At 36.8% G+C, this 288,358-nt stretch overlaps 3 protein-coding genes across 8 annotated transcripts in view; 1 reads left to right on the forward strand and 2 right to left on the reverse strand.

Moving 5' to 3' along the window:
- Positions 1-951: 951 nt before the first annotated feature.
- Positions 952-124,693, reverse strand: ABCD2 (ATP binding cassette subfamily D member 2). 5 transcript variants are annotated; one of them, XM_050750128.1, is made up of 11 exons: positions 123,330-124,687; positions 121,632-121,812; positions 112,471-112,586; positions 109,312-109,480; positions 108,460-108,554; positions 104,835-104,980; positions 101,545-101,646; positions 87,935-88,080; positions 80,140-80,224; positions 74,350-74,475; positions 952-1,254 (listed from the first exon to the last, which is right to left on the reverse strand). In XM_050750128.1, the coding sequence occupies exons 1-11, from the start codon at positions 124,266-124,268 to the stop codon at positions 975-977; spliced, it is 2,385 nt and encodes a 794-aa protein (XP_050606085.1). In that variant the 5' UTR covers positions 124,269-124,687; the 3' UTR covers positions 952-974. The 5 variants fall into 5 exon arrangements, with proteins under 5 accessions (XP_050606085.1, XP_050606087.1, XP_050606089.1 ...); XM_050750132.1 differs by lacking the exon at positions 952-1,254 and adding an exon at positions 35,714-36,094; XM_050750129.1 differs by lacking the exon at positions 952-1,254 and adding an exon at positions 56,585-60,666.
- A 6,311-nt stretch (positions 124,694-131,004) lies between these two features.
- Positions 131,005-261,119, forward strand: C11H12orf40 (chromosome 11 C12orf40 homolog). 2 transcript variants are annotated; one of them, XR_007717909.1, is made up of 15 exons: positions 131,035-131,191; positions 147,852-147,891; positions 150,709-150,847; positions 153,266-153,398; positions 153,776-153,824; positions 154,739-154,924; positions 157,188-157,303; positions 184,304-184,836; positions 185,113-185,182; positions 186,534-186,594; positions 194,337-194,400; positions 210,586-210,668; positions 238,446-238,636; positions 249,921-250,164; positions 261,035-261,119. XR_007717909.1 is itself a non-coding variant. In XM_050750133.1 (13 exons), the coding sequence occupies exons 1-13, from the start codon at positions 131,169-131,171 to the stop codon at positions 223,706-223,708; spliced, it is 1,962 nt and encodes a 653-aa protein (XP_050606090.1). In that variant the 5' UTR covers positions 131,005-131,168; the 3' UTR covers positions 223,709-223,961. The 2 variants fall into 2 exon arrangements, 1 of the variants encoding a protein (XP_050606090.1); XM_050750133.1 differs by lacking the exons at positions 238,446-238,636; positions 249,921-250,164; positions 261,035-261,119 and adding an exon at positions 223,244-223,961 and having other exon boundaries at positions 131,005-131,191.
- Positions 250,847-288,358, reverse strand: part of SLC2A13 (solute carrier family 2 member 13) — a 367,441-nt gene continuing 329,929 nt past the window's right edge. Inside the window, exons 8-10 of the mRNA XM_050750134.1 lie at positions 261,032-261,153; positions 260,754-260,906; positions 250,847-256,063 (exon numbers count right to left, since the gene is read on the reverse strand). Coding sequence (XP_050606091.1) covers positions 255,837-256,063; positions 260,754-260,906; positions 261,032-261,153 — 502 coding nt within the window. The 3' untranslated portion in view covers positions 250,847-255,836. The remainder of the gene's footprint in view (positions 256,064-260,753; positions 260,907-261,031; positions 261,154-288,358) is intronic.

Here is a 288,358-nt window from a genome sequence, read left to right on the forward strand (position 1 = left end):
AAAAAAAAAAAAGAGGAAAAGAAAAAAAACCCCAAAATATTGAAGAATGCCTGTGTGACATATGGGATGCCAAAAAGCAATCAAAAGAGATTTAGACATCCAGATATCTGATCCCCAAATGGAAACAACCCAAAAAGGTCTTCAAGGCACATTATAGTAAAACTGTCAGAAGTCAAAGAGATAATTCTAAAGACAGTAAGAGAAAAGCATCTAGTCACATATAAAGGAACTCCATCAGACTAAAAGTGAATTTTTCAGCAGAAACCTTATAGGTCAGGAGAGAATGGGATGATACATTCAATGTGCTAAAAAATAAAACAAACAAACAAAAACAAAACAAAACAAAAAACTGTTAGTCAAGAATATGATCCCCAGCAAAACTATCCTGCAAAAATAAAGGAGAAATAAAATATTTCCCAGACGAGCAAAACAGAGGGAATTCATCACCATTAGATCAGCTCTACAAGAAATGCTTAAGGGAATCCTATACCTGGAAGTGAAAGGATGATATCAACCATCATGAAAACACACAAAAATATAAATTCACTGGTAGAACAAACACACATATGAAAAAGAGAAAGGACTCAACCATTACCACTATAGAAAACCACCAAACTGCAATGATAAACAATAAGAGAGAAACAAAGGAACAAAGGACGTACAAAACAACCAGAAAATAATGAACAAAATCACAGGAACAAGTTCTCCCATATCAATAATCTTGAATGTAAATAAACATTCCACTTAAAAGATATAAACTGGCTTTAAAATTTTTTTTAAATGACAGAACTACATACTGCCTACAAGAAACTCAATACCTATAAAACACATATAGATTTAGAGATGGAAAAAGGTAATCCACATTAATGAAACTCAAAAGTGAGCAGTAGTACCTATAATTATATCAGATAAAACAGACTTTAAGTTAAAAACAGTGTGAAAAGAGGCAAATAAGGTCATTATTTAATGATAAATTAATTCAGCCAGGTGCAGTGACTCACGCCTGTAATCCCAGCATTTTGGGAGGCCGAGGCTGTTGGATCCCCTGAGGTTAGGAACTTGAGACCAGCCTGACCAACATGGAGAAATCCTATCTCTACTAAAAATACAAAATAAGCTGGATGTGGTGGTGCATACCTGTAATCCCAGCTACTCAGGAGGCGGAGACAGGAGAATTGCTTGAAAGTGGGAGGCGGAGGTTGCAGTGAGCTGAGATTGTCCCATTGCACTCCTGCCTTGGCAACAGGAGCGAAACTCCATTTAAAAAAAAAAAAAAAGAAATTAATTCAACAGAAGGATATAACAATTCTAAATATATATGCACCCAACACCAGAGCACCCAGATTCATATAGTTAATGTTATCAGATCTAAAGGGAAAGACTTCAATACAATAATTATTGGGAACTTCAACACCCCACTTTCAGCATTAGACAGATGACCTAGACAAAGAATCAACAAAGAAACACTGTGTTTAAACGGCACTTTAGACCAAATGAACCTAAAAGATATTTACAGAGCATTTTATCCGTAAGCTCCTGAATACGGATTCTTCTCATCAGCACATGGAACATTCTTTAGGATAGAACATATGTTAGGTCACAAAACTAGTCTGAACATATTTTAAACAATTAAAATAACATCAAATATCTTTTCAGACCGCAATGGAATAAAATGAGAAATTAATAACAGAAGAACTTTGAAAACTGTAAAATATGTAAATTAAACAACATACTCCTGAATGACCATTGGGTCAGTGAAGAAATTAAGAAGGAAAATTTAAAAACATTATTCAACAAATGAAAATGAAGACACAGCATACCAAAACCTATGGGATACATCAAAAGCAGTTCCAACAGGGAAATTTATAGTAATACATGCCTATTTATAGTAATACATGCCTATATTAAAAAAAATGGAAAGATTTCAAATAAACAACCTAACAATGCACCTCAAGGAACTAGAAAAGCAAGAAACAACAAAACTAAACCCAAAATTAGTACAAGGAAAGAAATAATAAAGATAAGAGTAAAACTAAACAAAATTGAGACTAAAAAACATACAATGTATGAATGAAATGAAAAGTTGTTTTGTGAAAAGACAAAAAGAAAATCAATAAACTGCTAGCTATACCCACCATGAAAAAAGGAGGGAAGACCCAAATACACAAAATCAAAAACAAAAAAGGATACATTACAACAGATACCACAGAAATACAAAAGATCATCAAAGACTACCTTGAACAGCTAGGTGTTAACAAACTGGAAAACCCAGAGGAAATGTATAAATTGTATTTATGAACACATACAACCTACCAAGATTGAATCAGAAAGAAAGAGAAAACCTGAACAAATCAATAAGAAGTAACAAGACTGAATCAGGAATAGTCTCCCAACAAAGTGAAGCCCAGGACCAAATGACTTTATTGCTGAATTCTATCAAACTCATGAATAATATCTAAGACCAGTTCTCAAAACTATTCCACAGAATTGAAGAGGAAGGAATTCTTCCTAATTTATTCCATAAATTGATAGATGCACACAGAAATGATAAATGTTCAAGGTGACAGATATTTTAAAAACTGACTTAATTCTTATGCTTTGTTTGCATGTAACAAAATATCACATATACTACATAAATATGTGTATGAATATATGTATTAACAAAAATTACACAGCAAAGTCGATTTAAAATCCTTATCCTATATGCATTAATATATGTATGTGTGTGTGTTATTTTTCTTTTTCAAAATGTTGGAACCAGTATTTTGGTTTTTTAATTCTTAAAGATGTAGCAAAAAGTTTAAGGATTGTCTTATTACCGGCTGGGGCCCAGTGGTTCACGCCTGTAATCCCAGCATTTTGGAAAGCCAAGACAGGTGGACTGCCTGAACTCAGGAGTTCACAACTAGCCTCAGCAACATGGTGAAACCCCGTCTCTACTAAAATCCAAAAAATTATCCAGGTATAGCCGCATGCACCTGTAGTCCCAGCTACTCGGGAGGCTGAGGCAGGAGAGTTGATTGAACCTGGGAGGTGGAGGTTGCAGTGAGCCAAGACTGTGCCACTGCACTCCAGCCTGGGCAACAGAGCAAGACTCCATCTCAAAAAAATTTTGAAAAATTAAAAAAAGAATTGTCTTACTATCTTTTACTCTCAATACAATCTGTTATGTGGGGAGGAGTTTTTGAGAACAGGCTTAAGCCTTCCAAGGCCCAGTAGAACACACAGTTAAATATCAGTGACTAACATTTGTACTTTAATCATGATCATAACAATTTAAGACACATTTTTATTAGCTACCTCTACTATAAATCTCACCAGCAAAGAATCTGAGTTTTGGTAGCACTTACGAACAAAAATGTTTTCTTTTGGCTTTAACATTGCAACACACAGAATAGAAGTATTTTGTGTGCCATGAAACTTTTTAATATATCAGATTAGCACAATAATTAATTTCAAAAGAGAAAATTAGGAGAAAGTATGAATTAAAATCTCTGACCTAGAATACATCTTATCAACTCAAAAAATATCTATTTTCAAGGTTTTGTGACCAGTTTTCTGGAGTAGAGAAGAAAACCTAGGCAATACCATTCAAGACATAGATATGGGCAAAGACTTCGTGACTAAAACACCAAAAGCAACGGCAACAAAAGCCAACATTGACAACTGGAATCTAATTAAACTAAAGAGCTTCTGCACAGCAAAAGAAACTGTCATCAGAGTGAACAGGCAACCTACAGAATGGCAGAAAATTTTTGCAATCTATCCATCTGACAAAGGGCTAATATCCAGAATCGATAAAGAACTTAAACCAATTTACAAGAGAAAAACAACCCCATCAAAAAGTGGGCAAAAAAGTATGAACAGACACTTCTTAAAAGAAGACATTTATGTGGCCAACAAACATATGAAAAAACGCTCATCATCACTGGTCATTAGAGAAATGCAAATCAAAACCACAGTGAGATACCATCTCACGCCAGTTAGACTGGCGATCATTAAAAAGTCACAAAACAACAGATGCTGGAGAGGATGTGGAGAAATAGAAAAGCTTTTACAGTGTTGGTGGGAGTGTAAATTAGTTCAACCATTGTGGAAGACAGCGTGGTGATTCCTCAAGGATCTAGAACCAGAAATACCATTTGACCCAGCAATCCCATTACTGGGTATATACCCAAAGGATTATAAATCATCCTACTATAAAGACATGTGCACATGTATGTTTATTGCAGCACTGTTCACAATAGCAAAGACTTGGAACCAACTCAAATGCCCATCAATGATAGACTGGATAAAGAAAATGTGGCACATATACACCATGGAATACTATGCAGCCATAAAAAGGGATGAGTTCATGTCATTTGCAGAGACATGGATGAAGCTGGAAACCATCATTACTGGCAAACAAACATAGAAATAGAAAACCAAACACCACATGTTCTCACTAATAAGTGGGAGCTGAACAATGAGAAAACATGGACACAGGGAGGAGAATATCACACACTGGGGCCTGTCAGGGGGTGTGGGACTGGGAGGGGGATAGGATTAGGAGAAATACATAATGTAGATGATGGGTTGATAGGTGCAGCAAACCACATGGCACGTGTATACCTATGTAACAAACCTGCATGTTTTGCACATGTATCCCAAACTTAAAGAAAGTATAATAAAAAGAAAATTCTTTTAACAAACTTATTTGAAATGTTTGCAAAACTGCTTGGAAAAGTTAAGCTAAAATTTCTTAAGAAAGAAGCTGCAAAAAAAAAAAAAAAAAAAAAAAAAAAAAAAAAAAGAGCAGTAGCAAGACTGATGAAATAAAAACTTCTGCTCAAGTCAAGTATGAAGTGGCATTAAAGAACAAAAGCTCTGAAGTTGAACAAACTGGAGTTTTAATTCTAGGTCCATCATTTGGTTTCTGTATTATTTAATCTTTGTTCTTCAGTTTTCTTATTGTTAAACGGATAAAATATGTATTAATACCACTCAGGATTTCATGTATTTAAATGAAAAGTACTTTACATAGTATATTGCATACAATAAACTGTCAGTAAATTGTGATGATCTTGGTGATGATGATAATAATATTTCAGAGAAAGCAAGGCAAGAATAGGGCAGTGTTTTCTACAACTGGCTCATCAATTCTCAGGCTTCACCCTCTACCTATTAAGGTAGAACTCCAGGGAGTGGAGCCTAGAAATGTACATTTTTTTTTAAGGTCCTGGTGACTGTGTTAATAGGCTAATTTTGAGCCCATTTGAATTTTGTATAGGTTGCTGGTGTTCTACTGACTTTTGTGATGTGAAAGACACCACAACTGCAAAATGTCTCAAAGTAACCAAGTAAAGAACTTGTGGGTGAATCATTACCTGAACTCCTTCTTTACACCTGTGTGCATCTCTAGACCTGGTGTGGAGGTTACCCTCCAGCTACACACAAAGCTAGTATGCTAATTTAAATAATCTCTTTAATGAAAAAATAGACAGGTGTTAACATTCTCTGTAAGACTTATAAACACATTGAAAAACCAAATAACTAAGCCTATGTTGATGCATAAACAGTATGTCTAACCTCTGAAAATATAACAAGGCTATGAGCGGACTGAGACTCAGTGCAACCTGAGGCACAACTTGCAAACTCCACTTACCTTCATGTTCCCATTAGTGGTTCTCTAATGCTATTCTGGAGAGCTATATGCCATCAAGAGACCACAACCCTAATCCTGACTCTGCAGTTTTCTGCTCTGGCAGGCAAGGTGGATTCATGGACACTTCCCTGCATTGTTAATTGGATAAGACTCAGCTCTGGGGTGTCAATGAATGTGAATTGGATTGTAAAGTAGAGAAAACAAATGAAATTGCTTCACTTGTAAGAAATGGCAGTGAAGATTCCTGAAGCCTTTCCCAAATCCATGTAATATATTTATTTTAGGTACTTTTGTAATACTTGTATTCTCTGGACTCAATGTTGGTCACACGTTCTGAGATATATTCTATGAAGGAGCATCACCTCCTTTGATACACTCCAGATTAGCATTCAGAGCAAGACATTGCATTATATGATGCACAATTTTAAAAAATCAATGGATCTCTGGGAGACTGACAAAGGGAAATAGATTATAACCCCTTAGCAGGACTTTTTGGGGCACAGCAAGGACAAGACAATGACAATAATAATAATGTAAACTTTGTGCAACACTTTATAATTTATAAAAAGCATTGCAGAGGCCAGGTGCAGTGGTTCACACCTGTAATCCCAGCACTTCGGGAGGCCAAGGCGGGTGGATCACAAGGTCAGGAGTTTGAGACTAGCCTGGCCAACATAGTGAAGCCCCGTCTCTACTAAAAATACACAAAGTTAGCCAGGCGTGGTGGTGGGTGCCTGTAATCCCAGCTACTCAGGAAGCTGAGGCAGGAGAATCGCTTGAACCCAGGAGGTGCAGGTTGCGGTGAGCTGAGATGGTACCATTGCACTGTAGCCCTGGTGACTGTGCGAGACTCTGACTCAAAAAAAAAAAAATTGCAAATGTGGACTTACATTTCGAGTTTTGAGAAACCTTACTTTATTTAGTTTGATATCTATAATCAAAAATAAAACAAAAAGGACAACATTAAGAAATTACTTACCTAAATATACAGATATCAACTATTGAAGTTAGATTTTGATTTAATTCTCAATTCACTTCATGACTTTAAGTCTAATATTTTCACTGTGAAGGTGATTTGATCACAATTTATATGTAGTAGGGAAATATTAGCCGACCAAAACCTTTTGATGTTGTTCCAAAATTAAATGTGATAGTTCCTTTACAGAAGATTTTACTGAATTGGGTGGAGGTGCTAATTAATTGAGGCCTGAAGTAGGAGGGAACATCTTATTACAGATCTTAATGTGTCCACAGAGAGCTATTATTTATTGGTTTCAACAATCCTTTCTCAAGATGTAGTTAGAAAAAATAAACTACTATATTGAACACAAAGATCATATTGCAAAGTCTCTTTCATGAGGAAGAAGAGCAAGTGGAAAGCTTTATATGAACTCTTTAGCCATAATTGGAGAAGTAATAATAAAATTCCCACTGAATTACATAGGAGGAGATGCCAATTCAATAATAATTACATAGTGTGTCTTAATAACACTCTACAATCACTAATTAAGTAATACAAATATCTTTCCTATGAAGTAGGGTAAGTATTGTCAATCTTGTTTTGTCAATGAGAAAATAAAACTGCAGAGTGGTTCCATGACATGCCCAAAGTCATATAAGTGAGTTATGGCAAATTTAGGTTAGAATCCACAGCTCTGATTCTGTTATTCCCAGAAATCATTAATCTTCTTTATCCCAGTTTTTGGGCTAAAATATTGTTTTTTATGTTTCACAGTTATTATTATTTCTGATTAAGTGTTTTTTTAAAAAAAACATGCCACCCCATTGTATGTAGAGCTCCTTTCTTCTGGCTCATTTAAGAACTTGCTAGACATTCACTAGACTGTCATGATTCTATGACTACTCATCTATTTTCTGATAGGTATGGAAGGGAATAAAGGAGATGACAGGAGAGGTGTAGAGAAAATAATGAGATTTACATTATAGGATATGCATACATATACAAAGACATGGGTATGTTTGCACATATCTTAGTTTGTAAAAACACACATACCTGCACATGTATATTCTATGTAAAGTCTCTCGGAATGTACTAATGACTATTTTGAACTGAAATTACTGGGGAATGAAATAAAGCCACCCAAAATTATTTGTGGAAATAAATTAGACAAGACCTACCAGCTATCTTAGCCTGAACCAGATATAACAGAAAAACTATTTTCGTTCTGCTTCCATTGTTGACATACTCCTTTAACACCATTATCTCTTGGATGATATGTAACCAGAGAAGTAAATATTGTTGTATTAGTAGATTCTCATGGTGCTGATGAAGACATACCTGAGACTGGGTAATTTATGAAGAAAAAGAGGTTTAATGGTCTCACAGTTCCACATGGCTGGGAAGGCCTCACAATCATGGCAGAAGGTGAAAGGCACGTCTTACATGGAGGCAGACAAAAGCAAATGAATGCCAAGTGAAAGAGGTTTCCCCTCATAAAACCATCAGATCTCTTGAGACTTATTCACTACCACAAGAACAGTATGGAGAAAACTACCCCCATGATTCAATTGTTTCTCACTGGGTACCTCCCACAACACGTGGGAATTATGGGAGCTATAATTCAAAATGAGATTTGGGTGGGGACAAAGCCAAACCATATCATTCTGCCCCTTCCCCCTCCCAGATCTCATGTCCTCACATTTCAAAACAAATCATGCCTTCCCAACAGTCCCCCAAATTCTTAACTCATTTCAGCATTAACTCAAAAGTCCACAGTTCAAAGTCTCATCTGAGACAAGGCAAGTCCCTTCCACCTGTGAGTCTGTAAAATGAAAAGCAAGTTAGTTACTTCTTAGATAAAATGCGGGACAGGCATTGGATAAATACACCCATCCCAAATGGGAGAAATTAGCCAAAACGAAGGGGCTATAGGCCCCATGCAAGTCCAAAATCCAGCAGGGAAGTAAAGTCTTAAATCTCCAAAATGATCTCCTTTGACTCCATGTCTCACATCCAAGTGATGCTGATGCAAGAGGTGGGCTCCCATGGTCTTGGGTAGCTCCACCCCTGTGGCTTTGGAGGGTGCAGCCTCCCTCCTGGCGGCTTTCACAGGCTGATGTTGAGTGTCTGTGGCTTTTCCAGGTGCACCGTGCAAGCGGTTGGTGAATCTACCATTCTGGGGTCTGGAGGATGGTGGTCCTCTTCTCAGAGCTCTACTAGGCAGTGCCCTAGTGGGGACTGTCTGCGGGGCCTCCCACCCCAAATTTCCCTTTCACACTGCCCTAGCAGAGGTTCTCCATGAGGGCCCCACCCCTGCAGCAAACTTCTGCCTGAGTATTCAGGTATTTCCATACATCCTCTGAAATCTAGGCAGAGATTCCCAAACCTCAATTCTTGACATCTGTTCATCCACAGGCTCAACATCATGTGGAAGCTGCCAAGTCTTGGGGCTTGCACCCTCTGAAGCCACAGCCTGAGCTATACCTTGACCCATTTTAGTCATGGCTAGAGCACTGGGATGCAGAGCACCAAGTCGCCAGGCTGCACATAGCAGGGGGGCCCTCAGCCTGGCCCATGAAACCATGTTTTCCTCCTATGCCTCTGGGCCTGTGATGGAAGGGGCTGTTGTGAAGACCTCTGACATGTCCTGGAGACATTTTCCCCATTGTCTTGGCGATTAACATTTGGTTTCTCATTACTTATGCAAAGTTCTGCAGCCAGCTTGAATTTCTCCTTAGAAAATGGATTTTTCTTTTCTATCTCACTGTCAGGTTGCCAATTTTCTGAACTTTTATGCTGTTTCTCTTTTAAAACTGAATGCTTTAAACAACACCTAAGTCACCTCTTGAATGCTCTGCTGCTTAGAAATTTCTTCCGCCAGATATTTTAAATCATCTCCCTCAAGTTCAAAATTCCACAGATTTCTAGGGAAGGGGCAAATGCCACCAGTCTCTGCTAAAACACAGCAAGAGTCACCTTTACTTCAGTTCCCAACAAGTTCCCCATCTCCATCTGAGACCACCTCGGCCTGGATTTCGTTGTCTATATCATTATCAGCATTTTGGTCAAAGCAATTCAAAAAGTCTCTAGGAAGTTACAAACTTTCCCACATTTTCCTGTCTTCTTCTGAGCCCTCCAAACTGTTCCAACCTGTGCCTGTTACCCAGTTTCAAAGTCACTTCCATGTTTCGGAGTATTTTTACAGCAGTGCCCCTACCCAGTACCAATTCACTGTATTAGTTTGTTCTCACGTTGCTAATAAAGACAGACCCGAGACTGAGTAATTTATAAAGAAAAAGAGGTTTAATGGACTCACAGTTTCAGGTGACTGGGGAGGCCTCACAATCATGGTGGAAGGGGGAAGGCGTGTCTTACGTGAAGGCAGACAAGGGAGACTAAGAACCAAGTGAAAGGGGTTTCCCCTTATAAAACCATCAGATCTCGTGAGGCTTATTCACTACCACGGGAACAGTATGGGGGAACCACCCTCCATGATTCAATTATCTCCCACTGGGTCCCTCTCACCACACATGGGAATTATGGGAGCTATAATTCAAGATGAGATCTGTTGGGGGGACATGGCCAAAGAGCACTGGTTTTAGAGTCCAAGAACTGTTGTTTAAGGCCCAGCTTTACCATGTAACCTTGGAAAACCTCCTTAACCATTCGTTTTCCTCAAATGAAGCATTAAGTAGGTTAGGGGTCACAACAAGATATGTCCTGCTAAAAATCTGCACATAGGCTGTTTCCTGATACATAACATGGTTGGCACTGGGGGCCCTGTTGAACCACTGGGCCTCTTCCTTCATCCCAATTCCCCTACTCCTTCATCCGCTTACTACATCATGTGGTCTGAGAATCCTATAAGATAGTGCACAGGAATTCTTTATAAAGCTAAGTGGGGTTGGGGGAGATAGGATATAAATATTTGTTGTTACCAAAGGTGAAGTGGTATAAAGTCAAAACCAGAATGGAGTGCAAATTTATGCCCATGATAGCCAATAAGAAACTTTTGTGCAACCACCAAAATTCCTGTGGCTTCTAAAATGAAGCATATATTTTGAGTAAACTTCGATGTAATTTAGTTGTAATATATTAAGCCCCTAGTAGACGTATGCATTTTCCACATGCAGGACACAAATTATTTTACTGACTCTTTAAAAACCCATTATACCTTGTTTAAAACCTATAGCAATAAGGGCAAGATATGTTTTGAGTGCTGATCAATAACCACAAAATTTCCTCTCAGAAAACTTAACTTCTGCCTTCAATTATCAGAGTCAGTGGAGAAAGTTTAACTTTATATGGCATTTTCTTTCATTTCATTTTTCAAGTTATGAGAGATATTAAACTTATAGTTAAGTAATAATATTAGCAAATATTCATACAAATATCTGTGTGCCAGGTTTTGTTCTAGGCACTTTACATGTATCAAGCCATTGAATTTTTACAATAACCACTTTAATACACCAATTTGCCTCATTTTACAGGTAAGAAAAGTGAAGGCTAAAGTTACACAGCTAGTAAGTGACAGAACTGGCATTTGAATGCAGCTTGTTTGGCTCTAGTTTGGGTTCTTAAGTGCTTTGTGATTCCACCACTTTGTACAAAGATAACATAACCCTCCAAATCTGATAAATGTTAACATTTGGCATGTTAGATGCAGACTGCTTTCTTTCTTTCTTTCCTTTTTTCTTTTTTTCCTTTTTTATTTTTTTGAGATGGAATCTCACTCTGTCTCCCAGACTGGAGTGCAGTGGCACAATCTCAGCTCACTGAAACCTCTGCCTCCCAGGTTCAAGAGATTCTCCTGCCTCAGCCTCCCGAATCGCTGGGATTACACCTGGCTAATTTTTGTATTTTTAGTAGAGACTGGGTTTCACCATGTTGACCAGGCTGGTGTTGAACACCTAACCTCAGGTGATCCACCTGCCTTGGTCTCCCAAGGTGCTGAGATTACAGGCGTGAGCCACACCACGCCCAGCCCAGATTACTTTCTTCTTTGGATGGTGGCAAGATTATAAACAGAACAGAGACAGTTGACCCATACTTTGTGCCCCTTCCTAAACCCATTGTTCTTAACAGAGCATTTCCAGGGAGCCAACAATAGTCAGGAAAGCATTCGTTTCTCATCAGCGGCACAATGTGTCTTTAAAAATTTGTGCCTGAAAATCCTATAAGTGTATGAGAAAATGTGATTTTTAAAAGATGAATTATGGGTCAGATATTTTAAAATACTAACGTTGCAAATTTTGCTAAAAAATGTATTCTTCATCAGACATTTACCTTTAACTGAAAGAAGAAATATGGACAGTACTGTATGGGATTCATAACCAATACTGCCTGATTGTTTCACAATACATCATCATAATAAACTCTTTGATTCAGTTATTTTCTTTCAAGGTGTGCATTCTTTTATGGGCTTTGCAGTGGTATTCAATAACAATTGTATATTATTGTAAGTGTTTTTGTATAATTTAAATAGTGGGTTTAAGAGTTAAGACTCACTGTTCTGTATATCAAATAGTTTTCTTGCATCAGAAAAAATCCACGATAACCTTTAAAATAAGATTTTAAGATTTGTTGAAGCCCTTAATTTACTATCTTTCCTAGTTCTTTTAAAACTCTGGTCAAAGTAATTTTAGCATGCCGCCAAGCTAAACCAAAGTTTTATTGGGCTGTTTAGTAGTTTGTTTACTTATTTATTTATTTATTTATTTATTTATTTTAATGAAGTTTCACTGTTGTTGCCCAGGCTGGAGTGCAATGGTGCAATCTCGGCTCACTGCAACCTCCGCCTCCCAGGTTCAAGTGATTCTCCTGCCTTAGCCTCCCGAGTAGCTGGGATTACAGGCGCCCAGCTAATTTTTTGTATTTTTCATAGAGACAGGGGTTTCACCATGTTGGCCAGGCTGGTCTCGAACTCATGACTTGAAGTGATCCACCTGCCTTGGCCTCCCAAAGTTCTGGAATTACAGGAGTGAGCTACTGTGCCTGGCCAGGTTAGCAGTTAGTTTAATATCTACAATTCAGTGACTTCAGAATGTCAAATAAAAACTTACTTTTGCAACACATAGATTCAAGCAGCATCTTAATCATATATACTATCAAATTATTCAACAAATATTTATCAAGTTTCAATTTCAGGAACTTTTCTAGATATGTGGATACTGCCATGAACAAAACCTCCTGCCCTGTGGAGCTTACACTCTAGTAGGGGTAGGAGGCTTGCATTTTATAGGATTTTTCTATCATCAGGAGAGTGATCGACTTTGGTATCCATTAATAAAATGAGTTACTTTCTGCTATGGTTTGAATGTTTATATTCCTCTAAAATTCCTGCTTTAAAACCTAATCACCCAGGTGATAGTATTAAAAGATAAGGGTCTTTGGGAGGTGATTAAATCATGGGGGCACAGACCTCATGGATGAGATTAATGCCCTGAGGCTTGAGGAACTTCTTGGCTGTTTTGACCTTCTACCAGAAAAGGAGGAGCAGTTTATTTTGCAGCTTCTTGTATGATGGAAAGACTAATGTGAAGAAGTTGAAACAGGTTAAGTGCTGCCAACCATGTTTTTAAACAGTACACGGTTTAGACAGGAGTTTTTAATCTGCTGTCTCTGGATGGGCTTCAGGGATCAGTAGAACCTTTTACATTATAAAGAAAATTTTATGTACATCTGCATTCCCCTCTTTGATCAGATTATTAAGGGAGTTCAGTCTTTCTTAACTAAGGCCATTGCTGCTATTTTGGGTGGAATCATGCTTTTTCATGAGGGGCTGTCCCAGGTTTTGCAAGATATATAGCATCCTTGGAAGTCTGTACAATGTATTAAATGCAAGTAGTAACCTCTACTCTTTGCGACAATCCCAAACAACCCACATATTCGCAAACGTCGCCCAGGGGCTCTCGGATTGAAAATCACTGAATGTTACATATTCCCAAAGAAGATTGAGGAGAGCACTGTTTTCCAAAGCTTTCATTGCCACATTGTTGGAAGATTTTTTTTCTTGCTTATGGGATTATCTACTTACAGAGAATAGATGGATGGGACTAGAAACCTCAGTTAGGTGGACTAACAGGTATTGTGGGAGTACCTGAGAAAGAGAGGAAGTGTAGAAAGAAGGCATCAAAATGAGGTATCTGACTTTAAGTTCAGAAGTTCATGCAGTTCTAGATGATGACAAAGTTCAACTGTGACCATGGAAGTGAATGGCTTATGTGGGTGGAGATGAATATCATTAGAGATGAAAAGGTCAAGGCATAAAATGACCCATGTAGTTAGATAAGTTATTCTTATGTGGATTGAAAAGACTCAGAATAGTGGCAGGGCTTGAAATGAAAGAGAATCATGCTAGGTAATAGAACTTTAAAACGTGAAGCTGACATCTGACATTTGAAAAGACATCTCCAATAATCATAAAAATACAAAGTAAAGAATAATTGGGTTCTATTTTTTTTTTTTTTTGGCCAGTTTCATAAACTTAAGAGATTGATAATATATATTACCTACTGGGGACAAAGGAGACAAACTGACACTCATGCATTACTGTAGGAAATGCTACGATCTTTTTGGAAGAAGATCTGGCAACACATATTAATTCTTCCATTCCACTTTTGAGAAGCTGTTCTGCAGAAATACACTTAGCAGCATGGAAGCCACATAGACAAAGCTGTTTACTGCAGTCTTGATAACAATATTACAAAAAACTGGAAACAATTAAAATACCTATCAACAGTGGAACAGTGCACCACATTATGAAGTAGTAGGCACTTACAAAAAGAACAAGTTGGGGCTGAGCAAGATGGCCGAATAGGAACAGCTCCAGTCTCCAGCTCCCAACGCGAGCGACACAGAAGACAGGTGATTTCTGCATTATCAACTGAGGTACTGAGTTCATCTCACTGGGGAGTGCCGGACAATTGGTGCTGGTCAGCTGTTGCAGCCAGACCAGAGAGAGCTGAAGCAGGGCGAGGCATCGCCTCACCTGGGAAGCGCAAGGGGGAAGGGAATCCTTTTTCCTAGCCAGGGGAACAGAGACACACAATACCTGGAAAATCGGGTAACTCCCACCCCAATACTGTGCTTTAAGCAAACGGGCACACCAGGAGATTATATCCCACACCTGGCCAGGAGGGTCCCACGCCCACGGAACCTTCCTCATTGCTAGCACAGCAGTCTGCAATCTAACCGCAAGGCAGCAGCGAGGCTGGGGGAGGGGTGCCTGCCTTTGCTGAGGCTTAAGTAGGTAAACAAAGCCCTAGGAAGATCGAACTGAGTGGAGCTCACAGCAGCTCAAGGAGGCCTGCCTGTCTCTGTAGACTCCACCTCTGGGGACAGGGCACAGCTAAACAACAACAACAACAAAAAAGCAACAGAAACCTCTGCAGACGCAAGCAACTCTGTCTGACAGCTTTGAAGAGAGCAGTGGATCTCCCAAAATGGAGGTTGAGATCTGAGAACAGACAGACTACCTGCTCAAGTGGGTCCCTGACCCCAGAGTAGCCTAACTGGGAGACATCCTCCACTAGGGGCAGACTGACACCCCACACCTCACACGGTGGAGTACACCCCTGAGAGGAAGCTTCCAAAGCAAGAATCAGACAGGTACACTCGCTGTTCAGCAGTATTCTATCTTCTGCAGCCTCTGCTGCTGACACCCAGGCAAACAGGGTCTGGAGTGGACCTCAAGCAATCTCCAACAGACCTACAGCTGAGAGTCCTGACTGTTAGAAGGAAAACTAACAAACAGGGAGGACACCCACACCAAAACCCCATCAGTACATCACCATCATCAAAGACCAGAGGCAGATAAAACCACAAAGATGGGGAAAAAGCAGGGCAGAAAAGATGGAAATTCAAAAAATAAGAGCACATCTACCTCTCCAAAGGAACGCAGCTCATCACCAGCAACGGATCAAAGCTGGACGGAGAATGACTTGGACGAGATGAGAGAAGAAGGCTTCAGTCCATCAAACTTCTCAGAGCTAAAGGAGGAATTACGTACCCGGCACAAATAAACTAAAAAGCTTGAAAAAAGAGTGGAAGAATTGATAACCAGAATAATTAATGCAGAGAAGACCATAAACGAATGGACAGAGATGAAAACCATGACACGAGAAATAAGTGACAAATGCACAAGCTTCAGTAACCGACTCGATCAACTGGAAGAAAGAGTATCAGCGATTGAGGATCAACTGAATGAAATGAAGCGAGAAGAGAAATCTAAAGAAAAAAGAAGAAAAAGAAATGAACAAAGCCTTCAACAAGTATGGGATTATGTAAAAAGACCAAATCTACTTCTGATTGAGGTGCCCGAAAGTGAGGGGGAAAATGGAACCAAGTTGGAAAACACTCTTCAGGATATCATCCAGGAGAACTTCCCCAACCTAGTAGGGCAGGCCAACATTCAAATTCAGGAAATACAGAGAACACCACAAAGATATTCCTCGAGAAGAGCAACTCCAAGACACATAATTGCCAGATTCACCAAAGTTGAAATGAAGCAAAAAAATGTTAAGGGCAGCCAGAGAGAAAGGTCGGGTTAACCACAAAGGGAAGCCCATCAGACTAACAGCAGATCTCTCGGCAGAAACTCTACAAGCCAGAAGAGAGTGGGGGCCAATATTCAACATTCTTAAAGAAAAGAATTTTAAACCCAGAATTTCATATCCAGCCAAACTAAGTTTCATAAGTGAAGGAGAAATAAAATCCTTTACAGATAAGTAAATGCTTAGAGATTTTGTCACCACCAGGCCTGCCTTACAAGAGACCCTGAAGGAAGCACTCAACATGGAAAGGAACAACTGGTACCAGCCATTGCAAAAACATACCAAAATGTAAAGACCATCGAGGCTAGGAAGAAACTGCATCAACTAACGAGCAAAATAACCAGTTAATATCAAAATGGCAGGATCAAGTTCACATATAACAATATTAACCTTAAATGTAAATGGACTAAATACTCCAATTAAAAGACACAGACTGGCAAATTGGATAAAGAGTCAAGACCCATCAGTCTGCTGTATTCAGGAGACCCATCTCACATGCAGAGACATACATAGGCTCAAAATAAAGGGATGGAGGAAGATTTACCAAGCAAATGGAGAACAAAAAAAAGCAGGGGTTGCAATACTAGTCTCTGATAAAACAGACTTTAAACCATCAAAGATCAAAAGAGACAAAGAAGGCCATTACATAATGGTAAAGGGATCAATTCAACAGGAAGAGCTAACTATCCTAAATATATATGCACCCAATACAGGAGCACCCAGATTCATCAAGCAAGTCCTTAGAGACTTACAAAGAGACTTAGACTCCCATACAATAATAATGGGAGACTTTAACACCCCACTGTCAACATTAGACAGATCAATGAGACAGAAAGTTAACAAGGAAATCCAGGAATTGAACTCATCTCTGCAGCAAGCAGACCTAATAGACATCTACAGAACTCTCCACCCCAAATCAACAGAATATACATTCTTCTCAGCACCACATCGCACTTATTCCAAAATTGACCACATAATTGGAAGTAAAGCACTCCTCAGCAAATGTACAACCCTCCTGAATGACTACTGTGTACACAACGAAATGAAGGCAGAAATAAAGATGTTCTTTGAAACCAATGAGAACAAAGATACAACATACCAGAATCTCTGGGACTCATTTAAAGCAGTGTGGAGAGGGAAATTTATAGCACTAAATGCCCACAAGAGAAAGCTGGAAAGATCTAAAATTGACACTCTAACATCACAATTAAAAGAACTAGAGAAGCAAGAGCAAACACATTCAAAAGCTAGCAGAAGGCAAGAAATAACTAAGATCAGAGCAGAAATGAAGGCAATAGAGACACAAAAAACCCTCCAAAAAATCAATGAATCCAGGAGCTGGTTTTTTGAAAAGATCAACAAAATTGATAGACCACTAGCAAGACTAATAAAGAAGAAAAGAGAGAAGAATCAAATAGATGCAACAAAAAATGATAAAGGGGATATCACCACCGACCCCACAGAAATACAAACTACCATCAGAGAATACTATAAGCACCTCTACACAAATAAACTAGAAAATCTAGAAGAAATGGATAATTTCCTGGACACTTACACTCTCCCAAGATTAAAGCAGGAAGAAGCTGAATCCCTGAATAGACCAATAGCAGGCTATGAAATTGAGGCAATAATTAATAGCCTACCAACTAAAAAAAGTCCAGGACCAGACAGAGTCACAGCTGAATTCTGCCAGAGGTACAAGGAGGAGCTGGTACCATTCCTTCTGAAACTATTCCAATCAATAGAAAAAGAGGGAATCCTCCCTAACTCATTTTATGTAGCCAACATCATCCTGATACCAAAGCCTGGCAGAGACACAACAAAAAAGAGAATTTTAGACCAATATCCCTGATGAACATTGATGCAAAAATCCTCAATAAAATACTGGCAAACCGGATCCAGCAGCACATCAAAAAGCTTATCCACCATGATCAAGTTGGCTTCATCCCTGGGATGCAAGGATGGTTCAACATACACAAATCAATAAACGTAATCCAGCATATAAACAGAACCAAAGACAAAAACCACATGATTATCTCAATAGATGCAGAAAAGGCCTTTGATAAAATTCAACAGCCCTTCATGCTAAAAACTCTCAATAAATTCGGTATTGATGGAACGTATCTCAAAATCATAAGAGCTATTTATGACAAACCCACAGCCAATATCATACTGAATGGGCAAAACATGGAAAAATTCCCTTTGAAAACTGGCACAAGACAGGGATGCCCTCTATCACCACTCCTATTCAACACAATGTTGGAGGTTCTGGCTAGGGCAATCAGTCAAGAGAAAGAAATCAAGGGTATTCAGTTAGGAAAAGAAGAAGTCAAATTGTCCCTCTTTGCAGATGACATGATTGTATATTTAGAAAACCCCATTGTCTCAGCCCAAAATCTCCTTAAGCTGATAAGCAACTTCAGCAAAGTCTCAGGATACAAAATTAATGTGCAAAAATCACAAGCATTCTTATACATCAGTAACAGACAAACACAGAGCCAAATCATGAATGAACTTCCATTCACAATTGCTTCAAAGAGAATAAAATACCTCGGAATCCAACTTACAAGGGATGTAAATGACCTCTACAAACCACTGCTCAGTGAAATAAAAGAGGACATAAACAAATGGAAGAACATACCATGCTCATGGATAGGAAGAATCAATATCATGAAAATGGCCATACTGCCCAAAGTAATTTATAGATTCAATGCCATCCCCATCAAGCTACCAATGAGTTTCTTCACAGAATTGGAAAAAACTGCTTTAAAGTTCATATGGAACCAAAAAAGAGCCCGCATCTCCAAGACAATCCTAAGTCAAAAGAACAAAGCTGGAGGCATCACGCTACCTGACTTCAAACTATACTACAAGGCTACAGTCACCAAAACAGCATGGTACTGGTACCAAAACAGAGATATAGACCAATGGAACAGAACAGAGTCCTCAGAAATAATACCACACATCTACAGCCATCTGATCTTTGACAAACCTGAGAGAAACAAGAAATGGGGAAAGGATTCCCTATTTAATAAATGGTGCTGGGAAAATTGGCTAGCCATAAGTAGAAAGCTGAAACTGGATCCTTTCCTTACTCCTTATACGAAAATTAATTCAAGATGGATTAGAGACTTAAATGTTAGACCTAATACCATAAAAACCCTAGAAGAAAACCTAGGTAATACCATTCAGGACATAGGCATGGGCAAGGACTTCATGTCTAAAACACCAAAAGCAACGGCAACAAAAGCCAAAATTGACAAATGGGATCTAATTAAACTAAAGAGCTTCTGCACAGCAAAAGAAACTACCATCAGAGTGAACAGGCAACCTACAGAATGGGAGAAAATTTTGCAATCTACTCATCAGACAAAGGGCTAATATCCAGAAACTACAAAGAACTCCAACAAATTTACAAGAAAAAAACAACCCCATCAAAAAGTGGGCAAAGGATATGAACAGACATTTCTCAAAAGAGGACATTCATACAGCCAACAGACACATGAAAAAATGCTCATCATCACTGGCCATCAGAGAAATGCAAACCAAAACCACAATGAGATACCATCTCACACCCGTTAGAATGGCAATCATTAAAAAGTCAGGAAACAACAGGTGCTGGAGAGGATGTGGAGAAATAGGAACACTTTTACACTGTTGGTGGGATTGTAAACTAGTTCAACAATTATGGAAAACAGTATGGCGATTCCTCAAGGATCTAGAACTAGAAGTACCGTATGACCCAGCCATCCCATTACTGGGTATATACCCAAAGGATTTTAAGTCATGCTGCTATAAAGACACATGCACACGTATGTTTCTTGCGGCAGTATTCACAATAGCAAAGACTTGGAATCAACCCAAATGTCCATCAGTGACAGGCTGGATTAAGAAAATGTGGCACATATACACCATGGAATACTATGCAGCCATAAAAAAGGATGAGTTTGTGTCCTTTGTAGGGACATGGATGCAGCTGGAAACCATGATTCTCAGCAAACTATCGCAAGAACAGAAACCAAACACCACATGTTCTCACTTTTAGGTGGGAACTGAACAATGAGATCACTTGGACTCGGGAAGGGGAACATCACACACTGGGGCCTATCACGGTGTGGGGGAGGGGGGAGGGATTGCATTGGGAGTTATACCTGATGTAAATGACGAGTCGATGGGTGCTGAGGAGTTGATGGGTGCAGCACACCAAGATGGCACAAGTATACATATGTAACAAACCTGCTCGTTATGCACATGTACCCTAGAACTTAAAGTATAATTAAAAAAAAAAAAAAAAGAACAAGTTAGAAACAAATGTTTTAAAAGAAAAATATCTATATTAGGTAAAATGTTTTTAAGTTACAGAATTATGTGGAGTAAACAGAAGTAAATAAATTCTATACATGTTGGTATGAAAATAGAAAAAGGGCCAGACGCAGTGGCTCACGCCTGTAATCCCAGCACTTTGGAAAGCCGACGTGGATGGATCACGAGGTCAGGAGTTTGAGACCAACCTGGCCAACATGGCAAATCCCCGTCTCTACTAAAAAACAAAACAAAACAAAACAAAACAAAAACACAAAAAAATACAAAAATTAGCCAGAAGTGGTGGTGGGCACCTGTAATCCCAACTACTCAGGAGGCTGAGGCAGAAGAATCGCTGAAACCTGGGAGGCGGAGATTGCAGTGAGCCGAGATCGTGTCATTGTGCTCCAGCCTGAGTGACAAAAGTGAGACTTTGTTTCAAAACAAACAAACAAACAAACAAAAAAGAAAATAGAGAAAGGTATGAATGCTTACCAATTTGTTCACATGGGATATAAGATTGAAGAGAAGGGAGATTATGAGTGCTTTCCTTATACATCTTGACTTTTTTAAAATCTGTTTTAAGTATGCTTATTACTTTTACCATTGAAAATAAAACTATCATAATGAGCAAAACAATCTATTTCCTCAAAAGAGATTACATTGTTTTGGTAAAAGGATAATAGAAGTATACAAATAAATTAAAAGGCAGAAAAATTGATGAGCCCTGAAAGAGATCAATGAATTAATAGTTTCTTGAGAACATAGTCTAAACTAAGAGCTCTTAGAATTTTTCTCATACCTCATAAGATTTCTAAGGAAAAAAAAAAAAACCTATTCACATTTTCAATCAGATGTTCATGTAGAGGTTTTTCTATAGTGAGATCTACCTTGTGGGAAATTTTCTTCTTTAACCCCTGTGTTAGGGGTATATTCAAATATTTTTAAAAAATTACTTTAGGGCCGGGCGTGGTGGCTCAAGCCTGTAATCCCAGCACTTTGGGAGGCCGAGTCGGGCGGATCACGAGGTCAGGAGATGGAGACCATCCTAGCTAACCCGGTGAAACCCCGTCTCTAGTAAAAAATACAAAAAACCAGCCAGGCGAGGTGGCGGACGCCTGTAGTCCCAGCTACTCGGGAGGCTGAGGCAGGAGAATGGCGTGAACCCAGGAGGCGGAGCTTGCAGTGAGCTGAGATCCGGCCACTGCTCTCCAGCCTGGGTGACAGAGCAAGACTCCGTCTCAAAAAAAAAAAAAAAAAAAAAAAAAATTACTTTAGAATGTCATAATCTCTAGTTTTCTAACCATTGTAAAACAGTCTTTAGAAATTAATAGGCACTCCCTAACACATGTCTTGTTTCATTGTCGGAGAAGTATCCGGGCGCGGTGGCTCAAGCCTGTAATCCCAGCACTTTGGGAGGCAGAGACGGGCGGATCACGAGGTCAGGAGATCGAGACCATCCTGGCTAACACGGTGAAACCCCGTCTCTACTAAAAATACAAAAAACTAGCCGGGCGAGGTGGTGGGCGCCTGTAGTCCCAGCTGCTCGGGAGGCTGAGGCAGGAGAATGGCGTAAACCCGGGAGGCGGAGCTTGCAGTGAGCTGAGATCTGGCCACTGCACTCCAGCCTGGACCACAGAGCAAGACTCCATCTCAAAAAAAATAAAAAACAACAACAAAAAACTATTCACAGTGTCTCTAGGTACTGCCTGGAACCAGTGTAGTGTTTTACCAAACACAGCCCATCTCTAGCCTTTGGCTATAGATGCAGTATTACTTGTTATGAAAAAAGATAAAGAAAAATTAAAAACAGAAGGCATATGATAGGAATGAATCTCAACAAAAGTGATTAAAAATTGCTGTATGTGAACAGTGTGCTTTGCAGTACCTGGGGTATAGAAACCACTCCTTCAGCATAAATTGTGATAGTATTACTGTTTTTTTTTCTCCACCCATTTTAAGCTAATGCATTGTGTTAGCAGCTATGAACCTGGGAGTCATCAGTGAACTCCACCCCTTACTTCCAGTTTCACAAGAACCATAAGTAGGTGGATAGGTGTGCAGTAGGGTGGTGGCCGTGTCACATCCATCATGCCCCTGCCAGTCCAGTTGTTGAGCCAACAGGAGGCTGCAATGCTATAAGGAATAAAGGACAACTTCTACCCAACTTATTATCTTCAGTTAAACACAATTTGAAACTTCACTTGTTACATGATATTGTAAGATATTGATTTGGAATCAAATTCCAGCTTTAATTGTATGATTTGGAATGTTACTTTCCTCTCCTATCATTAGTTTCTCTGCCTGTAAAAATGGGACTTACACCGTCTTCATACAGTTTTTGTAAACATAAAGTTAGAAAATATGTGAAAAGCTCCTAGTACAAAGCATGCTCGGAAAATATTGACTGTAGACCAGGCGTGGCAGCTCACACTTGTAATCCTAGCACTTTGGGAGGCCAAGGCAGAAGGATCCCTTGAGCCCAGCAGTTTGGGACCTATGTGGGCAACACAGGCAGAGAAAGAAAAGAAAGAAAGAAAGAGAGAAAGAGAGAAGAGAGAGAGAGAGAAAGGGAGAAAGGGAGAGAGAGAGAGGAAGGAAGGAAGGGAAGGAAGGAAGGAAGGAAGGAAGGAAGGAAGGAAGGAAGGAAGGAAGGAAGGAAGGAAGGAAGGAAGGAAGGAAGGAAGGAAGGAAGGAAAAGGAAGAAAGAAAGAAAGAAAGAAAGAAAGAAAGAAAGAAAGAAAGAAAGAAAAAGAAAGAAAGAAAGAGAGAGAAAGAAAGAAAGAGAGAGAAGAGAAAGAAAGAAAGAAAGAAAGAAAGAAAGAAAGAAAGAAAGAAAGAAAGAAAGAAAGAAAGAAAGAAAGAAAGAAAGAAAGAAAGAAAGAAAAGAGAGAAGGCAGGAAGGAAGAAAGAAAAGAAAAGAAAAAAAAGAGGAAATATTGACTTTATATGTCATCGTCTACCTGGCTTGCGCTGTCTGACTCTGACCTCTAATTTAATGCTTGTCTCACTATCGAGTTAACTTCCTTTCTGTCCCTTCGTGGCCCTTTTGCTTCTCTAAATGGATTTTCTTTTCTCTGGAACAATTTTGCTTTCTCAGATATTGTGCCCCTTTAAAGTTATAGCCACTAGAGGGCTATCAAACAAGATCCAATCCACTCTCCCTGACCACATTTGGAATCAGAGTGTGGGATTAAGTAGTCACAAAATGTTGAAAAGAATTTAGGAAGCATCTAATCTAACTCCTAATTTTAAGAATAAGGAAACTATATATTTAAATAAACACAAACAGGTAATTGTTATGTTTTTCAAATCACTAGGTCTCTCTGTAAATCAATAGTTAAAAAATAAATTTTAGGTTCTTTTAAAAGTTTTCTGATTTTCAAACTACTTATTAAAAAAGACATGTGAGGGCAAATAAATCTCCATTAGTATTAAAGGTAGTTTATAGATTATTTTTGTTAATTCACTTCAAATAAAGTCCAAAGTAAATCTACATAGTCAACATAGTCAATTAAAAATGTATAATCTCTAAATTTGAAATAGCTTAGTTAAATTTTATTTTTTGCTTTAACATTCAACGAATTGAAATTTGTCTGTACTTAGATATCCAAGCAACTTGATGCTGTAATCTCTTAATTTTCAACACCTATTCATTCTAAAATATACAAAAACTATGCCAAGTTTTTATACTTACCTAGAAACTAATACAAAATATGTCATAATTGAAAAATAACTTTAAGTAAATACTACATGCTACTGAAAGTATAGATTAAAAATTTAAACAATAAAGAAATGAGGCCAGGCGTGGTGGCTCACACCTGTAACCTCAGCACTTTGGGAGGCGGAGGCAGGCAGATCACTTGAGGTCAGGAGTTCGAGACCAGCCTGGCCAACATGGTGAAACCCTGTCTGTACTAAAAATACAAATAAGCCGGAAATCACTTGAACCCGGAAGGCGGAACTTGCAGTGAGCTGAGATCGCGTCACTGTACTCCAGCCTGGGTGACAGAGTGAGACTCCGTCTCAAAAATAAATAAATATAATAAAATAAAGAATGAAATGAAAATTCCATGTAAAATACACAGTCCAGAAGCAACCTTATATGTTTGTTCATCTACTTTTCACACATATACACAGAGGCCATATGTCCAGAAAGATGTTTTCTATTTCACTTTTGTTTGTTCCCTATATCATTCTCTCATTTAAAAAATGTTGCTTTGATATTTTTGAGAATATATCAGACCCCAGACAATTCTACCGCAGAAACTCTTGTGGCAGTGAGAGTTTTGTCTGTGTCTTAGATCTGCACTAGAGGGGCCTGAGCAGCCAGAAGCTCCCAAATATGGAAGGTTCAAATATATTCTCATGCTTAAACTATATTTTAAGAAAAGGCACATATAAACTGTTCATAAACTGGTTCTTACAATTGACAAAATTAAGCTAACACTTTTATATACATTGAACAAGTTAAATTCTGATTTTAACGGGAACCAATGACTATACTGTGGAATTCTTGGCTTTAGTAAAATGAGGAGGAGAGGTTTTTGTTGTTGTTGTTGTTAAACAGATATATGTTTAGGTGCTTAAAGCATTTTAGGAATTGTATATAAGAAACTTAATTGGACAACCTTGAGAGGTGAGCTGAAAGAGAAAATGTTCACTCTCCATGCCCTTAAATGTTTACTTTTCATTTTATACCCCTGTGTTCCATTTTGATTGAATATGTGTGTTTGGTTTTTGGCCAGCAGCATCACCTTTATAAAAATGACCAGATAATTTGGTTAGGCTAAAAACCTTCTGGTTTGAGCCTTGCATTGCAAACGCTACCCATGATAAAGTTTTATGTATATTATCTCACATCTTCATTGTCAAGCAGATATGACTAATACTGGATTCCTCAGGCTACCCTCCATTACCAAATGTGCCTAAACTAGGAGGCTGCTTCAGGCCACCCTCTCTTTGTGCCTCATTTCCTGAGTCCTCTTTTTTTTCTCTGTGTCGCACTCACTCCACCGGTAATCTCATCCTGCCCCCTGACTCTTAGGAAATTGTCCAAATTTCCTAGACCCCCCTCAGCACTCTAGACACACACATGCATTGCCCCTACCTCTTCAAAAGCTCCACTTGGATATCAAGTAGACACCTAAAATAAAGCTTGTCCGAAACTGAACTCATCTTCCCCCTAAAACTTGCTCTACCATAGCCTTCCAATATCAGTTGACGGTATATCCAGGCTTCTAGTTGCGCAAGTCTATAACCTGAGTAAAGAATGACTGGAAAGCAGATTGTGACCCATAATCCCAGCTACCTAAAAATGAAGATAGATTTGGATATTAGAATTGAATATATCATAAAATCATTAAAATGATGTCTGAAATGTTTAAAGTTAACTCATTTTAAATCTAGGATTTAGATTTTAACATTTTCATTTCCTTTGAATATGTCACTTTTTTACAAGCTAAGAAACAGAATCAAAATAAAGCAATCTGGTCCTCCAGGGATCCAAAGATCCCGGCTGAGTCTTTCAATCATTATCAGAATGATATCATAAAACAAGGTGCTAGCAATAAGGTTATACACTCAGAATTATAACCACTTAACTACATTTTTTTCATTAGGAAACAACCAAAGTCCAGTCCTTAAATGCATGATCTACAGAACATCTTGATTTACAAAGGACAAAATGATGCAAATTATATGTTGTCCAACCTATTGGTGGACCAGATCCAGAGCTGATCATGAACTGGTAAACAGAGAAAGTGTTTATATTTTAAAAACTTGCTGTGTGGGATAAAAAATTCCTGGTTGCTATCAATAAGAAAGTAAGTAAAAAATATTACAGATGAATCAAAATGAGGCAGGAAAATAGGGTCTGGAGGCAGGGAACCTAAGGACTTCCTATAACTAAATCAAATGGAAACACTTCAGCTATGATAGGAAATATCCTCTCCATTTACACAGGGTGTATACTAAGTAGCCAGTGGAAACCTCTAGAGGGTATTTAAAACCCCCAAAATTCTGTAACAGGGCTCTTGAGCCCCTATGCTTGGGCCACCCCCACACTGTGGAGTGTACTTTCATTTTCTTTCTTTCTTTTTTTTTTTTTTTTTTTTTTTTTTTTTGAGATGGAGTCTCGCTGTGTCACCCAAGCTGGAGTTCAGTGGAGCCATCTCGTCTCACTGCAACCTCCACCTGGGGGTTCAAGCAGTTCTCCTGTCTCAACCTCCCAAGTAGCTAGGACTACAGGCACCTGCCACCATGCCTGGCTATTTATTTTTTATTTTTTATTTTTAGTAGAGATGGGGTTTTGCCATGTTGGCCAGTCTGGTCTCAAACTCCTGGCCCCGAGTGATCTGTCTGCTTTGGCCTCTCAAGTGCTGGGATTACAGGCATATGTACCTTCATTTTCAATGAATCTCTGCTTTTGTTGCTTCATTCTTTCCTTGCTTTGTTTGTGCATTTTATTCAATTTGTTGTTCAAGACACCAAGAACCTGGACACCTTCCACTTATAACAAACCCACACTGATACTTGATTTTGCCAAGGTCTTCCACTAAAACATGAAGGTAGAGATAAGTATAGGGGATAAGTGAAAGATTCTCCCTGGGGCCTGAAAGCTTGAAGGGAAGAGTAACTCCTCCCTTCGCAGTCCCAGTCCCAAGGCACAAGGCCACTTGCCTCAGCAGGGTGCATCAGCAAGACAGCAGAAGAGGAAAGAGAGCTGGCAGGAAGACACCCACCCTGGCTGGAAGTCACGTACCCCTGAAGATGGAGAAAGAGGCCATCCGGGTACTATGTAGCAGTCACGTCAGACTGGGACACTTCCTGTTTACAGAGGACTATAAAATCCTGTCCCATCCTCACTTGGGGCTGACGCCATTTTAGGCCTCAGCCCACCTGCACCCAGGCGCTCATTAAAACAGCTTGTTGCTCCACACCACCTCGTGCCAACCTGGCAGACTCTCAGGTTTCGAACTGATACAAGAACCCTCAATAAGATACTTAGATATTTCAAAAATCAGTTACCTCATAATAAGAAATTAGACATATTGCATTCTTCCATTTGGTACAAAAACCGATTGACAGAGCAGACTAAAAGAAATGCTTAACTCTAAAGAGGATGGTGACAGCAACACTTTTGACTACAGAATAACTCCTCATTTTCATAGTTAATATTTCTGTTCTTCCATCATGCATATTCCTATTGAAAAACTTGTCAGGAGCTTTTGCCAAGGCCAAGAGATGGAAAACAGAACACGTTCTAATTAGCTAATTGTAAGCTCAGTTAATATCTTTGGGATGGGCCCGTAAAGTCTGGTTATTGTTTTGTTAAACATATGCAAACTACAGGATTCCTTAGCCCTTTGGCTATAGTTTCTGCTCAATATCTTAAAGTTGGGGCAGTCCCACTGAGACTCTTTTCTTCAGGACTGAGGTGGGTGCTAGTCATCAAAATCCGGAATGTTATTGTAGGAGTTAAAATCTCAGTGGGAACACCAGAATGCCAAGGAGCAGGACTGGAACGACACTTGCCCCACCCTTGCTGATGTAGTGGACCAGCAGGGGGGAGCCTATGATAATGAGAAGGCATTAATCAAAAACAGCACAATGCCAAGAGCAGTGCCTTATAAGAGATCGTAGGAGGGCTTTTCTTAAGCCCAAGGTCAATGTAGCCATTGTCTGTGCTGGGGAGCCTTGACGATTTAACTTTACTACTGGGAGTTCCAGCAGCCAGGTTGGTACTGGACAGCGTTATAACACACTGACAGCTACAGTCAAGAACCAGATCCCAGTTTATTTTGCCACCAAGGTTTCCTGCCTTCTAATTTTTCCAAAGTCACACAGAGATTAAGTGGAACAGTGATGACTGAAATCCAGATTCACCTGATACCGTATTGCCTGTACCCTGCTTCTGTGGAGCATTGCTCCAGGCTTCCTGTGCACTGAGAGCTCACAGACAGTTGGTCTGTCAGGCTGCGTCATCTGGCCCACCTAACAGCTGGCCATCCAGCAAGGACTGTTGTTGTCCCTTAGAAAACATTTTAGTGACTCTACACCAATTCTCTGATATTTAACCTTAATTCTTACTTATAGCCCTTGCACATAGTGAAGAGTGGTAATTTGATTAATTCATCCATTCTGAGGACTAAGCTCTGATTTTTCTTATCTTGCCCAAATTCCTATCTAAGGGGTCTGGGGAGTGATACCCTACAAACTATATATTCCTCATCAGATGGCTTTTATTTAACCCTATACATCCTGACTTACTTTCTGATCTTACTCTAGCAAAGAAGAAAATCAAATTATTCTACCTCAAAACATGTTTCTTTGTGATATTTTGAAATGGCCCTACAAAGCTGTGCTTTGTGGGAAAAAAAATTGCATCTGTAAAGAATCTCTATTGACAGCACTAGATATTTTTCTTCCAGGCCCTCCCAGTTCTAAAGAGATTAGCTGGCCGGGCGCGGTGGCTCAAGCCTGTAATCCCAGCACTCTGGGAGGCCGAGGCGGGCGGATCACGAGGTCAGGAGATCGAGACCATCCTGGCTAACACGGTGAAACCCCCTCTCTACTAAAAAAATACAAAAAACTAGCCAGGCGAGGTGGCGTGCGCCTGTAGTCCCAGCTATTGGGGAGGCTGAGGCAGGAGAATGGCATAAACCCGGGAGGCGGAGCTTGCAGTGAGCTGAGATCCGGCCACTGCACTCCAGCCTGGGCGACAGAGCAAGACTCCATCTCAAAAAAAAAAAGAGATTAGCTGATAGTCTAGCATTTTTTAAAGTTCAAAATAGGAAACATTTGTCATCTATTGTCTCTAAGGGCAGCCACTGTGAGACTTCAAAAGAACCTTGGTCTCCACAATCTTTTATCTTACCCTGAACATTTCCTTTCTGTGATTCCAGGTATTTAGACAAACTCAACTGATTGTCAACCAGAAAATGTTTAAATTACCTAAACACCTTCCCTTCCCCCACCACCTTAAATTGTCCTGCCTTTCTGGACCAAACCAATGTATTTCTTAATTCTACTTGATTGATGGCTCATGCCTCCCTAAAATGTATAAAACCAAGCTACACCCCAACCAGCTTGGGCACATGTTCTCAGGACCTCCTGAAGACTCTGTCATGGGCCATGGTCACTCATATTTGGCTCAGAATAAATCTCTTCAAATATTTTACAGAGTTTGACTCTTTTCATAAACAATTGAACAAATATTTCTTGAGTTCCTACTATGGACCAAACAAAAGGCTAGGAAAAAATCTAAAGCCAAACAAACATATCCCATAGTACTTGTCTGCATGAAACTGATGATCTAGTGTAAATAGAAATGGGAGACTGGATATATTAAAGAGCAATAACAAAGCTGTAATTACTTTTGCACCAACCTAATAGATGTTAGTCAAAGAAAAGTAAAATTACATCTGTGATATAAATGATGTAAAGAAGACAGTGCTGTTATGAGAATTAAACTGGAAAAGAGAGTTTGAGAAAACTTCCCTGTAGACTTGAAGAAAGAACTGCAATCTGAAGAAAAAAATGAGTAAAGTTGGTGAGGGGCAGCTTTCCAGGCAAGTGTAATGACCTATGAAAGACTCTGCAATGCGAGGAGCATCTCCCATTTCAGGATAGGAAAGAAAGTGTGGGTCAAGAAGAGGCTTGGGAAGAAGGAAATTAAGATTCTGTAGGGGCTATGGACAAAGTTAAAGATTTTAGTCTTTCCCAAGAGTTATGAAAAGTAATTGAGAGAAGAACCACAGGATTAGATTTGTATTGGGAAAAGGTCACTGGCTACTACGACTGGAATGGATAGGCTCAAGAGAAATGGGTGCACATGTGCAGCACATGACATGGATAAAATGTTCACAGCAGTATGCTGCTCTTAGTAGCCCTGAACTATAACAAGATCAAAGGATTATCAAGAGTAGAGTGAATAAATACATTGTGCTGTGAAAGTATTACCATGTAATATGAGAATGAACAAACAGCTACACACTACAACATGAATGAACTTCATGCACGTAACATTAAGTAAAAGAATACAGACAGAAAGATGTAAACAATGTGATCCTATCTGTATAAAGTTAAAAGCAGGCAAAACTAACGTGGTGTTAGAAGACAGGATAGTGATGACACTAGGAGTGGGAAGGGCTAGTAATTGAAAGGAAAGCAGTATGGGGGGGGGGGCCTCTGCAGTGCTGGCAAATGCTCTTTCTTAACCTGGGTGGTGGTTAAACAGGATTTGTGATAATGCATTGAGCTGGATGTTTCTGTTTTATGAAGTTTTCAGTGTATATGTAATATAACATTTAAAAATATTTAAGAAAATTTAAAGAGTAAATTGCCAGGCACGGTGGCTCACGCCTGTAATCCCAGCACTTTGGGAGGCCGAGGTGGGCAGATCACGAGGTCTGGAGATCAAGACCATCCTGGCTAACATGGTGAAACCCATCTCTATTAAAAATACAAAAAATTAGATAGGTGTGGTGGCATACACCTGTAGTCCCAGCTGCTTAGGAGGCTGAGGCAAGAGAATTGCTTGAGCCTGGGAAGCAGAAGTTGCAGCAAGCTGAGATTGTGCCACTGCACTCCAGCCTGGGTGACAGAGCAAGACTTTGGCTCAAAAAAAATAAAAATAAAAAATAAGTTGGTAGAGTTATTGAATGGATGTAGAGAGATTAGTTAGAAAGCAATGGCAATAGTCCAGGTCGGAGAAAACAGTTATTCTTGAATCTTGATAATAATGGTGATGGAGAGAAGAGGACTTATTCAAGGGCTGTTATTTAGAGGTCACAATGAACAGGATTTGGTGGTGAATTGGTTGTGGAGTATGAAGGATGAGGAGGTGTCATGGATGATTTCTAGGGATGACTGAGTTAGGTAGGAAAAGAGGCAGTGCTGTGTTTATGAAAAGGGACAAAGTATAGAATGAATGACGATAAGGGTAAGTACAGAATGAATGAGGATAAGGGTAAGTTTTTATGTTTGGTGGCAGAAATGTAAAGGGTCAACCAATGATCACCTGTGAGAAAAGAAGGGAGGGAGGACTGGGCTTTTTCAGAGAGCAGGAAAAGTTTGAGGCCAGTGTACAGAGTGGAATGGTGAGAGAACTAAAGAAATACAGGAGGATTGCTGAATGGTGCTGACAACTCTTTTGAAGTTGATCATCGTGAATTTATAGTGAACATTTCACCTCGAAGAGTGACTTGCTCCAGCAGCACTCAGCTGCTCTTTTCCAGATATGAAGAGAACCAGTGATTAGGATCACACGTGATTGGAATTTTGTCAGATGGGTATGATCAGTATAGTTTTTAACTTATCATATTAAGTCAAAATATCAGTGAAAGATTGTGATAAAACCCAATTTTCCATTCCATTATAAGGACAAAGAATTTTGAATATTCATCTGATCAGAGTTCCCCCAAGAACATGGAAATTCACCTGAGAAGATGAGACAGAGATGAGGGGAGTCAGTGTGACATTTGGACCCTTCGTCATAGGCCATAGGTCTCCAGAATTACTCCTCTCCTCTCTAAGCATAATTTCTATTGCCACTGCAGTTACATATTACCATCTCTCTTTCCTTTCCTTATCTTTCTATTTATTATTCTTTTTTTTTCAAGTCTCTTTCTCTCTTATGTCCTTTTCCTTTGTGGGGATTGTACAAAAGATATAAGCATGAAGTGGACACATTAAAATTGTGTAGGAACACCAGCAAATTTGGGTCTAGAGAAACTGAATTGAGAATAACTTCATGTTTCAGCTTTTTGGACACATTATTTTACATACAATCCAGGCTTTAGTAACCAGTAGGATCCATTGCAAAGACAGAAAGTTCATACAATTTCAGCAACATGCCATCGGACATTTGTAACCTTGACCCAATTGCAAAGAAAGCAATTTTATTATTGGCATGTGCCTGTCCCCTTTTCCCTTTCTTTTGTTAATACTTTATTTATGGATTCATTCAGTCATTCTGTTACTTATTCCACAAACATATCTTAAGTAACTACTATGCATCAGATAATGAGCACTAGCTCAGTATCCTCTATCAACTCACACTTGGGGGCTTTTAACCCAAAAGGACTACCTCTCCTACAAAATTATCCTTCTCTCTTCAATGATATAGCCACCCAAGGCGTTCACCTTTCCCACTGCCTAGACAGAGCCAATTCATCAAGACAGGGGAATTGCAATAGAGAAAGAGTAATTCATGCAGAGCCAGCTGTGCAGAAGACCGGAGGTTATTTATTTATTTATTTATTTATTTTTGAGATGGAGTCTTACACTGTTGCCCAGGCTGGAGTGCAGTGGTGCAATCTCAGCTCACTGCAAGGTCCACCTGCTGGGTTCATGCCATTTTCCTGCCTCAGCCTCCCACGGAGTTTTATTATTACTCAAATCAGTCTCCCCAAGCACTCAGGGAGCAGAGTTTTAAGGATAATTTTATGGGCAGGGGGAAGCCAGTGAGCCAAGAGTGCTGATTGGTCAGGGATGAAATCATAGAGAGTTCCTTTACCCAGGAATGAACAAGGACAGCTTGGAGGTTAGAAGCAAGGAGTCAGTTAAGTTAAATCTCTTTCACCATCTCAGTCATAATTTTGCAAAGGCAGTTTCAATCGCTCCCTTTGGGTTTTATAACACCTTAATCTTAAGCTGTAGGTTATGAAGACAGGAAAAGGCTGTCAATCACTCTTGCTTTTTCCTGCTATAGGGGATGTAGTCGGAATGGGAGTAAACCCCAAGATGAGAAGAGTGGAACCACTTTGCAATTGTCTGAGTGTATTCATGCTGGCCTGGTTGAGCTTCCAAGGCTTGCATAGCCAAAACATTAGTACTCTCATCTATAGTTTTACTAGAGTGTTTAAGTGAACAGCCTACTGTAAGGTAAATAATGAGTCCTGGGATGAGGGTTACAATTCCCAATTTTAAAAGTAAAGATTTGAAAGCATCAGTCTGGGGACTTCTAACCCACAAAGAATTTAGAATTTAGCCTAAATTGCAGAACAAACCTCAAGAACAACTAACAACAGTGTGCTATAGTTTTTCTTCTGAAGCACAATTTTTCTCCAGTCCCCATTTTTATTAAAAACAAATGATGATAGAATTGATTTGTTTACAAAATAAATTTCAGTCTTACTGTACTTGGGCTGATTATTTGCATAAAGTACAGCAAGAATAATTATTTGTCACTTTGGCATTTTAAATTGGCTTTACTAGAACTCTTTTCCATGAAGAATCTCAGATAAGACTTTTTAAAAGTTGAGACCAGGCATGGGTTTGTACCCTCAAATTCCTTTGAGTGAGATAAATTCCTCTCCTCTTGAGGTCCCAAGATAACTTGGGGTTCCTGGGCCTGTTAGAAAGTGACATTCTTTACTTACCACAGGTAGGAACCTTGTACAGAGACTCTGTTTGGATAAGGTATGTGGTCAGATGCCACAACAGGCTTTAATTGGCTCTGTAAGTCAACTTTGATTCTTTGAAGGAAGTATACTATTCCATTCAAAGCCTTGGTAAAATAACCAATTTCTCCAATTGTGCCCTGTTACAAAAGAAAACAGATTCTTATTGTACTTATGCAATTAACGATACTGCCATAAATTGAGAATGCTCACAAATAGTTTCCAAATTCTGGGGAAATCAGGTAGAGAGGAACAAATATGATCTAAATTTTTTTCACAGGAGTATATTTTACTCACTTGTTAAAAGTTTCAAATAGCTCTAAATAAATACGCTCTCTTGACTCTGAAAACAAAAGGTTTAGCAATGTTTAACACATTAGTGCTCCATGAGAGTCCTAGAAGTTTGTTTTTTCCCTCCATTCCAATAGCACAACTTTTAAAATTATCTGAGACCTGCACTCAGAGTCCTATATCAAATTATAAACTGCCTTGTGAAAAGGATCAAAGCAAGACAAAATGTCTGTGGATGACAAAAGCCTCTAGCCACTATAAAAGGTACAGTTGACTAGGAATTTTGGTTACTTCTGTGGCATACAACCATTTTATATAACAATTATAATTATTGGTAATATACATTAAATTATATCAACATTATAGAAGTTTTCCATAATTTTGGAATACATACCAATAACATATTTATACAAATACTGTCCAAAGAAAACTAAACACCATTCACTTTTCTATTCAAAAAGTTTTTTTCTACTTTAATGTCACAATCTCCCACAGTTATTAATCAGAAACCTGCATTTAAGAGCATCTGTTAAATTTTATAGCTGATTATAAGATCATTTTTAAAAGAGGACTGAAGTGAGACAACAATTGTCTGTGGATAAAAAATATTTTAGGGGAGCCACAGTTAAAGGCACAATTGACAAGGCAGTTTACCTCTGTGGCACACAGTCATTTAACATAATAATTATGATTATTACTGGTAACATATACTAAGTCATATTAGAATTATAGTAGCTTTACTTAATTTTGAAATGTATACCAACAAAACATTTACACAAATGTAGACCAAAGAAAGCCAAACATTATTTCATATTTGATAATGCTTCCTGTATGGTTTTTGTACCAAAAAAGCCAAATGTCATTTTTGGACTTTAGAGGATGTAATATCTAAAATATTAGGTTAGAAAGAGACATATTTTACAATTTAATTTTGGAAAGTTTGTCAAATATCAAAGGTTTAAAATGCTGGATATCAAAAAATAGAATTCCGGTTCAGAGTAAGTCATTAATTTGGCCAAAATGATGACTCCAAAAATTTTTTTGAAAAGAAAACTTTTACTCTGATAGGAGACTTAGCTTTCCAAGCAAGAACCAATAAAGATAGCATGAGGCTAATTACATTTGTCTCTTCTCTCTTCTCCCTTTTTTTCTCTGCCATTTACCCAAAGGAGAAAACAAAAGCCTTTCATTATCCTTTAACATTACATAAAAATCATCTTCAAAAGAGAAAAGCAAATTTAATGTTTGCATTAGTGTATTTTTAAAGTAAGGCTAGTTTCTTAAATAAAATTTTGTTTCTCTATCCAGTTTTTATGTTTTACCATAAGGTAAGGTTTTCATAAACTTTTTACAACCCTTTACAATTTTCCATCAAACAGCAGATCAATTTTGTAAGAAAACCCTGTTATTTGGACATGCATGCCCAGATTCTGGCCCCATAACAGTATCATTTTAATGTTTAACCTACAGAAAAAAAACTAAATAATTTCTTTAAAATCTTAGCCAACTCGTTTATACCCACAGAATTTTTTTATAAGATTAACCCTTTACAAACCCTTTTCACTTTGCTGAAACCTTTAGTTTTGTTCTGTTACTCTTGTAGGTTAAGACAATCTTAAAAACCCTCTGAACTGGACAAAATTACATTCCTTTTATCAAAAGCCATATTCCCATGCCTTCTTAAAATCTTTTACCAAAAACACATTTCCTATATACCTTGTATGTAAAACTGTTTCCTGGGGGCGTGCCCAAGATGGCTGAATAGGAACAGCTCCAGCCTCCAGCTCCCAGCATGAGTGACACAGAAGACGGGTGATTTTTGCATTTTCAACTGAGGTACTGGGTTCATCTCACTGGGGCATGTCAGACAGTTGGTGCTGGTCCACAGGTGCAGCCCAACCAGTAAGACCTGAAGCAGGATGAGGCATTGCCTCACCTGGGAAGTGCAAGGGGGAAGGGAATTCGTTTTCTTAGCCAAAGGAAATTCAGACACACAACACCTGGAAAATCTGGTAACTCCCACACTAATACTACACTTTACCAAGGGTCTTAGCAAATGGCACACCAGGAGATTATATCCCACACCTGGCACAGAGGGTCCCACACCCATGGAGCCTCCCTCATTGCTAGCACAGCAGTCTGAGATCTAACTGCAAGGCAGCAGCGAGCCTGGGGGAGTGGTGCCCACCATTGCTGAGGCTTAAGTAGGTAAACAAAGCGGCTGGGAAGCTCGAATTGGGTGGACCCCACCACAGCTCAAGGAGGCCTGCCTTCCTCTGTAGACTTCACCTCTGGGGACAGGGCATAGCTAAACAAAAAGCAGCAGAAACCTCAGCAGAAGTAAATGTCCCTGTCTGACAGCTTTGAAGAGAGCAGTGGATCTCCCAGCACAGTGGTTGAGATCTGAGAATGGACAGTCTGCCTGCTCAAGTGGGTCCCTGACCCCTGAGTAGCCTACTGGGAGATATCCCCCACTAGGTGCAGACCAACACCTAACACCTCATACGGCAGGCTACACCCCTGAGACGAAGCTTCCAGAGTAAGAATCAGACAGCAACACTCACTGTTCAGCAATATTCTATCTTCTGCAGCCTCTGCTGCTGATACCCAGGCAAACACAGTCTGGATGGTCCTCAAGCAAACTCCAACAGACCTACAGCTGAGGGTCCTGACTGTTAGAAGGAAAACTAACAAACAGAAAGGACACCTACACCAAAACCCCATCAGTACGTCACCATCATCAAAGACCAAAGTCAGAGAAAACCACAAAGACGGGGAAAAAGCAGTGCAGAAAAGCTGGAAATTCAAAAAATCAGAGCGCATCTCCCTCTCCAAAGGAACGCAGCACATCACCAGCAATGGAACAAAGTGGGATGGAGAATGACTTTGACGAGTTGAGAGAAGAAGGCTTCAGTTGATCACACTTCTCAGCATTAAAGGAGGAACTACATAACCAGCACAAAGAAACTAAAAACCTTGAAAAAAGATTTGACAAATGGCTAACTAGAATAACCAATGTAGAGAAGTCCTTAAAAGAACTGATAGGGATGAAAACCATAACACGAGAAGCAAAGGCAAACACATTCAAAAGCTAGCAGAAGGCAAGAAATAACTAAGATCAGAGCAGAACTGAAGGAGATAGAGACACAAAAAACCCTCCAAAAAAAATCAACGAATCCAGGAGCTGGTTTTTTGAAAAGATCAACAAAATTGATAGACCGCTAGCAACACTAATAAAGAACAAAAGAGAGAAGAATCAAATAGACACAATAAAAAGTGATAAAGGGGATATCGCCACTGACCCCACAGAAATACAAACTACCATCAGAGAATACTATAAACACCTCTATGCAAATAAACCAGAAAACCTAGAAGAAATGGATAATTTCCTGAACACTTACACTCTCCCAAGACTAAACCAGGAAGAAGTTGAATCCCTGAATAGACCAATAGCAGGCTCTGAAATTGGGGCAATAATTAATAGCCTACCAACCAAAAAAGATCCAGGACCAGACGGATTCACAGCCGAATTCTACCAGAGGTACAAGGAGGAGCTGGTACCATTCCTTCTGAAACTATTCCAATCAATAGAAAAAGAGGGAATCCTCCCTAACTCATTTTACGAGGCCAACATCATCCTGATACCAAAGTCTGGCAGAGATGCAACAAAAAAGAGAATTTTAGACCAATATCCCTGATGAACATTGATGCAAAAATCCTCAATAAAACACTGGCAAACCGGATCCAGCAACACATCAAAAAGCTTATCCACCATGATCAAGTTGGCTTCATCCTTGGGATGCAAGGCTGGTTCAACATAAGTCAATCAATAAATGTAATCCAGCATGTAAACAGAACCAAAGACAAAAACCACATGATTATCTCAATAGATGCACAAAAGGCCTTTGACAAAATTCAACAGCCCTTCAGGCTAAAAACGCTCAATAAACTCGGTATTGATGGAACATATCTCAAAATCATAAGAGCTATTTATGACAAACCCACAGCCAATATCATACTGAATGGGCAAAAACTGGAAGCATTCCCTTTGAAAACTGGCACAAGACAGGGATGCCCTCTCTCAACACTCCTATTCAGTATAGTGTTGGAAGTTCTGGCTAGGGCAATCTGGCAAGAGAAAGAAAAGAAGAAGTCAAATTGTCCCTGTTTGCAGATGACATGATTGTATATTTAGAAAACCCCATTGTCTCAGCCCAAAATCTCCTTAAGCTGATAAGCAACTTCAACAAAGTCTCAGGATACAAAATCAATGTGCAAAAATCACAAGCATTCTTATACACCAGTAACAGACAAACAGAGAGCCAAATCAGGAATGAACTCCCATTCACAATAGCTTCAAAGAGAATAAAATACCTCGGAATCCAACCTACAAAGGATGTAAAGGACCTCTTCAAGGAGAACTACAAACCACTGCTCAGTGAAATAAAAGAGGACACAAACAAATGGAGGAACATACCATGCTCATGGATAGGAAGAATCAATATCATGAAAATGGCCATACTGCCCAAGGTAATTTATAGATTCAATACCATTCCCATCAAGCCACCAATGACTTTCTTCACAGAATTGGAAAAAAATGGAACCAAAAAAGACCCCGCATTGCCAAGACAATCCTAAGCCAAAAGAACAAAGCTGGAGGCATCACGCTACCTGACTTCAAACTATACTACAAGGCTACAGTAACCAAAACAGCATAGTATTGGTACCAAAACAGAGATACAGACCAATGGAACAGAACAGAGCCCTCAGAAATAATACTACACATCTACAGTCATCTGAACTTTGACAAACCAGACAAAAACAAGAAATGGGGAAAGGATTCCCTATTTAATAAATGGTGCTGGGAAAATTGGCTAGCCATAAGTAGAAAGCTGAAACTGGATCCTTTCCTTACTCTTTATACCAAAATTAATTCAAGATGGATTAGAGACTTAAATGTTAGACCTAATACCATAAAAACCCTAGAAGAAAACCTAGGTAATATCATTCAGGACATAGGCATGGGCAAGGACTTCATGTCTAAAACACCAAAAGCAATGGCAACAAAAGCCAAAATTGACAAATGGGATCTAATTAAACTAAAGAGCTTCTGCACAGCAAAAGAAACTACCATCAGAGTGAACGGCAACCTACAGAATGGGAGAAAAATTTTGCAATCTACTCATCTGACAAAGGGCTAATATCCAGGACCTACAAAGAACTCAATCAAATTTGCAAGAAAAAAACCACCCCATCAAAAAGTGGGCAAAGGATATGAACAGACACTTCTCAAAAGAAGACATTCATACAGCCAACAGACACATGAAAAAATGCTCATCATCACTGGCCATCAGAGAAATGCAAACCAAAACCACAATGAGATACCATCTCACACCAGTTAGAATGGCAATCATTAAAAAATCAGGAAACAACAGGTGCTGGAGAGGATGTGGAGAAATAGGAACACTTTTACACTGTTGGGGTACTGCACACTAGTTCAACCATTTTGGAAGACAGTGTGGCGATTCCTCAAGGATCTAGAACTAGAAATACCATTTGATCCAGCCATCCTGTTACTGGGGATATACCCAAAGGATTATAAGTTATGCTGCAAAAAGACACATGCACACGTATGTTTATTGCGGCACTATTCACAATAGCAAAGACTTGGAATCAACCCAAATGTCCATCAGTGACAGACTGGATTAAGAAAATGTGGCACATATACACCATGGAATACTCTGCAGCCATAAAAAAGGATGAGTTCGTGTCCTTTGTGGGGACATGGATGCAGCTGGAAACCTTCATTCTCAGCAAACTATCTCAAGGACAGAAAACCAAACACCACATGTTCTCACTCATAGGTGGGAAATGAACAATGAGATCACTTGGACACAGGAAGGGGAACATCACACACCAGGTCCTATTGTGGGGAGCAGGTAGTGGGGAGGGATAGCATTAGGAGATATACCTAATGTAAATGACGAGTTAATGGGTGCAGCACACCAACATGGTACATGTATGCATATGTAGCAAACCTGCATGTTGTGCACATGTACCCTAGAACTTAAAGTATAATAATAAAAAAAAATATCTGTTTCCCCAGTAGTCTCAATTACATGTTACAATGCTAACTCTTAGCAACTTTTATTTTTAGTGAAAAACCTGATAAGTAAACAATTTTAATTATATACAAGGGGTGGAGTCTAGGACATCAGGCAGAAAATGAAGACAAGGTCTGACTCTTTTTAGTACAGCTAGCAGGCATGGCTCTCCATTTGTCCACAGACCTTATCTATAATCTAATACTCCAAAGTAGGCAAATAGAACAGTTTTCAAAAGTCAAAGAACCAGTTTGACCTTAAAGCATTTATTAAATCTAATATCTGACCTTAATTTAGAACAAATGTCTACATTTTCAAGACATTTTATTTTACCAATAATCTGTAAAACTGCCTTTATTTCCAAAAAAGTACTGAAGTCATGTGAACAAAGGCATTAAAGTTTCTATTTCTTCTGACAAAATATTTGATTTAAGCACTTATTTTTCTTTTCTTTTCTCTCTCTCTCTCTTTTTTTTTTTTTTTTTTTTTTTTTTTTGTGATGGAGTTTCGCTCTTGTTGCCCAGGCTGGAGTGCAGTGGTGTGATCTTGGCTCACCACAATCTCCGCCTCCCAGGTTCAAGCAATTCTCCTGCCTCAGCCTTAGGATTACAGGTACGTGCCCCCACACCGGCTAATTTTGTATTTTTAGTAGAGGCAGGGTTTCTTCATGTTGGTCAGGTTGGTCTCGAACTCATGACCTCAGGTGATCCACCCACCTTGGCCTCTCAAAATGCTGGTATTATAGGGGTGAGATAAAATAAGTGGCTAAGCACTTATTTTTCTAAGCCAATTAATCAGAGTTCTTTTATATATAAACATCTCACACACACAACACACATATAAATACAGACAGATAAGATTCAACACTTGTGAGATTTTTCATCTGCCAGTTTCTTAATTGGATTACTTGCTTCAGGGTGGAGCCCTTGGAGGAACAAGGCCAGGAAAGCATGCATTTCTAAGGCCAAATAAGTGGCAAATAAGCAGCTGAAGGCAAAGATGTATCCCGAAAATTAAGGGTGCCATTTTATACCAGATCCTGGATCCCCCAAATAAGGGAAATACTACAGGAGAAGACAGTGTAGTGCTTTTACTGACTGCATTTTATTGCAAGTCAACCCAAAGCCAATCAGCCCATTTTGTGATCAGCACATCCCTCATGGGAGTCTCATCCCTCAGTGTGGGGTGTGGATGTTTCCTTATCTTCCAGGTCGCCAAGAGCATGCTTCTCTGATCCAGTGTGCAAAGAGTCAAGTATCCCTCCATAACTACTATTAGCCATCTCTTAAAGTTTATTTCCTACCTAGTTATTACACACCAAAGTTTTCTCATAATACAAAGTAATTTCTGATAACCCCAAAACTCAAAACCTTCAGATTACACAATGCAAAACTGAATAGAGCCTTTGATTTTGAGAGTGATCTATTCACTTTTAATTCCTGGAGTTTCCAGAGGAAAACAGAGGTTTTTTCCCAAAACAGGGCCTGTGGTGCCTCCTCTGTTTTTCCCAATGAGTCCCAGGATACCAGAAGTTATCTTAGGGCCGCTCATCTGTGCATTTAGAGTAGAAAGACAAAAAACAAAATGGAGAAAAATAATTCAGTAGACTGAGAAGAAAAAACCTTTTTCCAGAAAAATAAGTTACAAGAAGAGAAAAACATAAAGGCCTTTTAAATATACCTATAGCTTGTTTATCCACTTTTAATTAAGCTGACTTTTTACCATAGTGCTCTTAAAAAATTCTTTAAAATTATTTTATTACCCAACTTTAGCCACACCAAGTAGCCAATAATTTTGGCTTTTGAATTCTACCACAGGTAATTTCGCACATGAAATTAATAAGTTTTAACTAAGGTTATAACTTAACCATGGACACATAAGTGTCTCAAAGAGATGGTAAGAAGCTTCTTCTTCTTCTTCTTTGTCTTTTATTTTTTAATAACATTTAGAATCTCACTCAGGGTTGTTTAGAGAAAGGAAAACTCAACATAGGAAATCAGAAGCTATCCATCAGGGAGAAAAACCTCAGTAAATGGCAAAGTTACATAAATAAAAAACCAGAAAGGAATCATTCCAAAAGCCAAGAATTGAACCCAGGCTGCCATTGTCAAAAAGCAAAACCTTAACTACTGAGTTAGAGCAATGAGCGGTTTCTATTGTTCTTCGCAGAAGAAGCCTAGAGAAGCCAATTTAAGCTTGCAAAGGCTTTTAATCATTCAAGATAATTTTTAGGGCTAACTATGACATGATCCTCAAAATTCCTGTCTTCTGGATGGTGGAAACCAAGAGAAAGTATCCCTACATGGTCAAAAGGTTAAGTTTTTTTTTTTTTTTTGGCAAAGTTTTGCTCTTGTTGGCCAAGCTAGAGTGCAATGGCATCATCTCAGCTCACCACAACCTCTGCTTCCTGAGTTCAAGCAGTTCTCCTGCCTCAGCCTCCCAAGTAGCTGGGATTATAGGCATGTGCCACAACGACCGGCTAATTTTTTATATTTTTAGTAGAGATAGCATTTCTCCATGTTGGTCAGGCTGGTCTCAAACTCCTGACCTCAGGTGATTCACCCCCGCCTCGGCCTCCCAAAGAGCTGTGATTAAAGACTTCAGCCACCATGCCCAGCCAAGGTTAAGCTCTTAAGGACACAAAACAAGATGGAGAAATTTCCTACAGTATTGGTTTCAGGGACCTGTAGCAAAGTTTTTAACTGACCAGTCTGTCAGGCTGACTTGAAAAGGGAGCCTATAGGGGTTCTAAATACACAATTTATCCTGTGATACTCCTTTCTCCATTACAGAACACAGAAAGACAAACTCTTTCTGTGTTTTGCTACCAGATTTGCTACCGCCTAAGACTAGCCTCACAAATAAATTTTCTTTCTTTCTTTCTTTCTTTCTTTCTTTCTTTCTTTCTTTCTTTCTTTCTTTCTTTCTTTCTTTCTTTCTTTCTTTCTTTCTTTCTTTTCTTTCTTTCTTTCTTTCTTTCTTTCTTTCTTTCTTTCTTTCTTTCTTTCTTTCTTTCTTTCTTTCTTTCTTTTCTTTTCTTTCTTTCTTTCTTTTCTTTCTTTTCACAGAGTTTTGCTCTGTCACCAGGCTGGAGTTCAGTGGCATGATCTTGGTTCACTGCAAATTCTGCCTCCCAGGTTCAAGCAGTTCTCCTGCCTCAGCCTCCCAAGTAGCTGGGACTACAGGTGCACACCACCATGCCCGGCTAATTTTTGTGGAGACGGGGTTTCACTATGTTGGCCAGGATGGTCTCAATCTCTTGACCTGTGATCGACCTGCCTTGGCCTTCCAAAGTGCTGGGATTACAGGCGTGAGCCACCGCACCCTGCCAAATCCTTTTTCTAGTAATTAAACCCTTGCAGAGAGACAAATAGTGATGTTTACCATTTACCCAGACAGGGAAAGAGAGAGACCAGAACTTGGCTGGTAAGAATTTTTTAACCTTTTTTGCTGGCATACCAGGTTTCTGGGCTCCCTTTCTCCGCAGCTTTCAGAAGAATGGAGCAGCTTCTGATCACCCAGCTCGCTTGTGCTATAGCTGTGGGGTTCAAGCCACTTTACAAGAGAAAATTACACTTTCCTGTTTCATGGAATCATAGGCAAGATTCATACTTTGCAAGATGCTGCCCAACAGGCTGCATGGGGAACCAAATTAACATTTTCCATCTCAGCAAAACACACATAACAAAACAAGTATTAGTCACCTCGTTCAGCACCCAGTATCAGCCTGGCAAAGGTCAAACTTTTCCCTGTTGGTCCCTGTTGTCTTTGATTCATTCCAGGTGGGATGGGACAACCTCCAAATGGTAATTCACAATGGGGTCTCTGGCAAGGTGAAGAGCAGATAGTCACCCCAAGAGACAAGCCTGTTGAGCTTTCTTTAGGGCTCATCGAATTTGAGCAGACAAATAAGGAGGTTTCTCTGAGTTAGGCCTGCTGGACTTCCATCAGCAACCCCCTTTGAGATCCCTCCCACACAAACACACATGGACAGAAAGCCTTCCAAATCAGATCCCTAACCAAGAACTCCAAGAGTGTCTCTGCCAAACTATCTTCCTAATCTCCATCTGAGAATCCTCCTAGAAATCTTCCTGATTGAAGAGAAGTCTCTGAAACGAGGACCTTTCCTACTAGTTAGAAAGAGCTAACTGAGACCCCACAGGAGCTGAGCAGATACCCTGCAATGGGGCTACAGACACAGACACACCATGGTAGAACTACAAACAAGCACCCCCCAATGGAGCCGCAGACACACCACCATAGGGCTACAGAACCAGTCGGGAAAAGGAAGGAGGCATTGGCAGTGCCTTGGACACTCATCAATCCAGACACCCTACCCTGGAGCTATAGACAGACACCCTACCATGGGGCTACAGACAGACACCCTGTGATAGGGCTACAATTAAGGGATGTTTCCCCATGACTATTTCTCCATTGCAATTAAATTCATGCATATTGGGTGGCAGCAACCCACAAGTAGAGAGAGTACCAGGGTCAGCCCCCAGTCCAAGAGAATAAAGCGGCCACTTTGGCTGCTTCTGGATCCATCACTGAAGGGGGGCCACTGAACCATGGGCAGGTAGCCACAAGGATAATCCCAGGCCAGCCCCCAAATTTTTAACGTCTCAAGTGGTTCACCTTGCCCACTGCCTAGACAGAGCAAATTCATCAAGACAGGGGAATTACAACAGAGAAAGAGTAATTAACAAACAGCCAGCTGTGCAAGAGACCAGAGTTTTATTATTACTCAAATCAGGTTCCCCAAGCATTCAGGGAGCAGAGTTTTTAAGGATAACTTAGTGGGTTGGGGGAAGCCAGTGAGCCAAGAATGCTGATTGGTCAGGGTTGAAATCATAGAGAGTCAAAGCTGTCTTCTTGTGCTGAGTCAGTTCCTGGGTGGGGAACACAAGATTAGATGAGCCAGTTTATTGATCTGGGTGATTCCAGCTGATCCATCAAGTTCAGGGTCTGCAAAATGTCTCAAGCATTGGTCTTAGGAACACTTTAGGAAGGGTCAGAATCTTGCAACCTCCAGCTGCATGAATCCTAAACCATAATTTCTAATCTTGTAATGTTCATCCTACAAAGGCAATCTAGTCCCCAGGCAAGAAAGAGGTCTGCTTTGGGAAAGGGCTGTTACTGTCTTTGTTTAAAGTATAAACTATAAACTAAGTTTCTCCCAAATTAGTTCAGCCTACACCCAGGAATGAACAAGGACAGGTTGGAGGTTAGAAGGAAGATGGAGTCAGTTAGATCTTCACTGTGTCAGTCATAATTGGCAAAGGCAGTTTTAATCCCTCCCTTTGGGTTTTATAATGCCTTAATCTTAAGATGTAGGTTATGAAGACAGGTAAAGGCCATGGATTGCTCTGGATTCTTCCTGCTGACAGGAAATATAGTAGGAATGGGAGTAATCCCCAAGGTAAGAAGAGTGGAACCACTTTGCAACTGTCTGAGTGTACTCCTGTAGGCCTGGTTGAGCTTCCAAGGCTTCCATGGCAAAAACATTAGTAAACTCATCTACAGTTTTACTACAGTATTTAAGTGAACAGCCTACTGTAAGGTAAATAACAAGTCCTAGGATGAGGAGTACAATTGCTGATTTTAAAAGCAAAGATTTGAAAGCATTAGTCTGAGGATTTCTAACCCACAAAGAATTTAGAATTTAGCCTAAACTGCAGAACAAACCTCAAGAACCGTTAACAGCAGTATATCATAGTTTTTCTTTTGAAGCATATTTTTTCTCTCTGCAATCCCTGTTTTTATTAAAAACAAATCATGATAGAACTGATTTGTTTACAAAATAAACTTTAGTCTTACTGTACTTGGCCTGATTATTTGCATGAAGTGCAGCAAGAATAATTATTTTGTGCTTTGGCTTTTTAAATTGGCTTTGATAGAACTCTGTTCCATGAAGAATCTCAGATAAGACTTTTCAAAAGCTGAGCCAAGCCATGGGTTTGTACCCTCAAATACCTATGAGTTGGGCAAATTCCTCTCATCTTGAGGTCCCAAGATAACTTGGGACCCAAATAACTATAACCATATGCCAACTTCTCTCTCCTGTATAAGTATTTATACACTTAGTCCCCACAACATGCTATGAAGTGCCCTTATTATCTCCATTTTAAAAATGAGAAACCTGAGGCATGGAGAGGTTATATAACATCCTCAGCAGGGAGATGACAGAGGCAGGACCCCACCAAGCAGTCTTTCTTCAGAGCTAATGTTCCTAATCATCACTCAAGCTGATACCTAAGGCTGGAGGTAAGAAGAAGTGCTGATTTCTAACAGGCTCTATTATTAGTGAAAATTTGCTTTCTGTTGTGAATTGGCCATTTCATTCTTACGATCAGGTCTTGTGGCCATTAGGGTAGGGTTGTTCTGTTGGCATTGAGTTTTTAATATAAACACAAAAAGAAAGTAAAAGACTGTAATTTGAAGAAAGATCTCTATGGTCTTTGACTTGATAATAGTAAGAGTATAGCATCTATGAATTTCTGGACCTAGTTCACCTGACTTGAGGGATGTTGAGAGGTACCCGAAGAAGCAGAAAGAGGAAGGATATACAGTTTGGGAACTCAAAGAGAGAGAAAAACATGGAGCTAGGTAGTCTACTTAGATAGTTACTGTAATATCTAATTTCTATTAAATCAAGGAATTAGAACCATCCTGTTGGGAAGATTTAAGCCAGTGGATTAATTCTTAATTTATTCTGGCAAGGAGGAAAGAAAGTAGATGAAATAAATAATATGAAATTCCCAAGATGCTTCATTTTTCTGTTCAGCAGAGAAGAAAAAAAACTGCACATTATAATTTTACCTAATAGTGTGGGTTTAATACACAATGATATGAAGGAGTGAGTGCACTTTTTAATATTCCTCTCCTGCAGTAATTTTATTAATTCTCACAAATTAACCTTTATTTTTTCATTCACGTTTTTACTTTTTGCTCCATTTGTATTCATTTGTTCACTCATGCATTTAAGCACCTATTGAATAAGTACATTTCAAGTGTCCCCCTATCTGCCATGTATTGTTCTAGGTGCCATGAATACTAAGTAAATAAGACAAGCAAGATTCCTACCCCATAGAGCTTATAGTCTAAGAAGGGTGGAGGTTATATGAAGTTAGATTCAATTGTCATATAAATAAATAAGGCAAATGGAGATAATAAGTTACATGAAAAATAACTGGGTGATATGTTGAAGAGGGACTGGTTGGGAGACTATTTTAGATTGAATAGTCTGAGAAGATTATGTGATGAGTAAATAATGATTCAATGAATGAATGAGTGATCAGGGAAGATACATGGGTGCACACAAATGATAAAAGGAAACATATGATAAATGTAATGGTAAGATTTCAAATAAATTCCTCTATAGTCTCAATAAAGGAAAATATATAACTGAAAAGAATTTTAAATGTCCTTGAAGCTAGATAGGGTTTTGATGGATGAAGATGGTAGGGTAAGGGCATTGTTGGTTGAGAAAATAAAATGAGTAAGAGGAAAAGCAAAAGGGAATACCCACTGTGTCTAGTTAAAGGAATGAATAACAGAGGAATGTGTCAGGCCTCTGAGCCCAAGCCAAGCCATTGCATCCCCTGTAACTTGCACTTATATGCCCAGATGGCCTGAATTAACTGAAGAATCACAAAAGAAGTGCAAATGCCCTGCCCCACCTTAACTGATGACATTCCACCACAAAAGAAGTGAAAATGGCCAGTCCTTGCCTTAAGCGATGATATTATCTTGTGAAATTCTTTTTCCTGGCTCATCCTGGCTCAAAAAGCTCCCCCACTGAGCACCTTGTGACCCCCACTCCTGCCCACCAGAGAACAACCCCCTTTGACTGTAATTTTCCTTTACCTACCCAAATCCTATAAAACGGCGCCACCCTTATCTCCCTTTGCTGGCTCTCTTTTCGGACTCAGTCCACCTGTACCCAGGTGATTAAAAAGCTTTATTGCTCACACAAAGCCTGTTTGGTGGTCTCTTCACATGGACGCGCATGACATTTTGGTGTCATGACTCACATTGGGGGACCTCCCGTGGGAGATCAATCCCCTGTCCTCCTGCTCTTTGCTCCGTGAGAGAGATCCACCTAACACCTCTGGTAGTCAGACCAACCAGCCCAAGGAACATCTCACCAATTTTAAATTGGGTCAAAGGTATCTTTTTACTCTCTTCTCCAACCTCTCTTACTATCCCTCGACCTCTTTCTCCTTTCAATCTTGGCGCCACCTTTCAAACTCTCCCTTCTCTTAATTTCAATTCCTTTCATTTTCTGGTAGAGACAAAGGAGACATGTTTTATCCGTAGACCCAAAACACCAGCACCATTCACGGACTGGGGAAGGCAGCCTTCCTTTGGTGTTTAATCTTTGCAGGGACACCTCTCTGATTACTCACCCACATTTCAGAGGTGTCTGACCACGCTGTAGGGACGCCTGCCTTGATCCTTCGCCTTTAGCGGCAAGTCCCACATTTCTGGGGGAGCGGCAAGCACCCCGGCCCGTTCTCTCCCTGTCTCTACCCCTTCTCTGCTTTTCTGGGGGAGGGGCAAGAACCCCAACCTCTTATTTTTGTGCCCCAACCTTATTTTTGCACCCCCACCTCTTATTTTTGTGCTCCAATCCCTTACTTCCACACCCCAACCCCTTTCCCACCTTTCCAGAGGGCAAGAACCCCAAACTCCTTCTCTCCGTATCTCTACTATCTCCATTCCTTCTTCTTCTCCCTTAGCCTGTGTTCTCAAGAACTTAAAACCTCTTCAACTCACACCTGACCTAAAACCTAAATGTCTTATTTTCTTCTACAATGCTGCTTAACTCCAATACAAACTTGACAGTAGTTCCAAATAGCCAGAAAACAGCACTTTCAATTTCTCCATCCTACAAGACCTAAATAATTCTTGTCGTAAAATGGGCGAATGGTCTGAGGTGCCTGATGTCCAGGCGTTCTTTTACACATCGATCCTCCCTGGTCTCTGTTCCCAATGCAACTTGTCCCAAATCTTCCTTCTTTCCCTCCCGCCTGTCCCCTCAGTCCCAACCCCAAGTGTCGCTGAGTCTTTCTAATCTTCCTTTTCTACAGACCCATCTGACTTCTCCCCTCCTTGCCAGGCCAAGCCAAGTCCCAATTTTTCCTCAGCCTTTGCTCCCCCACCCTATAATCCTTTTATCACCTCCCCTCCTCACACCCGGTCTGGCTTACAGTTTCTTTCGGAGACTAGCCCTCCCCCACCTGCCCAGCAATTTCCTCGTAAAAAAGTGGCTAGAGCTAAAGGCATAGTCAAGGTTAATGTTCCTTTTTCTTTATCTGACCTCTCACAAATCAGTTAGCGTTTAGGCTCTTTTTCATCTAATATGAAAAGCCCAGTCCAGTTTATGGCCCATTTAGCAGCAACCCTGAGACACTTTTCAGCCCTAGACCCTGAAAGGTCAAAAGGCCATCTTATTCTCAATATGCCTTTTATTTTATTACCCAGTCTGCTCCTGACATTAAATAAAGCTCCAAAAATTAAATTCCAGCCCTCAAACCCTACAACAGGACTTAATGAACCTTGCCTTCAAAGTGTACAGTAATAGAGTAGAGGCATCAAGTAGCAACTTATTTCTGAGTTGCAATTCCTTGCTTCCACTGTGAGACAAAGCCCAGCCACATCTCCAGCACAAAACTCTAAGTGCATGTCTAAACCACAGCTGCCAGGAGTTCCTCCAGAACCTCCTCCCCCAGAAGCTTGCTACAAGTGCTGGAAATCTGGTCACTGTGCCAAGGAATGCCCTCAGCCTGGGATTACTCCTAAGCTGTGTCCCATCTGTGCAGGACCCCACTGGAAATCGGACTGTCCAACTCACCCAGCAGCCACTCCCAGAGCCCCTGGAGCTCTGGCCCAAGGCTCTCTGACTGACTCCTTCTCAGATCTTCTTGGCTTAGCGGCTGAAGACTGATGCTGCCCCATTGCCTCGGAAGCCTCCTGGACCATCACAGACGCTTTGGGTAACTCTTACAGTGGAGGGTAAGTCCGTCCCCTTCTTAATCAATATGGAGGCTACCCACTCCACATTACCTTCTTTTCAAGGGCCTGTTTCCCTTGCCTCCAAAACTATTGTGGGTATTGATGGCCAGGCTTCAAAACTTCTTAAAATTCCCCAACTCTGATGCCAACTTGGACAACATTCTTTTATACACTCCTTTTTAGTTATCCCCACCTGCCCAGCTCCCTTATTAGGTTGAGACATTTTAACTTATCTGCTAAATTATCTGCTTCCCTGACTATTCCTAGGATACAGTCACACCTCATTGCCACCTTTGCCCCCAGTTCAAAGCTTCCTTCACATCCTCCCCTCGTATCCCCCCACCCTAACCCACAAGTATGGGACACCTCCACTCCCTCCCTGGCAACCGATCACATGCCCATTACTATCCCATTAAAACTCAATCACAGGGTAACTGCTCAATGCCAATATCCCATCCCACAGCATGCTTTAAAAGGATTAAAGCCTGTTATCACTCACCTGCTACAACATGGGCTTTTAAAACCTGTAAACACTCCTTACAATTTCCCCATTTTACCTGTCCAAAAACTGGACAAATCTTACAGATTAGTTCAAGATCTGCACCTTATCAACCAAATTGTCTTGCCTATCCACCCCATAGTGCCAAACCCATATACTCTTCTATCCTCAATACCTCCCTCCACAACTCATTATTCTGTTCTGGATCTCAAACATACTTTCTTTACTATTCCTTTACACCCTTCATCCCAGCCTCTCTTCGCTTTCACTTGAACTGACTCTGACACCCATCAGACTCATCAAACTACCTGGGCTGTACTGCCGCAAGGCTTCACAGACAGCCCCCATTACTTCAGTCAAGCCCAAATTTCTTCCTCATCTGTTACCTATCTTGGCATAATTCTCATAAATACACACTTACTCTCCCTGCTGATCATGTCCGGCTAATCTCCCAAACCCAAATCCCTTCTACAAAACGACAACTCCTATCCTTCCTAGGCATGGTTAGTGCGGACAGAATTCTTACACAAGAACCAGGACTGCATCCTGTAGCCTTTCTGTCCAAACAACTTGACCTTACTGTTTTAGCCTAGCCCTCATGTCTGTGCGCAGCGGCTGCCACTGCTTTAATACTGTTAGAGGCCTTAAAAATCACAAACTATGCGCAACTCTCTACAGTTCTCATAACTTCCAAAATCCATTTTCTTCCCCCAACCATCGCTCAGGACAATGCTTAAGCTGATAAGTTAGCTAAAAAAGCAGTTAGCGTTCCAACTTCTATCCCTCACGGCAGTTTTCCTCCTTCACATTGGCCACTCCCACCTACTCCCCCGCTGAAACTTCCACCTATCAATCTCTTCCCGCATAAGGCAAATGGTTCTTTGACCAAGGAAAATATCTCCTTCCAGTCTCACAGGCCCATTCTATTCTGTCATCATTTCATAACCTCTTCCATCTAGGTTACAAACCGCTAGCCTATCTCTTAGAACCTCTCATTTCCTTTCCATCCTAGAAATCTATCCTCAAGGCGATCACTTCTCAGTGTTCCATCTGCTATTCTACTACCCCTCAGGGATTCTTCAGGCCCCCTCCTGTTCCTACACATCAAGCTCGGGGATTTGCCCCTGCCCAGGACTGGCAAATTGACTTTACTCACATGCCCTGAGTCAGAAAACTAAAATACCTCTTGGTCTAGGTAGACACTTTCACTGGATAAGTAGAGGCCTTTCCCACAGGGTCTGAGAAGGCCACCGCAGTCATTTCAGACATAATTCCTCAGTTTGGCCTTCCTACTTCTATACAGTCTGATAACAGACCAGCCTTTAATAGTCAAATCACGCAGGCAGTTTCTCAGGCTCTTAGCATTCAGTGAAACCTTTATATCCTTTACCATCCTCAATCTTCAGGAAAGGTAGAACAGACTAATAGCCTTTTAAAAACACACCTCACCAAGCTCAGTCACCAACTTAAGAAGGACTAGACAATACTTTTACCACTTTCCTTTCTCAGAATTCAGGCCTGTCCTCGGAATGCTACAGGTTACAGCTCATTTGAGCTCCTGTGTGGACACTCCTTTTTATTAAGCCCCAGTCTCATTCCAGACACCAGCCCAACTTGGACTGCACCCAAAAAACTTGTCATCCGTACTATCTTCTGTCTAGTCATACTCCTATTCACCGTTCTCAACTACTCATAAATGCCCTGCTCGTGTTTACACTGCTGGTTTACACGGTTTCTCCAAGACATCACAGCTGATATCTCCTAGCGCTATTCCAAACCGCCACTCTAAATTCCCTCTTAAAGTAAATAAATAATCTCTGCTGGCAAGGCTATGCTGAGCCTCCCTTGGCACTCTCTAATTAGATGTCCTAGGTCCTCCCAATTCTTAGTCCTTCAATACCTGTTTTTTCTCCTTCTCTTACCTTGTGTCTTCCGTTTAGTTTTTCAATTCATACAAAACCGCATCCAGGCCATCACCAATCATTCAATACGACAAATATTTCTTCTAACAACCCCACAATATCACCCCTTACCACAAAATCTTCCTTCAGCTTAATCTCTCTCACTCTAGGTTCCCATGCTGCCCCTAATCCCACTTGAAGCAGCCCTGAGAAACATCGCCTATTCTCTCTCCATACCACCCCCCCATAAATTTTTCACTGCCCCAACACTTCAACACTATTTTGTTTTATTTTTCTTATTAATATAAGAAGGCAGGAATGTCAGGCCTCTGAGCCCAAGCCAAGCCATCACATCCCCTGTAACTTGCACTTATATGCCCAGATGGCCTGAAGTAACTGAAGAATCACAAAAGAAGTGCAAATGCCCTGCCCCACCTTAACTGATGACATTCCACCACAAAAGAAGTGAAAATGGCCAGTCCTTGCCTTAAGCGATGACATTATCTTGTGAAATTCTTTTTCCTGGCTCATCCTGGCTCAAAAAGCTCCCCCACTGAGCACCTTGTGACCCCCACTCCTGCCCACCAGAGAACAACCACCCTTTGACTGTAATTTTCCTTTACCTACCCAAATCCTATAAAACGGCCCCACCCTTATCTCCCTTCACTGACTCTCTTTTCGGACTCAGCCCGCCTGCACCCAGGTGATTAAAAAGCTTTATTGCTCACACAAAGCCTGTTTGGTGGTCTCTTCACACGGATGCACATGACAGAATGGAGGAGGGATGGGGGAAACAGCTATTTGGAAGCAGAGAAAACAAACTGAGGCCAGATCATGGTGGGCTTTAAATACCATGAAACGAGTTTTAATTAAAAAAATTTTTTTCAGGCTAAGACTTGAAAAGAATTTTCTCTAAAGATGATATACAAATGGCCAACAGTATATGAAAGGATGCTCAATATCACTAATCATGAGAGAAATGCAAATCAAAACTACAATGAGGTATCACATCATACTCATTAGGTTGGCTCCTATCCAAAAAGTAGAAAATAACAAGTGTTGGTGAGGATGTGGAGAATTTGGAGCTCTTGTGCACTGTTGGTAGGACTGTAAAACAGTGCAGCCCCTAGGAAAAACAGTACGGAGATTCCACACACACACAAAAAATAAAAACTCAGCAATTCACCTCTAGGTGTATATCTGAAAGAACTGAAAACATGGTCTCAAAGAGATAATTGTACAACCACATTCACACAGCACTATTCACAATAGCCAAGAGGCTGAAGCAACCCAAGTAAATGATTAGGCAAAATATGGTATATACATGTACTGGACTGTTATTCAGCTTTAAAAAGGAAAGAAATTCTATCACATGCTACAACATGGAGGAGTCTTGTGGACATTATGCTAAACGAAATAAGTCAGTCACAAAAAAGCAAATACTGTACGATTCCACTTATGTAATGTATGCAAAGTTGTCAGATTCATAGAAACAGAAAGTAGACTGGTGGTTACTTGGAACTACGGGTTGGAGAAAAAGGAGAGTTTAATGGACATAGAATTTCAGATCTGCAAGATAAAGTTCTGAACATCTACTTCACAACAATATGAATGTAGTTAACATTACTGAACTGTACACATAAAAATGTTAAAGGTGGTAAATTTTATGTTACGTGTTTTTTACCAAAATAAAAAAGAATTCATTAACTTAAGTCCTCAAAATATTTATGCTGCTTTGTAATAAACTTCTAAGGGGTTGTGTGTGTGTGTGTGTGTGTGTGTGTGTGTGTGCATGTGCATGTGTGTATGTGTGTTAGGTTGTAGTAAAATATATGTATAGAAGGTCCCTGCCTTAGGAGAGTCTGACCTCTGATTTTTCAACTTTACCATTGTATGGAAGTGATATGCATCCAGTGGAAACTGTATTTCCAGTTTCCAATTTTGAAATTTGATCTTTTCCTGGGCTAGAGATATGCAGTATGATACTCTCTTGCACTGCTAGGCAGGGTCAGTGAGCCTCAGTTCCCAGTCAGCCACTCATCAGAAGGGTAAACAACTAATACTCTACAGTGCACTATGATGCTAGATGATTTTGCCCAACTGTAGGCTAATGTAATATAATGGAGCACATTTAAGCTACGATGTTTTGTAGGTTAGGTACATTAAATGTACTTTTGATTTACAATATTTTCAGCCTACTATGTGTTTATCAAAATGTAACCCCATCTTAAGTCAAGGAGCATCTGCATCTGCTTGGATCTACATTAACCTCATTTATCTATACCCTACCTATGTAAGTCTTGGAAACTCGTCTCATATAAACAATGAGCTATCCTAAACAAAGAGACTTTGACAATTACTTCATCAGTCTTTATCACTCTGGAAATATCAGTATCTGCATGTTCAAAAAGGTCTCTTTATATTAGCTCTCCAATAAGATGTCTCCTGATTATAAGACCTCTTTTTTACCTTCCCAGGTGAGTCCTCAGACAATTCTTTAATTTTATACATTGGTAGGTTCAATGCATTTTAATTAAAGTTAATATATTTAATATATAAAAATTAAATATACTTCATATATAGGGTTACCCCTTATTTATATGGATTAAACTGACTAAAATTAAATGCTATAGCCAAGTTAATGTTATTTCATGTTTATCAATATTTCGTTGCTTCATTGCGACATAATCTATTTTTAGGATAATATTAAATCACATAAAAACTCATAGGTGAATACTTAATCTCCTTGTTTCTATACTGTGTCACAAGTACTGAGACAAATTATGTAACTTTAAATATGATTAACTTTGGAATTATTGTTTATTGTACAACTATAATTGTTTATTTTTCTTTTGCTTTTTAGAACTTTCCTGCTATGTTTATCTGCATTTTGTGGTAACATAAGAGACATACCTTTGAATGTATAAAACTGGTTCATTTTACATGATCTGAACTTGAGAAGCTGTTTCTTATGTTTCAAGACAACATGCTAAATATATGGGACCATCTACTGGTGAAGAATGTATAGTCCTATGGACTGGTTTTATTGGAACTTTTAATAGCCCAAGTTGAAGATCATGAGGATTGTGAAACCCAAAAGTGTCTTATTGAGGGAATCCTGCTGCCAGAATATGCTTATCACTTAAATTGCAACAGAGTGGTCTTAGAAAATACAAGAGCTGAGAAGATACTACAAAACAAGTAAGTCATTTATATGGAGTCACAACATCTAACAGGCATACATTTGTTTAATATTGATATACTAAAATATTTCATGAGGGCTCTGACAAGGACTGTCTTGCTAATCTCTGAATCCCTAGCATAGTGACTGGTACCTGGAAGTGTCAATAAGTATTTACTGAACCAATGAATGAATAATGACAACCAGGGTCTCAAAACCTTTGAAAATTTGCCTCATGTTCTCCCTCACCCATAGGACTACACCCATAATTTAAAATAAAATAATAAAAATAAAATGTGTAACATAAATTTCTTTTTTAGATGAAAAGTGCATCTATCTGTTTGGTTAACCAGAAACTTTGAGTCAGTATAATTTGAGACAAAACCAAAATTATACTTAATATTTATGTTAAAAATAGTAATAATGAAAAATGTTCTAAACTAACTAAAAGGTTATGTGGAGTTGAATAGGCTTTATAAACAAATATTGCTCATGTCAAATTTCAGCTTTATAGTTTGGGTATTATATGAGGTTGGATGAATTACTTAACCTTTCTCTCATTTTCCTCTTTCATTAAATTAGCATTTTGTGAAGATTTGGCGAGTCTGTAAATGCAACACTTTTTGCCTACTTGGTAAATATTAATAATAAATACAGCTGTTGACTTTTTATCTGACTGATGGCATTCATTTTCCTGATTTTCAATGGTCATAGCATCTTTGGACAGGGAACACATTTTATTTAGTAATAGAACTTAGCACAGTACCTGGCATAGGTAGTTACTTAATAAATGTGGTGTATTAATAAAGAAAATTAATATTCAAATAACTGGTGACTATTGTCTATAATTCTACACACGGTTATATACAATTCAATATATAAGTAAGGTATATATAGACATATACCCAACATGGCCATTTAAAGTATAGAAATAGGGTATTTTGTACCAATGGAATAATTTGTAATTCCTTTGATTAATCTAGTCTTTTTCTTAATGGTTAAGGAATTCCTAAGGGATGATGAACTCAGGTAAATACACATCAGATGGAAATTATATTATAATGTACTCACACACAGTCATAATCTCATTTAGCTACATAATGATTTTTACCTTTAAGGACATTTTTCTCATTCATTTTCATTAATACAACTCTGGCTTATAAATAGACCATTGGTTTTGAAAATTTCACAACATGAAATGTAAACCAGCCCTGAACTTGGTAATCAGGAAAAGCATCAACAATGAAGAAGAAATTGGTTTTTAATAAAAATATTTTATACATCCACCTGAAAGCGCTCATGTGGCAAACATTAGAAGTACAATCCCCAAACATATTCGACATATCTAAATGTGTATAATCAGAACTGTAAATAGCCTAGGCTATGTGAAAGTACTTTTCACTTCTAAATGAGGACAATTTTGCCCATAAAGTAATTATATCAAAGTCATCTTTTTAAATCAATGATTTAATAACCTTTACCATCATTTTATGCATATATCAGAAGTATGTAACATTCTCTGGATTTGGGTTTCAATGTGTAACAGATTTTTCCAGACTTATTGAATCAAAAAGCTATTCCAAACAGATTATAATAGGATGAATCTAATGCCAAATATGAAATTATACTTGGAACCATGTTTCAAATAAAAATTAACATATTCATTTATGCCTTTACTGACAGACCAAAATTTGAGACAAAAACGAAATTTCTATCAATAGAAAACAATTCCCACTGTAAACAAATGTAAACTTGAGTTGAGTTTTAAGGTATATCATTCTTCTTGAGATTATTTGAGAGGGATTATTACACATTATCCTGCTTACAAGAACACAAACTGTTTTTCAGACTCATGCTTGCCATAACATTACATGCTGTAGAAATATAATGCAACATTTTCGTAGAATGCAACTTATTTTTCAAGTTTAAGAGTTAACCTGAAGAACGCACATTTTAAAATCAAGCTCCATAAACTTATAGCTTTTTGTTTGACCAAAAATATGTCAAACGTTTGGGCAAATAGATATAACATGGTAAAATCAGTTTGAAACTTGAAATATTATTTCTCTTTTCCTTTCCTCATCTATCCCTTGCTATATTCAAAAACGGCTAGTTTCTCAGTCTTTTTCATGTTTTTCATAAAATATAAGAGTAGTAAAATATGGTATACCCACTGGACCATTTGGAAACAATTGAAGGGTACATAAATACAAGTTCAAATCAGAGATTTTTTCCCTTCCAAGTTAAAGATATTGGTCCTGAAAAATAAATTCAGAAAACAAAAAGGCACAAAAAGCTCATGGAAAACATGTTCACATTAGAACTTTAACATTTAAATTGCAGTGTATATAGTTTTTAATACAGAATTTTAGGCATCTTTGAATCCTGTACATTACAAATAATGAGTCTTTTTTGCTTTAGTTCATGGGTAAAATATATTTAATAATGACTAATTACAAATCTAATATTTGTTTTGGCATTCTTTTCAATGTTTTATTTTTATATTATATATATATTTTATATTATGAAAATTAAGGCATGAAAATTATACACATCTTTCACATGAGGATTTTTCATTTTCTTCTTGTACCTGTAAAAATTAACTTAAAACTCTTGCCTCAGACTTTTCCCCTTGTAGCAGTATAAACTGGATAATCACTTACATAGAAAAGATTAATGAATAATTTTTAGCAAGTTTAAGTTTTGGTTCCATGTTTCTTAAAAAAATCTTTAATTCCTGCCTCACTTTTCTAACAGGAAGTTTTAACTGATGAATAAGTAGGTGATGATACTAACAGAAAACGTTGGACAAATGTACTGATTATAATTTTACATTGCATTCCTTCATTTAAGTTTGTTACATTTATTGACAATTAAAAATGCACTGATTATCATGTCAGAATTGAAAATGTAGAAATGTTTTGATGTTCTATAACGATCATTATGAATGACTTTCAGGTACTCTATCACCTGAAAAGGTCTAAGAATCACAGACTTAACATCTATTATGGCTGTGCCTCAATAGGCAAATAAAAATCCTAGGCCACTAACAACTGATCATTCCAATATTCTTCTGGTATATCAACGTGGTATCATAGGCAGCAAGAGATAAAGTTTCAGTCTTGGCTTTTGTACTTCCAACTCCAGTGTACACAAATAGAATAAAATCTATTTCATACGGCTAGTCCATATAGACTATTTCTCATTGTGCTCAATAAATATTAAATTTATCAAAACCATAATTATTTGCCCTTCTCATTGCTAATGCCTTAGTGGTACATTAATATTGAGTAAGACTGCATAGTTGCTGAATGATTTACTAACTTTCTTCATTCATTTTAAATGACAGAATAATGATCTTTGCACTTTGTACTTAATTTTCATTTCTTGTAAACAATAATCAAATAACAATAACACTAACATTACTAAATTTATTTTATTTTCTACACCTCATCTAACTTTTATTGCTATTATAACCCAGTTTGATTTAAAGGATGATAACAAAAGAGCACTAAACCAGGGAGTCAGGAGAACTTCATTTGATTTCTCGATCTTTCCTTAAGTAAAGTGCATGATTAGGGCAAGTCTGAGTGTCAATTTTCTCAAAAGCAAAGTAGGAAAAATAGTATTTGTCTCAAAACATTGTCATAAACATTAAGGTGAAATGATGTAAATGGGGATTGTAAATTATAAGGTACTATTGCAATGTATGTTATTACTATGATTCTCAGAATCCTTAAGTTCTTTTATGCCACGGCAGTTCTTAATATGTGGACTCATCCTTGGGCAAAAAAATAAGCTGTGTATTTCTGAACAGAAGCTGCAATAGATAATTCTGCTAAGCAAATTATCAGGTTGAGACATTGTTTGGATACTCCTTTTCCGTATTGGCAACTCTCTTTTTAAAATGAAAGGGTTTATTTAAAAATATTTAAGATTCTTACTAAAATTAATTTGTTATATGCCCTCATTAAGATGCTTAAAGTCCAACATTTAAAAACATGGCATTTTATACATTTTAGCCATGCTTTTTTCTTTCAACTAATGCCATTAAAACAATTTTTATATTGAAATTATTTATAAAACTATCAGCTATTTTGTACAGGTTTAGTTGGCCACTAGCAATGATCAATTTGAATTCTAGCTGTTAAACCTAATATCAACCATAAATGGACTAAATGTCAATCAAAGTTCGAATTTTATGCACTTGGTATCAACCCAAATGCTGCTCTTAACTTGTTTCATTTCCAGAATGCCTCCCATGTTTGTTAAGAACTTCAGACACACCACATATTCATAGTAAATCTGGTACTCATCATGAATTCACCTAGAAAATCCTGTTTTACAAGTGCATTAGGCCTTCACTAGGAATTAGTGTAAGTCATAATGACTGATCTTACATAATGCATTTGTTTATTTTCTTCTGAAAAGTCAGATCATATACTTCCTTAATGCTAAAATCTTATAAAACATGTCTTGCTGCCTTTTCTTCTCTGTGCTTAGCTTAACATAATTCATGCAGTATAACAGAGTGTCTTTGAGCCTTTATCTAATAATTAACTTTTAAAATATGTCAAAACAAATTAAGAAGTCTCATCTTCATTTTTAATTGTTTTCAGCACTGAGTCTTCTCCCAAAATTTTACATAGTTCATTGAGTCTCTGCTGCATTTTGGGAATTCCAGCTAGCTGAGATTCTAGCTTTTGCTTTTCTTCACTCAATGTCAAACGGATAGCAGTATCCAATTGTTCAAAGCGCCAACCTCCTTCACCATCAAACTGTAATAAATGTGTGTGGTATTTCCTGCATAATTAAAATGAAATAATATTATTAGCCATAATTTTGAAAAATCATTTTATATGTATGTTTTTCATTCAAATTGATACCCAAAGGCAAATTTTAAGTAGGTGCTATTTTCCATTTGAGTTTTAAGGACATATCAAGAAGTTAAATACTGTGATTTTTTAAACCCCAAAAGCCACTAATCTGATGTTTAGGAAGATATTTTTTTTTTCATATTCTGAATGCATATTAACTGTAAAGGCAGACATGCTGTTGCATGTATTTAATTTATCTTCATAATTCAATATGGCTCCTGAATAAATAGTAAGGCATACTTAGAATGGGAGTAAGGAAAGGAAGCTGAGGAAAGAAAATCAATATTAAAAGGTCACAGAGAGAAAAGCTAAGGAAAATAAAGGAAATACAATAGCAATTCATTAATATACCATCCTTTGGGAATGAGTTCTTCTACATAAGTAAAAGTTTCTCTATAATAAACATAGTTTAAAAACATTTTTAAAAACAACTCTTTCATAGAGGAAATTTTTTTTTTTTTTTTTTTCTTTTTGTTGAGACAGAGTGTCGCTTTGTCGCCCAGACTGGAGTGCAGTGGCCGGATCTCAGCTCACTGCAAGCTCCGCCTCCCAGGTTCACGCCATTCTCCTGCCTCAGCCTCCCTAGTAGCTGCGACTACAGACGCCCGCCACCTCGCCCGGCTAGGTTTTTGTATTTTTTTTAGTAGAGACGGGGTTTCACCGTGTTAGCCAGGATGGTCTCGATCTCCTGACCTTGTGATCCGCCCGTCTCGGCCTCCCAAAGTGCTGGGATTACAGGCTTGAGCCACCGCGCCCGGCCCATAGAGGAAATATTTTTAAGATACTTCCACATTTTTATATAATTTAATCTCTTTCTCATGGCTCAGTTTCATAATTAGGAACTTCACAGAGGTACAGAGATTATTTTACTGATGAGATAGGAGATGATCCACTTTGCCCTAAAGGAGGCTGAGGTCACCATTCCGTGGGCTTTGTCGGGGATATTTGGTGAGAGAAAAGTTGGCAGAGCTGGTCCTGCATAGCTGAGCCACCTGCATTTTGTCACTGCTGAACTGGCCTATATTCTTATATGTCCTCAATTGTTCTGCCTTCCCCTATAGTTTTTCTCACTTCTTGTTTCCTTTCAAGATCTCATCTGTCATTATTAACTATGATTGGTGGGCTTTTTTCAAGCAGTTTCCTCCTGCTTTTTAAAAAATTGAGATATATTCACATACCACAAGTTCATCCTTTGAAGCGTAAAATTCAGTGATTCTTAGCATAATCACAAGCTCATGCAACCATCACCAGTAATTTCAGAACATTCTCTTCAACCCCAAAAGAAACCCATTACCCATTAGCAGTCCTTCTCCATTTCCCTTTCCCTTAGCTCCTGACAACCACTAATCTATTCTCTGTCTCTATAGATTTCTCTATTATAGATATTTCATATACATGGAATTATAGAATATGTGGCCTTTTGTGATGGACTTCTTTTGCTTATAAAAATGATTTCAAGGGACAGAGGGTGAAGGAAGATGGTGGAATAGGACTCTCCAGTGATCATCTCCTTGCAGGAACACATCAAATTGAGCAACCATCTACATATAAAAATACCCCTGCAGGAGTTAAGGAAACCAGGCAAGAGTTAACAGTATCTGGTTATAGAATAATAATAAGAAAATAGGCCGGGCACCATGGCTCATGCCTGTAATCCCAGCACTTTGGGAGGCTGAGGCGGGTGGATCATGAGTTCAGGAGATCAAGACCATCCTGGCTAACACGGTGAAACCCCGTCTCTACTAAAAATACAAAAAAAAATTAGCTGGGTGCAGTGGCAGCTGCCTGTAGTCCCAGCTACTCGGGAGGCTGAGGCAGGAGAATGGCGTGAACCCAGGAGATGGAGCGTGCAGTGGGCCAAGATCATGCCACTGCACTCCAGCCTGGGTGACAGAACGAGACTCTGTCTCAAAAAAAAAAAAAAAAAGGAATAATAATAAGAAAATAGTCATTGAAGTGGGTAGGAAGTGCAGTTTTACATTCCCCAAGTCACCCATGTCCCAACCACAAAGTGCAGAGCTCAGAGAGAAATACCATCTACTTGGGGAAAAGAGAGGGATGTAAGCATAAGACTTTGCATTGGAACACACTACCAGGCCTGCCACAGTAAAACCCAGCACTAGACAGACTCCTACAGCCCCTCGCTTCTGCTGGTACCTGCAGACTGAGCCTCTGAACCTGCCTCAGTGCCAGACAGAAACCTGTTGTCCCTGTCAGACAAACTCAATTTCTGGTCTGCATCACCACTAACCAACTAACTATAGAAGCCATGGGCTCCAAACAGCCCACAGTGGCAGGCAGGACTCAATGGCTGGGGGCTCAGATTTCAGCTCAGCACTGTGCCAGCCTTGGTGGCCAAGGGATTCCACCCTGGCACTGCACCATCCACCATGGCCCTGGGATTACAGTGCTCTTGGTGTTACAATAGTTGCAGCAATCACTATCTTAGAAACCACAGCAGGTGACCTGCCTAGAATTTCTGGATAGCCTTACTGTCAAAGAACTTTCCCAGACAAAGCTAGACTATGCAAACTGGAATAAATTTCTAGTTCTTTAATGTGTAGACATCAACTCATGACCACAAGGATCAAGAACAATCAGGGAAATGGGATTCACCAAATGGATAGAATAAAGTGCCAGTGACTGACTCTAAAAAGATGGAGACATATGACCTGCCTGGCAAAAAAATTAAAATAGTTGTTTTTTAAGTAAGTTCAGTGAATAATATGGTTTGTCTGCATCCTCACCCAGAATCTCATTTTGAATTGTAATCCCCACAAGCCCCATGTGTCAAGGAAGAGACAAGGTGTAGGCAGTTGGATCATGGGGGTGGCTTTCCCCATGCTGTTCTCATAATAATGAGTGAGTTCTCATGAGATCTTGCGGCTTTATAAGTGTTTGGTAGTTCCTCCTGTGTTCATTCTCTTTCCTGCTGCCTTGTGAAGAAGGTGCCTTGCTTCCCTTTCACCTTCCACCATGATTGTAAGTTTCCTGAGGCCTCCCCAACCATGCTGAACTGTGAGTCAATTAAATCATTTTTCCTTTATAAATTATCCAGTCTAGGGCAGTTCTTTATAGCAATATGAAAACAGACTAATACAGTAAATTGGTACTGGTAGAGTGGGGTACTGCTATAAAGATACCCAGGCCTAGCATGGTGGCTCATGCCTGTAATCCCAGCACTTTGGGAGTCTGAGGCAGGTGAATCACGAGGTCAGGAGTTCAAGACCAGCCTGGTCAAGATGGTGAAACCCAACTCTACAAAAATACAAAAATTAGCTGGGCATGATGGTGGGTGCCTATAATCCCAGCTATTCGGAAGGCTGAGGCAGGGAACTGCTTGAATCCAGGAGGCAGATTGCACCACTGCACTCCAATCTGGGTGACAGAGTGAGACTCTGTCTCAAAAACAAACAAAAAAAAAGATACCCAAAAGTGTGGAAGTGACTTTGGAACTGGATAACAGGCAGAGACTGAAACAGTTTTGAGGGCTCAGAAGAAGATGGGAAGATGTGGGAAAGTTTGGAACTTCTTAGGGACTTATTGAATTGCATTGACCAAAATGCTGACAATAATATGGGCAATGAAGTTCAGGCTGAATTAGTCTCAGATGAAGATGAGAAACTTCTTGGGAACTAGAGCAAAGGTGACTCTTGCTATGTTTTAGCAGAGACTGGTGACATTTTGGCCCTGCCCTAGAGATCTGTGGAACTTTGGATTTGAGAGAGATGATTTAGGTGGAAGAAATTTCTAAGCAGCAAAGCATTTAGGATGTAACCTGGGTGCTCTTAAAAGTTTTCAGTTTTATGCTTCACAGAGAGATGATTTGGAATTGGAACTTATGTTTAAAAGGAAAGCAGAGCATAAAAGTTTAGAAAATTTATAGCCTGATGATGCAATGGAAAAGAAAAAACCATTTTCTTGGGAGAAATTCAAACCAGCTGCAGAAATTTGCATAAGTAATGAGGAACCAAATGTTAATCACTAAGACAAGGGGGAAAAGGTGTCCAAGGCATGTAAGTGGTCTTCATGGCAGTCCTGGAGGCATAGGAGGTAAAAATGGTTTCCTGGGCCAGGTCCAGGAACTTTCTGCTTTGTACAGTCTCAGGACTTGGTGTCCTGTGTCCCAGCTGTGGTTAAAATGGGAAAATGTACAGCTCAGGCCATTGCTTCAGAGGGGACAAGCCCCAATCCTTGGTGGTTTACATGTGGTGTTAGACCTGTGGTGCACAGAAGTCAAGAACCGAGGTTTGGGAAGCTCTGCCTAGATTTCAGAGGATGTATGGAAACACCTGGATATCCAGGCAGAAGTTTGCTGCAGGGTCAGAGCCCTCATGGAGAACCATTGCTAGGGCAGTGCAGAAGGAAAATGTGATGTCAGAGCCCCAACACAGAGTCCCCACTGGGGCATTGCCTGGTAGAGCTGTGAGAAGAGGGCCACCATCCTCCAGACCCCAGAATAGTAGATCCATAAACAGCTTGCACCATGTCCTGGAAAAGCAGCAGACACTCAATGCCAGCCCATGAAAGCAGCCATACCCTGCAAAGCTACAGGGGTGAGCAGACCAAGGCTATAGGAGCCCACCTCTTGCATCAGCATCCCATGGATGTGAGACATGGAGTCAAAGATTATTTCAGAGCTTTAATATTTGACTGATCCACTGGATTTAGGATTTGCACAGGGCCTGTAGCCCCTTCACTTTGGCCAATTTCTCCTATTTGGAAAGGGTGTATTTGCCCATTGCATGTACCCCTGTTGTATCTAGGAAGTAACTAACTTTGGACTTGGACTCTTGGGTTAATTCTGGAATGAGTTAAGACTTTGAGGGGCTTTTGGAAGGGCATGATTGTGTTTTGAAAGTGAGGAATTGAGATTTGGGAGGGGCCAGGGCAAAATGATACAGTTTGGCTGTGTCCCTACCCAAAATCTCATCTTGAGTTGTATTCCCCATAATCTCCATGTGTCAAGGGAAAGACCAGGTGGAGGCAATTGGATCATGATGGGGTTCCCCCATGTTGTTCTCATGATAGTGATTGAATTCTCATGAGATTTGATGGTATTATAAGTGTTTGGTAGTTCCTCCTCAGTTCATTCTCCTTCCTGCCACCTTGTGAATAAGGTGCCTTGCTTCCCCCTCACCTTCTGCCATGATCATACGTTTTCTGAGGCCTCTCCAGCCATGTTGAACTGTGAGTCAATTAAGCCTCTTTTCTTTATAAATTACACAGTCTCAGGCAGTTCTTTATAGCAGTATGAAAATGGACTAATACAGCAAACTTCAATAAAATACAGAGAAACAATTCAGAAATTAGAGAAAAGTAATAGATATGAAATAATGGGAAAAAAGCCAGAAATACTGGAGCTGAAAAATACGATGAAAAAAATAAAAATGCAATACAGACATCAACAGCAGAATTTATCAAACAGAAGAAAAAAATATGTGAACTTGAAAACAGGTTACTTGCAAACTTACAGTATATGAAAAAAGAACGAAAAGGAATAAAGAAAGCTTATGGGACTTATGAAATAGCATCAGAAGAACAAATATCGTCTGGACATGGTGGCTCATGCCTGTAATCCTATTGCTTTGGGAGGCTGAGGTGGGTGGATAATATGAGGTCAGGAGTTCAAGACTAGCCTGACCAACCTGGTGAAACCCCGTCTCTACTGAAAATACAAATTTAGCCCAGCCTGGTGGTGTGTGCCTGTACTCTCAGCTACTTGGGATGCTGAGGCAGGAGAATTGCTTGAACCCAGGAAGCAGAGGTTGCAGTGAGCTAAGATCATGCCATCGCACTCCAGCCTAGGTGACAAGAATGAGATGCCAGTTCCAAAAAAAAAAAAAAAAAATAGAGCAAATACATGAGTTGTTGGTATTTAAGAAGGAGTTAAGAAACATAAAGATTTATAAAGCTTATTTAAATAAATCATAGCAGAAACATTTCAAAATCTGGAGACAGATATAAATATCTAGGTACAGAGGTACAGGAAGGTCAAAAGTCTTCAATCATATTCAATCCAAATAAGACTACCTTATGATATATTACAATCAAACTGCCAAAAACCAAAGACAAAGAGAGAAAGCTGAAAGCAAGAAGAAAATAACATATAAGGGAGTTCTAATATGTCTGTTATCAACTTTTTCAGTAGAAACTTCACTGGCTACGAGAGAATGGGATTACATATTCAAAGTGCTGAAGGAAAAAAAACCTTTCAACCAAGAATTCTGTTCTTAGCAAAATTGTCCTTTGGAAATGAAAGAGATAGACTTTCCCACACAAACCAAAGCTGAGGGGATTTATCACCACCAGACATGTCTTACAATGAGTACTAAAGGGAGTTCTTCACATTGAAAGAATGATGCTAATGGGTAATAAGAAAACATTCGAAAGTATAAAACTCACTGGTAAAAGCAAGTACACAGTCAAATTCAGAATACTCAAATAATGTAATGGGGGTATGTAAATCACTTATTTATTTAGTGTGAAGGTAAAAAGACAAAACTACTAAAAATAATAAGCACTAAAATAATTTGTTAAAGTATATACAATATAAAAATATGTAAATTGTAATACTAAAAATTGAAAATGGGGAATAAAGGGTAAAGGTTGTGTTTTTTTGCAATTTGTATATACTTTAACAACTAAAATAATTTATTAATGTATATACAATATAAAAAGATGTAAATTGTGATATTAAAAATTCAAAATGGGAGATAAAGGGTAAAATTTGTGCCTTTTTTGCAATTAAATTAAAGTTGTTATGAACTTAAAATAGCATGTTATAAGATGTTTTTGTAAGCCTCATGTTAACCATGAAGCAAAAACATAGGTACAAAAATAACATGTTTAACTATAAGATGTTTTTTGTAAGCCTCATGGTAACCACAGAGCAAAAACCTGTAGTAGACACACTAAAAATAAAAAGCAAGGAATCAAAACATATTAGTAAAGAAAATCACTTACTCACAAAGAAAGACTGTGAGAGGAAAAAAGGAAGAAAATATATACAAAACAACTAGGAAGCAATTAACAAAATGACAGGAGTAATTCCTTACCTATTAATAATTACCTTGAATGTTAATGGATTAAGTTCTCCAATTAAAACACAGAGTGTCTGGGCCAGGTGCAGTGGCTCACGTCTGTAATCTCAGCACTTTTGGAGGCCGAGGCGGGCAGATCACTTGAGGTCAGGAGTTTGAGACCAGCCTGGCCAACATGGTGAAACCCCATCTCTACGTAAAAAAAAAAAAAATACAAAAATTAGCTGGGTGTTGTGGTGGGCCCCTGTAATTCTACCTACTCAGGAGGCTGAGGCAGGAGAATCACTTGAACCTGGGAAGCAGAGGTTGCAGTGAGCTGAGATCACACCACTGCACTCCAGCCTGGGCTTCAAAGCAAGACTCTGTCTCAAAAAAAAAAAAAGAGTATCTGGATTAAAAGCAAGACCCAACTGTGTGCTGCCTACAAGAGACTCACTTCATCTGCAAGGACAATACAGACTAAAAGTGAAGGAATGCAAAAGATATTCTATCCAAATGAAAGCTAAAAGGCATCAGGAGTAGCTATACTCATGTTAGGTAAAATAGACTTTAAGTGAAAGCTATAAAAGAGGCCAAGAATGTTATTATATAAAAGGGTCAATTCAGCAAGAAGATATGATAATTCTGAATATATTTGAACCTAACATCAGAGCACATACATATACAAGTCAAATACTCCTAGATCTGAAAGAAGTGAACTGCAATACAATAAGAGTAGGAGACCTCAACACCCTACTTTCAGTAATTAGATCACCCAGACAGAAAATCAAGAAACACCAGATTTAAACTATATTCTAAACCAAATTTCTAAACCAATATTCTAAAAATTTATAGAAAATTTCATCAGAAAGCTTCAGAATATATATTCTCAACTACACATGAAACATTCTCCAGGATAGATCATATGCAATGCCATAAAACAAGTCTTCAAAAATTTAAGAATATTGAAATTATATCAAGTATCTTTTCTCTCCTCAATGATATAAACCTAGAAATCAATAAAAAAGAAGAACTTTGGAAACTTACAAATACATGGAAATTAAACAACATGATATTGATTAACCAATGGGTCAATAAAGAAATTAAAAGAAAAATTTTAAAAATTTTCTTCTGAGAAAAAAAAATGGAAACATAACATACCAAAATCTGTAGAATATAGCAAAAACAATTTAAAGAGGAAAATTTATAGCAATAAATACCTGCATCAAAATAGATTAAAAATGTTGAATAAACAACCTAATGTTGTAGGTCAAGGAACTGGAAAACAAGAACAAATCCAAACCAAAACTAGTAAAAGAAAGGAAATAATATACATCAGAGTGGAAACAAATAAAATAGAGCCTGGAAAAAAACATAAAATATCAGCAAAAATGAATAATTGATTTTTTCATAGATAACCAAATTTGACAAATGTTTATCTAGAATAAGAAAAAAGAAAGAAGATTCAAATAAATAAATTCAGAGATGAAAAAAGGGAAATTACAACTCATACTATAGAAACACAAAGAATGATGAGACTGTTGTAAATAATTATAAACCAACAAATTGATTAACCTAGAAGAAATGAATACATTTTGAACACATACAACCTACAAAGATTGAACTATGAAGAAACAGAAAATGTCAACAGACAAATAACAAGTAAGGAAATGGAATCACATCAAAGAAAGGCCCACAATCTGATGGCTTAACTACCAAATTCTACCAAATATTTAAAGAACTAATATTAGTCTCAAACTATTCCAAAAATTAAAAAGGAAAGAATACTTCAAAACTTATTCTATAAGGCCAGCATTACCCTGATACTGAAACCAAACAAAAAGACAACAACAAGAAAAAGAAGACTACAGGCCAATATCCTTGATGAACATAGATGCAAAAATCATCCGAAAAATACCAGCAAACTGAATTCAACAGCACTTTAAAAAGATCATTCACCATGATCACATGGAATTCATCCTGGAGATGCAAGTACAGTTGAACATATGCAAAGCAATAAATGTGGTACATAACATTAACAAAATGAAGGACAAAAAAATGTTTATCTTAATTGACACAGAACAAGCATTTGATAAAATTGAACATCCTTTTATGATAAAAACATTCAACAAATTAAGCATAGGAGGAACATATCTCAACATGATAAAGACCATACATGACAAGCCCACAGCTAGCATCTATACTGAAAAGGGAAAAATTTAAAACTTTCCCTCTACAACCAGACATGGTAGCTCATGCCTGTATATCCTAGTACTTTGGGAGGCCAAGGTGGGAAGATCACTTGACCTTAGGAGTTTTTTGGTTGCAGTGAGATATGATCACACCACTGTAGTCCAGCCTGGGCGACAGAGTGAGACCTTGACTCTAAGCAAACAAACAAACAAAAATAAAATGTTTTCTGTAAGATATGGAACAAAATAAGAATACGAACACTCACTTTTGCCACTTACATTCAGTGTACTACTGAAAGTCCTACCCAGAGCAATTAGGCAAGAAAAAGAAACAAAAGGCATCTGAATTTGAAAGGAAAAAGATAAATAAAAGAAAAAGTTAAATAAAGGAAAAATATAAATTTTCCCTGGCTGCAGATAACACGTTCCTATCCTTCATTTTGTTAATGTTACGTATCACATTTATATATAGAAAGCCCTAAAGACTCCATCAAAAAACATTAGATTTATAAATGAATTCAGTAAAGTTGAAAGACACAAAATCAGTATGTAAAAATTAGTAGCATTTGTCTACACTGACAGCAAATTATGTGAAAAAAAATCAAGAAAACAATCCCATTTACAATAGCTAGAAAAAGTTAAGAACTTAGGCATGAATACAAGCAAGGAGGTGTAAGGTCTCTACAATGAAACTATAAAACATTAATGTAAGCAATCAAAGAGGACACTCATACACAAATAAAATGATATTGCATGTTTATGAATTGGAAGAATTAATATTGCTAAAATGTCCATACTACCTGAAGTGATGTACATATTCAATTTAATCCCTATGAAAATGCCAATGATAGTCTTCGGAAAAATTGAAAAAAAATTCTAAAATTTGTGTGCAACTGCAAAACACCCAGAATAGTGAAAAAATTCTTGAGCAAAAAGTACAAAGCTGGAGCCATCACACTACCTGGTGTCAAAATATACTATAAAACTATAGCAACCCAAATAGCATGGTACTGACACAAAAACAGACACACAGACTTAAGGAATAGAATAGAGAACCCAGAAATAAATCCTTGTACTTACAGTCAACTGATTTTCAACAAAGCTGCCAAGAACACACTATTGGGAAAGGGCAGTACCCTCAATAAATTGTGGGAAACTGGATATCCACAAGGAGAAGAATGAAATTTGACCCTTATTGTTCACCATATACAAAAATCAACTCAAAATGGATTAAAGACTTCAATGCAAGACCTGAAATTATTAGAAGAATACATAGGGCAAAAATTTCATGACAAAGAAATGTAGATATAAATTTGAAATGACAATGGAATTTGGGCAATGAGTTTTGGATATGACCTCAAGAGCATAGGCAACAAAAGAAAAATTAGACAAATGGGATTACATCAAACTCAAAAGCTTCTGTGCAACAAAGAAAACAATCAACAGAATGAAGAGATACCTATCAAATTGGAGAAAATATTTGGAAACTATACATCTGATAAGGGACTAATAGCCAATATATATAAGGAATTCAAGCAACTAAATAGCAAGAAAATGAATAACCTAATTACAAAATGGACAGAAGATCTGAATGAACATTTCTCAAAAGAAGATATCTTCAAAAGAAGATATACATGAATGACCAACAGGCATATCAAAAATGTTCAACAACACTAATCATTAGGTAAATTCAAATCACCTCACTCTTGTTAGAATGGCTATTAAGAAAATGACAGAAAGTGTTGGTGAGGATGTGGAAAAAACCTTATATTCCCACCTTTGGTGGGAATATAAATTAGTACAGCCATCATGGAAAACAGTAAGGAGGTTCCTTGAAATACTAAAAATAGAACTACAAAATGATCCAGCAATCCCCCACTGGAAATATATGCAAAGGAAATGATCTCAGTATGTCAAAGAGATAACTGCACTCCCATGTTTGTTGCAGCACTATTTGTACAGCCAACATATGGAATCAACCCTAGTGCCCATCAGTGGATGAAAAGATAAAGAATGTTTTATATATACATGATGGAATACTAGTCCACAATAAAAAAGAATAAAATCCTGCCACTTACGAAAATATGGAAGAACCTGGAGGACATTATAGTAAGTGAAATAAGCTAGGGACAGAAAGACAAGTACCACATGATCTCACTCATGCATGGGCATTCATATATTGGGCAAACCCCACCTTCGATGTATAATGATGGTTTGGCTCATCACTCTGGTCTTACAACATTATTTGATTTCTACATGGGAGGAACCAACTGTGTAGGTGTTTCATATCCTGAGATGCAAAGGCGTGTTCTACATTACAAGCTGAGATAATATTTCAGGGTTTATCTTAGAGGAATTGAAAAGAAATTTCTATTTTAACTGAAACTCATTTGAGATAATCTTTAAACTTCCTTCACAAGTAGGAAAAAGCTTAGGAAAGTGATGGTTATACAGCTATAATTCTATCCAGGAATCAAAAATTTTAATAAGCTTCTATAAATTTTTACTTCTTCAGACACTAGTATTGATTTTAATCTTTACAATCAACAATTACTCATTTGTTGTTATGGGAAAAAATATGATACATCTTTCCCCACTTCTGAAATCTATTCAGGGAAAATACAAATTTCATTTTCCCTAAGAGAAAGAATAATCAGAAATGACAACCTAAAATGGCAAAACTAAATAAAAAATCAGAACTAACATGGTGTTTTGTTTTGTGGAGAAATGTACTTGGGTAGCTGCAATTAAATGTGCTTCTTGTCAAAAGGCATAGCCTTACAGATTTTGTTATTTACTTAAAAGACTATTTGTTCCCTCGATTGAGGAAACAATGGCTATATATGCTTTCAATGCCTCCTAAGGCTACTTGAGTAAGGAACTGAATGGCAAGATAGCATAACAAATCCATCAACACAGGTCAGAAAAACTTTTAATATCCCAACATGTGATTAATTTGGGAGAAAGTTTGGAAATTAAGGTTCATACCAAAAAGTGCTCAAGAGTTCTGGCCTAGCTCTGTGTTGTCCTTGATTCACAGGATTTACAGGCAAATGTCATTATTGTCTTAAAAATCTAGGTCCTGTTGGTCTTCCTCAGGATAAAAGTCGGAGGAAGCATATTCATTGGCATGGATCCTAACTCATGCTGGACTAGATCCAGAAAGTATATTTTTAAAAAATTCTGAAAAATCTGAATGTTTAAATTGAGTGGGAAAATAGATTATCTTTTCAATATAAATGAAACTCAGAGTCAAAGAATTTTGAACAATAAAAGCCTAATTAGATGAATACTGTTTGCTAACAACTTTAAAGTAAACATTTTTTATAAGGTCAAAGGTCTAGAAGGGCTTCAAGGATTAATTCCAATAATGCTTGCTATTAGATTAGATTTGAAGCCATGTACATGATGACAACTTTGGCATGAAATCTGATCAGCCACCTGCCACAGAATGCTGCAGCCAGAAAGAGAGAGAGGAGGAATCCTGTGTAGTCCTTTAGAAAACAGGAGGCCAAAGCATATATAGAGGCAGTTATAGTTACTAAGAAGTCAAAAGAAAAAATTTTCATTGATTAAATAGAAATACAAAAGTAGAGAATGTAGTATTTATGGCTAATGCATGAGATATACTTTGAGTTCCTTATAATGAGAGCAGTTTGCTGTAGTACAGAGTGTGTGATCATGGAAGTATCACTTTTCTAATTCTCAGTTTCTTCATCTGTAAAATAGGAAGATTAGATGTCCTAAACTCCATAGGGTTGTTGTGAAACTTAAATAAGATGTGCCTGGAACAGAATAAGTGCTCAACTATTATGATGATGATGAATCAATGGAAAAGTAGGGGAATTGTAAAATTAACATCTTTATTTGAAGGGAAAATTCTATATGGTTTTATGAGATATTATTTCTAAAAAGATTTAGCTCATTTTTCTTTAAACCAACTAAAGATAAGCCCTTCCCCAGCACCCCCCTCCCCCCGCCACCCGTGTTTTCTCCACTTAATCCTTTGAGGGAATATCAAATTGTGTGTATATATATTTTTTCCCTGGATTTTACTTTGCTGGGTTTTAAAGAAAAGACTAAAAGAATGATGTACAAATATATAAACATATTTTTCCCAGTATGTCTTACTGGGTATGATAAATATTTTCCACTAAAATAAATCACTGGATTTTTCCATGTCTTTTAAGAATTACTGGAAAGTGATGATAATAAAATAATACGTTAATGGTTATAGGTAGGGAATATCTAAGCTACTAATGTGCAACTTAAGAGAAATATGGGTAGAAAGTAAGTGAAATACCCTACCCTCTACTGCAAAAAATTTAGCAAAGTTATTTTTTGAGAAATTTAAGGAAAAACCATCTACCACAAATTAGCACTGGAAATACTTACCAAAGAGAAGGCCTGTGTGTTATAGACAGTAAGGAAATTCCAGCCCCTTTTGCAGCCTGAAATATCTTTCCTTCGACATCAATGCTGACAGCACTGGTACATTCATCCAGCAAGGCATATTTTGGTCTTTTAAAAAGTGCACACAAAAATTAATTATTTTGCTATATGAATTATAAGTTTTTCTTTGGACAATATGAGTTGCATTGCTAACAATTTTAAAGCAACTAAAAAGAATATGACATTATTATTATTATTATTATTATTATTATTATTATTTTGAGACAGAGTCTCGCTCTGTCGCCCAGGCTGGAGTGCAGTGGCGCGATCTCGGCTCACTGCAAGCTCCGCCTCCCGGGTTCACGCCATTCTCCTGCCTCAGCCTCCTGAGTAGCTGGGACTACAGGCGCCCGCCACCGCGCCCGGCTAATTTTTTGTATTTTTAGTAGAGACGGGGTTTCACTGTGGTCTCGATCTCCTGACCTTGTGATCCGCCCGCCTCGGCCTCCCAAAGTGCTGGGATTACAGGCGTGAGCCACCGCGCCTGGCCAAGAATATGACATTATTAAAGGCAATAAATGATAAAGCAAAAAAGTAGTTATCCCCCTCTTTGGACTATAATATCACATTTTTAATAAATTTAAATAGATTTTCTGATGCTTTCTAATAATACATTAAGCTTTATTGTTTTGTAGATGAATGAATCATAAATACGAGGCACAGGAAAGATGAGGCAGGTCACTGAGTACATTTTCCTGCAGAAAGCAGGTTCATTCTTGGTGAGAAGGGTCTGACTAACTACATGAAAAATACATTGCAGTGGCTAATGATCAAACAGGCCACAGCCCTGTTAGCAAAGATGCAATGAGAAGATTATTTTATCAGCATTGTGACTACCTAAGCATTACTAATGGAATTTCATCACTATAAGACTGTGAGAGTGAATATGGCTCATCTTAAAAATTTATAGCAGACATTTAACCTCATAATATTGGAATCATACTCCAGAATCAAATTCTTAGGAGAAAAAGTAAGTTATTTTTCTAAGTATATTGGACAATTTTCTAAGATTAATTTTTACTTTGATAATGCCTGTCTGTTATCAGAGGCATCCCATCACTTGACATTGTTTCCCTCTGCTTATCCTTTCTCCCTCTCATCTCACCCCCTGCTCTTACTTTTCTTTGTCCTTTCCCTTTCTTCTTTCAAGTCCCTCTGGACTGTTGGTACGTAGCATGACTTAGCTTAGTTAATGGGAACAAAGTCAACTCTTACACTGTCATTTACTATTCAATTTGGAGTTGAAAATTAGTATCAAGTATTTGCCAGGACAATTTCCTTTATAAAATATATTTTGATTTTTAAAAATAAAATGACAAAAAAGTTTAAGAAAATAAAAATCAGTAATTTCTTACCAGACTAAATAATTATTTGCCCTGTAAGTTACCGTTCTAAAATGGATTTGCTTATTAATAGAATCCAGTTACCTACTACATGTAGGTCAGGTAGTCAGGGCTAATAGACACAGGAGTCAAAGACTCTAAAACTGGTCTCTATGCAAAGAATAAAAGATCAGTGCATGTTCTTCATGACAACATCAATGGAATTAGTGTCACTGGTTGACCTTTGGTTACTGTTCTGATTTAAATATTAAGCATTACTTCTTTGTCTCAGAGTTATTTTCTGTTTTGTGGATGATATTTTTAAGTGAACAAGAGGAAGAAGTAAAGGAAGTATAAAAGTGAAAGGTTGAGTAAAATTTTCCTTTTGTATAAAGTTCTTTCCAGTGATTAACATGTTTATTGCATTTTGGCTTATTTTTCAGAGTGCCTTGATCGAAATAGAGAAAATATGCCATTTTAGAATTAGAAAAATGTATGCATCTCACACTCTGTTGTCATAGCAACCTCTAGTCTAGCAGATGTAAGATCACACGCTTTAGTTTCCTTGGCAGGATTGGGGTGTGTGTGTGTGTGTGTGTGTGTGTGTGTGTGTTTATGTGTGTACTTGAATATATCAAGCAATAGCTAGAATCTGATACTGATATAAGTAAACAAAGCATTAGGTAACATTGTTTCTCAGATTTCCTTTCCTCTGTGTTTTGTATGTCATCAGTAGAATGGGCTTTGTGAAAGATTTAATCTACCCCCCTTAAGACAGGAGTTTTTCAAACATTCTTGAGATATTAAAACATTTAAAATCCTCTCTAAAAGAGAATACTATTGCGATGCTTAGTACTTCCTGCTGAAGTTCTTCATTTTTGCCAGCTCAAGTCTTTCACATCACAACTCAAACTTTAAATCCTTTGAGAATGAGGGAAGGCAGTTTCCTATTGTTAAAACTTTCTCTTCACTAGATTGAATACCTAAAATTCCTTGTATCTTTTGTCAACAGATTGTGCTTTTCAACTATTTGCTCTTCTTCTTTGATCTTTGTATGGCTCACTAAATTTTCTTTCCATTGATATACTTGTGACTTAATTCACTCATTATCACATTATATCCAAAATATTTTAGATACACAAACACCACGTATTTATTTCAGGTTACAGATATGTGAAATCTCTTTGGGTTAACAACATTTATTAATGTCACTTGTTATTTATTACAAAGTTTATTTTATTAACACACTGATACAGTGAGAAATTTACAGCTAAATTTTATATTCCTCCATATTATATTTCTAAGCTGATGATCATATTACTGGATACTTATGGCCTAGACCCAAACAGAGTCAGGGTGATAGTGGGTAACAGCTGGTCATAAATGCCAAGCTGTAAAGTTGTTGTTGTCGTTGTTTTTGAGACGGAGTCTCACTCTGTTGCCGGCTGGAGTGCAGTGACGCCATCTCGGCTCACTGCAAGCTCTGCCTCCTGGGTTCAAGTGATTCTCCTGCCTCAGCCTACCGAGTAGCTGGGACTATAGGCGCCCGCCACCACGCCCGGCTAATTTTTTTTTATTTTTGTAGAGAAGGAGTTGCTGCCCGCCTTGCCCTCCCAAAGTGCTGGGATTATAGGAGTGATCCACTGCACCCGGCCCCAAGCTGTAAAGTTTACTCTTGAATTTCACCACATCCTCTGAGAAACGAGTATCCAAAAATACACGTCACTAAAAATCCCAAATTAGCAAAATTTAGTTTATATTTTTAGTTAGCCACATTCTTAAATGTACATTGTTATAAATAATATATTGTGAACACAACTAATAATTTTTCTCACTAAAAATCCCAGCTAAACACAAAAATAATATTTAGAGTGTGATTTAATTTACCTGAAGTTATACAACAAGCAAAACTAATTTATGGTGATAGAAATCAGAACAGAAATGTCTAGAGGGGACTGGATTGGAAAGGAGGATGAATAAACTTCCTAGGGTAACAGAAATGTTTTTTTATCTTGATTGGGGTATTGGTTACATAATGTAGAAACATTCATAAAAGTCATCCAATTGTATATCTAAAATCTGTGTTTTTGGTATATAAATTTTAGTACAATAACAATAAGCCCTGGTTAACTATTATATATTAATACAGAAAAGCACATAATTACATATGAAATAAAAAGTATATAAATTATAATATGCTTTATGAAAATAGCTACATTAAACTAATACAAATAACAACCAACTTTTGCATATTACCAAGACTGGGAAAAAAATTCCAAAGTTTTAACAGTGTTTAAATGTTACAGTAATTTAAAATTTGAATAATTTAAAATGTCCAAAATTTTAACAGTGCTAATAAGATAACAGCTAGTGAGATAATTGCTAATGAGATAACAGATTTTTTCTTTTTTACTTATATACATTTTCTACTTTTATAAAATGAACATAATTATATTTTAATAAAATTCTATAAATCATTTTTATGCTACGTTCTTATTAAAAAGGCTGAACCTAAATCTCATCAAGCTCTTTGCTCTAATCTCCAGTTTACAGAAAAAAAATGGGAGATTGGGAAACAGGATAAAGGACCCCTACCAAGATTTACCTGATAAGGTAGCAATGAGATAAATCTAGAACAGGCAACATTCTACAGGACAATTAACCCAGTTCCTTCAACAAGTCAAAGGTATAAAAGGTAGGTGAGCCCTGGGAGGAGGAGAGACTCTTTAGATTAAAAAGGAATTAAGAGGTGTAACAATAAAAATGCAATGTGTGAAACTTGTTTAGATCCAGGTTTGAAGAAATCAAGTGTAAAAAGATATTTTTGAGACAATCAGGGAAACTTTGGATATGAACCATATATATATTAAATAACTTTAAATAATTATTACCAATTTAATTAGGTATTATTGTGACATGTTATTATCTAAGACTATATCCTAATATTTCAGAGACTGTTCTCAAAGTATTCAGGGAAAAATATCGTAATACCTGTGATTTGCTTTAAAATACTTTAGAAACTTAAAAAAATGAGTAGATAAATCAAGTGTAACAAAACATTAGACTTGTTAAATCAGTGTAATGAGAATATGGGGTTCTTAGAACAATTTCTCTTTTATGATGACATTTGACTTTTTTCCCATAATTAAAGGCTTTAAAAAAATGAATAGCCAAGTGAGTGCTTAGTGTGGGCCAACTAATTGCTAGATGTTCAATAATACATACTTGATTTAATTTTTAAAATTCTCTACAAAAAATGTTACCGCTTTCACTGCAACTCACTCAAGAGTGCTGCATCTGCCATCATTTATGGCCATTCACGAATTCATGTACGTAACTATTTGGTCCTTTTTTCCTAAGACTTAATTATAAAAAGTGAGTAACATAGTTTCTGGCAACCTCCTGGGCTGCACAACTCAGGTTCTCATTGCCAGAGATCTAAGGGGGTTGGGAGGGAGAATGGAAAGAATCAGGAGAATCAGAAGGGCTTTAATATTTCCTTCCCACGTCTTGTGCTTGATATCCTTAAACTCAAAAGGCTATGAAGCTGGTTACAATTAAAAATGTTTTATCAGAAGCAATTATTTCCTGCCTCTCAATTTTTCTCAGTTCATTGAAACCTATGCAGAATGGTCCCTTTTTCCATTGGCTATACCTTTGAATTTCAAGGGGGAGAGCATTACTGGTGTAATAGGCTGCTGAACGGTTAAAAAGTTGGTTTACTTTGAATTTAATAATTTAAGTCAGAAAGTTTTACTGAATGTCTACCTATTGGATTTACACAAGTATCATAGTGATTGTATAGTCTTCATATTTTACAATTAATAATCATTATTTCAAACTTAGGATACACAAAAATTTAATTTAGTCCTTTGTACATATTATTTCATCTAACATTACTTAACATGAAAGAAATAGAAAAACAAATATTTGGAGATTCTACTATAAGAAAAAATAATTTGGCCAGGCACAGTGGCTCATGCCTGCACTTTGGGAGGCCAAGGTGGGCGGATCACCTGAAGTCAGGAGTTCAAGACCAGCCTGGTCAAACACGGTGAAACCCCATCTCTACTAAAAACACAAAAATTAGCTGGGCGTGGTGACATACGCCTGTAATTTCAGCTACTCAGGAGGCTGAGGCAGGAGAATTGCTTGAGCCTGGGAGACGGAGGTTGCGGTGAGCCAAGATCATGCCACAGAACTGCAGCCTGGCTGACAGAATGAGACTCTGTCTCAAAAACAAAAAAAAACAAAAAACAATAAAACCAACTGTGAACTCTATGCACTAATTTTATAGTAAGATATTTTTAAACTAAACATGAGGACAATAAATCCTGTCCAAACACTTGTTATTGTTGTTTGGTTTGGTTACAGCAATGGACTAGTAGTTACCTGAATTTAGTATACTTACTTATGATAAAACATACGAGCCATGCCCATTCTTTGCTTTTCCCCTCCTGACAGGACATCTTTCCAGTCCATAACAGCATCCCATCCTTAAGAAAATAAAGAAATATACATTCATATAAATCATTTGTTTAATTGTTACTGTTTCTACCCTAGACAAGTGATTCCAAATTCAAATTGTCAACATGAAGAACTTGGTATTTTATAGAATATATGCTTGGATAAACTACAGAGCCTCATGTATAGGCATTTTGTTTTAGATTTGATATTCTTTTGATGGTAATAACTTCTTATACTGACAAATGATCTTACAAGAATTTTAAACACTGACACTTTAAAAACTGTGTTTGTTTCTCAGTGTCTCCAGTGGATTGATAGGCTTACACTTATCTTGGAGGGAGATGGGAGAAAAGACCCAGTAAATTTTCATACGTCAAGTACAAAGTCTACAAAGGCTAAGAAAGGAACTAATTTAGGTGGCTCCCCTGTGCCTAGCACTTTATGTGAGTTTTCTCATCATATATTTCACAGTTTTGTAAGATAGATTTTATTTCTTGCATTTTATAAGTGAGCAACCTACAGTTCCTGGAGTAATTGACTTGTCTAGGTTTACAATATTAGATGTCAGAACTGGGATTTATGTTTAGGTCTATCTGATGCTTTTATAGTTTTTCCATGCATGCTATCTCTTAAAACATCTTAACTATTGACTTTCTGTTTGATATTTATTCAAAATGCAAGGATTCTATTTTTCTTACAAAGAGAGTAGGTCTTGCATATTAATATGAATATGTGCCCAGAATATCTGTATATTAAAAATCAAGTTTCAGAATTGTATATATCATCATCTTTCTGTAAATAAACACATACACATATATTTCCAGGAACAGAATTAGATTCATTTCCTAAGTTATCTATTTTTTAAAAATTTGAAAATTTTATAATAAGCCTACCTTAATTTTATAATTAGATTTTTTTAAGATTACTTAAAAATAAAACCATAGTTCCACTCCTGGAGAGTCTGATTTTCAAGGAAGAAAATGACTGCCAAAACCTAACAGATACTTAGAGCAAAATTTCTAAAGCCTAAGTGTTCAGGGGTTAACTCTCTTCTTTGGAAAAAATCCACATTCTCTGTCATCTTTTTACTTGATCAGCTGAATTTTGCCATTAAAATTTTGATATTTTTGCCACTAAATTTTTGAAATAATCTTGGTCAATAGGAAAGAAAGTAGAAAGTGTAGTAGTCGGCCGGGCGCGGTGGCTCAAGCCTGTAATCCCAGCACTTTGGGAGGCCGAGACGGGCGGATCACGAGGTCAGGAGATCGAGACCATCCTGGCTAACACCGTGAAACCCTGTCTCTACTAAAAAATACAAAAAAAAAAAAACTAGCCGGGCGAAGTGGCGGGCGCCTGTAGTCCCAGCTACCTGGGAGGCTGAGGCAGGAGAATGGCGTGAACCCGGGAGGCGGAGCTTGCAGTGAGCTGAGATCCGGCCACTGCACTCCAGCCTGGGCGACAGAGCATGACTCCGTCTCAAAAAAAAAAAAAAAAAAAAAAAAAAAAAGAAAGTGTCTTCATTGCTTTATGTGAACTGTGTATCTGAAAAGTCAAATTATCAAAAATGATTATTCGATTCTTTTGCTGGTTAGAAGAAAAATTTGGACTTTTTTTTTTTTTTTTTTTTTTCTGAGACGGAGTCTCACTCTGTCACCCAGGCTGGAGTGCAGTGGCAGGATCTCAGCTCACTGCAAGCTCCGCCTCCCGGGTTCACGCCATTCTCCTGCCTCAGCCTCCCAAGTAGCTGGGACTACAGGCGCCCGCCACCTTGCCCGGCTAGTTTTTTGTATTTTTTAGTAGAGACGGGGTTTCACCGTGTTAGCCAAGATGGTCTCGATCTCCTGACCTCTTCATCCGCCCGTCTCGGCCTCCCAAAGTGCTGGGATTACAGGCTTGAGCCACCGCGCCCGGCCTGGACTTGTTTCTGAAATCCAAAAGTTCAGAGACTTTGATGAAATAATATATATTAATTGTTAAGCATAAAATGAATCTTTATGTTTCTTACCATCTTCTTCCTTTAAAATTACCACTAGGCCGGGCGTGGTGGCTCAAGCCTGTAATCCTAGCACTTTGGGAGGCCGAGACGGGCGGATCACGAGGTCAGGAGATCGAGACCATCCTGGCTAAAACGGTGAAACCCCGTCTCTACTAAAAAATACAAAAAACTAGCCGGGTGAGGTGGCGGGCGCCTATAGTCCCAGCTACTCGGGAGGCTGAGGTAGGAGAATGGCCTGAACCCGGGAGGCGGAGCTTGCAGTGAGCTGAGATCCGGCCACTGCACTCCAGCCTGGGGGACAGAGCAAGACTCCGTCTCAAAAAAAAAAAAAAAAAAAAAAAAAAAAAAAAAAAATTACCACTACAGAGTACATGGCATTAAAAAAATGTATAAAAGCATAAAAAAGAAACTAAAAACAATGGTTGCCTGATGGGGATAGGTGATAACTGGATGGAAGGAAACAGGAATCAGAAGAATCTCTTACAGTACATTTAAAAATGCCTTTTCATTTATGAATTATGTGAAAGTGTTACTCCAAAAATTAAATAAGCAAAGACATACAATAAAGGTAATACAACAGATGAAAAATTGCCAATAAAAATTACCTGGAGTGAAAAGGAGACTTTTCCTATTTCCCAGTGACACCTGAAATCTCACTCCCTAGAGGGAATCACTGTTCATTTTATTGGGTAAGCTTCCAGAAATTGTCATTTTTCAAATAAGAAAATACACATAGGAAATAGACAAATCCTTAAAATTTTATGTTAGGAAAAATAATCTTAAAATACAATCTGATTCAGAGTTCTTGCTTCTAGGGAAAACTGTTGAAATAAAACTTTCCCTGTGATTGAATTTCATAGTACTTATGAAATATAAGTGATGATTTGAGAAATAGACTTGGATTACTATGCAGTGGAGAAATATTCTGAGCTTAACTTTTTTTTCCCCTGCTCCCTGAAAGCATGGCACAAGAGAAAAGTATTTGGGTCAAAGGACTCTTTAACTTTTATATATTTTAATAAATCATGTTCTTTGTTCTACTAAACCCAAAGGTTTTTGTAGGCAGGCAATATTGCATGATCACGGAACACATAAATCAAAACTCTGAGTCATAATGTTGCCTCTGACCCTGATTTAGTGAGACAAAGTCAGCAAAGAAGAGAATGATTTTCCTGCTTCCTGGAGATGCATATGCTTCTTTAGTTCATGTCCCTTTGTTAACCCTTTTATGCTTTCCTGTTTTGTAACCTAGTTGATGGAATGGAATGTAGTTTTTAATTCCATTTTTATTATACCAACCAAATGATTAGCTAGTCTAAACAGGACTTCAGTAGGCATCTTTCAAATTAACTAATGTACTTGCAAATGTGTTTTCTTGCCTTGCTTAAATATCTCAGGTTTAAGAATTAAGCAAGTAAAACAGATTTCCTTGAAGTTTTTTTTTTTTTATGTTCAAGGATATAATAGTTTTTATTATTGTTTAAAAAGCTAGGAGTTACCATAGTACAGTCGCATACTCTAGCATAGAGCACTGACTTTCAAGTCAGATCTGTGCTTGAATCCCTGTCCCACAATTTGCCATAGGACTCTAAGTTACTAAATTTCTGAAATTAATCTTTAAGATGAAGATAGTAAAACCTACATCACTGGACAATTATGGGTATTAAATAAGATGATATATGTAAATTCCACATAGTAAGCACTCAATAACCCATAACAATTATGATTACATTTTTAAGTTTGGAAAATTCTTAGAAAGAGTTCTAGACCTTCTTGATGACTTCTAAAAGAATAGACTATTTCATCTTTATTCTAAATTTCTATTTGGATCATTAGATTTCAAACTTCCTCAAAATAAATTGCCCAAGATAAACATGTAGCATTTATTCTACCACAGCCTTCTGAAACTCCAAGGAGTTGACCACATGAAACAAAAAACCAATCTGCTTTCCATATATAGTAGGAATGACAAATACCAAAAATTAAAAGTATTTTTCTTGCCTGCCTTATTTGTTTATTGTAAGGATCAAATGAAATAATGTATGTGATATTGTTATATAAAACTTCAAGCATTATCACACAAAGACAAAATATAGTATCAATATTACAACTACTAATATTACCATTAGCTACTAATTCTTTTTTTTTTTTTTTTAGACAGGGTCTCACTCTTGTTGCCTGGGCTGGAGTGCAGTGACGCAATCACAGCTCACTGCAACCTTGACTTTGCGGGCTCAGATGATTCTCCCACCTCAGCCCCCCAAATAGCTGAGACAACAGGGGTGTGCCACCATTCCCAGCTAATTTTTGTATTTTTTATAGAGAAGTGGTTTCACCATGTTGTCCAGGCTGGTTTCAATCTCCTAGGTTCAAGCTATTAAGCTATTTACCCTTCTTGGTCTCCCAAAGTTCTGGGATGACAGATGTGAGCTGCCAGACAGGGCCAGCTACTAATTCTTGTGTACTCATATGCCATTTTGCTAATGTTTTACATACAGTCTTATTTGATCTTCACAAAAAAACTTGTAAGGTAGATATTTAACCTCATTTTATAGTTGAAGATACAGAGAACAGGACTAATCAAGATTTAATTCCAGAACTCTGACTCAAAGTCCATATTCTCAATCACTGTACTACTACTCTACTTCTAATAATGTAAGCGGGCTGTGAAACAGAACATAAAATCCATTTAAAATTAATCTTGGTGTCTCATTTGTTATTTCAGTCATTTTTCTAGACTATCAAATTATATGAATTATTAAATTATTTGAAAGTGTGAATATTATTTTTTGTTTTATTTTATTTTTTAACTTTTAGGCTTGGGGGCACATGTGAAGGTTTCTTACATAGGTAAACACATTTCACAGGGGTTTGTTGTACATATTATTTCATCATCCAGGTATTAAACCCAGTACCCAGTGCTTTTCTTTTCTGCTCCTCTCCCTCCTCCCACCCTCCAACCTTCAAGTAGACCTGAGTCTCCGTTGTTTCCTTCTTTGTGCTTGTAAGATCTTATCACTTAGCTCCTACTTGTAAGTGAGAACATGCAGTATATGGTTTTCTGTTCCTGCATTAGTTTGCTAAAGGTGATTGCCTCCAGCTCCATTCATGTTTCCACAAAATATGTGAGCTCATTCTTTTTTTATAGCTGCATAATATTCCATGGTGTACCTGTACCACACTTTCTTTATTTAATCTATCGTTGATGGGCATTTACGTTGATGCCATGTTTTTGCTATTGTGAATGGTGCTGTGATGAACATTTGTGTGCATGTGTCTTTGTGGTAGATGATTTATATTCCTCTGAGTATAAACCCAGTAATGAGATTATTGGGTGAAATGGTAGTTCTGTTTTTAGCTCTTTGAGGAATCGCCACACTGTGGTTGAACTGATTTACACTCCCACCAACAGTGTATAAGTGTTCCCTTTTTCCTACGACCTTGTTGACATCTGCTATTTTTTGATGTTTTAATAATAGTCATTTTGACTGGTGTGAGATGGTATTTCATTGTGGTTTTGATGTGCATTCTCTAATGATCAATGATATTGAGCTTTCTTCATATGCTTGTTGGCTGCATATATGTCTTCTTTTGAAAAGTGTCTGTTCATGTCCTTTTCCCACTTTGTAATGGTGTTGTTTTTCTCTTGTAAATTTGTTTAAGCTCCTTATAGATGCTGGATATTAGACCTTTTTCAGATGCATAGTTTGCAAATATTTTCTCCCATTGTGTAGGCTGTCTGTGTACTCTGTTGATAGTTTCTTTTGCTGTGCAGAAGCTCTTAAGTTTAATTAGATCTCACTTGTCAATTTTTGCTTTCATTGTGATTGCTTTTGGTATCTTTGTCATGAAGTCTTTGTCTGTTTCCATGTCCAGGATAGTATTGCCTAGGTTGTCTTCCAGGGTTTTTATGGTTTGGGGTTTTACATTTAAGTCTCTAATCCATCTTGTGTTGATTTTTGTATATGGTATAAAGAAGGGGTCCAGCTTCAGTCTTCTGCATATGGCTAGCCAGTTATCCCAGCACCATTCATTGAATAGAGAGTCTTTTCCCCTATTGCTTATTTTTTCAGCTTTGTTGAAGATTAGATGGTTGTAGATGTACGGCCTTATTTCTGCAGTCTCCATTCTGTTTCACTGGTCTCTGTGTCTGTTTTTGTATCAGTACTATACTGTTTTGGTTACTGCAGACCTGTAGTATAGTTTGAAGTGGGGCAGTATGATGCCTCCAGCTTTGTTCCTTTTGCTTAGGATTACCTTGGCTATTCAGGTTCTTTCTTGGTTCCATATAAATTTTGAAATAGTTTTTTTCTAGCTCTGTGAAGAATGTCATTGGTAGTTTGATAGGACTAGCATTAAATATGTAAATTGCTTTGGGCAGCATAGCCATTTTAATGATATTGATTCTTCCTATCCATGAACATGGGATGCTTTTCCATTTGTGTCTTCTCTGATTTCTTTGAGCAGTGTCTTGTAATTCTCATTGTAGAGATCTTTCACCTTCATGGTTAGCTATATTCCTAGGTATTTCATTCTTTTTGTGGCAATTGTGAAGGAGATTGTCTTCCTGATTTGGCTCTTGGCTTGGCTGTTGTTGGTGTATAGAAATTTAGTAATCTTTGTATGTTGATTTTGTATATTGCAACTTTGCTGAAGTTGTTTATCAGCTGAAGGAGATTTTGAGCTGAGACTATGGGGCTTTTTAGATATAGAATCATGTGTCTGCAAGCAGGGATAGTTTGACTTCCTCTCTTCCTATATGAATGCCCTTTATTTCTTTCTCTTGCCTGACTGCTCTAGCTAAAGTGAGATTATTATTATTAAATTATTTGAAAGTATCACTAAACACAGAGAGTATTATTAGACAATAATTCTATTTTAAGCTTATATGTACAAATGTTATTTATACTCTTTCAAAAATGTTTTATGCTGAAAAAACACAATACAGAAGTTTCTGACTTTAATTATCTGTGTGCTGCTTGAGAGCAAAAAAAAGATACTGGTAAGATTGTGGGTCTGAAACCAAAAAAAGTAAGTTCTGTGGTATCTACTTCTCAAATTATTTAATTTAATGTAAGCTGAGGGCTTGTAAGGCTAATATTTCTGTCACAGACTTTAAATACATCTAGACTGACAATGGCCTCAGGGACTTTGTACATTCAAATATAGAAGAAAAAAGCTTTTTTTAAATGTTAGCTGCACTGACATGGAGACTTGATAAAAACTTAATGTGGCCGGGCGCGGTGGCTCAAGCCTGTAATCCCAGCACTTTGGGAGGCCGAGACGGGCGGATCACGAGGTCAGGAGATCGAGACCATCCTGGCTAACACAATGAAACCCTGTCTCTACTAAAAAATACAAAAAAATTAGCCGGGCGTGGTGGCGGCACCTGTAGTCCCAGCTACTTGGGAGGCTGAGGCAGGAGAATGGCGGGAACCCGGGAGGCGCAGCTTGCAGTGAGCCGAGATCGCGCCACTGCACTCCAGCCTGGGCGACAGAGCGAGACTCGGCCTCAAAAAAAAAAAAAAAAAAAAAAAAAAAAAACTTAATGTGTTGCATTAAACATAACACAAGCAGAAAAAGAAATACAAATAATGGAACAGCAATAAAACTCCATCTTTACACTTATGTGCTTATTTCCGATTATAGCATACATTCAAATTAAACCACACACTAAATATATACCCAAGGTTACTTTTTAAACGTGAAGTTAAATGCATTAAAAAAGAATGATGGACTTTACCTCCTTCTCTTTGAACTATGTGATAGAGATGGACATTGTGTAGGATACGTTCCAGATCTTGGTCTGTACAACCTTTATCATGCATATCATCCACTGAATCAGGGTAAATGACTTGATCTCGAAGACTTCCAAGAGACATATATGGCCTGTAAAACACCAAGCACACAAGAATCCTAGTGGAAAGTCATGATAACTTACTCAGTGTGACATCTTGGTAGTCTGAAAACATCAGTGAAGACTTTAAACACTACATTTCCAGGATGATATTTGTTAACCTCACGATGAGTACTTCTCCCTCAGGCACTGCTAAACGATACCATTATGTTTACATAAAAACTTACTGGCACATGGACACAAGAAAAGCTTCTCTAAGAAATCATCTGACATTTCTTTTTTCTAAAAAATTTTATTTTATTTTATATTTTGTAGAGACAGGGTCTTGATATGTTTCCCCAAGCTAGTCTCAAACACCTGCCTCAAGTGGTTCCTCCTAACTTGGCCTCGCAAAGCACTGGGATTACAGTTGTAAGCCACAGAACCCAGCCACATTTAACATTTTCAGCAGAAAAATACTGTATATACTTTGTTTCACTGCATTTGATAAATATTGCTTCTGTAATTCATCTATAATTATTTGGGTTACATATTATGCAATTTGGGTTTTGACCCAGCAATGTGAACAAACAAAACAAAAAAATGTAATTCATAGTAAGAAAAACACAAATTAAAACTACGTTGAGTTTCTTGCTTTTCAGATTGGCAAAAATTCGACAACTTGATAACTCACTCCACTGGCAGGCCTGTGGGTAAAGGAGTGTTCTCATACTACAGTGAAAATGCAGAATCATACAACTCTTACAGAGGGGATTTGGCAAACTGACAGAGCATTTGCCCTTTGACCCACTTCTTGGAATTTACTCTGAAAATATACTTCTAAAAATACAAAAAAAGATGCATGCGGTTATTCATTACAACTTATTTGTAATAGCAAAATATTGAAATGCAACATAAATACCCATACAAAGAAGACTGACGGAATAAACTATAGTACATCCACTATGCAGCTATAAAAAAAAGGATGAGGAAAACCTCTATAAACTGATATGAAGTGATTTCTATGATATATTGTTAAGTTGAAAAGCAAAATGCAAAAGTAGACTTATAGCAGGGTTTCTCAACAACGGCACTTTGGCTTATTGAACCAGATAATTGTTTGTTGTCGAGGGCTACCCTATGTATATAGTAGGATGTTTAGCATTATACCTGATGTCTACCCACTAGATGTCAGTAGCACCCCTTCCTGTAGTGAACAAAAATAATTGTCTCCAGATACTGCCAAATATCTCTGGGGGACAAAATCTTCCCAGTTGAGAACCACTTCTATGTAAAAAGAAAGCAAAATGAAGTATAGACATACCCATTTATATTTTAAAAAGGAAACACAGGAAGAGTAAACCTGAAACTAGTGAAGTTGGTTAGCTACAGGAGGTGGGAGGAACAAGGTGGAATGGACAGGCAGGAAAAGGCCTAAGTATCCTTTCTATTAATAAAGTTTTTACTTTTGGAATCCCTCAAAGTGTTACTATTCAATAAACAAACAAAATTAAACCAACAAGAATGAAGGAAGAAACCTTAAAATTGAATACAAACAGAAACAATTTAACTGAACAGTATATCCAAAGGATAAAGTAACCACACAGCGAGGGGGATGGAGGTGGGGATGAATTAATCCATGTGACTTTTGAACTTGGCTACATAATTTCAGTCAAAGACAGAAAGAATCACGTGGAAATCTTGAAGCTTACTTGCAAATTTATTTTTGGTAATGATATAGGGGTAGCAATTCTGAAACCATTTTATGTGTATTGTAGGATTGGTTAAGTAAATAAATGGTTTGGTAATGTTAGGAGCAAGGGTTCTCACTGTGGAAGAAGAAAGACACAAACATACTATGTGGGAAGGCAAGAGAAAAACTCTACTATTTAATCTGAATTTGAGTATCAGTATGAATTTATGATTTTTAATAAAAAAATTCTAGTCCTATCTACATCTGAAACATTCTAATATTATCCTTTGTGAAGCACACATCATTTCAGCAATGCAATAAATTCAATTGTGGACCCAAAAAGATCCATCTTAATCCAGACCCCCCCCCCCACATATCTGTAAATGAAACCTTATTTAGAAACAGAGTCTTTGCAGATTTAATTAAAGTTCTTGAGACAAGATCATCCTGGATTAACCAGATGAGCCCTAAATCCAATAAATGCCCTTATCAAATGAGAAGAAACCCAGGAAAGAAAAGAAAGCCACATGGAGACAGAGATGGAAGTTATGGTGCCACAAACCAAGGAATGCCTGGCACCACCAGAAACTGGAAAAGAGGCAGGAAATAATTCTTTCCAAGAGCCTTCAGAGGGTGTCGATTGCCAATACTTTGACTTCTGGTATTCAGGAATGTGAGAAAATAAATTTCTGTTGTTGAAACCGGCAAGTGTTCGGTAATTTGTAGCCCTTAGAAACTAATACAAGTAGTATTTCTGTAAAAAGTTCATAACCTGAATCACATCATGCAGAAACTATCAGACAAACCTAAATTGAGGTATTCTCTTAAAAAAAAAAAAAGCAGTAGTCTTGCACTCTTTCAAAATATCAATGTCATAAAAAATAAAGAAATGCTGAGAAACTCTTCTGAATAAAACAAACTGTAATAAATAGACATGGCAACTACATGCAGTGCAAGACAATGCATCGGGAAAAACAAGTTGCTCTAAAGTACAGTGTTATGACAATTGCCAAAATTTGAATATGGACTGTACTTTAAATATTAATATTATATCAATGTCAAATTTCCTTAATTTGATAACTGTAGTTACCTAAGAGAATATCTCTATTCTTTGAAAACATACCCTAAATTAGTTAGGGGTAAAGATTTATGATTACTGCAAATTGATTAAAAAATATAAGGTGTATATTGTGTGTGTGTGCCTGGACAGAGAAAGAGAAGGAGAGATTTTAAAATACAAAATGTGTTTTATGGACGAATTATCTACCTATTTTCCCACGGTACACAATATCTACCTATTTTCCTATGGTACACAAGCCATTAGATTGAAGGATAGACAGCACAAGCTTATTTTATAATATATTTAATTATTATTTGAATTCAAAATGTTTGTATTTTACTCGTACATGTGTATGTTCATATAAGAAGATTTTGCAATGAAATCATTACAAATATAAGGAATCTCTGGTCTTTTTTTTTTTTTTTTTTGGAGACAGAGTTTCACTCTGTCACCCAGGCTGGAGTGCAGTGGCCCGATCTTGGCTCACTGCAAGCTCTGCCTCCAGGGTTCACGCTATTCTCCTGCCTCAGCCTCCCAAGTAGCTGGGACTACAGGCGCCTGCCACCATGCCCAGCTAATTTTTTGTATTTTTAGTAGAGACGGGGTTTCACCATGTTAGCCAGGATGGTCTTGATCTCCTGACCTCGTGATCCGCCCGCCCCAGCCTTCCAAAGTGCTGAGATTACAGGCGTGAGCTATCGCGCCTGGCCTGATCTTGTTTTTAAATTGAGATATAGTTCACATATCATACAATTCACCCTTTGAAAGCATACAATTCAGTGGTTTTTAGTGTATTCGCAAGGTTATGTAAACATCACCACTGATTCCAGATCATTTTCTTCACTCCAGAAAAAAACGCCATACCCAATAGCAGACATTACCTATTCCTCCTTCCTCTCAACCCCTGGCAACCATTAATCTATCTTCTGTCTCCATGGATTTGCCTGTTGTGGACATCTCAAATATATGGAACCATACAATATGCAGTCCCTTGTGACTGCCTTTTTTCCATTAGTATAATGTTTTCAGGTTCATCCATGCTGTAGCATGTAACGGTTCCTTTTTTTTAGCTGAATAATATTTCACTGTAGGCCATATTTGAATAATCCACTCATTGGGTGAGGGATATTTCAGTTGTTTTCACTTTTTTGTGTTATGAATGATGGATATATGCCAATGAATGAAAATACTGAAGCATATAATTTTTAGAGAAATTGCCAGACTGTTTTTCCAAAGTGGCTATACCATTTCTGGTCACATTTCTTGCATCATATCTCTCTCCAAGGCTTTCCCTCCTGCCCTGTTCTTTATTTTTTCCTCTCCAGTCTAACTTTATTTAAAAAATAGGACACATAGTTATTTGTTTGGGTAGATTGTCTTAAGCACTCATATAATATGACATTATCTTAAATTAATATCATATAATAATAGCATAAAATAGAAATTAGTCATTAGAGCCACTGAACAGTTTTAATTAGGTACTCTGAGTCTACTCAGAGGAAGAAATACATAGAATCTCAGGGGAGAGTTCTTTTGTTGCCTTCCAAGGTGACATCAGCTCCAACTTAATATGAATCAGAAGCACAGATATTCTCCTCCTGTAGCATAAAACCCCTATGTTATTAGGTCCCAAGAGTAGCCATGACACAATACACAACTGAGACCACAGTGATAAAAATACATCAGTGCATTCATTTCACATGCGTTTCTATAGGATTCTACCAGAAAATTTGATTAATTGGCATATTTGACAATGAAATTAGGTTTTATATCTATATTTCAGAAAAAGCAAGCACTATAGAATCATGATTGTGATAACTGGTTTTGGAGAAATGATTCTGGGGATTCATTGTAATATCACCCAAATTCCAAACTAGTACCTCATTTGTAAAACAACTTATTTTAATAATTTCATTTGTTATGAGGACTAAATGAAGGAGTGGGTTTTTATGAAGCTAAGTGAAGCAATGTACTCAGATCACTTATTATAGTACAGGCACATAGTAGGCACTCAATAAATGGCATTATGAAGACAAATAAGTTAATTTCTACTTATGCTTATGTTCTCTACTTAGGCGAAAATGTAACATCTTAAAAAAGAATGAATAAAAAAGATTTCTATTAAGCCAGACAAGATACTGGTGGTTTTTATTCCATAGTAAATTTTTATTGTTCTTGACATGATTAAGAATTAAGTACCTAGATATGTAGATTTTAGATTATAGTCTGTTAAGTACTCATGAGAATACCTCGTTCACCTAGAAGCATTTTTAAAAAACTACTTGGAACACCATGTATTAATAGTTTACTGGAGCAATTTATGGGGCCTCAAAAGTATCAAAATGTTCCAGGATGCCAAGTGTTTTCTTTGTAACAGGAATTTGGAGAAGCAAAACTGTGTAATTTCTTCAAAATTTAGTTTAATACTATTTTTAATTTCCTAGGGCCTTTTGAAATCAGACAGTTTTCTTTAATGAACAGATATGGACATTTTTCTCATAAGGGATTTTAATTATAAGGCAAAGCAAAATAATTAAATTATGGTTTTGCAATGCTTAATTTCTTATTGAATTTATAAAAGCCTAATAATATCTTAAATATATACTCCTGTAATTAAAAAAATCAAACCAAAACAAAAAAAAAGAAAAAAATTTAGCTACCTTTTAAAAAAATGTAATCAGGACAAGATTTCAATAAAATGCCAAGTCATAATATGATGCTAAAAGAACTGCAAATGTGCCCACATTATTTGTTATCTGAGGTTTTTTTTGTTTTTTTTTTTTTTTTTTTTTTTTGAGACAGAGTCTCGCTCTGTCGCCCAGGCTGGAGTGCAGTGGCACAATCTCGGCTCACTGCAAGCTCCGCCTCCCGGGTTCACTCCTTTCTCCTGCCTCAGCCTCCCGAGTAACTGGGACTATAGGCACCCTTCACCACGTCCGGCTAATTTTCTGTATTTTTAGTAGAGACAGGGTTTCACCATGTTAGCCAGGATGGTCTTGATCTCCTGACCTCGTATTCTGCCCGCCTTGGCCTCCCAAAGTGCTGGGATTATAGGCGTGAGCCACTGCGCCCGGCCCTATCTGAGCTATTGTTATTTAAATAATGTAGCAAATTATAAAAATTGCTCACTTTGAAAACTGATGTGAATGAGAATGTTGATGAATATATATAAAAATATTCATAAGCTTATATATTTATGGAGGACTCATCAAATATTGTTTTATTAAATTTCAATTTTCTGTCAATTATTGTTTTATGATCATGTGAAATGGTGAAAATAATACATTCTATATATGTTTGATGTACATAGCAACTAATGACACTTAGGGTATTATTAATATAATGATTTTAAAATATTATTATGATGTTTAAGCCACCACTGAATTCTCTGGGGAGACTGTGTCAAAAAAATTCGGGATGACATTTACTCAATTTGAAAACACAAGGAAATGGAGGACCCTATATCCAATGTTTATATAATTAATTTGCATGTGATTCTCTTTCCAGCTCAAAGGTCTAGAATTTAACATTTTGAGTCAGTTCGTTTCTGTAGTCCTACCAAAGTTATACATAATAGATAAGCACTCAAAGTGCCCTTTACTAAACTTTCCTTTCTAGATATATAGACCTATTCAGGTAATCTTCTAAATATTTCAGGTAGATCAATTACCACATCACAATGTTACTGGCTCACTGGCTCTGGCTCATTAAAAAGGAGATCATGCAACATATCTAACATAAGCAACAGAAGAAATGGTCAGATTGCTCCTAATTAGTAGCTTTCAAAAAAGAAACATTGACTATTTTTAATTTACTTTCTATAAGTAAAACCCCGAATCATCTCTACATGTTATGGAAAAGAAAGCAGAATAAATCCATAGGTGTCAAAGATCATTTAACAAATAATCCTTATTTAAACAATTATAATAATTGTTTTTTCTTGGGAATCTAAAATTCTTTCAAATGTATACAGAGTTAAAATTCAATTACAATAGTAAAATTATTTGAGATAAAATTCATTCCCCATGATTATGGTTTTTTTATAGTTGTGTTACTAATGTCTCAAGGTACTTTTATACTTTGCATTATATTCCCACTTTTCTGCATTAACATTTAAGTAATCTGACAATGATGACTTTTTTGGTAAAATGTGTTGATGTTTGTTAGAGTTACTTTTTTATTATTCTCTAAGACAAAGCTACAAAGAAGGGGAAAGCATTGAGAAGTATTAGTTATATCTTTGTGCTTGGAGCCTCTGAATGACACAAAATTCTAAATATTTCTTAAGTTGAGAGCAAAAGACCAACTCAAATCCAGAGGAGGAAAGTGTAACATGAAAGGTCTATATACAGAGGAAACAAAATTCTTAAAATAATAATATAAAATTTAATTGGAACAATAGTGATAAAATTTTTTCAACAATGTTAACTGTATTTAAGGCATGAGATGTGTTAAGTTTAAGAATAATGTACCACTAAGTACTGCTGTGTTGTCATAGCAATAAGAAGTTAGCAATCTGAAAGGCATAAAATTTAGCTATCAATAATTCGTATAACTATACATGCTGGAACCAATCATGGCATCAGGTTTTTTCATGCATAGAAAGAACTAGATTTGGGTCATTTATAATATTCTTTAAAAAATGTGATAATAAGAAATATTCAAGTGAAAATAGACATTTACTATTACTTAAATTATATCTTTTGGATAATATATTTCTAGGTTCCAAAATAGAGATGAGAATAGCCTCTTAAGAGCAGGGAAAAGGTTTATTTCCAAGTAAAAAAAATATAATATTAGGCCAGGTGCAGTGTCTCATGCCTGTAATCCCAGTACTTTGGGAGGCCAAGGTGGGTGAATCACCTGAGGTCAGGAATTTGAAACCAGCCTGCTCAACATGGTGAAACCCGTCTCTACTAAAAATACAAAAATTAGCCAGGTGTAGTGGGTGGCACACACCTGTAATTCCAGCTACTTGGGAGGCTGAGGCACAAAAATCTCTTGAACCCTGAGGACAGAGGTTGCAGTGAGCCAAGATTGTGCCACTGCACTCCAACCTGGGTGATAGATTGATACACTGTCTCAATAAATAAATAAATAAATAAATAAAATTAGTGGAAGGATTATTAAAGTATTACTAAGCTGTTAAAAATGCAAATTCTCTAAAAGTCAACTTTAAGAGTATTTATCATTATATCAGATTATCATTTAAATTGCTGATATTTGACCTATAAAAATTACAGTTCCATATGGTTTAATGTAATAATACTCATAAAATGAGAAAAACTTTTGAGTGAGAAGGGAGTTGTTTTCATTATTAGTTTTATAAATGAGCCCTCAGAAAGTTAAAGATTTTAAGATGTATCTTTAGCATTTTTCCCAGCAATAGAAAGGTATGGAAATTTGTGTTTACATTTATAGATCTATTTTTAAAAGATTTTAAAAAACTGAACTGTACCAACTACTACACAGGAGGAACTAAAATGTACAAGCAATATTTCTGTCAACTGACTGCCCAAAGATATTTATACAAAGGTTACCTGGCTATAAGTCTAACAGTCAGAAAGCAAGGAATAGAAGTCAATTTGCTACAGCAATGCTACTAAGCCTTCCTTGTGGTGAAAATAATTTTCTAAAAAAGGACATGTTAAATGACAGATATTTATCCTCATCATAAAGAGGATTTTGCAATATACCTACTGCAAGCAGCAAAATAAATAGATTGCTCATAATTAGTGTAAGGTACCAGACTGACTTGGCAGTAGAAACCAAATCTATGGAGACGTTCATTCATTCATTCAATCACTTATCAGATATTTATTGCACAATTACGATATATTTACTAGGATCCTGCCAGTGCTATACAGAGACATGTGGATGCCTTTTCTAGCATTTAATCTATAAAAGTTTGTTCAACAGTGACTCAACATGGGCAAAGTCTGTTCCAGTACAACCCCTGTTCCCCAAACCAGATTTCTTTGCTTTGAGGGCAGCAGGACAATGGATATGTAACCTACATATACATTGGCACAGTACATAGGTATAGAGTTCTGTGAGAAGCTCTGGATTAAGCCACATCACATTCCTCCTTTATTCCAGTGGCTTTTATAGACCCATATTCCACTCAGCCAGTGGTCTGCTAACCTGCCTCTTTCTTAAATAAACACACTCCTTGTCCTCAAGAGGTGCACCCTGTTTGCCTTTTGGCAGCTAGATATTCATTAAGAATCTACAGGTCCAAAAACTAGAGACCTATAGGAAAAATGAGATTAAGATATTTAAAACGGCATTCCCCAGATTCTTGCTTAAATCCTTTTCCAGACCACATCCTCATTTTTAAAATCTGAGATCTTGGATAAAAAGAAAAAAAGCAAGGATCTTACTGAGAATACTTTACCAGCACCCTTTCTTTCCTCCATAGAGAAAAGAGGCAAATCAGTTCTTCTGACCTGATCTCATGTGCTTTCTAGTTAATAGTCATCATCTGGTTTTATATGTGTGGGTTAAACAATGTTGATATATAACATAGAGTTCCCTGATCCCTACAAAGAAGAAATCTTGGATTTGGAAGTCATTCATATAGAAACAATAGAAAATGGAACGTCATAGTTTTTATTTTTTTGGCTTATTTTTATGTTTATTCTTTTGAGATAGCATCTCACTCTATTGCCCAGGCCAGAACGCAGTGGTACAGTCATGGCTCACTGCAGCCTCAACTTCCCAGACTCAAGCAATCCTCCCACCTCAGCCTCTTAAGTCGCTGAGACTATAGGCAAGTACCACCATGCCCAGCTAGTTTTTTATTGTTTGTATTGACAGGGTCCCCCTATGTTGCCAGGGCTAATCTGAACTCCTGGCCTCAAGTGATTATCCAACCTCAGCCTCCCAAAGGGCTGGGATTACAGGCATGAGCCACCAGGCCCAACCCAGAACTTCATATTTTAAAATATCCAAAAGGCTTATTTGGTGCAAGTACTTCTTAGTGCACAGGACAGTTGTGTCAATGTATCACGCCCTTTCTGCAGAACTTCCTGAAACAAAACACAGTCTTCACTCTGTTGCAAGAAACAATCTCTTTTTTTGATGACGTAAAGGGTAAGTCACAATTTTTTTATGCCATAATGCATCCTGAAAATTAAGGTTTGCTTGTTTTATATCTCAACAAGAATCCTAATTTAAAATTAAGGGACTATTTTTGAAAAATTCTTTAAATATTTATAGAGAAATGAATTTTAGAAGAATAGGAAAGAGTAGAGAATATAATTCAATTTGAAAATGAATTGAACACCATTACATTTTTTAAAATTTCACTTTCATATGAGAATATAGCTTCTTTCACCTTAACATATCTGAATGATGGCCAAGTACCTATGCTAAAATGTATGTTAAAATTGACTTAATTGCCCTGAAGACCTCTGCCTCCAAACCACAGTTTGATATTAGCACAGATCAGCACACCAAGAAAACAACATTAGCTGGCAATACTTGCAAGGTCAGGATAAAGAGTAGTAATTTTTCATACACATGCCCCTGTTGATACCAATAAGGCAAAATGACTTTAGGGTAAGGCACACCTGAGTTCATATTCTAGCTCCAGCATTTATCCACTGGAGGACTTAAACCTCTTTTTCTCACAAAATAGGGAACTAATACCAACTTTATAGGTTGTCATACAGAAAAATAAGAAACTTACATAATATATGTAGAACTGTGACTAGCACACACTAATTGTTTGATACATTGTTAATTATAAAAAGTAACAATGCCCTAGAGACGCTCAATCCTGGTACAAGATGCCGAGGACCCATCAGTTATCTCAAGAGGTCACAACATTCTCAGGATAAAATCAATTTTAATTCATGTAATTTTTAAGCCACACACACTATATCATTAAAGGGAAGAAGCGGCAATGCCATCAAAGAAAATATGGATATCAAATAAAGATATCAAAGAAAACATAAATATACTAGTACTTGTAAAGGCTGAGATTTCATGTCATAGATCTTCTTCCTTAGAAAAACAGTTGAAGAATACAATGGCCAGGTACAGTGGCTCATGCGTTTAATCCCAGCACTTTGGGAGGCCAACGCGGGTGGATCACTTGAGGCCAGGAGTTCAAGACCAGCCTGGCCAACACGGTGAAACCCTGACTCTACTAAAAACACAAAAATTATCTGGGTTTTGTGGTGGGTGCCTGTAATCCCAGCTACTTGGGAAGCTGAGGTGGGATGATCACTTGAGGCCAGGAGTTCAAGATTAGGCCTGGTAACATAGGAATACCCTGTCAGTACAAATAATAAAAAATTAGCCGTGCATGGTGGTACCATGGTGAACCCAGGAGGTGGAGGCTGCAGTGAGCTGAGATTGCGCCACTGCACTCCAGCCTGGATGACAGAGTGACGCTCTGTCTCAAAAAAAGAAAAAGAAAAAAGAAAACTGTTAAGAATACAGACATTTTTGAAAAGTGAAGACAAATTATAAAGAAAGATATTTTGTTATTCCTCAGAAAATCAGGAAAGTAATAGAGACTTTATTATGATTATCTGAGAAAATATTTAAGATAAAAAACAGTATGGTTTTTTTCATCATAAGAAGATGCTTAAATAAGATAATCTTATTAATCTGAAAATGATAGGCAGTGAGTACAGAAGATTTGTATTCAAAGACTTGGTATAGTCTAACTCTGGCTCTGAAATTCCATATAATGCTAAGTAAAGTCTATAATCTCTTTGAAATTCAATTTAATTACTTCAAAATACTCTATTTAGCGTAACTTATGCAGAAAATAATTAATATGTATTATTCATGCATAACAAGATAGAAATAAAGTTATTATCTATATTTAATTTCCTATACAATCTAATTAGTGATATTACCATTCCTGCTTACAATCAAATTTAAGACTTTTATGTTGCATAAAATGTTGTTATGCTGCATACAACTTCAAAATGTGATTCATAACTTTATTTATTAAGTAGTATTTATATATAATCAAGGAGATAAAGTAACATGGTACTTGAGCATACAACCCTGGGAATGAAGTAGTAGTTAATAGCTAGAAGTAAACACATATTGAGCTGATAAGTAAAATGTTACTCATAATTTCAGAACATCTTCTGTAAAAAGGAAACAAAAAATAATGAGTGTTGAGGACGCAAACGCTACCGTCATCTTTTATTATGCTTTTTCAGAAGCAATTTAACATATAAAATTGTGTCCCTTACTTCTAGAGAGCAGATTGAGCTCCTTAGCGAGAGACTGGGAAAATGGCAAACATCCAAAGTACTAAAAAAAAGCTTAAAAAATTAAATCAAAGAACTTCAGCTTAAAGAAACAGCACAGCAATGAGTAAGGACCGAGAGGATGAGCACTATTATTTCCAGTATGTACTGATGACTTCTTATTAGTGGGGATGAGTCTAATAAATGCTTTCTTTTCTCAGCATCATGTGTTAGAGGAGAGTGGGAAAGAACAGTATGCTATCCAAAAGTGTCCAAAAAAACCAAAAACTTCTGCTTACTTGAATCTGTGGTATTTCTTACCTATTCAGAAATTTGAGAAATTGATGCAATCCATGGCAACTGTTCAAATCCTGAGTTACTTTCAAAACTCAGGTCAAATTGACACACTGTTCTATTTTTTCCTCATTTTGAACATCCATAGCATTTCTTGCCTTTCTTGAGGCACTTATTTCTGGTTTTTATTTCAGTTAGTTGAATGTTTTTATTTATAACTAAATGATACATAAACATCATAATCAGACTACATCCTAATTATTGTCTATCCTAAAAAGACTAAATGAAAAAAATTGTATTTCTCTGACATGAAGCACAATACTCCAGCTATTTCTCCCCCTTTTTTCTTTGTCTTTCTTTTAAAAAAAATTTGATCAGATTTAATTCTATACTTATAATCCTTCTTTCACTTTCCTAACCTTTTGCTTCTCAGACTCCAAAGTCATGGATGGGCAGAAGTTTATACAAGTTACCTTTTTGTACACCATTATGGGAAGCCTGAATCTATTTCAGATCTTGTGGGCCTTAGTATTTGGGCCTGTATAGTAAATCTGAATAGTAAGAATTATGATTAAAATTTCTTTTTCAAGATATTTCTGCCAAGGAAGGGTAGGTAGTAAGAGCATAAGTGTTAGAATTACATGATGGGTTGGTGCCCATGGTGGAATTGTTTCCAGGACCCCAGAAAACACCAAAATCCACAGATGCCTTTATATAAAATGGCCATAGTATTTGCACATAACCTACACACATCCCCTTATATACTTTAAATCATGTTTAGATTACTTGTAATACCTACCACAATACAAATACTATGCATTGGTTTTCTGTTTGTGTGATTTTTTATTGTTATGTTGTTTTTAGTGTTTATTTTTAAAATATTTTTTATTCATGGTGGGTTGAATCCAAGGATGTGGAAGCTGCAGATACGGAGGCCCGACTGTAATGTGATGTATGCAAATTATCTTCTGGAGTATTATTTTTAAAAACTAGTACAAAAGAAAGCAAGATTTTGCTCTGAGCAAAATATATTTTGTCAGCAAATATCTATTATCATCTAACTTTCTTCCTTCCCTCCCTTCCTCTGTTGCTTCTCTCCCACTCTCTCTCTACTCCCAACTCCCACTAAATATTCCAATTTATTATTTTGGTGATTGTTAGCATACTATAAAATTTTGTTAGCAGGTGAACAAAATAAACAAATAAAAGGGTGGGTTTAGGGCTGTCATGGATGAAGACAGAAACTTACCAGGGGATTAGGAAGTAACAAATAGACCATAAATTAGTGGATTTGTGAAAGTGAGAGCAGGGGATCGCAAATCTCTCCTTAGGGATTGGGAAGACAGATAAACTGCAACAAGTATTGACAGAAGAAATTCAGGATCTATGTCCAAATGAAAGACTTTTCCTGAGGTCAGGTATGGCTAATATAGGAGAGAGCAGTGGGTTTCAGTCATCACCTTAAGGAGTACATTCACATGGCTCAGAAACTCAAACAGCCTAAAATTTCCAGAATACTCATTTAAAGTATTAGCTGAGAAATACTAAGCATTTTAACATACACCATTCCATAGATTTAGAATGGTTAATCTACATTTTGATGAAACATTTCTTTCCAAAAATGTATCTGATGCTCCACTAATGATCATATGTCATCATTAATAAAGATAGGATAAGGGGAAGCTGTTTTGAAACTAATTTATCTGCCAACGTTTTTGTGTGTGTGTATTTTTCAACGAAAGCCAAGATTTTCTTTTATCTGGTTCTCATTATTAACACTGCTAAAATACTACATAACACTAGCTGGGAAAACATTGAGGTGGTTTTATAATTTCTTAGGAATTCAGGTTTCCAAGCTTATGAACTGAGCTATAGCAGCATTCTTTGTGAAGATTTGGTTAAAAAAATATATTGCCTAATATAGTTAATTAGAACTTTTCCTTAGTGGTTCACTTCTTTCTTCTGTGCACTACATGACATCATTATAAATCTACTTTTACAAAATATACTCTATTTTTCTTCCATGGAAGTAACAATTAACATACATTCTGATCAATCCATAAAGAGATTCATCCCCTACCCAGAAGTCTTTCAATCACAAAAAGTGAATACAGGCGGATTATTGTAAAGGTCTGTTTTATGACTTGTGAAGTTCATACATAAGTCTCAATTCTATATTGAAATTTTATTTTTTTGCTGCTAAACTAGTAGTTAACTTATATTCAATTATTATGAATTAATGCAATAAGTTAGATTATATATAAATATATAATATATATTTTAATATATAAATATTTGTATACAAATATATTTATATTTATATATGTGTGTGTGTGTGTGTGTGTGTGTGTGTGTGTGTGTGTGTGTGTGTATGGTGGAGTTTCGCTCTTATTGCCCAGGCTGGAGTGCAATGGCATGATCTCAGCTCACTGCAACCTCCACCTCCTGGGTTCAAGTGATTCTTCTGCCTCAACCTCCCAAGTAGCTGTGATTACAGACATGGGCCACCATGCCCGGATAATTTTGTGTTCTTAGTAGAGATGGGGTTTCTCCATGTTGGTCAGGCTGGTCTCGAACTCCTGACCTCAGGTGATCCGCCCACCTCGGCCTCCCAAAGTGCTAGGATTACAGGCGTGAGCCACTGCACCCAGCCAGATTATAATATTTACTAATGAGAATAACAGAAGGCAGTTACCTACCAACAAATATTTTGAAATACATTGCATAGCAGCTTTCTTTTACACCATAAACATATGTAAGATTATTTTTAAAATTTACTTGAAAAAATCAGCAGCTTTTAGAATGTAAGAAACAAAGACTACATTTAGATTCTCAGTTTACATATGCATTTAAATAAATTGTATGGTTTTAGCAAGGATAATGGTCCCATAAAACTTTCAACATATACCCAAATGTTCATGTTTCTAAAAGCCATAGAATCAAGGTAAATGACTTTTAACAGTAATTATTAAAATACATTTTAGCCTTAAAAGTAGAGTTCTCATTGTTATTTTTCTCCTTAACTAGATTGTGGTTGATTTATTTGCTTAGGCAACAGTAAATTTCCTAATTAAGAAAAAGTTTCCTAGTAATTTATGTTTGTTGCAAAGTAACATGGTCGAGTATCTCTGCAAGCAAAGGCTAGAATTTCTTCACTTTCGTATTCTCTGAAAATGTCTTATACTGTTCAGGTCAAAGTTATATACAACAACTATAGCTAAAAATATGTAATTTATTTATGTACTTTTACTTGCATCGAGAGAATCAAATTATATGATATAATAGAAAATTTTCTTCATAATTCTATGCCTTCTAACCTAAATAAAAAAGTAAAGTCAGCCAAGCATATAAATGTCTAAAAAAGAAACTTTTGGCAGTATAATTTAGCTTTCAGAATCAGAATGTTTCCCAAAGGAATTGAAAGCATAGACGGAAAGGGACAATATTTCTGGTGTCACAAGATGTTATCTATTTTGTGTTAAATACAAATATCTATGTCATTGCTTATGTCCAGCATTTTCAGCCAATGCAGTTCTTCATTTTCCTATATTCCAGGCAGCTTCCTACTACTACCATAGGTCTTACTTTAAAGAAAAAAGCCCACAAAACCTCATCTGCCTAACTACTATGTCTGGTCTAAAAATTAGGCCAGTACACAGGATTGTACAGTACATTCAGGCAAAGGCACAGGGACAAAAGAGACATATGAGAGCACCATACTTGATGTGACTTTTATGTTTGTGTTTGTACTATACTTCCAGCCTAGGTGCTTGTTAGATTCCACAAAACAGTCCTCTGACATAGTAGGAGTGCTCTATGGAATGTCTATGTAACCAGGATGATGACAGATGGAAAAATTACTGGGTCCAATTAACATGAGGAAGTTCTTCAAACTTCATCTTCTCTTATCCACAATGAATATTCCAAATTCTCAGTGTATAACTTTTAATTTTAGACCTTTCTAATTGTTCTCAGGGAAGACGACAGCTAAAGAGCTCTGAAGAAATAATGTTCTTTTTCTATGTTTACATGATTCTCATTCTTACAGTAAAAAAATTTTACTTAAGAAAGTTATAAATCATTAAATAATCATATAGCATAAGTGTAAAGCCTATTTTATGGAGGCTCGAATAGAAATGAACAATTTTAGAATATGTGAATGTATGCAGCTTGATGGAGAGAGCTGTATACTTATCCAAGTGTTATTTTTTTTCTGTGAGAAGAGATAATCTGACATCTCAGGCAATCTAATCATTCTCTGGAACAGCCTGCTTGTTATTCCTTGAGACTAACATCTGCAGTCTCTGTGTATTTATTCCATCTAGACAGACGTGAAAATGAAAGGAAGTGCTATTGTCCTAGAGAGTATTACAATCAAAGCAGTAATAAAACATGTTGGGCTAAGTGAATTTTTATTTCCTTAATAGCTTCTCTTAATAAAAACATTCTTAAAGATATATAAACTGAGGAGCTTGAGGAATCAAGACAATTCAAGAGCAAAAGGACATTGTTTCTTGTAATGTAAAAAGATATACTTACCTTTGTGGAATATAAAACATATGTTGAGGAGGTGGTTTATAGAGGACTCCTTCATACACAGGCCAGAGCCCACTTAGAATTCTGAAGAGAGAACTTTTCCCACAACCATTGGGACCAGTTATCAAAAGATGCATTCCTTCTTCTACCTAAAGTAAGAAATAAAATTACAAACTGCAATAGTTTAAAATGATTTCTTTTGGCAGCACCTAAAAGTGAATTATTTTTTTTAAATGTTCAAACACATGATAACCCAGAATGGGCAAGAGATCAAGGAAAAATATTTTTCAGGGTTGAGAAAAAGTTTGGCTTTTGACTATTCTCTGAAGCTAAAAGCATCATTACATAATTCAATTCCAAAGGAAATGAATCTTCTCGAAATGGGCACTGGCTTTCCAAAATTATAATTTGTTATCAGATACCACATACACATAGAGAAAAACAACTGCTTGGGAAATAAGACAAATCATAAAAATTTAAATAAAAATGTGGGATGTAGTGGCTTACGCCTGTAATCCCAGCACTTTGGGAGGCCGAGGTGGGCGGATCACGAGGTCAAGAGATCGAGACCATCCTGGCTAACAGGGTGAAACCTGTTTCTACTAAAAATACAAAAAATTAGCTGGGCGTGGTGGCAGGAGCCTGTAGTCCCAGCTACTCCGGAGGCTGTGGCAGGAGAATGGCGTGAACCCGGGAGGCAGAGCTTGCAGTGAGCCGAAATCAGGCCACTGCACTCCAGCCTGGGCGACAGAGAGAGACTCTGTTTCTAAAAAAATAAAATAAAATAAAATAAATAAAAATATGTTACATTATATTTTGATATTAATATTGAATTAAATTTACATTGAATTCAAATACAACTGAAAATTAACTGCAGTTAATAGCTACAAATCACAGTTATCCAAGGAGTCAGCTGGGTTGTTTAGTTTTATACTTCAGCCATCTGAAATGCTACAAAAATCACAAAAGCCCATAATCAGAGAGAGAAGATGATTCAAATTCTGCTTTATTCACAGATGGAGGAAATACCTTTAACAAACCAAGGATAGAGGAAAGAAAGAGGATTGTATTTTAGTCTCATGTCTAGGGATGAATTAAAACACACACATATAGAACATTACGTATATATGAATAATATATATATAATATTCATAAATAAAACAGAGGTTATTTATTTATTATTTATTGGATGATTCCGTTTATTTTCTCTTATTATTGACATTTAAACTGTTAAATTTCATGAGTTCCCATTCCACATAATAGGATGAAGAAGTTGTCTTATTACGGTATTTAAAGGGTATAGTGAAGAACAAGCAATAGAAACACCATTTAAAATTTATATTTACTTCTACCAAGAGCAAACGAAATTTTATAATCAGTGATACCCAAAAAATAAATATCAGAAATTTACAGGATGGCTGTAGATCTAGCTTTGTTTAGAATGGACACCAATATTCAAGTATCAATAATGTAGAATATATTATACTGAAACTCAAAAATGAAAGAGTATTATATTGCTAGCATACCAAGAAAATCTCAGGAAGAAGCTAGAAAAAATTAATTTGTTATCTGCCTGTGCTCTTCCACTAGAGAAAAAGCTTCCACTAGAGAAAAGTTAAATTTTGTAGAAGCGTAAATATTTTCCAAATGATTTTTTAAAAACATATATACCATGGTGAAAAGCACATTGGCAAATATTTTAATAAGGCCATTCTCTATTAGGAACTCTAAGAAATTTAACACATTTTGAGGGGTAATTGGAGACTTTCTACATTAATATTAATATTTTCTCAGCATAAAGTTCTCTGATGCTTAGAATTCTTTTGTCTCACACTCACTAACTTTTCTTCTGCAAATAATTTTTAAACTTTTAAAAATTCATATATATATTTATTTATTTTTTGAGACTGAGTCTTATTCTGTCTCAGGCTGGAGTACAGTGGCATGATCTTGGCTCACTACAACCTCTGCTTCCTGGGTTCAAGCGATTCTTGTGCCTCAGACTCCTGAGTAGCTGGGATTACAGGTGCCTGCCACAATGCCCGGCTAATTTTTGTGTTTTTAGCAGAGACAGGGTTTCACCATGTTGGCCAGGCTGGTCTTGAATTCCTGACCTCAGCTGATCTGCCCACCTCAGCCTCTCAAAGCGCTGAGATTACAGGCATGAGCCACCATGCCTGGCCTGCAAATGATTTTTTAATCCTGAAGGCTAACAAAGGTATGAGATCCTTTCCTCTAGAAACTTATTTTTCAATCTATGGAGAGGATACAGAACTTCCTATTATATTTTAGGTACCTGAGAATTTAAATATAATTCTCTGAGTTAGAAATAAGTAATTATGAAGAAAGTGTACTTTACTAACACATATCTTTGTACAACTTCAAATCTTCTAAGATACTTTCACTAGATTGAGTATTTTTAGTTTAGTTCATTTTATATAAAAGAAACTTCTCTATATTTTTCTGCAGAAAGAGTGTGATATGCCCACACTAATGTAGTTAGTAAGCAAAGCTCAAGACACATACACTATTTATTTAATAAATAGAGCAACAAGAGTTGATATTATAAAACCTATCCTGACCAAAAAAAAACCCTCTCTATAAAATCATAAACTATAAACTGTGAAACCATTAATAAATAGTTAAATATGTATGCCATTAGTACCTAATTGGTACTTGTGTTCAGATCCTAGTAATTAGACCACCCTATAGGTCTACACATGGAAAAATAAAGTCTGACCAAATTGCAGCTAAAATACAATTTCTTTAAATTTACTGACACAGGATTTTACCCTGTTCGATGCTACTCATCCTCTCCTTTCAACTCTCAGTAACCCAAAACATTTGCAAATACATCTTTAATAATTAAACCTTGACTAAAGTCCATACTAAAATCATTAATTAGCATATGTTTGTCATGTTTGCAATTATTTTATCAAGTCAAATCATTTCTTTGTTTGAACCTAGCTCAACTTGCTATATTATAGTCATTAATACTTGTCAGCAAATTATTTTGTGCTTCAATCCCAAAATGTGTGTTTGAATTTTATAATGCCTTAAGTCAGAGACTCAGGTTTATTGGATACTTTTACTTTTTAGTTTTTGTAATCAGTACACAAGAATAAGAAATTATTGTCAACAGAATTAAAAACTAAATTCCAATCCATAGATCTTCTGATTATAATTGTACATTAGTACATGTAATTTATTTTAAAAATTTAAGTCACAGAATGTATATTGACAAAATTAAACTTGCTAATGACATCTATTCATATTTTAGTAAATATATTACAGTATAGGCTTTTTAGAAAGTAATTTCTATAGGGCAAAAAATGAAAATTTATTTCCAGATACAAATTTCTGATGAAATTTCCTATTGTTCCCCAAAATTACCTTGTGCACTATAATTTTGATTTTTGACCTGGCAATAAAGCAGTAGAAATCAAATTTCTCTTTTCTCTCTGCTTTCTGAGGGGTAACTGCTTCTGTAATTGAGCCACTGTGCATACCTTTCTTGATTTCCCCTTTCCAAATGCTCCTCCAAGTATTTAACATAAGGTACATGAATTCTGAGTTGTTTGTATTAGTGTGATGGCAACAATCAGAAGATTCTTGAATATCATCTTACTTTGAAGTTTAGCCTGGAAGCCACCACTTCTCCTGCTGGTGTAATTATGGGAACATTTTCACAAATAATTCCATGATCCACATCGATAACTTTTCCTGTAATTAAGAAAAAGTGTAAGATACAAACATTATCATGGGTTTCTGATTAAATAACTTAAATTATAATGCAGTCTAACAGGTAATTTCAATTATAAAGATAATTCACAGTAGTAAATTACAGAAACAAATGTAAATATAGATATCCAGACCTGAGGCAAGGTTTAATGTAATGCAAATTTGTACATATTGACACATCTACTTGGAATATCTTTCTGAGAAACATTATTTTATAATAATCGAATGTCAACATCATTACAATAGCAAAGCTATACAATCTGAAATAACCCAGCCCTAATTTTGACAAATACTCTATTTCCCTAAATTAACATTTCTATAGAAAAAAAAACACAGTGCTGCAAAAAAGGGAATTACGACAGAGAATAACGCAATTAAAAAAAATATGTAACCAAACTTAAGTTTAGAAACAGTATTATGAAGAACAACATGACATTAGATCGAATTCTATTTGTTAGTTGAATTTTAAAAGCAAATGATTCATTATGCCATATGTTCAGTTTCCAAAAATAATTTGGAAATTTGTGTCCTAAATAAAAGTAGCATAACACTGTGTTTTTGTGGTAATATCAGTCACCACCCCTCAAATTGCAACACTTATATTAGGGATTGCTGTTTAAATAATGTTGGTTATTTAAATGTTGGTTCCTTGTAACTACTAAAAGCTATCTTCTTAAACTTTGGTTCTGTTGATAAACACTTACATGTAGGAAAATACAAAAGCACTTGAGTTTAATACCTTTAATTGCCAATGTGTCACTGAGCGGTAATTCTACATTAGCTCCATTCTTGCTATGGCTTTCAGACTCTTGAATGACAGCAGTTCTCTTATAAATGCCTCTTTTTACTTCATCAAAGACCCAAAACATATTGTACACTCGAGCAGTGTAGCCTGCTAATTCAGTTACCTGAAAGCAATGCAGAGAGATAAAATGGAGTTACTAGACCCAAGACAATAAATAAATAAATAAATATGTAATCATATAAGTTTCTTGACTTAATGTTGAAGATCCTATCGTATTATACATGAGATATATAATACATTTGAAAACTAAAACAAATGACAGTACAAGAGAGCACTATAACACCATAACATGTTTGATTGAAATTATAAAACATAATACACAGATTTTAGAATATTAATGAGAGTTAAGGATCATTCAGTCAAATTTCTGATTTGGCCTCTGTTTACATGATGAAATTCATTTCCAATAAATTAAAAATTTTGTGGAAAGCTTAAGGTCTTCAATGAAATTATAATCTTTTATTTTTTGTATCTTTTTTCTATTTAAAATAGAAGATTTTAAGTAGGAGAAAAGTACCTTTTGTCCTATTATGAAATGAATGTTTCCAAGCCAAATTGATTGTCAAAATTACTATATTTGGAAGGATACCAATATTGAGAGCAAGCTCAATGAAAAGCTTCAAATCCTTTTCAGTATAATTCCCAGAATCCAGCTTCTTTTGAAGCCAAACATGATTTATATGCCCAAAGAAAAACATTAAATATATTCTTTTTTTCTAGGTAAGATTATAAGATGAGCTAAATCTCTACTTTAGTCCACAAAGCTCAATGGAATGGTGCCTTGTTCCTATTCTTTCAGCTGTTTACTTTGGTTAACCTACTGCTGTTTTTCTATTAAAAGAACACCTTGTTATCAGGGTACTGTGAAAGGTGACTCATTTCTTATCAAGAACATGTGTCTCAATGAAAAAGAATGCACAAGAACTAAGGATAGTTCTTGCACAAGAATGCACAAGAATAATCAAGACATCTCAGAAATAAATATTTCTTTTTTTTTTCTTTTTTTTTTTTTTTTTTGAGACGGAGTCTCGCTCTGCCGCCCAGGCTGGAGTGCAGTGGCCGGATCTCAGCTCACTGCAAGCTCCGCCTCCCGGGTTCACGCCATTCTCCTGCCTCAGCCTCCCGAGTAGTTGGGACTACAGGCGCCCGCCACCGCGCCCGGCTAGTTTTTTGTATTTTTTAGTAGAGACGGGGTTTCACCGTGTTAGCCAGGATGGTCTCGATCTCCTGACCTCGTGATCCGCCCGTCTCGGCCTCCCAAAGTGCTGGGATTACAGGCTTGAGCCACCGCGCCCGGCAATAAATATTTCTTAATAAATTGCAGAATACAACAATGTCGACATTTGTGTAAAATTTCTGTGTATGCAAAACGTAAGCAGTAAATGTGTAGGTATTATTATTAAAAGCCTTCTACCACACATCTCTACTGAGAGATCTGTAATTACACTATTATTTCATTTCTGTATGTTAATGTTATAGCTATTTAAATGATTTCTAATGTTATCTAGAAGAACCTCTTAGTTGCCAAGTAGAGGAAAACAAATTTAAAGATTAGCAAAATATGGATTCAAGTGAAACCTGGGCAAATATAAATATTTGCATAGAAAAGAATTCCAAAACCACAAGTAGAGGTCAATTCAAGAAAGGCAGGAGGCAATGAATCAGTGGACCATGATGGAGTGTGAAGACAGCAGAAGTGTCTGAAAAAAACTAAGAATGTGCCGGTAGACAAATTACTTTGGGGTACAAGACAGGGAATTTGTCTTAGAACCCTAACTCTACAAAGGAAACTTGGTCCCTCTGGTGCTAGCAGAGAAGATATGGTGGGTGCTTTCATGTGCCGTCACAGCAGTACAAGAATTTTTAGAAGTGAACATTTTATGATTAAAAGTCAATTCAAGCAAAATAAGGCAAAATGCAATAATTTGTTGAGTTGGAGACAGTTTAGAAAAACTAATTGATATCATTTCTCTAACTTAGATAGCACAATGTTTTAATGTGCGATAAACAAAATCTTGATTTGTCATTTAATTTTAATATTAAGTAATTTATTACATCAACAAATCTATCCCAAAGACTGTCTCCAGATTATCAACATTACTATTTGAACTTTTTAAAAAAATTGAGTTGCTTGCTAGCCCTTTGTAACTCTTTTATATAGTTTATTCAAGGCTGACTTAATATGCAGCTAAATTTATAATGATGTTCTAGAATTTATATTAATATGATAGCCGTAAGAGTAATTGGTAGTGAGAATAACTTTTATGGGAAGATTATATAATATCTGAATTAAATTAAGTAATTTTAACGTTGGTCCTGTGGTATCTGCAGGTCTTATTATTATTTTGTCAACAAATATTTATTAACCATATACAGTATTGCAAGTATGAAAATGGATATTAGGAATGTAAAGATGAGTAAGACAGTTCCTGCTTCAAGGAGCTGAGTGGTGTGATGCAGGCAATATAGACAGTTATAATGTGATGAAACATCAGATATACACTGAGATGGACACAAAAGAGGAAGACTCAAACTCTGCAGAAGGAATGCGGAATGGTAAGAAGGTATTACCCATTTAACAAAGGAAAGGTAAAAGCTTGCAAGATATATAAGAAATGTTATTAGCTAACATTTATTGAGTGTTTAATATGTGCTGTTTTAAATATTCTACATGTATCAGCTCACAAGAACCCCATAAGTCAGTGTTATCATTATCCCATTTTATAGATGAAGAAACAGAGACACAGACACGTTAGGGAACTTGAGCTAAGGTCACATAATTTGTAAATACTGGAGCAAAAACGAAAATTTAGGCACTCTGCCTCCGGAGTTCATACCTAAGGGTTTCTTTACAATGTAAAACAAAGATAATATACTATAGAGAGACAAAGAGAAGTAACAATTGATAGTATAAAAACAAAGGATATTAGCAGCATTACACTGGGGAGTTGCTGCCCTTAATCTTGATTATACTCAGCAATTTTGGCAGAGAAAAGATATGTTTCCAAAATACTAAGTATACTGGTAATTGACATTTTGCTTGATTTTCATAAATTTTATTTTAATCGAATTGACAATAAGAAATGCAAGTACCTCTTTGTATGAAGACATAATCCTTTCAATAGCATCAGCTCCAGAGGCCAGTAAATTTCGAGCAGTGGTAAAGGCTTCTGTCCGTTCACTAACCATGACTTGCTTTTGGCCATCCTCTAGATATAAAAGCAAATTACAAAACTATTGAGTTTTTTTTTTTTTTTTTTTTTTTTAGTAACTTAATGTTTTATATTATACAAACTAAATTGTGGCTAAAACAACCACATATTAATTTTTCGTTAGTAGTAGCAATTTTCTAGAAATATAATGAATCATTGAAAATTCAGTGTTTGGGCCAGGTGCAGTGGCTCACGCCTGTAATCCCAGCACTTTGAGAGGCCTAGGTGGGTGGATCACGTGAGGTCAGGAATTCGAGACTAGCCTGGCCAATATGGTGAAACCCTGTCTCTACTAAAAATACAAAATAAGCCAGATGTGGTGGCGTGTGCTTGTAGTCCCAGCTCCTTGGGAGGCTGAGGCAGGAGGATCACTTGAACCTGGGAGGTGGAGGTTGCAGCGAGCCGAGATCATGCCACTGGACTCCAGCCTGGGCCACAGAGTGAGACCCCGTCTCAAAAGAGGGAAGGGAAGGGAAAGGAGGGGGAAGGGAGGGGAAGGGAAGGGAAGGGAAGGGAAGGGAAGGGAAGGGAAGGGAAGGGAAGGGAAGGGAAGGGAAGGGAAGGGGAAAAGAAAGGAAGATAGAGGAGCAGAGAGGAGAGGAGAGAAATAACAGTGTTTGTATCAGATTTTGTTTAAAGTTCCTCTTGTTTTATTACTTTTCCAAAATGAGACTTGGTACAAATAAATCAAAAGGAACTAAGACTATTTTCATTTAGCATTCTTTCAACCCTTTCCATATTGGACTCCCTGCCCTGAGGAGGGTGCAATAAAGTACTACTGGGCAGACTGGCGTGGTGGCTCATGCCAGTAGTCCTGGCACTCTGGGAGTCCGAGGCAGGCAGATCACTTGAGGCCAGGAGTTTGAGACCAGCCTGGTCAACACGGTGAAACCCTATCTCTACTGAAAAAACGAAAATTAGCCGGGCGTGATGGCAGATCCCTGTAATCCCAGCTCCTTGGGAGGCTGAGGCACAAGAATTGCTTGAACCTGGGAGGCAAAGGTTGCAGTGAGCAGAGATCACGCCACTACACTCCAACCTGGGTGACAGAGAGAGACGCTGCCTCAAAAATAAAATAAAATGAAATAAAATAAAATAAAATAAAATAAAATACCTACTGGGCAATAAAATAGTATTGATCTGGTAATTAAATATTAATACTACTAACTAATAAGCAAATATTTGTGGTGTGGTTTCTTTAATAGAAATGTAAATTAGCTGATTCTCATAATATAGTCTCTGTCTACCTTTCTCAACCATCCTTCACCCTATGCTCCAGCAGCACCCCATACATGACATACTCTGTTAATCCTCTGGCATTTGTATATGTGATTTCTTTGGACTTTAATATATTTTCCTTCCTTTCTTGCTTAACTTTTTCTCCTTCTTTAAGAGTTAACACTTTACTAAAGGTTTTCCTAGGAATCCTTGTCTCTTTCAGTGAACTTTAATTTCTTCGAAAGTCAAGACTGTGTTTTTTATTCTTTTTTCCTAGTATTCAGCATAGTGTCTAACACATAGTACTCCTTAATGTGTATTGAATGGATGGATGAGTAGATGGATGGATGGATGGATGGATGGATGAACATCCAAAATTACTGTCAATGGAGAATTATGGTTAAGAGCTAGGAATTAGACTAGGTCTGAATCTAGGCTTTATTCCTCATGAGCAAGTAGTAAGGTAAGTAGGCAAGACACTTTTCCACACCTATTTTCTCACCTGTAAAATGAGGTACATAACTATCTCAAACAGCTCTATCTCTTAGGGTTCTAAGGGTTATTGGTGAAAACCAAATAAAGTGCTAGTCTAATACGTGGCCCACAGTAAGTGCTCTAAATATCAGCAGTTATTATTTTTTCTAGTTGTCGTTGCTATTATTGTATATCCACTCAATTTTTGTTTTAGTATTCAAAATTACATTCTCCAGGTTGTTACTTTAATCTTTTTATCACTTTGATTCTCTAGCTGGTCTTTCTATAGATTATCTTCAAATTTCCAAGCTAGATATTATAAATTAAGGAAGAAAGTAGCAGTGATATAGATAGCCCCATGCCCATTTTGATATTTAGTTCACTCTAATTTATCTCAAAGGATTTCAGTGCAAATATATATTTTATGCCTTGTTGTAATTATCAGATATTTTTACTTTTTTTGCACATAGACAGCTCAACTTATTTTGAAAGGGATACCTGCACAACATAAGGTAAAATTCACCCAGCAAGTATTTACTGGACACCTAGACGTGCAAGAAATTAGGCAAGATACTGCAGGACACAACAGGAAGAAATGTGATTTTCAGATTTTATTTTCCCGAGGGGGCTTATAGCTTGGTAGAAGAGAGATGTCAAATTCCTAAACAATTATGTAGTGAAGTCTGGATAAGTTAATGCAAGGTGTTTGGAGAGGGCAAAAATTATTACTTGCTGCAAGAGACAGAAAATGCTTCATGGAGGAGTAGATTTTGAGAGACGTCTTGAAGATGGCATACAATTTTAATAGATTAAAAGTACCGCGTAGGCAATGGCACAGAGAAGGGACATGTCAAGTAATGCTAATTGAATGACAAATTGGTTAAGTTTACAGTATGAGTTGATGTCAAGCACTGATTTCATGGACTATCAGAAGCACCATGAGTTAATGGAGATGTTTTACCATAGTCCAATGTGTCCTCTCCTAGCCCTACTGATAATCACTGCTCTAGAGAACTACTGTTAGTACCCTTGAAGTTAATTAGTTAGTTTGCCTAAAGAAGGAAAACAAAAAGGCTCATGAGCATTGGTATAAGGGAGAAGCGAAAGATGTGATTACATAAATAGACTGGGAACAGACTACAGATATTCTTAAAGACATGTAAATGTGTGATAAAATTTAGATAGCCACAAAAAGAGTACCGAAATAGTAAATTGCTAAATCAGTTAAAATGCTAAGAATAGTTTTGGCTCATAGAAAATCCAGCTGACAATCTAAAATAATTATGGAATTTTATGAATTTGGGTTAAAAGGGATTTGAATAGTAGTTTTCATCGACAGCCTCTGTTAAGAGGAAAAGACATTTGCACAGATGGACTGGCGTTTCATATGGCATGATAATTTCTGTCTTGCTTTGGCAGATTAATGCCTATTGGGTCTTCTTCGTGTTTTTAGCAATAAAATAACAAAAACTTCCTCCAGATTTTATGTGGCTTTTTATTCTACTAGTTCTTCTTTGGCAGGTACTGTGAGAGTATTGCCAGTAGTATTTTGTCAGGCACCCAACAGCCAATTGCCTGACCTCTAGGACAGGGCCAGATTCCTTAGTGTCAGAGATATAAATCCATGACCTAAAATACTAAGCAGTTTTTATTCTAGGTCAATACATTCTTTTTGTCTTCACTAAATATTTTTTTAGCTATTTTGTCAAAAGTTCCTCATTTAAGGATTTCATATTTAACACGATACCTGTTCATTTTACTGCTACTTTTGAGCTCTGATAGTAACAAGTGCATATTAAAAATTGGTCACATGTCTTGTTATTTCACAGAAAAAACGGGAAAGAATTTTAAACTTAAGGTATGCCTTATATATTTATCATAAACCTTGGAACTATACATCACAAAGAGTGAAGCCTAATGTAAATTATGAACTTTGGTTAATAAGAAATAAATATTGGTTCATCAGTTGTAATGAAAGTTCCACACTAATACAAGATATAAGGCATTGGGGAAACTATGGGGATCTCGAGAGGGTATTTAGGACCACTGTACCTTCTGATCAATTTTTGTAAACTTAAAACCTATCTAAAGAAATAAGGTATATTATTTTTAAAAAATAAAAAGTAAGTTTATTCTTCTACTTTTTTCAAACTTATCATCTGAGTTTATTTCTCTTCATTATCTTTCTCTTTGTCATCTTGACAAATCTTGACAAAATTTACAACCTGCGCCTATCCTCCACCACATATAAACATCCATTCTAAATGATTGAAGATTTGAATATGAAATGAAAAACCAAGGAAATTTCTAGAAGATACAATAAGGAATGTCTTTATTATGTTGAGTTAGGCAAATATTTCTTAAATAGGACATAAAATCACTAACCATAAAGAAAATTATTGATGAATTAAGCTATATTAAAAGTATGAATTTCTATTAGACACCATTAAGAGAGTAAAAAGGCAAGATGTAGAATGGGAAAATATATTTGAGATTAAGTGTGTGTGTGCGTGTGTGTGTGTGTGTGTGTGTGGTGTGCATGTATATTATATATCCAACAAACGACTCATTACATAATACTTAAAAACTTTTACAAATCAATATGAAAAAACTGATAAACCAATGTAAAAATGAGCAAAAGACTTACAGGCACATCATAACAAAGGCTATCCAAATGTCCAATGAATAAATAAAAGTACTCAAACTCATTAGTCATTAGAGAAATGCAAACTAAGACCACAGTGAAGTACCACTATACACTCATGAGAATGTCTAAAACGAAAAAGCCAGACAAAGATGATGTGGAGGAACTAGAACCCTTACACATTGCTGTTGGGAATGTAAATTGAAAGAACTTTTTTTGGAAAACTTTACAAAATCTGCTAAAGCTGAACCTATGCATAGGCTGTAATCTAGCAGTTCTACTTCTAGTTAAGTACCCACAGATATGTATATATACACCAAAAGATATGGACAAAAATGCTCTTAGCAGCACTATTATTAATACGCACCAAACTGGATACAATCTAATGTCTACTAACAACAGAATGGTTAAATAAAATGGTATAGTCATACAATGGGATACTATATAGCAATGAGAATAAATATACTATGGTTATACTTGGTAACACTGATGAAGCCCATAAGCATAATACTGGGTGAAAGAAGCTAGTCATAAAAGAGTATGTATTACATAATACTATTTATGTAATTTTCAAACTAGCAAATACTACTTGGTAGTGAGAAGGTCAGTATACTTTGTGACAACTCATTAACTGGTACACTAATGATTATGCCCATATTGGCATATATACTGTACTTTAAACAATTATAGTCACTTATATGCATACCTAATTAGAGTTTTAAAGTATGCCTTTGATATGTATTGATAATACTGCTATGTTCATTGGTCAAAAAGAGCACAATTATATCCAAATTGGCCCACAATAAAAAATAATATTTCAATGATTTGGCATTGGAATGAGAGACAATAATGCTGCAGAAGCTGAAGCTATGGATATAATCTTATTGGTAGTACATTTTAGGAATAAAAGCATTCACTAATGCTACTAGAGTGTATGCAGTGTCTTTCAGTTACTCCTGATATTCTACTTCACACTCACAGATCACAAACATGTGGACATTACTGGCAGTGCTAGTAGCTTAGACATTCTTTTTTCCTGCTCGTTAGGTGTGTGTGATAAGATATTGACAGAGGAACCTCATAGCTTTCACTGGCCTCCTTGCCCAGAACAGCTTTTGATATCAAGAGAAGAAAGGCAGCCTACTAATGTTAAAGAATTGAGGTTGTAGACCTCAGGTAACTATTTTCTTCACATAATTTCAGTCATTCTCTTAATGCTAAGTAAATAAAGGGGTGGTAGTCTTTTAAAATAATGTAATAGAAATTCTACATAACTAACTACTTCAATGCCTCTTTGCCAACCATTTGGTCCCATGATTAATCTGCCTCAAGCTTACCCACGTTCCTTACAGAGTAAGTTCCAATGTAGCTAATATGGTGGCAGTATGATGCAGTAGAAAAAAGCAGTGCGTCTGGAGTTACAGAACGCCCTCCATCCTTAGGGCTTCCGCTAACTACCTGTGTGACTTTAGGCAAAGCTGGGGCTCTAGACCACATGGCCTTTAAACCCCTCTTTTGATGTGAAAATGTCATGTTCTATATGTAATTTTATTATGAGAATTCAAATACAAATATAATCCTGTCCTTACCATAAGATTTCACTTAAAGTTTTAGGTGGATAGTACAGCAAATCTGCTATAGAATTATTTTTCCTTTCCCTTCCAACAAAAATTGTGCAGGTTCTTCCTATCTCCATTTTCACTTCTGAATTCCTAATCACTTTCAAACCTGCTCCTTTAAACTACAGCAATGATCATATTAGCAAACATCTATTGAATATATGTGAGCCAGGCCTTGTTCTAAGTTTTACATATCTGATCTTATTTAATGCTTGTAACAACCCTGCTATCATTTCTCTTATTTCGGAAATGTGGAAATTGAAGGACAAAAAATTACATGATTTGCCCAGGGTCACAGTCTAGAAAGCAAAAAAGCCAGCGTAAGATCCAGGAAATCTGACTCAGGAGCCACAGGGTAAGAATATGATAAATATTAACAGTTGCTTCTGCCTAGGTTCTTATTTAGCCAAGGACTGTTTCAAAGCACATTAAGTATGTTACATGTAATTTCATAAAAATTTTGAAAGATGTGTATAATTATCTCTATACTTAAGATAGAAAACTGATGTACATAAAGTGTATGTAACTTTCCCAGAAAGGATAACTATTAAATAGCAGAGCCAACATTTGAAGAGCAACCTTCGTTTTTCTTTATTCTATTCCCTTTTGTCCCCCCTCTACTTCACATTTTCCCCTTGCCATTTCTTCCTGACTCACCTATTTTTCCACCTTTTTTTTTTTTTTTTTTTTTTGCCTTAAAATATATAGCATCATGCACTTTAACGTAAGGGACAACTAAATGACTGAAGATTAGATTAGAATACATGGCATGTAATTTCAAGAACTAAAACCTTAAAGATATACTATTATCTTTAAAAAATTATTTTGGCTGAGTAAAGTCACTTGGTATTTTCATGTGTTAAGTCTTTGTATGATGAATGTATTTGGTAAATACATACATATATCTGCAAACATTACAAGCACAGACAGTAATCCTTAATATTACAGATTTTGAAGAACATTCTCAGTATTCTGTCATATGAATTCATTTTCCTGTCTATGAAATTCTTACATTACTTTTCTCTATATAAAAATTTTCTTTTGAAAGAAGCTTTAAAAAATACTTTGTTTCACTTGCCTCAATGAGGTTATTATATTTCAATCTAAAATTTTAATGTTTCTTTAATTTACCATGGTATTTTCAGGATTTGTAGGATTTATTTTTAAATATATTATTACAACTTGTTAAATAAGCTTGTTAGATTCTTTCTATACATTGTTTACTTTCTACTGGTCTCTGTGGGATTAATTTGTCACCACTTAATAGCTGCATTTTTGTTGTTCTATGCTGAATACTCCTGGGTTTTCTAATAACACCAGTGTGTCCAAGCACTGGACACACGACAAACAAAACGACATCATAATCTTGTCTATAGAGTTTTCTCTAATGTACATTATATATTAAATTTTTTAAATGAGTATTGTTATTTTAAGAAATGACTTTTTAAGTGAATATCTGATAGTTTTGGCTTTTTTTGGTAAAACTAATATTAAAACCATAGATTTTAAAGTGTCTTTCTCTCTAATACTCTTTTGAAAAAGTAATTTTATTTCATTATGAAAGGATTATGTCTAAAATACTATTACTAACAATACCTTTTTCAATATAAACTTTTTAAAATTAAATTATTTTTAGTAAATTTTGAAACATAAAACCATATAAAATTCAATTTTCTCAGTGGTCTACATATACTGTCTATTACACAGTTCAGTTGTGAAGTATAATTGATATATGTATAGCACTTGCCACAGAGAAAGGCTGACAAATACTAACTTACTAAAATGAACATATTTATGTTAAGGATAACTCAACTTTGACAAGTGTTTTTGTAAGCATTAGTTAAAACATTGAAGCACTTTTTCAAAACATTTAGGCATATTGTAATTATTGTTTTTATTAGATCACTTCAAACAAATAGCTATTAATCCTTAATTCTACACAAAATAACTATAAAACAGTATAGATTCTGTAACAATATTCTTAGTTTTCTAGGTAATAATTGTCACCACATATCAAGTATAACATGTTCTGTACTTCATAAACATTATTCAGTTAAATCCTCACAACAATTCTCTGAAGTAGCCTTTCTGGTTCTCATTTTACAAATGGGGAACTAAGGTATAGAGAGTTTAATCAACTCTAATTAAACAGACTAAGAGGATACAAGTAGGAAGAGGGAGAACCAAAAGTTGAACAAAACTCTATTTCACTACAAAGCCTATGCTTTTGTCTAGCTCCTTAAACACCATGGCCAATTTTAGTCCTGTGATTTTTAAAGAGGGATGTCTTATTTTAGGAAAACAGTAGAAAATACTTCTTCAGTTAATTCTTCTCTGTTCCAACAGATTAAGATCCAAACTCCCATCCAAGGATGATACAACATTTTAACATTGGTTTTTCTTCCTTGCCTTTATCTTTCTTTGTTATTCCAAAGAATGAAAACTGTTATTAAAAACTGTTGAGACAGTGATAGGATAGAATTAGCCAGCTGCAGCTTGACAACCACCATTCCTACAAAACCATCAAATCATGCTGCATAAGAGGTTATCTATGTTATTCACAAGTAGAGGAGCCCTTGTTCCATGGCATTTAAGCATTCCCTGAAGCAATATTCCTGCTTGCCCACTGTAGTCAATTGACTTTTCAAATCACAAAACAGGGCAAATTCAGTTATAGAATATTTATAGACTAAATGTATGGGATGTGTAGAACTAACGTTTATAACACACAAGGAAAGCTTGTGTTATACTCTTTCTGAGGGTAATGACTTGTTCTGAGGTTAAGTGTGAACTAGAGAATCATCCTATATTAGGCAATATAATTAAAATTGCTCAAGGTCAACTCCCAGAAACACTGCATCAGAGATCTCTGAAATAGCTCAGAACTGGAAACGTCTTTGAGCCACTGTCTTATTTTTCATACTGCTGGTCTTATTACTGGATGCTGTAAAGTCTGCCATTGTTTTGGACTATTATTAACTAGAATAATGACTATGTACACAGTTTAGCCCACATAAAACTAGCAATGGAACCTTCAAAAGAAATAATGTTAAACATATATTTGAGATTAAGCATAAATGTCATTACCACCATCTGCAAAGCCAGTCGCAGTGATAATAGGTATAGCCACCATAATTAGTCCACTGCTGCTCCAAACATACTTCATCAGGAATTGTTCTATCATGATGTACCACAAACGTTTGGATAAAATGAGGTTCATCTGATCCGCTAAAGCTTTGTAACTTTTCTGAAGTTGTTTCATTTCTACCTATAGAGAGGAAAAAGAGTTGAGGACTTTCCTTAAAGACATATACATATTCTTTTTTTTTTTTTTTTTTTTTAGTATGGCATTATCTATGTGTCTTAACAACCAATAAATACAGATTAACACCAGTATTAGTTATTATTTAGTTTTGGTCACATGTGTATTATTTTTAAAAGTTTATGCTACTCAGTGGACATAATGTTGGGTATAAAATACATATAAGTAATTTATAGTTATGATATTTAAATTTTATGCATGAGATGTTAAAACTAAATGATATTAGGTAAGATATGAATAAACAATTGTTAGAGCTTTGTCCTTGTTGATTACACCAAAAATACCTGAAAATGGACACATGACATATATATGTATAGACTCTACTTTTGAACTGACTCACTTTGTTGGATTTTGTCTTTTATGCAAGAAGTCTAAACACACTATAATTTATATCATTGAATTCAATAGTTTAAGAAGAATCACAAATCAATATGATATAATACAATATATGAGGTAATTTTCAAGTGGGAGCAAGAGTCCTAAATTTACTTTAAATATTCTTTTTCAGGTTGCTACTGCTATTAAAAAAGACACTGATAATTACTGATGCTTTAAAAATTAAATAATTCTGCTTGGTGATTGACATGCCGTCTTCAACAGTAGAATACTTTATTTTATTCACCAAGTCATTTAAATTAAGATTGCATTGCCTTTAAAATTTCTGTCTTATTTCGTATTCTGAAGTTACCTTCATACACTATGAGTATGTATAATTGGGCTAATTGTTTTAGGGATCTGCTTAATGTTGAAAATCTTCAATAATTGAAAACATTCTGAAACTCCTTTTGTACTCCTCATTTCTTCTCTAATCTCAGCTTTTTTTTTTCAAAGCTGGACAAAATTTCATTTCACTTCCTCTTTTCATTTAGTCAAAATATAGTGCTGAACATGAACTAAGAGTAGTAGAAATGCCATTTTGTGAGACACTTTCCTATGCTTCTTGGGAATGGGGATGCTCCATATTGATCAGACATGCAAAATTGTTAAAAATGTCTTCTGTAAGAAATCCTGGTTCCCCCCCTCCTTCGACAACAAAGGAACAACAAAGAATATCATTCTAAATTTTCCATTTCAATGGAAACATGTTTAGTCTTAGTTTCCAAATATATATTTTCTTCTGGTAGGTGCTCTAGGGCCACCTACCAAGTTGGGATTTAAGTTTTAAGAAAACACGTTAGAAATAATTCTGACCATATTTGAGTAACCGAGGCTAAGTAGGCTTTTTCAGAGTGTTGCAAATTTTATTCTCATGAAACTTCAGAAAAGTTTGCACCCTATAATTCTTTAACTGGTTACGGTTAAAAGGGGTAATGAAGCATATATTTTAATACAGGTTTAGATGTCAGAGGAATCTAAGACACTAAAGAAGTGGGTCCATCGACAGGACAACAGATGGTATCTGGCACTTCAGTGGCAGCTTGAACAATCTCACATTTCACCCATCACCTTAATTTCTATCTTACCTTATGTCCTCTGTAAAAGGCAATTTCTTCTACATTGGCTATAATTCTGGAGTGCACATACCGCAAATAGCCTTTTCTATGAGCTTCCTCTGCCACCAGTTTGCCAAATTTGGGAGAACAGGCTTTCAACACTTTAGCAGTGGCATATACCACAAGTCCTGCTAATAGGGTGGGCCCAGTTGGGCTTGCTCCTCTGGATGTAGCAGTTTGAATGAGTGTATAGGAGGTCAGGATTACATCTAAAATAGGTTTGGTCAGATTAGAATACAAGTGAGCCACAGATTGGGAGAACATCATAATATCCTCTGTAAGAGATTGGTCAGGGTTTGCCAGCCTCCCATCCATATTGATCACTTTATAATAAGTCTGATTTGTAAAATAGGTTTCATAGGCATGGTCTACTAGGCGAGTTCTGAAGGCCAAAGCCAATTTGCATTCCAGGTACCTTATTGCACTGTTGACGAAGGTAGCAGGGATGGCAATCATAAGCCACTTGATTAATTTGATGATGAAAGTCCGAGGCTTCTTTTCCACAATGCTTTTCACGATTTTTCCATCCAGACCAGCCACATAGATAGATAGAAAGGTTCTTGAGATTAGAGCCACTGAGTGCAGGCAGAGCCACCCTGTTTCAGTGGTCACAAGTTTTGGAAACAAAATTTTCCGAAGTTCTAGTAGCTGTTTGAAGAAATCTGCATTCACTCCAGGCGAAGGTATTTTACAAACGGTCTCGGTGCAATGCAGTATTTCTGTGTTCTCTGCAGCAGGGTAAGCTGCTTCTTTTTTCTTCCCGTGGCCAGATTGCTTTAAACGCTTGCCAATGATGGGATAGAGGGTTTTCAGAGCATATGCCGCAGCCACCAGGCAGGCAGCCCTCTTAGCAGCACTCGATCTGGTCCATTTCACTCGATCAGCTGCTGCATTTAGCATATGTGTCATTTTCCCAGTTACCCAAACCGGCTTCCAAAAGAATTCGTTTTAAAAGATCATGCTTCACAGAAATCCCCAGCAAATGTTTCAGAAAGTCCTACAGCGTCCCATAGTCTGCAGCGTTTCTCTTCCACTGTTTTGTTTTTAATTTTGTTCTGCTGTGACAGATGCAGCAGAGCTCAGACTCCGCTGCATCTACCGGGAATGATTCTCTCAGAGGCTCCAGCTGCACCAAGCTCCTCCCTCCCAGGCCCCTCATTGGCTGTGAGGGCGGTGGGACCTTGGAATCTTAGCAGCTTCCCTTTGAACCTTGAAAATGAGGAGAGAGCAAAACGAATTACATCCTTCCTTAAACAGGAGTTCAGAGAGTTAAATGTCTATTTTTGGAGAGGTCGAATCAGGCCATCTGCTGGCGAACAAAAACCGCTCTAGCTACTGAGCATGCTCAGTGTCACTTAGAAACCCGCAGAAGTTTCAGAATATACATCACTTCGGTAAGATTTCAGTAGCTACGGCAAACAGAAGAGCAAGCAGAAAGGGAGATTTCCAAGCGAACAAAACCGTCTCTAGCTACTGAGCATGTTCAGTGTCACTTAGAAACCCGCAGAAGTTTCAGAATATACATCGCTTCGGTAAGATTTCAGTAGCTACCGCAAACAAGAGCAAGCAGAAAGGGAGATTTCCAAGAGTTTTAACGAGACGAGGAGGGAGAAGGAACCACGGAAATGAGGGAGGAGGGACAAGAGGATCAACATAAAATGAATATGGAAAAAGCATGGAAAGAATCTGAAAGGGATCAGAAAAGAAAGTGATAAGTGGGAGGGACACTGGAGAATGCCAAATATCAAATACAAACACTTGGATCTGTTTTTCCGTCCCCCCACCCCCGGCTTTTTTGGGGGTCTGATTTCACATAAGGTCTCAGAACCTAATAGACAGGTTGTAATTGAGGGTATCCCTTGTAAATAAATAGGATAAAAGTCTTCCGTGTTACAGAAAATAATTATTTGCTATGCCTCTAGACATTCTCCCTTTTTCCCCTCCATCCTACTTGTCCTTATGATAAAAATATTCCAGTCCCATAACTGGAGATCTGATGTACTTATATTTATTTACAAGGAGGCGACTATTAAGTAAATGAGATCAATGTTTCATTTTTACTACTCCCATGTGTTAGGTAGTTTTTACTTCGAGGGGGGTAGCACTTATAGTCAAAGTTTAACCATTTGGGAATTCAGCTGGTGTTGGATGATGGAAATAACTTCTCTAGGACCTTACTTCATTTTTCAGGAATTCCTTGTCTTTTGCAAGTGTCTTTTTTGTTTGTTTTGTTTAGCTGTAGAGATAATCTACTGGCTACTTCCTATTTCTATTTGGTTATTTGATAAAAACTAAGAGTCTTAAATTTCTTCACATCCATAATGGAGGATTTAAACTGTTCAACAGTCAAGGACAATTCTGCATATTTTAAAAAATGTAAAAAGCTTTTTTTTTTGTTTTATTTTGTTTTTGAGACAGTCTCTCTTTGTCACCCAGGCTGGAGTGCAGTGGCACGATCTTGGCTTACTGCAGCCTCCACCTCCCAGGTTGGTGCCTCAGCAGCCCGAGTAGCTGGGATTACAAGTGTGCGCCACCATACCTGGCTAATTTCTGTAGTTTTAGTAGAGATGGGTCTTGCCATGTTTGCCAGGCTGGTCTCAACCTCCTGGCCTCAAGTGATCCACCTGCCTTAACCTCCCAAAGTGCTTGGATTATAGACGTGGGCCACCACGCCCAGCCAAGAGCATTTTTTAAGTCAAGGCTGAGTATATTTTTGGATATGCAAAAACCACTTTTTTGCTCTCCACTCTCCCTGCCCCCATCTCATTAAAACTCTCGGAAAACTCCCTTTCTGCTTGCTCCTTTGCTTGTGGTATCTACTGAAATCTTACAGAAGTGATGTATATTCTGAAACTTCTGGGGATTTCTAAGTGACACTGAGCATACTCAGTAGCTATAGCCAGTTTTGTTTGCCAGCAGCTGGCCCCCAACATACATACACATTTCCAGTCAATTAGAACCTTAGGAAAATATGCATTAAGCTAGAACAGAAGTTGGCAAATTACAACTGGTGGGCCAAATCTAGCCTGCCACTTAATTTTATATGACCCTTAAGCTAGGAATGATTTTTACATTTTTAAAGTGGTTGAAAATACATCAAAAGAGGAATATTTTGTCCTGTGAAATTTATATAAAATTCTCATTTTTGTGTTTATAAAGAAAGTTTTATTGGAAAACAGTCACACCCATTCATTTATTCTCTGTCTATGGCTTTTTTCAAGCCACAGTGGTGGATGCAACAAAGTCTAAAATAGATACTATTTGGCCCTTTAGAGAAGTTTGCAAACCTCTGTGCTGGAATATAAAATCCATCTCAGCATTAAATGATCTTCATTACTGAGTTTATCACAAATAAAGAACTGTCCTCACTTTTATAAGTAATCATATTTTTAAGTTTTTAAAACTTCTTTCTTATGTAGTTATATTAATTCTGACAGTCATCACATATCTCTTCATTTGTTTGCATTCAATTCAGCAGATTGACTGACACATGAGTGTCAAACTCATGCAAGTTTTTTTGATAACTGGCCATATTAGTAGCACACTCCATCATCCCATTAAGACCTTTTAAGCCTGTCTGTACAGATCATAGTGGTCATGGAAGTTATTGTCAAACTCTTTTCTTCCTAAGCTCTTGCTTTTGTTGTATGCAAGGTAAGGTTGCCTTTCATTTTTGTCACATTTCCTAACAGCTAAACACAAAAGGGTTAGCAGCGACAGGACAGGTTAAAGGCCAGGGTAAACCTAACTGGGGGTGATGGCAGGATGTTGTTAGGCAGAACATGGTACACAGAAGGACGCATGGGTCAGACAGTAGCTGAAAGTCGAGGCAAGTGGTTTTCAATTCATACAACCATATTGGGGAGGAGCACGGCAGTGAGAAATTTAGAAGCAAAGGACACTAGAGATTCAAACAGGACTTAGGTGGAGGTAGGTCAGTTTACCAACTGATAATGAGGTTGTAGTGCAGAAACAAGCTTTTAGCATCTGGAGTGAGAGACTTGTGAGAATGAAGAATTGTTTATCAGGAAAATGATCAAGACAGAAATTTTGTTACCTGAATCATGGTACAAGGAAGGTTGAAAGTGAGTTACTTGAACTGTGGAAAACATCAATGTGAGATTTGATTTGATGTTGAGCCACTTACGTGAAGACCTAACTCTAACCACCTAAATTTCACTCCCACCATTCACCTCACCCTGGTCTCAAGGGTAAGAGTTGGTCCTAGTGTCTGAGACTAGGCACAAGCCTTCAGATAAGGAAGAGGAAGGATTCAAGAAGACAGGAAGCCGTATAGACAATTGAGTCTATATGGCACGTAAGTAAAAATATATGGCATGTAAGTAAAAAACTAAGAATGTCAAGATATTTCTTTCAGTTTTTTCTTTTTCTTTTCTTTCTTTCTTTCTTTTTTTGGGGGGGATGGAGCCTCACTCTGTTGCCAGGCTGGAGTGCAATGGCACAATCTAGGCTCACTGCAACCTCTGCCTCCCAGGTTCAAGTGATTCTCCTGCCTCAGTCTCTCGAGTAGCTGGGATCACAGGTGCCCACCACCATGCCCAGCTAATTTTTGTATTTTTAGTAGAGATGAGGTTTTGTCATATTGACCAGGCTGGTCTCGAACTCCTGACTTCAGGTGATCCACCTGCCTCGGCCTCCCAAAGTGCTGAGATCACAGGCGTGAGCCACAGCGCCCGGCCTTCTTTCAGTTTTTTTCTATTGGCGGTGTGCAATTAAAGCTAAGAGAATGTTAATTTAGTTTGAATTCCAAACTGGGAAAGAAAGAGGAGAAAAAAATCATTTGTTACTGTAGTAAAAAACGTATATAGGCCTACTTTCCACACAGACATCTCAACTTTATGTGTGTTTATATGGGAAAATACTGAAATTTTCTTAAGAGGGGAGAAATCGTCTTAGAAAAGATCTTGAGAAACAATGAGAATAATTTTAAAAATCAATAATTCTCAAATCACTGTGCTCTCAAGTGTGACATTCTCACGTACACTACCGATATCCATGAAAGAGATGGATTAAATGGAGTTTATAGATATAGAAAATACAAATTAGAGACTATATATGTTTTATGAACTGTAAAACATCAGAAATTATTTTTGTAATAAAAGAATTATATATACATGTATATACATAAATGTATACATAACATATATATGTGTTGCATGTTCAGATTATGAATATCCAGAAAGTAAATAATTTTTAGAAATAGGTAAAGATAAATTGTTAAAGGTTTGAGAATTTTGAATGGATTTCCTTCTCAATAAATGCTTAATAGTATTTCATCTGTGCCATATTGCTTTCTTGAACTGTTTCCTGACCCAAGAGATTACCTAATTGCTCTACTGGCCCTAAAATAACACAGCGTTGGACTCTCTTATTAGCTATCAGTCATGCTAGCCTTACTCATGGAGGCATAAACAACATGGAAAATGAGATTTTAGGTCAACATTTCAGCTATTACACATAACTATCTAATACCTGGTTCACAAGGAAATGTCTTTTTCTGTGAAGGAAAACCCAGTAAATATCTTGTCTGAACATGCATCTCATAGGTTACTCTTTCCTTAGCCTAATTCACTGTCTCCTTGTGACTGGAAGGAAAGAAGTGACTCTAGTAAGGGAGAAGAAATGGCCCATCCAGCTCTCAGTTCTAATAAGAACTAGGTATTAGATAGTTATGTGTAATAGCTGAAATGTTGACCTAAAATCTCATTTTCCATGCTGTTTATGCCTCCATGAGTAAGGCTAGCATGACTGATAGCTAATAAGAGAGTCCAACGCTGTGCTATTTTAGGTCCAGTAGAGCAATTTTTATGTATTTTTCTTTTTAATTTTAATGGGTACATAGTAGGTGTATATGTTTATGGGGTACATGAAATATTTTGATAAAGGCATATAATACATAATAGTCTTTCAGGGAAAATGAAGTATCCATAACTTCAGGCATTTATTATTTCTTTGTGTTATAAACATTCCAATTATTCTCTTTTAGTTAGTTTAAAATGTATGATAAATGTTAACTGTAATCATTCTGTTGTGCTATCAAAACTATATGTTATTCATTCTATCTAAATATATTTTTCAACCCATTAACCATTTCCACTCCCCCAGTCCTCCACTAACCTTCTCAGCCTTGGGTAACCATCACTCTACTCTCTATCTCCAATAGTTCAATTGTTTTAATTTTTGGCACCCACAAATGGAGTGCCAGCTCTCAGTTCTTTACTCAACAACTTGGTCAACCTCCCCTTATGTCCCTTTACTCACAATAAAGAAAAAAATAGTCAGTTAATCCCTTAGCAAATTATTTCCCCTTTGAGTTAATTTAGTCAATATGTTTTAAAATGTTGAAAGTAGGAAAGGCTAATACACAGGGCCATTGCTCCTCCTTGCCTGTATGGTTTTGTTACTGAAAAAACAACTCCGTGTCAAAGTCTAATATTCTCTGAAATGCTGAATTCACTTGGTCTAATTCAATTTTAGATATACCTTGGTGAATTTTGTCATAAAAATCAGGATTTATGTGATCAAACAAGATGTCTACCTGGGGACATAATCCTATTCTAAATACTATTTTCCAATGACTTAACAAAAAATTGATTACTATATATCGAATTGTGAAATCTTCCCCAGGTTATGTTCTGGAAAAACACATGGCAATTTAAGAAAAATATACTTTGTGCATTTATTTGGAAGAAGAGATGCCTAGTTTCTAACCAAAATATTATAGGACAGCTTGTAAGATAATTGTTTTGTAAGGATATACAAACATAATACAGAAACAAATAGCATAATTCAATTTTTGGTTTGAGATTTTTTTCTTCAGTAAGGATTTTAACATGTTTGGACCTTTACATCTAATTAAGTTTTGATCAAGCTTTTTTTTTTTTTTTTTTTTTTTTTTTTTTTTTTTTTTTTTTTTTTTTAGCGGAGTCTGCTCTGTTGCCCAGGTTGGAGTATCTCAACTCACTGCAACCTCTGCCTCCTAGGTTGAAGCGATTCTCCTGCCTCAGACTCCTGAGTAGCTGGGACTACAGGCGTGTCCCACCACGTCCGGGTAATTTTTTATATCTTTAGTAGAAACGGGGTTTCACCGCGTTAGCTAGGATGGTCTTGATCTCCTGACCTCATGATCTGCCCACCTCGGCCTCCCAAAGCGCTGGGATGACAGGTGTGAGCCACCGCGTCCGGCCTGATCAAGCTCTCTTAGCAACTCAATGCACAGAACGGTAACTTACTACAGTGCTATGTTTCTTATAAACACCTGTTTACGGAGTATTAAAACTGCACGTGAAGAATATTTAAGGAATTTGGGTATGGGGTAATTAATGGGAATGGAAACATCATTTTTAGCGTTAGTGATCCTTAACTGTGTCCTTGCCTTCTTTTTCTTTCTCAAGTCTGGTCTCTGATTCGAAAAAGACGTCAGAGACCTGTCAGAACTAGGTAAAATTATGAAGGAGATATTTTGAAACACGAATCCTGTGGCCCCTGTCAGATAGTTAGGCTTCCATTTATTTAGGCTTGCCTTGCCTCCGCGATGAAAACGTTGTCAGCCAGGCCGGCTGCTTTGCCACAGCGTCCCCTTGCGGCCCTATCAGGACCGGAAGCAACACGCAGAAGCCGCAGAGGCTGTTGGGAGGTTGGGCCTCGGGCCTTGGACCAGAAGGAGCTTCTTCAGGCTCTGAGACTGTCAGGAGGCCGTGGGGGATCCCGTTGAAGCTGCGATTTGGCGCAGAGCTGAGATGTCTGAGCTCTAGACGCAGGGACCTCGGTGTCAAAAGATTTGCGAAGATGAATTGGGTCGGGGGGTCCCGGTAAGTTGTGCAGCTGGAGTTTGAGACTGGGACATTCATTCCTACACCTCTTTCTACTTTCCAGCGGAGAGGTCACAGCCTTAGCTGGAAAGAACTTGGTAGGAAAGGGTCTTTTTATTGTTATCCAAATCGCGATGGAGACTCTATAACCATGTCTCTGTTCCCAAAACAAAACGAACTCAGCTTCTTCCCACTGCCTTTAAAAAAGGCTTCACCTGTGGGGGCCCCGTGAGCAACCTTCCCTGCTGCCCCTCCTCCCCTTCTCCATGTTCTATGCGCTGTTACTCTAATGAGGCCTTTTAGCACCTGAGCCCTCCCCTACTGCCTTTTTTCCGGGTCTGCACCTCTTTTAGGTTCTTCTGAGTTGATACATAGTCTTTACATTTGGAATTTGGAAATTATTTGTGACCAGTCCCAGCTGCACTTAAATCAATGGCGGGGCAGCAGTATCACCATAAATCCAAATTGTAGTTTGTATTTTAAAGGGAAGTAAAGTGAACCGTTTTTACTAGAGTAACTTGAGAGAATGTGCCATTTATTTTGTATTTAGAATTGATAACACAAAGCGTGATAGATTGACAATTTAGTTTTATATAACCTATTCATTGTTATTGACCTTAAAGTCCAGCTGAGGGGAGATCATGTGGGCCTGTAATTTCATTTGATCAAAATTCTTGATGAGAAGAATTGTTTTGACTGAAACAAGAAGCCATTACGTGTAATTTTTTTGTCACAAGTAGACCCAGGACAGTAATTATGTGGTTAGATTATAATGCGTTTAAGTTCTAAAGAATTTATTGGAGGAAAGACAGCTTTTGTATTCACTAAGTATCGTAACTATGCCTGATAATTTTAGCATGCACTTTTATCCTGTTGAATATGCTAGCATTGTATTTTAGCAATTTACCTGAATTACTTCTGGCTAGTGTTTTGGCAGCAGACTTGTACTTTGGAGAAAAGTAAAAATTTATTTACAGGCTTCAACAGGATTGAGTTGATACATGATTATAATGCGATGTTTTTGAATTTAATATTCTTTAAAATATTAAATAGGATTATATGAAATAATTTTACAAATGCTTAGCACTATTAAAATGTAGATGTTGCTATTATTCTGTCATATATCACAAACTTTTATGGCTATTTTGGGACTAATATTTTAGTTGCTATTGGGAGGACGCAAAAACAATATACTGCAGGAAATATGTACTCTAGGATTATGTTTCTGAAAATGAGGTACAGCAACTGGAGGTGCAGCATCTGGAGATACTAGGTACTGGGGGTTTAAGAAACATGGTTACATCTCTCCGAAGCATCAGTTTTAATCAGAGATTAGGGGAAAAAAATTATGTGTTTAAATTTATACAAACGTCAAAGTCAAAATAAAATATAGAGACAAATATCTAAATTTAATGTTTTATTTGGATTGCAATTCAGGGCATACACAAAGTGTGTCTTTGGTATGTCTGAAGAACAAAGAAAAGGGTGGGGATTTTACAAAAAAAGAGAAATGTTGCATATGGTTTTGAAAGAAAGTTCATTGACAGTAGTAAAGTTGTGAGGAGCTGGCAAGCTCTGATTGGTGGGTGATGGTGGTAGTTAAAAATTAGTCATAGACTCCTGGAAGTTCATTTTAGTAGTTATTTGGTATAACTGGTCCTAGGCAGTTTCAGCAGCTTGGCTTGCAGAGAATCACGTTTTTGTAGCAATGCTCTGTGCCCTGAGTGCTTTTGCCTCCTGGCTTCTCAACTCTGATGTGGTTGGACAATACAAGAATGACTCAATTTGTGTGATCAACCTTCACACAAACATGGATGTATTGTCGAGTGAAATGAAAAACTCTTGTGAAATGTTCAGATAAACTGCAATTTTAAATAAATTTTACGTGGAGGGATGGGCTTCTTACGGTAAAGCCCCAGATTAGTAATTAAAAAAAAATGAGTATCTCCATTTTCGACTGTCAGGCAAGGGTAGACAAGATTAGTTGATCTTGGCATTCATAGTGTCCTAAAGGGCCTCAATCTGAAATAGTGCTTTTAGCAACCAGTGGCAGGTGATTGGAGCTAATAGAATAGAAATTTTAATCTTTATCCCAAACCATCCTGGAGTACTTTTTACCCCCTCCATTGTTAGGGATGTTTTGGTTAAACATTTTAAGAACTATTAGGAACTTAAAATACAGACAAGTGAAGTGATTGGAGAACAATTCTAAAGTTCCTTCAGAACAATTCCGGAGTATTCAACAGTAAGTAATTCAGCAAATATATTTTTTACATGACTACCTTTTTAGGGAATTGGTAAGATGTAGAGGGGGATTCAGAAAAGAAAAATACATCTGGTCCACAAAAAGAACCTATGAGAGAAAGAAGAGATTAAAATTAGGTAAATCACTGTAATAATAGATATTTAAATAGGACTTAATATTGTCGCAAGCACTGTTCTAAGTGCTTCTTATTCATTTGCTCTTAAGAATGCTATGATTCATATACTAATATTATTCCCATTCTACTGATGGGGAAGCTGAAGCATAGTTAGTTAATGTTAAGTGACTGGAGTAGAGTCACCCAGCTAGTGAATGACAGAGTTAGGATTTGAGCCCAATGTGCTTACCTTCCATGCTATGCTGTATAGAAAGATGAGTGCCACAAATAAAGTAAATAAAAGTATCACGAAAAAGGGCTGTGAAAATTCAGAGAAAGAAGAAACAGGAAGTTACCCTAAGCCTTGAAGGACAGAAATAGTGCACAGAGCAAGCACCAAAGGGAAACAATGAAACACTGGTTCTTAAAATTAAAATGGAGGTGAAATAAATACTTGATCAAATTGGAGACCTAGGTTTCAGCGAGGCTTCTTAGGAAAGGGAAAGATGAGTTGCAATGGAAGGTATTAAGAACTTGAAAAATGTTAGTTTGTGATACCAGGTAAGTCTGCATTAAGACACTTAAACAGTTAATAAAGGGCTCTCTGTATACTTTTCTCAAGTGAATGAATGAAGCAAATCTATGTTTTAGTAATAGCAACCAGATTACTTACACTAATTTGAAGTAGATTGTTCTTGTATATAGAAACCTGATAATTATTGAGTTTAGTTGCAGAATCATTTGATAGGAATATCTTTACAGTTTTACAGTTGCAAAGATCTTTATAGCTTTTCTTGTAAAAACGAAACTGGGCATTTGACCTTTTGCTGCTCTTCAATTTAGGGACTTTACCAGTCATACATAAAATATCGTTTTGTAATGGAAAGAGCCGATGATTGGGGAAGAAATAAGCTTCCCTTATTTTCCTTTTTTAGTTGCTTACTTAGTTTGGCTTTAGTGTTTTGGTTTTTGGCCATCTTTGCAAGATATCATAACAGTGCATTTCAAACCAAGGCCTCATTGAGGGCAAAGAAATTGATCTAAGAAATTAATTTACATGTATATGATAGGAATTCCCAAGCTACTGTCTCTTTGAGACTTGATAATCAATGATAATAGCAAGTTTTTCAATTTAATAGACTCTTTTTTCTTTTGTTCTGAAGTTATATCCTTGTTAAGTTTTTTGATACTAAAATGCCCCCTTTTATTTTTAATCCTTTTTTGACAAAATTAAAATATCAATCTATTGTCAGTCCCACCAGTTAATTTTTTTTTTTTTTTTTTACTAATCTGGGAATTAGTGACCTACACCTCTCACATTTATTTCATATTTGCTAGAAGTCACCCCTGAGACCGTGTATTTTTCTAATCAGGTTGAAGTGCAGATTTGAGAGACAACATATGTAAGCACTGATTTGTTTTTAATTTTGAAAAGATTGTTTTATTTTCTTGTTTATTAATGACTAGTTTCACCAAATTCATACTTACTTCAGGTATGAAGGTGGTAGTAAGAAAGGAGGAAGATAACATATAACCAGACTTTGGTCTGCAAAATGCTATTCAGAATCACATCGGTTATAGATCTATAAATATACCACTATACATGCAGCATAAGATATTTTTAAATTAGGGAGTTTATTTTTATAATTCAGATTGGAGAATGCAATCAATGTCATAAGAAAGACCTAGCCAAAGTTCTTTAGGTGAGGGAGAGGTTACCATTTGTAAATGTAGGCCTAGACTTAGTTCATCTAAGCAAAATATTATTGAGTGCTGTGTACCAAGCACTGTGGCAGGTGTAAGTACAAAGTAACTGAAATTTAGTCTTTTTCTATAAGGTTTTAGTGTATTGGGGAAGAAAAGTATGGTTTGCCATTAAGTTAGAAAATATTTAATGTCAGAGGCCAAAATAGGATATAAAAAGTAGATAATGTGAACCATAGTAGAACATAGGATAGGTTTAGCTGAGAGTTTGGCTACTCAGAGGCAAGGACAAAAGAAGGTTTGATGGAGAAAAACAAAAAATAAAAGCATTACTTGAATAGTTGGAGATAATGTCTGCATATGTCTGCTTGATGGTGAGTTTGTAAGCTAGACAAAGACGTTGAACATTTATGTTATTGAGGAGTCATTCAAATTCAGAAGTCACATAGTGAAAATTGTATCTTATGACTATTAGTTTGTGGTGTTAGTGGTATTTAGGTTGGAATATAGTGGGGAGAGACTCCAAAATAGTGATACCAGTTAGGATTCTGGTAGGAAAAAAATGTAATACTATTTTTCCATTTTCAGATATAACTTTGTTCTTGAAACTCAATCCACACAAGTCCTAATTTCATTTTGTACGGATCACAGGCTGTGTAAATTTTGGTTAATTATTAAATTTTCCATACAGGAGCAGATCCAGGTTGTGCAGAGCCCTGATTGTGGAAAAAGAATACAAAATTGTGACTACAAAATTAGATACAGGGCCTTGGAAGGGGCACATTCAGGTGAAGGACCATGAAGCTTAAGCTTAATTAGCGTTACAGTAAACTAGCCTCTGTCTCTATGCTTCTCTATGTTTCTTTCTTCATGTGTTAAATGTGGGTAGTGCTTAAATGTACCGCGAACATCATCCTAGTTTGCCTGAAATGGTCAAGGTTTATGCCTGTGGTCCTAGTAGCATGCCCAGTTTAGCATTTGTCTCAGAGTGTTTGTTTTTTTAACTAAATATAAACTACCATTAATAATTCTGTTAAAATGAGCCCAGATAGAATCAATGAACATTTTTTTTTTTTTTTTTTTTTAATCCTCTGCCTGGTTCTATTAGTGTGTGAGCCATATGTGCAGTGAAGAGAGTTCTCACTTTAACATGAGGTTAAATCTGGAAGACATCCAGTGGTAATCCAGCTCTCTTTTCCTGATATTTTCCAAATGGAAATTAACAAACAACTCCTTTTAAAGATTGCATGATGGGCCCTTGCTCATAAAATGGAAGTGTGCTGGGACATGAGCAGCTAGAGACAACTAACTTGCTCGGTACGGTGGGAGAAGTATTTATTGCTGCTGTCTCTACTGGCCACTTAGTGTACCAGCTAGTTACATGAATGCAAGCTAATAGCTCCTATGCTTGGGTTGGGGTCAGTAGGAGATGTGGGGAATTTTAGATTAGGAGTAAATGAAGTGTTTGTAGAGAATAGAGGCTTATCAGGCCTGTCAAGATACAAAGAATAGTGTGAAGGCTGTTGCTATAGTGGGTTTGTCAACAACTGTTTTTCTCATTGTTTGATAATACTTTTGCAATAAATCTTTTTGGGAGCAGAGAGCTCAAATAAAGGAAAAGTTAATGTATGATGAAAATTTGACTACTGATACTTTGTTTTTCAAGGATGTTGATGACGAACCTGTAAATCGTGCACAAAATGTTTGCCAATATTTAGCATTCCCATGGTTATGTTACCGGCCACATGAAACTCTGAAGACACAAATCTACTGAAAAAGCATCAGAATTTACTTTCAAATTCAGTAGTTATTTTTGAGGAGATTATACCTGCAGATAACAATATAATATATATAACTGTAGAAGGCCCAATTAATTGTGAAGTATGAGTTTTCATTTACATCAAATGGCTTTTAAATTAATTCCACTTATTTTAATTTAATTTTTTCTTGTGTATTTTCAAAAATAAGAGTGATAGCTGTAAATGTATCTTTTATTAGCAGAAATTCATAAACAGTTGAATGATGCCAATTTTATCAGGGTAATCAATGCCGCAAACAGAAAATAAGCTAATTCCAATAAGTTTTTCATCTAATTCATGGAATCAAAAAAATTTCTTAAAAGTTCTTTCTGTCAAAGGTGAAACATCCAATATTATCATTAATGCAATTGTGAATTTAGTTAAGTTCATCATTGAAGATAAAATTATTTCTGCAATATGGATACAAATTTTGTGGACCATAGTATAATGGTTAAAATGGAGTTCTTACTAAATTAAGTAACCTGTGAAGCTGAGATATACTCATAATTGGTTGTGGTTGCATCAAAAGAAGTTCGATATTTTACCATATAGAAACTACAGTTGTCAAAAACTTATGAATTATTCTATAGATATTCAGTAATGTAACTGAGAAAAACTGATGTTGTATATAAAGGAATGCTTTAGTATGTTGTTATAAGCTTCTTCTCTTTGCTTCTTTTCATTAATTGAATTTCATGAACACTTGAATCTTTGAATAATTATGTTATAAATTAATCTATGGGTCTTAGAGTGTTAATGAACTGGTTTTGTTTTGTTTTGTTTTGTTTTTTTGAGGCGGAGTTTCGCTCTCGTTGCCCAGGCTAGAGTGCAGTGGCGCGATCTCACCTCACTGCAACTTCCACCTCCCGGGTTCAAGCGATTAGCTTACCTCAGCCTCCTGAGTAGCTGCAATTACAGGCACCTGCCACCATGCCCAGCTAATTTTTTGTGTTTTTAGTAGAGACGGGGTTTTGCCATATTGACCAGGCTGGTCTTAAACTCCTGATCTCAGGTGATCCACCCACCTCGGCTTCCCAGAGTGCTGGGATTACAGACATGAGCCACTGTACCTGGCCTATTGAACATTTTTATAAGCAGGTACTCTATACTTTGATGGCAAATTATTCAAAAACAGTTGGAAATTTTTATTTTAAACATTCCATGAATGGCCTGATCAAAAATTCAACTTTTGAAGCTCATAGTAAATTGTAATTATTGAAGATAAGGCTTTTAAAATTGAATTCTGCACAAGATTTAACTTTGAAAATATATTTTTGGTATTCAGATATATTGGAATATTGTGACTGGTACAAAGGTTTTGATGGAGTGCCTACTTTTAATTGGTTAATTTTTTTTTTTTTTTTAGAAGAACAGAATGCAATTGAAGGAGTCTACAGTTTTATAGCATCTACATTTAGATAAATATTTAAAAGAATCAGATATTGCTGCTTATTTGTCAAGTTTTATCTTGTAAAAAATAAGGTATAAATTGAATAAAAATAGTACTTGTGAAAATATTTGGACTAAATACTTATATAAAAACAAAAATTGGATAGTATCTTCCATTTGGCAAAATTTGTTCTGAGCTTACCAGGTACTTCATTATCTGTAGAGAAAGTATTTTCTCAGTTAATGTGAATTATGCAGAGTGTTGATTGAAAGTTCAACAGTTTTAAATTTATTAACCAAATGCAATTTTAAACATTGCAGGCAGTTTTATGAAGAGAATTTAAATATTAGGAATTAATACTGAAAAACTGCTTTCTTCTGAAAACTATGAGTAACACATTGTTAGAGACATATGCAGTTTAAGTAATTGATGATAGCACATGTATACAATAAATATTTCTGCTTATACTTTTTGTTTAACCTTCTGGTAACTGATGTAAAGAACTGTTTTTGCTTTAATGTTCCCAGATTTACATATATATGTGTAAATATATATATATAGTTTTAACTTATGAAATAAGTTTATATATTTTTTTTTTTGAGATGAAATATCTCTATGTTTCCCAGGCTGGAGTGCACTGGTGCCATCTCGACTCACTGCAACCTCTGACTCCCGGGTTCAAGTGATTCTCTTGCCTCAGCCTTCCGAGTAGCTGGGATTACAGGCACCCGACAACCATGCCCGGCTAAGTTTTTGTATTTTTAGTAGAAACAGGGTTTCACCATATTGGCAAGACTGGTCTTGAATTCCTGACCTCAGGTGATCCTCCCACCTCAGCCTCCGAAAGTGCTGGGATTATAGGCATGAGCCACTGCACCTAGCCAAATAAGTTTATTTTTGAAAATCGTTTTTGTAGAAAATATTTTAGAGATTGACAACATAATGAAACCAATATTTTCGTCCACAAATAACATTTTAAATGTGTATATATTTATATACATATATCTTTTTATGTGTATGATACATGCATGTATCATACACATACACATTTGTACATACATATACAGTTACATGTTGCTTAGTGACAGGGTTACATTCTGAGAAATGTACCATTAGACAATTTTGTTGTTGTGTAAACATCATAGACTGTGCTTACAGAAACCTAGGGGGTCTAGCCTACTACACACCTATGCTATATGGCATAGTCTTTTGCTCCTAAGCTACAAACCTATACAGCATGTTACTGTACTGAATATCGTCAGTAATTATAACACAACAGTAAGTGTTTATGTATCTAAACAAATCTTAATATAGAAAGGATGCAGTAAAAATACCATATAAAAGATAAAAAATGGTACATCTATATAGGGTACTTACCGTGACTGCAGCTTGCAGTACTGGAGTTGACCTGGGTGAGTCAGTGAGTGAATGGTGAGTGAATGTGAAGCATTAGGACATTACTGTATACTATTGTAGACTTTATAAACACTATACCCTTAGGCTACACTAAATTTATTTTTAAAGATGTTTTTCTTTCTTTAGTAATAAATTAACCTTAAGCTAATGGAACATATTTTACTTTATAAACTTTTAAATTCTTTTTGAGTCTTTCGTAATAACACTTTGCTTAAAACACAAACACATTGAACAGCTGTATGAGACTATATCCTTAGTGTGTAAGATTTTTTTCTATTTTTAATTTCTTAAAACTTTTCAAAGTTTTTTATTAAAAATGAAAACACAAATATACACATTAATCTAGGCTCACATGGTTAGGGATCATCAATCTCATTGTCTTCACCTCTACATCTTGTTCCACAGGAAGGTCTTCAGGGCAATAACATGAATGAAGCTGTCATCTCCTATGATAACAATGCCTTCTTCTGAAACACATTCTGAAGGGCCTGCCTGAGGCTGTTCTACAATTAACTATTTTTTTTTAATAAGCTGAAGGACTATATGCTAAAATAACAATAAGTATAGTAATAATAAATACATAAAACAGTAACACAGTCTTTTATCATCATTATCAAGTATTATGGGCTCTACATAATTGTATGTGCTATACTTTTATACCACTTACAGTACAGTAGGTTTATTTATACCAGGATCACCACAACATGTTAGTAATGTTTGCTACCATGTTCTGACAACTAGGCAATCACTAGATGATAGGAAGGTGTCAGCATCATTACACTCTTATGGGACCACTGTAGTATAATATAAGTTGTCTGTCCTTGACTGAACCATTGTTATGCAGTGTGTGATTTTATTTACTCCTTGAAACTTAACTGTAAGCGTTATAATAGTCTCAGTTCGTTATCTACCCTTTTTCTTCTTGTCAATAGTTACATTTTAAAAGATTTATATTAAAAAGTTTTTTATGGTTCCATATGAACTTTAAAGTAATTTTTTCCAATTCTGTGAAGAAAATCGGTGGTAGCTTGAGGGGGATAGCATTGAATCTATAAATTACTTTGGGCAGTATTGCCATTTTCATGATATTGATTCTTCCTATGCAGGAGCTTGGAATGTTCTTCCATTTGTTTGTGTCCTCTTTTATTTCGTTGAGCAGTGGTTTGTAGCTCTTGAAGAGGTCCTTCACATCCCTTGTAAGTTGGATTCCTAGGTATTTTATTCTCTTTTTAGTAATTGTGAACGGGAGTTCACTCATGATTTGGCTGTTTGTCTATTATTGGTGTATAGGAATGCTTGTGATTTTTGCACATTAATTTTGTATCCTGAGACTTTGCTGAAGTTGCTTATCAGCTTAAGGAGATTTTAGGCTGAGATGATTGAGTTTTCAGCTGGAGGCATCATGGTGCCTGACCTCAAACTATACTACAAGGTTACAGTAACCAAAACAGCATAGTGCTGGTACCAAAACAGACATATAGACCAATGGAACAGAACAGAGACCTCAGAAATAACACCACACACATCTACAGCCATCTGATCTTTGACAAACCTGACAAAAACAAGCAATGGGGAAAGGATTCCCTATTTAATAGATGGTGCTGGGAAAACTGGCTAGCCATATGTAGAAAGCTGAAACTGGATCCCTTCCTTACACTGTATACAAAAATTAACTCAAGGTGGATTAAAGACTTAAATGTAAGACCGAACAACATAAAAACCCTAGAAGAAAACCTAGGCAATACCATTCAGAACATAGTCATAGACAAAGACTTCATGACTAAAACACCAAAAGCAATAGCAACAAAAGCCAAAATAGACAAATGGGATCTAATTAAACTACAGAGCTTCTGCACAGCAAAAGAAACTATCAGCAGTGTAAAACAGGCAACCTACAGAATGGGAGAAAATTTTTGCAATCTACCCATCAGACAAAGGGCTGATATCCAGAATCTAAACAAATGTACAAGAAAAAAACCCAAAAAACAAAAAACAACCCCATCAAAAAGTAGGCAAAGGATATGAACAGACACTTCTCAAAAGAAGACATTTATGCAGCCAACAGACATGTGCAAAAATCCTCATCATTACTGCTCATCAGAGAAATGAAAATCAAAACCACAATGAGATACCATCTCACACCAGTTAGAATGGCGATCATTAAAAAGTCAGGAAACAACAGATGCTGGGGAGGATGTGGAGAGATAGGAAACCTTTTACACTGTTGGTAGGAATGTAAATTAGTTCAACTATTGTGGAAGACAGTGTGGCGATTCCTTTAGGATCTAGAACTAGAAATACATTTGACCCAGCCATCCCATTACTGGACATATACCCAAAGGATTATAAATCATTCTATGATAAAGACACATGCACATGTATGTTTCTTGTGGTGCTATTCACAATAGAAAAGACTTGGAACGAACCCAAATGTCCATCAATGATAGACTGAATTAAGAAAATGTGGTACATATACACCACGGAATGCTATGCAGCCATAGAAAAGGATGAGTTTATGTCCTTTGCAGGGACCTGGTTGAAACTGGAAACCATTGTTCTAAGCAAACTATCTCAAAAACAGAAAACCAAACACCACATGTTCTCACTCATAGGTGGGAGTCGAACAATGAGAACACATGGACACAGGACAGGGAACATCACACACTGGGGCCTGTCGGTGGGTGAGGGGCTGGGGCAGGGATAGCATTGGGAGAAATACCTAATGTAAATGGCGAGTTGATGGGCGCAGCAAACCAACATGGCACGTGTATAGCTGTGCAACCTGCACATTGTGCATATGTACCCTAGAACTTAAAGTATTAAAAAAGTTTGTTTTAGGGATGTAGAGGTTTTATGGTATTTATAATATTGCTTATTAAAATTCAAATCCAAGTCTAGCTACCTGTAAGACTATCAGGAATGTTTTTGTGGAAATCTTACAAAGTTTGTAGCTATAAAATTAGTTGCTAAATTGCATCTAAGAACCAGTTTAGTTATTTTAATGAAAATATGTTAAATGTTTCAAGACTATTTCTAAATTTTAGAGATAGTACTAATGGAACTATGAGTATATTCATTTTTTTCTTCTTGAACTAATGATAATGCAAATAGCTTGAAATATACTTCTGTGTTGGAGTGTCATTTGCATTCTGAAATATCTTCCACTGTGTGACTCAGGAAATGGCCGTTCATGTTTATGATTACAGCTTATAGCTGTGGAACAGTGTTTTCTGTGTGAAAATACTGCAAGAATGTGGTCTCCGAGAACTTATTTTAATTAGGTTCTGTATTCTAAATATTAGATGAAGTTTTGCTTTATTGGTTTAACGTTCTTTTTCCCTTAATACCTTTCTTTGGTAATTCATACTTCTGTGAAAACTTTTTCTTTTGCATTGTAAGAGAAGTTACTTAAAAGCCATAACATTCTAACATGTATCATTACTATTCCTATCACATCAGGTCAACCTGCTTTAGTTTTGTGGAAAGCCAATGTAAGTACTTTTTCTAGGCTAGTTACTGTCTTGAATGTTAATAAGTCTACCAGCTAAACAATGTTAGATTTTGATGTTTTAGGTTAATATTAATTTCAGTGTGACACAAACCATAAAATACTGTTTTTCATTTGCTAATTATTGGTCTATTAATTTTCTTTAAATTTTCCACTTTTCATCAAATTTAAGATATTATTATAAGAGCTTAGCAGTCTGGAGCAGTCTCTTTTGCATGGCACGATGCCCCTAAGAAAACAAACTGATCAAGAAACTAAAAAGCAAAACAAAACAAAGGAAGCAAAAAAGAACAAGTTAATACTGACAGTATTAACTGTCAGTTTATATGACACTCATAGTTTTTAATTCCTAATACAGTTTTAATAGTTCCTGCATACTCCATGTAAAATGTACGTGTTAGTGTTTTTTTAAACATTTCTTTGGCAACTTTATTGCATTTGTGTCTTTTTAATTTTTTTTAAAAAAGGAAGTATTTCTTTAGCATTTTCCTTTAAACCTTTCCTTACTAGAAGGAATAGCAAGGAGCAGAAATGCCCTCATGCGTTTTTGTAATTAGCATGGTAGTTTTTCCCTCTCCCTCTACTCCTTTTTTCTCATTTCTCTTTCTCTTCCCTTCTCCCTCCCTTCTCTCCTTTAACCCCTTTATACTTTTTTGTTTTTAACTTTTTTTCTTTCTTAGCAAAGAATAATGTAACAAATATTTATGTTACTACTATCTAGAATAGATAACTTGTGGAGGATTCTATGAAGAGGTTATGACCTACCAATTTTCTTTTAAGTACAAAATGATTTTGAATCAATACCTATTATAATGGCAACTAATATTGTTCATTCAAACTTTCATTGAAAGAGATGGTTGTACATATTTCTTTAAAAATTCATTTTCCAGAATAACGTAGTAATTACTGTTTAAAAAAGACGAACCTCATTCCCACTTTCTAGCTCACTCCCAATTCACTAGTAATTTAAATTTCAAGACAAAAATTAGAGAAACACATATTTTAGTTTGGTTGAGTGTTGTAGTACATAAGTCGAAGAATGTAAAACAACACTGAAAGCTAAGTAGGGGCATGCTATGGAAGTCATCTCCCTAAATGATGATCAGAGGTGTGTTTTAAAGCAGTTACTTATATAGTAAAATATATTGGAGAACATTTGCATAAAATCAAAGAGACCCTTTACAATGTAATTATGACAGTTGACTACTTACATAATACTGCAGTAGTCAGTGTGGAATGCTTTTAGCAATGACTGCTAGGGATTCATTGGCAAGTCCTTTTAATTATAATTTATTTTTGTCATATATAAAGTTCCAGCTAGTTTCCCCTACTACTTAGGGAATATAGTCTCTTATCACTGTTGTCTTATTTTTATATTGGCCTAAGCAAACCACAAGAAGCAACTATTAAGGAGTACATATATCCTGACATAGCCAAATAAAAATGACTTTTGGATCATTACCTATTTTCATTTTATTATAGCAGTGTAGTAGACATTTGTGTTCTTTGGCATACCAGTATCTGAGGCCCCTGTTTATGTGTGGTATATCTGTCTACCACCTTAGGAGTTTTGGTGATAGGTACAGGCCACCTTCCTCTATAGTAAAGCTGAAAACAACAACAACAACAACAACAACAACAACAAATAAACAAGCCTAGATACTTGTTTCCTAGTCTGTTTTGCAGCTAGTGAATGGGTACATGATCTAAGCTCAATTTTGGTGCTCTTGTCTTGTACTTTGAATCAAGAGTTAGTGAACCAAGAAAATAGGGACTGCAGTTCATCTGTTTTGTAGTAGGCAGTTGTAGGAGCTGCAGCAGGATTGAATTTTCAGGGACAAGGATGCCAGGGGAAGTGCTGTCCAGGAGTGGAAATGGTATAGTCAGCAGTATCCAGTATTCACCAGTGCCAGCAGTGGTATCCTTATGAGACTAATTGTTGCATGATTTTGGCCATATTCCCAAAACTGCCTAGACTTCCTTGTTCTTGCCATTTGACAAGCATGCCTTCTCAGCAGGTCTGTTTGGCTATCCATTTTTCTTTTAATAAATTTATTTTCTGTTTGAATCAGCCAAATGTACTTTCTGTTGCTTATAAGAATTCTGACTGACGCACTCTTCTTCTTTAGTGCAAATAATTGAGAGTGACTGTATTCGGGAAAATATTTAGTTTATGTGGACATACCATTCTCTTAATAACAGTGATAGCCTTAATACTCTAAAATGTTCTGTTTAAGAAATGACCTTTGACATATATGTCAGAATCCTTTTTCATTTTCACTGCAGTCTAGTGATTGCTAGGCTGATGTAGATATTGGTGTTAACTTCCTAATTAATTTTTTTCTTAGGCACATAGGGATGCGCATTAAGTAGTATGTAGCATTTGGTGATAGCCATGAATGTCCTGGATAAGAGAAAATCAGCCTGGAATAAAATCACACAATGCATACATATATGAAGACCATATTTATTTTGATGTCTTAGTTTTACTGAGCTCTATAACATGGAAACTGCTTATACAATAAACATTTATTTTTGTTAACTCTTTTTAGTCTGGATTGTGTAATACTGCCAGCTCTGTTATACTTTCTATATTTCTGAACTTTGAAAAGTCACTTTACTTTCTGTGCATAAGCTTTGCGAGTTTTAAAATGATGGAGAATAAACTAATTTCTCAGGTCCTCCTTAGTCTTAGCAAGTAAGTCAGTAAAATGAATTTTTTTGAAATTTTTCTTTGTAAAGTTTGAATGGCAGCAGTACACTTATGATGCTGCATGCAGCAGAATATATAGGGTTCTTTGCTCAATGAGTTCAAATGGTCAATTGAGACATAGCTGATGAGTCAGCTGGATTCTAATGAGTCCACCCTGAACGTGCCTGATCTCAGAAACTAAGTAGAGTTGGGCCTGGTTAGTTCTTGCATGGGGGAACAAAGTTAATGGGAAGTATGTTAAAGAACACATTCAATAAGTTGCAAAGTCTGGGGTATTTAGTAATTGTCATTGGTAAAGTTTATGAAAATCACTGGGAAAAATGAACAACTTTGTATATTCTCGGTTGATATACTTGAAAGGCAGTTTTGGCTAAGAACTCCAATATCAGACACCCTGGATTTGAATTCTGCCTCTACCACTTATAAGCGGTGTGATCTTGGGGAAGTTACTTAACCTGTCTTTGCCTTAGTTTCCTCATCAGTCAAGTGGGTACAGAAATAGAACCTACCTTACAGAGCTGCCATGGAATTAAATGAGCTTATACATGTAAGGTGTCTGAAGTATCTAGAATGGTGAAAGATATATGGTATTTAGTATTAGCGATGATTATTTTGATATTAGATATTATATAGTTAAGACACAGTGTCATTTTACTTATTTTTACATAAATCTTGAATTTGAGGCCATAGTGTTATGCATGTCTAAAAGTTATGTAAATCTGGTAATATTGTCGTGAATATTTTATAGTGTTCCACTATTATTAATAGAACAAATATAACCATTAAATACTGCACTATCATTGGTATTCAGTGCTGTATTTGGCTCAGGGATTATCGATACAACACACATCTAGAACTACTAGGTTTTTTTTTTTTTTAAAGAAGATGCTATTGTCTGCATTTTTGTGTTTCCCCCAAGTTCATATGTTAAAATCCTGACTCCCAAGGTGATGGTATTAGGAGGGGGTGGCTCTGGAAGGTGATTGGGTCACAAGGGCAGTGTCTTCATGATTCAGATTCATACCCTTGTGAAAGAGGTTGCATAGAGCTAGCTCACCCCTTTTACTAAATAAAGATACTGCAAAAAATGTCATCTGTAAACCAGAAAGTGGGCCCTCACCAGACATCGAATGTGTTGGTGCCTTGATCTTGGACTCCCTAGCCTCTAGAACTGTGAGGAATAAATTTCTCTTCTTGGTATGCTCCCTGGCTTTATGGTAGTTTGTTATAGCAGCCTGAACAGATTAAGACATAGATATGAGATTTCAAGTAAATACAGCTGATATATTAATGTAACTGATGTTGCTCTAGCAATACACTTCACATTTCCTTAGATCCCAAGTAGATTTCAACTTCCTCTCTATTCTCTGTTGATTTCAGTAGAATGTTGAAATACAAAGAAAAAGAAGAATGTTGACCAAGAATATTGCTATCAGATAAGAATGTTTCAGGGATATATTCTTTCCAATGCATTTTTTTTTTTTTTTTGCTTATCTTAGCATTAGAATTCAGATTTATTTTATACTTAATTATTCATCATCAGTATGCAGGTTTTTTTTTTTATTAGATCTTGGATTTCCTATCTAAGAAAATTTTGTGAAACATCATACTGTAAATACTTTAAGAATATTTTTATAGTTTCTTTTCAGAAAAAAATGCAATGATACTACACTTTTAGATTTTAACTCTAAATCTATTAAGCTAAACTGGCAATTGTCTTAAAGGTCATTTCTTTAATCACTATGTATTTTATTCTGCTTCCTTTTTCAGGTCCAGGGTTCTGATCAAGCAGGAAAGGAGAAAGCAAAAGGTAAAGAAAAAAATGTTTTTATTTTTGTCAGCCTGATGAGAACAATGACCTTGAAGTGTTTTTCTACCACCAATACATTCACCTAAGTGAAACTGGAGGCCACCTTCCTTTGTTCTTCTACATCCTTGTTGATACTTAATTAGCCACTCATTTTGCTCAGTCAGAGACTTAAAGATCATTGTTGATTACTGCTGTCCTTCTAGTTCCAAAATGTATCCCAAATCTGACCACTTCTCACTACCTGAGTATTGGTATTCTAATTTAAATAATCATTTATTACCTAATAAATGATGTACAGTAATGGTGTCATAACCTGTGTACTACTTCCATTTAGTTTGTCTTTATTTTTTATTACACTGATTGCATTCCATAGTAAGGTTGAGCATGTATATACTTTACAACTGAGCAAAGAAACTCTTGTACATGTGCCCTTTTGGATATGTACAAGATTTGCTTGAGTCATTGTTATGCTGAAATAGCAAACAGAGAGAGAGAAGGAGAAAGAAGACAGGCAAAGGGAAGGAAGGAGAGGGAAAGAGAACTGCCCCAACATCCATTAGCAGTAGAATAGTAGAATGGTTAAACAAACTATGGCATATCCAGTAATAGCATAGCAGTGAAAATGTATAAGCTGCATATAATTAATGCAGATGAATCTCAAATACACAATGTTGAGCAAAAGAAGAAACTCACAGAATATAAGCAGTAAGATTCCTTTATACAAAGTTCTAAAACAGAAAAAAACCCAATAATGTTAATACGATCAAAGGTAGTAAAGTTTAAAGAAAACGGAGTGATATTATAAAAGCAGGATAGTGACCATCTATGTTTTCTTTTCCTTCCCAAGCTATCCCCTTTTATATTGTATCTCATTCATTTCTCAGTCATCTTGCTAACATCAACAATGAACTTTATGTTGTTCAATTGAAAGGATATTTGTCAGTCCAATTCATTTTATTATGTTGCCATCTCCTACACAGTTTGCCATTCCTTTCATCTGGAAACAAATTCTTTCTGTTCTTTCTTCGGTACATTCTCCAGATTTTATTTCTGTCTCTCTGGTTGTTCCTTTTTAATGACTGTTTTCAAGTTAAAATTTGATTACTTGGTTTCTGAAAGTTTTCTGATTCTTTTCAAATTGTTTTCTAGTTGTTTTTACCAAGTGAGACTTGACAAAAAAATTGAGCTTAGTCTTGTCAAGTGAATCAATTAGTTACGTACTTCTGTTCTTTCTTGGAACAGGTATTAGATGCTATCATGATGGCTAGAGAATATGGGACAGACTTCTTCAACATATTTCCTGGAATAAAGGCTTAGTCCCTTTGACAGTCTTTGTGTTGTTCTTCCTTATTCCTGGAACCTTACATTCCTACCCTCTTTGGATAGCTCTGACTCATCTATCTATCTTAGAACCCATTTCCTAAGAAATCTTCCTTGTCCTCCTCCCTTCCCTGTACCCACCCTGCCCCCAAACAATAATTTACATACCTTTCCTAGGATTTGATACCATCCCCAATCATAGTCAGTTGTATTTATTTGTGTCATCATCTCCCTCACTATGGTCTTATCCACCACAAAATATAGTGCCTTTGTACTTTGTACAGATGAACTAACAAGTTCTTAATTCCAGGACACAATCAATTATAAGATCTAGCAATGACTGAGTTATTGTTTCAAGGGGGAAAAATATTTACATCCTGAAGATCCTGTTATTTCATTGCTTAACCATAGTGTAGTCTTTAAAAATACATTTTAGTCTAATTTGGGGTTCCAGATCACTCAAATGAAATGTGAACAAATCCTTTTATCTATTATTTATTTTGTAAAACATTTACTTTTTTTGTGTGATCATTAGCAGGTCTCTTATAGTTCTTACAAGATTTTTACAAACTTAAAAGTTATAATTAACAATATTCTGAGATGTTACTGTGAAAGAGCCTCAACTTCTTGAAAATAAATATGATATGTAACCTCTTCAGATTATGACCTCTTGCACTAAATATTTTGCCATCTTGGCTTTTTCTCATTTCTGACAATTTCACATTTATAATTACATTTATAGCATTATATTATGAGTTATATAATGGAAGAGAAGTTATAATGAGTTATAATGGAAGAGAAGATGTTTTCGCAGTGTCTTAATATCTAGCACATAATAGTGGCTTGATAAATAAATGTTAAATAGTTAATTTTTATTTAAATGAATTAATGATGTAACCTGAAAGAAAGAATGGCAATAAGAAAGAATAATAATTCAAACAGAAAGAAAATAAAAACTGGATAAAGTGATAATTATGTGCAAGTCTGGTTAAAAAACAAACATCTAGGAATCCTGGAGGGATAACAAATAAATGAAATTGGCTTTGGTTGCAGATTAATTTGCACATAGCTTTTTTTTTCTTCATTTCTGTTGACTTTCAATGGCACTCAGCTGTACATATTTTTAAGGTTTTCTATATCTGCAGAATAGCATACTTTGTAGAAAAACAAGATTTTGGCCTGTCAGAATTGTTGTTCTGTTACTAGATTTTTTTAACTTTCTATATACAGATAATTTCTAATCTTTTGATTTCAGAGAATAGCTTTATAGCATTCTGTTTTAAAGGTTATGCTTAAGATCATAAAAGGCTGTGAAATTTAGTCTTTAGGCAAACTGCAAGTTATGATTAATTGTAATTTATTTGTAAACATACAAAGATGTCACAAAATATAAAAATATCAAGTCAATGACTTAATAATAGGATTGCTTTTTATTATTTATAATTCTGTTTAAAACCACGTATTTGCTGCATTATTTTTAATTTTTAATTATTTTAGGAATATTTTGAAAAACACAGGTTAAAATCAAAAATGAAATCACTCGGAGTTTTATCTCCTGTCAAAAATTCTGCTGTCAGCTTAGACATTCTTAACCTATATATGGTAAATCAGATATCTTGCAAGAAGAAAATCCCTGGTAAGTCATTCCAATTGCATTCTGTTTTGAACTTGATGTAATCATAATAATGTTTAGCCTTCTAATTAGTTTGTAATTTTAGAGCTCAAAGCATGTGGAAAATTAATTTTAAAATTTGGTTGCTCTCTTAAATTAGATGCCTAGTTAATATCTGCTTAAAATGTTTTGTTGCTTAATCCATTTATTTTTATTTTTATGTTGTGTATGTGTTATATAAAACTAATTTATTAGGTGTCATTAAACTTATTATAGTACAGTTGTTATATTATTCTATACAGGTAGGTAGTTACCAAAGTTTAGCTAGAGAGCAGGGAATAAATGTTAATACATGTCAACAAATTAACTATTCTTTATATTTAGAGGATAGGTATGAAAGGAAGATCTGGAAACATTCTTGCCTCAATGACTAGTTTCCTATGCCATCACTTGAATTATTTATTACACTTTACTGGGATGTTAATCATAGCAGTCTAATACTGCAAAATAAAGTCCGTTTTGTCATATATTTTGATTCTTCAAGTAAATAAAAAGCTTAATTAGAGTATATTTTTCCTCTCTCAGAGGAACTTGTGTATGATATTTAAGTTTTAAAACAACTGCTAAAAATGAGAGCATAAAAATAAGACAATTTATCAGGAAGGGATAGAAATTCATCAGAGTATTGTTAATATTTCATTTCCTTTCTCCGTCATTTTTTTCCTCCCTCCATAGATAACAGTTTACACAAGTAAATTTAGTTATACTTTAGAAGGAATAAATACATTGTTCATGGACTTTGAGAATAAAACTTTTTGTTGTAAATCTCTTTGATGTATTTACCTTTATTTATTCCCAGTCGTAGGGTAATAAAAATATATTTCCTCATCCATTGCTAGGTTTATGGCTAAAGCTTCAATAACAAAAGACAGATTAACAGGATAAAAACATACAGATTTATTTAGTAAGTTTTCTGTGACACAAGAGCCTTGATAAAAAAGTTGATATCTTAAGATTGGAAGAAATGGCTAAACTTGTGTATTTTTCTTGTCAGGTTTGATGAAAAAGTGGATAGTCCTCAAGAAGTATGATTGGATTTTTAAAAGAATGATCTAATAGTAATAAACTAAGGGGATCTTAGCAAGACCTCTTTGCTCAGATTCTTCTTTGTGACCCTGTGTCTTCAGAGATAGGGATATTATTTTCTTCCAAGTATAACCAGGGCACCTCTCAAATGAGGGTTTTATGACCTGCTTCAGGGGGAAGCTGAGAGTAACCTTCTTGCTTCTGCTATTTTCTTAAATAGCAGGATGTCTTATTTGGGGATAATGTCCTGAACCCCTGCACTTTCTTTTCATTTATTTCTTCAGCATATTTTTATTGGGTACCCACTGTAAGTACTCTATTGGGTGCTGAGGATAAAACAGAAAGCAAACTTTATTAGTCAGGACTTGTGGCTGCAAATGACAGAAGTTCAAAACAGATACATTTTTACTCCTTTAACAGGAAGAGTGATGGTGCAGTGGGCCTCAGAGACGACTCGAAACAGGAACTTGGATACTATCAAGATTCTTTTTCACTTCAGTTACTAACTTTATTTTCTCAGGCTGTCTTCATCATTGAGGCTCAAAACATGGCCTTAAGAAACTAATATTACTCACCTCCTCTAGTTTTGCCACCAAGGAAATACTGAGAATTGTTTCTCTTGTCCCACATTTCAAAATTCCACTGTAAGAATGTTGCCTTGTGCTACTGGTACCAATCTCACAGTGAAACAATTTCATTTATAACTAGAAGAATGGGATGCTATTATTGGTTCATCTTTAGTCAGATGGCTACTGCGAAATCACGTATTTTATCCAGAGAGGCAAGAGTTTTATTTTGTTTTGTTTTTAAAGACAGGGTTTCACTGTGTTGCCCAAGCTGGTCTTGAACTCTTGGCCTCAAGCAGTCCTCCAACTGCAGCCTCCTTAGTAACTGGGATTACAGACATGAGCCACTGTGCCTGGCTTGAGGCAGGGTTTTATAAGAAGATATAAAATCTACACTATAACTATGTATATAGTTGGGGTGGGTGTATCACAAAAATACAGTGGGTGAAAGTACTGACCAAAGAAAGGGAAAATATAAAGTACAGTGGGAATATATAACACAGTATCTAATATAGTTTGGAGATCGGAGAAATCTTGGTGGAAGAAAAAGTAGAACTAAATTAATAGGGCACCTATAATGAGTATATAAGATAATGAAGAAAAATATATTTTAAAGTCTCTGTGATAGTTGTTTATATTGTAATGATTTATTAACACTGACAGAATGTAAATATTTTAGTAAAATTTCTTAGATGTACATTTATGTAATAAACATTATATATTAAGCAGTACTTTTACAAGATTTTATTACTCTTATTTTAAAATTATAATTATATATTTTTTATTGTAGAAACTGTGAGGAAACCAACCCATGTGAACATGAATAGAGGCATAAAAATGCCCCTAAGAAAGCATAATTTAGAACTCCCAATATCGCCTCACTGTGTACCTTCTAAACTCTGCCTTGATGATACAGAAACCAAGTAGGTTTTAGCTAGGATTTATATTATTAATGTTTAAACTGGTTATTATCAACACTTTTACTCACTGGAAACTGTATAAAATACTTACCTTCTACCTCCAGTTTTTGTTTGTTTGGCTGTTAACAGTATTATACAATGATTAAGACCTTTATCAAATGATCCAGATCTTGTACACTTTGTTTGACTTACCTTATCATAAAAATATCTATCTCTAGTATTAATATAATTTTTATAAAACTGAGTAATATTATGACCCTGTAATGATTTATGTAGGTTTCTGTGTGTTTTGTGTAGAGCAGTATGAATTTTAAATACAGGAAAGGACAGTCAATTTTATTTCCATTTATATTTTTAACCTAAATTTTTCTTTTCATTAGCATAAACTATCAAAGACTAAGTAGCAAGGAAGATCTTGGCCCAGTCCAGGTGAGATTTAAAAAAAAAAATTCTATAAGTTATTTCAGCAATTGTGACATGCCGCCTAATGATCTAAATGTCTGAATACTGGAGAAAATTATTTTAAAGAAAATTTTGAGTCTTTAATTCTTTTAAAAGTTTTCCAGGTGGGAAATCTATGCCTTGAGAATATTTTAATTGATTGCTTATGAGAATCCCTTTGGACTACTGGTAATGTGACTAGGCCTATGTTTGCATAACATTTGATTCTGCTTGTTACTGATGAGCTGCCAAGGACAATTCACTTAGAGATTCTTACTTGGGGTTCACGTGATTATTGAGCAATTCATCTGTTCAAACATAGTAACCAGATTACTTTATATCAAATTGTGATGTCCAACTCTCACGTGGATCCCAAGATGATTTCTCTTTCAAAGTATAGCAAATAATTTTCTTAGCAAATAAAATTTTAATCAATTAGAAAATGCATAGATTATAATTAAATATAATTAAAGCTTGAAACTTTAACATCTAATGTCATTTTGTTAGCTATCTTTTTTTTTTTCCTTTGAATTGCCAGAGTTAAGCTAGATCAGAAAGATAATGGCAATGATACTAAAATCCCTTAGAAATCTTGTCACCTGGATTATGGGTTAATGAAACTCAGATTTCCTGTCTTTAGAAGGTAGCCTACTGGAATGGAGGGTGGAGAGGAGCAGGAGTAGGGTAGGCAGAGGGAAAGGTGCTCTTGAGTATATAGCCTTCGCTAATAACCACTCTCTTCCTAGTAAATTCTGTCAATTACTGATGGGTTGCCTTGCCTTAGGACTTTTTCTTTTGTAACCCCTGCCCTTTTCACTTATTTTAATTTCACTGTTTTGACTTTTCTCTTCTCTAGTTTACATATTTTGGTAATGTAAATGATTTTATCTTCTTTCCTATAGTCACAAGGCATGGACTCATATAGTACGCTTGACCCTCAGTTCAGCAAAATAGAGAACTGCAGTTTCACTCCAACATCTTTTTCAGTGGAGTTAGCTTCTAACAGACATATTTCAAAACTAAATTTCACACCCGGAATAGCACCTACTCCTCAGAAACTTGCATATGAAAAAAAGCAGAATGACCAGGTACCTTTGAATCATTACTTCTTAGCATTTTATATCATTATATTTTCATGAAACTCTTTTTTTCTCTTTTTATAGATTTAAAATATTTACATTTTGAATTGCTATAGATATAAAAAAATTAGGAGATAAATTAAGGATAATTCCCTTTAGATCAAAAACTTAATTCTTTGCAGTGTAGAAGATTGTGAATCCCAGAGCTGGGGTGTTTTTTAAAAAAAATCTTGGAATTTATCATTCTATTAGAAAACTATTGATAGTAGAATTGAAAGTAGTTCAGTGTGTTATATAGTAGTTGATGTTTATAATCACTGTAATTGATTAGTTGGTGATGTCATGATGACCCAATATGCATGATATGGAAAGTGTCCTGTGAAAGCAATATATAGTTTCAGAGATGGTCATAGTAGTCTTAAAGTGTGAAATGTGATGGCTTGATTCTTTATAATTTGAAAGATGACAAGTTTTTATGTTTGTTTTTTGATCAACACTATACAAATATGTAGAGATATGTAGTGCTAAAATGTTGTTCAATCATTGTGTGCTCTAAAGTTAAAAATATAAAATATATAAATATTAAAATTCTAAAATACATCTGTCATAAAGCATACCAGGAAATAATCTACTAAAAATGAAATTTAATTAAATGGTAATTAGGAAAATGCTTATGTAAACACTATGTCTTGTTAATAGGAATACTTAGCTTTGAATTTATCTTATTTTTAGCATGCAGTGGTTTTATGACATATTTATATATTTATAAATCAATTTATAATTAATTTATAGTTCTACATTTTAGAAATTATATTATAGTTATAGCTATGTATTATAGCATATCAGTTATATATATGCCATATGATAGTTATATATAATTCCATTTTGTTAAAGTTTTTATTAAAGACTCCCAGATAAGGGAAAATGAAGTATTACATTTCTGTGAGCCATGCTAGCCTTATTATAAAGGCCCAATACTTTTCGAATGATGCAATGAAAGACATTCTATTACCCATTCAGTTTGTATTTCGTAAGACAAAAACCTGCATTCTAGATCAGCTTATAACTCATCCTTGCTCTATTAAATAGTTTAAAGATAAAGGATAAAACATCTGTGCAATCTCTACTTAACTTTCTTGCCTATACATATTATACACTGCAGGTTAATGATGAGCTCAGAGAGGTAAATAATGTTATACTTAACATGGTAAAAGACTGGAAAGAGAAAATGTCCCTTTTCAATCATAGTGTCACATCATGAAATACTAGGGAAGTACTTAATAGTGTACTTTGAGGAATTTTGAAAAAAGTGAAAATAATTACAATGAAATTATAAAATACAAAAGAAAATGGGTTGAAAAACAAGTTAGAAGAAAAAGTGGCTTGGGGTTTCCTGATCCTTAGTTAAGTAGTATTTGTTGAATATGAAATACTATATTCTCTTCTCTTTTGATTTCTTTCTTATTTTAAGGGATAATGTTTTGCACCTCTGTCACTGTCTCTCAGATGTATTAGTTAGCTGAGACATTAGTGTAAGCGCTCTCTGACTTTAGTACATTTTTTTCCCCCCAAAGACTTTCAGTGTCTTTTTTTGACTCTCTCTTTTTTTTTTTTTTTTTTTTTTTTCTGACAATTCTGTCATTGGTTGTGTTTGGACTTCTCATTTATGTTTCATGAGTTATAAATCAAATGTATGACAGATAAAAATCATTGTTGAACAGATTAGTGTTGGGCCAATATAGTAAGTTACATTTATAGAGTACTTTCCACATTAACAAATTGATTATATTCTTTTCACAATAGTCTTCACACACTATCCCCCTTTTGAACTGAATAATGTTGATATTCAGAAAAATTAAAGTAGCAATCTAAAGTTACTCAATAAATGGAAGAACTGAGATAATTATAGCTCTTGTCTTGGGACACATTATTATTTTCTGTCAGAGAAATTTAACTTACAGTTATTCAAGATCCTCGTGTTCTGGGTGTTTTTTTTTCTTTTATTTTTATTTTTCAATTTGGAGAAAATGGTTAGCTTACCGTAGTATCAACTCTGTTATTTTAACAATGACTCAAATACTGGTATTGACTTTTTTTGTTAGGAAAGTATTTATTTTGTTTTCAATAAGTAGTAAAATTACTTTCTTTTGGACTATTTTTACAATTTTAAAATATAAATGCAGTTCATTTACATGACATTTTATGGTAAATAATTTAAATTTTATATATGTACATTTACTATTTTGGCAGTTTCTTCAATTTTTTTTTTCAGCTCAGTAATGTTAACTGTTCTTATTCCTTGCTTTCCAAGTTAAATAAAAGTCAAGATGTTCTCAGTCCATCACATAAAACTACACAATTTGGGACATTATTTGAAAGATTAAACAGGTAAGCAAAGATGCTGAAGGAAATAAAGAAGCTGTAGCATTCTGTACTTTCACTTAGCAATTTGATTTTAATGGACACAAATATTTTTAGTTAAAAATATAAACAGTCCTAAGTAATACTTCTAGAAAAAAAATCACAAAGTAAAATGTATTATTAAATTAAAATAGTGTAAGTAATTATTTTATAACATGAACATCTACCTTTAATTTGTTTAAGTTTATTTTCTATTTTTTGAGAAGTCTCACTCTTTCACCCAGGCTGGAGTGCAGTGGCACAATTATCTCAGCTCACTGCAACCTACGCCTCCTAAGTTCAAGTGATTCTTGTGCCTTAGCACCATAGTAGCTGGGATTACAGGTGTGTGTCACCACAGCCAGTTGGCTAATTTTTGAATTTTTAGTAGAGATGGGGTTTCACCATGTTGTCCAGGCTGGTCTCAATCTTCTGGCCTCAAGTGATCTGCCCACTTAGCCTCCCAGAGTCATTTATTTAGTTTTAAAATTATTTTGGACAAAGGTATTTTGCACATTTTGTAATCTCCATGAATTACTGTTTTCTTTTTCTGCAAAAATCGTGATTTCTTTTTCACATTTGTGGTAGTTGAATAGAATCCCACTTTTATTTTCTAGATGTCTGTAGATACAGTACAGTAGTGTCACCTTATCCACAGGAGATACGTTCCAAAACGCCCAGTGCAATCCCGAAATTGCAGACAGTGCCAAATCCTATATATGCTATGTTTTTTTGTATGCATACATACCTACGGTAAAGTTTAATTTATGTTAGGGACAGTAATAGATTAACAACAATAACTAATAATAGAACAATTATAATGATATACTGTTAAAAGTTATAAGAGTGTGGTCTCTTCTCTTGGTCTCAAAGTATCTTACTATATAAACTGTACTTACCTATTTTTGGACTATAATTGACTGTGGGTTGTAGACCACAGAAAGCAGAAACTGCAGAAAGTGAAACTGTGGGTAATAGGGAATTCTGTGAACCCTAGTTTGTTGTTTTAAAATCTATTAAGCTTGTAAAACCAGTTTGACCCACTCCTGGTGATGTGATGAGAAACCTTGAATCTGTCATACTATCCTAGTTTCCTTATTTTAGTAAATGGCACCACTATTCACTCAGTTGCCAAAGCCAAAATAAAAGTTGTCCTTGATTCCTTCCTTTCCTTCAACTCTCAATATCCATTTCACCAAAAAGGTGTTGTCAATTCTGTATTTTAATAAACTTTAAAATTATCTACTTACATTTCTGTTTCTGTGGGTTCCATCCCAGTCTATGACATCATTCTTTCTTGCCTGGAGAGTTGTAATGCCACATAATAGTTCTTTTTTGTTCTGAGATACATTTTTTAAAAACAGTTTTATGAATGTACAATTGACATAAACTTATTTAACTATGATAATGAATATATGCACTTTAATAAATTTTGACAATGTCAAAGATAATGACACATGAACACATTTATTATGCCTGGTAGTTTATTTGGGTACCTTGGTAATCCCTTCTCTCTATTGCTTCACGTCCTTTACACCTATCCCGAAGCAACCACTGATCTGCTTTGTGTTGCTGTCTCAGCGTAATTATTTTGAAATTCATCTATGTTGGTTGTTGCCCATATCTATAGTTCATTCCTTTTTATTGCAGAGTAGTATTTCATTGTATGGACATAGCACAACGTATTCATTTACCTGTTCATGGGCATTTGGTGTTTCTCCCCAGTTTTTGGCTATTCCAAATATACCTGCTGTGACAGTTCATGTATAAGTCTTTGTTTTTACATATACTTCATTTCTCCTGGGTGCAAGTGGAATGACTGGATCATGTGTTAGTTGCATGTTTAAGTTTTACAAAAACTACCGAACTATTTTCCAGTGGTATTTGTATCATTTTATGTTCCCATCAACAATGTGTGAACATTGCAACACATCCTTGCCAACACTTGGTACAGTCAGTCTTTTAAAATTTAACCCATTCTAGTCAGTGTGTAGTAGTACCTCATGTTTTTAGTTTGCATTTCCCTAATGACTAATGATTTTGGCATCTTTTCATGTGTGTGTTAGCCATTTGTGACTCTTTGGTGAAATGTTTACCCTTTTCATTTTATTACTGGTACCTTTTTGAAGTGCAAAAGGCTTAATTTGATGAAGTCCGACTTACTAATTTTTTCATTTATTAATTGTGCTTATGGTGTCAAAACCAACAAATCTTTGCCTAACCCAAGGTCATGAAGATTTTCTTCTGTTTTATACTTTTAGATCTTATATGTAGGTCTGTGTTTCATTTTGAGTTAGTTTTTATGTGTTGGGTGTGGTAAGGGTCTGAATCCATTATTTACATTTGTGGAAAAGAATATTCTTTCCTTGCTTAATTGCTTTGGCACCTTTGTCAGAAATCAATTGACTGTAAATATAAGGATTTTTTTTTTTCTGGAATCTCAATTCTGTTCTGTTGATTATGTTAGTAACAAACTGTCTTGGTTACTGTAGCTTTATTGCTAGTTTTGAAATCAAAGAAGTGTATTAGTCCAACATTTTTTTTTCAAAAATGTTTTGGCTCTTCTTAATCCTTTGCATTTCCATATAAATTTTAGGATCTGCTGGTCAGTTTCTGCAACAAAACCAAAAACCAGAAACCAAATCTATTTGGATTTTAAGAGATTATGTTGAATTTATAGATTAATTTTGATAGAATTGCTATCTATCTGTAGCATAGTGAGTTTGCCAGTCCACAAGCATAAAATGTTTTTCCTCTTTCATCTTTTTTAATTTCTTCAATAATGTATTATGGTTTTCAGGATATAAGTCTTGTTTCTTTCTTCCTAGTATTTTATTCTTTTTATGCTATTGTAAGTGGAATTACTTTCCCAATTTCATTTTGGATTATTCATTGGTAGTGTATATAAATACAATTGATTTTTGTATATGACTCTCATATCTTTTGACCTTGACAAATTCATTATTAGTTCTAGTAATAGTTGAGTAGGGTTTTTTTTAAATCATGGTGGAATATATTGTCCCTAAGTAAAGATATTTTCACCTCTCTCTTTTCAATCTGGATGCCTTCTTCTTCTTCCTTTTTTTTTTTTTTTCGTTTTGAACGTGATCTTAGCCAAAAGGCCAGGGAGCAATTTTGACTTCCCTTTCTTGCTTAACTTCGCTAACTAGAACCTCTAGTACAATGCTGAATAGCAGTGGCAAGAGGAGATGTGCTTATTCTTCTCAGTTTTAGGGAAAAAGCATTCAGTCTTTCACCAGTAAGTATGATGTTAGCTGTAGGTGTTTTTGTAAGCGTCCTTTATCAGGTTGTGAAAATTCTCTTCTGTTTCTAGAGCATTGAGAGTTTTTATCATGAATTTTGTCAAGCGCTCCTTCCATGTCTCTTGAAATTATGATGTTGTTTTTTTTCCTTTAACCTGTTAATATATAATAATTTATTTTTAGGTGTCAAACCACCTTGTATTGATGGGGTAAAAACTGCTTGGTGTATAATGTTCTCCATATGTTGTTGTATTTGGTTTGCTAATATTTTATTAATGGTTTTTGTGTCTATATTTATGAAGAATATTTGTCTGAATTTTTTATTTCTTTGTGATTGTTTGACTTTGGTATCAGGGTAATACTGGCCTCATAGAATAAGTTGAAAGTGTTTCCTCCTGTTTTATGTAAGAATTTGTAGAGGATTGGTATTATTTATTATTTCTAAGTTTTTCTTAGAATTCACCAGTGAAGCCATCTGCACGTGGACTTTTTTTAGTGAGAACACTTAATTACTAGTTCATTTTCTTTACTTGTTATGGTCTGTTCAGATTTTCTAGTTTGTTCTTGTGTCAGTTGTGGTAATTTGTGTTTTTCTAGGAATTTGTCCATTTCATCTGAGTTGCATGATTTGTTAGCATGAAGTTATTTATAGTATACCCTTGAATCCTTTTAGTTTCTGTAAGGTTGGTGATTATATCACTTCTTTAATTCTAGATATGCACCCTCTCTCTTTTTTTCATGTTTAGTGTAGCTGGTGGAGGGAAGGGACAGCTCCAGGCTAAAACTCTATGGACACTTACTATTTCTACTAAGGCTCAGTAGTTTTCTTGAAGTACTGCTTCTCAGTACTTTGTATGCCTTTGGTTACTTCACACATTCTGAAATGGTTGTTTTTGCACATTTTGTCTGGTTTTAACATTGCATTTTGTGGGAGAGTATTTGCCAAATTGCTCACTCTGTCATCCCGGAAGGTCCTGCGCCACATCAGGCTTTTTTTTTTTTTTTTTTTCTTTTTCTAAGTTAAACTAACCTTATATTCCTGGGATAAATCTCACCTTTCGCAATATGTTACTCTTGTTATGTATTCTTGGTTTTGATTTGGTCACATTTTGTTAGGAAATTCATCAGTCTTCATGAGGAATATATTTTGTAGGTTTCTTTTCTTATAATATCTTAGTCTGTTTTTGATCAGCATAATGCCAGTGTCATAGAATGAGCTGGGAAGTATTCCATCATGTTTACTTTTCTGGAAGAATTTGTATAGAGAGCATACACAGTTATGTGCTGCATAACAATGTTCCAGTCAACAATGAACAGCATATATGGTCCCATAAGATTATAATGGAGCTGAAAAATTCCTACCATTTAGTGACATCGTAGCTGTTGTAATGTAGTAGCACAACTCATTACTCATGTGTTTGTGGTGATGCTGGTATTAACAAACCTGCCAGTCATATAAAAGCAGAGCATATACAATTATGTATAATATATAATAATTGATAATGGTAATAAATGACTTGTTAATGGTTTATGTATTTATTGTACTATTGTTATTTTAGAGTGTGCTCTTTCTACTTATTAAAAAAAAAAAGTTAATTGTAAAACAGGCTCAGGCAGGTCCTTCAGGAGATATTCCAGAAGAAGGCATTGTTATCATAAGAAATGACAGTTCCCTGCAAATCAGTGCCCCTGAAGACCTTCCAGTGGGACAAGATGGGGAAGTGAAAGACAGTGATATTGATGATCCTGACCCTGTATGGACCTAGGCTAATGTATGTTTATGTCCTAGTTTTTAACAAAAAAGGTTAAAAGTAAGGAAAACATTTTTTAGATAGAAAAAAGCTTATAGAATAAGGCTGTAAAAGAAAAAGTTTTTTACAGCTGTACAATGTGTTTGTTTTAAGCTAAGTTGTTACAATAGAGTCAAAAAATTTAAAAAATTAAAACATAAAGCTACAGTAAGATAAGATTAATTTATTATTGATGAAAGAAATTTTAAAAAATAAATTTAGTGAAGCGTAAGTGTAGAGTGTTTATAAAGTCTACAGTAGTGTATAGTAATGTTCTAGGCCTTCACATTCACTTACCACTCACTCACTGACTTACCCAAAACAACTTTCATCCTGCAAGCACCATTCATGGTAAGTGTCCTTTGCAGATGTGCCTTTAAAAAAATTTTTATGCTGTATTTTTTTACTATACCTTTTCTATGTTTAGATACACAAATATCGTGTTACACTTGCCTACAATATTGTGCTGTAGGCAATTATAGTTTGTAGCCTAGGAACATTAGGCCATACTGTATAGCCTCGGTGTGTAATGGGCTATCCCATCTAGGTTTGTGTAAGTACATTCTATGATGTTGCCACAATGACAAAATTGCCTAACGACACATTTATCAAAATGTATCCTTGTTGTAAAGTGATACATGATTGTAATTTCTAACTTAAATTGTAAAGTTAATCAGTGAAGCCATGTGAGTACTGGTGTTCTTTTTTGTAGGAAGGATTTTTATTACAGTTTTAAGTTTTTACTAAACTCAGGGCTCGTCAATCAGATTATTTGTTATTGAGTGAGCTTTGGTAGTTTGTGTTATACAAAGAATGTATTTATTTTGTCTACCTTGTAGAATTTATTGACATAAGGTTGTTCATAACATTCTCTTATTATTTGTTTGAAATCTTTGCCATCTGTAGCACTGTCTTCTCTCTCATTAATGAGATTATTTTTCCCTAGTTATTCTCTATTTTTTTCTGACTATTCTGATTACAGCAATATCAGAATAGTCAGAAAATTATGTTCTCACAGAACATTTTTATGTTCTCACAGAATTATCTTTTAGTTTCACAATTCTTTTATTTTTCTATTTTTAAAAATTGAATTTTGCTTTTCTATTTATTTCCTTTTGTCTGCTTATTTTGCATTTAATTTTCTCTGCGTTTTCTAGTTTTTTTAAGTTAAGAGGTAAGGTCATTGATTTGAAACCATTCTTCTTTACTAATATACATATTTTAGGGCTATACATTTTCTACTAACTGCTGTTTCTGCTGTATCTTACAAATTTTGAAATACTATGTTTTCATTTTTATTCAGATCAAAATAGTTTTTTTTTTTTTTTTTTTTTTTTTTTTTTTTTTTTTTTTTGAGACGATGTCTCGCTCTGTTGCTGAGACTGGAGTACAGTAGTGTGATGTTGGCTCGCTGCAACCTCTGCCCCCTAGGTTCAGGTGATTCTCCTGCCTCAACCTCTTAAGTAGCTGGGATTACAGGCACCTGCCACCACACCTGGCTAATTTAAAAAAATATTTTTAGTAGAGTTGGGATTTAGTAGAGATTGGTCTCGAACTCCTGACCTTAAGTGATCCACCTGCCTCAGCCTCCCAAAGTGCTGGGATTATAGGCTTGAGACACCGTGCCCAGCCTAGATCAAAATACATTCTAATCTTTCTTTGGATTTCTTTTTCAATCTGTAAGTTATTTAGAGATTTGGTGTTTGATTCCCAGAAACTAAGACTTTCCCATTATCTTTTTGAATTAATTCCTTTGTGGACAAGGAACATACTTTGTATGATTTGATCATTACAAATTTATTGAGACTGGTACTGTGGCTAAGAATATGGTTTACATTTAATATGATAATGTATATGTTTGGGTTTAAGTCTGTCCTCTTGCTATTTGTATTTTATCTGTCACTTTGGTTCTTTTTCTACTTTTATTTGATTTAAATATTTTTATGACTTCTTTTGATCTCTTTTTGTTTATTAGCTATAATTCTGTTTTATTGATTGCTTTAGACTTTATAGGATATATGTTAATGTATCACAGATTATCTTCAAGTTATAGCATGAAGTATAGTATAAGAATCTTAAAGTAGTATACTTTTTATTTCTTCTCTCCTTTGGCCTTCGTGTTATATTCACACATTTATTTATATGTATGTTATAAACCCCATAATGCATTGTTGTTTTGTTTTAAAGAAAGCTAAATAAGAAAATATGTTTCTTATATTTAAGCACAGTTATTATTTTTAGTGGTCTGCATTATTTTGTGTAGATCTAGATTTCCATCTGGTGTCATTTTCTGTTTGAAAGACTTAACATTTCTTATATCATAGATCTGCTGGTGATTAATGCTCTAATCTTTGTATATTTGCAAATCTTTATTTTGCTTCTGTTTTTGAAAGATGTCTTTTGACTTGGTGTAGTTTCCAACTGAAAGTTTGCTGTCATTATCTTAATATCTGTACATATAATATAGTTTTTATCTTTTTTATGATTTTTCTATCATGATTTTTTAAACATTGATTTCTATTCTTTAAGATATTAATTTTCTTTCTAGTTCTTGTGTTTGGGTTTTGTTGATCTTGGATTTGCGTACTTATTATTTTTATCAAATTTGAAATTTTTATAGCCATTATTTCTTCAAATATTGTTTCTGACTCCTTTCCTTTTCCTTGGGGGACTCAGATTGGTAATTAGTCTACTTGAAATTTCAGTTTACTGTTTTTTCCAGTGCTGTTTTTCCAGTCTTTTTTCTCTCATTGCTTTATTTTATGTAGATTATATTACTATATCTTCAAAATCCCTAATTGTATCTTCCATGTGGTCTTATCTGCTGGTAATCCTATCCAGTGTAATTTTCACCTCTAGAACTTTGATTTAGCTTTTCTTTTTTATCTTCCATGTATCTATTAAGCATGTTCAGTATTTCCTGTCTTCTTGAAGACAGGAAATATAACTTTTAATGTCCTTGTTTATGAATTCCATTATTTTTGTCATTTCTTGATCTGTTTTTAAATAATTGATTTTGCTTCTCATTATAGATTTTCTCTTTTTTGCATTTCTCGTAATTTTGTTGGATTCTATACATTGTGAATTTTTATCTTTATAACTGCTGGATATTTTTATTTTCCTGCACATCATCCTGTAAATCGTTCAGGTACTTGGAAACACTATGATCTTATTGAGGCTTGCTTTTAAATTTTGTTAAGCAGAACAGTAAGCATTCAGTTTATAGCTAATTTTGCTCAACTGCTGAGGCAATACCCTTCTGAATACTTTCTTGATTCCCCTTGAATTATGAAATTTTCCACTCTAGAGGGTGGAAACAAAATTTTCCAGCCCTAGTGAGCTCCTGAGATAGTTCTGTTTTTCTCACCTTGGGTGGTTCTTTTCACAGCCTTTGGCAGTTACTTCACATGCATGTGCCGGTTAGTATTTAGTTGAACACTTGAGAAGAACACTCTGTGGCTCTCTGGAGGTCTTACTCTCTGAAACACTCTCCTTTATGGTACTCTAACTTTTAAACTCTATCCTCTGCAATCTCCCTGGATCCCCAGCTGTTTCCTCAACAAAGGGAGTCAGTTGGGCTCTGATTGGGTTCCCTTTCCGTGTTCTGTGGCTTGAATATTGTCTCCAGACAATAACCTAGGAACAATCACAGAGTTCTCCTCATTTGTTTTCTGTCTCTCAGGGATCATTATCTTGCTCACCTGGTCTCCCCTGACTGAAAACTGTTGTCTCATATTTTGTTCTGTTTTAAAAAAAAATTTTTTATTGATAACATATTATTTAATATTGTACATATTAATGGGATACATGTGATATGTTGTTGCATGCATGGAATGTGTAATAATCAAGTCAGGGTATTTAGGATATCCATCACCACAACCATTGATCATTTCTATGTGTTGAGAACATTTTAAGTCCTCATCTTTAGCTATTTTGAAATGTACAACACATTTTTGTTAACTATAGCACCGTACTCTACTATCAAACATTAGAACTTATTCATTCTATTTATTATATATTTGTACCCATTAGATCTCCCTTCACACCCCCTCCCTTCCCCCCTGCATACATATCTACATCCTCCTCAGCTTCTGGTAACTATCATTCTACTCTACCCCCTGGAGATCAACTTTTTTAGCTCCCACATGTAAGTGAGTACACGTGCTATTTGTCTTTCTGTATCTGGCTTATTTCACTTCCTGTTCCATCCATGTTGCTGCAAATGACACGATTTTATTTTTTAATGGTTAGATAATACTCTCTTTTGTAAATTTAACATTTTTTGTTATCCGTTCATCTATCGAAGTATGCTTAGGTTGATTCCATATCTTTGCTATTGTGAATAGTGCTGTGATAAACATGGGGGTGCATATATTGTTTTGATTGACTGTTTTCATTTTCTTTGGATAAATAGCCAGTAGTGAGGTTGCTGGATCATACCGCCATTCTACTTTTAGTTTTTTGAGATGTCTCCACATTCTTTTCCATAATGACAATATTAATTTACAGTCTCACCAACAGTGTATGAGAGTTCTCTTTTCTCTATGTCCTTACCAACATTTGTTATTTTTTTGTTTTTTGATAATAGCCATTCTAACTGAAATAAGATGATACCTTATTGTGATTTTGATTTGCATTTCCCTAATTACTAGTGATGTTGAGCATTTTTTTAAATATACCTTTTGGTCATTTGTATGTCTTCTTTTGAGAAGTGTCTATATCCTTTGCCCACTTTTTAATGGGATTGTTTGTTTTTTTCCTGTTTCATTTGAGTTTCTTGTATATGCTGGATACTAGTCCTTTGTCAGATTAATAATTTGCAAATATTTTCTTTCATTCAACAGGTTGTCTCTTCACGCTGATGATTGTTTCCTTTACTGTGAAGAAGCTTTTTAGTTTAATATAGTCCCACTTATCTATTTTTTTCTTCTTGTCTCTGCTTTTGAAGTCTAAGTCATAAAATCTTTGCCTAGACCATTGTCCTGGAGTGTTTCTTCTGTATTTTCTTCTAATAGTTTTATTGTTTCAAGCTATACATTTAAGTCTTTAATATTTTGAGTTGATTTTTGTATATGGTGAGAAGTAGTGGTCTAGTTTAATTCTTCCACATATGGATTTCTAGTGTACCCAGCACCATTTACTGAAGGTGTCCTTTTCCCAAGATATATTTGTGACACCTTTGTCAACAATCAGTTGGCTGTAAATATATGGGTTTACTTCTGGGTTCTCATTCTGTTCCATTGGTCCATGTCCCTGTTGTTGTATCAATATCATGCTGTTTGGTTATTATAGCCTTGTAATATATTTTGAAGTTGGGTAGTGTGATACCTCCAGCTTTGTTCTTTTTGCTCAGGATTGCTTTGGCTACTTGGGCTCTTTATTGGTTCCATACAAATTTTAGGCTTGTTTTTCTATGTCTGTGAAAAATTGATTGATAGGGATTACATTGACTCTGTAGATTGCTTTGGGTAGTATGATTATTTTAACAATACTCATTATTCTAATCCAGGAGCATTGGATGTCTTTCCATTTGTATCTTCTTCAATTTCTTTTATCAAAGATTTGTAGTTTCCCTTGTAGAGGCCTTTCACCTCCTTAGTTACATTTATTCCTAGGTATTTTATTTTCATATTTTGTAAGTATATAATGGTATTGCTTTCTTGATTTGTTTTTCAGATAGTTCATTATTGATGTATACAAAATCTACTGATGTTTGTTAACTTTCTGTCCTGCAACTTTACTGAACTTATCAAATCTAAGAGGTTTTTTTTTTTTTTTTTTTTTTTTTTTTTTTTTTTTTGTTTTTTTTTTTTTTTTTTTTTTTTTTGAGACGGAGACTCGCTCTGTCGCCCGGGCTGGAGTGCATTGGCCGGATCTCAGCTCACTGCAAGCTCCGCCTCCCGGGTTTACGCTGCCTCAGCCTCCGGAGTAGCTGGGACTACAGGCGCCCGCCTAATTTTTTGTATTTTTTTAGTAGAGATGGGGTTTCACCGTGTTAGCCAGGATGGTCTCGATCTCCTGACCTCGTGATCCGCCCATCTCGGCCTCCCAAAGTGCTGGGATTACAGGCTTGAGCCACCGCGCCCGGCCGAGTCTAGGATTTTCTTTTTTTTTCTTTTTTTTTTTATTATTATTATGATTATACTTTAAGTTCTAGGGTACATGTGCATAACGTGCAGGTTTGTTACATATGTATACTTGTGCCATGTTGCTGTGCTGCACCCATCAACTCGTCAGCACCCAACAACTCGTCATTTACATCAGGTATAATTCCCAATGCAATCCCTCCCCCCTCCCCATGATAGGCCCCGGAGTGTGATGTCCCCCTTCCCGAGTCCAAGTGATCTCATTGTTCAGTTCCCACCTATGAGTGAGAACATGCAGTGTTTGGTTTTCTGTTCTTGTGATAGTTTGCTAAGAATGATGGTTTCCAGCTGCATCCATGTCCCTACAAAGGACACAAACTCATCCTTTTTTATGGCTGCATAGTATTCCATGGTGTATATGTGCCAGATTTTCTTAATCCAGTCTGTCACTGATGGACATTTGGGTTGATTCCAAGTCTTTGCTATTGTGAATAGTGCCGCAATGAACATACGTGTGCATGTGTCTTTATAGCAGCATGATTTATAAACCTTTGGGTATATCCCCAGTAATGGGATGGCTGGGTCATATGGTACATCTAGTTCTAGATCCTTGAGGAATGGCCATACTGTTTTCCATAATGGTTGGACTAGTTTACAATCCCACCACAGTGTAAAAGTGTTCCTATTTCTCCACATCCTCTCCAGCATCTGTTGTTTCCTGACTTTTTAATGATCGCCATTCTAACTGGTGTGAGATGGTATCTCATTGTGGTTTTGATTTGCATTTCTCTGATGGCCAGTGATGATGAGCATTTTTTCATGTGTCTGTTGGCTGTATGCATGTCTTCTTTTGAGAAGTGTCTGTTCATATCCTTTGCCCACTTTTTGATGGGGTTGTTTGTTTTTTTCTTGTAAATTTGTTTGAGTTCTTTGTAGGTTCTGGATATTAGCCCTTTGTCAGATGAGTAGATTGCAAAAATTTTCTCCCATTCTGTAGGTTGCCTGTTCACTCTGATGGTAGTTTCTTTTGCTGTGCAGAAGCTTTTTAGTTTAATTAGATCCCATTTGTCAATTTTGGCTTTTGCTGCCATTGCTTTTGGTGTTTTAGACATGAAGTTTTTGCCCATGCCTATGTCCTGAATGGTACTACCTAGGTTTTTCTCTAGGGTTTTTATGGTATTAGGGCTAACATTTAAGTCTCTAATCCATCTTGAATTAATTTTCATGTAAGGAGTAAGGAAAGGATCCAGTTTCAGCTTTCTACTTATGGCTAGCCAATTTTCCCAGCACCATTTATTAAATAGGGAATCCTTTCCCCATTTCTTGTTTTTCTCAGGTTTGTCAAAGATCAGATGGCTGTAGATGTGTAGTATTATTTCTGAGGACTCTGTTCTGTTCCATTGGTCTATATCTCTGTTTTGGTACCAGTACCATGCTGTTTTGGTTACTGTAGCCTTGTAGTATAGTTTGAAGTCAGGTAGCGTGATGCCTCCAGCTTTGTTCTTTTGACCTAGGATTGTCTTGGAGATGCGGGCTCTTTTTTGGTTCCATATGAACTTTAAAGCAGTTTTTTCCAATTCTGTGAAGAAACTCATTGGTAGCTTGATGGGGATGGCATTGAATCTATAAATTACCTTGGGCAGTATGGCCATTTTCACCATATTGATTCTTCCTATCCATGAGCATGGTATGTTCTTCCATTTGTTTGTGTCCTGTTTTATTTCACTGAGCAGTGGTTTGTAGTTCTCCTTGAAGAGGTCCCTTACATCCCTTGTAAGTTGGATTCCTAGGTATTTTATTCTCTTTGAAGCAATTGTGAATGGAAGTTCGTTCATGATTTGGCTCTCTGTTTGTCTGTTACTGGTGTATAAGAATGCTTGTGATTTTTGCACATTAATTTTGTATCCTGAGACTTTGCTGAAGTTTCTAAATATAAGATCATGTAATCTGCAAAGAGGGACAATTTGACTTTCCCTTTTCCAGTCTGGATGCCTTTTGTTTCTTTCTCTTGCCTCATTGCTCTAGCTGGGACCTCTAATACTATGTTGAATAGGAGTGGTGAAAGAGCATCCTTGTCTTGTTCTAGTTCTTAGAAGAAAGGCTTTCAGGTTTTTCCCATTCAGTATGATAGCTGTGGGTTTGTCGTGGATGACCTTTATTATATTCCGATATGTTCCTTCTATGCTTAGTTTGTTGAACGTTTTTATCATGAATGGGTGTTGAATTTTATTGCATGCTTTTCCTGAATTAATTGGTAGGATAATATAGTTTTTATCCTTCACTCTGTTGATGTTTTATATCACATTGATTGGTTTGCATATGTTGAACCATCCTTATATCCCTACGATAATCCACTTGATTATCGTGTATTATCTTTAAGTACTTTTGGATTTGGTTTACTACTGTATTGTTGAGGATTTTTGTGCCTGTTCATCAGGAATATTGGCCTGTAATTTTCTTTTTGTTGTTGTGTCCTTGCCTGGTTTTGATATCAGAGTAATGCTGGCTTCATATAATGCGTTAGGAAGATTTCCTCCTCTTCAATATTTTGTCTAGATGATCGGTCTTATGTTGAGAGTGTGGCATTGAAGTCTCCAACTCTTATTGTATTGGTGTCTCTCTCTATTTAGATCTAATAATATTTGCTTTAAGAATCTTGATGCTCTAGTGTTGGGTGCATATATATATTTAGAAATGTTATGTCCTCCTGCTGAATTGATCCTTTTATCATTGTATAATGACCTTTGTTTCTTTTAAGTGTTTTTGACTTAAAGCCTTCTCACTTTTGGTTTCCTTTTGTGTGGGATATCTTTTTCCATCCCTTTACTTTTAGTCTATATGTATCTTAACAGATGAATTGAGTTTCTTGTGGGTAGCATATAGTTGTTATATGGTTTCTTATTCATTCGGTGGATCTATGTCTTTTAATGGGAAATTTTAATCAGTTTACATTCAAGGTTAGTCTCGATATGTGAGGACTTATTTCTGTCATTTTGTCAATTGTCTTCTGGTTGTGTTTCTTTTGTTCTCTTATTTCTCTCTTATTATTTATCTTAATGGTTTGATTTTCTGGTGTGGTAACATTTGAGTCCTTTTTCTTCATTATTTGTATCTTTGCTCTACTGGTTAGTTTTATCATGCATTTTCATGATGGTAGATATCATCCCTTCACTTTGAGGTGAAAGAATCAACAAGCAATTCTTGTAGGGCAGGTCTAGTGGTGATGAATTGCCTGCTTTCTTTTTCTTTCTTTCGTTTTTTTTTGGCTTGGAAATGTTTTTATTTCTGTTTCATTTTTGAAGCATAGCTTTTCTGGGTATTCCTGTCTCCCGGAATATATAATCCCTTTCTCTCCTGGCCTGTAAGATTTCTGTTAAAAATTCATTGTTAGTCTCTAATAGGAATTCACTTATATATGACCACTTCTCTCTTGTTTTTAGAATTATTCATCTTTGAGTTTTTGTTTATTTATTTATTTGAGATAGAGTCTTGCTCCATCACTCAGGCTGGAGTGTAATGGTGCAATCTCAGCTCACTGCAACCTCTGCCTCCTGGGTTCAATTGATTCTCTTGCCTCAGCCTCCTGAATAACTGGGACCACAGGCGCATGCCGCCACACCCAGCTAAATTTTGTATTTTGGATTTTCGCCATGTTGGCCATGCTGGTCTTGAACTCCTGACTGCAGGTGATCTGCCCACTTCGGCCTCCCAAAGTGCTGGGATTACAGGCATGAACCACTGCGCCCGACCTGTCTTTGACTTTTGACAGTTTGACTATAATGTGGTGGGAGATGAGAGCTTTTTGGGTTGTATTTCTTTTGGGATCTTTTAGTTATCTGGATATCTAAATTTCTTGCTAGTCTTGGGAAGTTTTCAGCTATTATTTTATCAAATAGGTTTTCTATACTATTAAACTTTTCTTCACCTTTTGGGACCCTCAACATCTGAATATTTTGTCACTTTATGGTGTCTCATATGTCACGTCTTTCTACATTTCTTCTTCTTCTTTGTTTTTTTTTAAAAGACCTATAAGTTCTGAAACTCTTCTGTTTGATCTAATCTATTAATGCTCTTGATTGTATTTTTCATTTCATTCATTGACTTTTTCAGTTCCAGGATTTCTTTTTTGTGATATCTCTCTGTGAATTTCTCATTTATATTCTAAATTGTTTTGCTGATTTCTTTGATTTTTTTATCTGTGTTCTTTGTTATCTCACTTAGCTTCTTTTATATCATGATTTTGAATTCTTTTTCAGGTATTTCATAAATTTCTTTTTTGTTAAAATCTGTTGTTGGAGAATTATTGTGTTCTTTTGAAGGTGCCATATTTCCTTGCTTTTTCATGTTTGTGTTCTTTTATTGATATATGTGCACCAGATGTAATAGTTTCTTCTTCTGATTTTTTGGATTGGCTTTCATAGGGGAAGACTTTTTCCTGTAGGTGTATCCATAAAGTTGGTTGGGTAGGACACTTGGATTTTGATTCTGGATACATGCAGTAATGTAGTCTTTGTATAATTTCTTAAACTGTACACACTGTCAGTGCTGATTTCCTCATTGACTTAGGCCACAAAATTGTTAGAGGAGGCTGTGGTGAGATTTTTCTGGGGATGGAGTGCCAGGTGGGACAGTCTTTTGGCCCCAGTGGTGGCAATTGCATACTGAGTATGACTGTTCTTGGGTCTCTAAATAGCATGTTTATGTGCTGGCATTGACAGATCCAGGTGGGCCAATTCTTGGTCCTCCTGGAAGCTTACTCAGGTTCTGGTTGCGGTAGTGGCAGACCAGGTGGGTGGGTAAGTCTTTGGGCCCCTATACAGTGTATGTGGTGTGGGTGATGATAGTCATGGTGGTGGGACGGACAACCCTCAGGTTTCTAGGTGGCATTTGTTGGCGATAGTGGTAGCTTTGACAGGTTGGGCTAGCTAGCCTCCTGGGTGGTGTGAGTGTGTGGGTGCTGGCAGGGTAGCAGCAGGCTGGGCAAGCCCATTTTCAAGCCCTGGGAAGGAATGCACAGATGCCAGCTGTGGTTGATGGATGGGGCAATCTCCAGGCCTCTGCATGGGTAGATTGGGCACTGGTGGCAGGTTTTCTGGGTCTGTTGTTAGACTCAGGTAGTGTGCACATGTACCTGGGGCAACTGATGGAGTAAGATGATCCCCAGACCCCCAGGTGGTATGCTTGGGCACTGGGGCTAGTGCTAGGTGAGGCAGACCTCTTCTTAAGTCCTTACAATGGTGTACATGGGCACAGGCTATGGTGGGTGTGGCAGGACAAGCCCCAGGACTCTGGAAGGCATGCTAGGGTACTGGAGGTGGCAGGTGGTGTGGGGCTGTTATTAAGCCCCCTGGTGGTATATGTGTGTGCATCGGGGTGGCTGATGGTGCAAGACAATTCCTGGGGCCTCAAGCATCATGCTTGGACTTGGCGGATGCAGGGGTGTGTGGAAGGAATGGTGCCAGGCTGGGTGGGCCTGTCCTCAGGCCCCCTGATGGTGCATGGGTGTAGCCTGTAGTGAACAGGGCAGGCTAGTCCCCAGTGCTTGAGCAGTATGCCTGGGTAGCAGTGGCAGCAGAAGCAGTGGGTAGGGAAAGCCTGTCTTCAGGGGCCTGCAAGTGTGAGGTGGCTCTGCTGCTAGGGGGAGACAATTTCTACCTTTGGTAGCTGCCTGAGGCAGGCAGATTTAAGGCCCTGGGTAGAGCATGCTTTGACACTTGGCAGTGGCAGTTGGCGGGGAGAACCTATCTTCAGCGCATGTACAAGTGTGTGGCTGCCCTGTAACTGGGGGAGCTATAAGTGATAGCAGTCCCAGGCTGGCAGGTTTCTGTCTCTGGGGAGCACATGTTGTGGCACCCTTTGTACCAGGGGTAGTCTTCCTGGTGTGCTATACCACCTTTTTCCTAGTGTGCAGGACACTGTGGGCTAGAGTACTAGGGGGCTGTGCTGGTCCACAGGGTCCAACTGGTGTCTTACTGCTGCACCCATCTAGGCAGACATGGGAAAATGTCAGTGGGGCTCCAGGGATATGTAGATGCAAGGGTTTTTGAGCCCTGGGGCAGGATACCATCTGTTGGGGCCAGGGTATCAAATGATGCTCTGAAGCAGCTGCTTCGGATTTGAGGTTTGTGTGGGACCTGGCATTAACTCCCTTACTACAGCAGTGCCATCTTTGGGGACCTTCTCATTCCATTCTCAGAGCCCATGGGGGTTGAGGGACTCTAATGTGACCAGGATTATAGGAGTCTGTGATAAGAATGTAGACTGCTGGGGATCTCTCATTTAACCTTTCCCCACACTGGGGAGCCTCTCCTGGCTCTGCTGTTGTAGGGAGGCTAAGCCATCTGCGTAGCCTCCCTCTCCTTCTGTGCCCCAGGTGTTTCCTGTCACTTCTATGAATTCCAGTGTGCTCTCTTTCATATTCTCTTTGATGTGTGACTATCTACTGACTACTTTGATTCTTTGTGGAAAAGTGTCCTATGCCTCGAGTCAGCCATCTTGAAACTATCCTCCAGTTTTTAAATTTTATTAGTTAGTAGGGTCAGTCTGGCCCCTGTTATTTCATTTTAGTCAGATGGAGATCCTGAAATTCATTCTTCAGGAGATTCATTGAGAAGTCAGACTGCTGTTTTCCAAGGCAAAATGTCAATTTCACTTTTGTGCTCAGGACATTTATTTCAATGATTTCTTATTGTTCTTTTCAAGAGCAAGGCTCTGCATAATCTGGGCCCTTTTGTACTTTATAGCTGTAGGTCATAAGTGTTCTTTCATTGATTCTATTCCAGCTTTACCCTCTTCTGTTTCTCAAACATGCTGCAAATTTTGCATTTCTACTTTTTATCCAGTATGCTTATTCCTGTTTTCATGTATCTAACCATTCTGTATCGTTAGTGTATTTATCACTTCCTTACTCTAGTGACTTTCCTCACCAAAGTGTCTGAAACACGACCTCCAACACAAGGCATCCCATCATGTGATCTGGTAGTACTTGTAATTAGCTTTTATATTTGTTTACTTCTTTGTTTCTTAACCACTGTATTTGTTAGTGGTTCATTTTCTTTTATTTGTTTATTATCATCCTTCACTAGACTATAACCTCTGTTGTCTCCCTACTACATAATAGACACATTAAATATTTGTTGAATACACATAAAAAGCTTATTTAGATAATGAATGTTTTTATTAAAATTTTAGTCCATAATTTTTAATGAATTTTATATTTATAGGAAAACATAAATTATTTAAAAAGTTGAACTGACTTGTCTTAATTCTTTTCAGTTTTTTAGGATAATTGCTTTCTGTCATCTCTAGAAGTAAGAATCCTTCCCAACTTTAGTTCCCAAATCAGAAGCCATCTGCCTAAGTTTTCTCAAGCAGAAGAATCTCTTCTTACCTCCATTTACTGTTTTAGCATTTGACTGTAGGATAATACCTGTCACTTTGTAATTTTTTTCTTCCTCTTTTATACTGTAACTTTCTTGTTGGCAATAACTACTCTACATTTCTCTATTGTCCACATCTCTTAGTGATTCCACTGAGTCAGATGCTTAAAATACCCTTTAAAAATCATGATTTTGGAAAATGGCAGATAGGAGACAGGGCTAGTATGCAGCTCCCACTTGGACAGAACAGCATGTGAAGACTCACATCATGAACTTTTACTCCAAAAAGTACTGCAGAAACATACCAGGAAAATCAAAAGAATTCAAAGACCCTTTGAAAGATGTGGCTTGCTCTGCAACTCCATGAGACAGCCAAAAAATTCAGTTCCCAAAGTGTGAGGGGGGGGATAGCTTGCTTCCAAACACATGTCTCTACTGGGGAACCAGAAAATCCAGATTACGGGAGAAGGATTTAACCTTGCCTAGAGATGAAATGGAAGTAGGGAGCTAAGCGAAATATAAAAGTAGAAGGAGCAGCTGGAAGAGCCCTGTAGGCACTCCTTGTCCCCAGTTTGAGCTCAGGGAAGCCATGCCTGGCCTTCTCTCACAGGGGTCCTTGGGGAAGATACCCAGTGGAATTGAGGAGGGGCCACAGGGTGAAAGAAGCTTCTAATTGAACTCTGTAATAATTTTGACTAAACATGAATTTTCATGAGCAGAATCTTGGCGGAGGGGTGCAAATGGGAAGTGCAGATATGAGTGCAGAAGCTGCAGCCAGCAGTGTGGGTAGACAGGGAGCGGCAAGACCTGGGAGCCCTGGTTGCTTTCTTAGTGGGGAGGCTTATAGCCTGGAGCACGATCTCAGCACTATGTGCCCCCTGCCTGGATGTAAACTTGGCATTGTTGGTGGGCATGGTGAGAGTGAATCAGGCTTTACTCGCTGTGTGGGAGCTGGGAGAAGCCTATCACTAGAGGCTTTCTCTCAGTGATAAACTGTATGATGCAGCAGAGGTAGCCATTATCCTCTGTGGAACATAACTTCATTGGCCTGAGAACCACCCCCATCCCCCACAGTGGCTGAAGCAAGCACTGCCCAAGGAGGGTCTGAGCACACACCTTTCTAACTCTGCCTTTACCTGATTTTTTTTTCCCCTCACTCTGGTAGCCAAAGACAAAAGACATAAACTCTTGGGAACTCTATGGCCCCACCTATCGCTTGAGAAACCTGAAAATTTATCTTGGCCAATGTAGGGCAAACTTTTATACCCCTTCCACTACCACAGATGGTGCTCTCTTGAAAGTGCCACCTCTGGACTGGAGGCCAGCCAACTCATTCCATTACAGCAACTCAGAACAAGCCTGCTCCAAAGGAGGAGAAAATAACAGCTAATTCTACCATGTGCAACATCCTGGCTATCCAGAGGTCCTGAGTCTGTTCATGTGACAGCTTCACCACTAGCATAAGCAGCATTTGAGAAAACCAGTGCACTAAACAAAACCACAACCAAGGACTCTCACAGAGTCCATATCACTCCCCTGCCACCTCCACTGCAGCAGGTGCTGGTATCCATGGCCGGGAGACCTGAAGATGGATCACATCATCACATCACAGGACTCTTTGCAGACATTCCCCAGCACCACCCTGGAGTCTGATAGCCTCGCTGGGTGGCTAGACCCAATCACTGCAGTCTGGCTCACATGCAGCCCCACCCGTAGGGGAAGGGGGAGAGCACCACATCAAAGGCTCACCCTGTGGGACAAAAGAATCTGAACAGCAGCCCTTGTGTTCCAGATCTTTCCACTGAAACAGTGCCCCCAAATGACAAGGAACCAGAGAAGTAATTCTGGTACTATGACAAAACAAGTTTCTGTAACACCCCCAAAAGACCACACTAAGCTCTCCAGCAGTGGATCCAAACCAAGAAGAAATCTCTGAATTGCCAGATAAAGAATTCAGAAGGTTGATTAATATGCTACTCAGGGAGGTACTAGAAAAAGGAGAACACCAACTTAAGGAAATTAAAAAAAAAAAAAAAAAAAAAAAAAAAAAGATATGGATGAAAAGGTCTCCAGAGAAATAGATGTCATAAAGAAAATACAATTACACTTCTGTAAGTGAAAGATGCATTTAGAGAAATACAAAATACACTGGAAAGTTTCAACAATAGAATCGAACAAGTAGAAAGAACTTGAGTTTGAAGACAAGGCTTTTGAATTAACCCAATCCAGTAAAGACAAAGAAAAACTAATTAATAAAAAATAAATGAACAAAGCCTTCAAGAAATTTGGGATTATGGTAAACAACCAAACATAAGAATAATCAGTGTTCCTGAGGAAGAAGAGAAATCTACAAGTTTGGAAAACTTATTTGAGGGAATAATCAAGGATAACTTCCCTAGTCTTACTAGAGATCTAGATATTCAAATACAAGAAGCTCAAAGAACACCCAGGAAATTCATCACAAAAAGATAATCACCTAGGCACATAGTCATCAAGTTATCTAAAGTCAAGGCAAAGGAAAGAATTTTAAGAACTGTGAGGCAAAAGCGTCAGGTAACCTACAAAGGAAAACCTGTAAGATTAACAAGAGATTTCTCAGCAGTAACCCTACAAGCCAGAAGGGATTGGGATCCTATCTTTAGCCTCCTTAAACAAAGTAAAAGCCAATAATTTTATATCCATTGAAACTAAGCTTCATAATGTGAGATAAAGTATTTTTCAGACAAACATATGCTGAGAGAATTCACCACTACCAAGCCAGCACTACAAGAAATGCTAAAAGGAGTTCTAAATTTTGAAATAAAACCATAAAATATACCAAAATGGAACCTCCTTAAAGCATAAATTTCACAGGGCTTGTAAAACAATAACTGAAAAAAAACACCAAGATATCCAGGCAACAACTAAATGATGAATAGAAAAGTACTTCACATCTCAGTACTAACATTGAATATAAATGGCCTAAATGCTCCACCTAAGAGATACAGAATGTCAGAATGAGTAAAAATCCATCCACCAAGTATCTGTTGTCTTCAAGAGACTCATGTAACACATAAGAACTCACATAAACTTAAGGTGGAGAGGTGGAAAAAGATATTCCATGCAAACAGAAACCAAAAGTAAAGACAAAGAAGGACATTATATAATGATGAAAGGATTAGTACAACAGGAAAATGTCACAATCCTAAATATACATGCACCTAACATAGGAGCTCCCAAATTTATAAAACAATTACTACTAGACCTAAGAAAAGAGATAGATGGCAAATAATAGTGGGGGATTTCAGTACTCCACTGACAACATTAGAGAGGTCATCAGGACAAAAAGTCAACAAAGAAACAATGGGCTTAAACTGTACCCTCGAACAAATACACTTAACAGATATTTACAGTATATTGTACCCAAAAACTGCAGAATATGCATTCTTTTCATCAGTATATGGAACATTCTCCAAGATAGACCATATGATAGGCTGCAAAACAAGTCTCAGTAAATTTAAGAAAACAAATTATATCAAGTACTCTCTCAGATCACAGTGGGATAAAATTGGAAATCAACTCCAGAAGGAACCCTGAAAACTGTACGAATACATGGAAATTAAATAATCTGCTCCTAAATGATCTTTAGGTCAACAATGAAATCAAAACAGAAATCCAAACATTCTTTGAACTGAACAGTAGTAGTGACATATCCTATCAAAATCTCTGGAATACAGCAAAAGTGGTGCTAAGAGGAAAGTTAATAGCATTAAATGCCTACATCAAAAAGTCTGGAAATGCACAATAGACAATCTAAGGTCACACCTCAAGGAACTAGAGAAACAAGAACAAACCAAGCCCAAACCCAGCAGAAGAAAAGAAATACAAAGATCAGAGCAGAACAAACAGAAAAAACAATACAAAAGATAAATGAAATGAAAAGCTGGTTCTTTAAAAAGATAAAATTGATAGACCATTAGCAAGATTAACGAAGAACAGAGAAGACCCAAATAAGCTCAATTAGAAACAAAATGGGAGATATTATAACTGATACTACAGAAATACAAACGATTATTCAAGGCTACTATGAACACCTTTACACATACAAATTAGAACACCTACAGGAGATTGATAAATTCCTAGAAATATACAACCCTCCAAGATCAAACCAGGAAGAAACAGAAACTCTGAACAGACCAATGGCAAGTAGTGAGATTGCAATGGTAATTTTAAAACTTACCAACAAAAGAAAAAGTCTGGGACCAGATGGATTCACAGCTGAATTTTATCAGCCATTCAAAGAAGAATTGGTACCAATCCTACTGAAACTATTCCAAAAGATAAAGAGAGAATCCCCCCTAAATCATTTTGTGAAGCTAGTATCACCCTAATACCAAAACCAGGAAAAGGCATAACAAAAAAAAAAAAAAAAAAAAGGAAAACTACAGACCAATATTCCTGATGAACATAGATGCAGAAATCCTCAACAAAATACTAGCTAACTGAATCCAACAGCATATCCAAAAGATAATACATCATGATCAAGTGAGTTTCATACCAGGGATGCAGGGATGGTTTAACATACATAAGTCAATAAATATACACTACATAAACAGAATTAAAAACAAGAATTATATGATCATTTCAATAGATGCAGAAAAGCATTTTACAAAATCTAGCATTACTTTATGATTAAAACCCTCAGCGAAATCAGCATAAAAGGGTCATACCTTAAGATAATAAAAGCCATCTATGACAGACCCACAGCTAGCATTATACTGAATGGGGGAAAGTTGAAAGCATTTCCCCCCAGAACTGGAACAAGACAAGGTGCCCATTTTCACCACTTCTATTCTCATGGTACTGGAAGTCCTAGCCAGAACAATGAGACAAGAGTTCACCACTTCTGTTTGACATAGTACTGGAAGTCCTAGCCAGAGCAATCAGACAAGAGAAGGAAATTAAGGGCATCCAAATAGATAAAGAGGGACTCAAACTGTTGCTGTTCACCAATGACATAATAATATACCTAGAAAACCCTAAAGACTCATCCAAAAAGCTCCTAGATATGATAAATGAACTCAGTAAAGTTTCAGGGTACAAAATCAATGTACACAATGCAGTAGCACTATACATCAGCATTGACTAAGCTGAGAATCAAATCAAGAACTCAACCCCTTTTACAACAGCTGCAAAAAAATAAAATACTTAGAAATATACCTAACCAAGGAGGTGAAAGATCTCTACAAGAAAAACTAGAAACACTTCTTAAAGAAATCATAGATGACACAAACAAATGGAACCACATCCCATGCTCATGGATGTGTAGAATCAATATTGTAAAAATGACCATACTACCAAAAGCAATCTATCAATTCAGTGCAATTCCCATCAAAATACCACCATCATTCTTTGCAGAACTAGGAAAAAATCCTAAAATTCATATGGACCCCCAAAAACCCCACAGAGCCAAAGCAAGACTAAGCAAAAAGAACAAATCTGGAGGCATCACATTACCTGACTTCAAACTATACTACAGGACTATAGTTACCAAAACAGCATGGCAGTGGTATAAAAATAGGTATGTGGACAGATGGAACAGAATAGAGAACCCAGAAATAAAGCCAAATACTTAAAGTCAGCTGATCTTCGACAAAGCAAACCAAAACATAAAGTGGGGAAAGAACACCCTATTCAACAAATGGTGCTGGGATAGTTGGCAAGCCCCATGTAGTATGAAACTGGATCCTCATCTCACCTTATATAAAAATCAAGTCAAGATTGATCAAAAACTTTAAGACATGAAGCCATAAAAATTCTAGAAGATAGCATTGGAAAAACTCTTCTAGACATTGGCTTAGGCGAAGAGTTCATGACCAAGAACCAAAAGCAAATACAACAAAAACAAAAATAAACAAATGGGACCTAATTAAAACAAAAATCTGCACAGCAAAAGAAATAATCAGCAAAGTAAACAGACAACCCAGAAAGTGGGAGAAAATCTTCCCAAGCTATGCATCTGACAAAGGACTAATATCCAAAATCTACAAGGAACTCAAACAAATCAGCAAGAACAAAAGAAGTAATATCATCAAAAATGGGCTAAGTACATGAATAGACAATTTGCAAAAGAAGATATACAAATGGTCAACAGACATATGAAAAAATGCTCAACATCACTAAAGATGGAGGAAATGCAAATCAAAACCACAGTGCAATAACCATCTTACTCCTACAAGAATGGTCATAATTTAAAAATGAAAAAATAATAGAGTTTGGCATGGATGTGGTGAAAAGGGAATACTTTTACACTGCTGGTGGATATGTAAACTAGTACAACCACTAAGGAAAACAGTATGGAGACTCCTTAAAGAACTAAAAGTGGAACTACCATTTGATCCAGCAATCCCACTAGTGGGTATTTACCCAGAGGAAAATCAGTCATATGAAAAAGACACTTACATGTGCATGTTTATGGCAGCACAATTCACAACTGCAAAAATACGGAACCAGCTTAAATGCCTATCAACCAATGAGTGGGTGAAGAAAATACACACACACACACATATACACACACACAATGGAATACTACTCAGCCGTAAAAAGGAATGAAATTATGGCATTCACAGCAACCTGGATGGAGTTGGAAACCATTATTCTAACTGAAGTAACTCAGGAATGGAAAACCAAACATTGTTATGTTCTCACTTATAAGTGGAAGCTAAGCTTTGAGGACACAAAGGCATAAGATTGATATAATGGGCCTGGCTTGGTGGCCCACACCTATAATCACAGCACTTTGGGAGGCCGAAGCGGGGGGATCACCTGAGGTCAGGAGTTTGAGATCAGCCTGGCCAACATGGTGAAACCCTGTCTCTACTAAAAATATAAAAATCAGCCAGGCTGATTTTTGATTAAAAAATGTAATGATACAAAAATCATTACAGTTGTGTGGTGGCACACACCTGTAATCCCAGCTAGTCAGGAGGCTGAGGCAGGAGAATTGCTTGAACTCAGGAAGAAAAGGTTGCAGTGGGCCAAGATTGCACTACTGCACACCAGCCTGGATGAAAAGAGCAAAACTCCGTCTCACACACACACACACACACACAAAAGATTGATATAATGGATTCTGGGGACTCCGGTAGAGGGTAGGGGAGGGGTGAGGGATAAAAGACTACACATTGGGTACAGTGTACACTGCTCGCGTAATGAGTGCACCAAAATCTCAGAAATCACCACTAAAGAACTTATTCATGTAACCAAACACCATCTGTTTCCCAAAAACTATTCAAAGAATAATAATAATAAAAAAGATTTACATTTATACTGTGCTTAATATCTTATAAAGTACACTTACCTCTATTCTTTTATGTAGAGTAACAGATATTTTCCTTATGTTAATGGTGTATATTAGTGCGTAGTATATACTATGTCTTTTGGTATAGCAAAATAACGTCATTCTGTTTAAAACACCAGTAAGGCCCTCATTGAGAAACAATGTTGGATCATGAGCTGTGAACATTCATGGGTAAAACATTAATTTCTCTCTTTAACAACAAACTGAGCTCTTTTATCTCTCTGTTGCCAATACATGGCCTAGTACCTGAAACAGAGTAGGTGATCATCAAATATTTGATAAATAACTTAAAAATAAGACTGGAAATCAGAGTTTTAGCAATCTGTGTGTGTGTGTGTGTGTGTGTTTGTGTGTGTGTGTGTGTGTGTGTGTGTTTTCTAAGTTTTTTGATACCTCCAACCTCTGGAACAACTCACTTCCAAATAAATTTGTAGATAGTCACTGATAATAAAATAAGAACCATCTTGATTTGTAATTATTTTCCATGATAGCTTTGATTCTTGTACACAAATTGGACTTAACCTAGAATTATTATTTCTGCATTAGAATAGAACTTCAAGCTATCTAATTCATCAAATTAGTTTTTATCTAATTCTCCTTATCTCTTGGTTTTATTACTTATATACACATTTGTATTTATATTGCTTTTCCTTGGGAACTTTATAATTGTTTTTATATCCATATTAGGTTGAAAAATATGTTATAATGTCTCATAACTATTTGATTTTATATTTTAACATTGATGATAAATTTTCTCTGCATAGTCTTCAAAACATCTTTCTCTGGTTAAATGGAACAGCAGTGACATATAATCGTTGTCTAGTTTATTCTTTAGATTTTATTACAGAAGATATACTATAGGTTGGTCATGTTTTAATTAAACCACATGCTAACATTTCATGTTGTAATAAAAAACTGACTGTAGATTATTTTTATACTCAATAAGTCATTAGAAGAGCACATTAGACAAATTTTCACCCAAAGCAATATTATTTATTTAAATATAAAAATAAAAACATGTTCTAGGTAAATGTTAGTAGCAACTCAATATGTCCTCTAAGAATTGAAAGTAAGTGTTTCTAAATGCAAATAATCCTGATTTTCTTGCTAAATATGTTTTTGTTTTTCCAGAAGTCTAGGAAATAGGAATTTACTTACTAAATGCCCTACTGTAATTATGGATGAAGATTGTAGAAGCATGGATGAAATAGGACAGTCAGACTACATTACTGAAAAACACTCCATACAGCATATTTGGAGGAAAAATGGAAAGAAAGTTTCAAATTTTCTTGAAGATGTGAACCAGTCTACTCCTAACTTTCTATCAGAGAATTCTGACTCTTTTGTTAGTCAAAATATGATCAATGTATTAAACATAGATCAGCAAAAGATAAAGAAAACATTTAACAAGTGTGATTATGATAGTATGGGAGATATTTGTGTAGCCACTCATTCTGATAAAAACCGTGTCACTGACAGATGCATTAGAAACATTTTTACAGTTCCAGAGTTGACTTTTAGTAATTCAACTTTGAATAAAACAAGTTATCCAGAAAAATGTCAGCCAAACAAGAAGAATCAGAGAGAGTACAATAAAAATGAAAGAAATGATCTTAGTACATCTTTTGAGAACGATTACTACCCAAGCAGCTCTGAAAGAAAAGGTTGGTATTGTACATGGAAAATGTAATTACATATTCTTTTTTCTTTCAGTTTTAGTATATATATTTGTATATCTATATACGCACACATCTATATATTTGTATGTGTGTTTATGTGTTTGGAAGAAAATGAAACCAAAAATAGAATGGCTTCCTATCATATAACATTGTGGACCAGTGGTTTTCCTCTGTACATGTCATGTTAATATTCTTTGAATTAAAAAAATGAAAATAGACTATGCTAAATTTTTAACTCAGTGCATACTTTTATTTTTTAAGGAAAACTTGAAAATGATTACCAAGAGAGGACACCACAGAAAAGTATTCAGAAATATCCAGCAAACTCTATGTAAGTTTTTAGGGAAATCTGGGGAATACAAATCAGGAACTAGTATGATGCATGATGAAGGTTGAATTGATGCAAAGTGAGGTAGGCGTATTGCCATCTGAGGGTGGGCAGGCAACTTGTCTCAAAGCAGTCTTACCAGGAGTCGTAGTGTTGATAATATCACCCCAGTTGAGAGTGTGGTGCTCATATTTACCAGCTCCCAAATACTTTCTTATCTGCATATTAGTGTTGATTAGGTTTGAGGAAATTGACTTAATGCATCCAAGAAACTCATATCTGCCAGAATATCAATTTATTAACTTAAAGTAATAAATAGAAAGGGAACATATATAGGAAGTCTGACATGAAAAAGCATGTTTTCTTACTTTCAGACAGCTCTCAATGGGAAGGTTTCTTGCTTGGTTGGTATAGAATCACTACAGGGAGTGATAGAATTCAGATGTTAGTGGCATAAGGAAGCATATCAGCAGTTTATAGGACAGTGTACATTTTAGGGATAGAGCACTCTCCTCATTGCCAACATTTACCTCTCAGAGACTCCATGTTTTCTCTGTGTTCAAGATTACAATCTCCTCTACCCATACATTGAAAACAATTATGTTACACCAGATTTTTCTTTCTCTTCTTGCAGCTGGTGTACAAAATGTTCTGAATTTAAGGAGATTTTTACACTCATCCATTATGTGTTGATATTAAATTTATTACTTAGAGTTTGGAAGCTACCTTCCAGACTTTTGTGAATACTGGCCTGCAATTATAAGTAACTAAAGAAAACTTTATTTTAGCTACTAGTTTCTGAATAGTCCTAACTTTCTTGGTAATAATTGCAATTTAGACAAATCTTTCTGATTGGAAATCGTGAACTAGAATAAATTTTTATTTTGGAAATGATTTCTTGTGGAGTTATTAAAAATATTGATTGATAAAAAGATGTAATTTTAGTGGGATTGGCACATACACATTAATTAAAACATAGATTTACAAAACATTTCATAAAATTGACAACTTTGTATCTTTGTTGTTAAATCTCCCAATATCTAGAAATTTATGAGTGAAAAAATCATGTTAGGCCTTGAGTTTTAAATGTACCTTATGAAAGCAATTTAAAACATGGTTCTCAATCCTGACTGCAGGTCCAGATTACTTGAGGGAGTGATTTTAAACTATAGAATACCAAGTTTGACCTGCACATAATAGGTGGGCTCTTTGGCCTGGAGCTTATGAATCTTTATTTTTAAGAAAGCTTCCCATATAATTCCGATCTGAAGCCAAGTTTGGGAACTCTAATTTAGAACATTAATTCCCAGAGGGAATACAACAAACTTTAATACTGTGTATTTATAATCCTTAGGGGAAATATACCTTCAGAAGAATTGCACTATAAGCAGTCATGGGACTTTGGACTTGATGAGGTAAAGCACAGTCTCACATTATGTTCTCAATTAAGTCAGTTTGTATTACCATATCGTATTACTGTATTTAGCGTTCACTTTGATTTAAGGTTAGCATTTATTCATTAATTTTTTGGGATGGACTCTTTGTCTTACACTTTTTTATTCTGAGGAAATTATATTTTAGATCTAGAAATAAAAACACGTTTTCAGAGACTGTTACGTGCTTTATTTGAGACAAAACAATCTTGAGGACATTTTAAACACATTTTTTAAGTATTACAAAATTTCTGTATTAGTTCATTCTTGCATTGCTATAAAGAAATACCTAAGACTGGGCAATTTATAAAGAAAAGAGGTTTAGTTGGCTCATGGTTCTGCAGGCTATACAGGAAGCATGATGATGGCATCTGATTGGTTTCTGGGGCGGCCTCAGGAAACTTTTAATTATGGCAGAAGGCAAAGGGGAAACAAGGAGTCTCACATGGCAGCAACTGGAACAAGAGAGAATGAGTAGGGAGGTGCCACAGACTTTTAAATGACCAGATCACAGGAGAACAAACTCACTAGCATGAGGACAGCGCCAAGAGGGATGGTGCTAAACCATTCAAGAGAAATTGCTGCCCTGCCATGATCCAGTCACCTCCCACCAAGCCCCACCTGCAACACTCAGGATTATAATTTGACATGAGATTTGTCAGGGAGATAGATCCAAACCATATCTTTCCACCCCCAGCCCCCCAAATCTCATGTCCTTCTCACATTGCAAAATAAAATCATGCATTTCCAACAGTTCTCCAAAGTCTTAACTCATCCCAGCATTAGCTCAAAAGTTCAAAGTCTCACCTGATACAAGGCAAGTCCCTTCCACCTATGAGCCTGTAAAATCAAAAACAAGGTAGTTACTTCCAGGATTCAATGGGGGTACAAGCATTGGGTAGATATTTACATTCCAAAAGGGAGAAATAGGCCAGAAGAAAGGGGCTATAGGCCCCATGCTAGTCTGAAACTCAACAGGGCAGCCATAAGTCTTAAAGCTCCAAAATAATTTCCCTTGGCTATATATCTCACATCCAGACACACTGGTGTAAGAGGTGGATTCCAAAAGCCTTGGGCAGCCCTGCCTCTGTGGTTTTGAAAGGTTCAGCCCCTGTGGCTGCTTTCGTGGGCTGGTGCTGAGTGCCTGTGGCTTTTCCAGGAGTTAGGTGCAAGCTGATGGTGTATCTACCATTCCAGGGTCTGAAGGATGGTGGTCCTCTTCTCATGGCTCCACTAGGCAGTGCCCCATTGGGGACTATGTGGGAGGGCTCAATCCCACATTGCCCCTCCACTCTGCCCTAGTAGGGGTTATCCATGAGAGCTCCACCTGTGCAACAGACTTCTGCCTGAACATCTAGGCTTTTCCGTACATCCTGTGAAATCTAGGTGGAGTCTCTCAAGCCTTAAATCTTACACTCTGTGTACCCACAGGCTTAACACCACATGGAAGGATCAAGGCTTACAGCTTGCATCCTGTGAAGCAGCAGACTGAGCTGTACCTGGGCCCCTTTGAGCCATGGCTGGAGCTGGAGTGACTGGGATACAGGGAGCAGTGTTCTGAGGCTGCACAGAGCAGCAGGGCCCTGAGCCTGGCCCAGGAAACCATTCTTCCCTCCTAGGCCTTCAGGCATGTGATAGGAGGGGCTGCCATGAAGGTCTCTGAAATGCCATTGAGACCTTCTCCCCATTGTCTTGGCTATTAGCACTTAGCTCGTTTTTACTTATGCAAATTTCTGCAGCCTGCTTGAATTCCTTCCTGGAAAATGGGCTTTTATTTTCTACCACATGGCCAGGCTGCAAATTTTCCAAACTTTTATGCTCTGCTTCCCTTTTAAATATAAGTTCCAGTTTTTTTTAACATTTCTTTGCTCACGCATATGAACATAGGCTGTTCATATAAAGCAGCTGGTCCATGTCTTGAATGCTTTGCTGCTTAGAAATTTCTTCTGCCAGATATCCTAAATTAATCACCTTCAAGTTCAGAGTTCCACAGATCCCTAGGGCAGGGGCACAATACTGCCAAGTTCTTTGCTAACACATAACAAAAGTGACCTTTGCTCCAGTTCCCAATAAGTTCCTCATTTCTATCTGAGACCTCCTCAGCCTGAACTTCGCTATCAATATCACTACCAGCATTTTCAGCCTTTTTTGTTATAACCATTCAACTACCAGTCTTTACGAAGTTCCAAACTTTCCCTTATTTTCTTCTTGTGTTCTTCTGAGCCTGCCACATTCTTCCAACTTCTGCCCATTACCGAGTTCCAAAATTCCTTCCACATTTTCATGTATCTTTATATCAAAACTCCACTCCTGGTACCAATTTTCTGTATTAGTCTGTTCTCACATTGCTATAAAGAAATAACTGAGACTGGGTAATTTATAAAGAAAAGAGATTTAATTGGCTCACGGTTTCACATGCTGTATAGGAAGCAGGATTGTGGCATCAGATTGACTTCTGGGGAAACCTCAGGAAATAACAGTTATGGTGAAAGGTGAAGTGGGTGTGAAGCATCTCAAATAGCAAAAGCAGGAGCAAGAGAGAGTGAGGCGGGAGGTGCCACACACTTTTAACCAACCAGATCTCATGAGAACAGACTTCACTATTGTAAAGGAAGTACCAAGGGAGATGGTACAAAACCATTCAGGAGAAACTATTTCCCATGATTCAGTCACCTCCCACCAGGTCCCATCTCCAACACTGGGAATTATAATTCAACATGAGATTTGCTGGGGGGCATCCAAAGATCCAAACCATATCATCTTTCAACATGAAAATGCTTTAGGTTTCAATCTACTACATAATTTTATATTTGCCATACTATTGAAATATCTATAAACACTGGTTATGTAATATTATAATCCCTTTGCCATCATAAGGTTGTAATTTTTACAATAGTGCTAGGAACTTTATGTAGTTTATTTCTAATCTATAGGAGCCTGAGTTGCTAAAGTCTTCACAGCAGAAGAGATTGAAATTTAGAGAGATTAGATAACTTGTTTGAGGTCACACTCTCAAGCTAAGATTCAACTATCTGTCTTATCTGATTTGATATTTTCAGCTATACTGTTTTCCCTTTTTTCTTCAATAAATATTTATTGAGTTATATCATGAATTCATATACACTTATTGAATGTTTCCTGTGTGCTAGACACTGGGGATAAAATGGTGCTTTGTTCTCAAGATTATATTCTGTTTGCACTAGACTCTGCAAGGTACAGAGATGAAAGGACATGGAACCAGTCTTTAAGAAGTCTTCATCTAATGGCTAGTCAGAAAGAGACAAAAATATAATACATTTAGATCAACTGCTTGAATTTTGTTTTGGGTTATTAGTAAAAGACACTTCTAAGTTTCATCTGTAAACAGGAGGAAGATGTGATGGAGGAGGTAACTTTTGAGCACAGTATCAATAAGTTGTTTACCAAATGGTCAAATTGTGAAGAAGGAGCAACATAGATAAACTAAGATGTCAGAGTACAGCCTGTTTTAGAAATTTCAAGTACCTTGTTTCATTCTAGTTATTGTTATAGCTACTATTTATAATACTAATGATAAGAGGCGCAGGAGTGGCCTAGGTAATTCTGGACAATACAAAGAGGCAGGTCATAAATGGCCTTGTATGATATATAACAGTTTAATTCTTGATTGTTGGTTTTTTTTTTTTGAGACGGAGTTTTGCTCTTTTTGCCCAGGCTGGAGTGCAATGGCACGATCTCAGCTCACCACAACCTCTGCCTCCTGGGTTCAAGCGATTCTCCTGCCTCAGCCTCCTGAGTAGCTGGGATTACAGACATGTGCCACCATGCCTGGCTAATTTTGTATTTTTAGTAGAGACGGGGTTTCTCCATGTTGGTCAGGCAGGTCTTAAACTCCCAACCTCAGGTGATCCACCCGCCTCGGCCTCCCAAAGTGCTGGGATTATAGGCATGAGCCACCGCGCCCGGCCAATTCTTGATTGTTAAACAGAGATCCACTAAACAAATTTTAGCAGAGGAATATGATGATGTCAGAGTAATAAAAAAGTTGACTCTAGCAACAATGAGGAGGGATTTGATAAGTGGAACAACTCAAGTTAGGGGAAGAAATAATGAGAGCTTGAAGTTTTATAATAGCAGTAAGGATGAAAGTGAGAGAAGAGAAGATTAGCTCTAGAATTGATAGTACTTGGTGATTGGTGATTAGTTAAAGAAGAAGGAAGAAATTGAGGAAGACCTAGATTTATTTATGATTTGAGTAAATGGGTAGTTGATGGGATTGTGCTACTGAACGAGATTGAAACCATAGGAGGAGGTGGCAGGAAAGGTTAACTCCATCAAAATTCATGTACCCTTTTTTGTAGAATGTACCCTTTTTAATAGAATAGAGCTACCACTGTGAAATGGCTTCCCAGCCAAGGAACATGTTTCCTAACCATCCGTCCATGTACATGTGGCCATATGGCTAGATCTCACTAATGAAATATTAGGAAAAGTGATGTGCATCATTTTAGGTCAAGGCTTATAAGAAAAGGGAATTATTTTTCCATGCTGTCTTTCTTTTGATGGCTAGATGGTAGTGAGGCCCCAAGGGATAATGGAGCCACAAGATGGAAAGGACTGGGTCTCTGAATCACTACATGGAGGCAAATTGCCTGCTTACCAGAAACACTCACTTTAGATTATTATACAAGAGAGAAATGATTGTGTTTGGCATTATACATTTTGTAATATACTTTTTAAAAACAATACCTAACATCACTCTGATTCAGAGGAGGAGCAGATTTCTGAGAGAGAGAAATTTGACCCACTGAGCTCAAGTGAGGATCTTCTGAAAAGCCTGTGATCTATGTGGAGATGTATAGTAGACAATTATATATACAGGGCTTGAGGTCAGAAGAGATTTTTTAGACTTTAATGAATAGGAGATAATTGACTACATCCAAGTGTATGATTCTCGAGAGAAAGTGTATAGAATAAGAAAAAAAATTGTCAAATTCCTGAGAAGGCACATTTCAGGTTGGAGGGTATGAAGTAGAAGAGGAACCAGAAAAGGAGGCTGAGAATGAGCTACTAGAGAGGTTTGAGGAGTACTAGTGTCATAGGAAAGAAAAAGGAGGAGAATGTGGTCAGTAGTGTTGGAAGCTGTCCTGTTATTCCTTTAAATAATTCATATTTTCCCAAATATGAATAATATAGATGTATCCTCCCAAAATATGAATTATCAACAAAATATAATACTTCAAAAACAAATTCTATTTGACTACACCTATGTCTAGAAAGCTGGCAGCTTGAATGTAGCTAGAACTAGTCAGAAAAGAAAAAAGTCCATTGGTGTAGCCCAAGGGGAATCAGGTGCTATGAGGAGTTCTTTGGGTAGAGCAGGTGTGGGGACTTTTACATTGTGATGCCTGGCCATGGCCAAAGGTGCGGTGGAACCCTGACTAAAATTAGGTTCTACCAGAGGGGCCAAGGCAGGAGTCACCAATGGGATGGAATGAAGGGGTAGGAGTAGAAAGAGGGCTGGGTTGCACCTGCCCATGGGTTAGGTAAAATTAAAACAGGTAGCTTCTGCTAAAGAAGAATTGATGAAGAGACATACAGGCTAAAACAAGCAAACAGAACAAGCCTCTTGAATGGGGACGTGTGTTGTTCTCAAGAGCCTTTAGTGGGAGTGGAAGAGAATAGGAAAGAACAAAGTGTTGGAGGAGTATAATTATTTAATTTTAAAGGTTTAGTAGAGGAATAAAGTTTAAATACAATTGTTAACATGGGAAGGTAATCACTAGAGAAGTGGAGCCATGGTAGAACAAAATTCAAGAGTGATGATGTCACACTAGGAAACCTGATCAAGATGGGAAGAAATGAAATAGCAATTCTATATACAGTGTAAGGAATGAAACCCACTTAGCAATTAACATATTGAATATGAATAAATATATTGAACATGAATTCTTTTCAATATTCAAAGAATATCAAATTATGGAGAAAAAATCAATATAGTTTACAAGCAGCGTATCTATAATATAATAAAGGTTGAAAGCAAACAGATAGCAATATACATACATTAAGAAAACATATATACTATTGGAGCAAAGACCATATAAATGCAATAAAAAGCCCATTCGGAAAAGAGAAAAATAGGAGATGCAGATTTTCTGATCCACAGCAACTATAAAATCCTGCTGGGTATGCATTGTGAAGGCTTGCCATCCTGGAGGATGGAGGACGTTCGTGAATAACTTGGTGTCTTGTCCTTTGGGAAGATCTTTGCTGTCCTTCTCAAACAGATCTGAAGTAGGTATTGGAGTGCAGACCTGCCTTGGGGTCTCCATAGCTTTCTTGAAAGTTTTGTGTTCTTGTTGCAAGGGGGTTGAATGTGTCATTAGTTGAAGAGAAAAGGTTTTTAAATGATAAGATAGAGGGGTTAGGGAAGGGGTTCTGCTTCATGTAGTTATTCAGGCCCTAAACTGGTGGCTTCCAGTTTATTGTCACCAGAGAGCAGAGGGGAAAAGGAAGTGGAGGATTGTGGGGAAGATTTTTATGGACCAGGACCGGCAGTAGTATACATTACTTCTGCCTATGACCAGAACTTAAGTAACATGTCTAAACTAATTCCAAGGGAGGTTGGGAAATACAGTCTAGCTGTATGTCCAAGAAAAAGGGAGTCAGGTTTGGGAAGCAGCTAGACAGTTTCTCCTTTATTCTATATATCTAAAATTCTATATCCTACTAACAGAGAATATATAGAAAAAATTTTTTATAAGCCCATGGTACATTTGCAAACATAATTCATATAGTAAGCCATAAAGAAAATCTAAGAAATTTATCTAAGGAGAGATTTATAGGTACATTCTCTAATCAAAATTTGATAAAATTGAAATCAACTAAAAAGAGATACTTAACTTCCCTTAACATCCTGGAAATAAAGAAACACTCAGGGTTTCTTTGCTTTGTTTGAGAAAGGAAATGAAAATAAAGTACAAATACATAGAAAGTGATGGAAACCAAAACCAAAGGTGTGTTCTATAGAAATTTATACCTCTAAGAGCTTTTATTATTTAAAAAACCTGAAAACAAATGACTGATGATCTAACTTAGGAAATTAAATAAAGAATAACAAATTTCCAAATTGCCTTAATATGTTTGTCTTTGTTCAGCTGCATTTACTATGATTATCTGAAGCTTTTCCTTTTTCTCAGTAATTCATTTCTTGGCAAGTGTCTCTTCTGTTGCTTGTCGTTTTAAAACCAATTTAAATTTCATTTTATTGTTCACCACAGGCTAATTTTTCTTTGTGATTTAAAAATAAACCATGTTGGCCGGGCGCGGTGGCTCAAGCCTGTAATCCCAGCACTGTGGGAGGCCAAAGCGGGTGGATCACGAGGTCAGGAGATCAAGACCATCATGGCTAACATGGTGAAACCCCGTCTCTACTAAAAAAAAAATAAAACATTAGCCGGGCGTGGTGGCGGGCGCCTGTAGTCCCAGCTACTTGGGGGGCTGTGGCAGGAGAATGGCGTGAATCCAGGAGGCGGAGCTTGCAGTGAGCCGAGATGGTGCCACTGCACTCCAGCCTGGGGACAGAGCGAGACTCCATCTCAAAAAAAAAAAAAGAAAAAAAAAGTTGAACTGAAGTAATGTAAAAGAAAAGTACTATAAAATGAATTGGTGGTGTAAATAGGGTAGATATAAGTGAATATTATTATGTATACTTAGGAATTGTTAACATTTTGGTTTTCTCCTAGATTCTGATGGAAGAAGGAGGAATATGCTCTTTAAAAAGCAGGCCAACATCTACTGAGAAAATCTGTCAGTATAACTGTATAAGTTAATTTTACTCTATTTTAAAAACTAACAATTAAATAGAAATCAGTTAAATTTGAAGTGATTTTTTGGATGTTTGCGAACAAATATATATCATGGATATTTTAGTACTGCTAATGCAATTGACTCTTTAAAATTACTTTTATAGGCCGGGCGCAGTGGCTCACGCCTGTAATCCCAGCACTTTGGGAGGCCGAGGCGGGCGGATCACAAGGTCAGGAGATCGAGACCACGGTGAAACCCCGTCCCTACTAAAAATACAAAAAATTAGCCGGGCGCGGTTGTGGGCGCCTGTAGTCCCAGCTACTCGGGAGGCTGAGGCAGGAGAATGGCGTGAACCCGGGAGGCGGAGCTTGCAGTGAGCCGAGATCGCGCCACTGCACTCCAGCCTGGGCGACAGAGCCAGACTCCGTCTCAAAAAAAAAAAAAAAAAAAAAAAAAAAAAGACATTAAGTGAAAAAAAAAAATAAAATAAAAAAAAAATAAAATTACTTTTATATTTTTTTAAATATACATAATGAGTACATTAATGTATATGTACAGTTTAGCAAATAAGAATAAAACAGATAACCGTCATACTCACTAGGTAGCTTAAGAAATAATACATAATACTTCTGAAGATTTCTTCTTTTGTATTTCATATCCTGCCCTCTAGAGGTAACTATTTCCTTGAATTTGTTTTTTGTTATAACACAGACTTCTTAGTTGCTTTATTTTGAACTTTCTAGATATTGATCCAACTCTATATATTTTTCTGCAACTTGCTTTTTTTTCCACTCAGTATTATATTTTGTGGTTCACCTGCTTTGATACTTGTAGATTTAGTACATTTATTATTTTTCCTGCTATACAGCATTCTATTGTATGAATATATCACAATTTATGTATCTTCTAACAATGGATATTTAGGTGGTTTTGAATATTTTGCTTACGTTGTTTAGAATATTTTCCGACGAAGAACAATGCTACTTGGACTATTATTGACATTTTTCCTTGCACACATGTATAAAAAGTTTCTCTAGGATATATTTCTAGGAGTAGAATTGCTAGTTCATATGGTATGCACTTCTTTGCATCTTCAAGGTAATGCAAAATTATTTTCCTAAATGGTTATGCCAGTTGTACCCCTCTTAGCAATGCGTAAGAGTCTTAGTTGTTACATGTTTTCACCAACAGTATCTCAGTCTTTTATCATTACTGGTAATCTGATAGCTCATTGTAGTTCTAATTTATATTTCTCTGACTACTAATTAGGTTAACTGGCCATCGATGTTTCATTTGTGAAATGTCATTTGCTCATGTTCCTTTTCTGAAGTTTGGTTTTCTTTATGGGATGTGTCTTTTATATGTCTATATCTCCTATATATATTTTATGTGTCCTGGATACTGACTGCTTGTAGGCTTGTGTGTAGCAAATACTTCATATTTGAGCAATCTTTTAATTCTATACTGTCTTTTTACAGACAGAAGTTTCATGTTGATCTGGTACTCTTTTAGGTATTCTGTGATAGCATAGTCCTTCATGTTATCTAGTCTGATGGAATACCTTGAAACTTTTTATAATTTAATTTTTTGAATATGTAAAATACTAGTCTGGTTTCTGTCCTTATCGTCCCTGCCCTATTTCCTTCTGCAATATGAGTATTTTTTTTTTTTTTTTGCTGCTTTCTGGTTTCTCATTCCAGTCCATTTAAAAAAAAATAAATCCCAAAAATATATAAACACATACATAACCATGAGTCTTAGTTTCCTGCCTTTCTCATTCTAAATGTAATATAGAATATTTTATAAAAGAATTAAGTGAATTCATTTATTTAATAAAATATCCTATAGATTCCTCTGTGTTAGTGCTAGGTATTTCTTCATCCTTTACGTATGACCATTTAGTAGTCCATTACATGCATGAACTGTAGTTTTTTCAGTCAATGCCCTATTGATGGACATTTGGGCTATTTCCAGTATATTTTTCTTACAAATACTGTTTAAGTAAACAACTTTGTGCAATGTTTCTTATTTGTGAAAGTACATTTTCAGGGTAATTTCTGGGAGGGACATTGTTGAGTTGAAGGAGAAATATGCTGGTATTTGATAGATATTGCTGAATTTCAATTTTGATATATGTATATTTCCAAGTTCCTTGTGTCACCATTTGGCAATTCCATTAGCAGTGTATATTTTATTCCACAGCCTCACCAACAGGGATTGTGGTCAAATTTAGGAATTTTGCTGAGTCTCGCAGGGGGATGGACAGATAGAAGTTTTTGTTTGCACTTCGCTATGTGTGAAGTTGAGCATCTTTAAAAAATGTTCATTGGCTATTTGCGATTCTTTTTCTGTGAATTCTCCATTCACATCTTTTGCCCCCTTGGGTTTTGGCATTTTTTTCCTTGATAGTTAAGAGATCTTTAAGAGATATTAAGAGATCTTTAAATATTAACAAGATGTAGATGAGGGGTGAAACAAGATGGCGGAATAGAAGACACCACCCACAAGCACACCAATTTAACAACTCTCTACACACAAAAAACACCTTCCTAAGAACTGCGTAAGAGCACTCATAGTACCTGGTTTTAACTTCGCATCACTGAAAGAGGCACTGAACAAGTAGGAAAAATAGTCTTGAGTCACTGACGCCACCCTTCCCCCATTCCCTGGGAGTGGGACACAGTGCGGAGAGTGATTCTTTGTACTGGGGAGAGGGACAGTCAGTGTAGCAATTTTGAGGCATTGAACTCAGTGCTGTGTTGTAACAGAAAGCAAAACTGGACCAAACTCAGCTGATGTCTACCCATGGAGAGAGTATTTAAACTAGCCTTAGCCAGAGGGGAATTGCTGATGCTTGCGGTCAATACTTGAGTTTGCATAAGCCCTCCTATTATGGGCTAAAGTGCTCTGGTGCTCTAAGTAAATTTGAAAGGCAGTCTAGGCCACAAGGACTACAACTCCTAGGTGAGTCCTAGTGCTGAACTAGGGCCAGAGACTGTGGACTGGGGATGGCATGTGTTCTATTGAATCACCAGTTGGGGCAGCTAAGGGAGTATGGGAGTCACCCCTCCCTTAACCCAGACCACTCAGCTTGCAGCTCCAAAACAGACCCCTTCCTTCTGCTTGAGGAGAGGAGAGGGAAGAGTGGGGAGGACTTTGTCTTACATCCTGCATACCAGATTAGCCACAGTAAGATAGGGCACAGGTCAGAGTCATGATGTCCCCTTTCCAGGCCCTAGCTCCAAGATGACATTTCTGGACACTCTTTGGGCAAGAAGGACACCTATATCCTTGAAGGGAAGGACCCAATCCTGGCAGGATTCATCACCTGCTAACTGAGGAGCCTGGGGCCCTGAATAACCATCAGTGATATCCAGGGACTGCATTGAGGGCCTTGGGTGAGACTCTGAGACTTGGTGGCATCAGGTGAGTCTCAGTACATTTCCAGCTGTGATGGATATAGGACAAGACTCTTCACTTGAGAAAAGCAGAGAGAAAAGTAAAGGGGACTTTGTCTTGCATCTTAGGTACCAGCACAGCCATGGGGGTAGAATACCAAGTAGGCTCTTGGGGTCCCCAATTCCAGGACTTGGCTCTTGGATTCCAGGACTTGGCTCTTGGATGTCATTTCTGGACCTGCCCTGGACCAGAGGGGGAGTCCACTGTGCTGAGGGGTGACTCCCAGCTAGGCATCATTCACCACAAGCTGACTGAAGAACCCTTGGGTCATAAGGGAACATCACTGGTACTCTGGCAGTACTCCCTGTAGGCCTGGGTTGTGATGGCCATGGGTTGAAGTTCGTCTGCCTTTGGAAAGGGAAGACTGGGAAGGACTGTGTCTTGTGGTTTGAATGTAAGCTCAGCCCCAGTAAAATAGAATACCAGGTAGGCTGCTAAGGTTTTTGACTGTAGTTCCTGGCTCCCAGTTCTGAGACAGCACTTCTGGATCCACCTGGGGCCTGGGGGAACTTGACATCCTGAAGGGAAGGACACAGACCTGGCCAGCTTTGCCACCCATGGATTGTAGAGCCCTAGGGCCTTGAGAAAGCATAGACAGTAGCCGGGTAGTGGTTACAGTGGACCTTGGTTGAGACCCAGTGCTGTGCTGGTTTAACATCTGACCAAGCACAGTCCTGATGGTCGTGGCGATGGGGGTGCTTATGTCACTCCACCCTGAGCTTCAGATGGCTCAGAACAGAGAGGGAGACTATTCATTTGGAAGAAAGTAAGGGCAGTGACAAGAGTCTCTGCTTGGTAATGCAGAAAATTTTCCCAGATATTGTCTAAGACAATCAAGGCAGTATGTCTACAAGTCTGCAAGAACCACAGCATTGGGGTGCCCCTAAAGCAGATACAGCTTAGATCTTAACACCCAAGTCCTTTTTGAGTTCCTGGAAAGCATTCCCAAGATGGATGAGAACAAGCCCAGACTGTGAAGACTGCAATAAATAGCTAACTCTTCAATGCCCAGGTACAAATGAACATCTACAAGTAGCAAGACCATCCAGGAAAACGACTTCACCAGATGAACTAAATAACGCACCAAGGACCAACCCTGGAGAAATGGACATATGTGACCTTTCAGACAGAGTATTAAAAATAGCTGTTTTGAGGAAAGTGAAATTCAAGATAACAAAGAGAAGGAATTCAGAAGTATATCAGACAAATTTAACAAAGAGATTGAAATAATTAAAAAGAATCAAGCGTAAATTCTGGATCTGAAAAATGCAATTGACATATTGAAGAATGCATTAGAATCTTAATAGTAGAATTGATCAAGCAGCACAAAGAATTAGTGAGCTTGAAGGCAGACAGTTTGAAAATACACAGTCAGAGGAGACGAAAGAAAAAAGAATAAAAAAGAATGAAGTATGCCTGCAGGATCTAGAAAATAGCTTCAAAAGGGCAAATCTAAAAGTAGTTATTGGCCTTTTACCTCCTAAACCTAGAGAAACATATCAATATCCAAGTATAAGAAGGTTGTAGAACACCTAGCAGATTTAACCCAAAGAAGACCACCTCAAGGCATTTAGTAAACTCCTAAAGATCAAGGATAAAGAAAGGATTCTAAAAGTGGCAAGAGAAAAGAAACAAATAATATACAATGGAGCTATAATACGTCTGGGAGCAGACTTTGCAGTGGAAACCTTACAAGCCAGGAGAGAGTGGCATGACATATTTAAAGTGCTGAAGGAAAAAACCTTTTACCCTAAAATAGTATATCCAGCAAAAATATCCCTCAAACATGAAGTAGAAATAAAGACTTCCTAGACAAAGAAAAGCTGAGGGATTATCAATACCAGACCTGTTCTGCAAGAAAATGCTAAAACGAATACTTCAATCAGAAAGAAAAGAAAGTTAATGAGCAAGAAGAAATCATCTGAAGGTAAAAAACTCACTGATAATAATAAGTACACAGAAAAACAGAATATTATAACACTGTAAATGTGGTGTGCAAACTACTTATATCTGAAGTAGAAACACTAAATGATGAACTAATCAAAAATAGTAACTATATCAACTTTTCAAACCATAGAGTATATAATAAGATATATATAGAAACAACAGAAAGTTGAAAAGCAGGAGAATGAAGTTAAGGGGTAGAATTTTTACTAGTTTTCTTTTTGCTCATTTTTTATGCAAACAATTAAGTTGTTATCAGCTTAAAATCATGGGTTCTAAGATTGTATTTGCAAGCGTTATGATAAAATCATACAACAGATACACAAAAAATAAAAAGTGAGAAAATAAATTATATCACCAGAGAAAATCACCTTTACTAAAAGGAAGACAAGAAGGAAGGAAAGACGAGATGACCACAAAACAGCCAAAAAACAGATAACAAAATAGCAGCAGTAAGTCCTTACTTATCAATAATGACTTTGACTGTCAATGGATTAAACTCTCCAATCAAAAGATATAGAGTGGCTGAATAGATAAAAAATAAAACCCAATGATCTGTTGCCTATAAGAAACACATTTTACCTATAAAGACACACAGAGACAGAAAATAAAGGGATAGAAAAAGATATTCCAAGCCAATAGAAACCAAAAAAGAGCAAGAGTAGCTAAATGTATATTAGACAAAATAAATTTCAAGACAAAAATTATAAGAGACCAAAGAAGGTCATTATATAAACTCTGATGCAACTTAATGAAACTTAATCCCTAATGCAACAGTGTTAAGAGGTGAGACCATTAAAGAGGTAGTTAGGACATGTGGGCTCCACACTCGTGGAGGGGGCCAATTCAGAAAGAGGATATAACAATTTAAAATATATATGCACCCAACACTGAAGCACTCAGATATATAAAGCAAATATTATTAGAGTGAAGGAGGAAGAGATACACCCCCAATACAATAATAGTTGGAGACTTCAACATTCCTCTTTCAGCATTAGACAGATCTTCCAGAAAGAAAACAATGATGAAACACCAGACTTCATCTGTATTATAGATCAAATGGACCTAATAGATATTTACATAACATTTCATCCAGTAGCTACAGAATAGACATTCTTTTCCTCAGCACATGGATCATTCTCAAAGATAGACATACGTTAGGCAACAAAACAAGTCTTAAAACATTTTTGAAAATTGAAATGATATCAAGTATCTTTTCTAACTACAATGGAATAAAACTAGAAATCAACAATGAGGAATTTTGGAAACTATACAAATACATGAAAATTAAACAATATGCACCTGAATGACCAGTGGGTCAATGAAGAAATTAAGAATGAAATTGAAAAATTCCTTGAAACAAATGATAATTGAAACACAATATACCAAAACCTGTGGGATACAGCAAAAGCAGTGCTAGGAGGGAAGTTTGTAGCTCTAAAAGCCTACATCAAAAAAGAAGAAAAACAACAAATAAACAACTTACCTATATATCTTAAAGAACTAGAAAAGCAAGAACAAACCAAACCCAAAATTAGTAGCAGAAAAGAAATAATAAAGACAAACAGAAATAAATGATATTGAAATGAAGCAAACAGTACAAAATATCAATGAAACAAAAAGTTGGTTTTTGAAAAATTAAGCAAAATTGACAAACATTTAGCTAGACTAAGAAAAAGAGAGAAGATTTAAATAAAATCAGAGATGAAAAAGGAACATTATAGCTGATAACAAGAATCGAAAGGATCATTAGTGGCTACTGTGAATGACTACATGCCAATAAGTTGGAAAATATAGAAGAAATGGATAAATTCCTAGACACGCACAATCTACCAAGATTGAACCACGAAGAAATCCAAAACCTGAACAGTCCAATAATCAGGAACTAGATTGAAGTTGTAATAAAAAGTCTCCCAGGAAAGAAAAGCCTGGGACTTGAAGGCTTCACCACTAAATTCTACAAAACATGTAAAGAAGAACTAATACCAGTCCTACTAAAAATATTCTGAAAAATGGAGGAAGAGGGACTACTTCCAAACCCGTTCTATAAGGCAGTGTATTACCCTGATACCAAAACCGGACAAATACATCAAGAAAAGAAAACTACAGGTCAGTGTCTCTGATGAATGTTGATGCAAATATCTTCAACAAAATACTAGCAAATACAATTCAAAAGTACATTGAAAAGATTATTCATTATGACCAAGTGGGATTTATCCCTGGGATACAAGAATGGTTCAAGATACACAAATCAATCAATGTGATACATCATAACAGCAGAATGAAGGGCAAGAAACATATGAACATTTCAATTGATGCTGAAAAAGCATTTGATAAAAATTTAGCATCCCTTCATGATAAAAATCGTCAAAAAACCCTGAATATAGAAGGAACATAACTCAACATAATAACAGCCAGATATGATAGACCCACAGCTAGTATAGTACTTAATGGGGAAGAACTGAAAGGCTTTCGTCTAAGATCTGGAACATGACAAATATGCCCACTTTCATTCTTATTCAACATAGTACTGGAAGTTCTATCTACAGCATGAGAAAAGAGAAAGAAATAAAGGGCATCCAACCTGGAAGAAAGAAGTCAAATTATCCTTGTTTGCCAATGATGTGGTCTTATATTTAGAAAAACCTAAAGACTCCATCAAAAACCTATTAGAATTGATAAACAAAATCAGTAAAGTTGCAGGAGGCAAAATCAACGTACAAAATTCAGTAGCATTTTTATATGCCAACAGTGAACAGTCTGAAAAAAAATTTTTTAAGTAGTTCCATTTACTGTAGCCACAAATAAAGTTAAGTACCTAGGAATTAACCAAAGAAGTGAAAGAGCTCAATAATAAAGACTGTAAAACACCGATGAAAGACACTGAAGAGGACACCAAAACATGGAAAGATATTCCCTGTTCATGGATTAGAAGAATCAATATTGTTTATAATGTCCATACTACCTGAAGCAATCTACATATTCAATGCAATCCCTATCAAAATACGAATGACATTATTAACAGAAATTGAAAAACTAATCCCAAAATTTACATGGAACCATGAAAGACCAAGAATAGCTGAAGTTATCCTAAGCAAAAGAAACAAAACTGAAGGAATAGCATTACCTTACTTCAAATTATACTGCAGAATTATAGTAACCAAAACAGCATGGTACCAGCGTAAAACAGACACATAGACCAATGGAACAGAATAGAGAACCCAGAAACAATTCCACACATTTCCAATGAATTCATTTTTGATAGAGGTGCCAAGAACATGCACTGGGAAAAGACAGTCTCTTCAATGAATGTTGCAGGGAAAACTGGATATCTGTATGCAGAAGAATGAAACTAGACCCCTATCTCTCACCATGTACAAAAATCAAAGCAAAATGGATTAAAGACTTAAATCTAAGACCTTGAACTATGGAACTACCACAAGAAAACACTGAGGAAATTCCCCAGGACATTCGTTTGAGTAAAAATTTCTGGAATAATAACAAGCATAGGGAACCAAAGCAAAAATGGACAGATGGGATCACATCAAGTTAAAAAGCTTCTACACAATAAAGGAAACAATCAGTAAAGAGACCACCCATAATGGGAGAAAATATTTGCAAATTACCCATCTGGCAAGGGATTAATATAATATATAAGGAGTTTAAACAACTGTATAGAAAAAAATCTAATAATCTCAAGAAGAAATAGGCCACATATTTGAATAGACATTTTTCAAAAGAGACATACACATGGAAGGGGCATGTGAAAAAGTACTCAACATCATTGATCATCAAAGAAATGCAAATCAAAAGTAAAGTGAGATATCATCTCACCTCGGTTAAAATGACATATCCCAAAGACAGGCAATAACAAACGCTGGTGAGGATATGGAGAGACGGAACCCTTATACACTATCGATGGTAACATTAATTAGTACAACCACTATGGAGAATAGTTTGGAGGTTCCTCAAAAAACTAGAAATAGAGCTACCATGTGATCAAGCAATCCCACTGCTGGATATATACCCAAAAGAAAGGAAATCAGTATATTAAAGAGATACCTGCACTCCCATGTTTGTTGCAGCACTGTTCGTGATAGCCAAGATTTGGAAGCAACCTAAGTGTCCATCACAAAATGAATCGCTAAAGAAAATGTGTTAATTAAACACAATCTAATAATCTAATTGTATGTAATCTAATAATGATAATAATTATTGTTTTATAATGTTTAATTTCTTGAGAAGTTACACCCCTCCTTTCATTTTTTTAAAAAGGTTTTTTTTCTGGTTATTCTTGATTACTTTTTCATATAACCTTTAAAATCAACTTGCCTAACTCCAGAAAATATCATAAAAAAAGAATAATCCTGTCATTTGCAACAGCATGGATGGAACTGGAGGTTAGTATGTTAAGTGAAACAAGCCAGGCCCAGAAAGACAACACATGTTCTCACTTATTTGTGGGATCTAAAAATCAAAGCAATTGAACTCATGGAAATAAGAGGGTAGAAGAATGGTTACTGGAGGCTAGAAAGGGTAGTGGTGGGGTTGGGAGGGTGGTGATGGTTAATGGGTACAAAAATTTTAATTAGAAAGAATGAATAAGACCTAGTATTTGCTAGCACAGCAAGGTAGCTATAGTGAATAAAAATTGAATTGTACATTTTAAAATAACGAAAACAATATAATCAGATAACACAAAGGATTAATGCTTTAGGGGATGAATACCCCAGTTTTCATGTGATTATTATACATTGTATCCCTGTATCAAAACATCTCATATACCCCGTAAATATATGCACCTACTATGTATCCATAAAAATAAAAAAGTAAAAGCATGTATATTTTGATATGTGGCAAATGTTTTCTTCTAGTTTAATGTTGGCTTTTGATTTATTTTGTTTAGTCTTTGCATATAGTGTCTCTTGCTTTGCAGAAGGTTTATCTTCTTTATGTAGTTAAATTGATCAATTTTTTCTTTTATTTCTGGATTTAGACTCTCCAGACTCTCCACACTTCCAAGTTACAAAAGAACATACCATATTTTCTTCTAGTATTAGTATGCTTTTATATTTTTAAATTTAGTTCTTTAATCCATTTGGATTTTGAGTTGATTTAAGGCATGAGGTTTCTATCAGTCCAAGGTTTTGTTTGTTTGTTTGTTTTTGAGACGGAGTCTGGCTCTGTCGGCCAGGCTGGAGTGCAGTGGCGCAATCTCAGCTCACTGCAAGCTCCGCCTCCCAGGTTCACGCCATTCTTCTGCTACCACGCCTGGCTAATTTTTTACATTTTTTTAGTGGAGACGGAGTTTCACCATGTTAGCCAGGATGGCCGCGATCTCCTGACCTCGTGATCCCCCTGCCTCGTCCTCCCAAGGTGCTGGGATTACAGGCATGGGCCGCCGCGCCCAGCCAAGTTTTAAAAATACATCTTTTCCCTAGGTATTTGTGATACTACCTTTTTTATACAATAACTTTTCATATGTAGCTAACCTATTGTGTGGGTTTCTTAATTGTTTCATTGATCTTTCCTAATCTTCATGTGCCAATACCATACCGCTTTTTAAAAATCATCTTTTTATAAATGTTTAATTTCTTGAAGAATTACATGCCTCTTTGCACTTTTTAAAAAGTTTTTTCTGGTTATTGTTGGATTGCTTTTTCATATAACGTTTAAAATCAACTTAAGTCCAAAAGAAAAGTTTTAATTTTTATTAGGAAACTGTTAACTGTGTTAGTTTAGTGTGAATTATTATCCTAATAATGTTGAGTAGTCTACCTAAGAACATAAGATGTCCTTTCATTAATTCAGTCTAGTTTTTTATATTTAGTAGTTGCTTAAAATACCTTCAAGCACTTTCCTGAAGTCTTCCTCACATAGATTCTGCATGTTTCTTTTTAGATTTATCTGTAGTGCCTTCTGACACACACACACACACACACACACACACACAGCTACTTTAGCATGAATATATATCCTGTGTTTCTGTATTAAGTAACATTCTGAATTTGGGGCTTAGGCTCGTGTGTGTGTGTGTGTGTGTGTGTGTTTTGCCAATAGCTTTTTTTTCTTGTGAGGTGTTTTTGATGAATCAGTAATTTGGGAGAAAGTGATTCTTAGCATCTATGGGATCTATGGGAATGATTATTAATTTTTATTCATATGTCTTTTTGCATTATTGTTGCAAAAAAGCATGCAACATAACATTTATCCTCTCAACAGTTTCCAGGTGTACAATACAATATTGTCAACCACATGCACATTGTTGTGTAACAGACCCTCGTCTTGTCTCTCACACTCCCTAAACAACAATTTCCTACTTGCCACTCTCCCCAGCCCCTGACCGTTACCATTTTACCTTCTGTTTCTATATTCTACTTATATACCTAGTAGGTGAAATCATGTAGTATTTATCTTTTTTATAATGGCTTGTTTCACTTAACATAATGTCCTTAAGTTTCATCCACATTGTAGTATATAACAAGATTTCCTTCTTTTTCATTGCTGAATAGTATTCAATTGTATGCATATACCATATTTTCTTTATCCATTCTTTCATTGATTGTCATTTAGGTTGTTTCTGACTCTTGGCTATTGTGAATAATGCTGCAATGAACATAAGTATGCAAATATCTCTTCTAGGTCCTGCTTTCAGTTATTTTAGATATATATTCAGAAGTTATATTTCTGGATTATATAGTAGTTCTATTTTTATTTTTTTGAGAAATCTTCATACCATTTTCCGTAGTTGCTGCACCATTTTACATTCCCACCAGCAGTGCAGAAAGGTTCCAGTTTTTCTACATCCTTGCCAATATTTGTTATTTTTTGTTTTTTTCTGACAGTGGTCACCCTAAGAGGTGTGAGGTGATACTTCATTTTGATATAGATCTTTTTTTTTTTTTTTTTTTTTTTTTTGAGACAGAGTCTCACTCTGTCACCCAGGCTGGAGTGCAGTCGCCGGATCTCAGCTCAGTGCAAGCTCCGCCTCCCGGGTTTATGCCATTCTCCTGCCTTAGCCTCCCGAGTAGCTGGGACTACAGGCGCCCGCCACCTCGCCTGGCTAGTTTTTTGTATTTTTTTTTTTTTTTTTTTTTTTTTAGTAGAGACGGGGTTTCACTGTGTTAACCATGATAGTCTCGATTCCTGACCTCGTGATCAGCCCGTCTCGGCCTCCCAAAGTGCTGGGATTACAGGCTTGAGCCACCGCGCCCGGCCCGATATAGATCTTTTTAAATGGTGAATTTTACTAATGGATTTTGTGATTTGGACCATCTTAGCATTCCTATAGTAAATTCCACCAAGTCCTGCTGTGTTGTGATTCTTTGCTCTTCTTTTTATTCTGTTCTTTTTAAAAAATTTAATACTTTTTTAGTGTAAGGTTTTCGTATTGGTATTCATAAGTGAGATTTTCCTGTAGAGAGAGAATGTGTGTATGTGTGTGCAATCTTTATCAGATTTTGATATTGATGTTATACCAGATACAGAAAAGTTTTTAAATGTACATACAGGCAAAAATTGAGGCTATTTGAAAGCCTTCTTGAAACTTGAATCTTTTGCTTCTTCTCTATCCCAATTTCACTGCTTTATTGCAGGTCATAATCACTTCACACCTAGATTATTCAGTTAATCATCTAACTGACTTGATTTCATTGTCTCACCTCTCTTTAATGCATCCTTAGGTAACATCATGGACAATCTAAAATGTACCTCCATTAATGTTTAGAAATATTTGCACATTCTTTTCCCTCTATCCCACATGTTAGTTTTTCATCTTGTCTCTGAAAATTGTTTATTCGTCATTCAAAACCTATTCTTTATACTTGTGTTTTCTCTAAATTGTCACCAAATCTCTTTCCCTAGGGTTCATCACACTTAGCCGCCTACTACTTTTGTATCTTCTATGATGTCACATCTTATTTTGTGACTTAAAAAATGTGTATCTTTCTCCACTACAAGATTCTGAACACTTTGAGGGCTCTGACCTTGTGTCCCTAATAACTATCACAGTGCCTTACATAAAGTAGTTACTCAATAAGTGGTTTTTTTTTTAAGTTTTTAAAAAATTTTTACCACAAATTATTGGGGCACAGGTGATATTTGGTTACATGAGAAAGTAGTGGTGATTTGTGAGACTTTGGTGCACCCATCACCCAAGCAGTAAACACAGCACCATATTTGTAGTCTTTTATCCCTCTCCCTCTTTCCACTCTTTCCCCCAAGTTCCCAAAGTCCATTGTATCATTCTTATGCCTTTGCATCTTCATATCATAGTTCCCACATATCAGTGAGAACATACGATGTTTGGTTTTCCATTCCTGAGTTATTTCACTTAGAATAATAGTTTCCAATCTCATCCAGGTCACTGCAAATACTGTTAATTCCTTCCTTTTTATGGCTGCATTTTTATTCCATCATATATATGTAAATACACACACACACACACACACACACACACACACACACACACACCCTGCAGTTTCTTCATCCACTCATTGATTGATGGGAGTTTGGGTTGGTTCCATGATTTTGCAATTGTGAAATGTGCTGCTATAAATGTGTGTGGAAGTATCTTTTTTGAATAATGACTTCTTTTCCTCTGGGTAGATACCCAGTAGTGGGACTCTGGACCAAATGGTAGCCCTACTTTTAATTCTTTGAGGAATTTCCACGCTGTTTTCCATAGCGGCTGTACTAGTTTACATTCCCACCAGCAACGTAGAAGTGTTCTCTGTTCACCAATCCCATGCCAACATCTACTGTTTTTTGATTTTTTGATTATGGCCATTCTTGCAGGAGTAAGATGATATCACATTATGGTTTTGATTTGCATTTCCCTGATCATTAGTGATATTGAACATTTTTTCATGTGTTTGTTGGCCATTTGTATATCTTCTTTTGAGAATTGTCTATTCATGCCCTTAGCCCACTTTTTTATGAGATTGTTTGTTTTTTTCTTATTGATTTGAGTTCCTTGTAAATTCTGGATATAAGTCCTTTGTCAGATGTATAGATTGTGAAGATTTTCTCCCACTTTGTGGGTTGTCTGTTTACTCTCCTGACTGTTCCTTTTGCCGTGCAAAAGCTCTTTAGTTTAATTAGGTCCCAGCTATATATTTGTTTGATTGCATTTGCTTTTGGGTTCTTGGTCATGAAATCCTTGCCTAAGCCAATGTCTAGAAGGGTTTTTCCCGTGTTATCTTCTAGAATTTTTATAACTTCAGGTCTTAGGTTTAAGTCTGTAATCAATCTTGAGTTGATTTTTCTATAAGGTGAGAGATGAGGATCTCCTACATGTGGCTAGCCAATTATCCCAGCACCATTTGTTGAAAAGGGTATCTTTTCCCCACTTTATGTTTTCATTTGCTTTGTTGAAGATCAGTTGACTGTAAGTATTTGGGTTTATTTCCGGGTTCCCTATTCTGTTCCATTGGTCTATGTGCCTTTTTTTATACCAGTACCATGCACATTCCATGTTCATGGATGGGTAGAATCAATATTGTGGAAATGACCATACTGCCAAAAGCAATCTATGAATTCAATGCAATCTCATCAAAATACCACCATCATTCTTCACAGAATTAGAAAAAACAACTCTAAAATCTATATGGAACCAAAAAAGAGCCTGCATAGCCAAAGCAAGACTAAACGAAAATAACAAATCTGAACACATCACACTACCTGATTTCAAACTATAGTATAAGGCCATGGTCACCAAAACAAGTGTTTATTTGTACTTATTTTCATTTGCATGCCCTTTCCTGTACTGTTAAAGATGAGAACATTCATTCAGCAGACAAATTTCTTCCTTTCTGATGACTGTGGATTTACAGTACTTATGGACTGAATGAACCTTGTTGGTGAAATGAGGGTGAAATGCCCTTAAGTTACGTTGTTAGTAGTAATATTCTACCCTTCATTTTTGTGCACTCTACTTTCTGTTGTCAGGGAGAAACCTGCTTTGTGGGGGTATAAATTTCCTTCTAGAATGATGAAATAAGGGTATCAGAGTTCAGCTAAGTTCTCTCTGCCTCTCAGTTGACTGAAGCTAGATTCTGTTACAGAGAGCATTAGTCCTGGCCTGAGGTGCTCATGGTTTATTGCATATAGGAGGGTATGTGATCTGGTATGTGTTGTTGTTTCATGTTCTGCAGCCTTTTGCTTCTCTTGATAGCAGACTCATTTTCATAAACAAGGTAACAGGAGTGGTTGAAGCTACGGTTGCTCTTTATCATTTATACATAGTAGGGATTCATGACCTACATCTCAATCCCATTTTAAAACTTTACTTGCAATTGTAAAATAGTAATATTAAGCAGATAATGAAAATTTATCAAACTGGATGCTTTGAATAGGTTTTATTCACAGCATTTGATTGCATAGTAAACTTTCATTTACTAGATTGGCAAATGTTTGATGCCTTAGGACTTAATAACTTGGTTTTTTCTTCCTTCCCTCAGGTTAACACTTTATTTGTTCATAAAATATAATTCACATGTTGGAAAAATCAATCCAAGTTTCTTTATTCTGTTTTCTTCACTTACATTATATACCCTTATTTCATTTGTAGCTACACATTTTTTAAGGGTAAAATAAACCCATAAATCCTGTCAGAATTGTAAGGTGCTAAATATCCACAATTTTAACTAATTTTGGTACATTTTAAAGTGTTGTATGTTGTTATCTAAATTTGTTTTATCAGCAGATATCTTCTACTTGGCATATGTATGTTGTAGAGTATTCATAAATACCATTATTCATGTATTAAACCTTTATTTTCAGCTCTTGATTCTGCACAGAGTAGTTGGTCTACCAGTTACTCTCCAAGACCAACCGACAGCTGTTTCAGTTCTAGTTCAGATGTGGTAAGTTATGCTTGTTTCACCTATTAATATATGTTAATTAATAATTATTTGTTTTTCTCATAGTTTACCTTATAAAAATGTTGAGTCAAATAGTGTAAGTAAAAATTAATATAAACAAAAAAGTAAACAAAAATATATACAACTATTTAAAAATATACAAAAGAAAAATGTAAACAAAAATGTAAAATAAAAATGTAAATGAGTACCATTCTTCACATTTGTAAAGATAATGCTTTTACTGCCATTTACAAAACACCTTTTATCCTTTTATCAGGATACATTATATATATACACATATATATACACATACACATAAACACACACACACATTATGTGTGTACAGTTTATCTTTGAACATTGCAGGGTTTAGGGATGCTGCTCAGTCAGAAATCTGAATAAAATGTTTGACCCTGCAAAACTTAACTACTAATAGCCTACTGTTGGCCAGAATCCTTACTGATAACATAAACAGTTGATTAACACATATTTTGTATGTTGTACATATTATATACTGTATTTATACAATAAAGTAAGCTAAAGAAAAGAAAATATTAATATCTTAAGAAAGAGAAGATATATTTACTATTCATTAAGTAGGAATAGATCATCATAAAAGTCGCAGTCCTCATCATCTTCATGTTGAGTAGGCTGAGGAGGAGAAGGGAGAGGCAGAGTTGGTCTTGCTGTCTCATTGGTAGCAGAGGCAGAAGAGGTGGAGGAGGTAGAATAGGGGACAGGAGAGGCAGGCACACTTGGTGTAACTTTATGGCAATACATCATTATTTCTTTCTGAGTTTTGATTTTTCGTTTCTCTAAAAATGTTTCTACATGGTACCAATCCTTCTTCTACTGTTTACTTTAGCTTCAGAGCCTGTATCATAGAAAGATCTGTGTCATAAAGAAGTCAAAAGAGGTCAACACTTTTGCCAGATTGTCTAATGTCAGAGTTTTCTGGCACTGCTTCTTTTATGTCTTCTTCCTTGTCGTCTGTAACTGGTTCTTAAGTACTCATCTCCATCAAGTTGTCTTCTGTTAATTCCCCTGGAAGGTATCTATTAGGTCTTTAGTTTTTGTAAGCTCCATATCTTGAAACCCTTCACCTTTCACCTTTTTTGCCATATCTACAATCTCTTTCATGATTTTCTTGATTAGCTCTTGTAAATCCTATGAAGTCATGTTCTATATCTAGAACAGTTTTCTCCTGCAGGGATTTCTTTTCTGAGTCTTGATGACTTTCATGGCTTTTTCTATAACAGTAATGGCATGTTCAATGGTATAATCCTTCCAAACTTTTATGATGTTCTCTCTCCTGGATTCTCTTCCATTGCATTGGCCACCCTTTCCATAGAGCACAATGTATAATGAACCTTAAAGGTCAGTGTGACTCCCTGATCTAGGGACTGAATTAGAGATGTTGTACTTCAAAACATATAAACTACTTTGACGCCTTTGGTATTGAACTCATGGAATGCTGGGTGACCTGGGGCATTATCAATATCAAAATAACTTTAAAGGCAGTCCGTTACTGGCAAAGCACTTACTGACTTCAGGGACAAGGCACTGATGGAATCAATTCAGAAAAAGCGTTTTTGTTTTCCAGGCCTTCTTGTTGTATTACTGAGAGACTGGCAATTGGTGTTTATCCTTCCCTTCAAAACTTGAAGGCGAGCAGCTTTATAGATAAGGGCAATCTTTGTCATAAACCTGACTGCATTTGCACAAAGCAGTAGAGTTAGCCTATCCCATCCTGCCTTAAATCCTGGTGCTTGCTTCTCTTCCTAATAACTATCCTGTGTGGCATGTTTTTTTTTTTTTTTTTTTTTCCCTGAAATAGGGCACTTTTGTCTCCATTAAAAACTTGGTTAGGCAGATATCCATTTTCCTCAGTGATTTCCTTTAAAGGCATCTGGGAATGTATCTGCTGCTTCTTGGTCTGCAGAAGCTGCTTCCCCTATTACCTTGATATTTTTTAAGCCAAAGCTCTTTCTAAAATTATCAAACCATCTTTTGCTGGCATTAAATTCTCCAGCATTAGATCTTTCAGCTTCCTTTTGCTTTAAGTTGTCATAGAATGGCTTCACTTTTTCTTGAATCACATTAGCGTCTAAAAGTATGCCTTTGTCATAGCAATCCTGCACCCACATAAAAGCTACATTTTTAAAACAACGTAAAAAGGCATTTCACAAAAGTACATTTGCCTTCACAAGTTTCCTTTTCTTTCTTTTTTTAAAGAACTATACTTACATTTAGCTTTTACTTGTGTATATGTAAACTCATGCACATGAGGCCTTAGAAATTCTAAGGAAGAGATGACTGTCCTTCAATAGCACGTTCTCAACACTATATTACAGTGTTCTCTATTTGTTAACTAGTTCCATTCCCTGAAAGAAAAGACCAAATAATGCATCTCCAAAGGATCCTGCTTATAATTACATTTTAAATGTATATGCATAAACATATTATAATAAGTACTTATGAACAAAGGTAAGAAATATCAGTTAACCAGGCATGATGGTTCCTGCTTGTAATCCCAGGATTTTGGGAGACTGAGGTGGGCAATTGCTTGAGCCCAGGAGTGCGTGACCAGCCTGGACAACATGGCCAAAGCAAATACAAAAAGTTAGTCAGACATGGTGGTGTGTGCCTGTGGTCCCAGTTACTGGGGAGGCTGAGGTGGAAGAATCACCTGAGCCTGGGAGGTTGAGGTCACATTGAGCCATGATTGTGCCACTGCACTCCAGCCCAGGCAATGGAGTGAGACCCTGTCTCAAAAAAAAAAAAAAAAAAAAAAATCACCAATAACATGTTATCAACACTAGATTACAAGGTTATCTATTTGTTAAACAGTTGAATTCTCTGAAAGAATATAACTCAAATTGCTTCACTAAAGAAGCATGCTTAGATTTACTTTTTATTTATTTTTTGTTGATGTATAATATTTATACATACTTAATCAGGTATATATGATGTTTTGTTACATGACTCGAATGTGTAATGATCAAGCCAGAATATTTAGGATATCTATCACCTTGAGTATTTATTTCTCTGTGTTGGGACCGTTTTAAGACATAGCTACTAGCTATTTTGAAATATACATTTGTTTTTAACTGTAGTTATCCTACTCTGCTATTAAACATTAGAACTTATTCCTTCTATCTAACTGTGTGTTTGTACCCAATAATCAACCTCTCTTCATCCCTCCCACCCCCTGACAATGACACCTTTCCCAGTCCCTGGTATCTATCATTCTACTCTCAACCTGCATGAGATCAACTTTTTTAGTTCCCATATGTGAGTGAGAACATGTCATATTTGTCCTTCTGTACATGGTCCTTATGCTGGGTTTATGTATCTTAAAATGGCGAGAAACTGCAGCTGCAGACCCCAGTTTATAGTACATACCAAGCAGGTCAAGCAATTAATTAATGCCATGACTTTTCTCTGCTTCTTGGGAGCACTTCCAGCATCACTAGTGGCATTTCATGTGGCTCCTTGGATGTTATTCAAGGTGTATGTTACTGCACTAAACATAGTGAAAAATATGCAAGAACCACAAGAGATCACTTTTTACTACAATATGCAATTTACCAGAGAGACCGCAACAGCAACAAGAGGTGGCTATGAAATTATTACAGTAGTACAGTATGTGCTACAGTTAGTTTTATGCAGTCATGATTTAATACTGAATATTTGTTTACATTTCTCTATGTTTATTTACATTTGTCTTGGTTGTAAATGGTGCCACTTATGGCCATGTTTGTGTGCAAAAGTTTTGATAAATTTTAACTTTTCATAATAGATCCGTGTATATTTTACAGTAGTAAATTATAAAGTAAACTAGTATCTACAGATATTTTATGCATTCATGATATACTTAACTTTTTCTTATTTTCTGAGTTTTTTCAAATTGTCACGAATCTCTAAAAAGTTTTCTAATGTATTTATTGAAGAAAAATGCACATATAATTGGACCTGTGCAGTTCAAACCTGTGTTGTTCAAGGGTCAACTGTGTATACACACATGATATATAATATATAAAAATATATAGAGATACATTTTCTTTCTTTTAAGAGGCTTTTTAAAAGAACCCATTAATAATAATTGGAAATGTAAAATAACCAATAATATGTTCAAAAATAAACTCTTCACATTTAGATGAAAACTGTAAAATGTTATTGAAAACTGAAACCTGAATAATTGGAGTGACATAGTATATTCTGAGTAGAAATGCTCCATTGCTGGTAAATCACATGTTTAAATGGAATTCTCCTCCATTCATTCTTTCATCTTCATTTTGTTTACCTTTTGTTTCTAATTCACCATCCAAGCAACTCTTGCTAAAGACACCAGTGACTTCTATGTTGTTAAATTCATTGGATACTTTTGAATCTATCTCATAAGAACTCCTAATATTGGTATGAATTATTATTTTATTTTTTAAAAAACAATTTTAACTCTTTGCGTTTGTGATAACACACTATCTTGTTTGTCTTCGTGTTTCTCTGAATGCTACTTCATGCCTTTGTCTACTTTTCCTCTACCCCCCATATAAATGTTGTGAAGTTTAGGATTTGACATAGGACAATCTTCTTCTGTTAACCTACACTCTAAACCCTAGGTGATGTTATACACTCCAATGAATTTTGTGCTATCTGCATGATGACAGTTCTTAACTTTAAACTTTAGCCCTCATCTTTATTTAGATGTCCAATTTTCCGTTGAACATATCTTTGATATTTCATAAAAATCTCCATTTCTTCATACCTCAAACTGAATATCCCCTGGTTCTCCACAAATGAGTTTTTCTGACATTTCCTATATCAGTAGATACCTTTTCTGTCCACCCACATGATCATGTCAGAAACTTAGTACTTAACTTTGTCCTTTCTTTCGCTGTCTCATCTACCTCATTCAACCAGATTCCTTCTGTCACTTCATCCAATCAAGTCAATATTTTGTCTTGAACTACTGTGGTTGTTCCCTAAGAAATCTGTCTGCTATCACGCTTGCCCCACTTTCTTCTAGTTAGCAACTCTCACGCTCTTTTGCAAACATAAATTGAATCATGTTATTTCCATGTGCAAGTCTTTAGTGGATTCCTATTTTACTTTAGCATCAATATCCCTTACAGTGACTACTGGCCATCTGCGATATGACCCTGACTAACACCTTCAGTTTCTTCTAGTGATCTCCCTCTCTCATCCTGCCCCACACTTACTGACATTTCACTTTTCTTAGCTTGTCAGTGTCTTTTCTGCTTCAGATCTTTTATACAATCTGTTCCCTCTACCTTACTCTTATTCATCCTTTAGGTCTCATCTTAAGTATGTCACTTATTAGAAAAGTCCCTCCTTTGCTCCCCAATCTAATTAGGCCTATCAGTTATGTGCTCACAATGCCTCATATTTGTTCTTTATAACACTTTTTTTGAATCATAATTATATATGCAAGTGTATGATTATTTGACTAACATCATTTCTACCCATCAGAATGTCTGCTCCAAGAGGGTAACATTATTGTTGCTAAATGAGTATTTGTTTGAATAAATAAATGCATTGAGCTTGCTTTCTCTAATTTGTGCTCAGTTTTAATGCTATTTCATAGGCTTACTATTGCTGTTTCAGTGTCAATCAGCTAAAGCCCCTATACCCCTTTTTATATTTAGTTTTTTACATTAACTTTGTATTTTTAGCTTGAATAATCAATATTTTATATAAGATTTTCATTAAAAGAATATTTTCATTAATTCAGTAATTAAAAGGTAAATTTTTCAAGAATTTTGGAAAATTTATGCCTAGAAAATTGAAATCTAGACCTATTAAAAAGTTCTTAAAGTTTGTCTTTTTTTTTTTTTTAAGTTCTAGGGTACATGTGCATCATGTGCAGATTTGTTACATATGTATACACGTGCCATGTTAGTATGCTGCACCCATTAACTTGTCATTTACATTAGGTACATCACCTAATGCTATCCTCCCCCCTCCCCCCATCCCCCAACCAATGTGTGATCCCCTTCCTGTGTCCAAGGGTTCTCATTGTTCAATTCCCACCTATGAGTGAGAACATGCGGTGTTTGGTTTTCTGTCCTTGAGATAGTTTGCTGAGAATGATGGTTACCAACTTCATCCATGTCCCTACAAAGGACACGAACTCATCCTTTTTTATGGCTGCATAGTATTCCATGGTGTATATGTGCCACATTTTCTTAATCCAGTCTATCATTGATGGACATTTGGGTTGGTTCCAAGTCTTTGCTATTGTGAATAGTGCTGCAATAAACATACATGTGCATGTGTCTTTATAGCAGCATGATTTATAATCCTTTGGGTATATACCCAGTAATGGGTCAAATGGTATTTCTAGTTCTAGATCCTTGAGGAAATGCCACTCTGTCTTCCACAGTGATTGAACTAGTTTACAGTCCCACCAACAGTGTAAAAGGTTTCGTATTTCTCCACATCCTCTCCAGCACCTGTGTTGTTTCCTGACTTTTTAATGATCGCCATTCTAACTGGTGTGAGATGGTATCTCATTGTGGTTTTGATTTGCATTTCTCTGATGGCCAGTGATGATGAGCATTTTTTCATGTGTCTATTGGCTGCATAAATGTCTTCTTTTGAGAAGTGTCTGTTCAGATCCTTTGCCCACTTTTTGATGGGGTTGTTTGTTTTTTTTCTTGTAAATTTGTTTGAGTTCTTTGTAGATTCTGGATATTGGCCCTTTGTCAGATGAGTAGATTGCAAAAATTTTCTCCCATTCTGTAGGTTGCCTCTTCACTCTGATGGTAGTTTCTTTTGTGGTGCAGAAGCTCTTTAGCAATTTAGATCCCATTTGTCAGTTTTGGCTTTTGTGGCATTGCTTTTAGTGTTTTAGACATGAAGTCTTGCCCATGCCTATGTCCTGAATGGTATTGCCTAGGTTTTCTTCTAGGGTTTTTATGGTTTTAGGTCTAACATTTAAGTCTTTAATCCATCTTGAATTAATTTTAGTATAAGGTGTAAGGAAGGGAACTAGTTTCACCTTTCTACATATGGCTAGCCAGTTTTCCCGGCACCATTTATTAAAAAGGGAGTCCTTTCCCCATTGCTTGTTTTTGTCAGGACCGTCAAAGATCAGATGGTTGTAGATGTTTGGTATTATTTCTGAGGACTCTGTTCTGTTCCATTGGCCTATATCTCTGTTTTGGTACCAGTATCATGCTGTTTTGGTTACTGTAGCCTTGTAGTATAGTTTGAAGTCAGGTAGCATGATGCCTCCAGCTTTGTTCTTTTGGCTTAGGATTGTCTTGGCAATGCGAGCTCTTTTTTGGTTCCATATGAACTTTAAAGTAGTTTTCAACAATTCTGTGAAGAAAATCATTGGTAGCTTGATGGGGATGGCATTGAATCTATAAATAACCTTGGGCAGTATGGCCATTTTCACGATATTGATTCTTCTTATCCATGAGCATGGTATGTTTTCCCATTTGTTTGTGTCCTCTTTTATTTCACTGAGCAGTGGTTTGTAGTTCTCCTTGAAGAGGTCCTTCACATCCCTTGTAAGTTGGATTCCTAAGTATTTTATTCTCTTTGAAGCAAATGTGAATGGGACTTCACTCATGATTTAGCTCTCTGTTTGTCTGTTATTGGTGTATAGGGATGCTTGTGATTTTTGCACATTGATTTTCTATCCTGGACTTTGCTGAAGTTTCTTATCAGCTTAAGGAGATTTTGGGCTGAGATGATGGGGTTTTCCAAATATACAATCATGTCATCTGCAAACAGGGACAATTTAACTTCCCTTTTCCTAATTGAATACCCTTTATTTCTTTCTCTTGCCTGATTGCCCTGGCCAGAACTTCCAACACTGTGCCGAATAGGAGTGAGAGGGCATCCCTGTCTTGTGCCAGTTTTCAAAGGGAATGCTTCCAGTTTTTGCCCATTCAATATGACATTGGCTGTGGGTTTGTCATAAATAGTTCTGATTACTTTGAGATATGTCCCATCAGTACCTACTTTATCGAGAGTTTTTAGCATGACGTGCTGTTGAATTTTGTCAAAGGGCTTTTCTGCATCTATTGAGATAATCATGTGGTTTTTGTCTTTGGTTCTATTTATATGCTGGATTACGTTTATTGATTTGTGTATGTTGAACCAGCCTTGCATCCCAGGATGAAGCCCACTTGATCATGGTGGATAAGCTTTTTGATGTGCTGCTGGATTCAGTTTGCCAGTATTTTATTGAGGATTTTTGCATCAAAGTTCATCAGGGGTATTGGTCTAAAATTCTCTTTTTTTGTTGTGTCTCTGCCAGGCTTTGGTATCAGGATGATGCTGGCCTCATAAAGTGAGTTAGTGAAGATTCCCTCTTTTTCTATTGACTGTAATAGTTTCAGAAGGAATGGTACCAGCTCCTCCTTATACCTTTGGTAGAATTTGGCTGTGAATCCGTCTGGTCCTGGACTTTTTTTGGTTGGTAGGCTATTAATTATTGCCTCACTTTCAGAGCCTGTTATTGGTCTATTCAGGGATTCAACTTGTTCCTGGTTTAGTCTTGGGAGGGTGTATGTGTCCAGGAATTTACCATTCCTTCTAGGTTTTCTAGTTTATTTGCGTAGAGGTGTTTATAGTATTCTCTCATGGTAGTTTGTATATCTGTGGGATTGTTGGTGATATCCCCTTTATGATTTTTTGTTGCCTCTTTTTGATTCTTCTCTCTTTTCTTCTTTATTAGTCTTGCTAACAGTCTATCAATTTTGTTGCTCTTTTCCAAAAACCAGCTTCTGGATTCATTGATTTTTTTTGAAGAGTTTTTGTGTCTCTGCCTCCTTCAGTTCTGCTCTGATCTTAGTTATTTCTTCCCTTCTGCTAGCTTTTGAATTTATTAGTTGTTGCTTCTACAGTTCTTTTAATTATTATGTTAGGGTGTCAATTTTAGATCTTTCCTGCTTTCTCTTGTGGGCATTTAGTGCTATAAATTTCCCTCTACACACTGCTTTAAACGTGTCCCAGAGATTCTGGTATGTTGTGTCTTTGCTCTCACTGGTTCCAAGGAACATCTTTATTTCTGCCTTCATTTCGTTATGTACCCAGTAGTCACTCAGGAGCAGGTTGTTTAGTTTCCATGTAGTTGAGAGGTTATGAGTGAGTTTCTTAATCCTGAGTTCTAGTTTGATTGCACTGTGGTCTGAGAGAAGGTTTGTTATAATTTCTGTCTTTTACATTTGCTGAGGAGTGCTTTACTTCCAATTATGTGGTCAATTTTGGAATAAGTGTGATGTGGTGCTGAGTAGAAGGTATATTCTGTTGCTTTGGGTTGGAGAGTTCTATAGATGTCTATTAGGTCTGCTTGGTGCAGAGCTGAGTTCAATTCCTGGATATCCTTGTTAACTTTCTCTCTTATTGATCTGTCTAATTATGACAGTGGGGTGTTAAAGTCTCCCATTATTATTGTGTGGGTGTGTAAGTCTTTGTAGGTCTCTAAGGACTTGCTGTATGAATCTGGGTGCTCCTGTATTGGGTGCATATATATTTAGGATAATTAGCTCTTCTTGCTGAATTGATCCCTGCACCATTATGTAATGGCTTTCTTTGTCTCTCTTGATCTTTGTTGGTTTAAAGTCTGTTTTATCAGAGACTAGGATTGCAACCCCTGCCTTTTTTTGTTTTCCATTTGCTTGGTAGATCTTCCTCCATCCCTTTATTTTGAGCCTATGTGTGTCTCTGCACTTGAGATGGATCTCCTGAATACAGCACACTGATGGGTCTTGACTCTTTATCCAATTTGCCAGTCTGTGTCTTTTAATTGGAACATTTAGCCCATTTACATTTAAGGTTAATATTATTATTGTGAATTTGATCCTGTCATTATGATGTCAGCTGGTTATTTTGCTCGTTAGTTGATGCAGTTTCTTCCTAGCATTGATGGTCTTTAAAATTTGGCATACTTTGGCGGTGGCTAGTACCAGTTATTTCTTTCCCTGTTTAGTGCTTCCTTCAGGAGCTCTTGTAGGGCAGGCCTGATGGTGACAATAATCTCTCAGCATTTGCTTGTCTGTAAAGGATTTTATTTCTCCTTCACTTATGAAACTTCGTTTGGCTAGATATGAAATTCTGGGTTGAAAATTCTTTTCTTTAAGAATGTTGAATATTGGCCCCCACTCTCTTCTGACTTGTAGAGTTTCTGCCAAGAGTTCTGCTGTTAGTCTAATGGGCTTCCCTTTGTGGGTAACCTGACCTTTCTCTTTGACTGCCCTTAACATGTTTTCCTTCATTTCAACTTTGGTGAATCTGACAATTATGTGTCTTGGAGTTGCTCTTCTCGAGGAGTATCTTTGTGGCGTTCTCTGTATTTCCTGAATTTGAACGTTGGTCTGCTTTGCTAGTTTGGGGAAGTTCTCCTGGATAATAACCTGAAGTGTGTTTTCCAGCTGGGTTCCATTCTCCCCGTCACTTTCAGTTACACCAATCAGACATAGATTTGGTCTTTTCACATAGTCCCATATTTCTTGGAGTCTTTGTTCATTTCTTTTTACTCTTTTTTATCTAAACTTCTCTTCTCGCTTCATTTCATTCATTTGATCTTGAATCACTGATACCCTTTCTTCCAGTTGATTGATCGGCTACTGAAGCTTGTGCATTCATCATGTAGTTCTCGTGCCATGGTTTTCAGCTCCATCAGGTCATTTAAGGACTTCCCTACACTGGTTATTATAGTTAGCCATTCATCTAATCTTTTTTCGAGGGTTTTAGCTTCTTTGCGATGGGTTCGAACTTCCTCCTTTAGCTCGGAGAAGTTTGATCATCTGAAGTCTTCTTCTCTCAACTCGTCAAAGTCATTCTCCGCCCAGCTTTGTTCCGTTGCTGGCGAGGAGCTGCGTGCCTTTGGAGGGGGAGAGGCGCTCTAATTTTTAGAATTTTCAACTTTTCTGCTGTGTTTTTTCCCCATCTTTGTGGTTTTATCTACCTTTGGTCTTTGATCAGGGTGACGTACAGATGGGGTTTTAGTGTGGATGTTCTTTCTGTTTCTTAGTTTTCCTTCTAACAGTCAGGACCCTCAGCTGCTGGTCTGTTGGAGTTTGCTGGAGGACCACTCCAGACCCTGTTTGCCTGGGTACCAGCAGCGGAGGCTGCAAAGCAGCAGATATTGCTGAACAGCAAATGTTGCTGCCTGATCGTTCCTCTGGAAGCTTCGTCTCAGAAGGTTACCCAGCTATGTGAGGCATCAGTCTGCCCCTACTGGGGGTGCCTCCCAGTTAGGCTTCTCAGGGGTCAGGGACCCACTTGAGGAGGCAGTCTCTCCGTTCTCAGATTGCAAACTCCACGCTGGGAGAACCACTACTCTATTCAAAGCTGTCAGACAGGGATATTTAAGTCTGCAGAGGTTTCTGCTGCCTTTTGTTTGGCTATGCCCTGTCCCCAGAGGTGGAATCTATAGAGGCAGGCAGACTTCCCTGAGCTGTGGTGGGCTCCACCCAGTTGGAGCTTCCTGGCTGCTTTGTTTACCTACTCAAGCCTCAGCAATGGTGGGCGCCCCTCTCCCAGCCTTGCTGCAGCCTTGCAGTTGGATCTCAGACTGCTTTGCTAACAATGAGCGAGGCTCCGTGGGCATGGGACCCTCCGAGCCAGGGGCAGGATATAATCTCCTGGTGTGCCGTTTGCTAAGACCTTTGGAAAAGTGCAGTATTGGGTGGGAGTGACCCGATTTTCCAGGTGCCATCTGTCACCACTTCCCTTGGCTAGCAAAGGGAATTCCCTGACCCCTTGCACTTCCTGGGTGAGGTGATGCCCCACCCTGCTTCAGCTCACACTTGGTGGGCTGCACCCATTGTCCTGCCCCCACTGTCCAACATGCCCCAGTGAGATTACCCCGGTACCTTAATTGGAAATGCAGAAATCACCCGTCTTCTGCATTGCTCATGCTGGGAGCTGTAGACTGGAGCTGTTCCTATTCAGCCATCTTGGAGCCGCATGATCAAAGTTTGTCTTTTTATCTAACTGTTGAGATATGTATTGCTCATGTATTGCTGCTTAACTTTTCTTTTGTCTGTTTAATTTCTTGTTACCTGATGCTCTTCTTAAGTTATGTTATCTTCTGAAGATAATATTTATATATATTGGACTGGGCCCGTAAAAAGTATACAAGTAGTTATTTTTTACTTAATGAGTCAATAAATAATTGAGTAAGTTATATGTGTTAGCTGTTTCCTTCAAAGGTACTTCTTCTAGTCTACTCTTTTTAAGTGGAGGAAGTGTGCTGCATATCATTTCTTCTGTTCAAAGTGTAGAGAGATAATAGAGCCTGTGTTTATAGGGACTAATAAAAGACAAAATTTCCCTTCTCTGTTTTACCTCTTTGCATTTTTATTACAAAGATTATTACTGTTACTGCTATTTTAAAATTCATAGCCTCCTGGGAGGTATGGCAGATTATTGGTTGAAGACTCTTTGATGGCTTGATTTGTAACTTGCCAAACTCTTTTCTGTATGTAGAAATTTTCTATAGTAGGGATTTTAAGGATATATCCTTTGAAGTGATTGAATGCATTTTAAAAATGTAAGCATGGTTTATAGCAAAATTATTAATTTCTTTTTAGCCATCTGAAGATGAAGATCAAATATCACAGCATATTGAAGATTCAAATAGGATGCCCATCAAAACCAAAGAAAAAACAAATAATTTTTATGTAGAAAGAATGGCAAAAGTTTCAGGTGACAGGATTGTTAAAAACAATGACAAAATTCACAAACAGAATGAGAATTTCTACCAGTTCTCAGTGAAAAATAATACAGATCAGTTTCCACAGTCACAGTGTAATTCAGCACACATTTTGCAAAACAAAACCAGTGATAACTGCATTCTGCAGCCTGCAAGATGTGATGCAGGGGTACAAACAGAGAGTGAATCTGTAATGGAGGAAAAATTAGATGCTGCCATACAGTGTGATCTAATTTCAAAATGTACATGTAGAAGTGATGTTTCTCTTTGCAACCTGGAAAGGTGCAGTGAAAATATTAAGACAGATACCACTGGAGGGCAGGAAATCCTTAACAACAACTAATATTCTAAAATCTCTACCTAGGATGTAGAATTTCACTTGCCCTTAGAAAACAATAGTAAATGTTGAAAATTTCATTAACATGATAAGAAATGAGAAAATGTAACTAAGGACAAGCTGACCGTCTTCAGAGAGTATATTCATGGTTCATGTTAAAACATTTTAATATTATTAATGTATGTATTTAATTTGTATATAGCCATTTCCTTAATAGCTTTGGTATATGGTAGAGTTTTTAGAAAATAATATATTTGTAAATTTACTAGCATTCTTATGTGATTATTCACTATATTATAATGATATGCTGTTATTTATGGGTTAAAATATGCTTAATTGCTTCCTTGTTGCATTTATTTTAATATTCTTTGCAGTTGCATTTTCTGGCAAAAATGCTCTCTTTCAAGACTTTAAGATAGAAAATAATACCTAATATATTTTATGTCCTCATTATAATAATTTTGTTAGCTACTTCTCTTTATTATAGTCCTATTTAAAAATTCTAGCATTAATTTGTAGATAATACATATCTTCTATTTGCATAACATAGTTTTTTTTGTTGGTGCTGCTATTAATTCAAAGGAAAATGTTCTGTAGGACTAAAATATGTTTTAATGCTTTTATAAAAGAATTGTTTGAAATTGAAAAAATGATTTATGTTTCTAATTTTAATGTTGCTAAGATTATTTTCATAAACATTATGACAAGATTTCCTATTTCTAAAATACGGGCTTTGTTTCTAACACAACACTTACTTTGTATAACGATTTTAAATGTTTGTACTCTAAAATTGACACTTGTTTTGATACATTTCAAGGTACACAGCAGAGGGCATTCCAGTATCTAACTGAACCCGAAATAAAATTGTTAGAGGTTTCTGTGCCTTTAAAGAAAACAATGGTTTCTTTCTTTTTTTTTTTTTTTTTTTTTTTAATACAGATGTATCACTAAAGAGTTTGTGTTGCAGAGATGATTTGAGGCATTGCAATTTGGAGACACCAACAGCTAAAGTTTAAGCAGTAGGAATCTTCAGGTTTTTAGCTAGTTTTAGGAAGTTATTTTTGCTGCCTTACGGAGCACAATAAGCTCCTAAGTATTTTCTTCCAGCTTAATGATCAACTCATGAAAGGGGAATATAATTATCTTATATATGTATGTTGATAGTTTCTTTAAAGGCCAGATTTTTATCCTGATACTAAATGAAAGGTATTCCATTGTGGATTGATTATCCTGAACATTATTTTGCAAAAATATTGCATACTATAGCAGTGAAGACTGATACATAGAAAAAGAAGACTATAATGATACCAGTAGAATAAATTTGAGCTATGAATCTTGGGTTGGTTTCAAATATCAAATAAACTGATTTTTTCCAAATATGCATCAAAGTCTGGCAATATTGAAAGTACATTAATTACAAAAGTTCATACCTAGTTTTGTTTTTATCAATATCATAATGTAGCAGTTAAGCTCAGTAAGATGAAGAATTTCAGGGCTTTAAAAAATGCAGTGACCACTCCCAGTGAGAGCAGAGTAAGGTGTGGTGCAGTAAAGAATTTAATCTTGTCCCAAAAGAGGTATTGCCTTTGCCCTTGGCTTCTGGAAGGTAACCTCCAAACCCTTGGAATGTCATGGCTAATGAGTGTCTTTATTTGCCTAGGAAGCTTGGCCCAATTTAGATAGTAACAATATGATTTAGGATAGAGACATTGAGTAAAGTGATAATAGCTTGCCTTCCTAAGGGGTCAGAAACTGAGACTGGATAGTCAGCCACATGGCTATGATTGAGCCTCAGTAAAGACTTTGAATACCAAGGCTTAGGGGAGCTTCCCTGGTTGGCAGTACTTCATGTGAATTGTCAGTCATTGCCAGGAAAGTAATGCTGTCCATGACTCCATGAGAAGATGACTGAAAGCTCCCCATTGGTTACTTTCCTGGATTCTGTCCTTTGGTTGATTTTAACTGGTATCCTTTTACTATAATAAACTATAACTGTGAATATATCTTTCAGTGTGTTCTGTGAGTCCTTCTAATGAATTACCAAATCTGAGGGTGGTCTTGGAACTCACAGACTTGCTGTTGGTGTCTGAAGTAAAGGCAGTATTATGGTCTCTTCCCTAACTTCACAGTTGCTAATTCCTTAGATGCTTTAAGGAGGTAAATATATTCAGAGTGGAAAGTGAGTATGGATTTGCAAAATAAGCCATCTTATGTAATTATAAAATACTTCTCAAAATGCATTACTGGTTTGGGCTTTCTCTTGGTAAAACCATTTGATGACAATATAAATAAAAAGCAATTGAAGTAAACATTGTTTTCATTCCGTGTTTGTAATTTAATGTTTATAAAGCAGAGTAAATCCTAGCTAAGTTCTACCTAGATGAAACAAAATGAAAACTTAATGATTCTGCACACATTTCTAATGTAAACTGCCAATCAGAGTGTCTTCAGATAAGATAGTATACATTCATTAAGGGCCAATGCTATACAGTATTGGACTGGAGTTGGTGTTTAACCATATTTGTGAAACAGTACATTTTTTTGGTCCACAACAACTCTAGGAAGTTTCCATCTGTAATAAGATGAGAGGCTATCTTTAGGGGTAGTTTCATGTAATTTACTTTTAAAGCACTTATAACAATTGTAATTTATTTATAATTTCTTGGTTAATTGTCTGTTTTCCTCCATGACAATATAGCAATGTAGCAAATGCTATCTGTGCCCAGCTCACATTTCTTGGGCATCCCTTATTTTCATATATACCAACCTGACTTGCAGCTGCCAGTGCATGACTCGTTTCCTAAGGTGTTTCTTTTGGCTGCAGTACCTCTTCTGCCTAGGAGGAGGCAGACGGAAGTACCAGAATGTTAATGCTGTTTGAGCACAGTCGTTTTAAACAATAACTTATGGGAATTGGTGGATAAATACTCCTCCCTTGCCTCTTGGGCGGGATAAGTCTTTGAAAGTGTGTTCTACACCTCTGCTTACTCAAAGTATCCACTGACCAGTAACAATAGCATCAACATTGGTTGGGAGCTGGTTAGTAATTAAAATTTGTGGAACCCACCCCCAAATTACTGAATCAGAATCTCAGGCAATAAGTCCTGGGAATCCGTAGAGTGATGTCTGTGCCCTCTCATGTTGGAAAACACTATTCCTGCCAAGTTCCTCAGAAGGATTAACCTTAAGTTGCTCACAATGGTAACTTGCTTAATAACAAACACTTTATTACTTTCCTTCTTTTTCCATCTGTCTTACTTTCCACTTCCATGTGTTTCTTGAGATCATACCCCAAACAAACTATATGTACTTGAATCCTTGCCTCATAGTTTGTTTTTGGGGCAGGTCAAATTAAGACAGGCAGAGATTATGACACGTGAATGGATGAATTGGCTTCATAGGTATAACTAAAAGGTTAACATTGCTAATTTTTATAGTTTTACCATTCTCCAGTCTCAGGTTTTCATTTCTGCCATCTGCTGAAAATTTCATATGTAGGTGAAGTGGCATGTTAGGTACAGGTGAAGAGAGAATTTGTGAAGTGAAATATATATAAGGATAAATTATCCAGAATGCCAGAAGAGAACAAGAAATAGAAAATATGAAAGAGCGTTTATTAAACAATAAGAAGGACAGAGTGAGAAGTTCTATGTGTTTAATTGAAGTATCAACAGTATAGGAGAGAGAGAGAATAGAGGCATAATTTGAAGAGATAATAGCTGAGAACTTTTCCAGAATTTATCTATTATATAATCCACAGATTCTGGCCGGGTGCGGTGGCTCAAGCCTGTAATCCCAGCACTTTGGGAGGCCGAGATGGGCGGATCACGAGGTCAGGAGATCGAGACCATCCTGGCTAACACGGTGAAACCCTGTCTCTACTAAAAAATACAAAAAACTAGCCGGGCGAGGTGGCGGGCACCTGTAGTCCCAGCTACTCGGAAGGCTGGGGCAAGAGAATGGCGTAAACCTGCGTGAGCTTGCAGTGAGCTGAGATCTGGCCACTGCACTCCAGCCTGGGTGACAGAGCGAGACTCCGTCTCAAAAAAAAAAAAAAAAAAAAAAATCCACAGATTCGTGAACACCAGCAATTTCCAAGTGGGATTTTAAAAAAAATGAAATCCATATTCTAGTCCCAACATAATAAAATGACAGAGCCTCAAAGTCAAATGAAAAAACATGAAAGCCACTGAAGAGAAAAAGACTACATTCTTAGAAAAGACAGCTACAGTGTCAGATGACTTACTAACAGTAATGATGGAAGCTCAAAGACAGTGTAATAATACCTTCCAAATGCTGATAGAAAATAATTGTCATTCCACAATTGTGTTTCTAGTCCTACAGCTGTAATAGTGTTTGAAATCACAAAACTAGCCACTGCTAGCATGAAGGATCTGCTCTGTTGGGTTTGGTGACATATTTAGGGTCTTTATATTGTATATACATAAATGCTTTCTCTTTGGCTGTAGGAAAGGTTTTTCCTGATTTTATCCCTGTTTGCTTTTCAACCTGTATGCTCAACTGTTTTCCTATTTCTTTTTTTTCTTTTTTTTTTTGAGACAGAGTCTTGCTCAGTCGCCCAGGCAGGAGTGCAGTGGCGCAATCTCGGCTCACGGCAAGCTCCACCTCCCGGGTTCATGCCATTCTCCTGCCTCAGCCTCCCGAGTAGCTGGGACTACAGGCGCCGCCACCACGCCCGGCTAATTTTTTGTATTTTTAGTAGAGATGGGGTTTCACCATGTTAGCCAGGATGGTCTCGATCTCCTGACCTTGTGATCCGCCCGCCTCGGCCTCCTAAAGTGCTGGGATTACAGGCGTGAGCCACCGCGCCCGGCCCTGTTTTCCTATTTCTTATATGTCTTTAGGCCTTCTTATAGACTTCATAGCACTTGGAATGGCTTTAGCCACAGGCATTTGTTTTATTTTTACCTGCTGTCCCTGTTGGTCTACAATATGTATTCCTTTATGCCTGTTGCTCAGGAAGTACCATGTTTTCCCATTTCCTTCAAAAGGCTTTATTTCAAGCTTCTCTTTAATACTTAATGCTTTCTGTATCATGTCCTGTTTGACATTTTAAAATCAGGACACATAGACATTTTTAGGATGTTGACTGACTGTATTTATTCATGTATATTTTATATATGTGTAATATATATAATAACCTATATATGACTATATAATTGATATCTATAAATATTCACAATGTGAAAGAATGGCAAAACACAACCTTATGAGATAATACGCACAGTGAATTGAGGTAGCTGGTAGGTGTCTGCGGGGTGTGTATGTGTTCATTTTGCATATTATGTGGTTCAGTTCTTATGGGTACAGGTTTGTGTGTTCACCTGGTGTTTCTTGTGGACACAACTGCACATCAGCCCGTGTGATACTTGCATTATGCTCAAATTATTTCCTAATATGTCAGTCATGTGGAACAACTTTGCCTTTTCAAAACAACTTGTACCAGCAAAACTATTTTTCACAGTCTGTATTGTCTTTTAATTTTCTTCTTTGCTGCTGCTGCTGCTGTTTCTGTTACTTCTGCTGCTGCTGCTTCTTCTTCCTCTTCCTCTTCTTCCTCTTCCTCTCCTTCCTCTACATATTTCTTCCTATTTCTTCCTTTTCTTCCTCCTCCTCCTCCTCCTTCTCCTCCTCCTCTTCTTCTTCTTCTTCTTCTTCTTCTTCTTCTTCTTCTTCTTCTTCTTCTTCTTCTTCTTCTTCTTCTTCTTCCTCCTCCTCCTCCTCCTCCTCCTCCTCCTCCTCCTCCTCCTCCTCCTCCTCCTCTTCCTCTTCTTCTTTCTTCTTTCTTCTTCTTCTATTATAATTTAAGCTCTGGGATACAGGTGCAGAACGTGCAGGTTTGTTACATAGGTATACATGTGCCATGGCGGTTTGCAGCACTCATCAACCAGTTATCTACATTAGGTATTTCTCCTAATGCTATCCCTCCCCTAGCACTCCACACCCTGACAGGCTCCGGTGTATGATGATCCCCTCCCTGTGTCCATGTGTTCTCACAGTTCAGCTCCTACTTATGAGTGAGAACATGCAGTGTTTGGTTTTCTGTTCCTATGTTAGTTTGCTGAGAATGATGCTTTGAAGCTTCATCCATGTCCCTGCAAAGGACATGGACTCATCCTTTTTTATGGCTGCACAGTATTCCATGGTATATATATGCCAGATTTTCTTAATCCAGTCTATCATTGATGGGCATTTGGGTTGGTTCCAATTCTTTGCTATTGTGAATAGTGCTGCAATAAACATACATGTGCATGTGTCTTTATAGTAGAATTATTTATAATCCTTTGGGCATATACCCAGTAATGGGATTGCTGGGTCAAATGGTATTTCTAGTTCTAGATCCTTCAGGAATCACCACACTGTCTTCCACAATGGTTGAACTATTTTACATTCCCATCAACAATGTAAAAGCATTCGTATTTCTCCACATCCTCTCCAGCATCAGTTCTTTCCTGACTTTTTAATAATCGCCATTCTAACTGGTGTGAGATGTTATCTCATTGTGGATTTGATTTACATTTCTCTAATGACCAGTGATGATGAGCTTTTTTTGATATGTTTGTTGGCTGCATAAATGTCTTCTTTTGAGAAGTGTCTGTTCATATCCTTTGCCCTTCTTGTAAATTTGTGTAAGTTTCTTGTAGATTCTGGATATTAGGCATTTGTCAGATGGATAGATTGCAAAATTTTTCTCCCATTCTGTAGGTTGCCTGTTCACTCTTGCTGTGCAGAAGCTCTTTTGTTTAATTAGATCCCATTTGTCAATTTTGGCTTTTGTTGCCATTACTTTTGGTGTTTCAGTCATGAAGTCTTTGCCCATGCTTATGTCCTGAATGGTATTTCCTAGGGTTTCTTCTAGGGATTTTATGGTTTTAAGTCTTATGTTTAAACCCTTAATCCATCTTGAGTTAATTTTTGCATAAGGTGTAAGGAAGGGGTCCAGTTTCAGTTTTCTGCATATGGCTAGCCGGTTTTCCCAACAGTAGTTATTAAATAGGGAATCCTTTCCCCATTGCTTGTTTTTGTCAGGTTTGTCAAAGATCAAATGGTTGAAGATGTGTGGCATTATTTCTGAGGCCTCTGTTCTGTTCCATTGGTCTATGTATCTGTTTTGGTACCAGTATCATGTTGTTTTGGTTACTGTAGCCTTGTAGTATAGTTTGAAGTCAGGTAGCATGATGCCTCCAGCTTTGTCCTTTTTGCTTAGGATTGTCTTAGCTATACGGGCTCTTTTTTGGTTCCATATGAAATCTAAAGTAATTTTTTTCTAATTCTGTCAAAGTCTAATTCTGTTATGGGGATATCATTGAATCTATAAATTACTTTGTGCAGTATGGCCATTTTCACAATATTGATTCTTCCTATCCATGAGCATGGAATGTTCTTCCATTTGTTTGTGTCCTCTCTCATTTCCTTGAGCAGTGGTTTGTAGTTCTCCTTGAAGAGGTCCTTCACATCCCATGTAAGTTGCATTCCTAGGTTTTTTATTCTCTTTGTAATAATTGTGAATGGGAATTCACTCATGATTTGACTCTGTTTGTCTATTATTGGTGTATAGGAATGCTTGTGATTTTTGCACATTGATTTTGTATCCTGAGACTTTGCCGAAATTGCTTATCAGCTTAACAAGATTTGGGGCTGAGAAAATAGGATTTTCAAAATATACAATCATGTCATCTGCAAACAGACAATTTGACTTTCTCTCTCCCTATTTGAATACCCTTTATTTCCTTCTCTTGCCTGATTGCCCTGGCCAGAATTTCCAATTCTATATTGAATAGGAGTGGTGAGAGAGAGCATCCTTGTGCCAGTTTTCAGAGGGAATTGCTTCCAGCTTTTGCCCATTCAGTATGGTATAGGCTGTGGGTTTGTCATAAATACCTCTTATTATTTTGAGATTCGTTCCATCAATACCTAGTTTATTGAGAGTTTTTAGCATGAAGGGGTGTTAAATTTTATTGAAGGCAATTTATTTTTTGCATCTATTGAGATAATCATGTGGTTTTTGACATTGGTTCTGTTTATGTGTGATGGATTACGTTTAATGATTTGAGTATGTTAAGCCAACTTGCATCCCAGGGATGAAGCTGACTTCGTGATGGATAAGCTTTTTGATGTGCTGCTGGATTCAGTTTGCCAGTATTTAATGAAGAATTTTCATATTGATGTTCATCAGGGATATTGGCCTGCAATTTTATTTTGTGTGTGTGTGTCTCTGCCAGGTTTTGTTATCAGGATGATGCTGGTCTCATAAAATGAGTTAGTGAAGAGTCCCTCTTTTTCTATTGTTTGGAATAGTTTCAGAAGGAACGGTACCAGCTCCTCTTTGTACCTCTGGTAGAGTTCGGCTCTGAATCCATCTGGTCCTGAGCTTTTTTTAGGTTGGTAGGCTATTAATTACTGCCTCAATTTCAGAACTTGTTATTGATGTATTCAGGGATTCAACTTCTTCCCAGTTTAGTGTTGGGAGGGTGTATGTGTCCAGGAATTCATCCATTTCTTCTAGATTTTCTAGTTTATCTGCAGAGAGGTGTTTATAGTATCCTCTGGTGGTAGTTTGTATTTCTGTGGGATCAGTGGTGATCTCCCATTTATCATTTTTTATTGTGTCTATTTGATTCTTCTCTCTTTTCTTCTTTATTAGTCTGGCTAGTGGTCTAGCTATCTTGTTAATCTTCTCGAAAAACCAGCTCCTGGATTCATTGATTTTTTGAAGGGTTTTTCTTGTCTCTATCTTCTTCAGTTCTGCTCTTATCTTAGTTATTTCTTGTCCTCTGCTAGCTTTTGAATTTGTTAGCTCTTGCTTCTCTAGTTCTTTTAATTGTGATGTTAGGGTGTCAATTTTAGATCTTTCCTGCTTTCTCTTGTGGGCATTTAGTGCTATAAATTACCCTGTAACCACTGCTTTAGCTGTGTCCTAGAGATTCTGGTACATTGTGTCTTTGTTCTCATTGGTTTCAAAGAACTTATTTATTCCTGCCTTCATTTCATTATGTACCCAGTAGTCATTCAGGAGCAAGTTGTTCAGTTTCCATGTAGTCCTGTGGTTTTGAGTGAGTTTCTTAATCCTGAGTTCTAATTTGATTGCACTATGGTCTGAGTAACAGTTTGCTATGATTTACATTCTTTTGCATTTGCTGAGGAGTGCTTTACTTCCAATTATATGGTCAGTTTTAGAATAAGTGCAATGTGGTGCTGAGAAAAATGTATATTCTGTTGATTTCGGTTGGAGAGTTCTGTAGATGTCTGTTAGGTCCGCTTGGTCCAGAGCTGAGTTCAAGTCTTGAATATCCTTGTTAATTTTCTGTCTAACACTGACAGTGGGGTGTCTCCCTCTATTATTATGTGGGAGTCTAAGTCTCTTTGTAGATCTCTAAGAACTTGTTTTATGAATCTGGGTGTTCTTGTATTAGATGCATATATATTTAGGATAGTTAGCTCTTCCTGTTTCTTTGATCTCTTTACTGTTATGTAATGCCCTTTGTCTTTTTTGATCTTTGTTGGTTTAAAGTCTGTTTTATCAGAAACTAGGATTGCAACCCTTGCTTTTTTTTTTTTTTCTTTATATTTGCTTGGTAAATGTTCCTCCATCCTTTTATTTTGAGCCTATGTGTGTCTTTGCATGTGAGATCAGTCTCCTGAATACAGCACACCTATGGGTCTTGACTGTTTATCTAATTTGCCAGTCTTTGTCTTTTAATTGGGGCATTTAGCCCATTTACATTTAAGGTAAATATTGTTATGTGTGAATTTGATCCTATCATTATGATGTCAGCTGGTTATTTTGCCTGTTAGTTGATGCAGTTTCTTCATTGTTGATGGTCTTCACAATTTGGTAGGTTTTTGCAGTGGCCAGTACTGGTTGTTCCTTTCCATGTTTAGTGCTTCCTTCAGGAGCTCTTCCAAGGCAGGCCTGGTGGTGACAAAATTTCTCAGCATTTGCTTGTCTGTAAAGGATTTTATTTCTCCTTCGCTTGTGAAACTTAGTTTAGCTGGATATGAAATTCTGGGTTGAAAATTCTTTTCTTTAAAATGTTGAATATTGGCCCCGCACTGTCTTCTGACTTGTAGGGTTTCTGCAGAGAGATCCGCTGTTAGTCTGATGGGCTTCACTTTGTGGGTAACCCAACCTTTCTCTCTGGCTGCCCTTAATATTTTTTCCTTCATTTCAACCTTGGTGGATCCGACAATTATGTGTCTTGGGGTTGCTCTTCTTGAGGGGTATCTTTGTGGTGTTTCTGTATTTCCTGAATTTGAATGTTGGCCTGTCTTGCTAGGTTGGGGGAGTTCTCCTGGATAATATCCTGAAGAGTGTTTTCCAACTTGGTTCCATTCTCCCTGTCACCTTCAGGTACACCAATCAAATGTAGATTTGGTCTTTTCACATAGCCCCTATTTCTTGGAGGCTTTATTCATTTCTTTTCATTCTTTTTTCTCTAATCTTGTCTTCATGCTTTATTTCATTAAGTTGATCTTCAATCTCTGATATCCTTTCTTCCACTTGATCTATTGGGCTATTGATACTTGTGTATGCTTCACAAAGTTCTAGTGCTGTGTTTTTCAGCTCCATCAGGTCATTTATGTTTTTCTGTAAACTGGTTATTCTAGTTAGCAATTCCTTTAACCTTTTTTCAAGGTTCTTAGCTTCCTTGCATTGGGTTAGAACGTGCACCTTTAGCTTGGAGGAGTTTGTTATTACCCACCTTCTGAAGCCAACTTCTGTCAATTCATCATATTCATTCTTTGTCCAGTTTTGTTCCCTTGCTGGTGAGGAGTTGTGATCCTTTGGGGGAGAAGAGGTGTTCTGGTTTTGGAAATTCTCAGTTTTTTTGTGCTGGTTTTTCCTCATTTTTGTGGATTTATCTACCTTTTGTCTTTGATGTTGGTGACCTTCAGGTGGGGTTTCTGTGTGGACATCCTTTTTGTTGATGTTGACGCTATTCCTTTCTGTTTTTTAGTTCCTTTTAACAGGCCCCTCTGCTGCAGGTCTGCTGGAGTTTGCTGGAGGTCCACTCCAGGCGCTGTTTGCCTGGGTATTACCCGTGGAGGCTGCAGAACAGCAAAAATTGCTGCCTGTTGCTTCCTCTGGAAGCTTTGTCCCAGAGAGGCACCCACCAGATGCCAGCTGGAGCTCTTCTGTATGTGATGTCTGTCAACCCTGCTTGGAGGTGTCTCCAAGTCAGGAGGCACAGGGGTCAGGGACCCACTTGAGGAGACAGTCTGTCCCTTAGCTGAGCTCAAGAGTTGTGCTGGGAGATTTGTTGCTCTCTTCAGAGCTGTCAAGCAGGAACATTTAAGTCTGCTGAAGCTGTGCCTACAGCCGCTCCTTCCCCAAGGTGCTCTGTCTCAGGGAAATGGGAGTTTTATCTGTTAGTTTCTGACTGGTGCTGCTGCCTTTCTTTCAGAGATGCCCTGCCCAGAGAGGAGGAATTTAGAGAGGCAGTCTGGCTACAGAGGCTTTGCTGAGCTGCGGTGGGCTCCGCCCAGTTCAGACTTCCCTGTGTCTTTGTTTACACTGTTAGGGGAAAACCACCTACTCAAGCCTCGGTAATGGTCGACACCCCTCCCCCCACCAAGCTGGAGCATCCCAGGTTGACTTCAGACTGCTGTGCTGGCAGGGAGAATTTCAAGCCAGTGGATGTTAGGTTGAAGGGCTCTGTAGGGGTGGGATCCACTGAGCTAGGTCACTTAGCTCCCTGGCTTCAGCCCCCTTTCCAGGGGAATGAATGGTTCTGTCTTGCTGGTGTTCCAGGTGCCACTGGAGTATGAAAAAAAAACTGCATCTAGCTCAGTGTCTGCCCAAATAGCTGCTCAGTTTTGTGCTTGAAACCCAGGGCCCTGGTGGTATAGGCACCCAAGGGAATCTCCTGGTCTGCGGGTTGTGAAGACTGTGGGAAAGCATAGTATCTGGGCCGGAATGCACAGTTCCTCATGGCACAGTCCCTCACGGCTTCCCTTGGCTAGGGGAGGGAGTCCCCAGACCCCTTGCGCTTCCTGGGTGAGGCAATGCCCCACCCTGCTTCTGCTCGCCCACCCGCTGTCTAACCAGTCACAATTAGATGAGCCAGGTGCCTCAGTTGGAAATGCAGAAATCACCCGCCTTCTGCACTGATCTCGCTGGGAGCTGCAGACCGGAGCTGTTCCTATTTAGCCATCTTGCCCAGGAATCATCTTTTAATTTTCTTAATGGTGTCTTTTGAAGGGCAAAAGTTTTAAATTGGGAGGCCGAGACGGGCGGATCACGAGGTCAGGAGATCGAGACCATCCTGGCTAACACGATGAAACCCCGTCTCTACTAAAAAATACAAAAAACTAGCCGGGCGCGGTGGCGGGCGCCTGTAGTCCCAGCTACTCGGGAGGCTGAGGCAGGAGAATGGCGTAAACCCGGGAGGCAGAGCTTGCAGTGAGCTGAGATCCGGCCACTGCACTCCAGCCTGGGCGACAGAGCGAGACTCCGTCTAAAAAAAAAAAAAAAATCAAATTTGTCTTTTAAAAATTATTGATTGTGGTCACAAAAATTTTCTCCTGCTTTTTCTTCCTGAAGTTTTTTTATTTTTAGTTCTTATATTTGGGTTTGTGATTCATTTTCAGAAAACTTTTGTGTATATTATATAGGATTATTAGTTTTTTAATGTTTGTTTTTGCATATAGATATCCAGTTGCTCCAGCACAATTTGTTGAAAAGACTACTCTTTCTTAATTAACTTTGCACTTTTATCGAAAATCAATTGACCATACATGTGAGTTTGAACTCTTTATTCTGTTGTATTGATCTATATATATCTTCTTATGCCAATATCATACTATCTTGATTGTAGTGTTACTTCCTGTTCTTTTTCAAAATTGTTTTGGCTGGGCTTGGTTGCTCGCATTTCCATAGGCATTTTGGCTACAGCTTGTCAATTTTTACTAAAAATTGCTGATTGGATTTTAGTAAGGATTGTGTTGACGTGCTCTCTTGATTTGGAGAAGAACTGTTATCTTAATAATGTTTAGTTTTATAATCAACGAATATGCTGTATCTCTTTATTTATCCAGGTTTTCTTTAATTTATTGCAGCAATCTTTTGCCTAGAGTGCAGCTTCTTGAGAAACATGAAAGTTATTTTAAGCCATTAAGTTTTGAGAAGTTTTTTAACCCATAGTAGATAGTTGTTACACATTTTGGTAGCTGGGAGTGATGTGCTATCATAACAAAACCCTAAAACATGGCTTTAGGACTAGGTGGTGGTCTGAAGCTGGAACAACCTTAACAAGATTGTTAGTTAAGGTCTAAGGGCCTTGAAGAGATTCTTAGTGTAACTATATGCCACCTTGAGGTGGCTCATAGTGAGGGCTGAAAGGAAATTAAAGATGTTATTGAAAGTTGGAAGAATGAGGATATTTATTAGGTAGTGATAGAAAGTTAAGCAACACTATCATGTGAAGTAATGTAGAAAACAGAAATAGAGAATAGGACTAGAAAATTATGTAGATTTCCAAGGAGAATGTTGATGATGATACCTGGTTTCTAGCTGCCTGTTATAAAATGGCAGATGAGAGTATTAAGCAACAGAAAAAAACTTTAATATATAAAGAAGCCAGAATTTATTGGGATCAAAAATAAAACTTTCTCATTATAGTCTCTTCAGATGGCAAATGATGCTAAAATTAAGAAAAGGCTTTTGGACGAAGGCCAAATTTAGGGCACTGTCAGGAAAATAAGTAATAAAGATTATTTCAAGAGTGTTATTGTACAAACTTTTGCAAAGATTTGAGGTAGTATTTCATACAGGTAACTATCCCTAAGGATCTTGAGGCACAGCATTGGAGATTGTCTTTTCTAAGCAATAGGGCTTTTAAGAATGTCAAGGTGCTTTCCTGTAGCAACTTTACAGGAAACCAGAGAAATGCTTATCTTGATGAATTTTGTGGGTGCAACTTTGGAAGATGGGGTGGACCCCAGTATGATTCATAGGAGACCCACAAAATTTTAAGAGAAGTGTACTTGGAGAAACACTGCCAGCTTGGACTAAAGGGGGCAGAGACAGACCATCACAAAAAGAGAGCTTTGGATTTCTTAAGTAATACTAGTAGGAAGCAGGCTGAGAAAACTACTTAGCTGTAAATATCAGCATTTTTTAATGGAAAAGGATGACTTGAGGAGAAACTGTGAGCTCAGAAGATAGAGCTAAGACCCATGGAGACGCTATGCTGCATTATCAGACAGCAGACCTGAGTCAAGGAGCCATTAGTGTGTGCATGGCTGGATTACAGAATTGTTATGGACTAGTGAATCCTGTTTGCCTTTCTTTTCCTCCCTTTTCAATGGGAAAGTCTATAGTAATTATCCTATGCTTCTTCCACCATTGTACGTCAGTGTGTGAAGGACATATAAATTGTCTCTTTAGTTCACCAGGTCTTTGGATTAAGGATAGCTATACTTTATGAGCTGTATTTGATAAATAACATCTGAGGAGACTCATCCACACCTGGTTGCCTAAGTAAATGGAGTATATTTTGCGTGTGAAAGGAATATAAAAATTTGTGACCAAAGGTTATGTTTTCAATTTATTTGACACTCCTTCCACAGAAGGTGGAGTCTAATTGCCCTTCCTTTATTATGGGTGAGCCTTAATGACTTGCTTCTAACAACACAGAATGGGGCAAAAGTGATGTTGCATGGTTTCCAAGGCTATGTCATAAATAGAATTTCCAGCTGGCATGCTCACTCTGTCTTTCAGGACACATGCTGTGGGTGTCCTGAGCTGCCATTTAAGAAGTCTGGCTACTCTAAAGCCTCCAGGCTGGAGAGACCATGTGGAGAGACCCCCACAGAGATTGAGAGTAAGATGCTTGAGAAGCCCCAGCTTTCCCAGCCCCAGCCTTTTGGGTCTTCTCAGCCTGAGCACTAGATGTGCAGCCCCAGCCCATGGTGAGTAGAAGCAAGCTGTTCCTGCTAACCCTGCTCAATTTCATATTTATGATAAAATATGTTGTTTTATGCAACTAGAAGTTTGAGGTAGTTGGCTACACAGCGTTAGATAATTGGAACAAAGGACCTTTAACTGTCTTATTCTCCTTACTGCTGGATTTACTGTTGAGAGCCAGAACTGTTCTGCAGTACTTTTTGTTTTTTTTTTAATATATATGGCTCCAAATAATGCTTTTTTCCATAGTTGATACTCAATAAATCCAGCTAGTGATATTAAATGGATTGGAGCACAACCCAGAATACATGCACCTGGCTCTTTTATAGCAGGTCTATTCTGGCAATATGTTTGGATTGGTTTACATTTCCCCTTGAAAGTTTGTTCTTGTTGCTTTGTTTACGTTAGCTTCATTCCACCCTTTGCTCTAGTTCACAAACTAGTGTCTAGCATTTCTTTCACTTCATCTCAACTTCTACTCCTTAACCTAATGTTTGCCTCATGGCCTGATGATGATAACTATAAAATATATTGAACTATATGTAAATTTTATAAGGTTGAGAGCCACTGTATCTCCCTGGAACACAGTGCCTAGTACAGAGTAAACACTTAGTAATCATTTATTGATTTATCATAACTATGTAGGAGACACCAAAGTAACCTTATATGCATAACTTCCTTTAATCTCCACAACACATTATTAGGATTATTATCCCCATTCTACAGATAAGGAAGATGAATAAATTAATGAAGTGATTTTGATTTTCTCAAGTTCAGTCAATAGTGGAGACAGGATTTGAACCAAAAGTCTGTTTGACTTCAAAGCGTGTACTCTAATGACTGATTTTTACCTGGTTTTGCTGTTAACCATAAATTTCTAGCAGTTGAACTAGGTATTATCTATTAACTTTGCCTACACCATGTATTTTATTGGATATTTGGCCATTGCTTCTCCAGAACTTATGCCTTGCTTGTCCCTGATTTGTGTGTAGCTACATTTCATCCTGTGGTTCACATTTGAGTGTCCATGGAAAGAATCTACCAAAATGTGATTAAGTATGCACATAAAATTCTGAACTAAGAAGACCTATTTCCGTAACACAGAGAATATCCTGTCTAGATGGAAAAGTTATGAAATCTAACATTCGCTGGAGCCACTGAAATGTTTCATGCTTGAAAAAAATTAAGATTTGTAAGAATGAATGAAAAGACCTATGGAGATTCTTTTCTAATGTTAGATTTCACACTCTTAAAATTGGACATTTTAAATATTGCAGATATACCAGTTAAATGCTTTTGCTCTGTTAAGCTGAAGTCACTTGCTCATATGGAGTCTGTTTTCCTGTTGCATGTTGGCATGAGAGTTAATTAACTCTGTTGCCTGCTCTTGGCCATTTGTTCCTCAACTTTTTGTGTCACTGAACATGTATGTGTACAATATTTGTCACCCTTCTGTCTTTTAAGAATTTTTATTCATATGTCATTTATGAATTAGACAAAGTGAATGCATAAAAACTGAGAGAAATTAACAAGGTAAACTAAGAGAGCTGTATTTGATAAAGGGCATCTAAGGAGACTCATCCACACCCGTTTGCCTAAGTAAGTGGAGTATATTTTGCATATGAAAGGCGTATAAAAATTTGTGATCAAAGGTTACGTTTGCAATTTCTTTGACACTCCTTCCACAGAAGGTGGAGTCTAATAGAAACATTTGAAAAATCAAAGTGCAATGAGTACAAAAATATCTTTTTCCTATCATAACCTAATTGTACTGACTCCTTATTATGTTTGATAGTCAATTCTCATTTGTCTTTAATAATTGATAATGGGAAACTACTTAATTTTAGATGAGATCAGATTCACTGGTTATTATTTCCTTGGGCTGCTTTTACTTGGAAATAACTTCATCTGACTTTATAGAAAGTGGCCTTAGTAATTGTGAGAGCATCCAAAATTTGTTTAATATGGATGAAGGTAAAATATTTCAGTGTATATCTTAATCTAGGAGTCATTCCTGAATTTTACAACCAGATTTACTGTGTATTTTCAAATGTCATTGCTGTATACTGAGTAAGCTTGAAAAACGGGGGATGAGAAAATCAAGTGGATATATTTCTGATTCAATCATTTTTTATAATATGAAATAAAAATATTTTATTATAAAAAATTTCCAAGTAAAATAGCTGATAAGATCGTGGTATTGAATTGAGTTGCAGAGTCGCAATTCTGTTTACAACTACAACTTTTACTCTTCCCATAAAAATGTACTTAACAATTATTTGTAGAGGACCTACCATGTGCAAAGAAATACCTAGAGGCTCTTGGAGATACAAATTAGTTGAGACAGCCCTTTTCTCAATGAGGTTGTAATTTAATAGAGGATTCATTCCTTTATTCATTCAGTCATTTAGTCAGTAAACAATATTGATTGAATACCTACTGAGTGCAGGCATTGTGAAAGCAATGATCACACATTAGAAGAAAAGATAAAACTGATCCCTAGCCTTCAAAACTCATGGTCTAATAGGAGCTCCCAAATCAAGAAAATACAGCAGAATAGTATGCTTGAATTATTTATTCATATTGAGTTAAAATATGTCACTTTTGGCTGGGATGCTCAAGGAAGACTTTCTTGAAGTTATACATCCAAATATTATAAGTCACTATATGAAATAAATGCTCAGAGGCTTCATTTTTGAAATTAATTACAAAAGAGGCACAAAAACCAAATGCAATACTGTAGATTTCCAAAATGGTCATAATCCTCTACCCCTGTCTATATTCACATCTCGTAAAATATGATGTATTTTTCCTCCATGAAGAGATGCCATCTGTTTCTCTACCTCTGGAATTTGGGTAGGCATTGTGACTTGATTTTGCCCATAAAATATAGCAGATGTGATGTTGTGCCAATTCTCAGCCTTGGCCTCAAGCTTGCAAGCTTCTGCTCTCTTTCTTAGAATCCTCCTCAGCTTCCACGAATAAGCTTGGGCAAGCTTATTCATGATAAGAGATTGTATAGAAGAGAAATGTGCCATCCCAGCTGAGTCCTTCTTAGATAGCTGCCACACAGCCAACATAGCAGCTGATGTCATGCATTAGTGATATTAGGAGTTACGGCAAGAGCAACCCACATGGGACCATTTGAAATTGCCAAACCACCAAATTATGGATAAAGACAGATTTGTTGATTTATACCCCTACATTTTAGATGGTTTATTACACAGCAATAACTAGCTGATATGCCAGTTAATCAAAATCTTCCTAATGCTTTAGAGTTGGGGGCAGTAGCACAGTAAATAGGTGGAACCGCATGTAGGAAAAAAATTTAATTACCAACCTCTTAAGACCATTTATATGGCATATGTATTTTCTCAGAATTTTTTTTTAGCAAGCCAATCTTCTTTCCTATGGTGAATTCTTACGACAAATGTGGAGTTAGGATTTAATTCATGCATAGGCTATATTTCTTTCCAAAATGTTATATCAGATTAATAGGAAATAGGTATTTATTTTCACGAAAACAGTGTGCTGTAAATTTTTAGTGTTTTTTGTTTTATTTTCTGGGCAGCACTTTACAAGGTATAAGTGATACATTATGGTTTTATTCAGTTGCATCTTGGGATCGCTTGCAAGGATAATTTGTGATGAAAAATATAAATGGGCCACAGAGAATCAGTGAGACCCTATGCTGTGCTATAGTTAAAGAAGGAATACAATGAGGAAGAAAGAATGGGAGACTTGGAGTCCAAACAACTATATTCAGAAAATGTAATTTCCCTTGTGTTTTTAGAAGATTATTTTTAATCTTCATAACTTTTTTCTTGCTTCCCAGAATTAAGAGGTAATGTGAAAACACAGCTGTTTAATGATTCTTTTTGTAACAAAAGACTGATTTTGATTCCTTTGTAAAAGGAAACCTGATTTGTCTGAATAAACCATATTTTCAAGCTTAATGTAATATGCATAATTATTTCATGCTTTTTTACATATTATTATTATTATTATTTTTGAAATGGAGTCCCACACTGTCGCCTAGGCTGGAGTGCAGTAGTGCAATCTTGGCTCACTGTAACCTCCGCCTCCCGGGTTCAAGCGATTCTCTTATCTCAGCCTCCCGAGTAGCTGGGATTACTGAGCTTCCTTACATATTCTTAAACATGTCCTTAATTTAGAGACAACACAGGTAGAAGAGAGAATTTCAGGTTTTCTTAAAATGTCCATATCTCTACCTGAAACAATTTTGTATGCCTTCAGAATGTTCATTAAATTTCCATCTGTATTATTATGTTATTCAAACTGGACATGGATCAATTCCTCTCCTTTAAAAAAATAATTTACATAGAGCCTACCTTAATCCTGGGGATGGACAAGCATATAGGTAGACTTCAACCAACCTGAGCATCATCTTGTTGGAGAAAATGATAAGAATGTTATGTCTCCATTTCCCTGAGGAGGGTATTACTGAGGATAGAGGAACTTTATCATGCAGTTCATTTCACAGGGCTTCAGATATGAAGAAGTGTAGAGAGATGTTAATGGATAAACCAAACTTTGCAAAATATTTTAAAGAGGCTTATTTTGAGTCGATATGAGTGACTGTGGCCTGGGAAAAATAAAAACCCAAGAAGTCTTGAGTAATGGTCCCACAGTTTGGTTTTACACATTTTAGGGAGGCAGGAGTTACAGGTAAAGACATGAATCAATACATGGAAGGTCTGCATTGATTTGGCCTTAAAAGGTGAGATATCTTTAAGATAAGCCTTAAATGGGGCTTATAGGTTATAGGTGGGTTTTCAGATTCTTTAGTTTGTAATTGGTTAAAGGAGTAAGGCTCTGTTTAATACTTGAGGTCAGCAGAAAGAAATTTTTACAATAAGGATGCCAGAATCAGCCACAATATACTGGGCCAAAAGGACCTGTTCAGCAAGACTGATGGCCTGATGTGACTTAACCCTTGCCTTGCATGGCTTAGGTCTTGTTTGTAATTTGGTATCTTATTGCCACAAAGTCTGTTTTGGCAGTCTATGATCTCTATCTTAACATTAATCCTGGTCAGTTGTGACTAAATTCCAAAATGGTGGGATGGGGTGTATAATGAGGTATGTCCAACATCCCTTACCGTCATGGCTGCTAACTCAGTTTTTAAGGTTTCTCTGGAGTTCCCTTGGTTAATAGGGGGTCCACTCAGTCAGTAGGGGATTAGGATTGTATTTCTAGTTTACAGGTAGCAGTCAGTACAGTGACTATGAATGTTTTCTATTTGTGCTAAGCAGGATGGCTTTTTAAAAAAGGTCACTCTGTCAGGTTCCTTTCCACAGTTAAAAATCCTTTTTTTCAAGGGAGGAAGAGATCATGTAATTGCCAGATATACCTTTGTTATATTTATTGTTGATAAATGAACTCAAACATCTCACAATTTGAAGACTGCACTCTGGGCATGTTCACATTAGTTAAGATTTCTGATTAAACTTCAGAAATAAAGGTAATTTTTAATTTTTTTTTTGTCTCTAAAAATGCAGCTGTCTTGGTGACAGCTTTTCTTGATCAGGTGTCAAGGTGAGCTGTCTTGGAGCTCTTGGGTAGAGGACTTCTCTGCCCGTGAAGACCTCAGAGAAGTCTTCGGTGTCTTCTAGTCATTTGCCCAGTAGTTTCTCCTGGTAGGAAAGGGCTTCTTAAATCATGTAGAAAGGTGTTGTGTTTACCTCAGCTGGAATTTTTCATATTGTATTTTACAGAGTTGTAGAAGCTTATTCAGTTTCTGTCTGACAGGTAAGGAGCTTAGAAGTCACTCTGTCCTCACAAACTGAAAGTCAGTAACTCTTCTATGCAAAAAGCAAGGTGACAGGAAAATTGCTGTCCCCCAAACTGGAGAAACAGATAGATGGATAGAGAGAATCACTGTTTACCAGAGCAGAAACCCATAAGCAGAAACCTCCATGGGAACCAGTGCCTGGATAGGAAAACCTAAACTGTAATAGGCAAACTGCTGGAAGCTCAGTATGAATAAGTCTGAGCTAAAAACTCCATGGACCCCCCCACTATCACTGACGCACTTTTTAAAGTTTTACTTTCACATGTTCTATAAACCTGGTTTATAGAGTGACGATGGGAGAAAAATCCCCTTGTGCCTCTGGTAGCGGGGAAGAGACAATTAACCATTTTGAAATATGCCAGAGCATTCTGTTCCTTTTAACAAGGCCTGTCCTCAAGAGAAATTGTTTTATCACAGCCTAACTTACTAGGGTTTAATCAGAGCCTAACTGACTTGGGGGAAGGGAATACCCAACTCCAGCCTACCTAGCTGTCCTTTCCCACCTAGAGGGAGAAAAAACTTAGAAGCACTTGTGAAGTTCACAGCCCAAGGGCACTGGCTCACTAAAAGATAAACCTAATCACAGAACTGTAGAATGCTTCCCCTCCCCTCATACCTTACCACCATGTCACCAAACGTTTACTTTTCAGAGTTCCTTTAGCCCAGTACAGTATGCCTAGCTTTCAACAAAAAATTACAAGGTATACTAAAAGGCAAAAAACACGATTTGAAAAGACAATGCAGTCACATACCAGACTCATATATAGCAGGAATGTCGGAATTATAAGACTAGGAATTTAAAACACTAGAAAGGCTCTAATTGAAAAAGTAGACAACACAAAAGAACACATGGGTGAGGTAAGCAGAGAGATGAAAATTTTAAGAATCAGAAGTGCTGGAGACAACACTAACAGAAATGAAGAATGCCTTTGACAATGGGCTCATTAATAGACTGGATGCAGCTCAAGAAAGAATCTCTGAGCTTGAGGGTATGTCAATAGAAACTTCCAAAACTAAAAAAAGCAAAAGGATCAAAACAATAAAAAATAAAAAGGAACATAATCTCCAAGAACTGTGGGGCAACTACAAAAGGTACAACATACACGTAATGGGAGCATCAGAAGAGAAGAAAGACAGAAAGGAAGAGAAGAAATAGTTGAAGTAATAATGGCTGAGAATTTCCCTAAATTAATATCAAACAAAAACCCACAGATATAGGAAGCTGGATAAATGCCAAAACAACAGAAATAAACCCCTCAAAATTGATACCTAGGCATATCATAATCAAACTACAGAAGAATCACACACAAAAAATATCAAAAGATCCAAAGGAAAAAAAAAACATTTATAAAGGAATAAAGAATTACGTTTGACTTCCCCTCAGAAACCATGCAAGCATGAAAAGAGTGGGGTGAAATACTTAAAAAAGAAAATCCACCAATCTAAAGTTCTGTATCCTGAGAAATTATCCTTCAAAAGTAAATGTGAAATAAAGGACTTTTTCAGACAAAAATTGAGGGAGTTTGTTGTCAGTACACCTGACTTGCAAGAAATTATTAAAAGAAGTTCTTCCCAGAGAAGGCAGTTGATATGGGTCAGAAATTCAGATCTGCACAAAAAATGGAAAATCAGAAATGGAATAAGTGAAGATAAATTTTTCTTATTCTTAATTGATCTAACAAATAACAGTTTAAAATAATAACAGCCACCATGTATCCAATTATTATAGCTTATGTACAAGTGCAATGAATGACAGCAGTGGTATAAGGGATGGAAGGGAGGAATTAGGAATAGTGTAAGGCACTTGCATTACCCACAAAGGGGTATAGTGTTTTCTGAAAGTGGAATTGGATTAGTAGTACATCGCAAACTCCAGGGCAACCACTAAAAATAGTGAATAAAGAAATATAACTGGTACATTAGGAGCAAAAATGGAATAACATAAAATGCTCAGTTAAAACCAAAAATGGCAGAAAAAGTGTGGAAGACAAAAATTGGAACAAAGTACAGGGGAAACAAATAGAAAATGGTAATAGACATGGTAGACAGACATCACTTCAAAAGTTGATGGTCTAAATACACCAAGTAAAAGACACTGTCCGAATGGATCAATAAACAAGACTCAACTATATGTTGTTTTCAAGAAGCCCACTTTCAATATAAAGGCACATAGATTAAAAGTAAAAAGATGGTTAGCATATACCATGCTAACACTAATCAAAACTAAGCTGAACTAGCTATATTAATTTCAGACAGAGTAGTCTTCAGAGCAAGGAAGTTTATTAGGACTCTGGGTTAATTCATAATTGTAAATGTTCCAAAAATATTTCAAAACATTCCAAAAACAAAGTCCTAATTAAATCCTGATTCTTAGACATTTGCCTCCAAATTATACTGTCAGTTTTTATCCAGTTGTCAGTATGTCAGTGGTTAGGCTTTGGTTCCTAAATACATAACCAGTGACGCTGCAGGAAGAAAACAGTACCACAATTTTCAGGTCAAGACAGTTACTAAAATTTTCCATTATAAAGCACATTGTAAAAACTAAACAATAAAAGGTACTGGTTAAAAATGACTTTGGCACCGACTAAGCTTGGTCTTAATTCAGATTTGTAAAGCTGAGCTACTCAGTGTAAGTGACTGCTTCCTGACTCAATTATTTTGTACTATAATAGTGTTCTGGATATAGGATTTTTGTGAGGATACAATGAAATCATGTATATTAAGTATCTAGCACATAATGAGTGTGTTATTCTATAAAGAAAATGTATAAATAGAATAATTATAAAATGCAAATTCCACCCAACTTTGTTATCTTAATATTTAATGGTTTATTATTAGACTTTTCCCAGTTAACAAGAATAAGAAGCTATCTAAATGTGTCATCCAAATGTGTTTATGTGAATACACATGTATTCATATCCTGTACAGATTTGCTGTTTGATTAAAGCAGCTATGCTATGCAGAGCTTCACTATAAAGCTTTTTTGCTATTGTTAATGGAAACATGGTGCCATGTTGCTGTCTTAATCTTCTCTTTTCCAGCCTGGGAAAAACCTTCCACTGTTCCTTTGCTGGCTGCAGGAATGCTTGAGATGCATGCACCTATTCATTTTTAAAAATTTATTGAGCACATACTGTATGCCAGGCACTGTATGAGGTGCTAGGGAGGCAGTAGTGAATAAGTTCCATGCTTTCATGCAGTGTATCTTTTAGTGTGGAATCCTCAGTGCTCAGGCCATGGACTGGTACTGGTTTGTGGCCTGTTAGGAACCGAGCCACACAGCAGGAGGCGAGCAATGGGCAAGTGAGCATTACCAGCTGAGTTCTGCCTCTTGTCAGATCAGTGGACTCTTATGGGAGCACAAACCCTATTATGAACCATGCATGCAAGGGATCTAGGTTGTGCAGTCCTTATGAGAATCGAATGCCTGGTGATCCGAGGTGGAACAGTTTCATCCCAACACCATTCTCCCATCAATCCCCAACCTCCCAGGTCTGTGGAAAAAATTGTCTTCCATGAAACTGGTCCCTTGTGCCAAAAAGTTTGAGGACTGCTGTTCTAGTGGGAGAAACAGGCAAGAAATAAGAAAAGTAATAATCTTCAAATAATGATACTCTAAAGAAAATGAAAGAGTGACTTGGTAATGTATTCAGGTGAAAGGCATAATTGCATTACAGAGAGTCAAGGCAGGCTCTGAGAAGACAGGATTTTGAGCTGAAAATGACAAGAACTGGATACACAAAGAATAGGGCAACAAGCATACCAGGCAGAGGCAACATCCTGTGCAAGGTCCCTGAGGTGGAAATAAGACAGTTTTACAAATCCCTGAGCAACTTGCACGTAAATCCAGTCAATCATTTTATTATTGACTAGACGAGCTCACCATTTAAAAGAACATGTCAGATTTCTTTTTAAAGTCATGAATCCAAACTTCTATGCAGTGGTTTCTAAACTATTGTGTGCTGAAAAATCACCTGCAGAGTTGTTGAAAATGGTTTCCTGAGCTGTATCCTCAGAGAAATTGGATTCAGCTTGTCAGCGAGGCCTGCAGATTTGCATTTGTAGCACACTCAGGTGATACCAAGGCTACTGGTCTGAGGACCATTCTTGGAGAACTGCTGCTCTAATGTATGCTTTGTGAGTTTAGCATCTATTTGCTAAAAGTAAAGCATAACAACATTTTCTTTTGTGTAAAAGACCACACTGCATGCTGATGATCTGAAACTAGTTTTTGGAGGTGAGTGGAAAAGTACACAAAACATTAAAGGTTGAAAGAAGTAGCCTCAATGTTTTATACTGCATTCAAAGCATCTATAGTAAGATGAGCTTAATTTCAATACAGCCAATTAGTAAAGGGTTAATGTCACTGTTTTTGTTTGAATCAGGTTCAAAAATTACTTTTTTAAAACACTGAAAAGACTTTAAATGAGAGATTACTGATTTTCTAAAGTTATTTTTATTTCTTGACTGCGAGATCACAGAAATTGTGTATTAAATCCTGTTAATCTGGAGAATATAGGAAGGTGGTTCTTTTCATAAACTGCCATTCAGGAGGACACATATGGAAAAGAGATGGAGAAAGGAAGAAGGACATCAGGCTAGTCAGCCAAATCCGCTCAAATCATTCTGGTCAGCTGAGCTGGGAGGACATATGTCAAAGAAGCCAATGTGTTCCTGTTCCTAGTAGTTGTTCTCAGGAAAGGATTTTATATGCAAATTGCCTGTGCTTTGAACATTGTGACGTTAATAGCATCAAGGATAGGATACGGATGATTAAAACAAAAGCTAACAGTTATCTAGCCCTTACTATATGCTACTGCTCTACTTGCTTTACATGATTCACTGATAACCCTCACAGCACACATGTGAAGTAGACGGTAATAGCATCTCATCTTATAGACAATGGAAGTGAGGCAAAGAGTGATTCAGTGATTTAGGTTACTAGGCAGTAAGTTGAAAAGCTGGGATTTAAATCTAGATGATTTGAATTCAGTCTGATCTCTTAGACAATGCATTATATCACCTCACATTTGAAAAAGTCTCTGAAGATTTTTCAGGATTTGTTCCTGTAAGCCATATGCAGTCTTTTTTTTTTTTTTTTTTTTTTTTTTTTTGAGACGGAGTCTCACTCTGTCGCCCAGGCTGGAGTGCAGTGGCCGGATCTCAGCTCACTGCAAGCTCCGCCTCCCGGGTTTACGCCATTCTCCTGCCTCAGCCTCCCGAGTAGCTGGGAGTACAGGCGCCCGCCATCTCGCCCGGCTAGTTTTTTTGTATTTTTTTTTAGTAGAGACGGGGTTTCACCGTGTTAGCCAGGATGGTCTCGATCTCCTGACCTCGTGATTGGCCCGTCTCGGCCCCCCAAAGTGCTGGGATTACAGGCTTGAGCCACCGCGCCCGGCCCCATATGCACTCTTTTAAGTTATAATGCAAGGATTCCACAATTTCTTTCTGTTTTTAATCTATCTGCCTAGGTCTGAAAAACTGTTCCAAAGGAGGACACAGAGGGGAAGATTTTTGGTGTAGTCACTGCAAAGAAGAGTTTTGTATGACTTTCTAGTGTCATCTTGGGCAAATGACAAAAATGTTTTGAACTTAAGTTTTAGTTCCTGGAAAAGGATGACAATGTTTATTCCACAGAATTGGACAATTAAATGAGGATTTTTTCTGCCCTCTGTTACTGACATATTCTGCACTATTCAGGTGTCCGTTATTCAGGTGAGTGGACAATTTATATATAATTTGTGGGATTTTCAAGGGTCATTTGACTTGGATTTTTGCCTTACCTGCTGACATTAAGAACCTTGGTTAGATGTAACTCAACTGTAAGCCTTTGAATGACAGTAGGTCTAGAGTCTTCAGAAGATCTCCTCGGGCTATTTCTAAGTCAGGCTCAGGAAGACACACAACTAACTATGGACATGTTGTCTAGCGACTGCCAATATCAAACAAGTGTATATTTGCTAATTATAGCTATCATTGAGGCAGAATGGCAAGGGAGAGCAACAGAGTCCCAAAAGGAAATGTCAGCTGGCCTTCCAGCACGATTTTTCATTTTCACTTACAGAAAAACAACCAAAGATAAATTTTGACAACCCAACTTAATGGTTCATGTCAACATCTGGTTCTGACAATAACTAGAATTATTACTTCAAGGGTTCCTAAGCACTACATTTCACAGTTTTACATTCAGTATTTAGAATAATTCTTTAGACCAATTTTTAGGTATTACATTTTTTTAAAGGTGATTGACCTTATCCATAATCAAAAGAAATGAAATATCATTAAAATGACTAGGACTGCATTAATATATAGAGGTAGATTGTCTTTCTAGATGCTTTAACTATCTAACCTAGATCCAAGGAAGATAACTAGAAAAAATAAATAAGTGCAAGGTAAATTAATGAGTAATGAATCATTTTAACTTTTATTTTATTATTTTCATTTACAGTTCTGGCACTGACACTTTTTTTAAAAAAAGATTTTAATTTTATGTAAAGATTGAACTTCAATAAAATAACTTAAAAAACATTTACATGTATGTCACTAAATCTCCATAAAATATACAATACTCTTGATACAGCATAGGCTAGGATGACTTTGAAGGAAATGGTACACAGTCATAACTTTTAAGAGATATCCCATCTATCGCTTGTGGGAATAAATATTTATATTGAATTTGCCAAGACATCTGAAGTATTAAATACTATATAACATGCACTCAGAAATTAAAATATACAGTTTGAAATACATATATTTTAAAAGCATAAAACTGTGATTTGATTAATCTAGGTATACATTAGAACTTCTAAATAGAAATTTGAACATTTATTACAAATAAAAGATACTTTAACATCAAGTGATATATAGTCCAAAAGCTGCTAGGAAACAGTTTGGACATGTAGAATATAAATTTCTACTTTGGCTAGAGTTGTCTCTTCTTTTTTAACCTTTAAATGAGATGGAATAATGTTAGGTTTGCTAAAACTTTAAAACTTTACAAAATGTTGGTTACTCATTAGCTGCATGATCTACTTCTTTTTCTCATTTATACTGACATGACAAAATCAAACACATGAACTTAACTGTCAAAAATGTGAATATTACTGCTAAATGAAGGTATTTAAAATTCCATAGACCAAATTACTCAAGTACAACAGACTATATTTTTACATATAAAGTAAAGATTTAATAAATTATATTGTTTTAGCTCACGAGCAAATTATAGGGATAAAACTTCTGAACATCAACACCCTTATAAAACACCTCTTTGATGATTATTGGCACACAAAAATTTCCTTCTCTAAAGAGACAAGATACAAGAAAGAGTTGGTAGCAGTTAGCTATTTGGCATTTTTAAATGATTGCTATTTCTAGAAAAATAGTAGCAGTATTGCTCACCTAGAAGAGCTGAATGTACCAACAGTTTATAGACTGCTACAGCCTGAACCATTTCATCAAATTGGCTTAACATTATTGTACATGAGGCTAAGAAGACTGGTAAAAGTGACAGAAAACAGGATGTAAAAATTAATCCAGAGAACAACTCTGAGCCTTCTTATTGGCAGCAGCTACATATGAGCTGTAAATTTTAACCACAATTTAATACATTTTGCTAAAAAGCACATATTATACATTCTCTGCTCCTGGTCTGATATAATCATCTATTTCTTTTACTCGTAGACACTGAAAAGGTCTTAATTTGGTAATTAAAAACTTGTCACAACAAATGAATAAAAGTCAGTTGTTAGGTACTTAGTATTAAGTTGACATTTTATAACTTGCAGTATGGTTAAAAAAAAATCTGATTATAACAAAATATCTCATTAATTTTGTTGTTTTTAATAATTGTGCTGATGAAATAAAACCAAAATAACATTCCAACTCTCTCTACTGTATTACAGTATTTATGAACTACGTATTAGTGTCACTAAATTCTGAGATTTTCTTAGATAAACATATGGATAGTGTTTTCTAAAACATTCTCCCATTTCCACCAACTTCTGGATCTGTGACTTATTATATTTTCAATATTATTTTGCTGTTGAAAACCAAAAGGGTAAGTTGCCAGCTTATATTTTTCCTGATCATTCTTCCCCTGTATTACAGATACTGAAATTACAGTAAAAATGTCATAAATTCCTTGCTTTTACTGATTTCCCCTTTTAGAGTGAATAACTTAATATTTAGACTATCATGTACTAAAATCAGGTTTAGTGCTAAAATTAAATTATGAAAAAACACTCGGTATTCTCATAGCATTTTCTATCAGGGAATTACTGCATATGGCTGGGAACAAAACTTAAAAAGTACACATTACCTTTTATTATTTACTATTTAAATCTTATATATATATATTAAAAATAATTATGTTTTGGGAAATGATTGACTAAGGAGCAACAATAAAAATTATTAGGAATGTTTACATTGAAGAAAATTATTAACGGCAAACTCTTTTGACATCATATTCAGCCCTACGTGTTTATATGCAGATGAAGTGATATATCCTCTTAAGTCTAATGCAGATCAGCCATCCAGCTAAGCCTCAATAGGGATTCAGACCTTCTTCATTGCATTTTCCTAAAATATAATATACCGCTATCAAATCTGCAGCATGTTTTGAAGGAAATCTCTAATTTTGGTTGAAAGCATGATATGTAATCTGTGTCTGTTTTAATATGGTAGGTCAAATCACATCATATATAAATTGTCCTACAAAATATATATTTGATGATACTTCAAATGGAATGTTTCCAAGTTGATAGTGGTAGCCAAATATGCTGGGAACTTAAAATGTGCCTAATATAAAAAAACCTGCAAAATTTAAACATTTAATTTTTAATATAATATAAATGTTCACCAAATCTAAAAATAATACCCTAATTGTATAAGGTTCCTTTTCAAGTAATTATTTGTTTCTAAAAAGTTATAAATCTTATACTGTGCCTCTCTGTCTTATACTTCAAAGATATGGAATATTATCTTTAACACTATATAAATAACAAATAGTCCTTTAAAGTAGGGGCTCAGGGGAGTAGGAGAGGAGAACTGTGGCTAATTTTCCCTGTTATTATGTGCATTTATGGTTATAAAGTTGAAAACATTATTTTCTTAGGGAGAACAGGCCATGTTCTGCTTTAGGAAGTAACAAGAGTCCAGTTTCTCCTTTAATAAAGTTACTGTGCATCAGCCCAGCTGAGTTTATAAGTATATAGTTAAGGCTATGTATACAATAAAGAGAAGAATTGAGGCAATTATTTTGATAAGTCCAAAAACTAAATTTTTAGAGAGCACTTTATTGGTCTATTTTTTCTCCTTATTATATTTTGATTGTACCACATAGTAGCTCATTTTTCACTTCAATTTACCTGTGCAAAATATTAGGTAAGAAATTTCATATGAGATAAGAAATATCAATAGAGTAATAATTTTCCCTATTAAATAATATCTGCTTTTCTGAGGAAAAAATCAATACTAATATTCCCTTGGAAATCAATTGTTAAAGCACCTAATTCAAGGAAAAAACCTCTCTAAAATATTAAATTTTTTTATTATATGAAATGACCAAAGGGAGAAAACTTTTTTGTTTTTGGTTAATGGATTTTTAGGGCACTAAAGTAACTGTTTAAATATTATACCTCTGGTGACTTAGAGAATGAACTTCCTCAGCTGTATTCTCAGCTTGATAACTGTGATAGGAAGAAGCCAGACGTTAAAAGAACAAAATACCTTGAAGACTGGCAGAAATACTTTGAATATGGAGATAGCCACCTTTTCTCTCCAAATACAGTACCTTATTAGATGTTTAGAGCCATTAAAAATGCATCAAACTGATGTATTCCTAACTGGCCACAGAAGATTCATTCATATTTTTCCTGAAACTAGCAACTAATTTTGTGAACAAGTAATTTTGTACATACTATATAGTTCTTAATAGAAAAGCAAAAATTAAGAGTTCAGTGATGAATTACCATAAAAACCAATGAACACTTTGGAAAGACATTATAGAAATATAGTTAAGTCTGCATTTCTTATAGACATGCTATATTAGAACAATTATCTGTTCCAATAGGAAATCTCAATTTTTAGACAAGAAGGAAAAAAAAAACTAAGCCAAGAATAAGAAAAACACAGAGACAAATCTATGTATCTTTGTTTTTTTCTGGTAAATTCTCAGGGAAATGAGAAAAGTGTGCAAAATAAAAACGAGTTTATGCTCTTTAAGTAAAAAAAGACAAGTAGAATTATATAATAATATGTGACAGTTCCCTTAGGAAGAGTTAATAAAAAGTTAAGAAAAAAGTCCCTTTTTTTAATTAAACAAACACCAATAACAGCAGGATTATTTCTGCCGCTGATTTCCTTCCTCATTTTTGTTTCAAAAATTATTGTTTGAATAAAAGAACGGGGAAAAATGGTTTGCTTGCAGCTATGTATGTAACACAAATGAAGGCACAAAACAGTAGGACTCCAGGGCCAATGAGGAAGGTGTAGTGATTGGGCATGAACAAAAACTGACCCTGATATACAGTTAAAGATCTGGCACTATTTTGCATTTAAAATTGCATACCTAAGTGACTAACCAATTTGGAACCCATAAAAACCTTTAATCTGTTACTTTCTGACCATAAAAGGTACTTCTCAAAACTTCCTAACTCATCTGCGCAAATGTATGCCTTATCACTGATGCAAAAAAAGAAGTATGAAAATAACTCCTGACAGATTATATTTGCATAATGTTCAAAAGATAGTATGCAGAGTCAGTCTCTGAAGAACTCCCAATATCTGAATTGGAGAGAAACAAAAATGTGGAATCCAAAGGAGACAGGGACAGCTGTGCCCTTGTAGGAGGCACTTTGGAATTTGCTGATGAAAACTTAAATGGAATTTAGTTTGTTAACAGCTGATCAGAGATAAACCACTACTCTCTGTAGGAAAACTGAGGGCCAACAGGCCATCTTTTGACATAGAACACCCTTGGACCATCTCCCAGAATCCTTTATAAATATATTATACATATGTAATTTGGCTAGATTAGCACTGACTCTATTGCCACTAATAATTATAAATGGTCTTAAGAAAAAAGGATACCACTGAAGTCACTGGGTACAATATTCATTTTAGACTATTTCAGGAAGGCATTACACACATTTGCTTAAGAATTATTAGATTAAAATCTCTGTAAATATTTTTTAAAATATTGTTCCTTGTGGGGGAAAAAAAAAGTCATCATGGTTGTATCTTCCTCCTAATCAAGTATTCTAGAATATGAAGTCAATCAAAACTAGACTATGGAAAGAACCAGATTAGAAGCAGGGCAGTGAGGTCACCGATTACTGTTCTTCTCCCCCCAGTTTGTTTAAATAACTAAATATATGAGCAGCTGAAAATTATTCCACATCAGAAGCATCATTGTCAGAAAGATGATAGTTACTTCCCTTTACCCGAATATATTCAATATATCTCCCTTCATCAGAATCTGAAGTGCCACATGTACATAGCCTGTTGTCAAAGAGTGATTCAATTTCCTCTAATTTTTTGCCTTTGGTCTCAGGAAGACAGCCGTAGATGAAAAGAAGTCCCACAGCAGCAAATCCAGCATAGAGGAAGAAAGCTCCTGCAACAGAAAATAATAGATACATGAATATGAATATATATGGAGGGGCTTAAGTTGGAAAGAGTACTTGATTTTGACTTCTTTTTTTTTCTGGTCAGTCATGCATAATCACAGTATGAAATGGACCAAAAAATTACTATGAGCCTGGTTTACTCCAGTTGTTCCAGCTCTGTGAATATGATGCAATGTATCTTTCTAAACTCAAGTTCAGAAATTCAAGAATAATAGACCAGGCTCAGATGTAAGTTTAGCTTTGAAGCCTTTCCTCCCTTCCCTGACTAGAGGGAATTACTCTCTTCCATGTGCTATCACAGCATGTTGTTGGAGACCCCTAAAATAACCAAGAAATATTATAATTATGTATACACACGTATGCTTGCCTTGTCTATTACACTAGAGGCACTTTGAGGTCAGAAGAAGTTCCTTTCTTACTCATCTTGTAATTTCCAGAACCAAGTATAATGATGACATTGCAGAATGAATGCCTCAGTGGAATACATGGCAACTCCATCGTTCCAGTTTCTCATGTCCATGTCTCCATGACTCCATGTCTGGGAGTCATCCTTAACTTCTACCTTACTCTCATGCCTAACATCCAATCTGTTAGGAGATCCCGTTGGTTCTACCTTCAAAATAGAACCCGAAGATGGCCACTTCTCACCACTGCCATAGATAAATGTGGTCTAAGGGCCATCTTCTCTCATCTGCACTATTGCAACAGTCTCCTAACTGGTCTCCTTGTTCCCTCTCTTGGACCTCAACAGTCCATTTTTTTTTCCATAGCACATGTCATCATCTGACATACTAGGATGTTTACTAGTTTGTTTTTTGTTTCCCTCCACTAGAATGTAAACTCCATGAAGTCAGAGAATTTTGTTTTGCTGTAAGATTATGTATGTCAATGCAGCACAGCCAGAAACACATTAATATTGCTAGTTTTATTTTCTAAGGGTCATGATAGCAAGCCTAGATGGATGAGATATATGAATGTATGACTTGTTTATATTCTCTACACATTTCCAAGATGGACTTTTAAAATAATTGAATTCGCAGCAGCCTAGCCAACATGGTGAAACCGGTCTCTACCAAACACACACACACACACACACACACACACACACACACACACACACACATACATATAATTGAATTGCCAATTTGAATATAAAAAACTCTACTTGTACTTTTGATGGTGGAAAACAGCAAAGTAAAATGGAGCCCCTGTCTAATTTTAGGCTTTCAATCCAGACCATCATGTGTATGAGATGGGGGAAGTAAGATGAAAAATTAATGTGACAATTGGTTGGAGAAAGGATATCAGATTGGGAGTGGGAGTTTAAGTGTTGGCCATGTGACTTCTGGATAGTCATTTAACCTCTTCTCTGGGTCTCTGTTACCTCACTAAGTAAAATAAGGGGGTTTCTCAGCTCCTACTTAAGTGTTGGCAGTTTATGACTCTATACATTTTACAGCCAAAATCAGGAGCATGTATAGGAGATACAGTTAAGAGATGCTTGAGAGAGAGACCTGATCTGTGTAATGGGGAAAATAATTCCTGCTTTGCCCAACTGTAAAGAAGAGAAATAATGTATGTTACCATGCGCATTAGAATTCTGAATATCAGTTGCTCAAAAAAGTGATGGCCAGATTTTGTTAAATTCTACTAAATGACCAGGAAAGGAAGAGTTGCTATTAAGATACAGAATAAGAGATTAGTGTGACTAATTAATTGGGATGTCTTTACAAAAAGGGTGATACTGATAAGCTAGCTCTTGGAGAATGGGGGAATTTTGACAAAAAAAAAAAATGAAAGGAGATGAAGTCCTGTGTTCTGAGTACAGATAAGCAAGACTGTGGAGGTAGGAAGAGAAATGGAATCTAGCAGGGAGGGACAAAGACTGGATGGTAATTATGATGAAGATAAAGAAAAAATAAGTACAGATGGTAAAACATTTTAGACTAAACTACGCTTCTAAACTACAAAATCTGTAACAGCAAACCCAGTTTGACTTTTAAATATAATGGTATAGTTTATCTTTATCATTATCTTTCACCACTTGGGAACAGTAGCATAATTAGAAGTAACAAATCAAATCTGTCAGTGCTAAATTCCTATAGTTAAAAACGTTAGTTGGGTTAGGAAGATTCCTGAAGTTGATTACAGATTCTTTCTTGTGACCTGGATTCCCAAAGCTGAATAATATCAAGGAATTGCTATTAAAATACAAGACCATTTTATAAAATCTGAGGAATCCAAAGCACGCAAATGCCAAAACTGCCTACTCAGTGTGAGTTCCAATGGTTAGACCTATGGCTAAGTCGCGGAGGAGTGTGGGCAGACCTGGGAGGCTGTGACCTGTTCTATGTCATGGTCAAATCAGTCACATATCTCAGTTTCTCATTTATTCCTCCCTTGGAATGAAAATGGAAAGAAAAAATGTCTGTAATGAGTCCATCAGGACTATTGAACACTGTAGATATTCCTCACCTTTATTCTAAGGATTTAAATCTTATTAGAGCCCTACATTAAGTTCTAGATTAAAACAACTATTTGACTGAATTACACAAATTGAGGACTCAAAGACCATGTTTGACTGAATTTCAGTAGTACCTCAAGAGAGAAGCTTTGACATAATGCCCCCCAAGGGATCTCTTTAGCCACATGTGCCGTATATAAAATGGCATATTGGTGATATAGCAATGATACTTTTTAGTAATAAACATTTTTGAATGGGGGCACAAGGCAGACCTGTGTAAGCAATATGGTTGAGTAAGGAATCAAATTTTGAGATTTTATGAAACAATAAAAAAGGAGGCAACAAAGAAGATATAACTATTTCCAGAGGAACACATGATTAGGATGTATATTTATTAAATCAGGAATCTAAATGCATAACTTACATAAACCAGTAACATGTAGATTACAATGAGACACAAAGAGGGGGAAAAAGTAGCCTGAACGAACTATTTTTTCTACTACTAGAGAGTAGTAGACCAAATGGACCAGTGCTCTGACATGAGAGAAGCTTAATGCAAGGCAAAATGCTTTTAGCTGTTTATTTTTGAAAGAATTCTGCTTATGCCCTATTTAAATTTCATTACTGTTGCCTCACTTTTCTCATGGTTTTCTGGCAGAATAAATTCAAGAAAGAGGAGCTTTGCTGTCAAAAGTATAGTCATATAAACTTTTATTATTTGGTCTATGCCTTTCTATGAAAAATGCTTTCTCAGGATGCCAGCATATATTTAGGTCTTCATATATTTAAGTGTTCTCTAGAATCAGTAAACACGAGGAAATATTTATTCTGCTCATATTTATTATGTCATGAAGATGAGTTTATGAATTTATGGAAAAATTTTAATTGCCAAATGGGATCCAGCTGAATATACTAAATATATATCCAGTTTAAAATGCCAGTGCATTTCCTTTCCAAAAAAATAAATATTTCAAATGCCTTAAGTAGTGATTAGGAGAGAGAAAAGTTTTATGAAGATAATAAAAGCATTAGATAAATACTATGAACTAAAATCAAATACCAATTCAGTATGTTCAGAAGAGACGGGAATAGATTTTTATAATGTTTCATCATATTCATCATTCATCTACAAAATTTATCCATTTATTTATTCACTTGACAAACACTTTTTGGTGCTTACCAGGTGAACAGGATGCCTTGGGAGGAACTGGGAATGTGACAATGAACAAGGCACAGTCCTGGCCCTCCAGGGATTTATGGTCTAGTAGAGGGAGCTAGGGGCAGACAAACCTGTTCTTGCGAAGAGGAATGATAAGTGCCCAGAGCACGGAATAAAGTGAGATTGCGGGGAGATCAGAGAAGTTCTTCTGGGAGAATGGTCTAAGCAGCAGGCATTCCATCTCTACCACAGAGACTTATGAGATTAGAATGAAACCTCACACTTCATCATGAATAATCCTACTGCAACCTATAAAGTCATGTGAACAATGCAGAAATCTTTTTTCTAAAAAGCAAAGTCTTTTCACTTTAGTACAAATGGATTCGAAGTAGCTCCCCGAAGTATTTTCCTGACTCAACCACTAAGCACTATTGTTTTTCATTTTGAATTATGGCCTCCATACATTTGCATTTGAAAATGTCTGTCACATTTACACTTTTGCAAGTGGTAAGTGCTGGTCTCAGAGGACAATGAAATGCACATGCACTGGCCTGAGCAGCACAGGTGATACAGTGGAAGGCATGGCCACAGCACAGAATACTGTTAAGCATTTGGGGAAGCTACTTTCAGCCCTATGCAGATTCTGCTCTTGGACTTGACGCTATGCCTGTCACAGGATATCTCATTGGTCCTAGACTCCCTGCCTATATCTTTTTACCATTTTCTGTTTTTTAGGTTTCTGTGAAACTAAAAGCTATGGTGTAAAGACTTCCACCTGGGGAGAGAGCTGGGTTGGGAGAGGGGTTGGGTGACAGCCCTAAGCACTGCAGGACAAGAAGCAATGCTGTTTAGGATAGGAGAATCCCTCTTTTCTTTTCCAGACACATTTCCAATGCCTTTGGAGGACAAGAAAACCACATGGAGATACTTATAACAGCAACATATAACCACATAGTCTCAATCACAAATGATATTCACAAATGATATTATAGTATATCTAAAAATAGAGTAATAAAATAAAAACAAAACTATGTTAGAAAAAATATTATCTTACCATAGTATGTAAGATATTCTGCTGTGTGTAAAAATGTTAGTGAAACCAGAACATTGAAAATCCAGTTTATTCCAGATGAACATGCATTTCCTGTACTTCTTGCCCAAAGGGGATATATTTCAGAATTCACAGTCCAAGGCATTGGTCCCATTCCTGAGAAATAAAACATTAAAAACTTCAGTAAAATAGCATGTAAGAAATTTGAAAAATTACAGTTTATGTACTCCAAAAAGAGGCAATTCAATTAATGCAACAGTAATAACAAAGTCTTTGTTTACCAGGTGCAAAGAAAACAAGATATAAAATAAGGCCCAGAAGTGCAGTCCAGGAATATGGAGTAGGGCAGAAATTGTAAGCCCAAAATATGTCTTCTGTTTTGAACTTGGTTTCATTTTCACACCTGAAAAATAATGCAATGTAAGTATTAACTTAATGTTTTAGACTACAGTTGCAGAATTCAATATGATCATATATATATTTGGAAATTCCTTAATGTCTTAAGAAAAATAGTCCAAAATGTTTTTCTTAAAAAATGAGAACTAAATATACAGTATTAGATATGCAAGCTCACACAGGAATTTTAGAGCTAAGTATAATTCAAGAGCAAAACAAAGACACTGTTTTATAACCATTTCACATAAATTAGACATGATTTCCAATTAGTCCCTGGAAGCTGCAGTAATACTTCAGTACCACTGAGAGTCAGTATGTGGCAGTGAAAAGACCATGGAATTTGCAATCAGGACAAGATTCAAATTTCAGAGCCAAATACTTTTCATCTGATAAAATGGGGATAATACTTTGTAGACTATTTTATGGATTAGAAGGGTAACCTGTAAAGGGTGATGGGGTGGATGAGGGAAGCAAATGATTCTATCTGATTCCAAATAGCCCTCTCCCTTCCTGCTGTGTGTTCTTACTTCTCTACCAGTCACTCCCTGATGACCTTGCCTTCTTAATCCATAGTAAAGCAAAGTGTCCTACAGTTTAGATCGATTCTGAAGTTGAACTTCCAATTCTTTACCTTAACTGCACGTGAAGATATTACCAGACTCAAAAACATTCCTATCTGCTATTGTCAATTTAGAGTATTGTCCTGTCTCCTTCAACCTCTATCTTTGAACCTTGTCATCCAAGCCCTATTGTTACAGTATTTATGAACTCATCATAACATTCCACCTATCTTGAGGATTTGGGTGCCTGCTCAGTCTACCTCCTCTCATCCCCTGCCACATTCATTTATTTTTAATTCATTGGTCTCATTTAAAAAAATTATTTTAAGTTCCAGGATACATGCGCAGGATGTACAGGTTTGTTACATAGGTAAATGTGTGCGGCAGTGGTTTGCTGCACCCATCAACCCATCACCTAGGTATTAAACCCCATATGCATTATCTATTTATCCTGATGCTCTCCCTCCTCCCAGCCCCCACAGGCCCTAGTGTGCATTGTTCCCTTCTCTGTGTCAATGTGTTCTCATTGTTCAGCTCCCACTTATAAGTGAAAACATGTAGTGTGTGGTTTTCTGTGCTCCGTATAATGCATTGGCCTCATAATTCCTTATTTAATCTCCAGAACTATAGAAAGAGCACTTTATAGTTTCCTTGATTTGGAACTATTTTACTTCAGACTTAGAGCCTTCCTTTTCTGATCACAACCACCACGTTGTTTATCTCCTCATTTCTGATAATCTGTGCTACACCCAGAACTGCCTTTGGATTATCTTTTCAGTATTCATTTACCTCACTGCTCAGCTTACACCATGCCAATACAGGCATAACTTGGAGATATTCTGAGGTCAGTTCCAGACCACTGCAATAAAGTGGGTCACACAAATTTTTTGGTTTCCCACTGCATATAAAAGCTATGTTCCCATGAAAGTGTAGTCTATTAAGTGTTCAATAACATTGTCTAAAAATGTACAAATCTTAATTTTAAAATATTGCTAAAAAATGCTAATGATCATCTGCACCTTCCATGAGTCATCTTTGTGGTGGAGGGTCTTGCCTCAATGTTGAGGGCTGCTGACTGATTAGGGCAGAAGTTGCTGAAGGCTGGGGTGGCTGTGGCAATTTCTCAAAATAAGACAAGGAAGTTTGTCAAATTGACTGATTTTTCCCTTCACTAAATATTTCTCTGTAGCATGCATTGGTGTTTGATAGCATTTTACCCAGATAACTTCTTTCAAAATTGCAGTCAATCCTCTCAAACTGTGCTACTGCTTCGTCAACTAAGTTCATGTGATACTCTAAATCCTTTGATATCATTTCAACAATGTTCATAGCACTTTCACCAGGAGTAGATTCCATCTCAGAAACTACTTTCTTTGTTCCTCCTTTATCCGTTCAAGTTTTATTATGAGATTGCAGCAATTCAGTCACATCTTCAGGCTCCACTTCTACAATCGTTCTCTTGCTGTTTTTCACTATATCTGAAGTTACTTTCTCCACTAAAGTCTTCAGCCCTTTAAAGTCATCCATGAAGGTTGGAATCAACTTCTTGCAAACTTCCAAACTATTCATTTGGTATTTTGACCTCCTCCCATGAATCACAAATGTTTTTAATGGCATCCAGAATAGTGAATCCTTTCCAGAACATTTTCACTTTACTTGGCCCAGATCCATCTGAGAAATCACTATCTATGGCAGCTATGGCCTATGAAATGCATTTTTTAAATAATAAGACTTGAAGTGACTCCTTGATGCATGGGCTGCAGAATGGATGCTGTGTTAGCAGGTATGAAAACAACATTCATCTTGTACATCTCCATCAGAGCCCTTGAGTGACCAGTGTCCTTGTCAATCAGCAGTAATATTTTGAAAGGAATCTTTTTTTTTTCTCCTGAGCAGTAGATCTCCATAGTGGCTTAAAATATTCACCAAACTATGCTGTAAATATAAGTGCTGTCGTCCAGGTTTTGTTGTTTCATTTATAGGGCACAGGCTGAATAGATTTATCCCTTCTTAAGGGCTCTAGGATTTTTGGAGCGGCAAATGAGCATTGGCTTCAACTTAAAAGTCACCAGCTGCATTATCTCCTAACAAGAGACCCAGCATGTCCTTTGAAGCTAGGCATTGGCTTCTCCTCTCTAGCTATGAGAGTGCTGGATGGTGTCTTCTTCCAACAGAAGGCAGTTTCATCTACATTGAAAAATCTGTTGTTTAGTATAGCCACCTGATATGGCTTGGCTGTGTCTCCACCCAAATCTCATGTTGAATTGTAGTTTCCATAATCTCCATGTTGTGGGAGAAACCCAGTGGGAGGTAATTGAATTGGGGGTGGTTACCCTCATGCTGTTCTCATGATAGTGAGTTCTCATGAGATATGATGGTTTTATAAAGGGCTTTTCCCCTTTTTACTTGGCACTTCTCCTTCCTGCCACCATGTGAAGAGGACATGTTTGCTTCCCCTTCCTCCATGATTGTAAGTTTTCTCAGGCTTCCCCAGCCCTGCAGAACTGTGAGTCAATTAAACCTCCTTCCTTTATACACCACCCAGTCTTAGGCAGTTATCTACAGCAGCGTGAGACCAGACTAATACACTACCTTTATTAGATATCTTAGGTAGATGTTGTGGATAACTTGAGGCAGCTTCTCCATCAACACTTGCTGCCTCACTTCAAACAAGGTGTGAAGTGAAGACAGACAGCTTCTTTCCTTAACCCTCACGAACCAACCTCTGCTAGCCTCAAACTTTTCTTCTGCAGCTTCCTCCCCTCTCTCAGCCTTCATAGAATTAAATGGAATTAGAGACTTATTCTGGATTAGACTTGTGCTTAAGGGAATGTTGTGGCTGGTTTGATCATCTATCCAGACCACTCAAACTTTCTTCATATCGGCAAAAAGCCTGTTTCACTTTCTTATCATTTGTGTGTTCACTGGAGTAGCACTTTTAATATCCTTTAAGAATTTTCTTTTGTAGTCACAATTTGGCTATTTGGTGCAAGAGGCCTAGCTTTCAGCCAGTCTCAGCTTTCAATATGCCTTCCTCATTAATCTCAATTATTTCTAGCTTTTGATTTAAAGTGAGAGTCGTGCTACTATTCCTATCACTTGAACATTTAGAGGCCATCGTAGAGTTATTAATTGTAGTTTCTTAGGGAATAGAGAGGCTCCAGGAGAGGGAGACAAAAAAGGAAATGGCTGGTTGGTGGAGTGGTCAGAACACACACAACATTTACAATTAACTTTGACGTCTTATACGGGTGCAGTTTGTGATGCCCGACAACGATTACAATAGTAACATTAAAGATCACTGATCATCATAACAGATATAATAATGAAAAAGCCTGAAAAAATGTGACATAAAGGCACTAAATGAGCACATACTGTTGGAAATATGGTGCCAATAGACTGGCTTGTTGCAGGGCTGCCGGAAACCTTTAGTTAGTAAAACAAAATGCAATGTCTGTGAAGTGCAATGATGGCAAACACAATAAAATGAAGTATATACTATCTTCACTGGCCTCTAGAATCCATTCTTCCTCTATTTTTGTCTGCCATTTTTCACCATTTGCATTCCCAACCCGGTGTGGCATTATTAACTTTCAACAACCACTTCTCAGAAACTGAGCAGTGTTACGAAACCATGCTGTTGGGCTCTATTAAAAGTTCATACTATTTTATCTCAGTTGGTTCCCTAATGATGCTTATTTTATCCTATATAGTCTTCTCTACTGAATTATCTGCTTATCTAACAGCAGACATTCCATAAACTTTTGTCAACTATTGCCTCAATTAATTAAAATATTTCTTACCATCTTGTAGTCCTGAAATCTTTCCTTCTGTTTCCTATGTAGATGAACTTACCTCCTTTTTGGGGAAGATTTATCAATTTCAGTTGAGAAAAATAAAATAAAACCAGGAATTTGGAGATGCTTTGTAGGACTTGATACATTTGAATCTGAAGAACAGATCTTTTAACAATTGGAATTCTTTTAAAAGAATTGAGGATCATTACTTTGAATATCAATTTTTCTCTATCAGCTTCTACTTTTCTATATTTTTCTCTCAATATTTGAGAAAAGAAAAAGTTTTTTAAAAAACATTGTAGGTAGGCTTCCTTCCTCCCTCCAGTGGTACATGTCTTTCACCCTTTCTGAGGACTGCCCCTCTTATCAGTGGTCTTGCATCTCATTCTCCTGCCTCTTCTGGGGTCACATTCCATCAATATCTCTTCTTTTCCTGCCCTATTTAGTTTCGTCCTGCTTGAGCCTTCCCTTCTGTCTACAATACACAAGGTCTCTCCTACTCAAATGTTCAACTCCTCTCATATTACTACAACTAGCTCTCCTGAAATACCAGAAGTTTATACTCATGAGCTCTACCTGATTACACACTCCTTCTTTACAGCCCAACTCTCCCACCCTCCCAGATGCTGGCTAAGTCTTACATGTTTTTTTTTCCTGGATATGTTCACACAAAAGTCATCAGTTCTCCTAAAATAAAAATTCAGGTTTCTTGTCTTAATCTTGATGCTCTTTGATTACTCTGTGGTGCTTAATATTGCTGACAACTCTCCCTCCTTCTCTTCCCTCTTTGCTTTTATATCTGTATTTCCATTTTAGCTCTCTGACCTATATGTATTCATTGCTTTTTACATTGCCTCTTCCTCTTCTCAACCTCTAAATATAGGTGTCCTCTAAGGTTCTATTTTGAGACCTATACCCTCTCATAATCATCCCATCTAATTTTAGGACTTTATAATTTCCATGTGGATGCTCCTCAGTAGTTTATTCTGGCCTTGAACTTTCCTCCAAGTTACACTGAGAATTTAGGTACCTAAGTACCTAAAATAGCAGAGTTGCTATGAACATCTAGATCCTGCCATGCCTCAAATGCAATATGACTACAACGAAAAGACCTATCCAGAGGCAGCATGGGGCTGCTCTGAGCTCAAATCGTGACTCTACCACTTACTAGCTATATTCATTCAGAAGCTTATATAATGAGCACTTTGTATGTGTCAGACATTAGAGATAACAGTCAAGAACAAAATACCAACCAGTGCATTTGTGGAACCTTGAGCTTAGTGGGTACTGGCATGGTCCTGTTCCTGATCTGTGAAATCGGGGAAAGGATTGTATCATGGGCTATTGGGAACATTAAATATTCCCATCTGGATAAGCATACAACATCTGCACACTCAATGCTTAGCATAGTTCCTGGCGTGTGGTATATGCATAGCATAAGTATTACTTTACTAGTGCCCCTCATGACATTTCTATTTTAGTTAACACCACCTTTCCCTAAATTGGAATGGTTTAAAAATCTTGCAGTTATCTTCATTTTCTTCTTATGCACTTCTCTTAGGTCCTTTATACTTTTAAGTCCAAGTAAAGACGAGTGGCCAAGACTAGGAGCTTTGGCATTGACATCCTAGGTTCAGATCTAGGCTGGGACACCCAGGTAAAGCTAGGATATATGTGGCCTCTAGGTGCTTGATATCTCAAAGCTGTGTCATCATCTGTGAAATAAATATTTTCCTGGCACCTACCTCAAAGGGATATTTTGATGCTAGAGAATGTACACAAAGAATTTCACATGGTATAGACAAGAAACCATCTTTCCTAGACATAATTTCTTGAATCTGACTTTTCCATTTGCATTAACACCACCCTAATTTAGACTCCGAGTGTGTGTCCCATCACCTGCCTCTGCCTCTGGGGGAGAGACACTCTAGAGTAACCCTGATGATTCCTGTTTTCTGCTTTTCATGCCTTGTGTAATTCCTTTTTCTGGAGTGTGGGAGTGACCTTGGATTTGCTTCTGACCAACAGAATATGGCAAAAGTGACAGGACATATGTGATTAAGTAAGTAAGATTCCAATGCTGTTGAGCTGAATTCTCTCATTCCCTTGCTGGTTTTGGAGAAGCAAGCCGCCATGTTGTAGGATGCCTATGCTTGGAGATTTGTGGAAGGAACTGAGGGCAGCCTCTGTCCAACAGCAAGCAAGAAACTGAAGTCCTCAGCACAAAACCACAAATTACTGAATTCTGCTAACAAAAGTGAATCCTTCTCTAGCTGAGCCTTAGATGAAACTATAGCTCCAGTCTGTGCGTTGATTGTAGGCTTGTGAGACCCTAAGCAAAGGACACACCTAAGCAATGCCTGCATTCCGGACACACGGGAAGTGCTATATTATTAATGTGTGTTGCAGTAGTAAATGAATACAGTTTCCTGATTTTCCTGCTCCTAACATTCTTTTCTTCAAACTCATACCCCACCAAGTTAAACACCCTGACCACCTCACTGTTCAAAAACCTCCATCCTCCTTATTCCAGCAGTCTACAAAATGGCCTGCAGAATGTGGCTGCAGCCTACCTTATCTTGTACTCCTATACACAATCCTTTTATCCAACTAAACTAAATTACTTATTTTCTGAACCTACATTCTAGACCCAGTATCTCCTACTCATGACATTTCCTGTAAGTGAAGGCAAACTCTTACTCCTGATATCTACTGTCATATTTACCATCAATTCCTACCTCATTACTCAAGGCCCGTATGGATGCTACCCATTCACCTGTCTGAAATATTCTCTCCTTCCTCACAACTCCTTTTCATTTTCCTCATTTATGTCATTATCATATAGTGCTCTGTATGGTCATATATTAATATACTCCTTCTTCTACTGTACTGAAATTTCATCCCAGGGAGTACAGCATGGCACAGGGGTTAAGAGCACAAAGTCTAATGTCAAACTATGTGAGTCTGTATCTGAATTCTATCCCTTACCAGCTTTGTAACTTTGGCCAAGTTACTTAACCTCTCTGTGTGTCAATTTTCTTGTAAAATAAGAGTCCATATAGGGTTGTTACAAAGATTAAACAAGGTGATAACTGCTTGGCACATAGAAAGCAATTTATAAGTGCTTGCCAAAAGAATAGTCAACTTTCTATTTTTTTAAAAAAAATCTTAACCTATTGTCCATCATAATACCCTATGTAGAGATAAATGTTCCTTGAATGATGAAGCTTTTACATTTGCATTTGTTTAATTGTGAGTAGAAAACAGCATCAGATGTCCCTTGACCAATAATCCCCAACAATGAAATAGTCTTTTGAGTCATGAAGATCTTAAGAAAATAAGAAAGGAAAGAAAAAAGAGAAGAAAGAAAAAAGAAAGGCAGGCAGGTAGGCAGGCTCCTGTAAGGAAGAATACTTACAAATAATGAAATAACTAAAATTCACTGAACAATTTTCTATTTACTCTTCTCATTATTATCACAGTTCCTTGCGTGAGCTCCTGCTGTGGCAATGGTTAGTAGGATATTTTAGAGTGGCCTCTGTGCTTGCCCTGATGAAGCTTTTTACCATCTGGCTATGCACGTTTACATGCGCAAAAAAGGCCGAGTAGCTCCTCGTCATCCTCATGTTGATTTTGGGAAGGCACTGCAGGCACTGACTTGGCAGAGTTACACACTCAGCAATACGTTGATAGCTAATGACTGAGAATGTGACATCGCACCTGACTTTCAAAATATAAACACTAGAAATACCAACTAAAAAATAAAAATGCAGATTTCAAACATTATTGCAAAATATCCTCATGCTTTCCTGGCAACTGCTGGTTGAAGAACATAATGCTCCCGAGAAGGAACAAAAATACTTTGACATCAGTGTGTGGGTTGGGATTAGAAAAAGTCATGCTCTCGGATGTGGCACCTTTTCACCACATCCTAGAGCAAAACCTGAAAATGATTGCAATAATGGGAAGCTGCTCAGAGGGCACTGCAGTGGACAAAGCAGCAGAATTGCATTGCAATCAGGTGAACTATGTCTCATTTTGGCAGAGCGAGAGAACTAATCTTTACCAGCAGAATGACTAGGCTAAAACCTGATACATAGACCAAATAAATCATCAGTTCCCTGTTCCAATCATGGAACACACAGAACTCCCTCTAGTAATACCATGTAGAAATTAATGGCTCCCTTTGAAGGTGGAACAATGCTCCCCTGCCCACTCAACACCCACCAAACCCAGTTCATACATAGATCTATTTCTGCCTTTTAAGATGTTACCTTTCCATCATTTATCGATAGAGTTTTAAACCTAAGAAATAGCCAAAGGAACTTAAGCAGTGCAAATATACAACTGTTCTTGCCACAGTTAGCCATAAGTAGTATATTTCTTGCTTCTTACACAGCACATGCTGTCTGTATGGCCTCTTTGTTCTCTATGATGAAATAATTTGACTGCTCCAGGCTTATATATGGGAGTAGAGGAAGAGAAATATGACCTGTGTGTGAAAACCAAAACTTCCAACTTCATATATTCAGTCCTAATCACTGATAAATGTATGAAACTTAGTTCCCTTCCCAAAGAGTTTATAAAAGATCCAGCATTGTGGAAAAGGGGAGAGCTTACTACAATTTGTGTGACACATCTGCCACTGTTCTACTGGGCTTACTGCACAAGCTTGCTGATTCATTACTGAGGAGTGTCAGTGAAGCACGATTTTATTTCCAGTTCCTGACGCAGGACTGTGATTTTTCTGGACGAGGTCCCTAAGCTATCACCTCAAAACATAGATATCCCTCTAAAATTAACCCTAATAGCTCTTTATTGATAGAAAGTTAACCCTAATAATTCTTTATCAATAGAAATTTATGATATAATTACACAATTACAATTTGAGGGTAGTGGTGAAAACGTACCTAGGAAAGCACAGAGTATCTCTCTAGGATAGGACACCTTCACTCTTAGGAGAACTAAAGAAGCAAAATCCTAATTCCCAATCAGAGAATCAGGATGATGTAAATTTACTCTAAGCAATCTAAGTTATAAGAAAATTCTACTTCTGGGCATTCCATTGAAGCAACCACAAAAAGTTACTGTTACAAACTTGGCCCATTACTTCTCAGATACTTTTAATTATTGTTCAGTAGGCATATTTCCTATTTAATAATCTAAAATGAAATAAATTTATGTCAAGGGTGGCCACATAGCATTTAAACTCTAATAACATCTCTGTGATTTTGAATAATTTTAGAAAAGTATGGTTCCCTAGCTTGCAGTGTGTAGACCATGTTGAAAATCTTGCCCTTGAATGATTTCCCATTGTCTAGCCTTTTTTTTTTTTGGTTTTGTAATTTTCCTGTAGAGGATTGTCGTTTAAAGACAAGAAGAAAAAGCTATTCTTTTGTTAATTACCATTATTTTCTAATAAAAAAAATCTTTATTAAGACAATTAAATCATAGACATGGGTAAATTTCAAAAGCATTAGAAATTTGGAGCAAAAAGCCACTTTTGTCCTGAATAAAATGTTATTTATCTATAAATCATTGCATCTAAACTCCTTATCAGTATATTGGCTACCTTATATACCCCAATTATAGAAAATAGATGGATGGAATATGGACAGATGCAAATGAAAACAATGATAACATTTAAAGGTGATGAGACTATAGTGATAGTGGTAGTCTCTAATTTTGGTAACAATATAAATTGGTATAATCTCCTTTTGGAAAGAAATTTGGCAGTTTGGACATTGGAATATTCATCCCCTCTGTCCCAGTGTGGTATCTAAAGTGTATCCTTAGGAAATCACCTAAATGGGAAATTATTTGCTTAAAGATGTACTTTTCTCTGTCCTTTCATTTATCACAAAATTAACATAAATAGATAATTAGAAACCATAAAAGTCTCCCAAAGTAGAAGGGTAGTTAATGCAACTAAAGTACAACAACTCAATAAAAAAGCAGCCATTAAAATAATCATTTTAAAGTAAATTGGGCCAAAACCACAAAGGTTGGTCTGGAGAGAAGACTGGTGAAAATGAAGTCTTAGGTAATGTAGGTTACTTTCATTTTGGCACCAAACTAGCCAACAAGCAATGCAATAGGTGTATGCAAAATCCAGGACATGAAGATGTTGATGTGGATGTGGCCTACTTCTGCCTGTCCAGTTCCTCCTATGTTCCTGAAGTTCTGTGGTCATTGTGAAGTTAACAGGCTACTGGCTCAGAGGAGCCCTGAACTCTGCCTTGGGGAGGGTCCACATTAGCATCTGAGTGGTCTAAGAAAATGTTTCAACTCTATTAATTCATAAGAAAATACTTTGAAATTCTTTCTCTTACTCTATCATCACATCCAAAGCAAGGCTGGCCATGGTCTACTTCATAAAGTCTACCTGGAAATAAACAAAATGTCGCAAAGTTGGCAGTGGATAAGATACCAAACTACAAATACTGCCTAGATAATAAGTTACATGGATAAGAGTGACTAGAAATATAAAAACTTAGAAGAGGAGAAGGTAATTTAATGAATGATTGTTTTCACAGTTGAACTTATACAGGTGGTGTATCCCTTATTCAAAATACTTGAGACCAGAAGTGTTTCAGATTTCAGATTTTGGAGTATTTTCATTATGCTTACTGGTTGAGCACCCCTAATCTGAAATCCAAAATGCTCCAGTGAGCATTTCCTTTGAGCATCATGTCAGCACTCAAAAAGTTTGGAACTTTGGAGCATTTTGGATTTTAGATTTTTGGATCACGAATACTCAAACTGTAGTTGTGACAGTATTAATTTGAGAAGATGGGAGAAAGTTTAGTGACTCATAGACAGCTAATCTGGGGACTCTTTTTCCATACTGTTGTTCCCCTCTACAACTTTTCCCATAATACAGTCAGGCACTACAGTCATTAGCCCTTCTCCTGCTTCAACTGGCACTGAAAGGAATTACGCATCTTCTCCATTGTGCGGTTCCTTCATATTGACTAAAGGCCTCAAAATGCTGGTTTCCGTATTTCTACTACACAGTCACTACACTGCTTCCCCGCTTAGGAGCTGTGGGCCCGCCTCTGCTGACAGCTGAGGGGTCCCCCTCACCACCAAGCACAAGTGGCAGTGCTCCCCTGCAAAACCTGCCTGCCTGGCCATAACTATGTGTGGCATAAAGGCCTGCCCAGTGCCCTAGGAAGTAGCTTGGCAAGGGGCGGATGCTTTATACCGGGGAATGATGTGGTATACGGTTTATATTCTCTAGCTGAGAAGTCAGAATATGAAATATTCAAAGAGGATAGAGTGACACAGAAGTGGGATGACAGAGAAGCCTGTAGGCAGAGGCCATACTGCAATAGAAGCCATGAGGTAAAGAAGGGTCATGGAGTTGACAGTGATGGAGAAAAGTATAGAAGAGAAACCAAACACAGACTGCTGTTCATATATATTAATTCATTTAAATCTGATGACAATTCAAAGCAATAGCATCATTATTCCCATTTTGCATATAAGTCTTTTTTTTAAATATAGTGACTTCCCCAAGATTACACAGTGAAAGCAGTGTTTCAAATCCAGTATTCTCTGTCTTTCTCCTTTAACATAATCATCCTACCAGTTCAGATATATATATGGAAACCTCTCTTGAGGTACCTTACTTTTTATGGAATTTGAATGGAAAAAGAGTTGAAATGAAAACTACTTGAAATCTCCCCTAAGTTAGCATTCTTTTTAATAACAGTCTGCTGAGCAGTATTCTAGATTTCCATGAGGTAGGGATGGGTGGAGTTGAGACAATTTTCTTTTTCTTTTTTTTTAACTTTCCTATGCACCTTTATTGTAAAACTTTCATTAACTGAGGAAATCAAGCATGTCTCTTTTCTGCTCAACATGAAAAGTTATAAGAAAGTGATGACTAGGTTTTAAGATAGTACTAATCCTGATTTTGAATTAATAAAACCCCACAGGTTTTTCTACATTGGCCATACAACTCCATTCCTATGGTTTTTTTCTTTTTCAATTTTTTTATAGACATGGCATAAAAAATCAAGATGGCTTTCCCCCGTATAGTTGCTGTGGGAGGTAATATATTAATACTTATTCCAACTATCCTGTATTGTACTGCTCATATCTTCTGGAATTATTTTTGGAATCATATTCAGAATCCGCTTCCTTGTCACTTAAGAAAAAACAAACTTAGTTTTTCATATTGTACTTATGGATCACTTTCCTTTCTTCACGCATCCTTTTATTTCTTGCCATAATGAGCCAATCATATGAGGGACTTTGGGTGAAAAGGAGAGACCGGACTAAACTGAGTAAAGGCAGGGAAAGCCATGACTGAAATAATAGCAACAAACTCAGGATAAGTTCATTTGTGTTTTGACTCTAGAGTTATGAGAAATAAAAATAAAAAAAATAAAAGTTTATTTAGATGAAAGTCATCAAAATTATAGAAATCTACAGCAGAGAAGTGATACAGAAGGGAACTGCTGGGAAGGGAAGAGTGTGGTCCCTTTAAATGATATGGAAGGGAAGTGCTAGGTAGAGGAGGGTATGGTTCCTGACTAGGGCTCCACCCTGGAGCCTGTGCCCATGGACCTAGGTGAGGACAGGCATTTTTGTTTTCCTGCACAAATGTTGCACCTCCCAAGACCACCCTGGCCTGCCACGCCCCATCCTGTGCCTATAAAAACCCCCGAGGCCCTAGCAGGCAGACACACAGGTCGCTGGGCGTCGAGAGAAGCACATCAATGGAGGAACACACAGGTGACTGGCAGTCGAGAGGAACGTACCGACAGGCACTGGCAGGCTACCCAGTGGCAGAATGACATGGAGTTTGGCAGGGGCAGTTGAAGGAGAGCCCAGGCTGCTGAGTAAATAAAACCTGCTCAATAAAACTTTGCATTCATTCTCCAAGCCCACGTGTGATCTGATTCTTCTGGTACACCAAGGCAAGATCCCCAGGATACAGAAAGCCCTCTGTCCTTGCAATAATGCAGAGATCTAATTGAGCTAACATGAGCCGCCTATGGATGGCTAAACTAAAAGAGCACCCTGTAACACATGCCCACTGGGGCTTCAGCTGTAAACATTCACCCCTAGACACTGCCATGGGGTTGGAGTCCCACAGCCTGCCCATCTGTATGCTCCCCTAGAGGTTTGAGCAGCAGGCACTGAAGAAGCGAGCCACACCCCCATCACACACCCTGCGAGGGGGACAAGGGAACATTTCCCATTTCGGAAGGACATTTGAGAAGACTGCATCCAATGTACTCATTTTATAGAGGGTACAAATCAAGTCCAGTGAGGTTGAATGTTTGCCTAAGTCTCAGAGAAAAACTGTAAGCAAAACCAGTCTTCAGTAGCACCCTGCCCATGGGCCGCCCAGCTGAGGGGCTAGTAGCCACTGAGATCCAACTTATGCCAGCCCTTGGGGGCCAGCTGCAGGGATGACTCTTCCTGGGGGAAAGTGTCTCATATTCTAGTTGTCACAAAGGCATATATCACAGGGACAAAGTTATTTCTTTGGAACAGACCCATGTGAGGGCCACTCATAACCTGGTTCCAAAGAAATAACTTTATCCCAGTGATAAGTTATATTATTAATTTTATTTATTTTGTGTTATTTTGGTTTAAAAATGGCTTATCATTAAATAGTTATTATTAAAGTATTATTGCATTAAATTATTAAATCAGTGGCAACCAGTAAAATAGACTCTATTGAACTCATTGTCTTTTCTTCATTTCTTCACTCATTTATTTGACACATGAGTATATACATTGCCCCAGGTGTTGGACATCCCTTGAGATACCAAAACAAGTGGCTATCAACTTAAATACCAACGACTGAAAAACGCAAGTCTGCAACACAAAACCATTTAGCAACAGCTATAGGGGTATAGGAGGAGTTTAAGTTGGCAGGGCTTTCAGGAAAACTCTGTTTATATCAGTTTGGGGGTTACTTTTTAGGTTAAGAGTTTAATAATGAGGAAGGGAAATGTTTGAAAAACCACTAATTGCAGGAAAAAGAACTAACTAGGGAGTCAGAACCAGGATGTAGGTAATACATGCCTTTGTGACAACTAGAATATGAGACACTTCCCCCCAGGAAGAGTCATCCCTACTGCTGGCCCCTAAGGGCTGGCATAAGTTGGATCTCAGTGCCTACTAACCCCTCAGCTGGGTAGCCCGTGGGTGGGGTGCTACTGAAGACTGGTTTTGCTTACAGATTTTCTCTGAGACTTTGGCAAGCCATTCATCCTCACTGGACCTCATTTGAGTTATCCATAAAATGAATATGTTGGATGCAGCGTTCTCAAATGTCCTTCTGAAACAGGACAGACTGCTTAACATTGCCATCTTATTGCAGCATCCTCCCCAAGGTCCAATTCAGAGAATTGATGTTTTTCCACACTTAAGGGTTTACTCTGTTGCCTGAATTCTTCTATTCCCCTGGGTTATTTGGGGACTTTTATGACCCTCACTAGATAGTAAACTTCAGAGAGACCACCATACCTATTATCTTCCCTTTTCCTTCCCTAGGCGTCATAGGCCAGTACTTGGCACAACATTTTACACATAGTCAGTAGCTCAATAAATGTAAATGTCAATTAAAACAATTAAAACACTTGTTTTTGCTTCCCATTAGGCTGATCTTTTGTCATCTGATAACAATTTCTTCACTACATTGTAAGCCTCAGAGAAGACATATATTTGCTGTCGAAATTTCTTGACCTCTAAGAAATCTATGTCTATTTAATTTAAAACGTGACTGTCTGTGATGGTAAAAGGAGAGACACATTTCTTTACCATAAGCATTGAAAAATCTATCTACCATCCTAAGCTTTACAAATTTCAAACTATACCAGTATTCTGATTTTATTTTCTTTCCACTGCAAGAGTGCCTACACAGTATCTCTGGCTCGTGTTTATCTGCAGGTGCCTGAGAATGAATGTAAGCTGATTTATCGCTGTGGGCTATCGTGATGCAAACAATGGCATACTTTGTTTATTGGATTCTTTTCAATCAATTTTACAGCTGCTTTCCATCAAGTGTGAGTTCTGTGGCTTCTTTATGTAAGTTGTGCTCCCAACAGGAATGTCCTTGAGTAGATGTAAATTCCTCATTTGATGAAATTGACTAATGTTTGTATAGAGCCTTACCGTATACAAACACTGTTCATATATATTAATTCATTTAAATCTGATGACAATTCAAAGCAATAGCATCATTATTCCCATTTTGCATATAAGTCTTTTTTTTTTAAATATAGTGACTTCCCCAAGATTACACAGTGACAGCAGTGTTTCAAATCCAGTATTCTCTGTCTCTTTCTCCTTTAACATAATCATCCTACCAGTTCAGATATATATATGGAAACCTCTCTTGAGGTGCCTTACTTTTTATGGAATTTGAATGGAAAAAGAGATGAAATGAAAACTGCTTGAAATCTCCCCTAAGTCAGCATTCTTTTTAATAACAGCAGTGAAGTAAGCCACTGAAATATCATCCAAAAATTAGTAGAATAAAATGCTTCTCAAAGAGCATTAGGAATTAAAATGAGCGGCATCTTGGCAGGTCTGCGCCTCTGTGTCCTCTATATTCTCTTTTGACTCAGTATCCATTTTGCCCCAAAACCTCAACACAATAATTAGAACAGAAAGGATGCCTGGATGAGCTAGAAGTTAAAATATCACATAACAATCTCAATAACTAACTCATTTGAGAGTAATGATGTCAACACTACAAATGTATTACAAGGAGAACAGTCATTCTAATGCAATAAGATGGCAGTGTTAAGCAGTCTTTTAATAATACACACACGAAAACATGGAGCTACATAATGACCTTCTCTGATACAGTCATGTCAGTAAGGAACTAAAAGAAATTTTTTTAAAAAAAACTTCCCCTAGAAGCTGCTTAGAGGATGAAAATACATGTGGAGTGTCTCAGCAATTATTTAAAATAGAACTTGTGCCATTAGTTGCATATGAGAACTTTGTAAATAACGAGGAGATGGAAAGTCATTATCATAAAACTATAAACTGTAAGGCAGTTTCACAATATTTCATCTCAAGTTACTGTGAAAGTGAAAACATAATAGCTTCACAGATTAAGCATTTTAACTGCAATTGCCTTTTTTTCTCACTTCCTGATTTGTATAGGAAGTTCTGAAGCACCTTACTGATTATCAGCAATGAAACAAAACTGTAAAACTGAGAAGATCTATCTCAATCCTTCCAAATGAAAGATGAGTTTTCTACCATTTGGGTGAGTGAATAGCTTAACAGGTCTATTAAAATTCACTCTATCCTCCCTTCTAATCTGTTTCTGGCACTGGAACAAAGAAAATCATGTCACACCTACTGTCACACCCAGCCTCCTAAAGAGAGCCTGGCTTCCCCCTGGGGGAGCCCTGCACAGTCTGGCCTGCCCCTCTCCAGCCTTCCACAGCACCTCCTCCACGTCACCTGCCATTGTCACCACTATGCCCCAGGGGCTAGTACAGTGACATGCACACAGTTGGGGCTCAATACGTATTTGTTTAATGAAGGAATCATTTTCACCATTTGACAAATGTAACAAAATATTGTCTCACGGTTTTGAAATTTCCTTATTTTCAAAGCGGTTTTATGTAAGGAGAGAATGAATTAGTAATTCAGTTTATCCCTTATTCTTGGTATGAATTTCTATATTATAGTCCAGAGCAAGTTTTGAAAGTTATACTTTAATACCATAGTTATTTTCCAGCACACACAAACAGATACACAAGCATACAACATAAAACAGATATTAGTAGACATTTGTCGTGCTTCTCTTTAGAATGGGTGGAAAGGATCTAGTAGCAAAGGGCAAAAGTTAGTGGGTGGGCTCGTACAGGACCCTCACATACCCTGAAGGAGGGGATTTAGCACATTTGCCTGTATTTGCAGAGGTGTCTAGGAGATCAGTTCTAACACCTGGTAATGATGAGTATTCTGAACAATGAAGCGATGGATAATCTTGACTTATGGGTGTCTTGTGAATACAGGAACTGGAAAGTACCCAATGTCTAGGCTCTATCTTGGATTCTAGATGGGCTTGTACTTGGTGGGGTCAAGATAATCATAGTATGGAACTATGCCTAGAAATAAGACCAAATCTTAGGACATAAAGACAAAAATCTTAGGGGAAAGCATATTTTAACTTAAGGAAGTCTTGCTATGCTTTTATTACAAAGTAAAAGGCAGTCTGCTGTTGAGAAACCTTTGTGTTTAAATTGTGTAGAAGTTTCCCCAGTAACATTGAGTCTCCCCAGTAACATTGGCTGTGTCCCCACCCAAATCTCAATTTGAATTGTATCTCTCAGAATTCCTACGTGTTGTGGGAGGTACCCAGGGGGAGCTAATTGAATCATGGAGGCCACCGGTCTTTTCTATGCTATTCTCGTAACAGTGAATAAGTGTCACGAAATCTGATGGGCTTGTCAGGGTTTTCTCCTTTTGCTTCCTCCTCATTTTTCTCTTGCCACCACCACATAAGAACTGCCCTTTGCCTCTCACCATGATTCTGAGGCCTCCCCAGCCATGTGGAACTGTTAAGTCCAATTAAACCTCTTTTTTTCCCCCCGGTTTCGGGTATGTCTTTATCAGCAGCATGAAAACGGACTCATACAGTTAATTGGTACAAGTAGAGTGGGGCGTCGCTGAAAAGATAACCGAAAATGTGAACTTGACTTTGGAACTGGGTAACAGACAAATGTTGGAACCGTTTGGAGGGATCAAAAGAAGAAAGGAAAACGTGGGAAAGTTTGGAACCTCCTAAAGACATGTTGAATGGCTTTGACAAAAATGCGGACAGTGATATGAACAATAAGGTCCAGGCTGAGGTGGTCTCAGATGGAGATGAGGAACTTGTTGAAAAATGGAGCAAAGGTGACTCTTGTTATTTATTTACTTATTTTTTATACTTTAAGTTCTAGGGTACATGTGCACTATGTGCAGGTTTGTTACATAGGTATACATGTGCCACGTTGGTGTGCTGCACACACTAACTCGTCATTTGCATTAGGTATATCTCCTAATGCTATCCCTCCCCACTTCCCCCACCCCATGACAGGCCCTGGTGTGTGATGTTCCCCACCCTGTGTCCAACTGTTCTCACTGTTCAAGTCCCACCTATGGGTGAGAACATGCGGTATTTGGTTTTCTGTCCTTAAGACAGTTTGCTCAGAATGATGGTTTCCAGCTTCACCCATGTCCCTACAAAGGACATGAACTCATCCTTTTTTATGGCTGCATAGTATTCCATGGTGTATATGTACCAAATTTTCTTAATCCAGTCTATCACTGATGGACATTTGGGTTGGTTCCAAGTCTTTGCTATTGTGAATAGTACTGCAATAAATATATGTGTGCATGTGTCTTTATAGCAGCATGATTTATAATCCTTTGGGTATATACCCAGTAATGGGATGGCTGGGTCAAATGGTATTTCTAGTTCTAGATCTTGAGGAATCGCCACACTGTCTTCCACAATGGTTGAACTAGTTTGCAGTTCCACCAACAGTGTAAAAGTGTTCCTATTTCTCCACATCCTCTCCAGCACGTGTTGTTTCCTGACTTTTTAATGATCGCCATTCTAACTGGTGTGAGATGGTATCTCATTGTGGTTTTGATTTGCATTTCTCTGATGGCTAGTGATGATGAGCATTTTTTCAGGTGTCTGTTGACTGCATAAATGTCTTCTTTTGAGAATTGTGTGCTCATATCCTTCGCCCACTTTTTGATGGGGTTGTTTGATTTCTTCTTGTAAATTTGTTTGAGTTCTTTGTAGATTCTGGATATTAGCCCTTTGTCAGACAGGTAGGAAGTCAAATTGTCCCTGTTTGCAGATGACATTATTGTATATTTAGAAAACCCCATTGTCTCAGCCCAAAATCTCCTTAAGCTGATAAGCAACTTCAGCAAAGTGTCAGGACACAAAATCAATGTGCAAAAATCGGAAACATTCCTATACACCAGTAACAGAGAGCCAAATCATGAATCATGAGTGAATTCCCATTCACAATTTATTCAAAGGGAATAAAATACCTAGGAATCCAACTTACAAGGGATGTGAAGGACCTCTTCAAGAACCACAAACCACTGCTCAACGAAATAAAAGAGGACATAAACAAATGGAAGAACATTCCATGCTCATGAATAGGAAGAATCAATATTGTGAAAATGGCCATAATGGTAATTTAGAGATTCAATGCCATTCCCCATCAAGCTACCAATGACTTTATTCACAGAACTGTTAAAAACTACTTTAAGGTTCATATGGAATCAAAAAGATCCCACATTGCCAAGACAATCCTAAGCCAAAAGAACAAAGCTGGAGGCATCATGCTACCTGACTTCAAACTACACTACAAGGCTACAGTAACCAAAACAGCACGGTATTGGTACCAAAACAGAGATATAGACCAATGGAACAGAACAGAGCCCTCAGAAATAATACCACACATCTACAACCATCTGATCTTTGACAAACCTGATGAAGGCAAGAAATGGGGAAAGGATTCCCTGTTTAATAAATGGTGCTGGAAAAACTGGCTAGCCATATGTAGAAAGCTGGATCCCTTCCTTACACCTTATACAAAGATTAATTCAAGATGGATTAAAGACTTAAATGTTATTCCTAAAACCATAAAAACCCTAGAAGAAAACCTAGGCAATACCTTTCAGGACATAGGCATGGGCAAGGACTTCATGACTAAAACACCAAAAGCAATGGCAACAAAAGCCAAAGTTGACAAATGGAATCTAATTAAACTAAAGAGCTTCTGCACAGCAAAAGAAACTACCATCAGAGTGAACAGGCAACCTACAGAATGGGAGAACATTTTTACAGACTCTTACTATGTTTCAGCAAGAGACTGGCAGCATTTTGCTGCTGCCCTAGAGATTTGTGGAACTTTCAACTTGAGAGAGTTGATTTAGGGTATCTGGTGGAAGAAATTTCTAAGCAGCAAAGCATTCAAGAAGTGACTTGGGTGTTGTTAAAATCATTCTGTTTTAAAAGGGAAACAGGACATAAAAGTTTGAAAATTTGCATCCTGACGAGGTAGTAGAAAAGAAAAACCCATTTTCTGGAGAGAAATTCAAGCCGGCTGCAGAAATTTGCATAAGTAGCAAGGGGCCTAATGTGAATCCCCAAGACCATAGGGAAAATGTCTCCAGGCCATTTCAGAGACATTCATAGAAGCCCCTCCCATCACAGGACCAGAGGCCCAGGAGGAATAAGTGGTTTCATGGACCAGGACTGGGGTCCCCATGCTGTGTGCAGCCTAGAGACTTGGTGCCCTGTGTCCTAGCTGCTCCAGCCACAGCTGAAAGGGGCCAACATACAGCTCTGGTTGTGGCTTCAGAGGGTGGAAGCCCCAAGCCTTGGCAGCTTCCATGTGGTGTTGAGCCTGCAGGTGCACAGAAGTCAAGAATTGAGGTTTGGGAATTTCCACCTAGATTTCAGATGTATGGAAACGCCTGGATGCCCAGGCAAAAGTTTGCTACAGGGGTAAGGCCCTCATGAAGAACCTCTGCTAGGGCACTGCTGAAGGGAAATGTGGGGTTGGAGCTCCCACACAGAGTCCCTACTGGGGCACTGCCTGGTGGAGCTGTGAGAAGAGGGCCACCATCCTCCAGACTCCAGAATGGTAGATCCACCGACGGCTTGCACTATGAGCCTGGAAAAGCCACAGACACTCAATGCCAGCCTGTGAAAGCAGCCAGGAGGGAGGCTGTGCCCTGCAAAGCCACAGGGGCAGAGCTGCCCAAGACCATGGGAACCCACCTCTTGCATCGGCATGACCTGGATGTGAGACCTGGAATCAAAGGAGATCATTTTGGAGCTTTAAAATTAGACTGCCCTGCTGGATTTTGGACTTGCATGGGGCCTATAATCACTTTGTTTTGGTCAATTTCTCCCATTTGGAATGGCTGAATTTACTCAATACCTGTATCCTCATTGTATTTAGGAAGTAACTAGCTTGCTTTAGATTTTACGGGCTCACAGGCGGAAGGGACTTGCCTTGTCTCAGATGAGACTTTCGACTGTGGACTTTTGAGTTAATGCTGAAATGAGTTAAAACTTTGCGGGACTATTGGGAAGGCATGATTGGTTTTGAAATGTGAGGACATGAGATTTGGAGGGGCCAGGGGCGGAATGATATGATTTGGCTGTGTCCCCACCCAAATCTCAACTTGAGGTGTATCTCCCAGAATTCCCAAGAATTGTGGGAGGTACCTAGGGAGAGGTAATTGAATCATGGGGGCCAGTCTTTCCCATGCTATCCTGGTGATAGTGAATAAGTCTCACGAGGCCTGATGGGTTTATCAGGGGTTTCCACTTTTGCTTCCTCCTCATTTTTCTCTTGCTGCTGCCATGTAAGAAGTGTCTTTCACCTCCATGATTCTGAGGCCTCCCCAGCCATGTGGAACTGTGAGTCCAATTAAACCTCTTTTTCTTACCAGTTTTGAGTATGTCTTTATCAGCAGCATGAAAACAGACTAATACACCCAGAAAGCTCTCTGGGACTGATCATGTGTTCTAACTTATAAGGAAAGGGAGTTTCAAGGCATCTGGAGTGTATTCTAAGCAGGCCTTTCCATATAAAGCACAGGAAGAGCCCGATATTCAGCCGTGGGGCTCAGGATGGTCAATCCATCTGGCTGCCCTGACCACAGCACAGAAAATCAGAGTCATAAACTTTTAGGAATTGGGGAAACTTCAGACAGAGAGTATTAAATCTGGGCTCAGCCTTGGTGGGTGAATCATTCTCTGTACTATCTTTACTCAAGGGGTTAATTGGTCTATATTTAAATCTGTTCTCTCCTGTAACAGGTGCAATGACTGTTTGTGAGACAGAACTGATGGAATTGAGATTTTACTAAATTACCTATTTGGAGCTAGTTCTTTGTTCACTTGCCTTTGTTCTTGGCATGGTGGTCATAATAGCCAGAGGATTTTTTATGCGAATCTAATCAGAGACATAGGCATATTTTCTGTGTTTTTCTTTTTTAAAAAAATAAATAACATTGAAGTTCTGTAATGTAGTAAAACAATGTAGTCTACCTAGATGTTAAGGTAAACCTCTGATCTATATATCACGAGTGACTCAATCTGGTTAAAAGCTGCAGAGAAAATCAGAGGGATTTGGGTATATGCCTAGTTTTATACAAAGGTTAACACACAAGCCTTGCAGTGTAACAGACCCAGGTTTGAATTCTGGCTTCACCACTTACTACCTTCTACCAGTGGCCTCCATCAAGTTACTTAACCTACCTGAGACATGGTATTTTCATTTAAAAATGCTTAGCATGAAATGAACTTAGTATTAAAATAACAGTAATTACTATTGTTATTTTTTAAAATTTTTTAATTTTTATTTTTTGGTGAGACAGAGATTTATTCTTGTTGCAAAGGTTGGAGTGCAATGGCGCGATCTCAGCTCACCTCATCATCTGCCTCCCAGGTTCAAGAGATTCTCCTGCCTCAGCCTCCCCAGTAGCTGGGATTACAGGCAAGTGTCACCACACTCAGCTAATTTTGTATTTTTAGTAGAGACGGGGTTTCACAGTATTGCCCAGGCTGATCTCCAACTCCTGACCTCAGGTGATCCGCTTGCCTCGGCCTCCCAAAGTGCTGGGATTACAGGCATGAGCCACTGCGCCTGGCCTGTTATTATTAAAAATGCATGCATTCTGCCAGCCCCAAGGACAGAAAGGAATACTTTTTCTTCTGTAAAGTTTTACACATTACAATATTCCCTGGGAATATGATGCGTTCTCTAAAGGAGAGAGAAATCCTTCATCTGGATTTCTAGGAGATTATTTTTTTCTTTCAGTTCACTTTATTTATTTATCCCAGGCATAGTATTTTTGTTAATCTTTTAATCACATTTTGATATACTTTCTTGACTTCCTCTTTAGTCCCTATTCAAACAAGTTTTCTCTTTATGCAATCACGAATAAACGTACTCATTTCTATTCAGTAATGTAAGCATTATATTTTGTAACATTAGGATAAATTTTAGCATGCAAATGAATAAAAAGCAAGGGTAAGAGACAAGAGAAAGTGTCTGTTAATAAATAAATGACATGATGTTAGGTGAACAGAAACAGTTGGGAGACTTACTTTTAATTTCCTCATTATCTAAAAATCGAAAAGGCCAAATGCACTAAGTTTACTGATAATTCACTTTTATTTGCTAGCCATGAATCCATCATGTAAAGAGTAGTATTGATGAAAAGAGCAGTATTATCACCTACAAAATGTACTTGGTACTAATGTAATATATGGTACTGCCAATTCTATCATAGAAATTTGGCCAAAGAATGAGAATGTAGTAATTTATGAATTCCAAGGACAATTACATAATAATACAAATAATAATACAAATAATAATACAAATATGAGTATTGTTACTCATACTTGTTGGGGTATATAAACAAAAATTATTCTATCTCTAGGAGACTTATGTACAGTAGTTCACCTTTATATGTGAGGGTTACATTCCAAGATCTTCATACCTAGTACCAAATCCTATAGATGCTGTCATTTTCCTATACATATAAACCTATGAATATGTTTATAAGTTAGGCACAGTAAGAGATTAACGACTAATAATAAAATAAAAACAATGATAACAGTATGTCAGCATCACTACTCTTGTGCTTTGGGGCCATTATGAAGTAACAAATAAGGGTTACTTGAACACAGTGCAATACTGCAACAGGAGATCTGATAACGGAGAAGACTACTAAATGATTAAGTTGCACGTAGCTGAGACAGCATGGATATACTGGACAAAGGGACGAGTCACATCCCAGGTGGGACTGAGCACATGATTTCATCACACTACTCAATGGTACACAATTTAAAACTTATGAATTGTTTATTTCTGAAATTGCCCATTTAATATTTTTGGACTGTGTTTGACTGCAGGAAACTGAAACAGTGGAAGAAGAAACCATGGATAACAGAGAACTACAGTACATCAAATGGACCAATCATGGCTTTCTGCAGGTGTGAAAAATTTAGGAATCATCTAAAATTTTCCTGAAATATCCAAGCTTGCATGTTCAGGTCTGTAGTAATATAATGATGCTGATATTTTGATAAGCACAATTAACAGAATGCTGAGTTGTATTAGAAAGTAGCTCAACAATCGAAACTGCCCTGCAACCTAAATTTCCAGACTCAAACTTCAACTACTTATCTACGTGTAGCCATCTTATCACCATAAATTAATATTTTAGTATGCCTCCTTACAGTTCTTTTCTAATATGTATTTAAAAACCTACTTTGTGTGTGTGTCTGTGTGCAAACAAAATCGGATTGATGCCATAGTTGTTTTATAGTTTGTTTTAACTTACTAAAGTCTGTTATACATACAAAGAAGTTATCTATATACACTTTAAAGAATGATAAGAAGATAATCACCGATTTACTCACCAATCAGCTTAGGAACTATATCATTATCAGACTTTAGAAGCTCTCTGTGAACCACTTTCTGATAGGATCCCTCCCTTGGCCCCAGAGATAATTACCATCGTGAGTTCTGTGTTATTTATATCCTTGTTTTTCTGTATAGGATATTTTCTATGCTTGTACTCCTAAAAATACATATCACTTGGTTGTGCTTGTTTTTGAACTTAACGGATTATTATGTGATTTATTTTATTACTTGTTTCATTTCTTAATATTATGCTTCTGAAATTCATTCAGGTTGATGCCTTTAGCTACAGTTTATCTTGAGTACACCATGATATATACTTTATGAAAATATGTTTCAGTTTAACCCTGATGTATATATCTCCCTACTCTTCTTTCCAGTTTTTAAAAATTACAAATAATGCTGCTGTGCACATATTTTTAATACATCTCCAGGTATAACTGTGCAACGGCTTCTCTAATAAATACGGGGAAACAGAATAAATAGAACTGCTGGATTACAGGGTATGTGCACACAGTCACTTTTATAGATAATACAAACTGTGTCCTAAGAAGTTGAAACCATTTAGATTCTCACTAGCAGTGGAATACAGAGAACACTGTACTACAACCTAGCCAACATTTCTTTTTTAAGTATCCATTAATCTAGTTGATAAAAATGGTACGCCAATATAGTTCTAAATTGCATTTTATTGATTAAGAGCTGGAGCCCCCAATTCATATATTTATTGGCCATTTGGGTGTCTGCTTTTATAGAGTGTCTATTCTTTCCCATTTTCCAATTGGACTGTTTGTCTATTTCTGATTGGTTCATAGGAATGTCCAGATATATTATAAATCAGGATCATCTTTAATATACAACATGAACCACAAATAAAATTTTAAATTTTCTAGTAGCCACATTCAAAAAGCAAAAGGAAACAGGTGAAGTTAATTTTAGTAATATTTTTTTAACCCAATATATCCTAAATATTTTAATTTCAATATATATTCAATATAGAAATTATTAAGATTCTGTACATTCTTTTGTTTTCATACTATGTCTTTGAAATCTGGCATGTATTCAGGATAAGAGACACTGCAAGTCCTCAAAACATGTGACTTGTGACTACCATTTTGGGCAGCACAATTCTAGATACTAAGCCTCTGCCAGGTGTATATACAGGCACCTTCAGTATCCATTGGGGAACTGGTTCCAGGATCCCCACGGATACCCAAACCCACACATACTCAGGTCCTGCAGTTGGCCCTACAGATACCAAAAGTCAGTATATGTGGGTTTTGCATCCTGCAAATACTTGTATTTTTGATTCCTGTTTGGTTGTAGATGCAGAACCCACTGATATGGAGGGCTGGCTGTATTTAATGAAAAAAAAAAAAAAAACCCACATAAAAGTGGACCACACAGTTCAAACCGGTGTTGTTCTAGGGTCAACTGTATTGCAAATTTCTATCAACGTGGGGCTTCTCTTTCTACTTGCTCTATGGTATCTTTTTGTGAACCAAAATTGTGAACTTTAAGTAGGCATATATCTACATTTTCCTTTATGCCCTGTGTTTTCTATGACTGGTTAACAAAATCTTTCACATTCCCTGGGTCATAAAGATATACAATTATATTTTCTATTAAACGTCTTACAGTTTGCAAACACTACAATCATATATGTAGAAAATCTAATGGAACCAACAAAAAGAATCAGTGAATTTAGCAAGGTTGCATTTTATAAGATTGGCACATAAAAACCTGCATACTAGTTATACATACTAAAATCATTGGAAATTGAATTAAAGAAAATTCCATTTATAATAGCACTAGAAAAGGAAATGTTTAGGAATAAATCTGACAAAAGGCGTGCAAGATTGTACATTAAAAACTACAAACCATTGCTGAAAAATATTGAAGACTAAATAAATGCAGAGATGTACCTTGTTTATGGGTTTATTGGTAAAGACATCAATTCATCCCAAATTGATCTTTAGAGTCAATGTAAGTGCAATCAAAATCTTAGCAATATAAGCTGACTCTAACATTCGTATGGAATTGCAAAGGATGTAAATAACCGCAACAACATTGTTCCCATCTTAGCCTCCTGAGTGGGGGTACTTGTATAGTACTTGGAAATGACTTCTGCATGTGCATCCCTGAGAACCTTTCTGACGTGAAGCCAACCAGAATCTCTTCTGCATGGACAACCTGGCCCTTACTAGGATATATTTTGTATTAGGTGGATGGGGCTGGGACCTCTGATTTTAGGCATTTCAAACAGAAGTCGAGTCTTGGCTCTGAACAATTCTCCAGATTATTCATGCACCTGCTTTTCCTCTTCATAGGAATCCCTCCCATTAAATGCATAATTTCTAGGGTCATTAAGCTAAGCAGTGACATAATTTCAAAAT

Source organism: Macaca thibetana, chromosome 11 (assembly GCF_024542745.1).
Source record: "Macaca thibetana thibetana isolate TM-01 chromosome 11, ASM2454274v1, whole genome shotgun sequence".
Lineage (NCBI taxonomy): Eukaryota > Metazoa > Chordata > Mammalia > Primates > Cercopithecidae > Macaca > Macaca thibetana.

Coding starts and splice junctions, on each gene's coding strand:
- ABCD2 (XM_050750128.1), bottom strand. CDS start 124,268: ATGACACATATGCTAAATGCAGCAGCTGATCGAGTGAAATGGACCAGA. Junction 121,813..123,329: donor CCTTTTACAGAGGACATAAG/GTAAGATAGAAA, acceptor TCCTCTCTATAG/GTAGAAATGAAACAACTTCA. Junction 109,481..112,470: donor TTATGTCTTCATACAAAGAG/GTACTTGCATTT, acceptor CATTGCTTTCAG/GTAACTGAATTAGCAGGCTA.
- C11H12orf40 (XM_050750133.1), top strand. CDS start 131,169: ATGAATTGGGTCGGGGGGTCCCG. Junction 153,825..154,738: donor AAGATCTTGGCCCAGTCCAG/GTGAGATTTAAA, acceptor TCTTTCCTATAG/TCACAAGGCATGGACTCATA. Junction 194,401..210,585: donor AACATCTACTGAGAAAATCT/GTCAGTATAACT, acceptor CTTTATTTTCAG/CTCTTGATTCTGCACAGAGT.